This window comes from Chiloscyllium plagiosum, unplaced genomic scaffold (assembly GCF_037043375.1).
Source record: "Chiloscyllium plagiosum isolate Xiang-an unplaced genomic scaffold, Cpla_swu_hap1 HiC_scaffold_30, whole genome shotgun sequence".
In the NCBI taxonomy this organism is placed as follows: domain Eukaryota; kingdom Metazoa; phylum Chordata; class Chondrichthyes; order Orectolobiformes; family Hemiscylliidae; genus Chiloscyllium; species Chiloscyllium plagiosum.
Genome location: NW_028270168.1, coordinates 39,452,166 through 39,740,523, shown reverse-complemented (window position 1 = coordinate 39,740,523; position 288,358 = coordinate 39,452,166). Strand labels below are relative to the sequence as shown.

Sequence of the window (288,358 nt, the reverse complement as noted above, 5' to 3'; positions counted from 1 at the left end):
CTCTTCACCCTCTAAAAAACAAACATAATTTCAAGCCAGTTGAACCAAATTGAAAGTTAACAGCCTCTTAAAGGAGCACTGCAATTTTAAAAAAACACAAACATGGATAGAGCAGGGTCAGGAATGGATGTTACAGGCTCCAGGCTTTGGACCTTTCATTAAGATCAGGGAAGGTGGTAAAAGAGTGCAGTTTTGTTAGTCAAGGACAGTATAACGATAGCTGAAAGACCTTTTGACACAGACCCGTCTACTAAGGCAGTATGGGCTGAGGTTAGGAACATATGAGGAGAGGTCACACTGCTGGGAGTTTTTTTATCAGCCTCTGCAAAGTTCCATGGATGTGAAGGAAAGGTCTGGGTAGGTGTGAAAGGAACAGGGTGGTCATTATGGGGGTCTTTACTTCACCAAAATTGACTGGAAATGCTATAACTCTAGTGCGTTGGATGGATCAGTTTTTGTCCAATGTGCGCAGGAGGTATTCCTGACAGAGTATGTTGAAGGGCTGACAAGAGGGGAGGCCACACTGGATCTGGTGCTTGGCAATGAACAAGGTCAGGTGTTTGATTTAGTGGTAGGTGAGCACTTTGCAGAGAGTGGCCATAATTCGATTACATTTAGTTTAGCGATGGAAAGGGATAGGTACATGCCACAGGGCAAGAGTTATAGATGGGGGAAGGGCAATTCTAATGCAATCAGTCAAGACCTAGGAGGCATAGAAAGGGATAGCAAAATGCATGGGACAGGGACAATGGAAATGTGGAACTGGTTTAAGGAACAGATATTGCATGTCCTTGATAGACTTGATTCTCTGGGAAGCTAGAGGAGATGACGGAGCCTTGGTCTTAGTCTTTGAGTCATCATTGTCTACAGGTTTAGTACCAGAGGACTGGAGGATTGCAAATGTTCTGCCCTAGTTCAAGAAGAGCAGTAGAGATGACCCAGGTAATTATAGATCAGTGAACCTTATGTCTTTATAGGAAAAGCTTTGGAAAGGATTATAAGAGATAAGATTTATAATCACCTAACAAGCAACAATTTGATTGGATAGTCAACATGGTTTTGTCAAGGACAGGTTGTGTCTCACAACCCTCATTGGGTTTTTTGAGAAGGTGACCAAGCATGTGGATGAAGGTAGGGCAGTTGACGTGGTGTACATGGACTTCATTAAGGCCTTTGTTAAGGTTCCATGTTGTAGGTTTTTAGAGAAAATGTGGAGGCATGGGATTGAGGGTGACTTAGCAGTTTGGATTAGAAACTGACCTTCTGTAAAAAGGCAGCGAGTGGTGGCTGATGGAAAATATTCAGCCTTGAGTCCGGTTACTAGTGGTGTGCCACAAGGATCTGTTTTGGGACCACTGCTGTTTGTCATTTTCATAAACTACTTGGATACAAGCATAGTTGGATGGGTTAGTAAGTTTGCAGATGACACTAAAGTTGGTGGAGTGATGGACAGTGTGGAAGAATGTTGCCGGTTACAGGGGGACTTGGATAAACTGCAAAATTGGGCAGCACGGTGGCACAGTGGTTAGCACTGCTGCCTCACAGCGCCAGAGACCCGGGTTCAATTCCCACCTCAGGCAAAGGACTGTGTGGAGTTTGCACCTTCTCCCCGTGTCTGTGTGGGTTTCCTCCCACAGTCCAAAAATGTGCAGGTTAGGTGAATTGGCTATGCTAAATTGCCTGTAGTGTTAGGTGAAAGGGTAAATGTAGGGGAATGGGTCTGGGTGGGTTCTGCTTCAGTAGGTCGGTGTGGACTTATTGGGCCAAAGGGCCTGTTTCCACACTATAAAAAGAAATTGGGCTGAGAGGTGGCAAATGCAGTTCAATGCAGATAAAAGTAAGGTGATTCACTTTGGGAAGAATAACAGGAAGGCAGAATACTTGGTCAATTGAAAGATTCTTGGTAGTGTGGATGTGCAGAGGGATCTTGGTGTCCATGAACATAGATCCCTGAAAGTTGCCAACGAGGTTGAAAGTGCTGGTAAGAAGGCATATGGTGTGTTAGGTTTTATTGGTAGAGGGATTGAGTTCGGGAGACATGATGTCACGCTGCAACTGTACAAAACACTAGTGCAGCCTCACTTGTACGGTTCTGGTCGCCCCACCACAGGAAGAATGTGGAATCATTAGAAAAGGTGTAAAGGGGTTTTACCAGGATGTTGACTGGTCTGGAAGGAAGGTCTTATGAGGAAAGGCTGAGGGACTTGGGTCTGTTCTCATTGGAGAGAAGAAGGCTAAGAGGAGAATTAGCAGAGACATACAACATGATCAGAGGATTAGATAGGTGGGCAGTGAAAGTTGTTTTCCTCGGATGATGATGTTGCTTTTATGAGCGGGCATAGCTGCAAATTAAAGGGTGACAGATTTAAGACAGATGTCAGAGGCAGGTTCTTTACTCAGAGAGTGGTGAGGGTGTGGAATGCCCTGCCAGCCAATGTAGTTAGGTGAAAGTGAGGACTGCAGATGCTGGAGAGTTGAGTCAAGAGAGTGGTGCTGGAATAGCAGAGCAGGTTAGGTATTATCCGAGGAGCAGAGGAATTGAAGTTTTGGGCAAAAGCCCTTCATCAGGAATGAGACTGGAAGCCTTGGGAGTGGAGCGATAAATGGGAGGGCGTAGGGCTGGGGGGAAGGTAGCTGAAAGTGCAATGGAGGTGGGGGTAAACGTGATAGGTCAGAGGGAAGGGTGGAGTGGATAGGTGGGAGGTAAGATGGACAGATGGGTCAGGTCATGAAGACAGTGCTGAGCTGGAAGGTTGGAACTGGGATAAGGTGGTGGGAGGGGAAATGAAGAAACTGGTGAAATCCACATTGATGCCATGGGGTTGGAAGGGCTTTGTGTTTTGACACAGAATGTTGGCTCAGTGGTTAGCACTGCTCTCTCATAGTGCCAGGGACCCAGGTTTGATTCCAGCCTTGTGCGACCATCTATGTGGAGTTTGCACATTCTCCCCGTGTTTGCGTGGGTTTCCTTTGGGTGCTCCGGTTTCTCCCACAGTCCAAAGATGTGCAGTTCAGGTAAATTGGCCATGCTAAATTGCCCATCGTGTTAGGTGCATTAGTTGGAGGGAAATTGGTCTGGGCGGGTTACTCTTCGGAGTGTCAGTGTGGACCTGTTGGGCTGAAGGGCTTGTTTCCACACTGTAGGGAATCTAATCGACACCACTGCCACCAGTCCATGCTGCTGGGCCTACTCGAGTCTACGCTAGGCCCACTTGAGTCCGCGCTAGGCTCACTCGCTACCGCTGATACTGTGGCCATGACCAAGCTCTTCAACCAGAGATGAGTAAAGTATAAGAGAAAAATAAAGACAAGAAATGAGAAAAGAGAGAGAGAACAACAAAAGAAACAAAAAGAAAACTGGACAGAACAGATGAGCCCTGAATTCCAATGCCATCTTTCCTTGGCCTGGCCCAGAACAGACCAAGGAAGAGGATGTGTCCTGTAATCATATGATGGCTTTACGAGGTACATTTTGTTCTGGTTATTTTACAAAAAAAGGTTAAGACAGAGATGACGAGTAGTCTGCTCAATGCCAATAGAGTGAACAGTTTGTGAGGCTTAGGGCTTTTTTAAAAGTTTGAACAATAGAAGCAGCCTGAATGAGTGGGGCCAAGTTCCCACAGGACCAGGAGTTGAAGTTGCATCTTTCTGCAGTTATTGGGGTCTTGAAGCTGGATGTGGAAGCTCTTATTCCTCTCTCTGTTATCACGAAATGTTAGGGTTCTCTTGCTGCTGCTAGAACTGCATATGAAACTATCTATTTTATTGAATTTGCCTTTGCCAAGGGGTGTTTTTATGGGATATTACAATAATTGGAATAGTTAATAGCTCATAGCTAATTTATATATTATTTTGTTAAGCATTTTAATAGAGTTACAGTTAAGCCATTTTTTTTTCTTTTCATTTTACTTTGTGTTTTCACTATAGTGTAAAACTAAAGTGTGTTTACTTGAAGGCAATAGTTTGACCAATCGAATTGCATCAGTGTCAGAACACATTTCACTTACCTTCAAAACAAGAAATATTTAGGGTCCAGACTATATTCCTCATATATTTTGAGGGGTTTTAGTCTGGTCCATAACCGTTTATATATATTATTTATGTATATTATGAGGACTTACATATATTTTTGTCTAAGTAATTAAGCAATGATTGTCCTCTCCCACCCCATCTGTAGACATTTAATTTTTATTTATTGTGTTAACAGTCACCCATAAAAAGCCATAAATAATTTCCTGTGATAAGACTACCTTCGCCCATGCTTTTAACAGTTTTCACCTGGAATGGGTTTGGTTCTCAATGCTGCTTGTGTTGGATGGGGAATGCTAATAACTTCAGCCACAGCCAGTTTCAAAGCAGGCAATTGTTGAAAATCGCCTCCATCAAATGCATACATTTCCCTCCAGGTCCTACTGGGTAAGAACCAAGGCTTAAGGCTTCCATATGTGTACAGGGATATTGCTGGTTAAATCAACTAGTTAAAATTAGTGCAGCTTGCCATACGGAGAATTGGCAAGCATCATATTGTTTGTACAGCCATGTCAAACCTAACCTCTTCGTAATTTGGCTAGCAAAGTTATCTGGAGCTAAGTGTGAAAAATCTCAGCCTCCATTAATGGGTCCACCCTGCCAAATCTGACTAATGCGCCAGGCTTTGCAACCACAGACAATGCTAAGAAACATCGAGGGACCACTTTGCTGTGGTATCAGATTATCAGAGCTGCTGCAAAGAGTTGACTTTATTTCCAGTTTTCACCAGCAACCAAGTTAACTGGGAGCCAATTTGGCCCCAGGGAAAGCTTGCTTATCCTGTTCACTCCCACAAGAACATTATTAGTAACCACATGATCACAAAATGTTGGAATTCTTGTTTACTGAATAACAGGAGGTCTACAGAAAAATGGAGGCAGCTGTTGCAGAAGTTATAACCTCCAATTCATAAAAGAAATATACAATAGGGTAATGCATTGATTTCAGTTGTTAGGAGGATGACAGCAACACATTTATGCATTTATTGAATTCTACATTTCATAGTTTGTTCCATACTTTATTGCTATGTCCTATATAATAACAATTTTTTTTTTGGTTGGCATTTAGCTGAAATCTACAGTTAAATTTTGTAATGCCACCTGTAAAACAGCAGTAAAGTGAATTGGCAAATTAGATTAAAGGATAATCAATATAGATACAGTGGAAGACATTTAAGGGGATGTTTAAGAACATATGGAAAGGTCAAAAATCATATTAAACCAAAAGGGAATATAATTAGCAGCAGTAGATCAGAAAAAAATTGATAAAGTATTAATACAAACAAAGAAGTATTTAAATTAATAAGAAGAGGGGGAAAAACAAGTTAGGTATGAGAGAAAGCTAGCCAGAAATATAAAAACAAGTACAAACTTCTTTAAATCAATGTTTAAGAAAACAAGTTAACAAAATGAGAGTTGTTCCTATAGAAAGTGAGTCTGGAGAATATATTATAAGACCATAAGACCATAAGACATAGGAGTGGAAGTAAGGCCATTCGGCCCATCGAGTCCACTCCGCCATTCAATCATGGCTGATGCGCATTTCAGCTCCACTTACCAGCGTTCTCCCCGTAGCCCTTAATTCCTCTAGACAACAAGAATCTATTAATCTCGGCCTTGAAGACATTTAGCGTCCCGGCTTCCACTGCACTCTGTGGCAATGAATTCCACAGGCCCACCACTCTCTGGCTGAAGAAATGTCTCCGCATTTCTGTTCTGAAATGACCCCCTCTAATTCTAAGGCTGTGTCCACGGGTCCTAGTCTCCTCGTCTAACGGAAACAATTTCCTAGCATCCACCTTTTCCAAGCCATGTATTATTTTGTACGTCTCTATTAAGTCTCCCCTTAATCTTCTAAACTCCAACGAATACAATCCCAGTATCCTCAGCCGTTCCTCATATGTTAGACCTGTCATTCCAGGGATCATCCATGTGAATCTCCGCTGGACACGTTCCAGTGCCAGTATGTCCTTCCTGAGGTGTGGGGACCAAAACTGGACACAGTACTCCAAATGGGGCCTAACCAGAGCTTTATAAAATCTTAGTAGTACATCTCTGCTTTTATATTCCAACCCTCTTGAGATAAGAGACAAGAAAAGAAGGAGATGGCAGATGAATTGAACAGGCAGTTTGCATCAGCTTCACTATTGAGGACAAAAGTAACACCCCAGGAAGCAGCAATGCATCAAGAAATTAAAGGGAACAAGGCATACAGAAAAAACATGTGAAAATAAATTCAACTCAATTCAATTCAGAGAAGTGGTATTGAGAACATTTTTGGAACAATGCACATGACTGATAAATGCCTGTTTCCTGATATTCCTCATTATAGAGTCATAGAGCCATAGAGATGTACAGCACAGAAACAGATGTACACTCGGTCCAACCCGTTCATGCCGACAAGATATCCCAACCCAATCTAGTCCCACATGCCAGCACCTGCCCATATCCCTCCACACCCTTCCTAATTACACACCCATCCAAATGCCTCTTAAATGTTGCAATTGTACCAGCCTCCACCACTTCCTCTGGCAGCTCATTCCATACACGTACCACCCTCTGAGAGAAAAGGTTGCCCCTTAGGTCTCTTTTATATCTTTCCCCTCTCACCCTAAACTTATGGCCTCTGGTTCTGGACTCCCCCACCCCATGGAAAGGACTTTTTGTCTTTAACGTAGCCATGCTCCTCAAGATTTTATAAACCTCTATAAGGTCACCCCTCAGCCTCTGACACTCCAGGGAAAAAAAGCCCCAGCCTATTCGACCTCTCCCTAAAGCTCAAATCCTCCAACCCTGGCAACATCCTTGTAAATCTTTTCACAACATCTTTCTGATAGGAAGGAGACCAGAATTGCACACAATGTTCCAACAGTGGCCTAACCAATGTCCTGTACAGCCGCAACATGACCTCCCAACTCCTGTACTCAATACTCTGACCAATAAAGGAAAGCATACCAAACACCTTCTTCACTATCCTATCTACCTGCGACTCCACTTTCAAGGAACTATGAACCTGCACTCCAAAGTCTCTTTGTTCAGCAACACTCCAGAGGACCTTACCATTAAGTGAATAAGTCCTGCTAAGATTTGCTTTCCCAAAATGCAGCACTTCACATTTATCTGAATTAAACTCCATCTGCCACTTCTCAGCCCATTGGCCCATCTGATCAAGATCCTGTTGTAATCTGAGGTAACCTTCTTTGCTGTCCACTACACCTTCAATTTGGTGTCAACTGCAAACTTACTAACTATACCTCTTATGGTCACATCCAAATCATTTATATAAATTACGAAAAGTGGTGGACCCAGCATCAATCCTTGTGTCACTCCACCGGTCACAGACCTCCAGTCTGACAAATAACCCTCTACCCCTACCCTCTGACTTCTACCTTTGAACCAGTTCTGTATCCAAATGGTGAGTTCTCCCTGTCTTCTATGAGGTCTAACCTTGCTCACTAGTCTCCCATGGGGGACCTTGTCGAATGCCTTACTGAAGTCCATATAGATCACATCTACTGCTGTTCCCTCATCAATCCTCTTTGTTACTTCTTCAAAAAACTCAATCAAGTTTGTGAGACATGAGTTTCCACGCACAAAGCCATGTTGATTATCCCTAAACTGTCCTTGCCTTTCCAAATACATGTACATCCTGTCCCTCAGGATTCCCTCCAACAACTTGCCCACCGCCGATGTCAGGCTCACTGGTCTATAGTTCCCTGGCTTGTCCTTACCACCTTTCTTAAACAGTGGCACCACGTTAGTCAACCTCTGGTCTTCCAGCACCTCACCTGTAACTATCGATAATACAAATAACTCAGTAAGAAGCCCAGCAATCACTTCACTAGCTTCCCACAGAGTTCTTGGGTACACCTGATCAGGTCCTGGGGATTTATCCACTTGTATGAGTTTCAAGACATCCAGCACTTCCTCCTCTGTAATTTGAACATTTTTCAAGATGTCACCATCTATTTCCCTGCATTCTATATCTTTCATGTCTTTTTCCACAGTAAATACTGATGCAAAGTACTTGTTTAGTATCTGTCCCATCTCCTGCGGCTCCACACAAAGGCTGCCTTGTTGATCTTTGAGGGGCCCTATTCGCTCCCTAGTTACCCTGGTCGCCTTAATGTATTTGTAAAAAGAGTTTAGAATCTTCTTATCTCTATTTGCCAAAGCTATCTCATGTCCCCTTTTTGCCCTCCTGATTTCTCTCTTAAGTATACTCTTACTGCCTTTATACTTTTCTAAGGATTCACTCGATCTATCCTGTCTGTACCTGACATATGCTTCCTTCGTTTTTTTAATCAAACCCTCAATTTTTTTAGTCATCCAGCATTCCCTATACCTACCTGCCTTTCCGTTCACCCTAACAGGAATATACTGTCTCTGGACTCTCATTATCTCATTTCTGAAGTCTTCCCATTTTACAGCCGTCCCTTCACCTGTGCGCAATCAGCCTTTGAAAGTTCTTGCCTCATACCGTCAAAATTGGCCTTCCTTCAATTTAGAACTTCAACATTTAGAACTGGTCTATCCTTTTCCATCACTATTTTAAAACTAATAGAATTATGGTCACTGGCCCCAAACTGCTTGCCCACTGATACCTCAGTCACTTGCCCTGCCTCATTTCAAGTTTTGCACCTTCTCTAGTAGGTACATCCATATACCGAATCAGAAAATTTTCTTGTACACACTCAACAAATTCCCCTCCATCTAAACCCTTAACACTATGGCAGTCCCAGTCTATTTTTGGAAAGTTAAAATCTCCTACCATAAGCACCACTCTCTCTCTCTCTCTCTCACTCTCTCCTGCACTGACCTCACCTTGTTTTTCCTTTGTCTGTTCTTCCTTTTAAAAGTGCTGACTTTTGAAAACAATACCTGCTCATGTAATTTGAGGAATTCACATCCAATACTTAGAATACCTCAAAAAAGGAGCAGCTGTTATAGCCAGAAATTTTTCCCATCCTCCATCTTGGATTACCCCGAATCCATTCCAGGGTCTTAAAATAAATGGCTAATAAAATAGCTGATATGTTGGTTTTAATTTTCTATAACTTTCTTGATTTAGGGATAGTCCCATTAGGTTAGAAAATGATTTAACCTCATTTGTTCAAAAAAGGGAAGAAGATAGAAAGCAGGAAAGCCCAGGCCATTTAATTTGATATCCATCAAAGGGAAAATGATAGAAGCTTTCTATGATAGATTCTTTCTTTAAAGAATTTATAGCAGGGCATAAGAATAAATTGAAGTCATTCATGCAGAGTTATCATGGTTTTGTGAAAGGAAAATCATGTTTGATCTATCAGTTGGAGTTCTATGAGGAGAGAATGACCTCCAGGTTTGTTACAGAACTACTGACATATTTTTCATGAGCATACATAAGACATTGAAATGTGAAAGCCAAGTTTAAACCAAGCTAGACTCTGCAATTTGCAAACTACAGACCTGGAACAGGCAGTATTTAAACAACAAGTTTAGATAATCAAATTCATGACAAAATCAGACAGTCTGGAAATGTCTGGCCAGGCACTAATGGCTGCATTCTTGCACAACGGATCATTGTTTCCACCTCCAGTGACCCTGCTTTGTTAGAAGAGTGTTATGCAGGCTTGGTGCACCCATCTCAGTAATAGGGGCATAACATGACAAGGACAGCCTGTAACAATTGAAGGTTCAAAGCCATGTTCTGTAATTTCCAAATATGGAAAGTAATTACCTAATTGGATCTTCCTGTCCCTATCAATGCTAGTATTGGACACAGGTCACAGAAGCTTCGAGAAGAATGTGTTAAAGGGGATAAGATGGGAAACCTGGAACCCAGCTTTTGCACTTTCTTCAATAGCTCCAAGACAGCCAAGCCGCACAGCATCTCCAGCTCCTTGTACATTATGGTGAGCAGTATCAGACTGACCAGACCCAGAGACCACCCCCAAGATCACAGAACCAGCCCGAGATAAGAGGGGAAGCCCAATTTGATAATTGTAGATCCCAAAATATCAACCAACCCTCAACTACCAAAGAACAGCTTGTCACAGCCTTATTGAACTGGTCCTTTCAGACAAAATGTTCAGACCAGTTGTATGGTCCTGTGGAATGGATGTTGTGAATCATCAGAAGTGGATAGCTAGTTTAGATTTGAGACTGTTTACTAAGAAATTTAAGATTGTTTACAGAAGAGTCCTTTGAAAAGATCAATAGAGTTCAATAGCATTTAATTTAAGTAAGTAATAGAATCTGACAAATAATGCTTTTTCCTGATAAAGTATTCAAAAAAGTTGTGTTGAACCTTCCCTTGACTATTGTCCCTCCTGTCTACCTCACTGTTTAACAGGGCTGAGTTAAAAAAGATTTACGGCAAACTGGTTGAGGTTAGCCAGGGTACATTTACCCAACTTTCACTTTACAATAGTAACAGAAACTGTGGATGAAAGGGAACTGGTGAATACAGTTTACTTAGATTTTCTGAAGACATTTGATAAGGTGCTGCACTGAAGGTTATTGAGGAATTGTGGTTTATGAATATTGCCTATCAGTAAGGATAGAAGGCTGGCTGATTATAAGAAGCAGAAAGTCAGCGTAAATGGGCAATTGTCAGGTTAGAGAAATGTAATGAATGGTGTGTTATAGGGATCACTGCCGGACCTTTGAACTTTTACAATTTATATAGATGACTTGCATGAGGGATGGACGCTATGGTGATAAATCTGCCGATGATACAAAGGAAGCCAGGAAAGTAAGTTGTGAAGAGGACATAAAATGGTTAAAAAAAAGATGTAGATAGGTTAAGTGAATTGGCAAAGATGTGCCAAATAGAGTGTAATCGGGGAAATTTGAAATGATCCATTTTGATAGGAAAGCAAAACAAAAGCTTTTTATCTTAATAGTGAGGAATTGCAAAGTTCTGAGATGCAGAGGCATTTGGGTGCTCTAGTGCATGAATTGCAAAGGGTTGGTAAACAGGTGCAGCAGTTAGTTAGAAAAGTTAATAGAATGTTATCATTTATTGCAAGGGGAACTGAATATATAAGTTAATCTTCAGTTATGCAGGGTTTTTGATTGTGCATGGGAGACCACACCTGGGGCACTATACACCTGTGTATCATATTGGTCACCTCTCTTAAGGAAGGATAAAAATTCTTGGAAGCAGCTCAGAGAAATAGATTAAATGTGAAAATGAGTAGGTTGTCTCATGTGGCAAAGGTTGACCATGACAGATTACTCTGGTGGTATTTAGAATGTTAAAAGGTAACTCAATTGAAATGTATAAAATTCTGAAGGATCCTGGGATGAAGGATGCTTCTTCTTGTGGAGGAGAATTTTGAATAAGGGATCTGCATTTAATAAATTAAGTGTTTCCCACTTATGATAGAGATGAGGTTAATTTTATCTTCATAGAATGTTTTAAAACCTTGAACCTCTCTTCCTGAAATGGCAAATTGAGCAGAATCTATAAATATTTTGAAGGCAGAGATTGGTATGCAAAGAGATGAAAACTCTTGCGAGGTAGGCACCAAGGCAGATTTGAGGTTACGATCAAAGCCACCTTGATCTTAGTGAATGGCGAGTCATGCTTGAGCAATTGAATGGCCTACTCCTTATTCATATGTTTGTATATTCATATTCATACTGCAAAAGTGCAATTTTTGTGAAAATTCTATGAACTGAAGGTGCCTTCTTTAAATCAGAATTCTGACCCGCCACCAATTATCATGTTATAATATTTACAGGGAAATAATCAAACTTAGTGGAAGCTTTCTAACATTGTAGCACTTTTTAAACAGTGTGTACACACTTTCCAATCTGTCCCATATGTGACTTCACTCACATATCATTATGGTTAATTATTCTCTGGTCTTTAAAGGAGCCCAGCAAATCACTCAGCTTTGTCAAATCACTACCCAACAGTTGAAGAGGAAGGTACACCACATCTTAGTGTAGAATCACAAATGTTGGAGATGTGCACATCCTGAGAACGAAAAGTTGCAAATGGCTGCTTATTCATTATGATGAAGGTATCATTGTTCTGATTATGGTGACTTATCTCCAACAAGTAAGCAGGCTTTTCGTAGCACAATATTCCGGGCCTGTTAACATGTGTTCTCCATTAATGGGTGTGGTTGAATTACCCTCATGAAGATAGACATTTGTGAAGCGGCTTTACTGATTGTGGAAGAGATGTATTTGGCTTTGGATTGCTTTTTTTCTAATAAATACATTAGCACAAAGACAGCACATACTAAAACTAAGCCAAAATTAAAACCTGGTGTTTGGTTGTGCCATGCATTTGCAGCATAATGGCATTAGTATTTATTCTAAACTACACATCTGTATTTTGTACACAAGATGTATCTGTGTCGCTGATTGTTTAAGAGAGGAAAGAAGTGCTGTTGATGTTGGTCTAGCTGAGGAAAAACTCTTCAATATTTTATGAAAAGTATTTACAAAACTTAAGCATCTGAAACATGGCCAGGAGATGTAAAAGGCAGACTCATGGGAGATCAGTGTCTCATCCTTTCCAGTAAGGGATTACATCTTGCTGTGTGATATGCTAATGAGACAGTAGACATCATCATAGGAAGTGATGCAATATCATATGATAATGCTCTCTCTTGTACTATTGTAATAAGAAGAAGCTACAGTAAGTTTTTTTCTTGATAAAGTTAATATTTTCCTTTACTGCACCACTCTCTGCACATATTCATTTGTGGGACAATGGAAATAATAACGATATACATCCTACTATGGATCCTCTCTCCTGCATTTGCTGTGGCTGTTGGTTAATTATGTTGACAGATTGAAATCTTTTCTCATTAGTTCTTTAAACCTTCTCGACAGAAGGTGACTCCATTTTGAAGTGCTTTCTCAACCTCGCTTATGCATAAGACCTCCTACTCCAGTAACAGAACTGTTGCCTTTGAGTGGATTAAGTTTATGCCCCTGGCCATTAACTGCATTTTGTGATTACCTATCTCTGACAGGCTGCAAAGGTTCAAGAGATTAATTACCATTATCTCCTCAAAGGAAACAAAGGATAGGCAATAAATGTTGACTTGTCTGGTGAAGCTTATATCCTATGAATAAATTTGTTTTTGAAGTTGTATAACTCTGTAAAAATGATGTTGGGAGTTGAGTTTTGGTGCAACATGGGATCAGGGCCAAGAATTTATCCAACATTAGTTAATTTGATAAATGCATATATCATCCCATCTTTTTAAATTGGTGTTATAATATTTCCAATATTATTTGAATATAAATGCCATATAAAGATTTGAGTTATTATTACATTATGATTTCCTTCAAATTTCACCAAAAATGTGGCACAGCATGCTGTCCTTTCTGCTTAAAAAAAAATAAAATCACATGAATCTAAAAGGATTAATGAGAAACCAGGTCAATTAATGAGCAAGGATGTGAGAAAATATCTTCTCATTTTGCTTAACCCATTTTGGCAGCAGTAACAGCTAATACATATTTTAATTAGTAGTCATGATTTGGAAATGCCAGTTTTGGACTGGGGTGTACAAAGTTACAAATCACACAACACCAGGTTATTGTCCAACAGGTTTAATTGGAAGCATTAGCTTTCAGAGCGCCGCTCATTCAGCAGGTGGTTGTGTGTGATGAAGGAGCGGCGCTCTGAAAGCTAGTGCTTCCAATTATCCTGTTGGACTATAACCTGGTGTTGTGTGATTTGTAACTATTTTAATTAGCTTTTACTAAGACAACGTAATGGTGTAGCACTCCTTGAAATTCAAATTTTATAATAGTCTGTGGGTGTTAATTTGAGTAAGACCTGACACTGTGAGGAGATTTTGGAATTCAATTTGCCTTCACTTGTTCGTTGTGATATCGGCAGCGCAGCAAATGGATGATGTTACGGTCCCAGCTGTTGGCACTACTGGAAAGGTCAGATCTCCAGAGTAAGACCTGGCTTGATAGACCATACATTTTATTTTTGCTATTTGTTTACCATGGCAGTCAGTTACTGAACATGTCCGCTAGATGCACTTCCATCAAAAAAAGCATTGAAGTTTATTAAATAAAACAAAACAGGAACTATGTTATGCTGTACAAGGAATACTTGAAATGCTCTTATTGCAAATATCATAAATAATGACTCAACCCTTTTACCTTCAACAACAACCTCATTGACACTCAAACCTCACTTATGCATTCCCTTATCTTTGCTTTAAAGCTCCTTGTTTATTGGTATGACTAATTGATGCACTTATTTCTGCCTTGACTAAACGTTTCACTGAATTAACTATTTTCTTCAGTTAATCTATTTCCGTGAAACCATTTGACAAACTGCTAATGCAGATCACTCATTTCCCAGCATTGGTTCCTTAAACTCTTCTTCCACAGCCTTCAGTCTCTGGGGCTTTTCTCCTACTCATGCTTAAATGAACATCTTTTTAAAAACATGTTCATAGGTATCACTGGCTACGCCAGCATTTATTGCCCTTTTGGCAGTTAAATCAGCCACATTGCTATGTGTCTGAAGTTATATGAAGATCAGATCTGGTAAAGATGGCAGATTTCTTTCCCAAAAGAACATTGGCAACTCGGTGGGTTTTATGACATTCAGCAGTGATTACCTGGTCAGCATAAGCTAGCTTTATAAAAATTCAATTCAAATTTCAATGTCAGCCATTTTAGGGATTTAAAACCATGTACCCTGAACATAAACTTGCAATTTGAGATTACTATTTCAATGACAATATAACTAAGCATCAATAAACAATCTTTTGTTAAGTTAGTGTTGCCTGACAGCATTGTTTATAACACCTTCCATTGATTTACTGATGATTGAGAGTAGACAGATAGGATGGTAATTAGTTGGGTTGAATTTGCCCTGCTTTTTGTGTATAGGATGTACCTAGGAAACTTTTCACTTTTTCGGGTAGATGCCAGTGTTGTAGCTGTGCTGGAACAGTTTGGTTAGACTCATAGCAAGTTCTGGACCGCATTTTCAGTACTATTTACTGTTGTCAGGGCCCATAGTCTTTATAGTACCCAATGCCTCCAATCATTTCTTGATAACATGTGGAATGAGTCAGGTTGGCTGGGACTCTGACAGAATTCAAGATTAATCATCTACTCAGCACTTCTGGCTGAAGAGTGTTGCGAGTACTTCACTTTATCTGAGTCTGGGTGGAACATTTTTCAGAGGGTTGGTGTGGACTGGGTTGAATGGCCTGCTTCCACACTGTATGGATCCTGTTATTTTTCAATGGTATGTAGGAGGTTGAGGGATGAACTTATGGAAGTTTATAAAACCATGAGGAGCATATAGAAGGTGAATAGCAAAGGCTTTTCCCTAGAGTGGGGGAGTTCAAATCTAGGGCAATATTTTTAAGATAAGAGGAAAAAGTTTTAAAACGGACCTGAGAGGCAATACGTTCACATGGAAGGTAGTTCATATGTGGAATGAGCTGTCAGTGGAAGTGATAGATGCAGGTACAGTTATAACATTTGGATAGATACATGAATAGGAAAGGTTTAGCGGGTTATGGGCCAAACAAAGGCCAGTGGGACTTGAGAATGTGGTCGGCGTGATCTAGTAGGACCAAAGGATCTGTTTCCATGCTGTATGACTCTACATGTTGGGCCATGAGGCTGCAGGTTGTGTTGGAATATAATTTTGCTGTTTCTGATGGCTCATAGAACCTCATGGGATGCCCAGACTTGAGTTTCTAAGTTTGTTTGAAGTCTGTCGCACTTAGCAATGATAGTGCCACGTAGTATGATGTAAGGTAGTCTCAATGGGAAGGCAGAACTTTTTCTCTGCAAAGACTGCATGGTGGTCTTTCTTACCGACACAAGCATGTGCAGATGGATCTTGGCAGGTAGCTTGGCGGAAATGAGGTAAAGTATGTTGTTCACTCTTTGTTGGTCCCCTCACTACCTGCTGCAGACACTGTCTAGTAACAATACCCTTTAGGACTTGACCAACCCAGTCAGTGGTGGTGCTGCTGAGACACATGCAGTGGTGGACATTGAAATCCCACACCCAGAGTATAGTCTGGGCCTTTACTACCCTCAGTGTTTCCTCAAAGAGGCATTCAAATAGAAAGTGCTAATAGAAGGCAGCATGGTGGCACAGTTGATAACATGCTACCTCATAGCTCCAAGGACGTGGGTTTGATTCCACCCTCAGGCGACTGTCTGTGTGGGGTTTACACGTTCTTCCTGTGTCTGCGTGGGTGTCCTCCGGGTGCTCTGGTTTCCTCCTACAGTTCAAAGATGTGCAGGTTAGATGGATTACAGGAATGTTGTAAGGGGCTGGTTCTGAGTGGGATATCCTTTGGAGGGTTGGTGCAGAGTTAATGGGCTGAATGACCTCTTTCCACTCTGCAGGGATTCAATGAATCAGCCAATGGGAGGTGGTATGTGGTAATGCCCCTCTGATTTTATAAACCTCTTTAAGGTCACCCCTCAGCTCCGACACTCCAAGTAAAAGCTTCAACCTTTCTAGCCTCTCCCTATAACTCAAACCTTCCAGTCCTGACAACATCATTGTAAATCTTTTCTGTGCCCTCTCACATTTAACAATGCCCTTCCTATAGAAGGGTGACTAGTCTGTGTGGAGTATTCCAAAAGCAGCTTAACAAATGTCCTGTACAGCCACAACCTGACGTTCCAACTCCTAAACTCAGTGTTCTGACCAATGAAGACAAGTGTGCCAAATGCCTTCTTCACCACCCTGTCTACCTGTGACTCTACTTTCAAAGAAGAATGCACCTGCACCCCTTGGTAACTTTGTTGGCAATACCCTCCATAAATTGTATAAGTCCTGCCTTGCTTTGCCTTACCAAAATCACTTTTATCTAAATTAAACTCCAAATGCTACTCCTCAGCCCATTGACAAATCTGATCAAGGTCCTGTTATACCCAGAAATAATCTTCTTCACTGTTCCCTACACCACTTATTTTGGTGTCATCTGCAAAGTTACTAACCAAACCAATTATATTTGCATCCAAATCATTTACATAAATGATATAAATGTAGTAGACCCAGCACTGATCTTTTTGGCACACTGCTGGTCACATCCTCTACCACCTACCTCTGTCTCCTACCTTCAAGCCAATTTTGTATCCAGTTGACTTGGATGCAATATCACAAACAGTTAATGAATTCAGAAGTGATTTATGTCAACAAATGCAGCTTTCAATGCAACATAGCCCAAAAAGGGCATCACAAATCTCATTTATTCCTCAATTTACAATTCTTGTATCACTCAGGTATCACCAACCTCTATCAATCAAAGCTCATAGCTGGTAGTGTCATGCTTCACCTCAACAGCAAACACTTAGCACCTTTACAAATTTTACATAAACATCTCACTTCCACCAAGTTTTCAAGCTTCATGGAAATCCAGATCAACATGCCACCATTCCAGTTCTTGTCTATTGGTCCATGGATCACAGACCAAAATTCATGAAGATGTTACATTCCTTTTCTTGAATGTGAAACAATTATACTTTCAAGTTTTGCCCTATCATTAAAATGTCTTACCTCACAAGGAATGATTTGTTCATTTATTTGGAGATCCAATAATTTGTGAGAAATTTCATGTATCACTCCTAAACAATAATTCCTTAATTAGCACAAAAGGAGATTGTAACATAGATTCCATTCGAAGTTGATTAACTTTTGAAGAGGATTTGGAATTCCAATGACCAATTCAAATGATCAAACAATTCACGTTTCAAACATTTTTCTGTAACAAACTGAAAATAGCAAAGACTGATTATTATTTAGTTGGCAATTAATACACTAAGTTATTGGAAAAAATTCTCCATCCACTTCGTAATATTTGGTGTCCATCAGAAGATGTTTCCCTAATCCTATTTCCAACAGGAAGGCCCAATCCAGTGATTCTGCCTGATCATACCAGAATGAATCTTGAAGTGATCGAAAAGATTTACAGGTGCCATCTCAATCAACAAGGAGTATGCTTCCAGCAGCATCTGCCTCCTGGCTAATGGAGCTTTCTCTCCTGTTCTCTGTCTCAGACTCTATTTACGGTGTCTGAGTTAAACTGCCTGAGAATCCATAGGTTTGCACATAGCTGCTGCTTTCTTTATGCTAAGTGTGAAAGCTCATACTTGTATTTCAATATAACTCAAGCTGGACCTTTGATTGGAATGGGGGATAAAGGCAGTCTGCCCCCTGCTCTACCTACCTTTCTTGTAAAGCACCTTGGATTTGATGTTTATTGCAAAAGTGAATACTTACTCTGCCTTAGGTCTAAAAGACATCTGTGAGAGATGGCGGGAGTGTCATTAGGATTAGTAATCTAAATGCCTAAATATGTTTTGGGGACCATAGGTAGAAATCCCACTGTGACAGTTCGTGGAATTTAAATTCAAGTAATTAAACCTGGAATTGAAAAATTGTCATGGTAATGGTAACCGTGAGACTAACATAAGTTGCGATTTTAAGATCTTGTTGTTTAGTAATGACCACCTGATGAAGGAGCAGCACTCCAAAAACTCGTGCTTTCAAGTAAACCTGTTTGGACTATAACCTGGTGTTGTGGGATTTTTAACTTTCGTAATGACCTTTTTCTTAAAAGAAGGAAATCTGCCATCCTTGCCTGGTCTGGCCTCTGTGTGATTCCAGCAATGAGGTGGACTCTAACTTATCCTTTGAAGTGACCTTTATGTCACTGAGTTCAAGGTCAATTAGGGCCTTCAAACCAGTGCCCTCATTCCATGAAATAAGAAAAATAGTTCGAGATGTTAGGATACATTGGAAAGTCTGAACTGCGTCTTGTCTGAAGATAACTGGGTTCCAAATATTTGGCAGGGTTGAGTTTCTGGATAAAACATTGTACCACTCATTGAATTCCTAGGATTTGACTCCATCTTTGACCTCTGCCTCATTAACGTTAGGGAATGTCAGCATCTCCACATCAATATTACAGAGCAAATTCCGAGAACAAAGCTGACGTGAATATCTGTCTAATCCCTGCAATCTTGCTCTGAAAAGATTAGCAGTTCTGCTAATGTTGCAAAGCGAATTGCAGACTATCGCTGATCTATTAACACCATCGGAAACAATACAACGCAGATGGATTAACATGTCTGTATGCTTCTTTGTTTTGATCGCTTGTGTTTCTCCAGTGCTGTCGGAACTCTGCAGCGTCAGCCATTATGATATGTTTTCATGTCACAGGATGAGATGCAGTGGCGCATACCAGGCCACAAGCATAGCCAATCCACTTGGTATTTCTATTAAAATATAAAAGCTCCCAACAATTTATAGTCCAGCAGGATTTTTTTTTTCACTCGTTCCCACAATTAAAACTTCCTGTACAGTGCATTGTTGTCCAAAAACTGAATTCTATTCATTGTGAACTGAATGTATTGAGCAAATCAGCTCGATCTTAACTCTTCCTGTGCCAGTGACTCAGAGTTCTTAATGTCCTAAATAATTGGAACAATTGAAAGCATTAAGGAGGGTAGGCTATAAACTGGTAAATTATTAATTGTTGCTATATCGCAACTATCTCCATAGCTCGCTGGGGAAATGCACCATTGGTTATGGTGCTGAACCATGTCGGATCCCAGATTGGAACTGGTCCAACCCTCAATGATTGAGTTGCTGTAATTGGTGTTGATGTTTGTGGATTATAGAAGGGATAAGGCCATCTGTGATCACTATCTGACTGTCATGCTAAAATAATTGCATATGAGTTCAAGGCTGAGTCCTATCTTGAGATCCCTTGTGCTGAAGTTTATTTTAAAATCATTCATGAGATGTGGGTTTTGCATGCATTTATTGCCCAGAGAACTGTAGTGATTAGAATGATGTCAGCCAAGTTGATATCATCGAATGTGAGTTTGCTGATTGGGGGCTGTTACCTTGGTCCATTCAGGGAGTCTTAGCTGATAGATATAAGCAGGAGTTAGGGATTCTGCTCAATCCAGGAGCCACCTCTGTGTATTTGTGTCACGTACTATGCAGGTATTAATAAAGGGTGACTGGTGATGGGATAGCAGCCTTTGTGGTGCTATTTCAATGGCAATTAAGATTCAACCCCATTCCTGTGGGTCTGGAGTCACGTATAGTCAGACCAACTAAAGATGGCAGATTTGCTTTCCTAAAAGTGAGCCTGGGTTCTGGATTTTTATGATGATGATTACGTGGTTGACATCCAATGAGATTTTTATTCCAGATTTTTACCCAATGTAAATTTCACTATCTGTCATTGTGGGATTCAAGCTATGAACCCAGAATGGTAGGCTGGGTTCTGGATTAAGAGACAAAAAACTTAATAACCATGCCACTACCTACCCTGATAGGGTCTTGTACATTGAGGAACTTTGTTCTGAACATATGTGTATACATAGCATTGTATGGTTGCATGTATTATGGACCAGACCAGACCCCCTCCAAATATTTTAAGAAGGTAACCCAGACCCTAACTTTTTCATATTTCAAAGGCAGATGTAAAGTGTGTGCAAACTAGTTGACATTAAGCAAAATGCACTTTATTTAAACACCGTGGTTAAAATACAAACGAAAGAGAGAGGAATTTAAATTAATTTAACCATTAGAAAACTTAGGAGAAAGTGAGGACTGCAGATGCTGAAGATCAGAGTCGGGAGGGTCTTGCTGGGAAAGCACAGCAGGTCAGGCAGCATCCAAGAAGCAGGAGATTCTCGGATACTAGGACACTTAACCAAGTAATAGATACAGTACCTATTATTAATTAACTGTTCCAATAGAGCAACATGCCATAAACACACCTCTTGGCAAAAAGGCAAATCTTTACATGCAGTTCTCCTATTCAGTAGGAAGAAACAGCAAGACAAAATTCAGAAAGAGTAGCAGCCACACATTCACCAAGTGTCCAGCTCTTTTGAAGCCCCAAGCAGCTTCTGACTGCTTAAAGCTTAAAAATTCTGGAAATCCCAATCTGTGACAGTTGGCCACGCCCAGGCTGCTTGCATTGTTCCAACTTTAAAAAAAACCTAAAGGCCTCACAAGTTGTCTTCAGTGGCTAGTTTGGCATATCTGCCTTCAAATCTCTCTTCAAATAAAAGGACAAAATTACCTTTTAAAGTGACAGCAACATCACATAGGATAGACCATCCTCTCTAGAGAATGCCAACACACATGCCTGACACGTGGTGGTGTTCCTAATAAATTACATCCACATTTTCTGCATTTCCTCAAAACTGATTCAGGGAAAGGCAACACATTAGGAAAGGGGTAGAGCAAAACTGACTAATAATAGCAGGAGGGACCCATCATAGAAGGGTACCATGTTAGACTGTTCAACATTTACTGCCTACTCATGCCACTACTACAAATAACCTTCTGGCTCGAACAGTGTATCTTGGCTTTGTGTCCTACAGTTTTAAAAATTGTAATAAAAATGGAAATTATTGGAAAATATCAGCAGATCTGGTAGCATCTGTGGAGAGAAATCAGAATTTTGGGTCCAGTGACCCTTCTTCGGAGAAGTTTTTTTAAAGCTGCATTGTGAGCCTTTGGCTTTCTCCAACAGGGAGGGCTGTGGATGTTCAACCTTTAACTAGATTTTCAGTAGAGATTGATAGGTTTCTGATTTCGCATGGTGTAAGGGGCTATGGATGGTGGGTAGATAAAAGGCATTGAAATGTTGGATCATCCATGATCCTATTGAATTGTGCAATAGACCCACTGAGCTGATTGGCCTACTGTTATGTTTCAGAGATGTCCTGAGCACTCAGGTTAGGAGAGTGCTAAACTTGGCAAATAAAATATAACTGTAGACCAACAACATTTTGCTTTTTATGTCTGTTGAAGATTTACAGGACTGTTGCCTCACCAATGTGAATATAGTATTCTAATTTAAACAGTTATAATTTGTTGCAAATATCAAATGTTTCTGAGAAATATGTCTTCTGGACTGTTGCAGTGTGCCCTTCAACTTGCAAGAAATGTCAAAAATGAGTAATCAAACTGAGGTCAATTACAAATGAGTTTAAATTTTGTTGCAATAAGAAATTATGTTTAATTTTGAGTTCTTGGTTCAGAATACTTGATTGTAGATTATGCTGTAAAGAATGGCACCTTAGTTATGACTTTACCTTCATGTCACTGATTTCTAAATATGGAGTGCAGCTTATCTTGTGATCCAGTTTTATAAGAAGTCATCTTGCACTTTTAACATCTACAGATATTGTTGTAATCTTTATTTATTATTAAGACATAGCATTGACCTTTAAGTAAAGAAACCTTTAAAGGAGAAACTTGTGTAATCATAAAAGAGAGGCATCAGATTTTACCATTTTATTGTGGCTGCAGGAGAAAGTTGATATCTTGCCAGTACCTTGTGAGCTTATTGGAGGACCTCCTAGGCTTTTTAGACTACTAATGGTTCTTCTATCTATCTGGCAATCTTTCTTATAAGCAGTTTAGTGTCGTCTGACCCTTGTGTATTTTTTTTAAGTAAAGCGTACAGCTTGGCTCGGCATGATATTTAATAAATAGTTGGCCAGTCCTGCTTACAAAGATAAGAGAATGGGGATTTTTAGGCTCAAGAAGCGTCCATTTGGCATATGAACTCTGTGTCCTAATTGATGAATTGCGACCCAATTTCTGTGCCATACCATTTCTTCAAATCTTTCTCTTCCAAAGTTTGTTTTAATGCCTTTTGAGCACATTTAGCCCATTTGCTGTAACACTTTGCTTAATGACTTATTCTTATTGTGCTTTTAGAAAAAAGCATCTGCTTTCTGTTTCTTGATTGTCAATGTCTGAATGTCTGCCCCTTTTTGTTAAAACTCTTCAGTAGAGGTGCAAAACAAGATTTTTCTGAATTCTATACTCCATTTCACAAGCTTGACTATCTTGATAACCATGTCAAAGTTGTTTTCTCTGGAATGACCAATTTCAATAGTTTTTCTCAATTCATTTTTTAAAATTCAGCATTCATCATCGCTTGTTACTGATTTAGCTGTTGGTACTTGACCACATGTTCATGTTGTTTCCATAGCTGGGTTCCTCTTGGTACAAGTAATTTAGCTCTTGTCAGAGGTTATGCCTTGAGAAGTACCACTTAGCATCAAATAAGGCTGAGCATGTACCTACCTATACTCTGTGCCTGACATAATCGGAAGAATTTAAAGGCTAACCATTTCTGCCTTATGAATACAGCTTTTGTAACCATCAAGACATAAATTGGGATTTGAACCTTGATCTTCTAGCTCAGAGACAGTGACACTACCCATTGTGCTATCAAATACCACTTTGGGTAGCCAGGAGAATACAGAGATAGAGTCTGACAATGTCTTGCACAGCCACAATTAAAAATTTTCAAATATATCTTCTGTCCCATTTTCTATATGTACTTTTGTTTTGCTGAAACAAAAGATTGGCTCAACATTTTCAAATTTTGGCCCTGTTAAGTAGCATTCCCAGTGTGGCCAAAAGAATATGGGGTCAAGTTGCATCCTAAGGCATGAGTATTCAAACTAGGCTGACTGAGCACTGCTATGCTGAAGAAGTCCTGTGTTATCAAAGCTGCACTTTAGTTGACATGTCAAGATATGGTTTGTCTAGCTGTCTGAGATTAGATTAGATTAGATTACTTACAGTGTGGAAACAGGCCCTTCGGCCCAACAAGTCCACACCAACCTGCCGAAGCACACCCACCCAGACCCATTCCCCTACATTTACTCCTGCACCTAACACTACGGGCAATTTAGCACGGCCAATTCACCTAACCTGCACATTTCTGGACTGTGGAGGAAACCCACTCAGACACGGGGAGAATGTGCAAACTCCACAGAGTCAGTCGCCTGAGGCGGGAATTTTGGCTCTGTTAAGTAGCATTCTCAGTGGGGCCAAAAGAATATGGGATTCAACTGGACTTTACTGGATGTATCAAAATATTCAAAGAGCAGAGTTTCCTGGTCAATGTTCTGTCCTTAACTGATGAAACCAAGCAAGCTTTATCTACTGCTTGTGGAACATCTGATTGCTGCATTTACTAAACATATTATAATCGTTCCTCTTCAAAACATTTCCCGATATGTGAAATACTTTTAGGAGTTTCAGAAGACCTAAGGTATTTTTTGTTGTTTTAAGTAACAAGGGGTATTTTACAAATTGATGAGTGGTGCTGTACATTCAAGCACTCCTGAATATCTCTCATAACCTTATTACTGAGATTCCAATATGCAGATGAGGCAATATTACAAGGAATTCTATGGGTCAGCTATGATGACAACTTTACTTAATGGGCAAAATTTGTTGGCGAAAATGCAAGTATCACAAGACATGTTATTCATAATAATTGTTGTATTTTTCCAAGTTTCCATTTAGGGTTTTACACTGCAAAGGTGACAGTAGCACCAATAATATATGATGTGCTGTACAGTCATGTACTAACAAATGGCAGTGATGACTAAGTGCACTGTTATCTTTCATTATCTTTTCACCATGTCTATCTCCAGTTGCTGTTGTTAACACTTCCTCAAAAAAGTTTTTAGTTCAGTTATTGCAACTTTCTATCTACACACAGTATTCTAAAGGGTCTGTCTTTCCCATCAATAAATGATTCCTGTATCTGGAATATCTGTGTTCTGGCTCACTGCATGATTGTTCCAATGTTCCACTGTTTACCTTGACAAATTTAGAATTTCCACAAAACTTGATTTACATCCCGTAAAGTGTGAAGCAGAAAGCATTCAATAAAAAAAAGATATCACCACGAAATGAGGCCAAAATGTCACCACTGAATTTTGTGAACGCACCCAATATCATTTTCACTACTCCACTTGTGAACTTAAGGGTTGGTGCCAGAGCGTTTATAACTGCTCGAGATGTTGTTCTATGCTGTAGTTTAATTTTCATTTGCTTATTTTTAGAGGCTGTGAAATTTTATTCAAATTGACATTGTTTTAAAATTTATGACATCTCTTTGGGCTTTTGGGTTAGAATTGTGGCTGTGATTACTTGCAAGCAAATGACATTTTAAGCTGAAAATGACCTTCCACATAATTCAAATTACAAATTTCCTGATGCAATCAGAGTGATTTTTTTTTTGAGATATCTGCCAACTGAAGTGATAAGTGGACTGATCGGTGGGAAAATAGAAAATATGGGTTTCTGCAGACACAAGTATGTTCTAATGGTTAGGCATGTGGCATGTAGTATAATTGGAGAACATAATCACATTGGTCCTTAAGGTCAACAATCTGGACCAACATTTCTGGTCAGTACCCTTTTATAATCTCAAGAATTTTGATTCTGAATGTTGTCTCAACTCAGCAACAAGTATTATTCTACTAGAGAAACCCTAGAATGGTTCGACACTGTACGCCTTCTGCCATCGGACATTAGAATTCAGCCTTGGAGAAAAAAACCTTTGAGTTAAAGATTGTTTAGAAATAACACTACCCTCCAATGGTAAAATGCAGAATCTAAACAGTTCCTTTTTCAGTGGCCTATAACTAGGCCTTCTAAAGCTGGTCAAGGACACTACATGCAAAGGTGACAACTACAATTCATTTGGTGAGAAATTGCCTCTGTAACTACATGAAAATGATGATTTGTTACCAAGGATACGCCATTTTGTTAAGATTCACTTTAGCTCTTGCAAATGACTGAAACTTCACACTTTTGATTACATAATCTTCTCTCAGTTAAAATTGCAGTGTGCGAGGCGAGTGCACTTAGTGCCAGCAATGGATGCTCCTTAATCACAACCATCCTGTTAAATTGATTTTTAAAAATTAGAATGCAAAATGGTTTTGTTGCCTTCCTCATTAATCAACTTATGCATTATGAAAAGAATAGGTTAAAAAGACGGCAGCAACATCATGGTTTTAGATATCTCAAGCAACTCACCAAATGCCTTACTCAGTCATTATAAGTTAATATTTTACAGAAATGTGTTTATTGCAGGACTAATATAAAAATAGATGCACTGGTGCCTATTAGTAAATTATTATTTACCCGATTCAGATTATCGTGGTGACAGTTTTACTTGAAGAGAATTGCTTTGCATGTAACACGCTACAGTGAATTCAATAATCCTCACATTAGGAGCTTCTGTTTTCTGCAGCATACAAACAGTAGCAATTTTGGCAGTAAATAACCTGATGGTACAAATGCCGTTAACAGGAGTCTAGTAGTCTCTGATGTGCAACATTGGCCCTGATTCCAAATCTGAATAAGCAGAAATTCCATTCTGCAGATTTCCAGAAGTTTCAACAGGATCTAAGGCACAGCTTTTGGTATTTTAAATTGTCCATTTACTTGCATTTTTCACTTTGTTTACGTAAAGTGAAATTGGAAAATCATGAATTTTTGCAAAACAATACGTCACTAGCGCAAAACAGAGCATGTATTTTGTTCAAAGGATCTCATTAAAATACCATGTGTTATAATGTGGAAATGTCAGAGGTTGCAAACTCTTAGGGTGCAATTTTCTGTTCCTGGAGGTGGCTAGAATAATGGTGGGCATAATGATTTGATTAGGCGAGAACCCAAGAACAATACTCTCATTTTTGAGATCAACTTGAGCAATCAAGCCCTCCCTGCTCAGAAGGCGAGATGACCTTGTTGCCATCAGACAGCAAGAAGCCTATCTTCATGAATTATGTTATTACTTGCACAACTCACTGGAATTAACTTTTCTTTCTCAATAAAATTCTGCCCAATCAGGGTAGTGATACTGCAGAAATATTATTACATACAGCAAGCTCATAGTAGTCTTCTGCCACAAATCTAGGTGAGTACATTGCTTTGGCTGCCTTTCGTGAAACATTGTTAATGCTATCTTCACAGCTGTTAAGTCTACAGCTGAATCCATCTCATTGATACCACATTTGCTCAATTCATTGGAGCTGATTGGTACTGGTTCTTATTCTACTACAGAAAAAGGAGTTCACTAATTCAGTCTATGGCTAACTGGTTAAGACATTTCTATAACTTTTTAACATATACAAATATGTGGTAAAGTTAACAAAATAAAAACAAATAAATGAATAATACAGTTAAAGCTCAGAGTGGCAACACTAAACAACACTTTTCACTGTAGTTGTAGTAAATATATGTGACAATAAATCAAATTTTAAAGATGGCACTGTGAGTGATGTGTCAAGGCTGCAGCATGTGGAAACTCCTGGATGCCATTATGAGTAAGGACAAACACATCTGCAGCAAAGTGTTTCAGCTCAAGTTATGAGCTGGGGACTAAATGACAGATATTGCGATTGTTAAAGGGGAGGGGAAGGGTGTGTGTACGGGTACATTACCTGGATTATTTGTACAAGGAAGCAGTTACAACATTTTGGATCGGGTCTTCTGCTGTGTTAATTGGTCAGGGACGGAAGAGTGTGACTATGAATGAAACACGTGAAGGTAGTTTTAAGGCAGTACAGGAGTGTTAACCTCTGCAATTGTTCAATGAGGTATTCTCAGCCTGTTTGGATGGCAACAGAGATTGTAGGTTAGACAAGCAAACAGACCATAGCTTTGTGGTACAGGAAGTCATTCAAATGGAGGGAGCATCAAGCCAAATAGCAGGTTTAGTAGATTAGCACTGTTCTTAGCAGAAAAGAGCAAGTATCCAGAAGTTCTGTTGTCTGACTGGTAACAAGGTTTGGGACATCTGCTCAATGCTAGAAAGGAACTATAGTGACAGGGGAGGGAGGGAGTTGTAGTGGGGTTCAGGTGTGGGAAATCCATGTACATAACAATGATCTGGGTTAAACCCTGGGTTAATTTCTGTACATTCGAGTGTATGAGAAGCTAGGAAGATTTCATCCTATATAAATATGCAAAAATGAGCGGCAGGTCAGATGATCAATCAGAATGTTTTTTAAAATAGGCAGCAAATGATTGAAAGGTTAATCACAAGGAAGAAATTAGAGTATGAGAGGAATCTAGTTCAATGTAAGGAAAGATATCAAGATTTTCTATAAGTACTTAAAATGTAAAATCTTAAGTAAAATGACTGTTTCTCTATTACAATAGATGCCAAAGAAACACAAGAAGGAATTAACAAAAATGTTTAAAATATCTGTGAATTAGGAGGTGAAGGAGAGAGGTCAACTTCATGAAATGTTAATCACAAGGGAAATGGGACTAAGCAAACTGAAACTGTGGCCTGACAAATGCCTAGGTTCAGATGGATCTCATCCCACAGTCTTTAAGGATGTGGCAAGGGAGATATGGTTGGGTCGGTGTTAATTTTCCAAAATGCCCTAAAAAAAAGGCTCCATCAGAATGGAAAGTAGCAAATATAACTCTTCAAGAAGGAAGAGAGACAGAGGACAGGAAACTATAAGCTAGTTAACTTCGTATCTCTCTTGGGAAGGTGTTAGAGTAGATCAACTAGGAGATTATAGCTGTACTCTTACGAATGAAAAAGTAATGTGGAAGATTCAGCATAATTTCATCAAAGGGGAATGATACTTAACCTAATTTATGGGAGTAACATGTGCTGTGGATTGAGGGAACTATGTAGATACATTTTATCTGGATTTCTGGAAGACACTTACTAAGGTGCCACCTCAAAGGTTATTGTAGAAAATAAATGTTCGTAGTTTAGGAGGTAACACCTTAGTGTGGATGGCTGACGGAAAACAATGTAAGGATAAATCGGTGCATATCTGATTGGGAGGATGTGATGAGTGGAGTCCTCATGGTCTGTATTGGGGATTCCACATATTAAATTTACATCAATGACCTAGATGAGGGCAGTGAAGTTATGGCAGCTACGCTCACAGATCACAGGTCACACCAAGACAAGTTGCAAAGTATGATGTAAAGCATGCACAAAGAGATTGTAGATGTATACATATAGACAGATTAAATGAATGAGCAAAGATAGAGAATAATATGGGAAAATGTAAAGTTGTTTGTTTTAATAGGAAGAATGCAGAAACCAGGCATTACTTAAATAGAAAATAAATGTGGGATGTTGAAGGACGTGGATGTTTAAGTGTATGAATCATAAAAGGTTATTATGTAAGTATTAGACATATTTAAGAAGACCAATGAGGTGCTATCCTTTATTGTAAGAAGAATTGAACCTAAAAGTAAGGATGTGATGCTTCCTTTTATACAGGTGAGTACTGAGTGTAGTTTTGGTCTTCAGGTGAAGGAAAAGTTGCAAGTGGATTGGAGGAAGTTTAGAGAAGGTTGGTACCTGGAATGAACACAATGCCATATGAGGATAGGTTGGGCTTCGACTGGAGTTCAGAACAGTAAGGGGTGAGTTGATTGATGTGTACAAGATAATGAACAGTCTTGACAAGGTGGAGTGGGAAGGATATTTCCTCTTACAAGTCAACCCAGAGCGAGTGGGCATTAATGTGAAATTAGTTAACATGCTTATGAATACACTACATTAATGCAGGTCTGCCATCTGCAGCTGGGGTGATAGGAGCCCACTGATTGGTATGCCCTGCAGACTTTGCAGGTCCTAGCAGGTGAATTCTGGGATGGGCTGGCTTTGAGGGCACCTTCTTTGGCCTCTGCTACACCAGGCAATGAGGTTACTGGGGGAGGTGGCGGGACAGGCACATGCTCTGAGCAGAAGTTCTGGGCCACCAGGCGATCACCTTGCCCTACTGTCCTCAGCCTGCCTCATTGAGAAGGTGGGAAAACTAGAGTCCGGTGGAGGTGCCCTGATCCTCTTTCACCTTGGCATGGATGCTGAGAATTATGCCAAGAGTGGTGGACTGTAGGCTTTAGAGCCAATCGGGTAGTTAGTAAGCATTCTGCTGGAGGTCCATTCATTTCATATAGATAGCCAAATCCTTGCATAATGCAGTCACCACAATCGTGAGAACACTGACAGACTGGAAAGATCATAGGAACATGAGAAATAGGAGCATGAGTAGGACATTTGTCTCCTGGAGCCTGCCTCACCATTCTGTTTATAGAATTCTACATTCAGTAAAATCATGGCTGATCTGACTTCGGCGTCAGTTCAATTTTTATGGAGGCACCTCAGCCCTCAACTTCACTCTTTCAAAACTCTATCAACCTCCTCTCTAAATCGATTTCGGTAACTGTTCCATCTTTCTCTCTAGTTTGCTGAAGGCCTCTTGCACACCAGCCTGTTGCTCTTCAAGAGAGTCGGGGGGGCAGAGGTGAGTGTAGTGACCATCATTAAGAATAAGATGCTGGGAAAGCTAAAAGAGCTGAAGTTTGATAAATCACCAGGACCAGATGGTCTACGCCCCAGGATTCTGAAGGGGATAGCTGAGGAGATTGTGCAGTCATCAGTGTTCCTTCAGGAAGGACTGGAGTTGGGGAGGGTCCCAGAGGACTGGAAAATGGCCAATGACCAGTCAGACCGGGAACATTCCTCGTCACAATGGATGTTTCTGCACTCTACATCAGCATCCCCCACAGCTGTTGTAACCCCCTTGTTCAAGAAAGGATCAAGGCAAAAGATGGAAAATTATAGGCCAATCAGCTTAACCTCAGTTGTTGGTAAAATTCTAGAACCCATCATTAAGGATGAGGTTTCTAAATTCTTGGAAGAGCAGAGTCTGATTAGAACAAGTCAACATGGATTTAGTAAAGGGAGGTCATGCCTGACAAACCTGTTGGAATTTTTTGAAGAGGTAACAAGTAGGTTAGACCAGGGAAACCCAGTGGATGTGGTCTATCTAGACTTTCAAAAGGCCTTTGATAAGGTGCCACACGGGAGGCTGCTGAGGGCCCATGGTGTTCGAGGTGAGCTGCTGGGATGGATTGAGGATTGGCTGTCTAACAGAAGGCAGAGAGTTGGGATAAAAGGTTCTTTTTCAGAATGGCAGCCGGTGACGAGCGGTGTCCCGCAGGGTTCGGTGCTGGGGCCACAGCTGTTCGCATTATATATTAATGATTTGGATGAGGGAACCGGGGGCATTCTAGCGAAGTTTGCCGATGATACGAAGTTAGGTGGACAGGCAGGTAGTACTGAGGAAGTGGGGAGGCTACAGAAGGATCTAGACAGGTTGGGAGAGTGGTCCAGGAAATGGCTGATGGAATTTAACGTGAGCAAGTGCGAGGTCTTGCACTTTGGCAAAAAGAATAAAAGCATAGACTACTTTCTAAATGGTGAGAAAATTAATAAAGCCAAAGCACAAAGGGATCTGGGAGTGCTAGTCGAGGATTCTCTAAAGGTAAACATGCAGGTTGAGTCCGTGATTAAGAAAGCGAATGCAATGTTGTCTCTTATCTCAAGAGGGTTGGAATATAAAAGCAGAGATGTACTACTAAGACTTTATAAAGCTCTGGTTAGGCCCCATTTGGAGTACTGTGTCCAGTTTTGGTCCCCACACCTCAGGAAGGACATACTGGCACTGGAACGTGTCCAGTGGAGATTCACACGGATGATCCCTGGAATGACAGGTCTAACATATGAGGAACGGCTGAGGATACTGGGATTGTATTCGTTGGAGTTTAGAAGATTAAGGGGAGACTTAATAGAGACGTACAAAATAATACATGGCTTGGAAAAGGTGGATGCTAGGAAATTGTTTCCATTAGACGAGGAGACTAGGACCCGTGGACACAGCCTTAGAATTAGAGGGGGTCATTTCAGAACAGAAATGCGGAGACATTTCTTCAGCCAGAGAGTGGTGGGCCTGTGGAATTCATTGCCATGGAGTGCAGTGGAAGCCGGGACGCTAAATGTCTTCAAGGCCGAGATTGATAGATTCTTGTTGTCTAGAGGAATTAAGGGCTACGGGGAGAACGCTGGTAAGTGGAGCTGAAATGCGCATCAGCCATGATTGAATGGCGGAGTGGACTCGATGGGCCGAATGGCCTTACTTCCACTCCTATGTCTTATGGTCTTATGGTCTTATGGTAACAGCCCTATTTAAGAAGGGAGGGAGGCAGTAGAAGGAAACAATTGGCTCGTAAATCTGACCTTAGACATTGGTAAGATTTTAGAATCCATTATTAAGAGATTGCGGAGTCCTTGGAAGCACATGATAACGTTGAACTCAGTCAGCATGGCTTTGTGGAGGAGAGGTCGTGTCTGACAAAATTGTTAGAATTCTTTGAGGAGGCAATGATCAAGTGAGGTAAAGAAGAGCCAGTGGATGTGATCGATTTGGATTTCCAGAATACCTCTGACAAGATGCTATACAGGAGGCTGCTCAAGAAGATAAGAGCCCATGGTGTTGAGGGCAAGGTACTGGCATGAATAAAGGATCATCTGACTGGCAGAAGGCAGAGAGTAGGGATAATGGGGTCTTTTTTTCAGGATGGCAGCCAATGACTAATGGAGTTCTGCTGTGGTCTGTGTTGGGACTACAACTATTCACATTATACATTAATGATCTGTACGAAGGAACTCGGGGCACTGTTGCTAAGTTTGCAGATGACACAAAGATAGGTGGACGGATAGATAATGTTGAGGAAGCAGGGAGGATGCAGAAGGACTTGGATAGGCCAGGAATGGCAATGTGTGACGTTATGCACACTTTGGTCAGAGGAATAGGGATGTAGATTATTTTATAAACAGGGAAAGGCTTTGGAAATCTGAGACACAAAGGGACTTGGGAGTCCTGGCTTAAGATTCTCTTAAAGGTTAACATGTAGGTTAAGTTGGCAATTAGGAAGGCAAAAGCAACAATTGCATTCACTTCAAGAGGACTAGAAGACAAAAGCAGAGATATACTGCTGAGGCTGTATTAGGGCTCTGGTTACATTGCATTTCGAATGTTGAGCAGTTTTGGGGCTTGTACCCAAGGAAGGATGTGCTGGCCTTGGAGGGGGTTCAGAGGAGGTGTACAAGAGCAATCCCAGGTATGAAAGGCTTGTCCTTTGAGGACCAGTTGATGACATTTGGTCTGTACCTGGAATTGAGAAGGATTGGGGAGGATATGATTGAAACACATAGAATACTACAATGTCTGGATAAGACATGGATAAGATGTTTCCATGAAAAGGAGGGACTAGGACTCAAGGACAGTGAAGGACATAGGCCTCACTGAAAGGATGACTCTTTAGAATTGAGATGAGGAGGAATTTCTTCAGCCAGAGGGACTCTGTGGAACTCATTGCCTTCGAATGCTGAGGAAGTCAAGTCATTGAGTGTATTTAAGACAGGGATAGATAGGTTCTTGACGAGTAAGAACATTAAGGGCCACAGGCAGAAGGCAGGAGAATAAGTTCGAGAAACACATCAGCCATGATTGAATGGTGAAGTATATTCAATAGGTTGAATGGCCTAATTCTATTCCTATGTCTGATGGTCTTTCCATGATCTCTCTGCAGGCTGCACATTATCAGATATGGATGAGTACAGAGGCATGCTTTTGTATGTGGCTGAGCAGGTACCTGATATCTTCAGACCTTGGAATGTCAGAGACTTGGGTATTTCCTCCTTCACTGACTGCAGACATGAGACAATGATGTGCTCACCAGATTATGTCTCTGACATGCTATCTGCTCAGGAAGTTCCTGTGCTGGTGGATGGATGTTGATGAATCCTCTGAGTGTTCACAGACTTCATCTTCAAAAATGGTGTTATTGCAATGGTGGAAGTAAGAGCTTAAAAATGTGTTGCTGGAAAAGCGCAGCAGGTCAGGCAGCATCAAAGGAACAGGAGAATTGATGTTTCAGGCATAAGCCCTTCTTCCTGCCCTTCTTATGCCCGAAACGTCGATTCTCCTGTTCCTTTGATGCTGCCTGACCTGCTGCGCTTTTCCAGCAACACATTTTTAAGCTCTGATCTCCAGCATCTGCAGTCTTCACTTTCTCCATGGTGGAAGTAAGTGCTTGTCTCTTCGTTGGGTATGTGGAACAGTCCAGCTACACCGGCACCATTCCTCAACTTTTCCACCACTACATTAATGACTGTATCAGCGCCACCTCGTGCTCTCACAAGGAGGTTGAACAGTTCATCAATTTCACCAACATTTTCCACCTCGACCTTAAGATCACCTGGTCCATCTCGGACACCTCCTTCCCCTTGCTGGACCTCTCCATCTCCATTAATGGTGACCGACTCAACATGGCCATCTTCTACAAACTCACTGACTCCCACAGCTACCTGGGCTACACCTCCTCCCACACTGCCTCCTGTAAAAATGCTATCCCTTATTCCCATAACTTCTGCCTCTGCCGCATCTGCTCCCAGGAGGACCAGTTCCAACACAGAACACACCAGATGGCCTCCTTCTTCAAAGACCACAATTCCTCCTCTCACATGGTCAATGCTGCCCTCCAGCGCATCTCATCCATTCCTGCACTTCCGCCCTCAAACCCCACCCCTCCAACCGCAACAAAGACAGAACACTCCTGGTCCTCACCTTCCAGCCCACCAAGTACTGTATACATTTTATCATCTTCTGCCATTTCCGCCACCCATGAATGGACCTCACCACTAAAGATATATTTCCCTCCCACCCCTATCCGCTTTCCATAAAGACCATCCCCTCTATGACTCTGTTGTCAGGTCCACGCTCCTCCCACCAACCCACCCTCCCCTCCTGGCACTTTCCCTTGCCACTGCAAGAATTGAAAAACTTGTGTCCACACCTTCCCCCTAACCTCCGTCCAAGGTCCCAAAAGCGCCCTGCACATCCATCAAATTTTCACCTGCACTTTCACTCGTGTCATTTACTGTATCTGTTGCTCCCGATGCAGTCTCCTCTACATTGGGGAGACAGGACGCCTACTTGCATAATACTTCAGAGAACATTTCTGGAAACATACATGAAGCAACCCCACTGCCCTGTGGCTGAACACTTTAACTGCCCCTCCCATTCCACCAAAGATATGCAGGTTCTGGGCCTCCTCCATTGCCAAACCCTAATCACCTGACACCTGGAGGAAGAATGCTTCATCTTCCACCTTGGGACCCTCCAACCACATGGGATTTTAATATTGGCTTCACTAGTTTCCCCATCTCCCCTCCCCCCACCTTATCCCAGATCCAACCTTCTAACTTGACACCGCCCTCATGACCTGTGTTACCTGTCCATATTACTTACCACCTATCTGGTCCACCCACCTCTCTGACCTATCACCATTACCCCCATCTTCATCAACCTATTGCACTCTCAGGTACCTTCCCCCCAGCCCCACCCTCCTGTCATTTATCTCTCTGCCCGCTTGGCTCACAAGCCTCATTCCTGATGAAGGGTTTATGCCCAAAACATTGACTGTCCTGTTCCTCAGATGCTGCCTGACTTGCTGTGCTTTTCCAGTACCACACTTTTGACTCTTATTGCAATGATTCTCAGTATATGGCTTCTTTCACTGGGCTTTCTCCTAGGTGCTGCTAGTGCCTGCAGAAGAGAATAAAATGGAGCTGGTGAAGCTGCACAATAGCTTGTCAATGCATTTGCCTTTGAGGCCATCTGAGAAGATCAGACCATAATGTTGTTTGCTGGGTTCCTGGATCATTTTGCCTCTCCATATTTACAGAAATAGCCTTAGCCTTCAAAAGGGTGTGTGGGTTTAAAGAACAAAGAACAGTACAGCACAGGAACAGGCCCTTTGACCCACCAGGACTGTGCTTTCTCAACTAAAAACCTCTTGTCTCTACATGATCCACATCCTTGCCTATTCATAAACCAGTCATGATTTGTCCTAAAGATTATTATTGTATCTGCTTCCACTTCATCTTTCCGCAGCGCATTCCAGGTACCTACCACCTTACGTGTAAAAGTCTTGCCTCTCCCATCTCTTTTAAGCTTGCCCCGTTTTACATTTAACCTATTGTTATGACATGGGGTAAACTCCTCTGCTAATTTAAACCAGCAACACAGAAAAGATTCACCCTGTGCTGTAGTCTGTTAAAACTCGCGAAGCAAAGAACTATCCTAAAATTCACTATTTAAAGTAAAAATTAACAACTTTTTTAAAAGTTGAACAGAGAATATTAACTAACAACAATTTCCAACTCCTTTCTCTTAAATCTATTTTTTACCTCCCCCTCAAAATACTGGTCTGTTGAACATCCCAATTATTATTTACCCCAAACAAAAATCATGTTTCAAAGCTGTGCTGAGTGCCCTCTGTAGGTTTTCCTCAACTCTCCAGGTTGAGTTTGATGTTTTTTTTCTGTGTAACTCCTTCTCCAGACAGGTACATCTCAGACAGCTCTTACTAGCAGCCTATATCTGTTGGTCTTCTGGCAGTTCTCTTTGCTGCTCTGACTAACTGTTCAAAATGTCTGATATTTATACCCCAAAACAGTGAATCATTGTATGGGTGGCATGGTGGCTCAGTGGTTAGCACTGCTGCCTCACAGCACCAGTGACCCGGGTTCAATTCCTACCTCAGGTGATTGTCTATGTGGAGTTTGCATATTCTCCCTATGTCTGTGTGCGTTTCCTCCCACAATCCAAAGATGTGCAGGCCAGATGAATTGGCCATGTTAAATTGCCCCTACAATTAGGTGCATTAGTCAGGGGTAAAAGTAGGGGAATGGGTCTGGGTGGGTTGCTCTTCAGAGGGTTGGTGTGGACTTGTTGGGCCAAAGGGCCTGTTTCCATACTGTAGATAATCTAATCTTCATTGGTTTAGTATTGTCAAAACATTATCTTTTTTGATTTGATTGGGTTTTTGTAACTTGGGGCATAATTTAAACTGATTGGTCAAATTCGAATTTGTATTTTTGCATCCTGGCAACACAGCTTTTAGCTGTTTTGACCAAATGTTACATTGTTACCTTGTTCTGGTCTCTCTAAGCGCTTGCTAGCTTTTTAACTCTCTTAAAGTTACATCTTCATAACTTTATGTTCCCCAGTAATTGATATTTATACTCTCAGAGAAAGGCTCCAGTTATCCATTCCTCTCATAATTTTTAAACTTCTCCTACTTCAATGTTCTAGTGAAAACAAACTAAGTTTATCCAATCTCTCCTCATAGTTAATACCCTCAAAACCAGGCAAAATCATGATAAGCTTTTTCTGTACACTCTCTGAAGCCTCCACAACTTTCTGGTGGTGTGGTGACCAGAACTGTGCACAATATTCTAAATGTCGCCTAACTAGAGTTCTGTATAGCTGCCACATGACTTGCCAAGTTTTAGACTGTATGCCCAACCAATGAAGGCAAGCATGTTACACGACTTCCTGACCACCTTGTCCACTTGTGTTGCCACTTTTAGAGAACAGTGGACCTATGCCGAGTTTCCCCTAATTTGATGCAACTAAGGGTTCTACTATTTACTGTATCTACTGTACTATCTACTGTATCCAGCATTAGATCTCCTAAAATGCATCACCTCTCATCTGTCTCCATCTGCCATTTCTCTGTCCAAGTCTCCAGTCTATCTATTTCCTGTTGTCTCCTTTTGGCAATTCAATTCACTGTCCGCAGCTCCCCCAAGCTTTGTTTTGTCCACAAACATACTAATCAACCCACCTATATTCTCCCCTCAATCATCTACATATATATATAATATAATATATATATATATTACAAGCAACAGGCATCCCAGCACTGATCCCTGTGGAACACCACTTGTCACAAATCTCCAGTCAGATAAATATTCTTGACCGCTACATTCTGTCTTCTCTGACTAAACGAGTTCCATATCTATTTTGCTTCCCTGCATGGTTGTGGGCCAATTTTCCCTGCAATGAGTTGAAGAGAAGGATTGAGTTTGAAGGCAATGGGTACAGCAACAGCACTTTGTGTTTATGCGTAGCCATACAAGGTGGTGAACCAGTCACAACAAGTGAGTTGAGAATGTATGTGAGCACATGAGCACATGTGTTGCCTAAACCTCTAGGCTGTTACCTTTTGTGAGATGCTTTTAGAGCGGGTGAGTTAGACTGAGTGTTGCCCTGTAGGTGTGAGGCAGAGGAGTGAAAATGGGCACCGTTGGCCTCTGAGCATTGAAATCATTTATTTCCTTGCAACGTTGATGAGGGGCAGTGGCCCCTTACTGTCACTGTTACTTTCAGCCCAGCTAGACGGGTTTGATGGAACGGCCTCTGGGTGCCATTTTTCAGGAAGAAAATCTCTCTTCTGTCATTGACTCCATCCAGTATTAATTGTAAATGAGGAGTCACTGAATTGAGGGGCAAGCTTCTGCTTCTTGAGACATACCTTTGTTGTTAGGCAGTGGGGATGACCACCTTGGAAGCTCCTGGCCAGTAAAGTGGTAGCCTTTAAAAATGGCAGCAGAAACTAAACTCTGGAATGTGCCATCATGTTTACTCACACATGCAGTTCAGAATCCTTTTTGCAACATTTTGCTTCTGTAGATAGAGGTCAGAAACACACAATTGAGTTAATTTGGCTTATTTTTCCAGACACTGTAAGTAATGCTACTACGTTTCCTTTGATTCATTTCTTGTATCAAAGGTTTGTACTTGTACCTAAGATGGCAGCCATTAAAAGGCAGCCATTATAAAAGCTTTTCACTGTACACCTATACTGAAGTACACGTGACAATAAAGGATGTTCTAAATTCTAATTTCAAAGGCATTGGTGGATGTCACACCTCCCAGGATGCACGTGGCTGTAAAATGGAAAATCTCAATCTCAGTTGGAAGCAGGTCATTTGGCCCACCAAGTCCATACCAACCCTCCAAAGAGATTCCCATCCATACCGACACTCCTACCCTGTCCCTATAACCCTGCAGGATTGCAGAGCTACAGTCTTGCTTCATTAGAAATTTAAATTATTCACATAATTAATTTTGAAGCTGTCACGTAAGTTAATAAAGATATCCATCACGATGAGCCACTTGCCACAGAAATGGAATTCTTCCATGAAATTCTGGGAAATTGTCCATGGGGCTTTGCCAGAAAACACTCAGGGTTGGTGCTGAAGGCACCCGAGTTGGTGTAAGCTTTGAATTTCAAAGCCAGAGAAAGTGAGAAAGCTGGAAACAGTCATGGGGCTGAAGCAAAAGGCAAATCAAAAGGCTTGGATATTTGAGGTACAGGCTTTACTTAAGTGCAGGCAGAAATGGTTACTACAGATGCTAGAGATTAGAGTCAAGATTAGAGTGATGCTGGAAAAGCACAGCAGGTCAGGCAACATCTGAGGAACAGGAAAATCAAAGTTTCGGGCAAAAACTCTTCATCAGGGCTTTTCCAGCACCACTCTAATCTTGACTTTAAGTAAGTGCAGTAAAGTTCAACCTGACAAATCAAAATTGCAAGGTCCTTAAAGAGAAAAAGTGGAGATTCACTTTGACTGGAAGACAGTGGAAGGACCTCAAGAAAGCTACTATCTAAGGAACACTGTGGAAAATCAAAGTAAGTTCATGAGTATTGTACCATCTTGCTTTGGCCCCAGTAAGTAAAGGAATTTTTTAGGGCCTTATAAGTAACTAAGGACTTTCTGGGGAAGTAAAACTGCAAATGAAAATGTTCAGTTCAGATTTTATTTTTAAAGTATAAATAATTGTGTTTGTTTTAGAAGATAAAGAATAAGATTGTCACTTTTAGGATAGAAATTCGTTATTGTTTGCTTTGTCTAACACTTGTACAGTGATATCATTAGTTTAAACTGTAAAGACTTGTGGCTTCATTCTTTGAGAAAATAACAGGATTTGGAATTTCCCTTAACAGCCACTAAAGGGATAGTAACAAAATGCCAATGCTTTGATGTAGGATGCCTCTAAGCTAACTTACATTTGTTGTTTTGGTGGAAATCAGTGCTTATCATGAGGCTGTGCTGAACACACTTTATGAGCAGGATCTGCTCATCTGGATTGACTTCTTCTTCCTTGTGTTTTTTTAACCCCAGTGGGTCTGGTCCATACATCAGAATTATGGCCAACCTTAGATGAAATTCCTCTGAAAGGATGATCTTTTTTCTTTTGGGATGGCACTGAGATTTTATCGAGGCCAGAAGGGAAGTTTTATTAACATCTTCATGTGGGCCAAGGATCAGGGCAGAAGCAGCAATGACAGCAGTGGCTTGTTGGCTACAGCTGAGCTGTTGGTTATGTCATGAGTTTTACATTTAGACAATTTTAACATTCTGGCAATGTATCGAAGACTGTATTGTAGTTGGCAAAACTAACTCAGTGTAAATGAGGGTTACTGTCAGATTTTCCTTTCCTTAATTTGATTTGATTTATTATTGTCAAGTACCGAGACACAGTGAAAAGTATTGTATTGTGTGCTATCCAGGCAAATTATACCTTACATAAGTATATTAGGGTAATAGAACAGAATGCAAAATATATTGTCACAGCAGAGGTGCAGAGAAGGATCAATTCTAATATGTGAGAGGTCTGTTCAAAAGTGTGATAATAGGAGGGAAGAAACTGTTCTTGAATCTGTTGGTACATGTTCTCAAACTTCTGTATCTTCTGCCCAATGAAGGAGGGGTCAGAGGTTCTTTGATTATGTTGGCTGCTTTCCTGAGGCAGCGGGAAATGTAGATGGAGTTACCGGATGGAAGGCTGCTTTGTTTGATGGACTGGGCTGTGTACACAACTCTGTAAATTCTTGTGGTCTAGGGAAGAGCAGTTTGCGTACCAAACTGTGATGCAGCCAGATTGGATACTTTGTGTGGTGCATCCGTAAAAATTGATAAAAATCATTATGAACATGTCAGATTTCCTTAGCACTCTAAGGAAGTAGAGGCATTGATGTGCTTTCTTAACTGTAGTGTCAATTTGAATGGAACAAGGTAGATTATGGATGATATTTGCTCCGATGAATTTGAAGCTGTCCACCATATTCACCTCACCACCATTGATACAGTCAGGAGCCTGCCCTCCACTCTGTTTCCTGAAGTCAATGACCAGTTCCTTCATATTGTTGACATTAAGGGAGAGATATTTTCCTTGACACGATGCCACTAATCTCTCTGTTTCTTTCTTGTATTCAGTCTCATCATTTGTCTGAGATCCAACCCGCGATGGTGGTGTTATCAGTAAACTTATAAATGGAGTTAGAACAGAATTTGGCCACACAGTCGTGACTGTATAAGGAGTATAATAAGAGACTGAGTACATAGCCTTGTGGGACACTGGTGTTCAGGATTATGGTGGAGGAGGTGTTTTCACCTATCCTCACTGACTGCGGTCTTGGGTCTGGAAGTCAAGGATCCAGTTGCAGAGATGGGAACAGAGTCCGATATCTTGGAGTTTGGTGATGAGTTTGGTTGGAATTATGGTGTAGAAGGTAGAGCTAAAGTCAATAAATAGGAGTCTGCTGTGGACCTATTGTGATGGTTGGCACATTGTAGTGGATCAAGGCAATCTGATGTATGCTATTACTAACCTCTTGAAGCACTCCATAATGATGGCCGTTAGAGCCACCGGGTTGTAGTCATTAAGGTACACTACCTAATCTTGCTTTTGCACCGGAATAGTAATGATCTTCCAGATGTTCCAAGAATGTGGGAACCTCATATTGTGGTAAGGAGAGGTGAAAGATGCCTGCAAATACGCCCACCAGCTGATCTGTACAGGAACTGAGTACACAGCCAGGGAGTTCATCCAGGCCAGACACTTTCCATGGGTTCACCCTCAAAAGAAGATCTATCTGACATCTGTGGCAGTCACTGGGGGTACAGGCGCACCTGAGGCTGTTAGGGCAGGTAACATCATTTCACTGACCTTCTGTTCAAAACAAGCAGAGAATGCATTGAGAATGGTGCTGGAAAAGCATAGCAGGTCGGGCAGCATCCGAGGAGCAGGAAAATCGACGTTTCAGGCAAAAGCCCTTCAACAGGAATGGAACAGAGGAGGAGAACTTCTTCAAGGTAGGCATCCTTGCAAGAGGATTCGTAGTAAGGTTAAAATCAACTGGACAAAAGTGAGGATTGCAGATGCTGGAAACCAGAGTTTAGATCAGAGTGGTGCTGGAAAAGCACAGCAGGTCAGGCAGCATCCGAAGAGCAGGAAATCGACATTTCGGGCAAAAGCCCTTCATCAAGAATAGAGGGCTTTTGCCCAAAAACTGTTTATTGGCTGGGAACAGACGCCCAGGGAGGGAAGCATTGTTGTTAGTGATTCTTCTCGACCTTGCTTTGTAGCCCACTACATCGTGCAAGCCTTACCCCAGTCAATATTTGTTCATTTGGTATTGTCTCTCAGCATCCCTTATGGCTTTATGAAAGTCATGCTTAGATTTCCTGTGTAGATCAGGGGCATGTACCTTGAATGCTTCAGAACTGGACTTTAGTAGTGTTATGGACTAGATCAAATGCCCTCGAGACATGTCAAAGAGATATCCTAGACTCTAACATTTTCTTATTTGAAAGGCAAGTGCTAAGCATTGCATTTTAGATGCAATTCAATTGATAAAACTACAGTACACAATCCTTTATCTGAAATCCTCTGGGCTAGCCGGCTTTCGGAATTCAGAATTTTTCAAATTTCAGAATAAATGACAGTTTAACAGTGAAATTTTTAAAAATCTTACCAAACAGCTGACACATCTCTGAGTACTACAAGCCCTGAGACAGAATTGATGCCTGCCAGTGCTGGGTCATGGTGCTGAGCCCCATCTGAGTGGCGTGGGCTGGGTGAGTGTGGAATTGGGTTAACTGTGTGCATGCCAAACAACCTTATTATGGAGAAAAAAAACTTCATGAAAAATATTCGGACTTCAGAGCTTTTTGGATTTTGGGATTTCGGATAAAGGATTTTGTACCTGTATGAGGCTTGAAGCAAAACACATTTTATTTTACACTATACTTAAAATGCAAACAAAAGAAAGAAGAATCAGGTTAACATTCAGGGTGGCACAGTGGCACAGTGGTTAGCCTTGCTGCCTCACAGTGCCAGGGTTCTATTCCAGACTTTGGCAACTGTGTGGAGTTTGCACATTCTCCCCGTGTCTGTGTGAGTTTCCTCTAGATATTCCATTTTGTACTCCCACAGTCCAAAGCTGTGCTGGTTGGGTAGATCGCTGATGTTAAATTGTCCATAGTTTGTCCAATGATGTGCAGGTTAGGTGGATTAGCCAAGGGAAATTCAGAGTTCCAGGGATAGGGTGGAGGAGTGGGTCTGGGTGAGATGCTCTTCAGAAGGTCAGTGTGCTAAATGGTCTGCATCCACACTGTAGTGATTCTATGAAGAGCAGGTCACTTGGAAAACTTAGCTAAATAATCCATTATTCAGTTACTAAACAACAACTTTTCCAAAATCCCATTAAAGCTCCCTTGGTAAAGGCAAATTCAGTAAAATAGATTGTCTCACAGGCAATTCTAGCAGCAGGAAGAGAACTCCAGCTTTTAGCTGTAACAGAGAGAGGAATAATTGCTTCCACATCCAGCCTCAAAACACCAGCAACTACTTAAAGTTAAACTGAAATCTTGGTTCTATTGCTTTTATTATTCCAACTTTTAAAAGAAAACAAGGCCTCACAAACTGTTTATTGGCTGGGAACAGACGCCCAGAACATCTGTCTCATCCTCTCTTAATAAAAAAAGGATGAAATACATCTCTTAATGCCATAGTATTGTCATAGTAGGGAGTGAATCAATGGTTTCTGCTTGGGTAACACACAAATTAACTTCTTTGGCACGCAGATCTCTACACACTCATTGACGAAGTCTGAGATGGTAGTGGCATACTCATTTAGGTTGGTGCTGAGTTCTCGACTATGGACCAATTCACCAACTCCAAGCAGTCATGTGGGAGCTCGTCTGTTACCTCAGACCAGCACTGTATACCTCTCTGTACCAGATCCTCATTCTTCAGTTTCTGCTTGTTAGCCAGGTAAAGGAGCACATCCTTATGATCTGATTCACCAAAATGTGGGTGGGAGATGGAGCAGGAGACATCTTTGATTATGTAGCAATGCTCAAGGGTGTTGGGGCCCCTGGTGGGACAGGCGATGTGTTGATGATATCTTGGTAGCATATATGCGATTGAAGTCACTGGCTAGGATGAACAAAGTCTCTGGTTATTCTGTATCAAGACTATTTGTGGCAGTGTATATTTTATCAAGTGCACTCTTCATTTCTGCACGGGGTGAGATATAAAATGATGTCAGGATAGTGAAGATAACTCCTGTGGCAGGTAGTAATGATTACACTTCATCGTTAGATATTCGAGTTCTGGGGAGCAGTAACTCACCAGGTTTGCCACATCTGAGCACCAGGAAGTGTTAATCAGGACCTGTCTGCCCTTTGCCTTGCCCAAGGTTGCCATTCGATCCATCCAGTAGATTGAGAAACCCTCAGGTTGTAAGACACAGTCAGGTGAAGCAGGATTGAGCCATGTCTCTGTCAAAAAACAGCATGCTACAGTCTCTCAATTCTGTTTGATAGATGAGTCTCTGGCTTGATTTCAATGGCTGTACATTTGCCAGAAGTATACTGGGGAAGGGAGACTTGAAACTGACTGCAGGCCACTGCGGGCCTACATTTCCTGGGTAAGTGGCTGTTTCTTGTTGGGCCTGTGGGAGTGTTGATGTGGCTATATCTTGTACATCAGAATGAGAGTTCTGTGAAGACCACTTTTATTTTTGAACTTCAGATTGAAAATAGGGGAAGGTACCATTTTAAACACAGGGACTGTGGAAGATGTGGCAGTTTTAAAGAAAACTAGATTCTGGCACTTATTTTAAGTACAACCTGCAATGTTGCCCTGTTCAAGCAATGGGGGATGAGGCTAGACACCTTAACTCCATGGGTGGGTGTTTGCTCAGAGTTTTGTCCAGGACCAGTCTAGGAGTACTCAGCATTGTAACAGCTTCATGATTGGTTCCTGTTCAAGTGGCTGCAGCTTTGTGTTTGGACAATATATCAGAAAGGTCCAGACAGCACGGTGGCTCAGTGTGGGGCAGCATGGTGGCTCAGTGTGGGGCAGCATGGTGACTCCGGTAAGCACTGCTGCCTCACAACGCAAGGGATGTGGGTTCGATTCCAGACTCGAGCGACTGTCTATGTGGAGTTTGCATATTCTCTTCGTGTCTGTTTGTGTGTCCTCTGGTTTCCTCACACAGTCCAAAGATGTGCAGGTTAGGTAAATTGGCCATGCTAAATTGCTAGTGTACAGGGACGTGTAGGTTAGGTGCATTAGTCCGGGGTAAATATAAAGTAATAGGTAGGGAAATGGGTTTGGGTGGGATACTCTTGGGAGAGTCGGTGTGGACTTGTTGGGCCAAATGGCCCGTTTCCACATTGTAAGGACTCTATGTCTATGACAAGGAGAAAGCATCTTTCTCTTCTGTGAATCGACATCCAGAATAAAATCCTCAGCACCAAACTAATCTCTCTTTCTTTCTCTCTCGTGCCAAGTTCTCTTCTTGGATGGATAAAAAGAGGCAAAAAAAACACTTTAGAGTATTGAAAAAGTAAATCCTCAATTGTTGAATTAAACAGTTTCCACAAACTTGTGCCCTCAGAGTCAAAAGGATTTGGAAGAATGGGATATATCCCATCACTGCCTGGAATCCAGACTAGTGCCAGAACTGTACTTTGTAACTCTCTCCTCTTCGCTATGCACCTGTAATATTTGGTCTGTCCTGTTTTTGTGTGTATGCTTGTGTATATAGGAATTTTCTTAAAAGGTGCAGGGTTAAGTTATAAAGAATTGTAAATACATAATTTGTGTTTTCAATCTATGGCAGAAAAGAAACAATCTGTTTGCAATAAAGAGCTATGTTTTTGTTAAGTACAGAAAGCTAGTCAGTGTTTTCTCTCAGTGTGGGCATTCAGTTACATTGGATTGGATTAAACAGAATCCTTTCATATTTGTGATGATCCCAGGAATAGTGGGACTTGATTTCCAGTACACTAGCCCAGTGAGTCGAGGCAGTTTAAGGTGTAAGAGTCAGATACCTACAAGTTAATAAGGGTTTTATAAAGGACCCCAGTCAACACCACTGAACACATCCATCTTGGAAGAAGAATATCATCCATTGCCACCATTGAGCTCAGTTTTCTAAACCATCTCCCACCTCACATCTTTATACCTTTCGAATGGGACATCACCTTTCTACACTGTACCGAATTATATTTTTGCTGATTGAACTGAATCATGATGAAACAGCTTTTGCCTATCTTATCAGAGCTTAGAAGCTGCTGTTGCTGTTTAGATTATGAAAAACATATTAAGTATTCCTTTTATGTTCATATACAAATAAGTTAATCTCTAAGCATGCTGCTATTAAGAGAAATTTCCAACTAGATGTATTGTTTAACCTTGCTATTTGTGATAGCAAAGATTATTTGTTGTCAAAGTTCTGCAAATTCTTAATCTTTGGGGTTTTAAACGAGATGGATTCCTCAATTGCATTTAATCTCTTAACTAGTCAATCTTTGGACATTTACTAGTCAATCTTTGGATTTTTCATAACAATAGCAGACAATTCTTTTGGAGGCAGAACTCAACCCACACAGATTCTACATCACCTGACCCTACTTTGTTTATTGCTATTGATTTAATTTCATTTTTTTACTAACACGGCAACTGCACCCCCTCTCCCCTCTGCCTGGTTTTTCAATCAATGCAGATTCTTGGATTCCCTTGCAGCCATGTCTCCGTGATACCCGCCACATCATACCAGCCCATTTTAATTTGTGCCACTAGCTCATTTATCTTATTTTGTACATGGCTCACAATCAGATACAACACCTTCAGTCCTGTATTAACCATCTCTCTGCTCATTGTCATTCGTTTATCCAGTGTGTTTGAAGTTTGATTCCTAACCCTTTCCAAACACTCTGTCCTTTTGCCTGTGCTGGAGACTTTAATACCCTCTCCTGATTTCTCCTTTCTTTTCGTGTTTTTCATATTTTTCATATTTTTCAATGCAGTTGGATCCACCCCACAGAATCCACCCCTTACAGCTTTGCTTCCCATTGGCTTTTATACTCCTTGGAGTTTCACCCTTCCCTTCCCCATGCCCACCCCCCCACTTCCCAGTTTAAAGTCCTGTTGACCACCCTAGAACACTGGTCCCAGCTCGGTTCAGGTGGAGACTGGCCCAAGGGTACAGATCCCTCCTGTTCCTAACCTGGAGACAGTGCCCCATGGAAAGGAACTCCTCTTTCCCACAACACTCTTTTAGCCACGTGTTTACCTCCCTTATTCTCACTTCCGTTTGCCAATTTGCATGTCGCTAGGCCAGGAATCTGGAGATTATGACCCTTGAACACGTGTTCTTTAATTTGATTCCTCGTTCCTGATAATCCCTGAACTGGTCCTCTTTCCTAGTCTTGCTCAGGTTTTTTAACCCAACGTGTATCACAACAACTGGATCCTCCCCCTCCACCCTAGTGTAGATCTCAAGGGAAATAGAATGGGAGAGGTAAGGGGTAAGTGGGGAGGTGAAATGGTGATAATGGTACAAATGACGTTAATGATTGCAAAGACTATGTAAGTTAGTTGAAGCAAACTTGGAATAATGTTGATCACATAAATCGAGAATAGAAATGAGAGGTCTTCTCCACTAGACAGCTGCATTAGGTGACCTGCAATGTATAAATGCCCAAAAAAAAATTGAAGAAGTTTCCTGAGAATTAAAGAGCAAGCAGTCTTGGACAGGGTATGCACAGGAGAAAGAAACTCTACATAATCTCCGTATCTTGTTACTGACTGACACACAGGATGAAGCATAGATCGTCATCATCAGCAATCTGTCACAGATGAGGATGACGCTCTTCTCCTCTCAGGATGAGTTTGTAAGTGACTGTATAGATCGATGTGGCTACCATAGGCTCTGTTACTCTTGGGGTAGTTGGTGGTCATGGGAAGAGGTTGGGGGCATTGGTATGGCAGGACACACCGTTGGCTGTTTTTTTCTGGTTTCCATTTTATCCCTTTTTCGCAGCACAGGATGAAGCATTGAGACAGCTGGGGACCAAACCCTTGAAACTAAGATCTGAAGTTAAAACAAATTCCAAGGACACAGTTGACAAGACAAGAGTCTGAAAGCAGGATAAGACCTGAAGAGGCTTCAAGTTAAAAGGTTGGAAAAGAAGAAGACTCTGTAGGTAGGAGGGAAAAAGAAACATCTGAAATCTTCAATTACAGGCTATAAAGCAGAAAAATTACAAAGCGTGAAAAAAAACCAAAAGTAGATTTGAAGTATCGCCAAGTACTGGCTATATTCTGTTAAAAAAAACATAGAATCATAACACTCTAACTGTAAGAAATTTAAACCCATATACTTACTCAGGCACAATAGTCCATAGGGCTGGCAGCTCCAATACGAATCTTACGACTACCTCAATCATTTGATAATGTGTAAGGCTCACAGTGAGACTGGAAGGAGGATTTATGGAAGTGGCAATTTCAGTATTGTAAAATAGCTTTAACTTGCCATCAGACTAACACATTTTTACACTCAAGAAGAAAAACACAAAGAACTGAGGATACTGGAAATCAGGAGCAAAAAACAGGACCTGCTTGGAAAACGCAACAGATGTGGCAGCATCTGTGGAGAGAAAGCCATACCAATGTCCCACCCACCCCTTCCCATGACCATCACCTACTCCAAATTGACATTTCAGGTCCAATGACCCTTCTGCAGAACACTAAGTTTACTCTGCTTTCTCTGAATTTCCCCAACAATTTCTATTTTAGTTGTCATTCATTTCTGTATTGTGTAGGTCCAAGAGCTGATAATGTTCGAGTAGGACAAAGCATGGATGAAAAGAGGACAGAGTGATTAAGGCAATTGATGAATACTTGGCATCAAAAGAAATTTAGTGATGGAATACTTGAAATATAATCAACAAATCTCAAAGTTTAGGAGAATCAACAGAAGTCTTTGTAATGGATTTATATTGTCTATTAGATGTCTCAAGTACAAGCTTCGAAGGATATATGAATTCAAGACTGTTGGGATAAGGGATCAGATATTGTTAGAATTTCTTTAATCTAAGGAGAATTTAATTTTGCAACAGGGGTCCAATTTGCTGTTCAGGCACAATCAGGTCCAAAAATTAGTTAATTCTGTGAAGAAACAATGGGGATTCTTCCTGATATGGTCAGATACGTAGGCACCACTCTCTTTAGAGCCTATCAAAATGCTAAAAGAATTGTTGTCATTGACCAGATTGCATTGTACAAGGTGTAGCTCTAAACACAAAATCACCGAAAGTCCAGTGTGGCCAGTTCAGGCCCTACAGAAAATAATGTAAGTTAACCACACCTTCATCATTTCAAAGACAAATCCAGAGAAATGGAAATCATACAACAAGGGAAATGTGCAAGAAGTTCATGATCTCAACAAAAGGTGAAGACAACATTCTTAAGTGAGCCCAATGAGTCAACTCAGAATCTGCACCATCAACTTGAAGGTATAAGGCTTTGAAGCAGAATTTAAACTTCATATCAGCAGCTATTTCCAGACTGACAGACAGCTTGCCAACAAAAGCATCGGACCAGCAAACACAAATCTCCAAGGTTCAGAAAGCACAGATCTTCAGGTGCATGTCCAAAGCATCTCAGCCTCTAGTCACAAAGGACAAAATGTCACTGGAGTATTCCACACACAGTGGAATCACAGTATCTCATTGACGATCAGAAATTCAAGCATTTGTCTAGGTATCTTAGAGTAGCTGCGATACTTAAGAAAGAGACAGGAGAGAATTTTGGCAAGAATTTGGAAAGCTATTCAAGGGTTTAGATAAATTGAATCAGAAGGATTATATTTTTCTGTAAGATGATGCTAAACCCATCTGCGTGCTCTGTCCCAAGAGACTTCCTCATCCTTTGGTGGGATAAGTAAAATCTCAGGAAGACTGTATGATTGGAAGTGGAGTCATATCACCAGTGACGGAATGTTGCACCAGGCTAGTAACTGTTACCAAAACAAATTGAGAACTAATATTGTGTGTTGATCTCACTCAGTTAATCAAAAACGTTAGAAGGGAAATCTATCCCATTTCATCTGTTGATGATAGTTTGACAAAATTGGCAACAAGTAAGTTTTTCACAAAACTGGATGCAATCAGTAGGTTCTGGGAAATAGCTTCAGACAAAAAGTCAAGATTACTGAATCCATTTATTAAGCTATTTGGGTGGTTTTGCTTTAATCATCCACCATTTGGGATCTTCTCTGTGCCAGATACTTTCCAAAATGCAATTACTAGAATATTGGAAGGGAAACAGAGGACCATTTTTCCTACTACACATCACATCCTAGTGCAAGGTAAAACCAAGAAGGAAGATGAGAAGAGGGTCAGGAATTGGTTGACAAAAATAGAGTATGCTGGCATTACAATAAATTAGAAACATCATTTTTTTTAGAATGACAATCTCATTTTGAGGTCACGTTATCCAAGAACAAGGCATGATGGTGGAAAACAAGAGCCATCAGTGAATTTCCATCATCGTAGTGAGTAAATGAGAAAATTTATCCCCAACTTAGCCAAATTCACTCAATCTTGAGGAGTGCCTTTGGGGAAAAAAAGACTGTAATGGTATTGGAGTCTAGAACAGACTGTATCTTTTAAAGATTAAAGAGAAATGACTTTCTACTGATAATCCGGATTATTACAAGCCACAATTATTCATGATAATAATCATGAATGCATTGTCCATAGGGCTAGGAGTAGTCCTTATTCAAGTGCACACTAATATAATACAAAACAGTCTCTTTACATTATTAGCTTTGACAGAGACTGAGCAGAAGTATACAAACAGAAGGAATCTTTAACAGTTATATGGAGATGTGAAAGGTTTGCAGACTACCTCATGGGACTGATATTCCAGTTGAAAATGTCCAGAAGTCTTTGGTAACATTATTAGGATCAAAAGCAATCTCAAAAATGTTTTTACATACACAACAATTCAGGCTTTGGTTGATGAAATATGATTCTGAAATAGACCACATGCCAGGCAAGGTACCAGGAAAGGCAGATACACTCTCAAGAACAGTAATGAATGTTGCTCAAAAATCTGACACTGAGTGCACAAATGTTGGGCAACTCTGTCAGCAAGGGATGTTAAACTATTAACGAGCAGACCAAGTGCTGAAAAATTACCCTGAGTGGAAACAGCATTTGCGGAATGTGGAAGATTTCCTGGTGTTCAACTATAAAATAGTTGTACCAAAACAAAGAGAATCCTATAGAAACTCCATGTGGATTGTGAATAACAATGGCACAACTATCAGTGTGATGGCGAGGCATTCGAAAGGACATAGAGGATTACATTTCAGCTAAGTGATGAAAGAGCCAATGATTTCATCAAGATTTCCAGATAGGTGTTTGATTAATATTGAATTGGCAAGACTTAATGGATCTTGATGATGTACAGTTTGCTGAAAGAATCGGAATTAGGCACTGGACCTCAGTTTAGGATTGTAAATTTTAGGAAGTTCACTTTAGAGGCAGGCATCAACCAGACATAACATTCTCCTCTCCATCCTCGATCAAACAGAGATATGAAAACAGCAGTCAAGACTGTGAAATCATTGATGAGTAGGAATCCAGATCGGGAATTAGCTCTATTCAGTTACAAAGCAACATCATTGAATTCTGCACATTTTGCTACATAATTGTTGATGGAAAGGAGATTACAAATGGTCATGCTAATCTTAGAGCAAGACCTCAAGCCAAACCATAACCTCAGAAGACCACAAGAAAGTAAGGAAGCTAGAGAACAACGACCCCAGAAGGCAGTAAAGGTGATACAACACTCGATGCAGAGAGAAAACCCAACCTTAAAGCCAGTTGAAAGTCTGATCAAGGGACAAGTCACAAATGTGGTCATTTGAGACATGGATCAGATTGAGATCCTACATTGTCAGAGTGTCTAAAGAGACCTTCAGGAGGAAAAAGAAAATATTGATCTTGTTCGAGACAAGAAGTAAGACTGAGTATGAATATCACAAGATGTGGGACAGTCATACCGATACTACATCAGACAGTGTACAGAGTTCTACATTTTTTCAAACATGGCATAATACAGTCACTCTCGTGTTCAACTCAAGTGAATGCAGTGTGGTTTTGAGTCAGAGTTCAAACCATCTCAGCGTGAGAGATTTGGACCTTGAAGTGATGCAAATAATCAACAGTTAACAGTGATAATAGTATTTAATGGCATTATGTAAACTATGTAGGTTATTAAAAGTATATTACTGGAATAATGAAGATGTAAAGGAGAGAAACTTAGGACATGTAGTATAATGAGCTTCATGTGAATCATGGATATGTAACCAATCACATGACTTTAACATCAGCAAGAGAGTTGACATTAGTCTAGAATAGCATGTGAACAGAGAGGTCTTAAACACTATGTTAGACAGATGTATTTGGTGAACTATTATGTACTGATGTAAATAAAGGTTTATTTGGTACCTAATGAGTTGAAGAGGCTTGAATGATGTAAGTTCTGATACCCACAGCCTGAACTACAGAGAGGTATCTCAATGTATAGGTGGCAGTATTGGCTTAAAGCAAAACAACTTTGGGATCTTAATGATGTCCAGTCTCTGCCTGATGTTGAAATCTTGACTCATCAATTGTGCTACAGATGTCCTATGGCACTTACTTTCAGTAACACCTTTTCTGGGGACATTGTATTGGCCAGCCACTGCCAATATGTGATTTGGTGCTATCATGTTCTTATTTTGACTATTTCCATATGGTCTATTTGGTTTAATGTGATAGAGAAACACTACTAACTAAGATACGTGAGCTATGGTTGGATAAAGCTTCATCTCAACATTGAGATCATCTCAGTGCATTTTGTATGTTTTTTTCAAACAGTGTGATGAGATTTAGCAGCTGATAGTTCCTAATTGATGGTCTTTATTGTCTGTTATACGCTTTGTCAACAGTCCACTCACCACCAGTTGCAATATTTACCATGCAAATGAAAACTCAGTTTGGGCACTTGAGCGGGTTCTTGGCAGGTTCAACCTGTTGCTTGCTTCATGTTGGACTATGGACAACAACATTTTAGATACATGCCATGGGCACTGGTCACAGCCGCCTCCCAGTCTCAGACACTGGCATCTGACTTGTATCCTTGTGGCACATGTCTGCTTTGTACTTCCATGATGCACCTTGGGATTCACTGGTGACTATCATTGTAATGCTGAAGCATGGGTACTTTGTGATCAGGGGAAAACACCCAAGTCATGGATGGACCAGGCTGAATCTCTCTGCTCTTTACTTGTTGGCATCGTGCTCACTTAGTCTGAGCCTACCTGAATGCTCACAGTGTGCCAGTCTTGCATAATCTTGCCTTTTCGTGCTTTTCCCGTCAGCTGGAGATAACAGGTACATTATTACTTCTGTCTTGCTATTTAGAGCACACACAAAGTCAGGAAGCTTGCCAAAGTTGACCACAGGTCTCTGTCCACCCAAAGTGGATACTTTTAATCAGGAGATCTCCTGCCCCAATGTGGGCCGTTTTCCTCCCAGAATAAGGAAGAGGAAGATATATGGAAAATGAAAATGAACGGCACAGTGGTTACTATTGGTCAGCTGGGGAGGTTTCCCAAGTGAGTGAGTAAAATTTGGAGGGTTTGTGGTGTCGCAGATTGAGGGGAGAGGGCAGGTGGGAAGGTGTTGCACATATTAGTGGGAATGATAGAGAATGATGGAGTGAGTATGCGATTTTGGAGATCCTTCCAACAGGACCTCCAGCACCTTGCCTGAAAAAGATAGTGTCAATTTCCCCTTGTCCTCCATGTGCTCAGGGTAAATGTCAAGAGCTGTGCAGGGTAACTCTGGAGTGATACTGATTGTCTTGGGTATATAACAGGGAGAAAGTGAGGACTGCAGATGCTGGAGATCAGAGTCGAAATGTGTGGCATTGGAAAAGCACAGCAGGTCAGACAGCATTTGAGGAACAGGAAAGTTGACGTTTCAGACATAAGCTCTTCATCAGGAATGAGGGGGGTTGCGGGAAAGGGGTTGAGAGATAAATAGGAGGGTGGGGATGGAGGCAAGGTAGCTTGGAAGGTGATAGGTAAATGCAGGTGGGAGATGATAGTGATCAGTAGAAGGGAATGTGGAGTGGATAGGTGGGAACGAAGATGGAAAATGGGATAGTTCAAGAGGACCGTGCCAGATTGGAGAGTTGGATCTGGGATGAGGTGGGGGGAGGGGAGATAAGGAAACTGGTGAAATCAACATTGATGCTGTGTGGCTGGAGGGCCCCAACGTGAAAGATGAGGCATTCTTCCTTCAGTCATTGGGTAGTGTGGATTTGGGGTGGAGGAGGCCCAGGACTTGCATGTCCTTGGCACAGTGAGAGGAGGTGTTGAAGTGGTAGGCCTCAGAGTGGTGGGGCTGTTTAGTGTGTGTGTCCCAGAAATGTTCCCTCAAATGTTCCATGAGTTGGCATCCTGTCTCCTCAATGTAGAGGAGACCACATCAAGAGAAACGGACACAGTAGATAGGTGTTTAGAAATGCAGGAACATCTCTGCCACATGTGAAAGGATCCTTTAGGGCCTTGGGTGTAGGTGAGGGGAGAAGTGTGGGTGCAGGTTTTATACCTTTTGGGATGGCAAGGGAAGATACCAGGCATAGAGGGTGGATTGGTGGGGGACATGGACCTAACAAGGGAGTCACAGAGGTAATAACCTCTGTGGAACATGGATGGGGGTGGGGAGGGAAATATGTCTTTCGTGGTGGGGTCGGGGTGGCGGAGGATGATACTCTGTGTCCAGAGATCGATGAGGACCAGGGCTTTTATCCTTGCTACGTTTGGAAGGATGGGGTTCAAGGGTGGAGGGGTAGGAAGTGGGGGAGACGTGCTGGAGGATGTGGTGATCATGTTGGAGGGGAAACTATGGTCCTTGAAATAGGAAGCCACATGGGATGTCCTGGAGTGGAATTGCTCCTTCTAGGAACAGATATAGCAGAGGTGGAGGAATTGGGAGTAAGGGAATGGGCTTTTCCAAGGTTGGGGGAGGGGGGAAAGAGTGGGAGAAGGTGTAGTCCATGTGGCTGTGGGAGTCAGTGAGTTCAAAATAGACGTTCTTGCTGAGCTAGTCACCAGAGAAGGAAATGGAGAGGTCCAGGAAAGGGAGGGAGGTGTCTGAGATGGTCCAGGTGAAATTAAGGTCAAGGTGGAAGCTGTTTGTGAAGTCGATGAACATAACAGGTTTCTAAGCGTGGTGCCAGTGAGGGATTGTCAGTAAATTCTGAGATTTCCAATGAGTTGCCTATTGCTCTGAGAATGATATGTCATAAGATGGGGCAAAAATTGGTCTCAATACTCTGCATAAGGGATGAAATGACAATTAATGTCACAAATAGCGAGAGTCATTCCATCAACCTCAGCATGACTTGCATTTGACCAAAGTACCATAAGATTCAGCTCATACTTTCTTTGTAGCTAACAATCAACTCCAAGTTACATTCATACCACAGACATTGTCACTAAGACTACGAGGTCACCTAGATGGTATGTCTGATTACTTGGAGGTCGAGAGTTGTTCTGCCTTTCCTCACTCAGGTCCTTATGACATTATGAGATCATGCAGAGTTCAGCACTTGTTCTTTCAAAGCCATTATCTTATGCTAGCACAGCAGTTTCATCTGTTGTATTAGAGACAAGTTGCTGACCTGTTGCATCTTAAGATGCCATCGGGATCCTATTGATATTATAAGACCTTCATCAATATGGGAGCTTGGGTAAGTTGAAATGTAAGACCATGTTGACGGAAAAAGAAAGAGATAAAGGAATGAAAGCAGTAGAGAGACTTTGCTGCCCTTTCTTATTTTTAAATGTTTAAATTATTTTTCCTTCAATTTCTTATCTGTCCAACAACTTAATCTGTATCAAACTATATTTCAAAATAACAAGAGTGAACCACACATTTGTGACATATTAATTCTCATTACTCTGCAGATGTTAAAGTTTATTGTTTTATTATTTCACTTTCAAGTTTTTTATTCTTCTTTACTTTTATATCTTCAATGTGGAACTTGACAAATAATTTGGGTAGGAAAGGTTTAAACTTTGCCACTGAAAGCATTCTCAGTATGTAACCCTGCCCTCTTTTCCCCTGTTCCATGTCAATCAACCAGTCAATAACAACACCAGGAGTGGATTACTGTAAAAAAAGGAACAATCAAAAAGTTCACTTTAAAACTATTCCCTACTTACTCGATTCACTTCCATGTTTCAAGTAGTTATGATCTTTATTAGAAATGAATCTGCTTCCTGGCGCTCAAAAAATACAGAGGTATTTCAGTGGCATAACTCAAACTGAACATTAACCCTTCAAGTACAAATTCTTAATTTGCATTATTTCAAAATAACGCACAACATTTCATTAATATCTGATTCATTTTACTAAATATCTAATATGTGTAATTTAAATAGTTGTAAAGTATACTATCTATCTATGATTGGCATGTCACAAACGTGCATTTCATCTTATATGAAATTAACTATTCATCAAGTACATTGTCAGTAGGTTTATTGGTAATTATAATAAAATTTATTGTCTCTGCATTAGATAAATGGAGTCTTGTTTTGATGTGTAAGGGTCTGAAAGGATTAATGCTGTGGAATGCATAGGACACCACTAGCATAACAATATCTCTTGATATCAGGCTGGAGAATAGCTTTGAATTACAAAGCAGTTAGACCAAAAGTCATAGTTTCAGGAACATTGTCTATCATTCCAATTGAACACTTACTTAATTGCTATAATGCAATAAACTACATCTTGTTTATGACACAGCTTTTATTATTAGACCAACCATATTGTTTTCTTTTGCCAGACTAAAGCAAGCAGGCTTCATAGATTCCTCTGGAAAGAGGATGGTGGCAGAAAATCTACCAAATGGATATGAGACCCTGATGATCTATGGTGAAGATTCATCTTACAAGATAGGGAGCCTTGAGCCTTGGTAACAAAATTGGATTGGAAACATAATTCAAATATATTATGGCAAGGGAAAAACAAACGCCATTGAAAAGAACATTCTTAAAAAGCTGCTTATTGAATCCAGAATTCCTCTACATTTAAAGATCATCCCTGTGTTAATCGGAGAATGTCAAATATTGTACTCATCGGTTATCAGTTCCTTTTCCCAATAAACCAATTCTCTGCAGGCAGAGGCTTGTGTATCAACAGGATTCAAATCATGTAACTTTCTCGACATGGTGCTCTTATTTTTGGAACATTCTCAACTCTCAGTACCCTTTGGTCATGGTAGTATTGATCTACTATCTTCAACTCTGTATTTTGGGTGTTCAGGTCAAGGGTCACATAGACCAGGGTTCTTATTATCCAAACATTACAATGGATCCCTGCACAATTCATATCAACCCTTTTCAAACATGTAGTAAAAACAATTATGGATTCCCCAAGCATTTCAAAAGGGTCACAAATTTTCCTTACCATTACTATTTCCAAATGAAAGACCTCCAACTTTATCAAGCACAACTTTCCTTTCTGAAGTTCATATTTTATTTCTTCCCTTGTCACTGATAGTATTCACTACATAGTTAATTCAACTAAACTGTCTAATTCTGTTGAAAACCTTTGAATAATAAGTCCTCTTCAGACACAATTGTATTAATGAAAATGTATTAATGACTTAAGTGAAACAAAACATTGGTCCCCATAGGACTCAATGGCAAACTGCAATTAGGTTTGTTGAGATATTCCTTATTGGAGAAAAAAATAATCAATACATCATATTCTCTAAGTAGAAATATTTCACTTGGAAAAGTTCCTAAATTGGTATTCTGTAAATAAAATAATTTTGAAAATAAGGTAAGTTTTTCTTTTTAAAAAGTGACAGTAACTTGCTATTCCCTGTTCTCCTCTTTGCTGGTAATTCTGCTTCCCAAATCTCCTGCCCCTGAACTTTCCAGTGGCTGCAAACATTTCCATTCCTTGACAGTCCAAGTTGTAGCTTTCTCTAGCTCACTGACTTTGAATTTTGGCCTTCTTCCCAATTCCTGACTCTCTTGCCTGCAGCCTTCCTCATTCCCTGATTTCTGAGCACGTTGCTCTGACCACTTGCCAGCATCCAGGTTACAGTCTTCACCCTAACTTCCTGCTCCATCCACTCCATTGCCATTTCCTTCTCCTGGACTGATGTCTCTTTCCAAGGTCCAGATTCAGTCCAAAGCTGGGAACTCACATGTAATTGAAATGGGAGTCCCAATGTCTCAAGGTGCTGAGGCATTTACAACTTACAATCCATTACAAGAAATGAGCAAAACTCCCCATGCTCAACTCAATTATAAGTCCTATTAACTTATTGATGTTAAATTGAAACAATGTCAAACAGCGTGACTTTAAATACAGACTTACAGCACTCTTGTATTTTAAAATGTCTGGAATTTCAGCAGTGGCAAAGACAGGCTTTGTTTATTTCCAATCTGAGATCATTGATCCTTGGGACCAAAGACCTCTGGTTGCTGGAGCCCTTAAAGTTTTTAGCAAACACCGATCCATTTCCATGGCAGTGGAAGACTGGGCCAATGGGAAATGAAAGTGTCAAAGTTGAGATGTTAAAGATATGTTGAATAGAATTCTTATTTCCATGTTCCCTCGTGATATCATCACTCTCTTTGACCAGAGTCACACTTCTCTTACTTTTCTGCCAGTTTGGAACAGATCAGTAGCACTTTGTACTACTAAAGTTTGGTGAAAGTTCACATTTATCATCCAGCTCAAGGCAGTAAAATTGTTGGGATGTCCATCACCAGGGCCTACTGAGACCATTTAATGTTTTGCATTTCAATATGCACTTGGAAGCCTAGCTGACATGCACACAAAGGTTTATAATGCCAATTCACAAATGTTTGAACTAGACATCTCTATGCTCTCTTACATTATAGAACATTACAGATTTCCAACACAATGCACATTTGTTGCTGAAACCCATCATTCTCCTTTTCATAGTAGTGCCCTTGGTTCACTCACTCTCCAGTTGAGTAGTATTTGGCGAGGACTAGCCTTTGGTGGGGATGCCCACAGGTATATCTAACACCCATGTTTGATCATGTTTAAATATAAATGATGTTTCACCTGGTGAGGCCCCAATTTCCGCTCTATAAAGCCCTACCAAAGTGCTCATGTTTGCATTGGTTCCAGGTAAGTATTTGACCATTGGTAGTACAACCTCAGAAAGAATATGTTCCTTCAAGAAACATCATTTGCTGACGACCCTGGAGAGTAGATGAATTTGATATTGTTATGGAAATGAGCAAATGTTGAAATTTGTAGGATTAAACCAATTATATTTTAATTGGTGATGACATTAATCAATGTTATTTAATTTTGCATGGGCTGCAGTTCAAAGATATTTGTAATTGTATTAGTATAATTTGTCAAAATTCCACAAACATAAATACTTAGAAAATACGAGGAGTAGATTATTTGGCCCTTCAAGCCTGCTCTGCCATTCAATATGATCGTGTTTCAACTATATCCTGTCTTCACATTCTCCCCCTTGCCTTTGGTTTTTTTAGCCTGAAGGACTATAGTTGAAAGGATTCAATATTTCTGCCTCAACTAATGCTCAGTAGGTTGCCATCTTGCTTATCCCAGATTTGTGCTGATATTGTTATCACCATGGATTGATTACTACTATGTACTTAAGCCTATATTGTTCAATCCTCCAACTGATTGCACCTAGCAGTGTGCTATGTAATGACTTATTAATATGTGGCATGGCCTTTCCTTAATTTCATTACTTTTGTGACCCTCTCCCAACTCCCCTAAATTCTAAATCTGCTTAGACTCTTTAAATTACTACAGATAAAATCCTGTCACATAGTTACACACTGAAAACGTGAAACTGTAATGAGAAATGAATGTTGACATTTCCTTATGTCTCATGATTATCCATGTTTCATGTCCAATATCAATCCAACCTCACGACCAACATCCTGGCTCTGACCCAACTCTACAGTAATATCAACTCCCATATAATTGATGGAAAATTTTAGTAGCTTAAGCTTTTTTTGCAACTCTGATTTCTGTCTCCTCCTGTGATCTTTATAGACACACATCCATTTCTCCGTCCATCTTTGTGGTATAGTGTCATAGTGATAAGTTCATCTTTATACTTGTTCAAGCCTATGAGAGAAGCCATGATGTTGCATGTGTTGGTATTCTTGTAAGAAATTGGAACCTATATAGTATGGAGCATATTGCTGTGAAGCCATAGAGATAGGCTTTAACAAATATGTAGCTGAGCCTATAAGTCATGATGTTGTTGTTTTTTGTTATCATCTTAAGACGTTGGAACTTGTACAGCACAGAGCATATTACTGTGTAGCCTAGCCATCATGTACTGTGTAATAAATATGGTTTAGTTTAGTAAGATATCAGGTAACAACTAAACATCAACAACCATCTGTCCTCTGTCTCTTGTGCCATTGCATTCTCGAGAGAATGTTCCAGAAACCGACCTTTTATTGTTGCATCAGCGCTCCCTTTAATCCCAGAACTGGGAATCATAATTGGGCTGTCACAATTGCATGCTTCTACCCATGCATTTTGGCCACCTTTATTAACCTTTCATATGTTGGTTACAATGTTTCATTAGATTTATCATAGTTTGCAGCACATTATCACTAAGAAGCAATTTTCTTATGTTAGAGTCACCTCCAAGAAAATTCATGTTCCCAGATGCAGATTAATAAATACACTTTATTAGGTGATTGATACAGCAGAAGTGGCCACTCAAGAAATGAGGAGGTGCACTGTATAATTGGACGAATAACTATAAATTCATTCTGGCAACATTTTGCCTAAATATATTCCACATTTGAATTTCCTGATACCTTCTGTTTTTATTAATAGTTTGTATGTTTCCCTTATGAAAGTGCCATAAAAATTGGAATTTAATGCCAAACACTCAAAGACAAATAAGAACAAAGACCAGGAGTAGGCAATTCAGGTCCTTGAGCCTGCTACACCATTTCATATGATCACTAGAACTAGTGGGCATAGCCTTAAAATAAAGGGGAGCAGATTTAGGACTGAGTTGGGGAGGAACTTCTTCACCCAAAGAGTTGTGAATCTGTATAATTCCCTGCCCAGTGAAGCAGTTGAAGTTACTTTATTGAATATTTTTAAGGCAAAGGTAGATGTTTGGACAGTAAAGGAATTAAGGGTTGTGGTGAGTAGGTGGGTGAGTGGAGCTGAGTTGATGAAATGATCAGCCATGATCTTACTGAATGGTGGAGCAGGCTTGAAGGGCCAAATGGCCAACTCCTGCTCCTATTTCTTATGTTCTTCTAGCTGATCTCATCTCAACCTCAACTCCATTTTCTTGTCCACTCTCCATAACCCTTCAATCCATCATGAATTAAAAATCTGACTATATTCTCCTCAAAATTACTCAATGTCCTGGTATCCACTGCACTCTGGGATAGTGAATGCTACAGATTTATGACCCTTTGAACGATGAAATTTCTGCTTATCAAACTATGACCGCTTGCATCGCAATACATAATTTCAGTTACATCACACTGTAAATTTTTTCTATAAATTCTGTATCCTACGTTCTTATACTCCACAAACACCTGATGAAGGAACAGCGCTCCAAAAGCTAGTGCTTCCAATTAAACTTGTTGGACTACAGCCTGGTGTTGTGTGATTTTTAACTTTGAACATCCCAGTCCAACACCAGCACCTCTAAACCATGTTAGTACTTATGCTTGACATAACTTGGTTTAACTTTCATTGGGGAGTTTATTTCATGTCAATAGTGATATCCCATGTTGCAAACAATTTAAGATTAAGCTATTAACTGAATACCGTATCCAAAAGTAACTTTTTTGATTTCAACCCTTTATTCACTTATTTACCTTGGGATTTGTCGTGGCATTTGAGCGTAGAAATGACACGTTCTCGGTTTTCTTGTTATTTTGACTGGAAATGTTATGCCAATGGTTTTGAAATTTGTTATCTTTTCTAGTTCAGGTGGTTTGCAAAAGGTGCTGACCTTGGTCCTATTGATTGAGTAAAGTTGAGGAGATGACGGGTATGTGTGTGTTTGTGTGTGTAGAGCAGTATTCTTGATAAGTAAATTTTGAAGTAGAAGAGTTTTTGTTCAGATGTTAAGCTACATTGCAAATACAGCACAAAAAGAAACAGGCTATTTGGACAAACTGGTCTATGCTAGTGTTTATGTTCCACATCAGCCTCTTCCCAGCCTGGTTTACTTAACATGATCAGAATCCATGTGTATCTTTTCTTTCTCTTATGCATTTATATTGTTTACCTTTATCTGTATTTATGCTATTTATCTCACTTACCTCTTGTGCTCATGCTTTTCACATCCTTATGATTCTTTGGGTGAAGATTTTTTTTCTGAACTCCCTGTTGAATTTGTTAGAAACAAACATGTTTATAGCCCCTGAAACAAAAACAGAAATTGTTGCCAAAATGCAGCAGATCTGGCAGCATCTTTAGGGAGAGAGTAGAGTTCATGTATTGAGTCCAGTGACTTTTCATTGCAGCTCAGAAAATATCACTTAACAATTCAGATACAAAAGAAATGGGTGAAATTGCAGAAAATGAGAAAAATACAAATGAAAGAGTTGAAGATAAATACATACATATCCTTGCTCACCCCCAGTTCTTTCGGATTCTCTCAAGTCTGGAGAATCAGTGAGTGTTATTTCCTTATTACCACCATCTAATTGTCCCCCATCTGAAACACGCTGAACTGGTACATCTGCGGCAGGAATTGTAGCCACAGTTTGGGGGTTATAGGTCAGATGATGGTAGGGGCAGATAGTATGGCTTTAGTTGATGGATGAGCTTGTCGATATCCTGTTCATTAAAGAGGATGATAAACATCCTTTAGCTTCTTTCAGCTTCCTTGAGGATAACATGTTGAAGGTAATGTGTAAGAGTACAAGAGTTTATGGGTTACAGAGGATTATATCTGCAATAAATGCCATTGGTTCTGAATCCTATCAGATCAAATGGATCGGTTGGAGAGACAGTTAGAGGCAATGAGGAATTTACAAGAGTAAGGGGGTGTGATGGATGGCAGTTATAGGAGGGGGGAAAAGTGGCAGATGCAGTCACATAGATGGGTTAACTTCAGGAAAGATAGGAGAGGTAGGCAGTTAGTGCAGGAGTCTTCTGTGGCTATCCCCATTTCAAACAAGTATGCCGTTTTTGAAAATGTATGGAGTGATGGATTTTCAGGGGAATGTAGCACGAACAGCCAAGTTTCTGCTATTGAGACTGCCTCTAATGCAATAAGGGGTACGTCGAGTTCCAAGAGATCAATTGTGTTAGGGGACGCTCTAGTCCAAGGTATAGACAGACGTTTCCGTGGCCAGCCGCAAAAAATCAGAATGTTGTGTTGCTTCCCTGGTGCCAGGATCAAGAATGTCTCAGAGAGGGTGCAGAATGTTCTTAATGGGGTGAGGGGCCAGTAGGAGGTCATTGTACACATTGGAACCAATGAAATAGGAAGGGAAAAGCTTGAGATTCTGAAGGGTGCTTACAGAGAGTTAGGCAGGAATTTGAAAAGCAGGTCTTCAAGAGAAGTAATATCTGGATTACTCCCGGTGTTACGTGCTAGTGAGGGAAAGGGTAGGAGGATAGAGCAGATGAATGTATGGCTGAGGAGCTGGTGACGGGAGAAGGATTCACATTTTTGGATCATTGGAAGCTGTTTTGGGGTAGAAGTGTACAAAAAGGACGGATTGCCCCTAAATTGGAAAGGGACTAATGTATTGGCAGGGAGATTTGATAGGGCTGCTCGGGATGATTTAAACTAGTAAGGTGAAGGTGTGGGACACAGGGAGATAGTGAGGAAAGAGATCAATCGGAGACTGGTACAGTTGAGAACAGAAGCGAGTCAGTCAGGGCAGGCAGGGACAAAGCAGAGAACAAGGTAGGACAGATAAATTTAACTGCATTTATTTCAATGCAAGGGGCCTAACAGGGAAGGCAGATGAACTCAAGGCAGGGTGAGGAACATGGGACTGTGATCTCATAGCAATTACAGAAACATGGCTCAGGGATGGACAAGACCGGCAGCTAAAATTTCTAGGATACAAATGCTACAGGAAGGATAGAAAGGGAGGCAAGAGAGGAGGAGCATTTGCGTTTTTGAGAAGGGATAGCATGACAGCTGTACTGAGGGAGGATATTCCCGGAAATACATCGAGGCAAGTTATTTGGGTAGAACTGAGAAATAAGAAAGGGATGATCACCTTATTGGGATTGTATTATAGACCCCCTAATAGTCAGAGGGAAATTAAGAAACAAATTTGTAAGAAGATCTCAATTATCTGTAATAATAAGGTGGTTATAGTAGGGGATTTTAACTTTCCAAACATAGACTGCTATAGTGTTAAAGGTTTAGATGGAGAAGAATTCATTAAGTGTGTACGAGAAAATTTTCTTATTCAGTATGTGGATGTACTGACCAGAGAAGGTGCAAAACCTGACCGACTGTTGGGAAATAAAGCAGGGCAGGTGACTGAGGTGTCAGTGGGGGAGCACTTTGGGGCAAGCGACCATAATTCTATTAGATTTAAAATAGTGATGGAAAAGGATAGACCAGATCTAAAAGTTAAAGTTCTGAATTGGACAAAGGTCAATTTTGACAAAATTAAACAAGAGCTTTCAAAAGCTGATTGGGAGCAGACATTCACAGGTAAATGGACAGCTGGAAAATGGGAAGCCTTCAGAAATGAGGTGACAAGAGGAGGAAGTATATTCCTGTTCAGGTGAAAGGAAAGGCTGGTAAGAACAGGGAATGCTGGATGATGAAAGAAATTGAAGGTTTAGTTAAGAAAACGAAGGAAACATATGTCAGGTATAGACAGGATAGATCGAGTGAATCTTTAGAAGAGTATAAAGGTAGTAGCAGTATACTTAAGAGGGAAATCAGTAGGGCAAAAAGGGGGCATGAGATAGCTTTGGCAAATAGATTTAAGGAGAATCCAAAGGTGTTTTACAAAATTATTAAGGACAAAAGGGTAACTAGGGAGAGAATAGGGCCCCTCAAAGATCAGCAAGGTGGCCTTTGTGTGGAGCCGCAGGAGATGGGGGAGATACTAAATGAGTATTTTGCATCAGTAATTATTGTGGAAAAGGACATGGAGGATATAGAATGTAGGGAAATAGATGGTCACACCTTGCAAAATGTCCATATTACAGAGGAGGAAGTTCTGGATGTTTTGAAATGCATAAAAGTGGGTAAATCCCCATGACCTGATCAGGTGTACCCTTGAACTCTGTGGGAGGCTAGGGAAGTGATTGCTGCGCCTCTTGCTGAGATATTCATATCATCGATAGTCACAGCTGAGGCCGGAAGACTGGAGGTTGGCTAACTTGGTGCCACTATTTAAGAAAGATAGTAAGGACAAACCAGGGAACTATAGACCAGTGAGCCTGACATCAGCGGTGGGCAAGTTGTTGGAGGGAATCCTGAGGGACAGGATGTACATGTATTTGGAAAGGCAAGGACTGATTAGGGATAGTCAACATGGCTTTGTGTGTGGGAAATCATGTCTCACAAACTTGATTGAGTTTTTTGACGAAGTAACAAAGAGGATTGATGAGGGCAGAGTGGTAGGTGTGATTTATGTGGACTTCAGTAAGGCATTTGACAAGTTTCCCTATGGGACAATATTAGTAAGGTTAGATCTCACGGCATACAGTAGAATTAGCCATTTGGATACAGAACTGGCTCAAAGGTAGAAGACAGAGGGTGGTGGTGGAGGGTTGTTTTTCAGACTGGAGGCCTGTGACCAGTGGGGTGCCACAAGGATCGGTGCTGGATGCACTTCTTTTCATCACTTATATAGAAGGTATGAATGTGAGCATAAGATGTATAGTTAGTACATTTACAGATGGCGGCACGGTGGCACAGTGGTTAGCACTGCTGCCTCACAGCGCCAGAGACCCGGGTTCAATTCCCGCCTCAGGCGACTGACTGTGTGGAGTTTGCACATTCTCTCCGGTTTCCTCCCACAGTCCAAAAATGTGCAGGTCAGGTGAATTGGCCATGCTAAATTGCCCATAGTGTTAGGTGCAGGGGTAAATGTACGGGAATGGGTCTGGGTGGATTGCGCTTCTGCGGGTCGGTGTGGACTTGTTGGGCTGAAGGGCCTGTTTCCACACTGTAAGTAATCTAATCAAAATTGGAGTGTAGTGAACAGCGAAGGAGGTTACTTCAGATTACAACGAGAGTTTGATCAGATGGGCCAATGGGGTGAGAAGTGGCAGATGGAGTTTAATTCAAATAAATGTGAGGTGTTGCATTTTGGGAAAGCAAATCTTAGCAGGACTTTTCCACTTAATGGTAAAGTCCTAGGGAATGTTGCTGAACAAAGAGCCCTTGGAATGCAGGTTCATAGCTCCTTGGAAGTAGAGTCGCAGGTTGATAGCATAGTGAAGAAGGCGTTTGGTATGCTTTCCTTTATTGGTCAGAGTATTGAGTACAGGAGTTGGGAGATCATATTGCGGCTGTACAGGACATTGGTTACGCCACTGTTGGAATATTGTGTGCAATTTCGGTCTCCTTCTTATCTGAAAGATGTTGTGAAACTTGAAGGGGGAAGAACAGATTTACAAAGATATTGCCAGGGTTAGAGGATTTGAGCTATAGGGAGAGGCTGAACAGGCTGGGGCTGTTTTCCCTGGAATGTCAGAGGCTGAGGAGTGATCTTATAGAAGTTTACAAAATCATGAGGGGTATGCATAGGATGAATAGACAAAGTCTTTTCTCTGCAGCAGGGATTAGTCCAGACCTAGAGGGCATAGGTTTAGGGTGAGAGGGGAAAGATATAAAAGAGACCCACAGGGCAACTTTTTCACACAGAGGATGGTACGTGTATCGAATGAGCTGCCAGAGGAAGTGGTGGAGGCTGGTACAATTGCAACACTTAACAGGCATTTGGATTGGTATATGAATAGGAAGGATTTGGAACAAAGAGCCGGGTGCTGGCAGGTGGGACTAGATTTGGTAGGGGTATCAGGTCGGCATGGACGGGTTGGCCCGAGGGTCTGTTTCTGTGTTGTACATCTCTATTTCTCTATGATTCTAAGTGTGCAGGAATGATCTGAAAGGAAGGGTCTTTCTCACCACCAACCATACTATATCTTGGTGTTTATTTGTAAGTTCTTGTGATGAGGCTGTATGCTGAGTGAAACATTTGACACAACATTTGACTCTCCTTTTCCAGCAGAGTTTTAAGGATGTTATGCATTGAGAACCTGCCTAATGGATCTCTAGGCATCATTCAAACTAACATGCTTGTCACAATATACTTACAGTCTGGTCAAGATAACTCCAAAACATTGCAATCTTCCAAGTGAAGAAATTGCTTTTCACCTCAGTAATTATGACCATTAAGTTTTCCTGTGACTAATTGTCGCTTCTAGTTCTATCCTTTCCAACCAGGTGAATCTGCCTCTCTGCACCTACCTTATTCAAATAATTTAATACTACAGTAATGATTTATGTGAGAATACCATTATCAGTCATTAGGTATTAATACACCATCAAATATGTGCAGCATGATTCTAGCACCAGATACTCAAAATTTTAACTGTGCCATTACTGGAAGTAGCAAAAGGGAGGGCAGGTCTTTCCCTCAATGTGAAGGATGACACAAACACTCATGTATGAGGCACTGCCACTCCTAACGAAATGCAATGACACAAGGCTAGTGGTGAGATTAACTGTTGAGGAGTTTCAAACATCAGTAAATAGAATACAGTCAGTCGTTGGAGAAAGAAAAATTAACCAAACAACTTGAGCAGACTGACGCTGGAAGTATATAAGGTTGGTGAGCTGGTGAGACCAGCGATTGTTTCGCAACATCCTAACCAATTCCACTTTTCGCAAAATAAACAAAGTTCATGAAGAACCATGTCTCACCAGTACATTAGGCCTGATTGAATTGTTATTTTCACTGAGTTTACTTAGCTATAGCTAGAGATGTCACTGTTGGTCAAGCACAAGTGAATTGGATCTGTAAAACATTGAAAATTGGCACAACACAGGAATGAGCTAGATTTAAAGTTTTCGATATTTCCTGAAATCATAGTTAGGTGTGTCCTTCATCGACAACATCAAGACGCTGCTCAAATTGTTAATTCCTCCCCCTCTGCCTCGTAGTTTCATTCTTTATTTCAACACCATATAGCTAGCAGTGAAGTCTGTCTGCTTTCCTCAGCAGACCACCACAAATATTAGCACCTGTTCTGCCAACAGTGCACAGCTCTGGAACTCTAGCAACAAACACATTGACTTGAATTCAATTTACCACCCCTGAGAAAAAGAACTGGAAATTACATAATCATAGGAAATGATGTCACCACTGGAAATGACATCACCAACCCAAGGAAACTCAAACATATAAATAGAAATTGGGCTACACCACCAGTGCTCCATCCAGAGGGCTCACTCGGATATTATGGAATATGGTGATTAAATGTCTGAAAATGAATCTTCCAGTTCAGTGAGCAAACCTACATCCAGAACCTCAACCTGAGCTACAAATCTTCTCAAAATTCATTAGTGCACAGCTTCTCCTGAATGGTTCAGGTTACAGAAGCATCATGTCAATGAGATGATGAATCATACTTTGTGTGGCACAATGGTGTTAGCAAGGTGGGTGCATGGATGGTGCATGAGAATTAGCTGTATATGGCCAGCAGATAATCTTTGTTGCCCAGAAACCACTCCTTGATTTGTTTTGATAACTCTCAAACAGCTGGGACTGTGATTGACTGAAGAAGGAAGCCAACTGCTGACCTATATGATTCACAGCAATAGTCACACATTAGCTGTAACGTATAAGGGCAAATGAATATTGTGGTTGTAAAAGCACTTTTAGGGATGAATGACCACAACATGATATAAGTTTACATTAGATTTGAAACTGAGGTAGTTCATTCTGAAGCAATAATGTGGAGGTGCCGGTGTTGGACTGGGGTGAACAAAGTTAGAATTCACACGATATCAGGTTATCATCCAACTATAATCTGGTGACGTGTGATTTTTTTTAAACTCTGAAGCAAGGCTGTTAAATTTGAATGCAGGAAATTGTAAAGACGTGAGACATGAGTTGGTTGAGCTGGGTTAGGAAACTACATTAAAGGACATGATTGTACACAGGAAATGAATCGTCTCGAAAGAACTATTAGCTGACTTACAGCTATACATTCATTCAAGATGCAACAACTTCTAAAAAGGATGGTTAACCTTGGCTGATAAGCAAGTTCAGCATTGCATAAGATTAAAAGAAAAGAAAGTTGTCAGAAATAGTAGTAATTCACAAGATTTGGAGGTTTTCAAAACACAGAAAAGGAGGAGCTGAGAAGGGAAGGGAGAATAGAATATGAATGCATTACAGTTAAAATGACACATGTAAACAAACAGGAAAAGCTTTTATAGGTGAGTCAAAAGGAAAGGATTGGCCAAAACAAATGTGGGTCCAATACAGGAACAGTCAAAAGAAATTATAACTAGGAATAGAGAAATGGAAGAGAGGCTAAATTATTACTTTGTGCCTTTTTTCACTGAGTAAGATACAGTATATGGAATCTCCCAGAACTAGAAATTCAAGTGGCTAGAGAGAATGAGAAGTTGTAGGAAATTAGCATTTGTGAGAAGATTGTACTGAAGAAATTAATGGGATTAAATGCTGATATATCTCCAAATCCTGATAGTCCACATCCCAGTGTAATGAAAGAAATGGCTGTTAAGATAGTGAATGATCTTCCAAAATTCTATAGGTTTTGGAATGATTCCCACAGATTGAAAGGCAGCAAATATCAGCCCAGTATTTAAGAAGGAGGCAAAAGATTTTTAATAAGGAAGACAACTATAGACTTGCTGGTCTTACATCAGTAATTAGGAAAATGCAGAATCTACTATAAATCATAGAGTAGATCAACAGTTGGATGGTAATGATCTGATTGAAAATAGTTGACATGGATTTGCAAATGGGAAATCATGTTTGATAAACTTATTGGAAATTTTGAAGATGTTACCAATAAACTGGTAAGGGAGAACCAATGGATGTAGTATGTTTAGATTTTCAAAATGCTTTTCATAAAGTTCTTGACAGGAGACTGGTTAGAGAAAGAAAAGCACATACAATAGCAGGTAGTTTACTAGCATGGAGTTATGATTGGTCAACAGAAAGAAAAGGAATAAATTGATCATTCTTGCATTGACAGATTGTGACTAGTGGGGTACTGCAAGGATCAGTACTTTGGCCAAAACTGTTTACAATATATATCAATGAGTTGGAGCTGGGGACCAAATGCATTCTTGTCAAATTTGCAGACACAAAATCAAGTGAGAATGAGTGAGGTGAGGAAGATGTAAAGCAGTTTCAGGAGGTTTTAAACAGACTAAGTGAATGCTTAAGAACATGGCAGGCAATGTGTAAAAATGTGATGTTATCCACATTAATAGGAGAAACAGATGTGTCGATTATTTCTTAAATGCTAAAAGATTGCAAAGTGTAGATGTACAAAAGGAGATGGCATTGTCAATTAGTCACTGAAGGCTAAGGTGCAAATGCAGCTCGCTATTCAGAAGGCTTTTATGCAATAGATTTGAGTACAGGAGTAATGAGACCTGCTTCAATTGCACTGGAACTTGATTGGATCACAACTGGAGTACCAACTGCCTACATCTGGTCTCATTTTCTCAAGAGGGAGTGCAACGAATATTCATGAGACTTGTTCCTGGGGTGACAGACTGTCCTATGAAGAGAGGTTGGACCTGCATTTCTAGTTTCAAAGAATGGGAGGTGATCTCATTGAAACTTACAAAATATTTAAAGGGATATACAGTGGTATATGCAGCTAAGATAGAATCATAGTCATACAGCATGAAAACAGACCCTTTGGTCCAACTGGTCTATGCCAACAACGTTCCCAAATTAATCTAGTCCCACTTGCCTGCATTGGCCTATATCCCTCTAAACCTTCTCTATTTATGTATCGGTCCAAATGTCTTTTCAATGCTGTACTTGTACCTGCATTTACCTCTTTCTCTGGCAGTTCATTCCGCACACAAACACTCTGTGTAGAACACTTGCTCCTTGAGTCCTTTTTAAACTTTCTCTTCTTACTTTAAAAAGATGCCCCCTAGTTTTGAACTCCCCCACCCTAAAGAAAAGACCCTTGCTATTCACCTTATCTGTGCCCTTCATGATTTTATAAACCTCTATAAGATCACCCCTCAGTCTCCTACCCTTCTGTGTAAAAGGTGCTGGCCTATTGAGTGTATTTTTATAACTCAAACCCTCCATTCCCTGCAACATCCTGGTAAATCTTTTCTGAAACCTCTACAATTTAATAATATCCTTCCTACAGCAAGGTGACTAGAACTGCACACAGCACTCCAGAAGAAGCCTCACTAACATCCTGTACAAAGACAACATGATGTAGCAACTCAAAGGTCTGAGCAATGAAGCCAAGCATGCTAAACACCTTCTTAACTACCCTGTCTCTCTGTGATGCAAATTTCAAAGAATGATGTACTTGACTCGTGAGGTGTCTCTGCTCAAGGGGGCCCTACCATTAATTGTACAACTCCTGCCCTTGTTTGTTTTACCAAAGTGCAATGCCTCACATTTATCCAAATTAAACTCCATCTGCCACGTCTCAGTCCGTTGACCTAATTGAGCAAGATCTCTTTGTATTTTCCGATAATGTTCTTCACTGTCCACTATACCACCACTTTTATTGTCAACCGTAAACTTATTAATCATACCTCCTATATTCTCATTCAAATTGTTGACAGAGACGACAAACAAAAGTGGACCTAGTAATGATCCCTGAATCCTGTGCAATATAAATTTACTAGTTGGTCTACCATGTGGAATCTTGTAAAAAAACTTTTCTAAAGTCCAGGTTAACATCTACCGCTCTGCCCTCATCAATTGTTTTGGTTGCTTTTTCAAAAATTTCAGCGCGGTTTGTGAGACACCATTTTCCCCTGATTGGGGAGCCTAGATCTGGGTGGAACAATTTAAAAATAAACGGATGCCACTTAGGTCTGAGTTAAGCAAAATTTATTTTACTAACCTTTTGAATTGTCTACCACTGAAGACTGTGGAAGCTCAGTCTAGTGGTTCAGAACTTGAATATTGCTGGAAAATGAACCCTTTTTTAAAATACTTTCACTCAACAGGGCATTCACAACAATATAAATGTAAATTGAAACAACGATTTGTATTGTATGAGAAGAGCGTGCTGACTGATTCTAACAGGATTAGACAGGGTAGATACAGGAAAGATGTTCTCAATGACTACAGAATTTGGATCCAAAGATCACAGGCAAGGGATATGAGATAGACCTTTTAGGACTGAGATGAAGAGCAATTTCATCACCTAGAGAGTGGTAAGCCTGTGGAACTCTTTTCCACAGAAAACTGTCAAGGCCAAATCAGACTTTTTGGAAATATGTAGATACGATTAAAGGGATCAAAGTGTATCAGGAGAAAGCAAAACAAGACACTGTTTTAGATGATCAGCCAGGACTATATTGAATCAAAAAGGCGAATGGCCTACTCCTGCTCTTATTTTCTACGTTTCTACCTTCACGACTTGTCTCTGATTCCACTTACCAACCAATCAGCACTTTCTTTTTGTACAATATACAATGTTCTTCTCTTTACATTGGTATTCCTTGTGGATATCTGTTGAGTGCAAGGCAAGATGCTTTAACAAAATGAGTCTTTTGTCAGCAATACTCCAAAAGAAATCTTACTACTTTAAAAGCATTCCTGCTTTAAGAAGACTCTGTCAGCAGCTGAAACATGAAGACTGACAAATTGTCAGTAATAGATATAGAAATGGTAACAAAGTGAGGTTTAGATTTAGATTTAGATTACTTCGTGTGGAAACAGGCCCTTTGGCCCAACAAGTCCACACCGACCCTCCGAAGAGCAACCCAGCCAGACCCATTCCCCTTTATTTATCCCTTCACCTAATACTACGGGCAATTTAGCATGGCCAATTCACCTAACCAGCACAGTTTTGGACTGGGGAGGAGACCGGAGCAACCCCATGCAGACATGGGGAGAATGTGCAAACTCCACACAGACAGTTGCCTGAGGTGGTAATTGAACCCAGGTCTCTGGCCTGTGAGGCAGCAGTGCTAACCACTGTGCCACCAAGCAGCCCTTTATGGAGTCATAGAGCCATTCAGCATAGACACAGAACCTTCGGTTCAACTCATCCACTTCAACCAGACATTTCAATCTGACCAAGTCCCATTTGCCAGCATTTGGCCTATATCCCTCTAAACCCTTCCAGTTCATAAACCCATCTTGTGAATGTTGTAATTGTACCAGCCTCAGCCACTCATTCCATACATACACCAATGCCTGCATGAAAATGTTACATGTCAGGTCATTTTAAATATTTCTCCTCTCATCTCCTCTAGTTTTGGACTCCCTCACTCTGGGCAAAAAACCTTGACTATTCATTCTATCCATACACCTCATGATTTTATAAATCTCTATATGGTTACCCCCCAGTGTCCAACACCCCAGGAAAAATAGCCCCAGCCTATCCAGCCTTTCCCTATAACTTGAACCCACCAGTCCTGGCACCATCCTTGTAATATTTTTCTGTACACTTTCAAGTTTAACAACATCCTGCTTATACTAAGGAGACCAGAATTGTATGCAGTATTGTAAAAATGTCCTCGCCAATTTCCTTATGGCCACAATATGATATCCTAACTCCTATACTCAATGTTCTGACTTGTATCAAGAAGTCAGTAAGAGCATTGGGAGAACTGTGTGAGCTAGACAAAGTGAGCGATATTGAAAAAGTACAAAGACTTTAGTGGAGGAGGCTCTATAGCAAGTGAATGAAGGCTTCAGACGTAATGCATGATGAGCAATAAGACATGATATGGCATTGAAAAGAAATTTCTCACCACTGACAAAGAAGCACCGTTACCATTGCAAGTAAGGTCCATGCTGTGCAGATGCAAAGGACAGTGAAATAATTTATTCCAAGGCTGCATTATCAGAAATTATTTGTGCCTGAAAACTAAAATATTAGATAGATTCAAGGAAGGAATCTAGCAGAATAGGAACAGCAGAAGAAATTTAAGAGTTAAGAGGACCAGACAACTCAGTAATGAAACTTCAATTTGGCAGCAAGTCTTATGAAGTCTACAGTTAGACAACTTCATTTAAGAGATTGTTCTGTCTCCTGCACAATGTGTTTTGATCTGTGAAAGGTGGGAGAATGTGCCTTGGCCAGGGAAGAAATGTGGAAGATTCGTTTTGGCTGTGGAGGATGGGAAAACCCAAAGTGAAGAGGGCACCATTTTGTTGGTTTAGAGAAAAATGGGAAAACTGAGTTAGCATTACCATGATACACTATTACAATGAAACAGAATTTAAAAGCTTGCAAGTAATAAATGCCTATTGAATCACTATTTTAAAGAATTTCAAGATTTATTGGAAGAATTTAATATGACAATACTGTAATACAGAGTTTAAAAAGGCTGGCAGGCAAACACGACTAGAATATTGTTATTGCACAGAGTCAACAAAACCTTACAGCAACAAAATTTAAAACAGAATTGATGAATGCAAAAATACAACTTGAAGGAACAGCAGATTACAAGCATTATAGAAATGCAAAAGATGTAAAACGGTTTTACACTATTAAGAATTGAGGAGAAATTGAGAAGAAATAATATTAAAATAATAATTTTAATAATAAGATTCAGTATGATAGACGGGTTAAATAGAACACAAGAGTGGACATCTTAGAGAAGACCGTTTTTAAGGTATATAATTTGCTTCAAGTTTAAATACTAAATCTGAAGCACTCAATATATTATATGGCAGATGATGTTATTAATTGCCAGAAGGTCCAGATCGTTTTGTTAATGCCTTAAAAGCTATTGATAATAACTTCACATTCAGCACAAACTAAATTATTGAAATAGCAAGATATAACAGTAGAGTTCAGCTTCTAGGGAATGTACAAACAGTTTCATTACTGGCCTGTACAGATTATTGGAAATCTGACTGCAGTTTTGGAATCAGAATTCATGAGAGATAAAATTGCTGTTAGAATTCATGATTTTGGTGAAAGCTATTTAAATCATACAGGAAGCATGAGTGGAAAAGACATACAGACTGATCCCAAGAGGAGAAGAGCAACCTGACCTCAAAAGGACAGCAGAATCTACACAATTTATAAATGTAGACACTCTAAAGAAGGACTTGAGAAGTGAAAACAGAGAGTAAGCCAAAGAGCAATGTTAAGCATCAATATCAGTGCCATGGAATAATGGGGCACAGTCAATGTTCAGCAAGACAGAGGAATGCTGCAATTGTAAAGCTGTAGGTCACATCTAGAAAGTGAGCAGGGGTAGGACACAGTGGCAGAACTACAAATGTACTACACATGCAAAGTTACTTTTAAGCTTGATACAAATGTGAGATCTCACTATCTTATCCAACTAGCTATCATGATTGAAGAATCAGAAGTTGCAGTCTACAGAAATGAGACTACACAATGCATGGGGTGTAACTGCCAAGAGCAAAGATACAGTAAAAGTAGTACTGCAATAATATTGCAACACAGCTAAGGATTATGTCTACCAAGTTAATGTAAACGGTATCTTTTGGTACCATACATTAACATAACTTGTGTGAGAAAGGTACCTCATTTGTTTAGACTTAGCAATGGCCAGTCATCAACTACTGATATTAGATAAACACTAGATTAAGCATAGAGAAAGGCAAAGAGGAAAACTAATTGAGTATTCAGCCTTAATTCAGGGGAATTGAATTATGAGGAGAGAAGTCTTACTGCAACTTTACAAGATTAGATTACAGTGTGGAAACAGGCCCTTCGGCCCAACAAGTCCACACCGACCCGCCGAAGCGAAACCCACCCATACCCCTACATTTACCCCTTACCTAACACTACAGGCAATTTAGTATGGCCAATTCACCTGACCCTGCACATCTTTGGATGGTGGGAGGAAACCGGAGCACCCGGAGGAAACCCACGCAGACACGGGGAGAACGTGCAATCTCCACACAGTCAGTCGCCTGAGGCGGGAATTGAACCCGGGTCTCTGGCGCTGTGAGGCAGCAGTGCTAACCACTGTGCCACCGTGCCGCCCTAAAGATGCAGGTGTGACCATATCTACAGTACTGTGGGCAGAATTAGTCCCCATATTTAAGGAAATATATCATTTCATTAAAGGTACTTCAAAGAGAGTCATGAGGATGATCCCTAATATGGAATGATTATAAATGCTGAGAGGATGTTTCTCCTAATGGGAGTCTCAGAATAAAGGAGTGTCAATTTAAGACTGAGATCAGGAAGAATTTCTTCTCTCAGAGGCTGAATGCCTTTGGAACACTTTGCTATAGAGAGCTGTGGTAGCAGAGTCTCATGTATATTTAAGGCTGAGATAGGTTCTTGATCAGGAGGAGAATCAAGGGTTATAGGGAATAGGCAGGAAAGTGGACATGAGGAATGTTGGATCAGTCATGATCCTACTGGATGTCCTATTCCTGTTTCAATTTCGTTTGGACTTATAGTCTTAATGGAGGCTGAGTAGCAACAAACTACCCAAACTAGAATGCAACAGGGGGCACCATCAGAACAGGTGACTCAATCTTTGCAAGTTTCAAGGCAGGCAAATGCCAAATTGGAAGTAAGAATCTCATCACTTGGACTCTCAACTCCTCGAGGATGAAGGGTCTGGGAAGTTTAATTGTCGAACCACCTTCATTCTGAGAACTGCCAGACAAAACGAAACAGGGAGCTCTCCATTATCAGCATCATCATTTGGAATGGTTGCTGCTGTCACTAATGGAATGAGATTTTCACACTATCGCTGGATCTGGAGTCCGGCTGGGCTGACCGTTCAAAAGACTTCTATCCTGGAGTTAATCAGAGAAGCAGAGGGGAGAAGTTTGAATTAGATGGTGTACCAACCACCATCCTCTTATTGATAAAATGTATTCAGGCAATCTTGGGACTCAGCTTTGTGGTTCCCAGAAGCAAGGTACATACATTCAATGGCACTGTGTACTATAGGAAGTCTACAAATCTGGCAGAGTCACTTACTGACTTGATGTGTTGTCTCTGGTTAGCTGGCACTGAGCAGGGTGTATCAATAACCTCCATCACAGAATAGTCTGTGTGAGGTGTTATGAGTGTATTCACCCCCAGCCCAAAAGGAACCAGATGCTGAAATGTTCATTGGCATTTTTGATTTCAAAGCCAGCAGCAATACCGTCTGCCCAGAGGTTACAGCAACACACAACTTTTGGGGATCAGAGTTCTTGCTTTATTCGAGGCATCTCACAAAATGCTTCCTTGCTGACATTCATGAAAATGTCCGCTGGGCTCCCTGATTATAAATGACCTTCTGTTGAAATATCCATTGCATCCCTCCTTCTCTCCTCACTCCCAGCAGCCTCTTCTGCTCTGCACATTCATTCTCCAAGTCCTGTTGTCTTTGAAGGTGAATGTTTATCAGTACATCCATGTCAGGGAACAACTGATCTCTGCAGAAGCTTTGAATTCAGGAAAAGGCCCATTAGTACATGCTGTATCACCCTCAGTGGACTTCTCAACCATAGAATTTTAAACACTTGTAGAATTGATGCAGCAGCCAGTTGGAATCAGCAAGGAATTCACTAGTAAGTGATGTCCCTGAAATAATGAGGGGTGTGGGAAGGGATGAGCTTGAGACCCTTCTTGCTGCATAACATGTTCAGCCTTACAAGGTTAAGAAGACGTATTGGCTGGAGCATTGCGATCTGCTGCTGTCATCAAACCTGTATTGTGTGCAACACGATCAACTGGTAAAAGTTCAATTTACACACACTAAAATCTTCACCAAACTGGTTCCTGGAGGAATGAACCCCAGAGTGCATCACAAGGCAACATTTGGAAGCCTTCAAAACACATGTGCTACTTTAACTCTTGCCCTGCAACTCCTTTTCTGATTTTCAATTCCCTGGTATGCGTTCCTCCTCTCTTCAACTCCTAAATTTATATAATTCCTCAAATTCCAAAGCTGATTACTATAAATTGCTCCTTTAAATGTGAGCATTTCTGAAATCTGCTGAGTTAGCTTGAAGTAAGCTGTTAATCAGCTTTTGCTGTTCTGAAACTAGAAACTTTTTCCTCTCAGCATCAATGTTTTTAAATATTTTGCTGACATAACAGACTGCACTGCAAATCGAAATGCTTTGGCCACAATGTCCAAGGGAATAAGGCTGTATATAAATAAATGTTTACCTTTTCAAACTTAATTTGTTGATGATAACTCTAAAGTTTGCACACACGCTCCACCTATCTGCAATATTCCACAGTTAGCTCAGTTATCATTAACTATTCATAACATTTAATATATGATTTATTCATAAAAACATCCTTATTTTCTAAATTGGTATTTATTTACTAAAGTATTATACATTTACCGATGCAAAGTACAAGGAATGTTTTAACACACATTATGTAGCTACATTCTTAGCAACTGTACAATTAATGTCTAATTGATTCTGTTTCATCCATTCAGCTATAACAGATACATGCGAAATTTTTCATATATTGAAGTTTTTTCATCTATTAAAGCAACAAAAGGAGACTTAGTAACCCGTTTGTATGGACATTTCCCATGGAATTTGCTGATGTCAGCTTTGCATTTTTGTCAACAGTCCAACTTCCCAAACCCTGTTTCATTGGCCATGCAAATTCTAAACACTACTCGCAAACAGATCTTCTCCAGTGTGGAACACTTGAATGCATTAATTGATAATTTGATTTTCACCTCTTATAGAAGTGCACATCTGGGACAACCCAACTGTCTTTCTAATGAATAAAATGATTAACAACCCTTTTAAATAGTACTTTGAAATCACAACTATTTGTCTCTTTCTCACTTTTGAGCTTCACATTACCATCTTTATTCTCAGTGCAAATGGTCAGCACACCTACATTAAGAAGGGCTTGGCCTAAATAGAGTTGTATGAATGATTCTAAAACATGGTGCAATGTAAATCATGCTGCTCATCTGTAATACTAGGTCAAAACAAATGGTTTAATATTATCAAAAACATTAATCATTCCCACTTTCCAATCAACTTGTATAAAGAGGAATGGCTGGCTCATAAGGAAGTATCTCTAATAACAGCGTGATCGGAATACCTTGAGGGCACCACTCACATTTTTCATGGATACTTGACTACTTAACATGACAAGGTTAATTGATTAGAACCCTCACTAAGAACTCCATCAGCAGCTTGGGGCCCAGGCAAGGAGTTCACTTATTCTGAGTCTCTGGGATTTAACTGCTACTGCCATTTAATGGGGAGCTTGACGATTTGTATAGATGTGCATAGTGGGTGGGGAGAAACTGTTCCCATTCATAAAAGGATTGCCATTGGGATGGGAGGGCACAGGTTGAATCCAATTGACTAAAGATGCAAAACTATATGACAAAAAAATTATTCATCTCTTTTCTGGAAAGGAAGAATGTGCAGGGTTACGGGGAGAAGGCAGGAGAACAGCAGACAATGAATTGTTGATTTAGCTGGGATAGACATAATGGGCTGAATGGTTTATTGCTACACTTTAACCATTGTGTTTGATGGTCTGTCTGTTCATTGTTATTTGAAGCTATTACTTCAGATGTCATGTTGCAAGTGATGGACAAAAGAAGTTATCCTCTTTGGGGCTAAGTTCCACTTTCTAGTAGGAGAAGGAATGTGTGAATTAGAGCAAGAGTCAGCCTTTACCCTGCTCCACTGTTGAACAAAGTTGAGGCTTATGTAATGGAAGCATTAACACCATATTTCCACCCACCCATTGTAATCTTTCACATCAAGAGCTGGTTATCAAGAATCTATCTACAGCAATCTTAAAAATATTAAAATACTCTTCTACTGTCTATTGAGGCAAAGAATTCCAAAAGTTAGGATTCTTTGAGTGAACATATTTTGCCTTGTCTCTATCTTAAATAGGCGACCACATGGTTTAAAATCGTGACATTTTCTACTTTCTTATCTAATGAAACTTTCCCCAAGTCCAAGGAGTTTTAGAAAACTAGACCAAAAGTATCAATTATCTCAATAGCCACTTCTTTTAAAACCCTCGGATGTGTCCATTCAGATCTGAGGACTTGTCAATCCCCAGCTCCAACAATTTGCTTAGTGCCACTTCCTCAGTGACTATAACTTTCTTGTGTTACTCCCTCCCTTTATTTTCAGATTTACAGTTACCTTTGGATATTACTTGTATCCTCTGTAATGAAGACTAATGTAAAATACCTATTCAGTTCATCTCCTTTATCCTTATCTGGTCCCCAGTCCCCAGTCCCACGTTCCACAGGACCAATCCTCATTACGTTAGTTATTTCATTTTTAAGAAATTTAAAGAAACTTTTACTATTTTGCTTTATGTTTCTAGCAGGCTTTCATTTATATTTTTAAGTCTTCCTTCCTAACTATACCTTTTGTCATTCATTGTGTTTTTTAAATTTTATCTGTTTAGACCTGTCACCTCATGTGCAATATATTGTTTTTCTTAAAGTATGATGATGCGATTAACCCCTCAGATTTTTCTTTCTTGTTTGAATGTCTCTGTTCTGTACCTTTTGTAATACCTTCTTACACATCGACACAATATTTCTATTGAGTTATCTCTTATCTAATTTGCCAGTTCGCTTTAGCTAACCCAGCTTTCATGCCCTCATAACTACTGTTGTTAAGTTAAAAATACTAGTCTTGGATATGCTCTTCTCTCCCACAAACTGAATGTAAAGGTCAATCATATTGTAATCAGTCGTGTGCAATTTTTGGATGGGAGAGGCAGATGGAAACCCCACATCCAACATACAGCTGAAGCCTTGGTGGGAGGGATGAGATCAAATACTCAGTAATGTTTTACTCAAATACATTCTCACAGAGTTCTGACCAACATCAGCTAACTGATGATTTGGTTTGGCTCTAATACAGCACATTGAAAGCTCAAACAATTGTCCAGCCCTTTTATAATTGCATGGCACACTACAAAGCAGCTTGAACAACATCTTGCCATTTGAAAAGTCCAGGAGATCAATACCTGTGATTTAGAGCTGGCACTGCATGAAAAATTACATTATTCACTCCAAATGTGGTAAAGCTCAGTGTTAGATTTGGCCGGTTATTGGGAGCACTGGCTGGGTCATGACCAAATAGGGGAAGAGGAGAAACTAGAAACGGTAGTTCATATTTCTCACTCAATCATAATATTTTCACCAGGAAAGGTTTTTTCTAAGATTGTTAGCTTTCTGATTATATCTTTAGTTTAGGGTAAAAAGGAGGAATGAAAGACATCAAGTGGCCTGTTCTGAATACTATTTGGCTTGGTCATAAAGATTAAAAAAGAGATCCAAGGTTCTTGAGCTAGGAAGAAGGTGCAAGATATTTATGTCTGTAAACGATAGCCTTAGCATCTGGCCTGAACGTGTATAGACTGTAAACCACCAAATCCTATCCAATGTTACAAATATTTAGTTTTCTGCATTTGATTGACTTCATAATTCCATGATGGAATGAATTGGAGTCTAGAGGAGAGATAAATCGCATTTGTATCTGGACTCAAGGCCCATATGATTCACATTTCCATGAAGATGGTCTTTGAGAAAGGCAGAGTCCATCGGAAATCATTGTTGGATCAAGTAGCAAACTTTCTGAAAATATTACTGACTGTCACAGACAGGGTCAGTTCGCAAGAATTAGAGACAGATGTGAAAGCGATAAAGGTAACAAATCTCTATTGTTCACCGTTTAGGATATGAGTGGGAAATCAAGCTCTAATTACAATTGAAGAGACCAGGTTTTTAAGCATTCTAACAAAGCTTGAAAAAGTCACTTAGATTTAGCGAGCAGGAGAGATCTCCAGTTTAATTCTTACTGTCAAGATCAGGTCAAAGAGTAGGATTTGCCTGGAAAGGAAAGAACAGTTGAGAACAGCTTTGGGCTAAAGTTCTTTTTGGGTTTCTAGAGAATTATGTGTCTACTTAAGGGATGAATGAAGGTACAATCATGGCAGGGATATTGCCATTATTCTAAATGACTAATATGGGATCTTTTCTATCGGTAATAATTTAAATTGCCTGCAGAATCAATGTTTTGGCAATGTTGTTTTTAGTTTGTTTATTGCAACAGATGTCTTGAAGCCATTCATTGGAAGTTCACATTGCTTATTCCAAGTCTTTCTATCTACATGGATTATAAAAGAATTGAAAGCTTTGTGTATTATCTGTACTCAATCTGACACATCACCAAGAGATTAAATCAATGCCATGTGGTAACAATGCTCCACAGTCAGATGATCGACGTGCATCCTGACCAGTCCAGGCATCTGAACCCCTATTTGAGGATTCAAATGTTCTGCTCAGTGATATTCGTAAAGGCTGAGTGGTTCTCAGTAAATATGTGCCCAGACAGATTCTAAGGGCTTCTCATGACAACCACGAGCCAAAATTTTCACAAGGTATACTCTACTTCATAATAATACAGCACACTGAGTTAAGTAAATGACAGGCACCTTACTGTGATAATCAATGGTTGCAAAATTATTTATACTGTGCTGCAGTAATGGAAATTCTCACGCTTACGTCATCAAAGTTAAATAGGAAGCAATATCTTATTAACATTTCAGATATTCTTTTCAATGATTTAAGGGCATATCTTTTAAATGCCTTGACTGATGATTATGGCATTTTAACATCTCCGCCAGCAGTGGAGGACCTGACAACAGACAGTGCCAGCCTGGTCCAAACTTGGCACAGGTCAATCAGTCTCAGTGTCTAGAGAAATGTCTAGCCATGTGAACAGAAAGTTAATCACTTTCTCCAATCTGCCAGCAAACATTCCACCATCTTCTCTCCAATACCTCACACTTACTCTATCTCTACTACTGTGCCCACTTGCCACCAAGATTCATGCTTTACCACGCTCACTATTGCTTGCAACATTTTGTCTCACCTGCTTTCACCTACCACAACCCCAACGTTGCCCTCTGTGTTGTCTACTCACTTATTTGGGACACCTCCCAACTTGCACCAAATGTAACAGCTGTGCCATCCACTTTCATTTCCCTTCATACCTGGCTTTCTCATTCCAAGAGGAAAACAATCCACCATAAGGCAAAAGAGTCAATATTTGACTCCTGACCCCTTTTGATCCTGACTGGGTCCACCCTGATTGTCCATGTCCAAACTCTTGGAGTGGAATCAGAGGTTACCTTTGACATATTACGCTAGAGTCTTTGGCTGATATATGCTTATATGGACTTCAATAAAGACCACTCTGATAAGACTTTGAGACATAGGTGTCTCAAGTATATTTAGGATGATATATGCAATATATTTAGGATGAAAGGCAGCTGGCTCAGATGGTGCAAATGTTAGCTTGATATCACACACTACCATACTGCAATCTGTATATTTTCTTGATTGAGGACTTCTTACCAGAAAGGCAAGCTGCCCAGGCGTATGACTTCCTTAATAAGAAAGCCAGGCCTGGGTGCTGCAAGCATGTGGTGACTTCATCTGCACTAATTTCAAGTCAAATTTTCTCAACATCTATCTTGTTCAATGCGTTGGGCAAAGTAGAAAGCTGAATATTAAGAAGGTGAGTTATGGCATTAATGAGGCATTTAACTGGCTGTAATCCCCAGCAATGGGCAAATCACCACTGCCTAGTGAGAATCTGATCTCGCTGCTTAGTAAATAACTTCTTGCACAATTCTGCCACTCAACTCGCTGCGGCCTGTATCACTCATATCCTTATAAAATTCAGTCCTAAGTATTTATTTGACTTGTACTTTATTCTCTCATTTACAGAGCAGTCAGAATTTAATTTAGCTTTTCAGTCAAAAAAGCAGCACTTGAACATTATTAGAAAGAAAGGTACATTACTTAAGCCTTTTGTTTTACACCTATTAGGACAAACAGAGGAAAGCTAAAGTTAGAACTACCGTAACAATAATATTTGAAATTTGACTATGAGAACACTTGGAGATGAAAAGCTTCAACAACATTTCTCTCTTTCCAGCAATGTTCAAATAATATTCAATAACTGTTTATAAACCAGTGCCACTCAGCAAGGATAGAAGGTGATTGTAAAGTTTCTCATGCACAGCCTGAAGGTATGACTGATTTAGGGTACAAGACTTAAAAGGATGTCAGTACTGGTTCACACAACAGCACCTCTGTTACTACTGGGTTAGTTTTCAGGGTAAGTTACAAAAATACTTCCTTAACTCAAACCAGTACAAAATACCAGTTCCTGCATTCTTATTTTGCTAAAGTGGTACTCAACAAATTGGAAAGAGACACCTCAAAGCAGACTGAATTTTAAAATACAGGTTGGAACCTGGTTCAGTATAATTTAGGTTATAAGATTAGTTGAATGCACATTTTGTTTTTTTAACAAACTAAAGCTCTCTTCACTTGGGCATTGAAGACCTGTTGTAGATGTACACAAAGAAATGACGATTTTTTCTTGATGCAAACTAAAGCCAACAACACAGGTTCAATCTCCATACTGAAAACTAACCCAGTAGTAACAGAGGTGCTGTTGTGTGAACCAGTTCTGAGGAAGGTCACTGGACCCAAAACATTAATTCAGATTTCTCTTCATGGGTACTGCCAGATCTGCTATGGTGATGTTGATTAGGGAGAAATATTGACCAGTATATCAGAGATGCTTTCTGGTTCCTCTTTGAATTTTTGAAATGGGATATTTTATTTCCACCGGATAACAAGAGTAGATATGGCTTCAGTTTACCTTCTCATTTAAAAACTGGCCACTCTGTACTGCACTCAGAGTGAGTTTTTTTTTGTGCAAGTTAAAATTATCTATCAATTGAGTGGACAAAAGTTTGTCATGCTAATTTACTGCATGAGGTTAGAAAAAAGGGTAAAGAGTCCTTTGTATACATATTTGATTATTGCATTAGATTAGATTCCCAACAGTGTGGAAACAGGCCTTTGGCCCAACAAGTCCACACTAAGCGTCCGAAGAGTAACCCATTTCCCCCTGACTAATGCACCTAATACTATGGGCAATTTAGCATGGCCAATTCACCTGGCCTGTAGGAGGAAACCCACGCAGACACAGGGAGAATGTGCAAACTCCACACAGACTGGGATTGAACCTGGGACCATGAGGCAACAGTGCTAACCACTGAGCCACCATGCTTCCAACAATAGGAGACAAGGATATGTGTATTGGAACAATTAAATACCTGGCTGGCTAAATTTGATAGCCAGGTATTTGATATCAAATAGAGTGAGGTGTCTATAGAAACCACACTAAGTACTAAAATACTGTTCACTCAAAGTGTAATTTTGGAGAAATTTCTGAGTTCCAAAGAAGAGTCAAATTGAACGTGACATGTTAACTCAGCTTCGCTCTCCACAGGAACTTCCAGATCTGCTGAGTTTCTCCAGCACTTTGTTTCTATTTCAGATTTCTAGCATCCACAGTATTTTTCTTTATTACTCAAAGTGCAGGCTGTGCTTAATAGACACTCTAATTTGTCAAATCAATGTCTGAGTGGTTTTGCTACTCAATAGCAGCAGTTTAATGACTTCTATATCTTTTAGTCATTAATCAGGTGATTTTTATAGGAGTGCTTGATTCATGAAACAACTATGTTTGCCTCGTTGTTTTGAAACATGTTTCTATGTTCAAACAAGTGTACTGTGGCATTTGCACCGGTTAGACTAATGAAAGAGTGATGCATGTTATTCTGGGGTTTTTAATCTGCAAATAAAACAAAAACCTCGTTGTGCCCTGTGTTGTTAAGGTGTGAAATTAATACAGCTGCCATCATCTGTAGCATGAAAAAGCCCTTGCTGCATACCCTGGTATTGAGGAAGAACATGTCCTTCCTGTGAGTGAGATCTGCTTAACACATTAATCATAACTAGGCAATAATGAATGGCATTCGAATCTCCGAGGCTGTGAGTACTTTTGTAATTTCTTCCCTTCAAGAAAAGCATGTAGTCACTGAGTGAGCTGACTCCAGCATAGATCTTTACAGTATAATACAGTTTGAAAGTTGAGAATTGCTGCTGAGGTATAATTTGGCTGCATTTTAAAATAGACCATTCTCTCTCTTTCATAGAGTCAATGTGATTTCTACATTTGCAGAAGTAAAATTAAAATGAAGACTTATAAGAAAGCAAGTTTAGGAATTGTTTATTAGTGAGTTGATGAGGCTCCTGCAGATGGATGATTTGGAACAGCATTAGAAATCCCAATAAAGACAGAGTGCATATTAATCCAGTCCAGGGTTTCCCTTTGACCACCTGATTGGCATGAAAGTTAAAGAGGTGTGACCAAATGTGTTCAGCCTGTGCATGCTAGGGCTGAGAGCTGGATGTTTATTCAAAGCGAGATGCTGTGAGCTGTGTGTTATAATCAGTGTTTTGGGAGCGTGGAGTCTGAATCAAAAACTGGATCCCCTGCAGCGCAGAATGATCTAAATTGTTATTGGGACGCCTCATTGTTTGAGATGCAGTAGACAGAAGGTCCTCTTGGAGGGAATCCCATCTGTACTTCTCAGATGCTGCACACACCCAGTGGCGTTGCCCCATTCATACCTCTGGAGTGCTAAATACCGATGCCTCTGTGCCCTGTTCGAACAACTGAGTAAAATTAAATCATACCTTTCACCACAGCCATGCTGCCATAGTTGCTGTCAAGATAAAACTGAGAGAATCTCGAAACTAATGTAACTCTTACAGATCAGAGAAACAGCCACAAAAATATCAGTTTTGCAACTGAAGTCAGGAGAGTGCAACGGAGATAAATAGTCAGTGGCTTGTGTTTCACCTACACAAGGAAAAAAAGGAAAGAAACTTCTTTGACACCTGTTGATGGTACAGCATCATCCCTTTAATATTCAGGTAAGAAACTTTCTTATCACAGTGGAATGTGTTTCACATTGAGACTGTAATAACTTATTTGCTACTATTGACAATTATAAGCAAAATGCCACTCAGGCTAAGAGTCAGTCCTCCTCATCTTGATTCTCAAAGTAGCACTGCAGCAGGATAAATTACATTCCAAAATGTCTTAGTTCCAATATACTTTGGGCGTTTGAGAACTGACATAGGAATTAAAGGCGAGAATTTAATTTTAATGCAAAGGAACACATTCCCATTTTTGCAGGAAAGGAGCCCTCCTGAGCTCTAATGTAACAAGTCGCATACTGCAGAACACTGCCCATTGATAATCAAAGAGAGTGAGCAAGGAAAATCCTGCATTATGTTAGTAAAGGAACATGAAATAGCTAAGGTTATGTGCTGTGTCTCATGGTTTTTAAACTATTGCTATTAAAGAGTTTTTCCCTTGAAGTAATCTTAAGGAGAGTCTTTTCTCTCCCCTTGAATCTTTTGAGAAACTTTTACTCCTACACAACATGCATGAGCTACCACAATATTGATCCTCTGTCTCTGCAGATGTTGAATTGAAATCTGTTTCTGGAAGGTATACAAAAGGCACAAGGAAACATTTTTCTCTCTCCACTGCTCCCCACACCCCTCAATTGCAGGTTAAACTTAGTTTAGCACCTATCCATTGTGATGTGTGAGACTGGGAACTCAACAATGTAAAGGATTGTTGATCCAAAACTATATTCTCCATAGATAGGAAGTCATCAAATGGGTAAATTCTTTTTGCTTATGGATTATTAAAAACATTTCATATTCTGTCTGATTTACAAGAGTAGAATCTAACATAACCCACCAATCGATGACCGAAGGAGATTGCGTGCAGTGCTGCTTTTGTATCCTGTCTGATTTCAGTCTCAGTTTAAGTCAAAAGAAAGTAATATTGTTTGGAGTGTCAAACCATCATTCCAATCAATTCAGTGTGCTTCCTGTTCAATGAGCAAGGTCAAAGTAACATGCACAGTCTTACAGGAGTCTCTTACAGAATCGCTAGTTTAAGCTAAATTTTTTTATAATGTACCGGTTCACTTCAGCCAAAATGACAATGTCAATTGAAGCAGCCCCTACTTTAATTTTTCTTTTCCATTTTCTCTTACATTTTTCTGCATTTTATTATTTTTTCAGATAAGCTATTTGTATCTCAATAAGCATCACCTAAATTGTGCATTAATTCTAAAGGAAAAGTTGATATATCTATGACTTAGTCAATTCAATTCAAGCCCCAACACTTTTTCCACAAAACTTCCGAGTTCCTTTCTTGTAACTAGCTCTGCTATTTTCAATCAGCATTCATAGATGTGCTAATTTGTTTTCCACCTATAATTGAAATAGGAGCTCTACAATGTCATAACATCTCTGCATAATTGTGAAAATGTGCACTAAATTCCAAATAGTCCTTTATCATTAAATGGGCAATTTATCAACTAACTGGTTGATTATGTGAGAAAACAGAATATTTCTAATAAATTAAATCAAACAGCCTCCATTTAAATAATTGTATGGTCCATGGACTGGCGTTCTTTATGTCAAAGGCAGAAGAAGACAATGTGTACATCATTTTTTAACATAGAATTGGGAGACAATGTTTTGAGTACATGTCCTCTGACCAGACAGATAGACACACAAGAATGTCACAGCCACATGTTAAACAAAATAAAAAGAGAATTGATGGGATAATTTGTCCTGCTCCTGATTGTAAACTGCTTTGATTCTCTGTGTGATTTGTTCTTGGGACCCTTTTTCCTTGTAACCACTCGCTTCTCCATGCAGAAGTAAAGTGTAAAACGAAATTGAAATAACACGCCTATTTTAACAAGTGCAAGCACCATCAAGATTGCTTTGAAAAAGAGTTACTTAAATGTAATTCATCCAGAACCCTTTAAACACTATATTTGAAAATCATGTTATTTAACGCCTTACTTTGATGATCAGATTTGGGGAGACCAACAATTTGGGGTATATTTCTATGTTTATTATCAGAATGGATAATGTAATTTGATGGAGTGGATTTTCTCCCATTGAAAATTAGGATTGTTTTCTAAAGGGTAGTGAATTTTCTGTCCAATTGATGAAAATTAAAGTCTATTCTGAGAACAGGTGCATTAAAAGTTAATTTGCACTGAAAGATTAAAACCATTTCTACTGATGTTCATGGTGTTAGTGCACATTATTACGTGGGGATTAAAACATAACAGCGACTTTTCCATTACTGATTAGTCTGCAGTCACTTTTCCATTGATTTACAGCATGTATTTCAAGCAGAACGTGTCCAAGGATTGTGCATACAACAAACAGCCCAATAGATTTGATGCACTTCATCCTTCACTTAATACCTGCGTTAACCATTTCATTCTGAGTATTGGTAGCACTTCATAACTAATTATGTCTTTATATTACAGTGTATACAATTCCCCAGTTTTAAATAAACTCTGAAAGTTGATACAAGGACTGCTACTATTGTACGTCTCTGTTATGAACTTTAACCAATAAAAGCCAAGTTAAAATGTTATCAGAAGGAAAATCTCACGCAATTTGTTAATGCACTCTCTAAATACTGCATCAGTTTAAACCTTTTTCCTGTTTATATCATTAATTTTCATAGGTTGTTTCAAATAAATAATACAGCATTGAAATAACAACATATGATTATATTCCTAATTTATATAATAGCAAAATTTACCTTTCAAGTCATAAAATTTGTGAGGTTCAATCTTTGCTTTCCATACCATTTAAGTTTGTCTTTTCCCACTGAATAAATGCCAGCAGTACTTGGCACGGCTACTAGGTGGAGCACTATGTAGCAGCTGAGCAGTCCATCTCTGTGAAGGAAAGTGGGTTGATTGGGGAAGGATGAGTTAGAGGTAAAGCTTAACAAAAACAGTCTCTCAATATGCCCTCCCCCTGCCCTCCCTGAAACACACCTCCCCTTAGTTGATCAGATAGCAGTATTAATGGTGACTGCAACTAAGATTGTATCCATCTTAACAGAAGGTTGGAGAGTCGTGATTGGAGGCACAGCGGTAAGACACATAAATATGTTTGTATTTAATCCAAGGTGGGAAAGTAAGGATGAAAACAACTGACTCTAATCTGAACTGGGCAATGGCTTGCACTGTATTAATCTACAAAAGAAAGCCTCTGTGTCATATCTTCAGTGCTATTTCACTTTCATTCAAATAACTATTAAGCCGTATTTATCTGGAAGTCCCTTATATGTAAGGAAAAAATTAAAGTTTGTAGAATAACTTTTTTTTGCAATAAATAGCATGAATACTGCATGATAACCTTATTTTCTGCTTCCGTCTCGTGAATCCAGTGTCATCTAAACTTCATCAATTTGCAGCATGCTTCTCAATATCTTTCACATGTTCCTATTTGCTGTTTTTTTAAAATTCTGATTTCATAATGAGGACAACCTGATTTGGAGTCATTTGACACTGTGAAACTGAGTCTAAGTACAGAATGTATTCCAGACTTTATGCTTAGTTTTAAAATGATTGGGGGTTGGGTAGGGATGTGCGAGGTGGTAGTAGTGGGTGGGAAAGAGCATTGCAAACAAATGCACAAATGGACAGATAAATCAAAGGCTTCATAATTTCTGATGGTCATTTTTGACTTATTTTTCCAGCTAGTTTCTTTCCCTGGTGGTTTAATCTACAGTATTCGGTCTGTGATAATTTGGTTTCATTTAGTTTAATTTAGTAATGGTGGCAATGTTTCTTCTTTTAAGGCTAGTTACTTAATGCTTTATTAATGAACACCACAACTTTAGCTTTAGTTCAAGGAGGACTAGATACTCGGTACTTTTAGATGCAAGTGCAGTTGATTACAAAAGTCTTAGATAAAACCTGACTGAAGCTCCTTCCTGAGCACGATTTCGAGGCATCACCAGCCAGTCTGGAAATACTGAAAATCCCAAATTCTGATCTAACAAATTCTTGCATGCAATTAATTGTATTAAAATAGTTATATTTCACACATTTATTTTACTAAGAAGTGGTAAGCATATCTGGAAACGTCCTGTTGATGTTCAAAATGTTAGTTTTATTTCTTATTAATTCTGGCTACTTAGTCAAACTATGAACAGAATGTTTCAAACCCATTTCCACTATATTTCTTTACTGGCAATTTTTAAAAGCTTGAACCCTAAAAAATAGTTCAAATATTCCAATTGTCATTTCTGACATCCACGTTCACACAATGCAATCTAATTATTTCCATATTTGTTCTTGCAGCTTATGCAGTGTCTACCAGAGAACACATTTATGTAGCATATATCTGAATGGATTTTGACAGAACATTTCCCATCAAGTTGCGATCTCCATGGAGTTATACCTGAAAACATGCTTTCTCTTGTTGCACTTGTATGTGTATGTGGACAGAGCTTTGTGTGTTCAGACTTCCTTCAGTGAGTTGCTCTAGGAGACCCTATCAAAGATCATAAATATCATTTTGGAATTGCCTTCATCTGCTTCAGCCTTCATCTAGAACAGAGACAGAGCTGCGCAGTTATTACTATGCAGTTTGGATTCTTTTTGGCGGTGATCATTTTAAACTCCATGGATTACACCGGCAGCCATGTCTTGAAGGGAAGAAGGCAAAGACGAAGTGAGTATCAGAGGTTTCTATTTGCAGAAGTCCCTATTTTTGTTCAAATGAACTGTTCAAAAAAACTGGTAAACAACAGGATTATTTCTTTATATTATTTGCAAAAGCAACCAAAAAGCATTTTATACCAAACCTGCAGTTTTTTTTAAATTGAAGCCAAGTTCCTTAAGAGATGAATGAATCTAAGAAAAATGATAGAACTGGATTCCAAATTACTGTTTTATCATCTTTTGCAGGTGGTTTCAATAGAACCCAGATTAATTAAATGGAGTGATAATCTCCTCACTGTCTGCTTTAAATGAAAGCTTAAATCTTTTAAGGAGCGAAGACAGGTTGATAAATTTGTAGAGAAAAACATTGCATGGGAATCTAGGCTTTATAGTAGCGTGTAGCATGTAAAAGCCAAGAGGGAATGTGAGACCTATACAGATGATTATTCAGCCACTGCTAGAATAGTGTATCCTGTTTTTGGAACCATTCCTTAAAGACGGTAAAGACTGCAGAGAAGGTGCAGAAAGGATTTACTAAGATAATACCAATAATTTCACTATGAGGAGAGAATAGGAAAACTGGAGATCCTTTTGTAAGAATGGATAAAGGGTAAAAGGACATCTAGTCCATGATTCAAAGTCCAATGACATTATGAAAAGGAAGTAGGGAAAAACAGAGTTCTATGCGTCAGTGATTCAGTATTTAAAGGCCACACATTTAAGATAAAACACAGAAAGAATAAAAGAAGAGATCTCAGGGTTTTTGTAAATAAACGCTGAGTGGTCTTAAGATGTAAAATATAATCCAGAAACATTCTTGCAAGCTCAGTCTGGAACAGCAGGTGGTGAGATACATATTTTAAAAATGTTAAAGAAGAGTATGGGAAAGGAAAAACTGTTAGCAAATGAACAGTTATGTCAAAAATCTGACCCGGGTGAATTGGTAAATGATCTGCAGTTCTTTGATTCTTCTGTCGATAGCTGCTTTTTTGACTGCTGGATGACCATCTTCTACCTCTGCTGTTCTTTAAGAATACAGTATGGTCAGCGGTATTACAGAAATATTGAGTAAACTCATTTATGTTTTCCCTAACTACTTTAATCGACTTACTGGCTAATCAATCTAAAAATAATGGAGACAGGAATCTGGCAAGAAGATTTTAAGTTCTCGGTCTGAAACATTGCTGTCAATCATTTCTACTTTCGTATAGAGATAGTTTTCAACTATCTTTATTTAGATTCCAATTTTGTTATGAATTCTGACACTAAATTTTCCTCATTTTTCCTCATTTAGAAATTATTGAAGAATGGTGAATATAGAAAAAGGCAATGCCATACATTATATTTAGGTTGAGGTAATGGTCAATTAAGTGCGACACGTATATTTGGACATATAGGGAGGAAAGAGAAAGTGAATTAAAGAATGGTAACAGCACAGAGGGAGGCCATTGGGCCTGATATATCCTTGCCAGCTCACTGCAAGTGTAACCTAACTCTCTAGCCCTTTCCTTGCAGCCTTGTAAACGTATTCACTTCAGGTTTTTATTTAATTCCCTTTTAAAATCATGATAGAATCTGCCTGCATAAAATTAACAGCCAGTACATTCAGGAAATTAAGCACTCTCTTTATGAGAAAGTTTTTTCTTCATATCACCATTGTTTCTTTTACCAATCGCCTCAAACTGTTTGCTGGATTTTTGACTTTGCTACCAATGGAAACATTTTCCCTCGTTACGCTTTAGATTCTGTCTGAGTTTTTTTTTAACACCTCTATCAAATCCCCTCCCAAACTTATCATTCCTAAACAGAACCACCTCAATGTCTCCCATCTGTCTCAGTAACTAAAAGGTGGCTAAGTGGTGAGCACTGCTGCCTCTCAGAACCGAGGACGTGGGTTCAATTCCAGCCTGAGATATTGCCTGTGTGGAGTTTGTATGTTCTGCATGGGCTTGCTCTGGTTTTTCTCCCACATTCCAAAAATGTGCAGGTTAGGTCAATTGGCCATGCTAAATTGCCCTTAGTGTCCAGGGATGTGCAGGTTAGGTGGGTTAGCCATGGGAAATGCGTGATTACAGGGATAGGGTTAAGGGCTGGGTCTGGATGAAATGCTGTTCGGAGGGTCAGTGTGAACTTGATGTGCTGAATGGCCTGCTTCTACATTGTAGGGATTCTATGAAGTCCCTCAAACGTTCTTGTATGTTATTCATGCACCCTGTGTTCTATCAAACTGTCCAATACATAATATTTCCCCCGAGTTGAAAAGTGTTTCATCACTCAGCACTGATGAGAGAAAAGTTATTAAAAGCAATTCACTTCATCATGATTTTCTTTGAAAATAAGAGAATTAAAGCTCAGTGATGTCGAAGGCTTGCATCATTTTAAGTAATGCCCAATGCAGAACTATTAAGACAGTAGCCTCGTAGATGTGTCAAATGTTGTCTATTAGATGGGACTTTATGGATTAAAGAAAAACAAAGCAAATTTACTGCCAGCCATTTTCTCATTTCTCCAGATCAACTTTTTGGATGCTCAATTTTATGTTATCTTGCCTTTGTTTCTCTTTTTGGTTTATTTGAATATGATTTGAATACTAACCAACAAATGGCTAGTGAAGCATAGTTAAACACAATGTTTAAGAAGGGGTTAAGTAAAAATGTAAAGAAAAAATATTTTAAAAGTACGAATGTAGTCTGGATAGTTGTAATTTGTGTTGTTTGTGTACCTTGCTTTTGAGAAATTTCACCTTCAAGGATCCCAATTGCTCTGTGTATATAATATTGTGACTCTGCTTGGCAGTCAATCTGCCTTGAGTGCGCTAGCTGCTCTAAAGAAATCAGCTGGTTTACTGTAATGTCTGCTTCATAAGTTGTAATTTTTTGTGTAGTTTTAGGTAGAATAACATACCAAGTCAATAATTGTGTGAAGCGAGTTTTATAACTGGGCTATTATCATTAACCTGACAAAGTAACCAGTGATGGTGCCCCCCACAAAATATCTTGCTGAATAGGTTTATTTTGTGTAAATTGTCAACGAACAAGATCATCTCCAGGTGAAGCTTATGGTTGAGAGTCTTCAGTTTAGCTGAAGTGCATGAGTCAACCCTTATTGTCTTTGTGCATTACTACATTGATGAGTGTTGGAAATATAACTTTCTGACAATCAGACAAATCCCAGTTGAGAGGCTAGTTTAACTCATCTGAGAAAAATAACTAATCAGGTCGTGCACCAGATCAATAGCAAGTAAAGGGAAGTCAAAGGCATATTGTCAATTTGACCATAAAATTTCTTAGTTTCAAGTGGAACGCAAGAAAATTCAAAAGCTTTATGCAGCATTCAGAACTTTGATTTATATATTTAGATAGATCCAATGCAGAAAGAAACCTATCAAGATGTGCTTAACAATTAGGAATCAATGTCCACCCAGGCATTGCAGACCAGATTAACAGCCAAACAGTGACTAAATTCTGAAAAGGTATGAACCACATCAGAAAACCAATTCAGAGCCAAATCAAACATCCATATTCATCAAATAGAATTCATGCCATGTAGACAAGAACCTACAGAATCAATAAAAATAAGACTTTGTGAGCAGGTGCGAAGGGAAGTGCTCATTATGTGATTTTTTAGATGGGTAGCTAGCAAACAGAATTATTGAGTTGGTCATCACATCCGCCCCATGGAAGCTTTCCAGAAAGTGTTTTGCTAGACAAAACAATGACTTATGGTGATGGAGAACTACTGAAGGATTGACGTAAGTACAAAGCAGGTTGACAAAGATTACAGATCCTCAGTTCAAATTTGGTGGTTGACACAATCACAAGAACACAAGGTGTGTGGAAGGTGTGGCCATCCTTGTGGCCAAGGAAATGCCTAGCTGTCAATCAATTTTTCAAGGCATCTGGCAAAAAAGGCAACTGGCAGAGGCAGTGTACTGGGGCTAATGTAGCTACAAACAGCAGCGCGCTGACAAAAGCAAACTGCACCCAAGGAGAAATTCAAGCTAAAATAAAGACCATGTGCTATCCTGCCATAGGTGCCTCCATAAAGTGATTGACAAACCATAATCTGACAATGTACATGAAAATACAAAGAGTGGTGAACACATGTTTCAAATTGTCAAGCTTATGGAAAACATCAATAATATCACCTCATCTGAAGTGTTCACAGAAATTCAAATTATCTGCTGAGAGATTACTGGTGAATATTCATTACTGGCTAAGGTTGTCACAAGGCAAGAACTAACACAGTACACTGCAATATAGTCTAAATAGGCATGCATTTACTGACAGAGAAAACCTTGACTAAACCTCCAAATGTAAATTTTTTATTGTACAACAGTTCACTAATTCTGTGTTGGATCAATACTGCTGTACATTACAGGCACTCCGTTTCAAAAACATTTTTGCATTAGTCACAATTCACAGATTCAGTCAAACATCAGAGACAGAACAGCAATTGCTGCAGACTATTCAAGAAACACTTGCAGAGCTGAACTGAAGAAAGGACAGAAGACTTCACTTCTTGTTGAGTTAACTGAGTGAAAATCTCAGCTCTCTGCTATGGAGTGGCTGAACAACTAACTCAGGATAAATCAAAACTGGAGACATCCATATCTTAGATAAAGAAGCCTTTGGGGATATATCTGCTCAAATTATAAAGAGCTAAAAGGAAAGAAAGGAAGAAGTTGAATTGCAAGCTTTGTGAGATCAATCCAACAAAAAATATTGTTGACTTACAAGGTGGCTCAGTGGTTAGCACTGCTGCCTCACAGCACCAGGGTTCCAGGTTCGATTCCAGCCTCAGGCGACTGACCGTGTGGAGTTTGCACATTTTCCCCGTGTCTGCGTGGGTTTCCTCTGGGTGCTCTGGTTTCCTCCCACAATCCAAAGACGTGCAGGTTGGTGAATTGGCTATGCTAAATTGTCTGTAGTGTTAGGTGCATTAGTCAGAGGGAAATGGGTCTCGGTGGGTTGCTCTTCAGAGGGTCGGGTTGGGCTGAAGGACCTGTTTCTACACTGTAGGGAATCTAATATAATCTAAATAACTGGAGCAAATCACACATAAAATAGATTAGGCTCACCAGGAGCAGCTACAGAAACATTACCTTGAGCTCAAAGCAATACTGGAGAAAAAAAAAGACCTACAAAAGGAGCAGAAGATTCACTTCAAACACAACAAGAAGATACAAACAACTGATGTGATATTCCTTTCAAAACTAAATGCCAGTAATGATGCTGATCTGAAAAGCTCAAGTTGGACAAAGGTAAAACCAAATAATCACTGAATCAGCAAGTGGAAGAGGTCCAGGCTTCAGAAAGAACTGAAGAGGCTGGGCAATTATTATAGTAGGTTATGAAGGAGAAAATATATTGTACCTACAGAAGGTTAAAACTTTGATAAAATTAGAAGAATCTAGCATGTAAAACCAGGAGCTTCAAAAGAGCTGCATATTTTCCAGAAACAAATCAGTAAATGCCAAGTCATTTTGAATCACTCAAAGCACCTTGAGGAATGTGAATCTGGAAGAAAGCTTGGCTAAAAGTGGATCGGGATGAGCAAATCGTGGAATAGTATTTGCAGTACATAAAAGGCAAATTTGATAAAAACATAGGAGTGTCAGATAATATCACTGATGGCTGTGGGCAATCAATGGCATCCCCAGATAAAGTCACCATCACAAGATCTGGATAAATCAACAAATTGTCTTTATATTCTAGAGACTCAATGGTTTGCTTGTTATTGTAAATAGTTAAACTTTTTTTTTGGAAATGAGGGCAATGTTGTATGTGTACCTTTAAGGACTCTATGTACTGTGTGCATACAATGTTGTGATTACATCTGGCAATTCACCTGCTGTGGATCTGCAAGATGCATACATAGGAATCAGTTGGTTTGGTGTAATGTCAGCTTCATAACTTGCACTCTGTTTCAATGTTTTATTTAAATTAATCCGTGGGGTTAGCCAACTCCTGATTAACATTATCATTAACATGACAGTTTGGACCTTTTAATGGCTGTATTGGTATTGAAATGAATTCACAAAATATGAATTGATTGTCAAGAGATGCTTGAAAGTAAGTGAAAATCAAACCATATCTATGGTGTATCAGCCACGCTGGTTTGTCAGTGTGTAAACTTTTAGTTAGTCTGTTCCTCTTTAGTTCAACCCCTTCAGTCCCTCAGTCTGCCTACCACTTAATTTGTTTCCATTTGTAGTGATTACAAGGAAGTGAAGAACTGTTGACCAGTATTTTGAATACCAGGCTATGATTACAGGCTGTCCATTTGCAGTGATGTCATTTGGATACATTGTGGTTTTCTGAAAGCATGGTGCTCAAGGAGAGACCTGAGACCTTTAAATATTATCATTGCAACTAGCTGCTGAACCCCTTCTGGTTACTGGCAGAAAGGGATATTTAGTTGCCATTCCTCTGCCCTTCCCTTTCTGACAAGCAGAATATGTGAGGTGTCTGCTGCCTCTAATGCCACATGGTTTGCTTGCTTCATGCTGCTGTACTGCCATTGGTCCCAGGCAGAATATGCTCCTGCCGTTGAAGACATGTTATCCATGTAAAAGTGTCTATGATTTCACTCTCCTGGTGTGACTGATCTATGCTTTTCAAATGTGTCTCCACCGATAGCAACATTCTTCAGATGCCACTGATAAGCACCACCTTATGACACCGAACTGGTAAAAGGAAGAAAGCTGGAGATAAACATAGAAGGGAAACATAAGAAGGAAAAAGGCTGTCTTGAATTCAGCAAGTTAAGATTGTTAGGGTCTGGGTTACTGCATGGGAAACTCTTGAGAGAGAAAAAAAGGGGTCCTGTACAAAGCTGCACTTAATATCTTTACTTGTTACAGGATGAATGCATTAAATCTGCCAGTTTCACTCTTGCAACACATTAGTCTAATGGTTGTTCTGTCAAGCTAGCACAATGTACAAAAAATATGTAAGTGTTTTTCCACATTATTTGAGTCAATGCAGCTGCATTGCGCAACCAACCTAGCCGATTATTTTTAACTATGCTTTGCAACATTCTGGTTACACTAATGCAAATTTTAAAATTGATGCTGTTGAAGTGGGTTTTACTCAATTCTCGAAAAGTTGTGTATTAACACCATTTTATCTGTTATTCAAAAATTCACTATCAATCAGTCAACATAATTTTGGCAATGTTTTCTTGATGGGATAGTTTGTGTTAGATTACAGTACTGGTTGTAGTGGGGTACAGTTTAATGCTCCACAATTCTAAATTATACCAGTATTAGGAATGTGCTAGTGTACAAACAAAAGCATAGACATTTTTTATGGTACAGTGGTAGTGTCATTAACTCTGGGCCAGAAGAAGGGGATTCAAGTCCAATTTGCTTCAGAGGTGTGTCATAACACGTTTCAACAGTTTAGTTAAAAATATCTGCAGCAGACAGTGTAACTACTGCAGCCATACACTACTAGGATGACAAATATTGTTAATATTTCTGGGAAGGTATGTGGTATTATACTTTGTAAAGAATGGTAATGATTTAATGTGTTTCAAGGCAAAATTGTTTTTTGCCTGAATTTTCCATGCAGATAGTGATCCTTTAAGACCAGTGTCGTCTGAATTCCATAATTAATTCTATGATTGATATAATTCTATGTTTTTCCAGAGCATTTTATGATTGCTGGCCCTCAGTAAAGCTTTTAAAACAATAAAGTTACCGTGATGTGTTTTACTGAAACTGCAGCATCAAATAAATTATTCTTCTGGCTTCTACAGTACAGTACCTGTAAGTTATCAGCAAAACATTCCTTCTCAGTGCTGCTTGAGAGTGAGTTTTAGTTCACAGAGTAGTATTTGATGTTTTCTTTTACTGAATACAATTCATTGAAGGTAAGCTTTTGAATTTGTACAAATTGGGCATGGAAATTAGTTACGGCTCACTTTTGAGTACATATGTGAATAGACAACAAGTCTACTGCATCGGTAACCAGAGGGCATAAGGCCAGCCCTGAAAACTATTCTCAGGCTTCATTTTCTTTATGACGATGAACAGGCCGAGTCTTTTTTTTAATAATAGGCTTTGAAATGCTGAAAGGTTTTGTTAGAATAGGGTTTTTAAATCAGGGATTGAGAACCGGACCTTGGGGATCAGTTCTGGGTACTGCCCTTACCTGCACTGGGACTTTCAAAGCTGGAGCCAATTCAGGGCCCAGTATAAATCAGGGATGTTTGGACAGGCTTCCCGAATCAGAAGAGCCGATCAGATGCCCTCCAGTAATTCACCGATTGGCATACACAGAGATCAGGTTAGGAGTCATTAGCCAATCTGAAATAGAAAGAGAGAGGGGAAGGACAGGAGCATTTACTTTATTCTTTTTAATGCCACCCCTCTCCTGAAGAGGCAATCCCTCCAGCCAATGGCTAGTACCCACGTCTGTGACCTGGCAGCCGTTATGGTCATGTCAGGGTTCTTCATTAGACCCATTTTTTCCCCCACACCCTTCCCACAAATGCCCTCTTATTTCCCACACTGGGTCCACATCTTGGAGCATGGCCCAGGATGAAGTGGGCACCTATACATCTCAGTTGACATGCAAAGGGAGCCTTAATAAATTCCTTTGCTTCAGTTATTGGTGTGAGTCAGCATCCATTGGGTAGGCAGCAGGATAGACTCCAAGTCACCCTGAATGAAAATGCCTCAGGATCGGGTTGGTGGCGATGACCCAATACGGATTCTGGCAGTGCCAAGTTTTGCACTCTCCGAGTTTGATCGGGGCCCCATATTAATTTTAAAAACCTTGACAGAGGCTATGTTTCCACCTGTGGGCAAAAGTGAAGCGAGTGACTATCTGGGTCACATTAGAATCTATATCTCGGTTATTAGAACACACAATGTAATACAGTGAAACTGTCATCTCTTCAAAGGGTAGGATGGTTATTAAATTTTGTGAAAATCAATTCAGACATATTATAACACATCTGTGGAGCAAGTGGGTCTGAAGCTGGTTTAGATATAAGGACATTGCCACTGCACCACAAGAGCTCCTGGAAAACTATTTATACACTCTCAGAAAATTGAGAAAAAGAATTTGGGACAATAAATAACATCATTTATTCATGATGGATTAATGATACAAAGGGTATTATACAGTGAAATATATATATTTCCCTATCCTCCTTGATATATCTGGAGCTGTCACTTCTTTTTTCTCTTTGAAAACATTGAAATATTGACTCACTTCATACCCCATAGAACATTCAATTGTTTCAGATTTAACTCAGCTATCCAGACTGCACTGGAACTTGGAAAACACTTTATCTGCTCGTTGTTGTAAGATTCAAACTCTGGCTGACACTGTTTGTAGACTGACTTGTCAACTGTGGCTCACTGGTAGCACGCTGTATGTGGGTTCACATCTCATTCCTGAGAGTTTAATTGCAATGTTTTAGGCTGACATTCCAATACATTACTGGGGAGTGCTCTACTGTTGGGAGTGATGACTTTTGTATGAAAGATCTGTCAGCACTATTTCAAACCAGAGTAGAGAAGTTATCTCCGATGTCCTGACAAATATTGATCCCTGAATCAATTTCAGTAAAATAGATCATCTGGGTGATTATCACTTGCTGTTTTTGTAAACTTACCGTGCATAAATTGACTGCTGATTCTCATACATTACAACAATGGCAACATGTCAAACTGTATTGCATAAGAACATAGGAAATAAGATCAGGAGGAGACCATTGGTCTGTCGAACTTGGTCCAGCAGTCAATATGATTATTGCTGCTTTGGGCTTTAATGGCCTTTCCGGTTAGTCTCCCTCATTCTTCATTCTCTGAGACCAAATATCTACACATCTCAGCCTTAAACATATTCAATGATTGCACATCCAAAATCCTCTCGGATAGAGATTTCCAAAGATGTACAACTCTTTTGAATAGAGAACTTTGTTCTCAACTTAATTGTAAAGGATTGGCCCCTTATCCTAAGACTGTGTCTGAGTGTTTCAGATTCCCTAGGCAGGAGAAATGATCATGCTTCTCAAGATTTTATAAACCTCCATAAGGTCACCCCTCAGCCTCCAATGCTCCATGGAAAATATCTCCAGCCTATTCAGTCAGTCCCTATAACACAAACTCTCCAGTCCCAGCAACATCCTTGAAATCTTTACTGCATTCTCTCAAGTTTCACAACATCCTTCCTATAGGAGGGTGACCAGAATTGTACGCAGTACTCCTAAAGTGGCCTCACCAATGTCCTGCGCAGATGCAACATAATATCCGAATGCCCATACAAAATGTTATGACCAATGAAGGCAATCGTGCCAAACATCATCTTCACCATCCTGTTTATCTGCGACTCCACTTTCAAAGAACTATGCACCTGCACCCCGAAGTCTCTTTGTTCAGCAAGACACTACAGTGCCCTACCATTAACTGTGTAAGTCCTGCCCTAGTTTGCCTTTTCAAAATGCAACACCTCACATTTATTTAAATTAAACTCCATCTGCTAATCCTCAACCCATCATCCCATCTGATCAAAATCCTATTGTACTCTGAGATAAGCTTCTTTCCATATTCACTTTATCTCCAATTTTGGCATCATCTGTAAGCTTACTAATGACTCCTCCTAGATTCACATCCAAATTATTATATAAATGTGGAATAGCAGTGGACCCAGCACCGATCCTTGTGGCACTCCACTGGTCACAGGCCTCCAGTCCGAAAGACAACCTTCCACCACCACTCTGTCTTCTACCTTCAATCCAATTTTGAATTCAATTGACTAGCTCCTCCTGGATCTCATGTGATCTAACCTTATTAACCATTTTACCATGCAGAACCTTGTCGAATGCTTTGCTGAAGTCCATATAGACAACGTCTACCACTCTGCCTTCATCAATCTTCTTTGTCACCTCTGCAAAAACTCAATCAAGTTAGTGAGACATGATTTCCCATCACAAAACCATGCTGACTATCCCTATACAGTCCTTGCTTTTCCAAATACATGTAAATCCTGTCCTTCAGAATCCCCTCCAACAACCTACCTACCACTGATGTCAAACTCACCAGTCTGTAGTTCCCTGGATTTTCCTTATGGCCTTGTTTAAATAATGGCACCACATTAGCCAACATCCAGTCCTCCAGCACCTCACCTGTGAATTTTGATAATAGAGATAATTTAGCAAGGGGCCTAGCAATTTCTTCCCTTGCTTCTCATAAAGTTCTGGGAAACACTTGTTCGGAACTTGGGAATTTATCTACCTTTATGCATTTTAAGATCTTCAGCACCACCTCTTTTGTACCTTTCTCTTTTTTTCAAGACATCACTATTTATTTCCTCAAGTTTCCTAGCTTCCATACACTTCTTCACAGTAAGTACTGTTGCAAAAAATTCAATTCGTACTTTATGCATCTCCTGTGGTTCCAACATGGAAGGCCATGTTGATCTTTAAGGGGCCCTATTCTCTCCCTGGTTACTCTTTTGCCCTTAATGTTTTTGTAGAATCTCTTCAATATACCAAAGCTATCTCACATCCCCTTTTTGCCCTTCTGATTTCTCTCTTGAGTATATTTCTAATGCCTTACACCTGATATATCCATTCTACTTTTTCTTGACCACAGCCTCAATTTCTCTACATATCCAGTGTTCTGTGCGCTACCAGCCTTGCCCTTCATACTAACAGGAACATGATTTTTCTGAACACTCATTGTCTCAGTCTTAAAGGCCTCCCACTTCCCAACCGTCCCTTTACCTGTAACTAGGCTCCTCCAATCAACTTTTGAAAGGTTCTGTCTCATACTGACAAAATTGGCCTTACTCCAATTTCGAACTTTAACTTTTTGATCAGTTTTATCCTTTTCTAAAACTATTTTAAAACTGATTTGGAGGTTCCGGTGTTGGACTGGGGTGTACAAAGTTAAAAATCACACAACATCAGTTTATAGTCCAACAACTAAACCTGTTGGACTATAACCTAGTGTTGTGTGATTTTTAACTATTTTAAGCTAATCGAATTCTATTTCATAAAATGATGTTGACTTGTTCGAATCAAATTAAAACTTTCTTAATAGATTCTGATCATTTTCTTCATGACTGATGTCAAGCCAACTGGATTGTAGCTTCCTGTTTTCTTTTTCCCTTCTTTCATGGATCAGGCTGTGTCCTGTTATCACACTGGCACAGGAGGAGATCAGTGCTGCTGACCTCATTGAGTGCTCCGAGCAACAAGTTGAAACCCACTCCACCAAAGCACTCATAACCTATCCGTTCTCCTTGCTGTGAGCTTTGCTGCAAGCTCAATCTGCTGCCTCACTCTCATGCTTGGTTCACTACCCTGCCACACTACAGTGAGTTTGGTCCACTTCTCCTCCTGAGTACAGAGCTGCTGTTGCAGTGCCCTGCTTGGCTCTGTCAGGCCACAGACACATCTGAAAATAGAGGAACATTTAAAAAAAAACAATGCATATTATTACTTATGCAGCTGTTAAAGCAGCAGATTCATGACCATCATTAGACTCTTTTTTTTATTGAATTCAAATTCCACCATCTGCCATGGCAGGATTCAAACACCAGTCTCCAGAACATGACCTGGGTCTTTGGATCAACAGTCCAGCAATCATGCCACTAGGCCATTACCTCCCTACCTTTCTTTCTCTGTGTAATGTTGTGCTATTAGACCTCTGACTTCAAGTTGTATGTCAAGGAGGGTGTCAAAGACCACTGCCAATCAATGGCCCAACCTCATCTCAGAAATTTGCAGAAACAGCTTGCAATCAAAGCAGTCACGTCAGGAGCTCAACCTTCAACCACGCCCCAGGTGGCTTGGGACCATTCCTCAATGGCATCCTGAAATGAAACAAGTCAATTGCAATATCCATCACCTTGTTTCTGAAAACATCCAACCATTCACCATTGTTGAACATAAGTAAAATCTTTCACAACAGCATATGATGTTTGTCATTGAACATGATAGTTACGGTCAGTTGACAATGTTAATCTTTCATTGCACTGGACTGTCTTTATAAATTTTGTCTTTGGAAATGCACAGGTTGTTCATTCAGCTTTTCTGGAATGTGTTTACCATTTGAGAAACTGTCAGAGCCTCTCTTTTAACCGTAATGGTGATTCAAATAGAAAAGATGTGGGGAGCTTGTGTGTTCCCCTCCACTTCACCTGATGAAGGAGCTTGGAATTTCAAATAACCCATTGGACTATAACTTTGGTCTTGGGTGATCTCTGACTTTGTCCACATGAAAATGTATAGAACTGCAGCTTAAATAATTCAACACCAGCAAATGGCGTATTTATACCACAAACCATGAAGTGGCATTATTTATTACTTGATGGCTACCGCAATATTGAACCTGACTGCTAAATCCACTCCTACTTGACTGCCAAAGGGTGTTGAAAAAGTAGAATTCAATGGATCTGATCCCATGCAATCATCACCATTTTATCAGATCATCCAACTATTTAGCTATGGGTAGCCAGGATTCTTCCTAACAGATTTGAATCAGACTCTTGGGCACAATTAGAGCCTAATTTAAACTTAACTGGTGCTGTACACATTTCTGGAGATGTTGTGGTCCATTTCAAGGAAGAGTCATATTGGACTCAACACATTCACTCTGTTTTTCTCTGTACAGACCCGTCAGACTCTCTCCTGCACTTTATGTCTTTATTTGAGTACCTGTTGCTCCAGGCTACATCATGTATATAAAAACTCATGTTGTCACAGCAACTCAGATCTGAGTTATCTGTAACGTGCCAACATCACTGGACACACAATCCCCAGGAGACTGTAAACTCAGAAATGGTAGCTGCCAGATATATGGGACTGGAGAAGGAGAAATAATTTTCATCATCCTTTCAGAAGCCTTTAGTCTCTTATTGATTCCTTGCCTTCAGCTCCTTTTCTCTTGTTCTGCTATCTGTCTCTCTCTCTGCAAACCTGCAAATGTAGATCTCCAACTAATGTGGTTTGTCAAACCAATGTTGACTTGCTTTGGATTACTAACCACAGGTCCCAGCCTCTGTCCTGACTGCCCACTTTCCCTCCCCACACATATCCAAGTTTGTGCTTATTTTCCTCCCTAGACATATGCAGATTTTTCCACCTCCATAAATGTTCACATCCCTCCATAATTGTTGACCATTCCCACAACGGCTAGTGCCCTCCGTTCCCCCACCACATTTCCTGAAATTCCCCACAGTTTCAATCACCTCACTTATGATGGCTAGTGTTTATCTTTTAACACCCCACTCAATCTGTGATTTCCTACTGCTGGTGTAACCTCATGCACCTTTGACAGACTATCCATTTGGCCTGCCATTGGGTATGACAAGTGGGTAAAAGATGAGAATTAGGTCTAATTATTAAAATTGGTGGGACATCTCTTGTCCCTGCTTGGCCTTGTGCTTTTGCCCATTTTTGGCTTCACCGATGATCTCTCCTCCCCATAAACAATGGGACCAAAGTATCTCCAAAATTAAATAGAAATTAATGCATGTAAGATTAATTGAAATGTCATCCCATTTCCTGTTACATTCTTCCTTTGTGAGTTGTTAAAAACCACATTTTTGTAAAATATTTGATGGCCACCACAGTTATTTCTGAGATGGGTTGAGCCACTGGTTGGTAGTCTCTTTGACATCGGAGGAAGTGAGGACTGCAGATGCCAGAGATCAGAGTCGAGAGTGTGGTGCTGGAAAAGTACAGCAGGTCAAGCAGTATCCGAAGAGCAGGAGAATCGACATTTCAGGCAAAAGCCCATCATCAGGAAATGCCTCTTTGACATCCTCGTTGACATACAACAGTTATTGGTAATATACTAAAAGTTAAATGCACGGGAATTTCCTCTACTACTAGTATAGCTGGTATAAGCATTCATTCTTTGACTCACTGTAAATTCAGTTGGAAAATCAAGTGAATCTGAAAAGAAATATATTCATTATATGTTTCAACATTTATCATTTAAATACATCTGGTTAGAAAGTCTAACTAAAGCACTTTTTTTTTGTGCAGTGAACTTTGGAAATTAAAGCAGAGGCAGTGAGCAAATGGTGGTAGCATGCAGTGCATGGTAAATTTTCCATCTGTTATGACAAAGACAGTAACTCCCATCTGAAGAAAATAACCACTGAACTAATGGCCTGGCAAAATCTCAAAATTGTATTTCTGCATTCCTTTTCTCAAGTCTCAAATCTCATTATGAGTTTTTTTTTTGCATTTAGCAAATCCAGTCTGCTATCGAAAATTACCAAGGCGTTTATTTGTTTAAAGTTTATTGAAAATGATCAATAAAGTATTTTGCCTCAATTATGAAGCCACAAGCTGCTGAAGGATTGAGATGACAATCAATCGTGTGCATCACCACAAGCCAATGTGCCCACCTGGCTGACAGATAGTTCTCAAAGATTAATTTAAAAGAGAATTCAAATAAAGGAGAAGGAACACTGTAATACGTATGTGCAAAAATTAAGGTGACTAATAGTGTGGTCAAACCAGTAAACACAACACTGTAGTTAAAGTTTTGTACTTATGATTGCAACAGTTGAGATTTACATTTTACTACTTGTTGAACTTCAGTTGACTGTCACCTATTGAGATCTACCACACAATTACAACTAAAGCAAGATGCATTACTTGGCTAGAAAACTTCTCTCTTTAATGACCTGTGGAGTAATAGGAAACAGTGCATGGTTTTAAGGTGTTTCCAAGGATTTCAAACTATGTCATAAAGCACCCAATGTCAGACAGTGGTAACTGATTGATTCTGTGTCACTGATACATCATCCCTTTCAACCTTAATGATTCATAACTGTGTCAGTCTTGTGGGTTTATCAAGTCCTGAGCAGTTCTTTACAAGGGAAAAATTGGGCTGGCATACGTGACAATGATTGTCAATTTTTGGGGGGAGATTGCATTATTAACAATTGTACAGCCAACTATTTCAGCGAAGGTAAATCTCTTTGTTAGCCTTGTTTGCTTTGTTGCAACCAAGGGAATATGGAATTTCATGTTTCTTTTTCTGGATTCTAGATGCTATTTTTCAAAAAGCAAGTTTTGAATTTCGTCACACGCCTGGAGAATTTCTCTGCTGTAAATTATTCATTAACACACTGTTAACAAAACAGAATTTCAAAGAAGTTTTGGCTGACTTGAAGAACACACATGTTGATCAATATATTTACAGTTACCAATCACAAAAACACAGGTCCTGAAGTTTCCTTCTTGCCTTCTGGAGTGCTTTGAATGTTCAGTCATTAACAGCACTGAGGACTTTTTTGGCTCATTTACTGATGGATTTTTAATTAAATCTTTGTTGAATTATTTATATTCTTGTGAGAATCATTCATTAAAAAATTTATGAAACAGAAATTGGATGCTGAAAAGTTAACAGAAAATGGAAATTACCTAACTGAAGCATACTGAAAATCTTAATTGATTATGAGATGAAACTCAAACTAATATTTGATATCAATTTTCTGTCAGGGTAATGGTTCTAACCAAAGAATAATGTCAATTTTTTGATAGCTGTCTAACTTATTGCATTTTTACAAGATAATATGTTAACCGTTTGAAATATTCCAGCATAAAATTAGACAAGCTATATGGTTAAGATTTTATGTCCATAAAAGAGAAGACATTTGTTGATCTGGTCTTATGTCAATTAATATATCTGGTCTTTTCACTTATCAATGCCAGGAAATGCACTGTGATGCAGTTTTGAATTATATAGACCACAAATTTGATTCTTGTTTGTGCAGTTAAGTAATCTGAGCTATGGTATCAATGTCAGCCTCAATTAGACTCAGCATCCTCAGGCTAGGGAGTGGAAAGATTAGCAAGTGTCCTCAATCTTTGATTGGTAGCAGTACTACTGCTGAAAAAGACCAGGTGTTAATGTGAAGTGAAGAAATAGTGAAGCATAACTCTGACAAATTGACCCTCCCCTTCACAATGATCAAATGATCTAATGATCTGCTCATACTCACTGTCTGGATTATGCATGAATTATGACCACATATGTTGAGATACCAGGAGTGTTGATACCTACAAATTTCATTACAAGTATGAGTTACTGCCTTCAGAATCGCAGACAAATTTCTGAGGAGAAAACAAAAAGATCTCGATGAGTAATAGAAGACACTGCTTCAAAACAAATGCGCAGACTTTTTAGATTTTGTATTAAGAAAACTGGAGAGTCTTTCAATTTCTAATTTTATTAGACTGTGACCACTAGTGAGAAAGCCCTGTTACATGATATAAACAATCATATCAGTAGGGGAAACATTTTAATACATTTGTACTAATGGCTCGGATTGTATGTCATAGAGTCAAGAGATGTACAGAATGGAAATAGACCCTTCAGTCCAACTTGTCCATGCTGACCAGATATCCTAACCTAACTTAATCCCATTTGCCAGTACTTGGCCCATATCCCTCTCAACCCTTTCTATTCATATACCCATCTAGATGATGTCTTTTAAATTCTATAATTGTATCAGGCTCCACCACTTCCTCTGGCAGCTCATTTGTTACATGCACCACGCTCTGTGTGAAAAAGTTGCCCCTTAGTTCCGTTTTATATCTTACCATTCTGCCTTAAACCTTCACCCTCGAGTTCTGGACTCCCCCACCACAGGGAAAGGAACTTGACTATTTATCCTATCCATGCCCCTCATGATTTTGTCAACCTCTGTAAGGTCACCCTTCACCCTCTGACACTCCAGGGAAAACAGCTCCACCCTGTTCAGCCTCTCCCTATAGCTCAAATCCTCCAACTGTGGCAACATCCTTGTAAATCTTTTCTGGGTCCTTGGCCCATCTGATCAATATCATTGTTCTCTGAGGTAATCTTCTTCACTGTCCACTACACCTCCAATTTTGATGTCTTCTGCAAACTTACTAACTATACCTCCTATGTTCACATTCAAGTCATTTACGTAAATGACAAAAAACAGTGGACCCAGCACCAATCCTTGTGGCATTCCACTGGTCACAAGCCTCCAGTCTGAAAAACAAGACTCCACCACCACCCTCTGTCTTCTACCTTTGAGCCAATTCTGTATCCAAATGTCTAGTTCTCCCTGTATTCCATGCAATCTAACCTTACTAACCAGTTTCCCATGAGGAACCTTGTCGAACGCCTTACTGAAGTTCATTTAGATGATAAGTACCACTCTGCCCTCATCAGTCCTCTTTGTTACTTCTTCAAAAAACCCAATTAAGTTTGTGAGACATGTTTTCCCACACACAAAGTCATGCTGACTATCCTTAATACATCCATGTATTTCCAAATACATGTACATCATGCCACTCAGATTCCCTCCAATAACTTGCACACCACCGACGTCAGGCTCATTGATTTATAGTTCTCTTGCTTTTCCTTACCACCCTTCTTAAATAGTGGCACCATGTTAGCCAATCTCCAGTCTTCTGGCACCTCACCTGTGGCTATTGATGATACAAATATCTCAGTAAGGGGCCTAGAAATCACTTCCCTAGCTTCCCACAGAGTTGTAGGATACACCTGATCAGCTTCTGGGGATTTATTGATTTTTATGCATTTCAAGACATCCGACACCACCTCCTCTGTAATTTGGACATTTTTCAAGATGTCACCATCTATTTCCCCACAGACTATATTTTCTGTGTCCTTCTCCACGTTAAAAAATAAAGGTGCAAAATACTCATTTAGTATCTGCCCCATCTCCTGCAACTCCACACAAAGGCCGCCTTGCTGATTTTTTGAGGGGCCCTATTCTCTTCCTAGTTACCCTTTTGTCCTTAATGTATTTGTTAAAAACCCTTTGGATTCTTCTTAACCCTATTTTACAAAGCTATCTCATATCCCCTTTTTGTCCTCCTGCTTTCCCTCTTAAGTATATTCCTATTGCCTTTATAGTCCTTTAAGGATTCATTTAATCTCTCCTGTCCAGATCTGATATATGCTTCCTTCTTTTTCTTAACCAAAACCTCAATTCCTTTAGTCATCTAGCATTCCCTATACCTACCAGTCTTTCCTTTCACCCTAACAGGAATATACTGTCTCTAGACTCTTGTTATCTTGTTTCTGAAGGCTTCCCATTTTCCAGCCTTCCCTTTACCTGTGAACATCTGCATCAATCAGCTTTTGAAAGTTTTTGCCTAATACTGTCAAAGTTAGCCTTCCTCCAATTTAGAACTTCAACTTTTATATCACGTCTATCCTTTTCCATCACTATTTGAAAACTAATAGTATTATGGTTTCTGGCTCCCCCACTGACACCTCAGTCACCTGCCCTGCCTCATTTCCCAAGAGTAGGTCAAGTTTTGCACCTTCTCTAATAGGTGCATCGACATACAGAATCAGAAAATGTTCTTGTACACACTTAACAAATTCCTCTTCATCTAAACCCTTAACACAATGGTATATTTATGTTTTTGGAAAGTTAAAATCCCCTACCATAACCACCCTACTATGCTTACCAATAACTGAAATCTCCTGACAAATTTGTTTCTCAATTTCCCCCTGACTATAGGGAGTCGATAATGCAATCCCAACAAGGTGATCATCCCTTTCTTATTTCTCAGTTCCACCCAAATATCATCCCTGGATGTATTCCTAGGAAAATCCCCCCCTAAGTACAACAGTAATGCTATCCCTTATCAAAAACGCCACTCCCCCCTCTTCTCTTGCCCCCCCCCCTTTCTATCCTTCCTGTAGCATTTGTATCCTGAAGCATTAAGCTGCTAATCCTGTCCATCCCTGAGCCACATTTCTGTAATTGCTGCGGTATCCCAGTCCCATGTTCCTAACCATGCCCTCAGTTCAGCTGCCTTCCCTTTGAGCTTCTTGCATTGAAGTACATGCAGTTTAATTTTTCAGTCCTTCCAATTCAGGTGCAATCCATCCTTCTTGTATAGGTCACTTCTACCCCAGAAGAAATTCCAACCCTTCTCCCCTGCACCAGTTCTTCAGCCAAGCATTGATCTACTCTATTTTTCTATTCCTAACGGTACTCGCTTGTAGTAATCCCAATATTACTAATCTCGAGGACCTCCTTTCTAAATTCCTGCCTAACTTTCAATATTTGCCCTTCAGAATCTCATCCTTTTTCCTTCCTGTGTACAATGACCTCTTGCTGATCCCCTCTCCCCTTTGAGACTATTCTGCACCCTCTCTGAGATAGCCTTGATCCTGGCTTCTGGGAGGCAACACACCATTCTGATTTTTGGTTGTTGGCCACAGAAACGTCTGTCTGTGCCTCTGACTAGAGAGTCCCCGAACACAATTGATCACTTGGAACGCGATGTTACCCCTCATTACATTAGAGCCTGTCTCGATGCCAGAAACTTGGTTGTTTGTGCTACATTCCCCTGAGAGTCCATCACCCCCTACATATTCCACAACACCATGCTTATTTGAATTTGGGATAGCTACAGAAGATTCTTGCACTACCTGCCTACCTCTCCTATGTTTTCTGGAATCAACCCATTAACCTGAGTGTATCTGTGGCTTTTCTCCCTTCATTTAATTTCCAACCATCACACCCCCTCGCTCTTGTAATTTTCTCATTGCCTCTAACTGCCGCTCCAATTGCTCCATGTGATTTGATAGGATTTGCAATCAAAGACATAATCATCAGTGACATGGAAACTCTCCCTAAACTCCCATATCCAATAGGAAGAGCATATCACTCTCCTCAAGGCCAGATTTGCTCCTTCACAATCTACAGGCCCAGAAAATAGCACCGTCTTTTTGCTCTTAAAAAAAAGTACTTCAGACTAACTTAATATTTATGGTTTATGTTTTTAAATTTTAATCAAGAAACAGATGTCAATAAAACATATAATCACGAAAGAACCCACTCGACTCATTACTGTAGACTTACAGCAAGGTTACACGTTAAAAACTATGCATTTATCTGTTCCTGTGCTGTGAGCTCTCCCACAGGTTCCTCCAAGGTCAGCTGTGAATTTCGCTGTTTGTTGGTTGTTCCTAGAAGCACTCCGATGTCCAGAGATACATGAACTCAAACAGCAGAGGCAGTGATTGTGCAGATCCACTGCTGTGTCAGTTAGCAGGGTAGGGTTCTTTCTCTCTCTTCCTCACTGACAATGTGGTCACTGCCTTTTGTCTTTCTTCTTCCTTTAGAAAGTCCCATTGTTTTGATCCTTTTCCCCCAATGTTCCAAAGGTGTTGATCCACTTAAGGTTGAGAAACTCAGGGTTGGATTGAAAAATGTTCATCGCGGCAGAACTGGTGGTCCTATGAGGCAGCAGTGTTAACCGCTGAGTCACCGTTCTTCTGACAAGGTTTTTGTTTTCCTCTTTCATCTTGATCACAAACAACTGGGCACCAGATGGATAAATTAGACTGCCATTTTCTTATCCATGTCTCTTACAAGTTATTTTTCTTATATTATGGTTCAGGTTCTAGGGCTTATGCCTGAAATGTCGATTCTTCTGCTCCTCAGATGCTGTCTGACCTGCTGTGCTTTTCCAGCACCACACTCTCGACACAGTCCAAAGATGTGCAGGTTAGGTGAATTGGCCATGCTAAATTGGCCATAGTGCTCAAGGGTGTGTATGTTCGGTGCATTAGACAGGGGAAATGTAAAGTAATAGGGTAAGGGACTGGGTCTGAGTGGGATACTCTTCGGAGGGTCAGTGTGGACTTGTTGCACCAGATGGCCTGTTTATACACTGTATGGTGCAAATTCTATTACATAGTTTCCAAAAGAAAAAGAAAAAAGCAGAATCTCTTCAAGATAGACATTACTGGAAGAAAACTGGCAGTGAATTAAACCAAATGATGAACACAAACAGCAGTAGATATTGAAAATGAAAGTCAACCTGCAGTATTAACCCTGTTTCTCTTCACAGATGTTGCCTGATCTGATGAATATTTCCAACATTTTTTGTTTCTCTTTCAAATTTCAAATTGCATCTTTTCTGATTTTCAGTTATTGTCATATTGGATTGTATTTCTATTATGCAAATTGTTTAAGCCTCTGTTGTGAATTTTTGAGTGAAAATTAACTTGATGGGTGCGATTTAATTTTCACTGTTTTTATTTCTATTGTTTGATCATACTTGCCTGGATTACTTTGAAGAAATTAATAATTTAGATCTTATTCATGCAATATAAATAATATGTAATGTTTCATTGAGTGAGTTCTCCCTGTTATCTAGCTTTTCTCCAGATTGTAAATACAGGAATATTGAAACAGAAGAACAGGAAAAGATCAGCCTGCCCTTCCAGACTGTTATGCCATTTGATTAAATCATGGCTGATCATTATCCTAATTATGTCTACCCTTCCTGATACCATAACCCGTGACACCCTTACCTAAGACAAATCAATTCAGCCCAGCTTTAAGGTATCCAATTGAGTTGGCCTCAGTGGCTTTTCTGTGGATGAGGTTTCCAAATATCCACCATCTTGGAAATCAGTAGCTTGTATTCAATGTTTTATTCATTCATGAGTTGTCGATATTGTTTGGAGGCTGGCATCTGTTGCCTGTTCCTGTTTGTCCTTGGCAAGGTGGTATGGACCACATGGAATAGATAGACCTCGCAGTTCTATTCAGAGACTTTTGACTGTTCCAGTTTTAAATATTATTTAATTGTTTGAGAAGGAGAATATGCCAGGCTGCAGGAAGAAGGCATCACAAGATAAATTACTCCTTTGGAGAATCAGCACAGATATGACAAGACTAATAGCCTCCTCCTATACTATGACCATTCTCTTTTGCATAGAGAAATGAATACTAACATCTCTGAACAGCCTGGCTTTAATGTTAAGGTTGCTTTATTTTATTATGGTCTCTGTGAGCCTTGAAACGAGAGTCACAGGTAGATAGGATAGTGAAGAAGGCATTTGGTATGCTTTCCTTTATTGGTCAGAGCATTGAGTAGAGGAGTTGGGAGGTCATGTTGCGGCTGAACAGGACATTGGTTAGGCCACTTTTGGAATATTGCATACAATTCTGGTCTCCCTCTTATCAGAAGGATGTTGTGAAACATGCAAGGGTACAGAAAAGATTTACAAGGATGTTGCCAGGGTTGGAGGCTTTGAGCTATAGGGAGAGGCTGAACAGGCTGGGGCTGTTCTTCCTGGAATGTCGGAGTGTGAGAGGTGACCTTATAGAGGTTTATAAAATCATGACGCATGGATAAGGTAAACATGCAAGTTCAAAGTTTGTGAGAAGATTTGTAGCTCGGGTGCTCGTTGTTGTGGTTCTGTTCGCCGAGCTGGGAATTTGTGTTGTAGACGTTTCATCCCCTGTCTAGGTAACATCCTCAACTCCACGACAAATGCTGGAGGAAAGATCACAGAAGCGCTTCACAGGAGGCTCCCAAGCACTGAGGATGTCACCTAGACAGGGGACGAAACGTCTGCAACACAAATTCCCAGCTCAGCGAACAGAACCACAACAAAAAACATGCAAGTTCTTATTCCTGGGGTGGGGAATCCAGAACTGAACAGCATAGGTTCAAGGTGAGAGGGGAAAATTAAAAAGGCAATGTTCCCATGCGGAGCGTACTGCGTATATTGAATGAACTGCCAGAGAAGTGGTGAAGATTAATACAATTACAACATTTGTGTATGCGTGTATGAATAGGAAGAGTTTAGAGGGATATTGGCCAAATGTTGGCAAATGGGACTAGATTAATTTAGGATATCTGGTTGGCATGGATAAGTTGGACTGAAGAGTCTGTTTCCATGCTGTACATCCCTATGACTCCAGGTTGAGAATCCTACTTTTCTAATCTTGGTACATTTTGGCCTCTGTGTGAGTGATGCTTTTTGTTTCAATTGTCTCAAAAGATCAGAGCACATTTCCTCCCACAGTGGACTAAAGGTGAGTTTAGGCAATCTGAGAAATCAAATGCTCAATAGGAGGTCAGACCTGATGGATTTGAATACACGCTTGGAAGGTGAAAAGTCAGGTTTGTTACCAGTTGCGTCACTTCATCTCTTTTTCTCAACGACAAAGAAATTTTGAAATACAGAATTTTGGAAGTTAACATTTCCAGGCATTTGATAGATGCATGATTAATATTATATATTTGGTAACGCAGGGATAAAATCAATTACAATGTCTATCAAAGTTTTTGAAGTAGCTGGTACAATAACCAAATCACATGACTTTTTGATGTTTTGCTTATTTAATTTCACAATCTCTCCAAGACAAAAATAATGGCTGATACTGCAGTTGAGTGCTGCACTGAAAAGTGATGCTGTCTTTCTGACGAAATTATAAAATGAAGCCCTGTTTTCTTTGTCAGGTGAAGGTAAAACTTCCTCTCGCACTTTTTTGAATAAGAGAAAAGGAGTTATCCCAAGTGCATTGGCCCATATCTATCTTTCAGTCAACAAAGATAGATTATTTGGTCATTTTAAAATTACTTTACATGAGCTTGCTGTATTTTCCTTTTCTACTACAGCAGCCACTGAACTTCAAAAATACTTTGTTGATTGTAAAGTGCATTTGTATATCTCTAGCTCACAAAAGGCATCAAATAAATTAATCTGATGCATTATACATGAATGTGTAATGAGGTAGAATCAATAAGAAAATTTCTGAGTGAATGATCCTCCAGGGAATAGTGATCACAACATGGTAACATTTCAAATCCACTTTGAGAGAGAACAACTCAGGTCTTAAAGTAGTGTCCAGAGGTATGATGAAAAAGTCATCTAAAGAAAGCTGAGAAAAGAGACTAAAGGAAAGTCTGTGACTGAGCAGTGGCAGCTATTTAGCAGATATTTCATAATGCACAGCAAAAATTTGTTCTGGTCAAAAAGAAGGAGTTGATGTGAAAGAAAGTATCCAATCAAAATCTAAGGGATACAAAGCAGCAAAACCAACAAATGGTAGGCCGAGGTTTGGGATTTTTTCATGAATCAGCTGCGGATGACTGAAAAGCGAACATAGAAGGAGAAAATTTATCATGGAAGTAAATTGGCAAGACATAAATAATAAAAAACAGCAACAGCTTATCCAGGTATATGAAAGAAAGAGAGTAACCTTAACTAAATGCGGGACTTCTGGAGTATACAACCTGAGATATAAGAACAAGGAATGGGGAATGACATAATTTAACCCAATATTTTGCATTTGTCTTCATGTTGGAGGACACTATGTGCATCCCAAAGCTAACAGGAATCAAGATACTAATGGAAGAAAAGAGTTTGCAATGGTCTCTAACAGAGTATAACGTAATTAAGAGGGCAAATAGAAGTTTAGATTTTATTGTAATGAGGTTGGGGTTTAAAACACAGAAAAGCCTTGTTTCAAGCATACAAAGTATTTGTGAAGTTGCATCTGGAGTACTGTGTACATTTTTGGTTCCCATATTTAAGAGAAAATATACTGACAGTTCAAGAAATTCACAAGGCTAATTCCGCGAGTGGGGGTGTCTCGAATTTGGGGAGGTACGTACATTATCAGGGGAAATTAATTATAAATTGAGATGTGATGGAAATTCTTCTCTCAGAGGATAGTGAATGTCTGGAATTCGCAACCCCAAAGTACTTGGAAGCTAGATGTTTGAAAGAACTTCGAGAAGAGGTGGATAATATTTTGAACAGCGATGGTAAGCTGGCAGAAAAGAGTACCTGAAGCCTGGGATAAGTCAGCTATGGTCTTGTTTAATGGTGAGGCAGGTTTGAGGGGCTGAATAGCCCACTCCTGCCTTCTTAAATCTGTCTTTTCCATTCTTCAACTTCCCCTGTGAGGCTTTACACAATGTTTGTTTTGTGAAAGACATGCACTTCCTTCAGTTTTATCCAACATCTAGTTTCACTTAAAAAAAATTCTTTCAGCCAGAAGTACATCCCCAAAAGGGTAATGGCAGCAGACAACCTACTTTTGGGTCTCATTGCCATTTATCAAAACCTGGAACATGTAAGATCATACACCCATGAGGCCATTTGGCCCAGACTGTCCCTAATGTTTTTTTGAAAAAATATGTCTAATTGATCCAATTTTGTTCCTGTTCCAACACCACTGCCAATATTTTCTTTTCAAATATATATAGAAATTCCTTTTATGATTAAATTTGTTTTCACTGTACTTTCAAGCAGAATTTGCCAGCTTGTAAAAGCTTGCTGTATAAAAACCTCTCAAAGCAAAACATTGTGGATGCTGAAAGTCTGAAATAGAAACAGAAATTGTAAAAGAAATGCTGCAAGTCTGGCAGAATCCACAGACAGACAAACAGACTTAGTGTTTTAGATCTAAAGACTCTTCTTCAGAATGCTTTCATTCTCCCTCTGTGTCTGCCTGTGTGGCATTTGAACATCATTCCTGTGTCTGCATGGGTTTCCTTCAGGTGCTTTGGTTTCTTCCCAGAGTCCAAAGATGTTCAGGTTCGGTGAATTGGCCATGTTAAATTGCCAATTGTGATCTTGATTGTCTGAATGGCCTTCTTCCATACTGCAGAGATGCCATGAAGATTCTATGATTTTCCATCCCCAACCAGATTTGCCTAGCTCCCAAGGAGTCCCAACCCTCTTACCCAACTCCAGACCAAACCTGCCCCTGCTCCCTCACACACAGGACCTAAACTCCCCCTTCTCTAGCTGCCAGATTCTCCTGCAAATGAAATTTCTCTTACCCACCTCAACCTACCCTAAACTCAATATCACTTACTTTGCCCATTGACACCTTGTGATGTCATCCTAACCACTGACACTCTACCCCCTACCCTCCCAGCTCCTTGCATCACATTTGCTTTCTATGCTGACTGTTTGGCAGCAACTATCAAAATGGCTTTGGATCTTTAAACTTCAGGATAAGGCAGCCACCTCCTGCGATATGGTTCACCTGTTTTTGACAGTTCTGTACTGCATTCTCAGAATGGAAATACAGCTCTGCATTTCTGAAGGAGCCCTGAGTGGAATTTCCTGTCAGAAACATGAAACATTCTGTAACGAGAAAGGGAGGGATTGGCTACTTGCATGGCTTTGCCATTCCCTAGAAAATTTGTTCCAAACGATGTGTTTACGTATTGTTTTGTGGTGATGCTCGTGCTACTCTATACTATGTGAAGGGTACTTGGTTGCATACTTAGCTCGTGTTTATTATTATCCGCAATCTTCTGTGCTGATTAAACTGGTGGTTAAACTTAGATCCAACAAATGCTTTCACCTTATTCAAGTCTACCGGTGTTGAAAAGTTGTCAACTTTACTGTGGTCAACATTAAGTTTCTCAATAATGTCAACATTTCTGAGAACCTTAATAGTAATTGAGAATTGTTGGCGTTCGGTCAAAGATTCATTAGAGTCAGGTGCTGTGACGTATGGAATGTGTAATGCGTGACCCATCAACACTAGATCAGCCAATTGGAACTCTGTGAGGTTACTGCCCATATTGTGACCTTTTACAAATCATTTAATTTGATTGTTTTTGCATGTTGCTTTTGGAGTTTGTGAAACAATATTCTGACTTTTCAAAACACCATTCTGTTGGGTTTGGAGAGAGTTAGTGAATGGGGGCAGGAGAGAGATTGCTAAAAGATATCTCTTCACTCAGGGAGCATTCATGTGAAATTAGATCTCGATCAGTATCAAACCTGGGCTTGTGCCAGTTCAGACAAAATACATCAAACATTGCCCTTGTGTTTTCTGTCAGACAAAAATGATGGGTTCATTGCTGCCATTTTTTTTTTAGTCAGGGGTAACAAATGGAATAGATTATTTCCTAAATCAAATGAGTTGCAAGCAGGTTGTGTTAAAACTGCCAATTTAATTATGCTTTTATTTCAGTACTTAAATATTTGACATTGTGCCATGCACGTGTAATTAATTTCAGGTTACACACTAAGTAATGGATACCTGGGAATGATTACAGGGCAGTAATGATCTAATGGAGGGGTTCAGATTGCTTATCTGGAGAAGAATGGATACCTGGGAATGATTAGAAGGCGGTAATGATCTAACCGCAGAGTTCAAATGGTTTATGTAAAGACTAATGCATACCTGGGAATGATTAGGGATCAGTAATGACCCAATTGAGTGATCCAGATGACACCATAATCCATAATTCAGCAGCAGCATCACTGCACCCTGGGGATAATTTTACAATCTTGCAATCACCAGGATTTTAAATGTCATATTTTACACTTTAATTATGTTGCTTTTTGTCTGGTCAGTTACATTATAGCATAGCATGCAGTTATCAATAACACAGTCAGTGCATGTTGTAAGATTAAATTATGAGCAATGATTTCTGTGGAGGAATATTGTTTTGAATTGTTGATTAACAGATTACACAAGTACATGAATTGATTTAATACCCAAAGCTGAACCTTGAAGCAAAATTGTTATGACACTGTGATGAACCCAAATTAAACAAACACTCAGAAAAGCTCACCATGCCTTGTAATCTGTTAAAGTATGAGGGACAGAGAACTCACAAATTCAACCATTTAAAAAAAATCAATTTATTTTCTAACTCTAAAGTGAACCTTAAACAACAACTATTCACAACTCTACGTCCCCCTTTCTCTTAATTTCTTCTCCAACACTATAGCAATATACTGTTCCAATAAGACACTTATTAAAATTACATCAACTTAATTTCAAAACCACAAAGTCATTGTTGACTTCTGTATCTTTACTCTTCTGACTGAGGATCTCCCTGGGTTGTCTTCTTTCTTTTTACTGCAAGTATGTTTCACATGAAAAGGTACCTTTGATACAGAGTGTTTTCTAATTTCCTTGAGACCAAGATATTAGATGGACAATTAGTTCTCCATGAGTTTCTCTCTCTACAGCAGTTGCTCTCTGACCAATTTTCAAACTGTCTGCATTCTTATACCCCCAACATCGAATCGTCTCATAGGTTCGATATTGGCAAAACAATAAATTCAAACTTGATTTGGGTTTTAGTATCCTTGGGCATCCTGATTTGTTAAATTCAAATTGTTGTCAAAATAGCAGCCAAAGCTCAGGTATCCATTTCACAGCCAAGTCATATTTTTTTCAATTTTCCAATACATTCTGGTACTCCCATCGAGCCATATACACAGATGCTTGTAAGTTCTCAGTTCAGAACAGCGTTCTCTCCCTCTTAAAGATACAGTACATGCCTTCAACTTCATAACATAATTTACAGATTTTCTTTTCCATTGGACAAATCATTAGATATATTTTACTAGAAAAACTGATACTTTTAGTTTCAGCTTACATGTTCTTTCACTTTTTCTCCCTGTACTGGAAGTCATGGTTTCTATAGGATTACAGTTCCATTTACGATGTTAAGAGCATTATTCAGAGAAGAGCCCAGGTGGTGTGTTTTAATGAGATATTAAGCTCAGCAGGGCCTCACCTGATGCCCATGCCTCACAACTCTCATATGGTGAGCAGGAGATTTGCTTCTCTGGAGCCCATTGATGCAGAATGTGATTGTAGCATCCTAGAACTTGTTGTGGTCTAATTTGGCTTGGACAATCTGACCTTAATGCATAAATTAATGTTGCACTGGGTTTTATCAAATAATGCATTGGAGACTCTTTGGAACGTTGTAACGGAGCATCTTATGTCTTTTTATTGGGAATGTCTTGTAATTCAAAATGGTATTAACAATTGTCTTTGTTCTGTCCAATCACCGAAGTATCAACTCTTCTGTCTTAATACTTTTGTTTCAAGTGAAGAATATTGAAATTCTCACCTTCAATTCTCTTCCATGTTATCCTGTCATGCCACATACTCAGCCTCAGCAAAGTACCCTAACGACTGCCTTATCAATACCAATTCTGCAGCTTCCAGATATATTGACGTTCAAGGCTGGGGGAGCTTAACAGCAGGTATTTTCCTCAACTCCCATTTCCACAGTAGATGTCTCTAGTTTCCACTGAGCATGATCTCTAAATTAGTGGCATTTTTTCATGTCATTATCAATATGCATAAAGTCTGTTTAACAATAGGACAAGAGGATGAATCAGAGAACCTATTCAAGCTGTGATTGTGGCTGCTTTTAGAATGGAGATGGAAATCATTTTACATTGGGAAGTTGCAGGTCAGGTGAATTGGCCATGCTAAATTGCCCGTAGTGTTAGGTGCAGGGGTAAATGTAGGGGAATGGGTCTGGGTGGGTTGCGCTTCGGCGGGTTGGTGTGGACTTGTTGGGCCGAAGGGCCTGTTTCCACACTGTAAGTAATCTAATCTAAAGTTTCCACAGCGCAGGCTGAGTATGAAGTAAAAGGAAGCAGCTGAAGGAATGAAACAATATAAGTCGGCTACTGATGTGTTATTTCCTGCTGAACATCGTGCAATACAAAAAGGAAAAGATGTGATAGTGGTAAATATGTTAAAGATTTGGCAAGTATGAAACAGATTTTTCTTCATAATTTGTTACAAAAAAAGACATTGTGGAACAATTAAAATATTCAATGTTATCAGTTCATTGTATTTAATAAGTGAAATAACTGCACAGAGGCTGGTATCCCATCACCAAGTCACCTTTTATTTACAGGTGCACAGTACATTGGCTGTGACCAGCCAGCTCAGAGTCAGTTCCTAAAGTGAGGAGACTTTGAATCCCCTGTTTATTCTGGTAAGCCAGGGCTCCCTGATTGGCCCAGGTTAACAACCCCAATCAAGGATATCCGAGTCAATAAGATCCATCTGGTTCCAATTGCTAGAATAAGCAAAAGACCAATTGAAAATAATTAAGAGGAAACCAAAAATAAAATCACAAAATATTTCTAATTAAATCCATGAACTGTAACTCTTGCCTTACTGTACTTAATGACTTAAATTACATTTTGGAAGAACTATAGCCTGCACTCTGAATTTTATTTTGCTCAATTATTTTGAAATTGCTTGTTGTCCCTATAGCAATAACCTTATTTGCCTATTTCAAAACTATTCTAAAATACTGACCATAAATTCATGTAATGGACATTTGTAATTTAGTTGAAAAAATTAATAAATAATATGCCACCTGGTTGGAATAATGATATATGATCTGAGGATTTTTTTTCTAGTTTGGAAGAATCCCTATAATTCTGTATATCTTTTGAAGTAACTTTGTCTGTATCTTTTGGAGTTTTCTAGAAGTGGGAATCAATTGTTAATTAGTACTAGTTAGTTACTAGTTGGCAATAATTTTTTTTTAAATTCAGAGAAGGTAACATTGGTCTGGATTTTGCTGTAAGAATATGAGAGAGGGTATCTCTGCCCCTTGTATTTTCAGGGTGATTATGACATCGGTCTCTGGCTTCTGTGCACGTGTAGTTCAATGTGAAAATACAAAGGTTGTTATCAGAGATATCCTCTTTGATAAGGTGCTCAGTTGCTGCCTTTAGTTAAAACGATCAAGATTGAACTGATTACCGCAGTGTGAATTTTAGATACATGTCCAAAAGCTCACTGCTCGAAAAGGAAATAAAACTGAAGTCAGAGGTAGGTGTGCTTTTAGAAATGTAATTGGTGATGGTTACTTCTGAACAACCTCTCTGGCACTGCAAAAAATGTCAACATGGAATGTCACTGTTTCAGAAGCAAGTCAGTTTGAAATAGAGACTTTTTAAAAAAACTAATGTAATAAAGTTTTAGTTTATATCCATCTTTCCTTGTCCTTAATCTCATTTGTATTTCCTAATCTTTATTTTGCTTCCTGGACATAATTTCAACCTTGTTTACATACATTGCTTTATACCCTTAGTGCGTAGTTTTGAATGAGATTTTTGAATCTTATCATTTGAAGTGCCTCAGAGTTTCTTGACTTACTCATATCTGGCTTAGATCTTCTGCGATGTGTACTACACTGAAATAATCTATGGATTAGGGCAAATCTCTTTTCACAGGCTTGGAAAGTCCCAACGGGAAACACTCAGTGGTGTGAATACCAAGTTCTATTTCCTTGCCACTGACAGAAATATCTGGGCTATTAATTGTTGCTATCCATCTCAAAGGAATGTGAAATAATCAGAAAGCAGATTCCATTTTCTGCATCACTAAACAGTCAGTTATAGCAAATTTAATATCACAACTGTTTGTCTTGGCTGCTGCTGCTCCAGTGCCTTCCCATTTTTGCAACCAGGTCTCCTGTGGCAACAATGAAACACTGTCTGCGTAAGCCTTTCAGGTTGCCAGTAGCAACTAAAATAAACTGATGTCTGTGCAGGCGTTCTTAGTGCAATAAAAGGTGAAGATATTGATGAAGTCAGCATATCAGTCAATATCTATGGAGAGAATACATGAGTTAATGGACCATAATTGAAAATCGCAGGATAAATAATGGAATTTATTGTTAGTTAGATTTGCACTTGTGCTTTTGCTACTTAACTGTTCACCGTGTGGCCAGTTGCTGAAGTTACCGGCGAGTATGGTCCAGTGAGAGAAACCAAAAATGTGGGATCTAAGAGAACAGGGTACACATCCATGTATATCTTGAAACAAACAGTTCGAACCTTCCCCCCTCACCCACCCCCAACTCAAAGGTAGCTCTTGATCCTTTTAACCATAAGAGCTAATATCTACCTCTTTCTTGAAAACACACAATGTCTTGGCCTCAACCACTTTCTGTAGCAGTAAATTCCACAGGCACGTCACTCCCTGGGTGAAGAAATTTGTCTTCATCTCAGTCCTGAAGGGTTTACCCCTTATCCTTAAACTGTGACCCCGGTGGTGAACTCTTCTACCATCAGGAACATCCTTCTCACATCTAACATATCTAGTCCTGATAGAATTTTAAAAGTTTCTATGAAATCCCTGCACTCCATGCCTCCCTCCTCTCCCCACACCCATCCCCCACCCTCCCAAACCACTAATTCACCTAAACTCCAGTGAATACAATCCTAACCGACTCAATCTCTCCTCACACATAATTTCTGCCACCCCTGAAATCAATTTGGTACACCTTGGCTGTGCTCCCTCCATAGCAAGATTATCTTTCCTCAGAGAGGAGAACCAGAACTGTTCACTGTATTCCAGGCATGCCATCACCAATGCTCGTTATAATTGCAGCAAGACATTCTTGTTCTAATATTTGAATCCACTCACTGTGAAAGCCAAAATACAGTTTGCCTTCTTTACTGTCTGCTGCATACTTACTTTCAATGAACATTATACAAGGAGACCCAGTTTTCATTGAACATTTCCCTCTCTCAATTTACAGTTATCTAACTAATAATCCGCCTTTCTATTTATGCTACCAAAATGGATAACTTCACATTTATCCATATTACACTGCACCAGCCATGCCTTTCCCCCGTCACCATACTTGTCCAAATGACACTGCAATGTTTCTGCACCCTCCGTAAAGCTTCCCCTTCCATCCAGCTTTGTGCCATCTGCAAATTTGAAATTTTACATTTTAGTTCCCTGCAAACTTGTGACATTATATCTTATTTTCCTTATCTATATGATTAATATATATTATGAACAGCTGGGGTCCTAGTACCAATCCCTCTGATTTTCCCACAAGCCACTGCCTGCCATTCAGAAAAAAGACCCAGTTATTCCTACTCTTTGTTTCTTGTTTGCTAACTAGTTTTCTATTCATTACAATACACTCCCCCATTCCAATGCACAGTAATTGTATATATTAATCTCTTGTGCAGGATTTTGTTGAAAGCATTCTGAAAGTCCAAATATACCATATTCACTGACCCCCCTCTCATCAATTCTATTAGTTATATCCATGAAGAGTTCCAGTACATTGGTTAAGAATGATGACCATTTTCTATATCCATGTTGACAGTGTCTGATCCGATCATTGTCTTCTAAGTTTAGATTCCCTACAGTGTGGAAACAGGCCCTTAAGCCCAACACCGACCCTCCGAAGAGTGACCCACCCAGACCCATTTCCCTCTGAATAATGCACCTAACACTATGGGCAATTTAGCATGACCAATTCACCTGACCTGCACATTTTTGGACTGTGGGAGGAAACTGGAGCACCTGGAGGAAACCCATGCAGACATGGGGAGAACGTACAAACTTCGCACAGACAGTCACCCGTGGCTGGAATCGAACCCGGGTCCCTGGCACTGTGAGGCAGCAGTGCTAACCACTGAGCTACCATGCCACCCTGATCGCTGCTATAAAGTCCCTGAGAATGGAATCTAGCATCTTCCCCATTACCAACAACGCACTCACTGGCCTATAATTCTCTGTTTATCTCTATATCTATTTTTAAATAGTGGAGTGACATTAGCTATCCTCCAATCTGTAGCAGCTGTTCCAGAGTTTAAAGAATCTTAGAAGATGGCCACCAATACAGTATTTAGTTTTGAAATAACAATAAATTTCACTTTCTTTAGAGAGTCTATTTTGGAGCTGATACACATCAATAGCAATTTCATGATGTTCAGTCTAATTTAATGTTGATGTAGACTCAAGCAACTAATGTCGAAGCAACTCTACTTGTCCATTTATCTGTGCCTATTGCCTTGATTTGAAAATAAATTAGTCTCACCACTGATTTGACAGCTCTGTGGCTCAGTGCTTCATCTGCAAATCCTTTCTCCTTTCTTTCATCTATACATTGGGATATGTGAAATTGTTACAAGGCCTGACAGCCTCGATACACAAACGGATGTTTCCTCTGGTTGTGGTGTCTAAAAAGAGGGGACAAAGTCTCAGACTGAGAGGAATACCATTTAGGATTGAGGTGAGAAGGAAACTTTATTCAGAGGACAGTGAATCTTTGGAAATCTCTCCTCTAGACAGTTGTGAAGGCTCAGTCAGTGAGTATTTTCAAGTCAAAGATTAATAGCTGTATTTATGTTTAAGTCATCAAGGGATATGGGATTAATGCAGGACAATTTGTTGAATAGAAGATCAGCCATGATGCAGTCGAATGACAGAGCATATTCAAAAGGCCAAAAGACCTGCTCCTGCTGCTATTTCTGATGCTCTGTAAAACGAACAAGTCTAATTTTACTTTCTGTCTGTGTGTTGTCCATGACAGAACTTGTGTGTGTTTAATGTATTTAATAGACCTCTATAAGGTCCAGCTGTTTGTAGAGTGCTGTGAGGTAGGAATGACAAGGTTTTGACACAGTGACAGAAGGAGCCACAACAATTTTCCTGAAGAGGATGGTGTATAATCTGGAGGGAAATTTGAAGATTATCACATTCTCAAGGTGTCTTGCACCTTTGTGTTTAAGCAGTGAAGGTCAAAGGCTTTGTATATGTATGTTTATTTACACTATCTGTCCCTCACCTGAAGATACTGCTTCATTTCTCCTTGATTAGTAGTGAATGTCATTAGCATCACCATTAATATGATAACAATTTATGTTTCATTGTTTCTGTAAACTCTTTATCCTTTATGCTATGTACATCATTGCATAAAACACCCCAATGTACACTTTTACTTTACAGCCAAGTATTATCTATGACATCCATTCTTGGTCAAAGAAGCCTAGTGAATTGCTACTGTGCAGTGTCATACAAACAACAGCAGTAGTCTGGACTTTGGAAATTTTGATAATAGATGGAGTGTTGATCAGGCAGGCTATTTTCTCCTTGATGCTATTAAGTTGTTTCTGTGTTGTTGCAGCTACACTTATCCTGACAAGTGGTGAGTATTCTATTTGCCACTGGATTTTAGATCATAGGAAAGGCTTTGAGGAGTCAGAAGGTGCAAAATATCTAGCCTCTGCATTTCCTACCAATAGTTACACATTTAATGGCCATTTCAGTTGAGTTTACACTGAGTGCAAGGCTAAGAGTGTCCTTGATTGCCAGAGGGAGGTGGTAGCACTCCCTTTTGTTCAAGACGACCATTACCTGGCATCCATTTGGTGAAAAAGCTGCTTTTCACTGACAAACCCTGATGTGTTGTCCATTGCCTAAATTTTCAGCATATTGGAGAGTCTCCTTATTGTGGCAAAATTGGCAGAGATGGGCTGAACTCTCAAGTCCCATCCACAATACTTCATCTTCCATTTTTGTCAGCTTTATCAGGCTGGGTTTTGTACATGGATGATTATGGAGGCAGACAACCATAGTAATCTTTACTTAAATGGGAATTTTTGACATTGTTGTAATGTGGAACCCAGAACACATAAAATAGGTCTGCTAAAAGCATGTCTGAATTGCATGGATCTATTTGAAAAACTAGGATTCCCCATTTGAAATGTTAAGATACCTAAATGAATGTGATATGATCAAGGGACACCTTTGGTGGAGTTATAACTCTTTAAGTGAGGACAGGTACCCTTGGGACTGAAGTAGGTGTAATGTCCCCATGGGAATGAGGCAGATGTTAACTATCCTTTGGGATTGTTAACAGTAGAGAGGATTACAAAATCTCATTTGGATGATCAAACTTGTTAAGAACTGACAGGAAAAATCAAACCTGTCAAGAGCTAAAAATTTTTTGTGCATGTTCGATAGAGGGCATTAGGTAGCAGAAGTTTGCATGGGGCATGAGGAGAGCCTGAGTGTAGGAACAAGAGGGGAATTGAAACTGGTGAGGGTTGAGGGAATGTTTTACATTTTATTCTTTTGTTTTAATGCTCAGGTTTCCATAAAGGAGCTCAAGATAAGCTTTCTGCCAGCTGCCTGAGTAACAAGTGGCCTCCTCAACACATCCTGGTTCAAACAGCGAGACTCCCAATCCAGATCATCCCTGGGACAAAAATGGGGAGTGTATACTGCCCTTTTTAAAGATCAGGTTTACAGTCAGGAATCCACTGGCTTCTGTGCTCCTGATCCAAGAATAAAAATTGGGCCCCATGTTTCTCTGCATGCAAGTATCTGATGGTCATTCAGATTGATGAATTTAAGATGCATTGAAGGTGGTTGATCAAGTGGGAAAATTAATGGGATCTAGGTTTGTACTTTTAAGAGCCTTTGCAGCAATGTCCTTGGGACTCTTTGACAATCATCTTCCTTTGCCATGATGAATCGGGAAGTACTGCCTCAATACCAAGTTACTCTTGTTTCCTCTGGAATTGTGGTCTTGTGCCCCCTGTGGATTAGAGTTAGGGCTGAAATGTGGTCAGAGCTGAGTAGTCCCTCCAGAGTTCAAATGAGCAGCATGGGTCAGCAAGGTAGTTGAAATATTTAATTAGGACTTCACTCAGGCAGCCATTTTCTAATTGAAATGTTTTAAGCCAGTCTCAGTGAATCTTTCTCAACCAATTTCTCCTCATCCAGATTAGGCCTGAGCCTTTTACTACAATCAATGGGAACTGAATCAGCTGCTTCTCATAAGAAATCAGAACCAAAGTTGTACCCTTAATCTGTCGAGGTTTCATAGTATAGGTTCTCACTCTAGCCGAAATCTTGCTCAACTTGAAGTGTTGGAGTGCAGAGACTGGGTCTGCGATCATTGAAATGGCCACACCAGTATCAAGTTCCATTAGAATTGGGTGACCATTTAATCAGCATCCATAGCGAGAAAGCAAGTAAACGTTTCGAGTCTAAATGACATTTCATTTTTGTGTTTTCAGTTCTGATTCCAGCATCTGCAGTAATTTGCGAGACCATTTAACCAGACTGATTCAGATTTGGATGTTTGCTTATCAATTTAACTATTCCAAACCAGATGTAGGTAGACTTTCCAATGTGTGCACTTTCATGGATACCAGACTATCTGTCCTCTTACTCAATTTGGATCAAGTACGACTCTTTTACTGTCTTGAGTCAGCTACCGGCAACAGTGGCAATGGCTTTCCGGCTCAGACGCTGAAGGAATTGTTAACAGTTTAGCCGAGGCTTGACTTTGTTTTGGGGTTTTGCTGTTATCTGACCTAGCATCCCTCTGTTCAGAATATGTCCCAGTGAGGCTATGCAATTGCCTTAATTTCCATTGGAATGCTCTGCAACTCATATGCTCCACTTGCCACATTTTCAAATGACGAAGCTGGTTGTAGTGCTCGTTGGAGGTCCAGTTGGGCTTCAGTTACTAGGTGCCTTTGCTTGGTTACGTCATTAATCCCACACACTAAATGGTCCCTCACTATCTCATTAAGGATTAAACTAAAATCATATATCTCTGTCAGTTGTCTTAACCTAGTCAAAAATCCTGACTTGGATCCCCCTGGTTCTCACATTGCTGAGTAAAACCGATAGTGTCTCAGAGTTAGAGGAGGCTTGGGGTCATATTATTCCTTAATTAAATCCATTCAACTCTTGAAAGGTTTTAATATCAGGTGCCTCATGGAAAGTCAGGCTCCTAATAACTGAAAGAGCTACAGGTTCACAAGCTGTCAGGAGAATTACTCGTTACTTTTCATCTGCCACAATGTAATTTGCCTGGAAAAAATAACACATTCTTTCCACACACTAAGCTCAGTCTTTAATGGCAGCTTCCCAAATGAAGGCATGATATCTGAAACGCATACCCCAACTCAAAGGCAGCTGAAGTGAACAAATTTCTTAAGGAGCATTCTTTCCTCCTGTCATCACTGTGATAACTCCACAGAGATCAGTATCCCTTCACTAAGTCACCCTTTATTTACATGTGGAAAGCCTTTGACACTAATGCAGCTCCCTCAGAATCAGCTCTGTGCGTGAGGATGTCTGACACTCCTGTATATATCTGTCAGCCGGTGGTCCCCTATTGAGACTGTTAATCTGGTTCAATCAGGGAACTCATATTCTATGAGGTCCACCTGGCTGACCTCATTACAATCACTACAACAGTGGTAAGTAAGTACTATTTAATAGCATTGTTGATGATGTTTTCTATCACTTTGCTGACATATGAAAGCAGACTGGAACAAATTTTATTTACCCCGGTTGGATTTGTGATATTCAGTGAGCAATCTACCACATTGTAGATAGATATCAACATTATAAGCATTCTGTATGAACTTAGCTGGAGGCACAGCGAGTTCTGGAGTGCATGTTTTCAATAGAATATCAGAAATGCTGTCATGGCCTACAGCTATTTCCTGGTGTCACATGGAATGAGTAGAATTAGCTGTAAACTGTCATCCATAATAATGGAGGCTGCAGAAGGAGGCTGAAATATCTCACCTACCTGGAATTAATGGCTGAAAATGGCTGTAAATGTTCTTTTGAATTCACCTGTTAGGTTCTACAGTTGTTGAGATGTTGTTAGTGATGGAGTTTTACCTGCAGTAAGATGGGTGCATAATTACTGCACAAGCCTTGGTCTGTGCAATTGCAACATTTGAGCTGTTTTATTTGCTTTGCAATACCCAAGTGATAGAGCCCCAACTTCAGCTGCAATTCAACAATATGAATATGTCAGTGAAGGCCTGAAAGCAGAACGCTTACCTTTCTGCCATGTCTCAAGAGAAAGTGCTCCCAGCAGAAATAATTGTTTTCAATATCTTGTTTATTATGATGGATTCAGTCTGTCTGCTTCATTCAGTGGTATTGTTACTAAGCACAAGGCTGTTATTGCAGTAATGGTTCAGTATGATGGTATATCTCTTAAAGAAAATAATAGATGCTACCTAAATATTTACAGAGCAACAAATAACCATTTTTAAAGCTAAAAGTATTATTTGCCCTTCTTAAATAATTTTAGATATTTTTATTTATTCTTGAATGGGACTTCACTGATAAAGTTGACATTTATTGTTCATTGCTAAATGCTTTGTAAGAGAATGGTCTGATGAATGTTCAAGATATTATTATCAGGTTACTTAGAAGTTTAGTTTCTAGACTGGACAGAAACATGTTTCACATTAAATATGATTTGTATTTTGATGTGTGTGTTAAGAAAGGAATGATTGAGTGGATATTAAGGGTCTGGAAATGTGTTTCCATGCATTTAAGTGAGACCATTTAAAATCCCTTGAGGTGAACAGGTCAGTGCTCTTGAAAGTTAAAAAATAGAAGAGGAAAGTAATTATGCTGTTACCCACAACAGTGTGTCTTACATCGCAGGGAAACAGAGACCAATACCAATCATTTTAAAAAGTCAAAATGTTCAAGAAAGGCAGAGAGTATGCAGGTTTATTTCAGATAGAAGAATGTCATTCATGAATAAAAAGCAGCAGTGCACTTCTGGTCTCTCTGTTATAGGAAGGATATCATTAAACTGGAGAGGGTTCGGAAGAGATTTACCAGGATGACGCTGGGTTTGGAAGGTTTAATGTTATAAGAAGAGCCTGGATTGGCTGGGACTTTTTTCACTGGAGGTTGAGGGGTGACATTATAGAGATTTATAAAATAATGAGGGATACAGATACATGAATAGCAGGTGTCTTTTCCCAAGGGTGGGGGATTTCAAGATGAGAGGGCATATTTTTAAGGTGAGAGGAGAAGGATTTAAAAAAGAAAAGGCAATGTTTTGTAACACAGAGAATAGTTTGTGTGAGGAAGTGGATGGTTTAGAAAAGTACACGAATGATAAATGTTTAGAGGGATATGGGCCAAGCACAGGCAAGTGGGACTAGTTTAGTTTGGGATTATGGCTCGCATGGGATGGTTGGTCAGAAGAGTCTGTTTCCGTGCTGTGTGACCTTATGATTTGATAAGTTCTGTGCAATGTAATGTTAATGAGAGAAATCTCCACATGGAAAAGGCTATGGATGAGGACTTAGTGGAATCCATGTAATGAAATAAGTGAGTTGTGTTTGCAGTTTCTTTAAGGATATCAGGAAAACATACAAACTAAAGGATTCAGTTTGCCAGAAAAAAAAGTACAGTAGTGTTAACTGAACAAGGAATTTTAATTGAGAGCAGTGTGACTCTTGACTAAGATTTGAGTATTTGTAACATTGTAGTCGAGGGTAAAAGGGTTGAATCTTCTTTTCAGATATTTGTAACATGACCATTTCAATAGCTCTTATAGACTGTAAAATAGTTTTTAAAAATATTTTGTGTATAATAAACATTGGTGTTCATTTGTTAAAATACATTGACAGCCTCGAGTGAATATGTTCAATAACTGACCAGTTCAGTAATCAAATTAAAATATAAAACTTATATTCCATCAACTAAAATCTCACTCTGAGATCAGATTTATCCATATTGCCATGAGCTGGGATCATTACAGTAGTGAAGATTTGCCTTCTTGAACATTTTCAGTCTATGTGGCAAAATGTTATTTGGAAGAGAGTTCAGGATTTTGATCCAGTAACATTACAGGAGCGACAAAGGATTCCAAGTCACGATGGTGAGTGGCTTGGAAGGGAACTTGCTGGTGGTGTTATTATGTATCTGCTCCCTTTGTCCTTCTAGATGCTGGAAGTTCTTGACTTGGAAGGTACTGTCGAAGGAAAATTAATGAGTAGTTGCCGTGCGTCTTGTGTGTACTGTATACTGCTGTCACAGTGAATAGAAAGAGTGAATGCTTATGTTTCTGGATAAGCTGTTGGCCAAGTGAATTGCTTTGACCCGGATTGTATCAACTTTCTTGAGTTTACAGGAACTGTATTCTTGCAGGCAAGTCTGCATGGCATCGTCCACCAGACTCCTGGGGTTGAGCCTTTTGTTTTTCTTTTGGCATTGAGTTTTTTGAAATGGTTTTGTTTCCGTGAAGCCAAGCAAACGTTCTCACTGTATCAGAGGAAGTTCTCCCCATTAACTACCTAGCCTACACTGATGATGTTGCTCTTGTTTGATTCTGGGCATATTTTACCATGCACCATTCCCAAAACAACCTACCACTGCTGGGACATCCCAGAATTGACAGACAGCCCAGACACTGATGCTGTCTTTAAAAGACCATTGCGCACTTGGCAAGCGTCGTCAGTCTAGAGTTGTCCTGTATGGTTCCTGAGATTTGTCTTGGATGTAATAGACAACAGAATTTTAGCATCTCACTATATGGGTAGGGTCCTGAAGGTCCTACTGAAGAAATTGGTGTAGATGTGGGACATCCTTTTCCTCCAGGACCAGCAGAGGATGCCATTACACCTGACCATGCCATCCTGCTCCAAAGGTCAGTGCAATCCCAGTTGTCTGAATGGATGTACAACACTATAGGAAGAAAGTCAATGACCTACATTCTGCCACCATAAGTGCCATCATGTTCTCTTTGATGCCTCACACTCCCTGTAGCTCTGATACTGCTCCCATCTCCCACCAAGGCTTATGCTCCCCCACTCTCACTGTTGCTTGCAAAGCTTCCCTCAATCGCTGTCACCCAGCCTGAATGCCTGACACCACTAATCATACATGGTCTCTGCACTGCGTACTCTCTCACTCACTCACTCACTCACTCAGGACACCTCTTCAACTGCATCAAGAGGAACAACTGTGACACCCACTTTCATCTCTTCTAACACCCACATGTCTCTCATTCCAGGAGGGAAACAGCCTGCAATAGGGCAGGAAAATTAAGACAGATGGTGGACTGCCCCATATTTGGTTCCTTATGTGGAGAGGATCCTGACTGACCATGTCCAAGTATCTGGACTTGGATCAGAATATGCCTTGGCTGACTGTGCCAGGACCCCATGACTGAAGGCTGTCACTCTTGTCTACATGTGATATTGGAGAACATTAAAAAAGTTATAATTTCCCTTAATTGGCAACTAGATGCTACCTAGCATGAAACTCAAATTACCACTTGGCAGAAACATTAAAGATGCAATATATTGCTCCTGACATTGAGATTAGCCTTGTTGGAATTCTCATTTGATTTCACTCCAGATCTTGCCATAGCCCATGTTGTTCAGAGTCCTATTCTGAGAAGATTTTGCTCTTGATCTGTATTTTGCAGAAAAGGTGCACAGGCTTTGGGGAGACAGAAAGGGAGTTACTTGTCGCAGGAATGCTGGTCTCTGACTTGCTGTCATAGCCACAGTATTTATGTGGCAGCCACAGTATGGTTGACTACAAGTTAGGTTTTAATTTCTGGGTATCGGTTTGGTGTAATATAAGGATGGATGTGAAGCAATTATGACAGAGTGTCACTTAGCACTGTTTTTAATCCACAAGCTCAGCTCTGGATTTAGCAAGTGAAACAATGCAAGAAGATTGTGTGGAATCAACCCAATTATACTGAAGCTTCACTGAAATACTTCAATGGTTTCATTCAAATTTTGTATGATGATTTGAGCTGACAGATGAAACTAGACAGTATATGGTGCAAACAGGTGACAGAAGAATGCATTGGTTAAGAATTGGCACTTGAATCAGCACTGGACCAATCCCATGGGAGGTCTGGTTTAATCTGGTGGTCGTTAAGAGCTTGGAAACTTTCTTTGAAAATTAACTCATTCATTCCTGTTAAGTGGCTATAAATCAAACCATGAAGTTAGAGTGTAATTCACTGTGACGTTTTGATATCTTATGAATATGTTCCAAATTTAATTGTCTATTGCAACCAAGGATCAGTTTGTCCAAGAAGAGATGTATCTATGCAGTGTCTTTCATAATCTCAACTCAAAGCGCTTTACAACCAATAAAATAGCCGTTCTAATGTGAGAAAGGCAAAAGTGAATTTGCATACAGAAAGATCCCATGAACAGTCAACAGGTGCCAGACTTTAGTCTATACCATTTGCTTTTTGTGGCGTCAGAAAATGGCCAAGCACACTAGATGCAGTAAAGGCTGTGGGATCTTTTTGGCCCACATGACAGATAGAGAGTTCCATGATCTTAATCCAGCTAGGGCTCCATAATGAAAGTCACTGGTTGGAGATGGGTGGGGCACTACCAGCTTCCAAGGGAAACGTGGGATGGGCAGTGTATTCTGGCCTGGCCGGTAAAGCTTACATCACAAGAAAAAAATTGTACCAAAAAAAATGTGCAGTCTGCTCATTTGAGTGATCTTTTAAGCCCAGTTGGATGTAACCTTGCTGTCCACCGTGCAGACGCAGCATTAGTGCAGCAACATGGTGACTGATGAGTACAGCTTTAAAGCAGCCCACATCTCTTAAAGGAGGGGGGATAAGGGCTGGAAGCCATTGTTGTAGAGAGTCTGACATGAGAAAGAAAGCATGGGAAATAGCACAACATGCGATTGAGCAGGTACCAAGGATGTTGAACGCTGGAGCTCATGGTGGAAAGATGGTCAGAATGTATGGGGGGTTGTAGGAGGGGGAGGCAATCTCTAACCATGTGGTCAAATTGTAGTGTGAGCAGACGGCTGCAGAGGTGAATTACAGCAAGCAAAGACTAAACTGCAACACTGCAAGAAGATCAGTGATCTCACATAAATAGTCCAGCTCAGTGAATATGAATGTCACATACAACCAACTGAATCCAAGAAGTGCAACCTTGTCAAGCTAAGGAGGAAAAGCAAGCCAACAATGAAGATCAAGATGCACTATCACTCAATATCACACTCAGGGCCATTAATCTTGTCAAAGATAGGAACAGTGCTAATGTCAGCTCACCAGAGGGCACACATGCTCCGCTGCAGAGGGATCAGATGTGAATTCTGATGGGACAGTGTGATGAAAAACATGAACGTTGAGTGCATAATAACATTCTTATTGCATTGGAAAGCCTGTCAGAAAGAATACAGTCAATATCAAGAAGCATAGAGGAGTTTGGCACCAAATCAGCTCAGGTTTTATTCAGAATCTGCAGCCCAGATCTGCCAGTATGGCTGATTCCTTTGTACACTTGCAGATCAAGCAAAATCCATCTTCAGATGGCTGCTGTCTCAACTTCTACTGCAGCACATACAGCTGAAACACATTGGTTCACTGTAACACAAGAGACAATATGGCATTCAGTGCAACACACATAAAACAAAATGTACGAATGCTATTCTGGAGCTTGAAGTGCTCAAGTAGCACCTAAAAGAAATTAGCGAGTTCAAATTTCTTAACCATTCATTCAAGTTTACTTTCTATACTTCACTTGAAGCAATAAACTATGATATTTGACATGCTTCCTTGTATTCTTACCTAAAGTTACTCCAAAACACATACATGCTTTGAAGCAGTAAGATGATCAACCTAAATTTCAAATAATTAAAGTCTGAAAATAATTGATTTCCATCCTTATTGTGTTCATAGAACTAAATCCCTCAGAGTGACAAAAAACACAAGTCGCACCCGTTACATTTTCAATGGATTCCAGGTGGGCTGCCTAAAGATATGCTGGTGTTGAGGAAGATAGGGGTTTTGGATTTGGTCACTTTGGGATTATTGACTTGTGGGTTGGATGGATAATGCCCAGGTTGCAGGAGGGAAGGCAAATAGAACAGTCCAGACCTGTTGCTGGACCAATAATATGTTCAAGAAAACCAACAAAAAGAGTACACAAAACAATAATTTCAGTGAGTACCTGTGCCGTTTTACTAGGACCTCTCAAAATCTTATTTCTGTATCTATACTCTCACTAATGATGCTGGACACTTTGCAAACATTGGCACTCAGTTTTATTTCAGCTAGTGGAGACCTTAGCAACAGGCACATCTGGATGAAAATGTTGGAAGACCTTTAGTCTTGATTTGGGCATACAATGCTGAGTTTTCTCCCATTAGTTGTCTAACTGTCCATCATTATTCAAGGCAGGATGTGGCAGAGCAGAACTATGGCCTGAGCTATTGATAATATGCTTCTGTTGTTGTTTACTATGCGTGCAATCCTCTGTTAAAACATCACACAAATGGTTCCTCATGTTATGAAGGTGTAGAGGTGTACTGTACCTTTAGAAGAGTTAAAAGCTAGCAGAATTACCTGACAGTACCAAGCGTTCTGAACCAGATAACATGTAACATTTTGGCCCAGCAGCTAGAGTAGCTGGTTGCCTGGAGATAAAAACAAATTTGAATTTGGCCAATCAGCTTAAATTATACCTAAAATATACCAAACTCCAATCAAGTTTGAACTTGGTATTTTGACAATATTAAAATCAATGACACAATCCGATGCTTTGGGGGTGTAAGAACAGAAAATGTGAACAATTGAGAAGAGAACTGCCAAGCCACCAACATCAGCAGACTGTTCACAGAATAGCTTTCTTAAAGCATATTTATCTATCAATCACCTGTGAAAGAGAACTCCTAAGAAGAAGAAAATCTACAGAAGAAGATACAAAACGAAGACTTGACTGGTTGGTTTTGAAATTTGAATTTTGGTAAATCTTAAGCAGGGGTTTTATCGAACTAGGTTAGAAAAAGGAATTGTAAATAGTTGTTAATTAATTATTCTCTGTTAGACTTGAAGAAGTAAAGTTGTTACTTTTTACTTTAAATAGTTCTTGGCCTCTCGAATGTTAACAAATTACCACACGGGGGTAAATCGTTTCTGTGTTGCTGATTTAAATTAGCGGGGGTAGGAGTTTACCCCTTGTCGTAACACTCATGTTCAAGTATACCTGCTCCTGGTTTCATCTTCCATATTCCTCATTGAATTGAAGTTCCTCACCTGGCTTGATGAGTTTGCTGTAGTGTGAGGTTACAGACTGCGAATCTATAATTCTCCTTCCCCTGTTGGCCCACAGACCTCGTGGATGATCAGTTTTGAAGTCAAGACTTATTCTTTAGCCAGCTAACTTGGCTGCTGAACTGCAGATGATCTCAAATGTTTTAATTGATGAATAGTTGAAAATCAGTTTTAAGAGTTTGCAGCAAAAGTAAATAGGAATTAAATTATTTAATTAGAGCAATCAAAGTTAAAAGTACAAACCCTTTCTTATATGAGGTCTGCTCTGACTACATCTAGAATACAGATGTAGATACAGAATACCTTTGGTGCTGAACAAAGGTTCAGTTGGGACCCAATCAGTTCATACATGATGCATTGCGTGGAATGTCGATGAGATGGCCTTTTGGAGCAGCTTGTGGTGGAGTGAGGTGCAATGAGGCAGGCTTTATAAGGGAGCTTCAGGTGAAGGAACCCTTAGGAGGCAGTGGTCATAATATGATTGAATTTAGTCTGCAATTTGAGAGGGAGAAGATAGAATCAGAGGTAACGGTATTACACCTGAATAAAGGCAACTACTGAGGCATGAGGGAGGAGCTGGTTAGAATTGATTGGGAGAGGAGCCTAGCAAGAAAGACGGTGGAACATCATTGGCAGGAGTTTCTGGGAGTAATTCAGGAGACACAGCAGAGATTCATCCCGAGGAAAAAGAAACATGTTACAGGCAGGATGAGGCAACCATGGCTGACCAGGGAAGTCAGAGATAGCATAAAAGCAAAAGAGAAAGCATATAATGCGGCAAAGGGCAGTGGGAAACCAGAGGATTGGGAAGCTTACAAAGACCAACAGAGGGCAACAAGAAAAGAAATAAGGAGAGAGGAGATTAAATATGAGGGTAAGCTAGCCAGTAATATAAAGGAAGACAGTAAGAGTTTCTTTAGATATATAAAGGGCAAAAGTGAGGCAAAAGTGGACACTGGACCACTGGAAAATGATGCTGGAGAGATAGAAGTGGAGAACATGGAAATGGCTGAGGAATTGAATAATAACTTTGCAGCAGTCTTCACAGTGGAAGACACAAGTAATATCCCAAGAATTCAAGAGAGTGAGGAACAGAGCTGATTATGGTGGCCATCACCAAGGAGAAGATGCTAGAAAGGCTGAATGGGCTGAAGGTAGATAAATCACCTGGACCAGATGGACTATACCCCAGAGTTCTAAGGGAGATATCTGAAGAGATAATGGATGCATTAGTGGTGATCTTTCAGGAATCACTAGAACCCTGTTTAAAAAGGGAGTAAGGCAAAAGACAGAAAATTAAAGACCAATTAGTTTAACCTTGGTAGTGGGTAAGATCCTAGAATATATCGTGAAGGATGACATTTCTGAATACTTGGAGATGTATGGTAAAATAGGGCAAAGTCAGCAAGGGGAGGTCATGCCTGACAAATCTGCTAGAATTATTTGAGGAAGTAATGAGCAGGTTAGATGAAGGAAAACCAATGGATGTTATCGATCTGGACTTCAAAAAGACCTTTAATAATGTGCTGGACAAGAGGCTACTGAGTAAGGTAAGGGCCCATGGTATCAGAGGCAAGGTGCTAGCATGGACGTAAGCTTGGCTCTCTGGCAGGAAGCAGAGAGTAGGGATAAAAGGGTTCTTCTCAGAATGGCAGCTGATAAATGCGAGGTGCTGCAGTTTGGAAAAGCAAATCTTAACAGGACATATACACTTAATGGTAAGGTCCTAGGGAGTGTTGCTGAACAAAGAGACCTTGCAGTGCAGGTTCATAGCTCCTTGAAAGTGGAGTCGCAGGTAGATAGGATAGTGAAGAAGGCGTTTGGCATGCTTTCCTTTATTGGTCAGAGTACTGAGTACAGGAGTTCAGAGGTCATGTACAGGACATTGGTTAGGCCAGTGGTGGAATATTGCGTGCAGTTCTGGTCTCCTTCCTATCGGAAAGATGTTGTGAAACTTGAAAGGATTCAGAAAAGATTCACAAGGATGTTGCCAGGGTTGGAGGATTTGAGCTCTAGGGAGAGGCTGAACAGGCTGGGGCTGTTTTCCCTGGAGCGTCGGAGGCTGAGGGGAGTCCTTATAGAGGTTTATGAAATTATGAGGGGCATGGATAGGGTAAATAGGCAAAGTCTTTTCCCTGGGGTCGGGTAGTCCAGAACTAAAGGGCATAGGTTTAGGGTGAGAAGTGAAAGATATAAAAGAGACCTAAGGGGCAACTTTTTCATGCAGAGGGTGGTGCGTGTATGGAATTAGTTGCCAGAGGAAGTGGTGGAGGCTGGTACAATTGCAACATTTAAGAGGTATTTGAATGGATATATGAATAGGAAAGGTATAGAGGGATATGGACCAGGTGCTGGCTGGTGGGACTCGATTGGGTTGGGATATCTGGTAGGCATGGACGGGTTGGACTGAAGAGTCTGTTTCCATGCTGTACATCTCTATGACTCTATGACTCTATAAGTGGTGTTCCGCAAGGCTCAGTGTTGGCACCACAAAGTTTCACTTTATACATAAACAATCTAGTTGAAGGAACTTATGGGCATTATGGGTAAGATTGTAGATGATACAAAGATAGGTCGAGGGACAGGTAGCATTGAAGAGGCAGGGAGGCTGCAGAAGGATTTGGACAGGTTAGGAGAGTGGGCAAAGATGTGGCAGATGGAGAATCACATGGGAAAGTGTGAGGCCATGCACATTGGTAGGAAAAATAGAAGCATAGTCTATTTTCTAAATGGGGAGAAAATTCAGAAATCTGAAGTGCAAATAGACATGGGATTCCTAGTCCAGAATTCTGTCAAGGCAAACGTGCAGGTTGAGTCAGTAGTTAGGAAGTCAAATGCAAAGATGGCATTTAGTTTGAGAGGACTTGAATATAAATGCAGGGAGCTGACACTGTATAAGGCTCTGGTCAGACCATATTTAGAGTATTGTGTGCAGTTTGGGCCCCTTTTCTCAGGAAGCATGTACTGGCCCTGGAGCATGTTCAGAGGAAGTTCACAAGAATTGTGCCAGGAATGAAGAGCTTAACACATAAGGAACATTTGAAGTCTCTGAGTCTGTACTCAATAGACTTTAGAAGAATAAGGGGGATCTAATTGAAACTTACAAAATATTGCATGGCCTGGACAGAGGAGATGTTAGGAAGGTGTTTCCATTGTTGGAAGAGACGAGGACCCGAGGGCACAGCTTTAGAGTAAAACTGAAGACCTTTTAGAAAGGAGAAAAGGAGAAACTTCAGCCAGAAAGTGGTGCATCTATGGAATTCTTTGCCACAGAAACTGCGGAGGCCAGGTCATTGAGTATATTTAAGACTGAGACAGAAAGGTTCTTGAGGATCAAGGGTAATGGGGACAAAATGGGAGAATGGCATTGAGAAACTTATCAGCCATGATTGAATGGTGGAGTAGACTTCATGAATTGAATGGCCTAATTTCTACTCCTATGTCTTATGGTCTTATGAGTTTAAGGGCCCATCATTATCAAAATAGGTTGAGTAGGCTGGAAAGTTTAATAAAGTATCAATTTTAAAGAGGTACAACAGAAATATTTAAAATTATGAAGCAACCTGGTTGACTAGTTTTACTTCCAGAGTATGACTGGAAACATCAGTGTAACTTTATCAAGAAACCTAATTTTATTATGGATTCTTGAATCATCAATTCCCAGAATAGGTGGGAAGACTAGGGATTCAATGCAATTTTTCAGAAGGGAGCTGGGTGAGTCTATGAGAGTGAAATGCATTTAATGTTATTGGATCTTCTATAGAAACTAGTGATACAATTCACTGGAAATTAATGAGTCACAACCAGAGGTTGGATTGTTTTAAGAGAATGTGTTTTCCTAAATTGGTCAACAGGCTATTTTCTCTTTCAGCTTGCCTTTCCCATCAAGGGTAACAGGTTGAGTTGCAGTTGTTGATGGGTGTAATTTGTATCATGTTGCAATTGACAGGCTTCATCAACCTGCCAGCTTTCTCTTTCTAGAAATAAGGCATATAATCCAGACATTAAGTACATCAGTTTCACTGCCATTCTTTTAAGAGCCAAGTCTGTTTCATGAGGGCAGTCACCAAAGTTGTTTGAAATGGAATGTCTCTATCAGAGCACTGTCAGTACTGAGAAACTGCAACACAGCCCACAACTCTTGGTTTGGAGGATGGGATTTTGACCTGTCCTACCTGTCCATCTTCCTTCCCACCTATCCGCTTCACCCTCCTCTCCAACCTATGACCTTCACCCTCAACTTCATCTACTTATCACTTCCTCAGCTATCTTCCTCCCACCCCCAGCCCCTCCCATTTATCTCTCAATCCTCTTGGACCACCTTCTCATTCCTGAAGAGCTTATGCTCAAAATGTCGATTCTCTTGCTTCTCGGATGCTGCATGACCAGCTGTGCTTTTCCAGCACCACACTCTTCAACTCTGATCTCCAGCATCTACAATCCTCACTTTCTCCCATGCACAGATAAAAAATATTTCAGCTTGGCTTTCTGATATTTCTGATAGTTGATAAGAGCTTTAGTTAGACTCTGAGATGTTACAATACAGACAGAAGCCATTTGGCCCATAGTGTCCACTTCAGGCAACACATTTCTGACTATATTGATTGCATTTTCCAACTTTTGTCTCCAAATGCTGTAGGGAACATCAACAGGAAAGTTTAAACACTGCTTAAATGTTTTGAGTGTTTCTATTTCAGACCACCTTTCCAGGCAATGAGTTCCAGAGTCCCATCACCCTATGTGTGAAAATATATTTTCCTCAACTAGCTCTCACATTAAGTCTATGCCCCTGGCTATTGAGGCCTCTCCTAGTTGGAAAATTGCCAGCCTATCTACCCTACCTATTCCCCTCATGATCTTATACACAACTCTCAGGTTCTCTCTCAACCTTTGCTGCTCGAAGGAAAACAAGCCTGACCTATCTTTTCCTCTTAGCTCAGACCCTCCAGCCCAGGTAGCATCCTGGTAAATCTGTTCTGCACCCTGTCTAATGCAATCACGTCCTTCCTATAAAATCGTGACAAGAGCAAGACGCCTTACTCCAGTTGTGGATGAACCAAAGATTTACACAGTTCCACATCATCTCCAGTCTATTGTTTTCTATGCCTTGGCTAATAAAGGCAAGCTTCCCTTTTGCCTTTTACCAAAATTATCTAGCTGCCTTGTTCCCTTCAATGTGCATATCAAGGTCCTTCTGATCTTCACTAATTTTCAGGGTTCTACTATTTAGAATGCTGTCTTGTTAGCAGTCCCCAAATTCATATTCTCTGCTCTCATTTTCACTAATTCACCTTCTCTTCTGCCCTGGCTTGCTCTCAATAATCCCTTTGTCTACCTACACCTTTCATATATATCTCTCCCTGGGCTCTATCTCTTCCAATCCGCTCACCTCCTGCTCACCCTACCACAACCTCACCTTTAGCATAAATGCCACATTTTCCCAGCTGCTATCGGCTCTGATGAAGAGTTACTGGACTTGAAACGTTAACTCTATTTTCTCCACACAAATGCTGCACAGATTTGCTCAGGTTCGCCAGCAATTTTGTTTCTGATCTCCAGCATCTGCAGTTCTTTCTTTTATTTGGGGTGAATTCCATTTGTTCCTGCCCTGCCCAGCTGACCAGTCCATTAATATCCTCCTGCACTTGTAACTATCCTACTCATGATTTGCAACTCTGCTAATTTTCATACAATCAGCAAACTTCTTGATCATACCCCTTACATTTCAGTCTAAATCCCTAATGCACACCAGTAGTAAGGGCCCCAGCAATTAACCATGCAGAACCTCCCTGGACACAGACTCCTAGTCACAGAAACCTGCTTTCATCATCACCCTCTGCTTCCTGCCTCTCAGCAAATTTTGAATATCACATACCACTTTGTCTTAGACCCCATGGGCTCTTAGTTACTTGGCCAGTCTGCCAAGAGGTTCCTTGTCAAAAGCCTTGTTAAAGATGTTAATGTCTTCAGCACTCTTAGTTACTTCCTCAGAGAATTTAGCTAAATTTGTTACCCATGAAATTTCCCTTAATACATCCATACTGACTATTCCTGATTAATTTGTTTTTCTACAAATGCAGAAATAGTCTGACCCTCTGACTTCTTTCTATTACTGCCCCCACCACCTAGGTTAGACTGACAGAACTGTGATTTCCTGGTCTATCTCTTCCTCCCTTTTTAATAATGGAACAAGCTGGCCTTCCTCTGGTACCTCACCTGTGGTTTGAAAGTGTTTGTTACTGCTAGAGGTCCTGACCTGATGTCCATAAAAATGATTCTGAACTTCCAGTTGCCTGCCACTTCAATGCACCGCCATGTTACCATGACAACATTTCTGCCTCAGGCCTGCTGCAGTGCTCCAGCGAGCCTCAGCATAAGCACGAAGAACAGCATCTCATTTTCAGCTTGGAGAACTTGCAACCTTTTGACCTCAACACGAGTTAAATAACTTTACAGCCTGATTCTGTCCTTCCATGTTTTTATCTACCCCCACACCCTAGTCCTGTCATGACATGAGTTGCTTTCAGCACAGCCTGTCTCCATTCTCTCCTATTCTTCACTCTCATTTTCACTAATTCAGCTTCTCTTCTGCCCTGGCCTGCTCTCAATAATCCCTTTGTCCACCTAACCCTTTCATGTAGATTGCTGTCTGGGCTCTATCTCTTCCAATCTGCTCACCTCCCCCTCCCCCTATCCCAACCTCACCTTCAGCATTTAGTCAAATAAAATCTCTGAAATAAAATTTGTTTGAAAATAATCCATGCATTGATGATGCTGCTGTTGAAATGGATAAAGTGAAGCAAATTATATTCAGTTGTTCGTGACGAACACAAAATGTGCCAACACAGATTCACATCTGTGCACGATGAACACTTACTGCCCTAAAGTTCTTCCATTTTTGATGAAACTGCCACAAAACATAGTTTATTTCCGGCTTTAAAGGGGGAATGCCAAATTCAGTCCTCCATGTACAAAGAACAGAATGATTACCAATAAAGAAAACCAAATTAATTTTGGCTTACAATATACATGATGTCGTCAACTCCGTGAATGATCATTTGTTTCATGGGGATGACAGTCTGATTAAGAACAGATGGCACAGTGAAAAACATCACCAAACCACTCTGGGACCCAACTACCAGTTTAATATCCAGTTCAAATTGATTTAGTAACATCTAACATTGATTACTTTTAACATGAATATTTACCTCATGTGCAGTAAAGACTGTAGTGCTGGCACAAGGGTGCTATAGAATACCATCTAACCCATGCAAAATTTGTTCTGGGAGTGCTTTATGTTGAAAGAGCATAAAAAGTTATAAATTGGTCCCTATGAGACATCTCTTTCATTTAAGTGAGATGCAGATGGTGTTACTAATGGTCCAAATGTTTCTTACTTTGCAATAATAATATCCCTGCACTTTTACCAATTCACTTGGGGATTGCAGTGCAGAAAGTGATAGATCCATCCCTGGGTGGTCATGAACCACCATCCTTTTTGTTAATAGCTGAACACACTGCCAAATTGCGCCACAGAGGCTGGCAGGATTGCAGTGCAAAATCCTATTGCTTCCCCCATATCCGTTTTGTCTACTAAAGTGGATAATTTCCCAATGATGTAAGTCATAGCTGTTCTTTGGGCATCCTTTGCTTAAAACAGGTGGGATCCAAGCATTTTCCATGTCAAGTTCCCAGACTTAATATTGTGGTATCAAGCCAGATTGAGCAGATTGTTACACAGTGAAGCTGTTTCTGTTTTGCTCCAACGTTATTGAAAAGACTAGCCTTAATAAGTCCATTTCCCTTGTTACCCATCTGATTTTTTAAAATTACAAATACTGCAATGGTAAATCTAATATAATAGCTTTTTTCCATGTCCATCAGCAACTGGATTGAGACTAGAGAAACTAATTTCTTGCAGTGTTCCTATAGCCACAAGCCAAAGATTCAATAATCCTTCTTCATAGCAATAGGAATATTGATAGGAGCATATAGCAAATCGAGAGTTATGAGAACTGAACTCCAGACTAATACAATATAGTCACATTTATTGCTTAGAACCCTATGTGTAAATATGGTGGTGTCTTTACCTCTGGGCTAGGTGGTCTGGGTTCACATCCTGTCCTGGAGGTGCATGCTAACATCGGTCTCAGTCCATATAATTTGACACCACCTTGACATAATTTCTTATGAAGATGTTCAGCAGTTATTATTAGTATTGGTAGTTAACCATTTACTACAGAATAATATTATTACATCTCTCTGCACACGTTGAGAGTAGTGATTAATTGATTCAGTCTGGGAGGGTAGCAGAGCACTGATAATGTCTGGATGAGGCTAGGAATCTAAGGACCTGGGATCGTGCCTTGACCTGCTATGACAATTTGCAAAATGGTAGTTGACAGAATTTAAGTTCAAAGCATAATTTTTTTAAAATCTGAAATTGAAGCAAGCCTCAGTAATAGTGACAATGCAACTATTGCTCTGATAGTTTACTAATGTCTTTTAGGGCAGAAAATCTGCAATTATAACCTGGTTTGCCCCTTATGTGACTCCAGACCTCAGTAATGTGATTATGTTTTTCGTGCTCTCCAATCGTAGCTCAGGACAAAAGGCCAGTGCTGTCTTTGTCAGTGATGTTCACATCCCGTGAAAGAAAAAAACAAAAAAGAAATTCATACAATCCACTGCAAGGAGTCTGCATTGTACTAATAGGCGCAATATTGATTTCTTTTTTAGACTAAGTGTAATGTTGAACCTAAAACCAGGAGGCACTCCACTTGCAGGGTGGTGGAGTGGTCTCATGTAACTTAGCTCTTCTCAACTCATTGCATATACGTGCACTGGAAAAACGTCAAATCTTATGGGCAAAAACTTCTGAAGGCCAACAGGATGACCCAGGCGCCTAATTCCAGGCACCTAGACAGCACATCACTCACTGCAAGCCAGGAGCATCACTCACCCACTGGTCGGTCCAACTCAACCATGGAGATATCTGACACCAGCCAGAATAAGGCTCTGGGAACTTCACTGATGCCTCCCTGGACATGCTTCCCAAAAGAGAAGGGATGGTAAACAGATGGCCAACCTGATTGGCAAAGACAACCTGGCCCACGGTCACTACATTAGATTATCAGAGAACCTGGCTCAAGTGCCATCAAAGGGTAAATAACTTACTGCACTCTGACAGGGTGAGTGCCAACTGTCTAGTGCTTCAAGCCCCCTATTGTGGGCTGCTGTTCTAAGTTTGCCACTGTAGAGGACTGTCACACTGAAGAATGGGTGCCAGGCACTTCCATCAGCTACTTCTTGTGCACTGAATATGTCTCAAGTGGCTGGCGCTTTCAATGGAGCATCACTTGCACTGCAGTGGTATTCATCTCTCACACATCCGGGGCTTCACAATTAAAACATGAAAGGACCCCACCACACATCAGCTCATGCTGATCAGATCATAAACCTGTCATCTCAATGAGGAGAACACACAGGTGGGTTTTCAGCAAAGATTTGCATGAGACAAGCACTCAACCACTAAATGTACCTTCTGCCAGAACACCACAGAGATATCTCAGATAGACACCTCATAAAATGTTTTATTGTCTTTCACCTAATTTAACTCAATGATCAAACAGAAGCACTTTTATTCAGAGCCCTTAACTCCTCAGATGCCCTATTGCATGTTATTTTCACAAGCAATGCAAACGCAGACATTCATTGATCTGGGGATTGACATTCCCATCTGTATCTATCAACACAGGGATAAAGCTCATATACCCATGCTCATGTTGCTTAATGCTTATCTCCTCCTATAGTAGAAGAAAATGCGCAAGAAGTGCAAATGTCTCCAGGGAGAAATGGTGGTGTGTGTTGGAGCAGGGATTGAGGATCCAGGGGAATACCCGTCACAAGGATTCTGATCCTCTTTGAGGAGCACAGACAGAGCTGGTAATAGATCAAGGGGCTGTGCCTGTGCTGACTAGAATATTTTGGGCATGTCCACCCATTTTGCTGATGGATGTTTGAGGAATGTATGCACAAACCCGATATATTCCAGCATGGCTGCATCGTGACGCTCTGGTCTCGAACTGTGCAGGAGTTAAATGGATCAAAGGAAGCAAAATATTTGCATTGACTGCCAAACAAAAGAGCATAATGTCTAAATGTTAAAAAGAAATACTCCCTCTCGGGCTGGAATGCTTCCCAGTAATAGTTAGCTCCTAGTTCTGTGTCCATGTGTGTTAGTCCAAAGTAATCTAGTCTCATTTCTAGTTGCTATTAGACTCTCCCAGGTCTGTGTGCCACACCCAACCACTGCCCTAACTTCTTCATAGCTTGGCTTCCCTCAGCATTTCTGTTGGACACCCCTTCTTCGTCAACTGAGAAGACAGGTGTATGTTTCAAGGAAGTTGTGGTGTTGAGCTTTGTAGGGAACTGCATGCCTGTGGCACACAGTTCAGTCTGACCCTTGGTGGCCATCATTATTCCCTGTGATATATCCCTGCAACCATGGAATCATTAGCCTGTATAAAGGCCTACGTATAATTGCATAAGATTCAGCTGCCTGGGCCATTGTAGCCTTCCTGCACAGCTTCACCTCCCATGACCATTAATGCTGTTGAGTTGTCCTTCAGCAATGTATTACCTTCTTGTGACAAGAGTCTGTTAACCTTTATGCTGAACTGAATGCTTCTTTTTGCATAAAGTCATAACTGAGTGTTTGAAGAAAAGATTTTAATTTGGGTTTCTGTTTCACTTCACACACATTTGAATTGTTCAGAAACTCATGCCCAATTATTGACCCAATTGAAGAAAAGAATGGTGTGCATAAATCTTTCTTTCAATTCCTTTACCCTGAATCCTTCCCTTCTAACCTATACTTGGCCCATCATGATAGTTTTCTCTTTCCTCAGACATCCTCTCTATCATGCTTCAATTACCCCTCCTTAGCCTACACCCAACCAGCACTCCATGTTAATCTTATGCTGTCCCTGATTCAAATCAACTCCATTCCCTCACCAACACATCCCATGACCCAATTGTGTTCACTGCTCTCAATACGCTGCTCCACTCTTCCTTGCCCTGCTTGCTCCTATCACTGCGACTCTGCCAAAAGCCTCCATTTGAGCCTGGCATCTTTCTAGCTCTCCTAATAACTAAGTTCTGTACATTTAACTCCTGTCCATATGTTGCCACCTTTATCTGTAATTTTCTGTTTAGCCCATCTGTTTGGACAGCATGGTGACTCAGTGGTTAGCACTACTGCCTCACAGTGCCAGGGACTTGGGTTCAATTTCAGCCTCGGACGACTGTCTGTGTGGAGTTTGCACATTCTCCCTGTGCTTGTGTGGGTTTCCTCCAGCTGCTTCAGTTTCCTCCCACAGTCTAAAGATGTGCAGGTTTGCTAGATTGGTCATGCTAAATGCTGGGTTACAGGGTGGGTCTGGGTGGGAGGGTCTTCGAGGGTCAGTGTGGACTTATTGGGGTAAATGGCCTGCTTCCACACAATGATTCTGTGATCCTTCTCCTGCCTGATATTGTCAGGTTTGCTCTGATCAAGCCACATGGTTGCCTCTCTTGAGCACAGTCTGCATGCCATACACTATTAGCAGTACTCAACAACACCCTTCAACACTGATTAGGAATGACATTTCTCGTGAGCTAAATGGACTGGGGAGTATGCATCTCCTGCACTGTAACAAATCTAGCAAAGTAAAGTCTTGGTTTTGAAAGGCTCATTCTACTGAAGAAACGTGTGCTCACCAGAATTTCCATGAACAAGTCTAGCCTGCTAAGTAGCCCAATATGTTTTGTTGGTTCGAGAACCTATTTTACTCACTTTTACCCAATAGTATTATGCCCATGAATGTAATTCCAGCAGGCTGGGAAACTAATGTGCATCCATGGAATGCTAATGAATGCGAAAGGTATTCCTGACCATCAGGGTTGGGAAGCCGGAGCTGCCTGACTCAGTGTCAGGAATCATAACTTTGGCTTCAGCCCCACCTCTCTAAATTCTCCAGCCAGGCCTGAAAGATTCTGCCCAATGTAACCTCTCCCAATGGAGTGGACTAGATTTGAACCAACATTGTTGTTTTTACATTCTTTGAGAATCACAGGATTCACTGAAAATAAGATCAAAGTAATTCACATTTAGAAGTTGACTTTCTAATATTGATTATTTGTTCGACATAATTCCTCATTTGTAATGAAATTAAAACACTTTTATATAGCCTGGACATGATAGATCAGTACTGTACTTACATGAATGTCAAAGAAAACAAAGTCAACTTCACAATTTTTTCCATCATGTTATAGATGCCTAATGCTTGCGTCATCTTTATTACTTCCTCTGTAACCTTTTAAAGGAAAATAATATCCTGTCCATGATTAGATTGATCAGAACTGATGAAGTCTTCCAGATGGTGTTTGACTAATGCCTTATGAGCAATATAACCTCTCCTGATTTCTGCACGATACCATCCTGTAACAAAATAGCACCTCACTTGCAATTATCATTCCATGTCAAAGACATAAAGCTTACAGCCCACATTCACACGCAACAATGTAATTGAATAAATGAATGGCGTGCTCACAAGTACGATTAGTAGTTACTTTTCAAGTGACGTTGCTGATATAAAATCAATAATTATTTTAAATTTACTCTATTATCAAGTAATCTTTTCTGTCTTGATGATCTAAGTTGTGTATTGCAAGTACGATCTCCAAGTAACATTAATGTACCCAGAACAGGGATTGAGTTAAATCTATATGCTACATTTATGACTCGTTTGATAAATTCAGGGAAGGGAAGTGATAATTCCATGATACTATAATTGTTCCTGAAGGTATTGCTTGGTGGATAATGCAGTTTCCAACTTGGGGTTTTTATAGAGAAAATTGAGAAAATTCTATGAATGGAATCTCCAATATTCACGCCACCACCCCTACCCCTGTCTTGGGTGGGAGTGCGTTGGGATTTGGGATAATCTATGTCATAAGGCAGGAGAACATGGAGTAGTGAGCCCTTTGCCTTCCCAATGACACCACTCCCCAATTAGTTCAGGAGTAAAAAATCTTCAGGTTGACCTTCCTTTCCCAAGGTCAATAAGGGTTTGAAGTGGACAAGTTAAGTATTACTTAAGGGCATCATTCTACCATTGCAGGTATGTCTAAGATGGTTGGGGGGGTGAGGAGGTGGTGGGGGAGAGGGATGCTGAGGGGAGGTAGTTGCAGGGATGGTCCATGCCATTTAGAAAGGTCAAAAGAGACACTCTGGTGGCCACCTGTGGACACAGATGGATGGGACAACTCTCCTTTTCAGGTATCCTGCAAACCATGTTTACCTCCCATTCCAGTAACAAGTATACCTCAGGCCACCTTAGACACTGTCTCTCTCCCTCTTACCAGAGTCTGCCCTGACAGGCCTACTCAGGCTCATTTTCCACTTTTCAGGTGCCTCCACGGTGGTGCCCTGTCCCAAGCCTCCTGCAGTACCACTTTTCTCTGTGGAGATGTTGGGCTGGATGAACTGTCAGCCGACAGCTCTCAAAGGTGAGATCTTTGCCATGAAGGTCCGAGGAATTGAGATGACAAGCAAATAAGTGCCTGATCTTTTAATGAGATTCCCTACAGCATGGAAACAGGCCCTTCAGCCCAACAAGTCCACACCAACCCTCTGAAGAGTAACCCACCCAGACCCATTCCCCTACCCTATATTTACTCCTGAGTAATACACGTATCAATGTGGGTAATTTAGCCTGGTCAATTCACCTGGCCTGTGCATTTTTGGATTGTGGGAGGAAACCGGAGTGCCCGGAGAAAACCCATTCAGACACGGAGAGAATGTGCAAACTCCACATAGACAGTTGCCCGAGGTAGGAATCGATCCGGGGTCCATAATGCTGCAGTGCTAGCCACTAAGTCACCGTGCAAACATAATCCCATCTAGACTTTCAGAAATGGCCAAGGCAGGGTTGCGACTGGCCTTCTGGCTGGCAAAACAGAATCACTACCAAAGTCAATAAATTCAGCCCTATGTGTACATTTATTAGCCAAGATAGAACAACATGAATTGGCAGTAAATAAATAATTAACAGAAAGGTCACAAGTAAATAAAGCTCTGAAATGGGAATCTTTGAAGGTGCCTATTAATTATAAATCAAGACTTTAAGGGACAAGTCATTTGTCTTTTACTTTTTTTAAAAGAAAATTTACTATTATTAGATGAAAAGAAAATGACCACAGTGTCATAAGGAAACACTTCATAGAGGTGAATACAAGAAATTGCAAATAATGTAAACCAGTGCAACCAAATTCTGAAAGGTCTATTTCTTTTGTGTGACTAAATCGGTAGATGGCCATTGCAATACATTTTTTTCAAACTTAAAATTATTTGGAAACACGAAGCAGAAAGTGAGCTAGTAATTGTTTAAAGGAAACAGTAAAACAGGGTGCTGACCACAAAAGACGTGCTGTACATGGTCCTGTTGATGAATTTAGGAAACTTCAAATCCACAATTGGCAGCAAAAATCTAAAGAGCTAGACACAAAGGCATGACCAGGGGGATAAAGTGCTCATGAGTCGTGGTTATATGTTATTGCATAAAGCATTAGTCAGACCCATCTGGAGGACTGTGTGCAGTTTTGGTCATCTAATCACAGGAAAGGTATTAATGCTCTTCAAATGGTACAAGGGAAATATAGATGACTCCAGCTAACTGGAATCCAAGTTCAGAAGAAAGGCTAATTAAATTGAGTTTGTTCTCATTAGAAAAGAATAGACATTTGCAGAGACTTAACTCAAGTTTTCAGAATTCTACAAAGTTAATCCCAGTAAACTGTTTATAACAAGTTTAAAATTAGGAAGAAAACAGTAAATAGAGTCGTAGAGATGTACAGCACAGAAACAGACCCTTCGATCCAACTCGTCCATATTGACCAGATACCCCAACCCAATCTAGTCCCATCTGCCAGCACCTGGCCCATATCCCTCCAAACCCTTCCTATTCAAATACCTACCCAGGTATATGAATGTTGCAATCTTACTAGCCTCCACCACTTCCTCTGGCAGCTCATTCCATACACGTACCACGCTCTTCGTGAAAAATTGCCCTTTAGGTCTCTTTTATATCTTTCCCCTCTCACCCTAAACCTATGCTCTCTAGTTATGGACTCCCCAACCCCAGGGAAAAGACTTTGTCGATTTATTGTATCATGACCCTCATGATTTTATGAATCTCTATAACGTCACCCCTCAGCTTCTGATGCTCCGGGGAAAACAGCCCCAGCCTTTTCAACCTCTCCCTAGAACTCAAATCCTCCAACCCTGGCAACATCCTTGTAAATCTTTTTTGAGCCCTTTCAAGTTTCACAACATCATTTTGATAGGAAGGAGACCAAAATTGCAGGCAATGTTCCAAAAGTGGCCTAACCAATGTCCTATACAGCCACAACATGACTTCCCAACTCCTGTACTCAATACTCTGCTCAATAAAGGAAAGCATACTTTCACTTTCAAGGAACCTGCACTCCAAGGTCACTTTGTTCAGCAACACTCCCCAGGACCTTGCTATTAAGTGTATAAGTCCTGCTAAGATTTGCTTTCCTAAAATGCAGCACCTCACATTTATCTAAGTTAAACTCCATCTGCCATTTCATAGCCCATTGGTCCATCTGATCAAGATCCCATTGTAATCTGACGTAACCGTCTTGGCTGTCCACTTCACCTCCAATTCGGTGTAATCTTCAAACTTACTAACTGTACCTCTTATGCTTACATCCAAGTCATTTCTCTAAATGATAAAAAGTAGAGGGCCCAGCACCAATGCTTGTAGCCTCCAGTCTGAAAAACAACCCCTCCACCACCACCCTCTGTCTTCTACCTTTGAGCCAGTTCTGTATCCAAATGGCTAGTTCTCCCTGTATTCCATGAGATCTAACCTTGCTAACCTGTCTCCTATGGGGATCCTTGTTGAACACCTGACTGAAGTAAATATAGATCACGCCCACCGATCTGCCCTCATCAATCTTCTTTGTCACTTCTTCAAAAAACTCAATCAAGTTTGTGGGACATGATTTCTGACGTACAAAGCCATATTGACTATCCTTAATGAATCCTTACTTTTCCAAATACATGTACATCCTTTCTCTCAGGATTCCCTTCAACAACTTGCCCACCACCAATGTCAGGCTCACTGGTCCATCATTCCCTGGCTTGTCGTTACCACCCTTCCTAAATAGTGACAACACGTTCGCCAACCTCTAGTCTCCCGGCATCTCAACTGTGACTACCAATGACACAAATATCTCAGCAAGGGGCCCAGAAATCAATTCCAGGCTTGTCACAGAGTTCTAGGGTACATCTGATCAGTTCCTGGGGATTAATCCACTGTTATGTGTTTCAAGTCATCTGGCACTTCCTCTTCTGTAATATGGACTTTTTTCAAGATGTCACCATCTATTTCCTTACATTCTATATCGTCCATGTCCTTTTCCATAGGAAGCACTGATGCAAAATACTCGTTTAGTATCTCCCCCATGTCTTGCAGTTCCACACAAAGGCCGCCTGACTGATCTTTGAGGGGCCCTATTCCCTCCCTAGTTACCCTTTTGTCCTTAATGTATTTGTAAAAAGCCTTTAGATTCTCCTTATTCTATTTGCCAAAGCTATCTCATGTCCCCTTTTGCCCTCCTGATTTCCCTCTTAAGTAAACCCCCCACTGCCATTATACTCGTCTAAGGGTTCATTTGCTATATCTTGTCAATACCTGACATATGCTTCCTTCTTTTTCTTAACCAAACCCTCAATTTCTTTAGTCATCCAACATTCTGTGCATCTACCAGCCTTTCCTTTCATCCTCACAGGAATATGCTGTCTCTGGACTCTCATTATCTCATTTCTGAAGGCTTCCCATTTTTCAGTCATCCATTTACCTGCGAACTCTGCTCCCAAGCTTTTGTAAGTTCTTGTCTAATACCATCAAAATTAGCCTTCCTCCATTTAGAACTTCAATTTTTAGATCTGATCTATCCTTTTCCATCATTATTTTAAAACTAATAGAATTATGGTCGCTGGCCCTAAAGTGCTTCCCCACTGACACCTCAGTCAACTGCCCTGCCTTATTTCCCAAGAGTAGGTCAAGTTTTTCACCTTCAGTAGTAGGTACATCCATATAATGAATCAGAAAATTTTCTTGTACACCCTTAAGAAGTTCCTCTTCATCTAAACCCTTAATGCTATGGTATGTTTATGTTTGGAAAGTTAAAATCCCCTACCCATAACCACCCTATTATTCTTACAGATAACTGAGATCTCCTTACAAATTTGTGTCTCAATTTCCCCCTGACTAGTGGGGAGTCTATTATACAATCTCAATAACGTGATCATCCCTTTTTCATTTCTCAGTTCAACCCAAATAACTTCCCTGGATGCATTTCCGGGAATATTCTCCCTCAATACAGCTGTAATGCTATTCCTTATCAAAAATGCCACTTTTAAGTGATTCATATAAATAGATTCCAAACTTAATGAGATGTGTTTCCAGAAGAAAAAGGTATTTAAAATGTACTAACTTATATTTTGTATCTCAGATGAGTCCTGGCCCCTGTTTGAAAAGGCAAGTTGTTATTGCCATTGAGGGAGTGCATTGAAAGTTCATCAGATTCGACCCCAGAATGGTGGATCAGTCCTGTGAAGCAGGATTGGGTAAACCAGGCCAATTTCAAAGAATGAGCAGAGAACTCATTGAAACCTACTAAATACTTAAAGAGGCAGTCAGGGTAGATACAGGTAGGATGGTTCCCCTGGTTGGGGTGTTGAGAACAAACTAAGAATAAGGGGGATACAATTTAGGATTGATATGCGATTTATTTTAACTCAGAGAGTTGTGTACCTTTCAAATTCTGTAACCCAGGGGCTTTGGATGCTCCGTCTTTATATTTAAAGTAGAGATTGGTAACCAGAAATCTGCCAATGTTGAAATGGATTATAGGAACAATGTGGAAGGAGGCAATTGAGAACTCATGCACTTACCTTCCCTGTGGCAGACAGCAGGTCAGAGATAACATGTGTTTGAATAATATCCCATTATTCTGTTAATTGTTATGGAATTGTAAATGCTAGTGCTGTAGATTTGTGCTATCATTTTACTTCTGGGTTTTGTGTCATGGTGAAATGTGTGAAACCTTCTACTGTGTCCAATTGAACTGTAAAATCCCACCAATGTAATTAGAGATTTTGACCTTTCATACCTTTTATCTGGAGAAATTATTTTTAGTTGAACAACGTGAGTGAATTACTACTGACAACAGCTGTGTTACTGGTGCTACTAGAGATGGGAACAATTGGATGGATGAATCAAGAGTATTGGCTCAGCATTAAAGCATAGTTATGTAAATATGATATTTGTCCCGTGCGGAGTTTTGGTGTTAATGTACAAAGTTGCCTGGTGGCAAAAATGGTTATGGATCTGCAACATGAGATTTAGTGATCTCACTCAGACAGGGCGATATAGCATGACAGCAAAAGAAAACACAGTGATGCAATATGAGTGGGAGGGGGAGTGCTTTAATGGAGTTCATGATGTAATATATTGTCTGCAGAATGAATTGAAAGAAATTCTCCACTTTATTTTTGCTTTCTGACATTGGAACATGCAATATTGTAACTCTATCCTAAACCATGAAATAAAATTCGAATCTTCCATGGTGATGCTCTTCATAGTGTAGACATCAGCGAGCAAAAGAAACAGCTTGATATAAGCATGTGGGGAGGAAAAATCAGTTCCCTTCTTTTTAACCTCCTGCCAGTTGATTGTGATAACTATTTTTATTCCTTTTAGTTCACATCAATTAAAGATGTAATTAATTAGATCTAAGTGACAAAGCTAATTACCAAATTTTCTTTAGTGAGAGACAGAAGAATTTTAGCTCTAAGAAAGCAAAAATAATAAACATGACATAAAACGTATCTGTAAACATATGATAATTTTAATAAAATGAGTACATCTGGTATAGTTAGGGAAAATAAAGGTTATACAGTTCTTAATTCTTGAGCTGTTCAATGTTTAAACTGAGAGCACAGTAGTTTTATTGCTAGCTGATATTCTCTGGATGTCTATAGGTTTCGGTGAACTATGAAAAATTGTTTTCCTTATTGGCTTTTTCTTATTGAGCACTCTTTTCAGAACTGATGAGAAAAAAAAGACAAGAAAGAATTTTTCAGTCTTTGCTGGTATAAATCCATGTTCTTTGTCTTTGGTCTGCTGCTGAAAAACAGCCATTGAAAAACAGGTTAGCGTGTTTTCCCGAGTTTAACTTCATTGTCTTTCCAAACCAGATAACAAGCAGGTTAGTCTTTCATCTCCCAATAAGTGAAGTTAACATAAAAGTATGAATTAAGACAGGACAAGTGAAATTTTGACGTTGAATTAGTCACTTGATTTGGCAACAAGTTTGGCAAAAATGTTAATGTTAATATGGATAATTTTGTTTATTCTGAATCTGTCTCATGAAGCTTGCTTCAATTTGTGGTCAGTTGATCATTGCAGTCATTTTAGGTCTGTATGTCTTCATTTCTCAGAACTATTTTAGTCCATGAGTAGTCTCAGTTATAACATAGAGGTAAATAGTAGTTAAAGTTCAAGAGTCCATATTTAACATATTGCAACATCCTTTACAGAATTCTCCATCTCATGTCGATTGTGCATGATTCTGATGAAGCTCCAGCGTAAGTTTTTTTTAATTTAGTCTGATAATTTGATGTTTTTTATTGTGGGTTTATGTTTTGTTTTTCAGTAAGCACGGAAGTAACCCCAGTTTGTCCAAAAGGGTGTGAGGTATGCTCCGAGTACAATGGATGTCTAAAGTGTTTGCCTAAATTGTTCATCCTTCTGGAAAGGAACGACATTCGGCAGACGGGCATTTGTTTGCCATCATGCCCAATTGGATACTTTGGTGTTCGGACACCAGAAATGAACAAGTGCAACAGTGAGTGGAAATTCCATACTCAATGCATTTATGTTTGTAGTCTGCCATCTGATGTATTTATAATCTGTTGAACCATCAATGGAGAGTGTATTTGTTTCTTGTTTTGTTTCCTCTGCCAATACTTAACTTTGACAGACTCCTCATTCGGTACAGTTTCATCTTTACCCATTAATGTCTCATACCTTGTCTGACAGGTCATTACTTATGTGTGAGTATTGATAATGAGTATCAACAAGCTTTATTTAGAATGGATGACCTTATTCCTGCAAGCATGGATAAATAATGACAAAATGAAGGGACATTGGACAAATTTTATCCTCCTAATCAACCACCACTAATGTAATTTTAGTTCCTTAAAAACTATTCTGGTTGGCACTGACTAATTCAGTACATCTGATGAAAAATCCTTGGGGGATTTTGCTCATTGGGGTTGGTTACTCATCCGATATTACTTTCTGACACATTCAAATAACCTCATAATCAATATTTGGTAGTATTTATAACATTTTATTGGATTAATTTCTGCTGATTGTTAGCAAGGTGTGATTCCACATGCAACTATTAGTTTCAAAGTGGCTGCATCTGGTTGTAGACCACTGACAGGTTGATAACTGGCAGTCAATATAGGGGAGATAAGAATTTCTTAATGCAAAGAGGTATCATAATCTGGAAAGGGAATGAAAACAATTGTCAAAAGGGAATTGCATCAATAATTTAAGCTTTAAAAAAGAGCAGGAGAGGTTGAAATGATCTCTCGAGCCTGTTTCACCATTCAGAACGGTCTTGGTTGATGCACGGTTCAACTCTCTTCCCTAATTCCTGTCATCCTTGATATCTTTGTAGTTTCTATTTATCTATCACAGCCATGAATATACTCAATAAATTAACATCTGACTAGAGGGCATAGTTTTAGGGTGCGAGGGGAATGATACAAAAGAGACCGAAGGGGCAACTTTTTCACACAGAGGGTGGTACGGGTATGGAATGAGCTGCCAGAGGAAGTGGTGGAGGCTGGTACAATTGCAACATTTAAGAGGCATTTGGGTGGCTATATGAATAGGAAGGGTTTGGAGGGATATGGGCCGGGTGCTGGCAGGTGGGACTAGATTTGGTTGGGATATCTGGTCGGCATGGATGGGTTGGACTGAAGGGTCTGTTTCCGTGCTGTACATCTCTATGACTCTATGACTCTAATTAGAAACACTTACAACTCCTGGTTAAAGAACTGTCTGCTCCTCTCAGTCTCAGGTTTACCGAGTTGATTTCTGGGGTGGCAGGGCTGATGTATGAGGAGAGATTGAATCAGTTAGAATTGTATTCAATGGAGTTTAGAAAAATGGCGGGGGTGGGGGTCTTTTGTAGAAGCATATAGCATTCTAACAGGGCAAGACAGTTAGATACAGGAACGGTGTTCATGCTGGTTGGAAGAGTCCAGAAACAGCAGCCATGGTTTAAAGATAAGGGGTAAACATTTTAGGATTAAGATAAGGATAAATTTCTTCACCCAGAGACTGTTGAGTCTATGGAAGTCACTACCAGAGGAAACATTTGAGGCCGAAACATGTGTTTTGAAGAAGGAGGTGGGTGGGTAGCGCTTATGGCTAAAAGGATCAAGGAGGGATGTGGATATTGATCTCTGATCAGCCATAATATTATTGAATAGTGGACCAGGCTCAAGGGACCAAACGGCCTAGTCCTGCTCCTACCCTCTATGTTTCTATCTCAAACTGAATAGTGAACTTCTTATCCACTAGCTTGAGAATTCACAGCAGGTGAAAGCAGCCTTTATATCCACTCTGTTAAGCCCTCCCAGAATTTTTCTATGTCTCAATAAGAACACCTCTTATTCTTGTAGACTGGATAGGCCCATTCAACTTCATTTCATTTCATACAATAAGTCTCTAACCCAGAAATTAATCTAATGAATTTTCATTGTGTTGATTTTAAGGCAAATACATGCCTTCTTTGATAGAGACCAGAAATGGTTCAACCCCCTTGCAATTAAGGTCAACATGTTATTTGAATTCCTTAAAACCTACTGTAACTGAAGTTTAACATTCCGAGCATAGACTGGGGTTGTCAAAGTGTTCAGGGTTTAGATGGGGAGGAATTTGTTAAGTGTGTTCAAGAAAATTTTCTTTATCAATATATAGATGTACTGACTCGAGAAAGAGCAAAACTCAACCTTCTGTTGGGATTTAAGGCGGGGCAAGTTACTGAGGTGTTAGTGGAGTAGAACTTTGGGACCAGTGACCACAATTCTATTTGTTTTAAAATAGTTACAGAAAAGGAAAGGCCTGGTCTAAAAGTTCAAGTTCTAAATTAGGGCAAGGCCAATTTTGATGGCATTAGATCAAACTTTCAAAAATTGAGTGTGGTGGGGGGGAGCTTTTTGCAGGTAAAGGGAAGCTTTCAAAAGTAAGATAACAAGAGTTCAGCGACAGTATGTTCCAGCTAGTGTGGAGGACAAGGCTGGTAGGAGTAGGGAACACTGAATGATTGGAGACATTGAGGCTGTGATCAAGGAAAAGAAGGAGGCATATATGAGTATAGACAGCTGGGATGAAGTGAATCCCTGGAGGGGTGTAGGAGTATAGAAGTACACTTAAGAGGTAAATCAGGAGGTCAAGAAGAGGACATAGCTTTGGAAGATAAAGTTAAGGAGAATCAAAAGAGATTCTGCAAGTATATTCAGAGCAAAAGAGTAACAAGGGAGACAATAGGGCCTTTTAAAGATCCATGAGGCAGTCCCTGTGTGGAACCACATGAGAAGGATGAGATACTAAATGAATATTTCACATCAGTATTTATTGTAGAGAATGACATAGAAGATAGGGAAGTTAGAGAAATAAATAGTGATGTGTTGAAAAGTCCACGTTATAGAAGAAGAGGTACTGGAGTTTTAAAACACATAAAGGTAGATAAATCTCCAGAATGTGATCAGGTATATTCCAGGACATCATGGGAAGCTAGGTAAGAAATTGTGGGGCTCCAAGCAGAGATATTTATATCATCGATAGTCATGGATGAGGTGCCGGAAGGCTGGAGGGTGGCTAATGTTGCACTATTATTTAAGAGTACTTGCACAGAAGAGCCAGGGAACTTTAGATCAGTGATCCTGATGTCAGTGATGAGTAAGTTATTGGAGGGGATTCTGAGGGATAGGTTTTACTTGCATTTGGAAAGGCAAGGCCCAATTACGGATAGCCAGCATGGCTTTGTGTGTGGAAAATTATGTCTCACTAAATTGATTGAGTTTTTTGAAGAGATGACCAAGAAGATGGATGAAAGCAAAGTGGTAAATGGTTGTCTACGTGGTCTTTAGCAAGGTTCCAGATGGCCGACTAGTTAGTAAGGTTAGATCATATGGGATCCAGAGACAGCGCTAGCCAGTTGGATGCAAAATTGGCTTGACTGTAGGAGACAAAGGATGGTGATAGAGGATTGTTGTTCAGATTGGAGGCCAGTCAATCTGATGTGTCGCGAGAATCAGTGCTGGGTCCACTGTTGTCTGTTATTTATATAAACAATTTTGATGAGAATATAGGAGGCATGATTAGTAAGTTTATGAATTATATAAAATTGGTGGTGTAGTGGAGAGTGAAAAAGGTTAGGTATAATGAGGAGAAAGTGAGGTCTGCAGATGCTGGAGATCAGAGCTGGAAATGTGTTGCTGGAAAAGCGCAGCAGGTCAGGCAGCATCCAGGGAACAGGAGAATCGACGTTTCGGGCATAAGCCCTTCTTCAGGAATGAGGAAAGTTTGTCCAGCAGGCTAAGATAAAAGGTAGGGAGGAGGGACTTGGGGGAGGGGCGTCGGAAATGTGATAGGTGGAAAGAGGTCAAGGTGAGGGTGATAGGTCAGACTGGGGTGGGGGCGGAGAGGTCGGGAAGAAGATTGCAGGTTAGGAAGGCGGTGCTGAATTCGATGGATTTGACTGAGACAGGGTGGGGGGAGGGGAAATGAGGAAACTGGTGAAATCCGAGTTCATCCCTTGTGGTTGGAGGGTTCCTAGGCGGAAGATGAGGTGTTCTTCCTCCAACCGTTGTTTTGTTGTGGTCTGACGATGGAGGAGTCCAAAGACCTGCATATCCTTGGTGGAGTGGGAGGGGGAATTGAAATGTTGAGCTACAGGGTGGTTGGGTTGGTTGGTCCGGGTGTCCCAGAGGTGTTCTCTGAAACGCTCCGCAAGTAGCTGGCCTGTCTCCCCAATATAAAGGAGGCCACATCGGGTGCAGAGGATGCAATAGATGATGTATGTGGAGGTGCAGGTGAATCTGTGGCGGATATGGAAGTTTCCTTTGGGGCCTTGGTGGGAGGTGAGGGGGGAGGTGTGGGCGCAAGTCTTGCACCTCAAGACTTCCTCCCTAGGTATAATGAGATCTTGGAGTGGCAGATGGAGTTTAATTTAGATAAATGTAAGGTGTTGCATTTTGGTAAGACAAACCAGAGCAGGACTTACACAACGGTAGGGTCTTAGCGATTGTTGTTGAACAGAGAGACCTGGGGGGGCAAGTATATAGTTCCTTGAAAGTAGCATCACAGGCAGACAGGGTGGTGAAGAGGCATTTGGCACACTTGCCTTCATTGGTGAGAGCATTGAGTATAGGAGTTGGGATGTCATGTTGCGATTGTACAAGATATTGATGACTTTTGGAGTACTGTGTACAGTTTCGCTCCCCCCATTATAGGAAGGATGCTATTAAATGAGAAAAGTGCAGAAAAGATCTACAAGGATGTTACTAAGACGGGAGGGTTTGAATTATAAGTAAAGACTGGATAGGCTGGGACATTTTCCTCTGGAGCAGAGAATGCTGAGGGGTGGCATTTATAAAATCATGAGAGGCATAGATAAGGAGAAGAGGAAATATCTTTTCTCCAAGGTGAGGAATCCAAAACTAGAGGGCAAAGATTTAAAGTGACAGGGGAAAGATTTAAAGGGGACCTGAGAGACAAACTTTTCACACAGAGGGTCGTGTGTATGTGGAGTGACCTGCCAGAGAAAGTGGTAGAGGTGTGTACAATTACAATATTTCAAAGACCTTTGGACAGGTACATGGATAGGAAAGGTTTAGACACATATGAGCTAAATGCAGACAAATGGGACTAGTTCAGTTTGGGAAACTTATTCGATATGGACAAGTTGGACTGAAGCATTTGCTTCTGTGCTGTATGACTTCATGACTAAGGGCAACCAAATTCCTCAGAGCCAACATTTAGTAGTTTCCAACGTTTGAGAAAGAAAGTGATTTGATAAGGGAATATACTTAAACAAAAATTTCCCCATTTTATAATTTAGCCGCTATCTTCCTTCCTGTCCACTTGTCCGGATCTTTTTGCAGATTCCTTGCATTCTCCTGATAACCATTTTACGTATTCATGACAGTATAGTTGGTAAGTTTGGACACCACTAGACTCTGTCCCTTTATAAAATTAATATGAGAGCATAAATAGCTGTTCTCTGTCCATTAGATTAATCTCTCTATACTTGAAAATGTGTAAGCTAATTCCACGAACACATGTGAAATCTTCCATGTGGCACCTTATAAATTGTCTTTGGAAATTCAAAAATAATGTACCCATAGGCTTTACTTCTGTTAAGCTGCAAGTTATATTCTTAGAAAGGTACACTAGATTTGTCAAACATAATTTCTGTTCCATAAAGTCGTATGATTCTGTCTATTCTTATTATGAATTTCTATAGTTCTACATATTGCTTAATAGTAAATCTCAACATTTTTCATTGACTGATGTCAAATGGACTGACTTGTAATTCCTTGCTTTCTCCCGCCTGCATTTGATAGCAGAGTTACATTTGTCACCCTCCTGTCTGAAGAATGCAGATTTGGAAGATGCAGCAAGTGCAGCCATTGTCTCTCTCCTTCAGCATGCTAGGATTTAGATTATTTTCTTTCACTCGTTTAGAAGAAACAGGTTACAGCCAATATTTATTGTTTGTATCTAATTGTCCTTGAGAAGGTGGTGGTGAGCTTCCTTCTTGAACTGCAGTAGTCAATGGAGGGTTGGTACCCTCACTGTTCTGTTAGGTAGGGAAAGGAAAACAACATGGAGGGCAGTGGGAAAAGAGATGGGGAGTGGGGCTAATTTGATAGCTCTTCTGAAGAAATTGTATGGACACAATAAACTGAAGAATTTCCTTGCCTTCTGAAGGTATGAACTGTGTTGCAATGATGCAGCTATTATGAACCACAGCTGCTATAATAAACAGTTACCCTAATTAAAAAATGATGTTTTCTGAGGTCAATATTACAGCAGCCCATGATGTCTGGCTGTGCCAAGAATTGTGCCTGTTCTCTAGTAATTCCCTTTAACACAGCAGTTTATTCTGGCTTTAATTAAAATATTTGGCAGAAATGGGCACAAGATGATGATGTGCGAAATAGAGAAATACCACATTTTTTCAGTACAACATTCTGAAGTTGAAGTTGACTCACATTGTCAAGATAGAGACAGGAAGCTCACTCTGCCTCGAAGCATGTTACAACTGACCTAGAAATGCTTGAAGCTGACTCTGAGGACTTAAAATGGGAAAGTATCACATCCTCCATTACTAATTTGTTTTGTCTTCTTGAGTACAAACTTTCATTTAAAATAAAAAGTACATTCTCTAGTGTATATACGGAGGACCTGTACACCTAGAACTCTCCATATGTTAATGCTTCTAACAGTACTGCCACTTACTGTATACTTTATTCCTGCATTATACCATTCAAAATACATCATCTCACATTTGTCTGAATTAAACTCAATTTGCCATTTCTCCACCCAAGACCCCAGCTCATCTATATCCTGCTGTGTCCTCTGGTAATCCTCCTCACGAACTGCAGCTCCCATAAATGTACTAATCAGGCCACCTGCATTCACCTCCAAATCACTTATATATTACAACCAGTAGGGATCCTATCACTGATCCCAGACGAACACCACTGGTCACAGACCTCCACTCAGAAAAAAATCTATACACCATTACTCTTTGTCTTCCATGACCAAGAGACTTCTGAATCCATTTTACCAGCTCATCATTAATCCCATGTGACTTCACTTTTTGTATTAACCTGCCATGAAGAACCTGGTCAACAGCTTTACTAAAGTCCACGTAGACAACATCCATCATCTTACTTTCATCAATCATCTTTGTCGCTTCTTCATAAAACTCATTCAGGTTTGTGAGACATAACCTCCCACAAACAAAGGCCATGTTACCTATTAGTAATAAGTCTATACTTAGTGAATTTGTTTTGAAAAAATGATTAAGGCTTCTATTTTCATAAGTTTGTGATGTAAAGGTACACTTTCAAGTTTGTCATCAGGTCTGATGGATTATGAACACTTCTAGCAATAACTTTTATGTAGCAAATAATTTTGTCAAAATATTGTGGAATATGTGGAATGAAAAGAGGATTGCTCTTAAGGATGCTAAATAGAGTGATTTAATTTGTGTAAAATTGACAAACAATTCAGTTGCCCTTATATGTAGGAAGTATGGACCTGCTGTAGTCATCAAATGTCATATATTAACGTCACTGCATCCTGGGATGTTTCTGGATGTGGGTGTTCCATGGTTCTGAACTGGTTTGGAAAATTCAATGGTCATTGGGATAATGGTGAGTCCACATTTGTCCCAGTTCAGTTCTTGTACTCTCTGGTTGGGGTAAGCATTATGCTTGCATTTGCAAGTCCAATATTTTTTGGGATCTCTGATGACATATGCCAAATAAGTTGAGTTTTCCCATTTCTACATGTTGGTATTTTAGCATTAAAAAATCTAAAATCTGTGCTATCCTATTAAAACATGAAATCATTCATATCAGAAATTCCAATTTCTGATTCATCTGATAACAATCAATTGCAGTGCTGTAATTCATTGAGATTGATGTTTCTGCAATAACCTTAAAAGTGCTAGGAAGGTATTTCAGTCCTTGTAGTATGTAACACTGAATCTTTCTAAAACTCTCTTCTTGGCAATATAGTTTACAAGAATTTTGCTCCCAAAGTTGTTGGCATGTTTATAGCCCGGAAATTTCCACTGTGCTCAAAGCGTGCGCCCTAAATGGTAACCTTGATGTCAGCCAAAATGCATGAGCTGCTCAGAGAGAAGTTACAGGCATTCACAGCTCACTCATTTTCTCAAGGTGAATGTCAAACAGGTTGCCTCTTTAGCAATGGGTAGATTGCAGGTAGATCGCTGAAGGGGACGGTAGTGGTCGCAATGATAGGAGTGGAGAAGCTGGTCGGAGTACTTTCGAATTGGACTTCAGATAAAATGATTTCTTCCCCATTACGGGTGAGGAACAAATCTGGACCCAGTTTCATGCCTAGGTTAGGTGGCAAAGCTGACATTTTACTTTGGAGCAGGAGGAGCACTGCAACTGAACTCTGATTACAAACGTGCAGTATCGTGAGAGCGTGGGTATGTGGTGCAGCTTTGGCTTTTAGTTTTGATCCTTTTATATTGGACATATGTAGTTTATTAAAAAAAAACTGGATCCTGAAAACTGAAGCTCTCAATGGGAATTGCTTCTCCATGTTTTTGGCATGATCACTATGATTCCATCAGATACGAGAAAGATAGAACAACCTGACAATAGAATACAATGTAAAAATACACGCACGGGATAAAAAAAAGCGAGATTACAGTACAGATAGAGCTCAGGTTTTAAGCATCAGTCATTACTGTAATTGAAGCTAAAAGTGTAACAGATGGTCCAGCCAGCAACTTTAAGAGATGACAAATTTCAGAGCTTTGGATTTGAAGCTTTATTTGGTCAGTTCACTCCTGGGACCAACTCTAATCTGCATCTACTATGCAAGATGCATGCTTTTCTGATAAGAAAAACAATTAAGATGAATGAACCATCTCTGTTTGCACTCTTAAGTTAGTTTAAGACATTCCTTAGGAAACCAGAGATATTGTCTTTGTTTTCATGTCCAGTATTTAACCCTCAGTCAGGATCAGATAAACAGGTGACCATTGTCACAGTCTGTTTATGGGATCTTGCAGTGCACAAATTGGCTGCCATTTTGCATATATGAAAACAGTGATTACATATTTCAAAGGTAGCATCCATGTGTCACAGTGGTAGTGTCCCTATCTTTGGGCTAGGAGGCTGAGGCTCAAAGATGCATCTGTTCCAGGGATGTATAATAGCATCTTTGAACACATTTATTAGAAAATACAGATATTTCAAATGTACTTAATTGGCTGAGTGCTTTGAAATATCCTGAGGTAAATAAAGGTGCAATATAAATACTAGTTTTACCTTGTCTTTTTTAGAAACCTGGTGGTATTTTCAGTGATTATACTGGTTCCCATATGGTTTCAGTTTTGTGCAAATTAATTATGTCAGTGGTTCAGTGCAATGCCATTCAACACAGAAATGTGCAATTATGTCTTTTGAACTCTTCGGCCACGATTCAATCCTGAGGTTGTCTGTAATATAATAGCAGAATATATGTAAACAGAAATAGGCCATTCAGCCGCTTGATCCTGCCCTGCTGTACAATAAGATCATGGCTGATCTGATTGTGATGTTATCTCCATTTTTCCATCTGTGCCCATAACCATTAACTCCCTTGTCAATCAGTCATATGTCCATCTTAAACTTGAATATAGTCAACAGCAAATGTGGCATTGTTTGTCGAAAAAAGAGATTCACGTCTGCAAGTGGCATTGCCAGCTCATATCATTTGGTTCAAAGTTTCCATGTAGACAACCATGAATAATGTAAGCATCGCAGTTCCGTGTGTTTCAGTAGATTGAGAAATGAAATTCTGAAGAATATATTGTGTCAGTCTTTGGTGTTTGGGGACTGAAGAGGAGTAGCAGTATTAATGGTTCACTTCTGCCCTGTCTTCACCCAAATGATGAACAAGCTGCAAGACTAGAAACAGAAAAATAGTTTGCAAATGGCCTTTCCCCTCTGAAAACAGGGCCCTACTATACCCATACAGGAGAATGAATATAGTGTGCTCCATATTTAAATCCATACCATTGATATGATTACATGAAACAGTTTGGCCCCTTGTCTCAAAGGCTTGATGAGCAAGGCTACTTTATTTGAATTTATGGACTCCTATTAATAAATGTAAATTATTATTGTTTTAGTGTGGATTATTTAATAGTTCCAACTCTTTGTTCTCCTTTGCATATAGACCATGACTTGCTTCATGGTTAATGCTGAACCTATACCAGCTATTAGAAGGTACACAAGAAAACCTTGAGATGTTTTATCAAGCATTCCCTTTCCTACTGTACGGTGGAGCTCCATAGATGAAGTATTCTACCTCCTGAAGGTGAGGAGATTGGAAATTGGAAGAGCATTTAATTTGGCAGAGTGGGAGCATGCCCAAATAACTCTACATTTGTAACTCCACCAGAATTAAGCTCTGGATGGGAAGGTCCATGGGTGACCATCCATCCCTACCACTGATTGAGGTGGGTCCATACATAGCCACCTAAGAACCATTTAAAGAAACTAAAAGATGGGATTAAAGCTGCAGATGGACCTGTCACTTTTCCCTATAACGAAACAGTGCTACCCTCCTGGCAACTCGTCATCTCAGAAGTTATACCTCTTGATCAAATCTGCCTGATTGATTGATTGAGCGACTGGGCACTGGGGTGGGCAGATGTGGAAGGCACTTGCTTGAGTCAAACCCTTTCTTTCTTCCAAACTAACCCCCACCCCTCATTTCCCCTCCTTCCCCATATCTCTAACCTGAGAAACAATCCTGCTCACACCACTTACATTTACCCTTGGTCCTCATATGATCTTGGGACTCTGACACTATTTTCCCTATAGAAGCCCCAGCTTCTGCTGATCTTGATTTATTTCTCTGCCCACTACTGTGGGCATCAGCCTCTACTGGAAGTGTCAGAATAGTCTTGCACCAATCTTGAGCTGGCAGGGCAGATGATGCTTCAACCAGTTGCTATTCCTTCGGTGCCCTCAATGCCAACTATTTGTTTCTCCACTGGAATCTCATTACCACAGACTTACATATTATAAAACCTTTCATTATAATACTTTGCTTTTTCCAGAAGCTTAAATCACAATAAATCAGATGCCTGTTCAGCATAATTGATTTGCCAAGCCCCGAGGTCAAAATTAATGACGTTTAACAGCACTAAAAGAGCAGGTTGGCAAAACTAAGTGGTGCCAAATCTTTATGAGGATTAAATGTTTTGAAGTAAAGCAATGCAGGCACTTCAAGAGACATTAGACAAATTACTAGAGTACTCTGGCAGGTAATACAACCAGCTGCCAGAGAACATAGTAGTCAGCCAAAGTGCAGGTTCGAGTGGAGATGGGGAAAATCATTGACAGAAAATAAGATGAGGCTTGTATGCCATCGAGCAAAACTAAGCATTAAATTTCAGGACAAGATGAAGTCATGAATTCAAAATGTTGTCGCAGTTTGCTATCGTTGAACCAGAGCTAAACAGACTGTCAAAGGTACAACATGCAAAATATCTACACTATTTATTGGTCATTACATCTTAGCAGTGTCAATATATACAGAATTGCTTGCCTCAGATTATAGTTTCAAATTTAGCCTTTTCTCTGTTTGGCTTCATACAAAGAAAAAAATCAGAAATCCAATTAATCTATTGACTGTTTGCAGCTACTCTGGGTTTTAATGCTATGTGCCTTCCTTCATTCAGAATGTGGGGCTGGTGGCACAAACCATAACCAGCAACTCTTGAAAATCCCAGATATTCAGATGCCAGAGAGGTATCAGCTGCATAGACTGGAATTACATGTAGGAAGCTCTGGAGGAACTGGCTCCATGGAAATTGCCCAGGAAAATTGACATTTTTGCTTTCAGTTCCTCTCATCTGGAACCCTTCAAAAGCGCCCATTTATGTAGGGGAATTTGATGTTTTCCCAATCACTTAAGCTGAACAATTAACAGGAAAAGTTGATTAAAAACCTATTCTGGCTCCTGGAGGACTATTAAAATGAGTCCCCATTTCTTTATTGATTCTTCCCAACTACATCTCATCTGCTTCCTGGAACTCCCTGAAATCACAGCTAATACCTCTTGATCTGACTCCTGCTGGAGTCAATATCAACAACCACAGTCTCCCTGGAAGAAAATCACTTCCTTGTTCCCGGTCCTGGTGGAGCTGATATTCTCCACCTCACAACCCCAGGCCTGGCCATGTCAGAACCTGGCACACCACCACCAGGGCCTCACAACACCCCCCCACACAACCAACCCGACAGTCTGCCTAACTGGAGCCAACATGAATACCCCCTCCATGCCCCCTGCCCCCAATACTTGGCCCAACTCCTTTGAACCCATCACCCATCCCAGCTCCAACGTCTTAGAACTGAACATCAATTCCACCCTCTAACGAACCAACCTCAACTAACTGCTGGCACTAAAATATGCACCTAATGTCACCGTGCAGCCCTGCCCACCTGCCACCCTATCTCCTTAACTATCCACCTGCCAAGTGCTCCACCACATACCTTACACACTTACCTATTTACAGTTGTTGACAAACTGACTTTGGGCTGTGAAACTGTTGAAATACAGTAATTAACAAAAACTTTCTTGGCCTGTATTATACACCTGCACTGAGTAGATTTCTCCCTGGTTATCTCTTGATGAATGTGTTTGGAAAAGCTCGAGTCAGAACCTTGGCTGGAAAAATCAAAACAGTAAGTGAGTAGTTTTAACGATAACCGCTCCGGTCTATTCTGTTCCAATGGGAATCAAACTCCTGAGTTCTTGTTACTCAGCATTAAGAGGATTGTGATATGTTATGCACTACCACTCAAAGTTGGCATGCTCTACATATTGTGAAGTTATTGAACTCTGTCACTAGTCACTCCAGCATAAATTTAATGTTGACTTGTTTTTCCTTGTCCTTCTCTTGCACTTTTGAGGCAAATGACCATGCTATCCTTCCTCACAATCGCTCTAACCATTGTCTAGCTGGCTAAAACTGCACTCCACTAGTTCAGTTATCTATCTAGCCATTGCCAGAGAATATCCACCTGTGATTCCCATACCCGTGCTATAAACCTTGTTGTCCTCCAGGGACCTTTGTGACCTCTCCCCTTTTGATTTCGGCATCTATATTTTGCCCCATGGCAACAACATCTGTGATACACTGATACTGTTGGAATCCAACTTTGTTTCATATGCACTACCGTTATTGAACCTGCCACTGCCTCTAAATGATCAGACATCCACTACTGGACAAATTTCCACCAGTTAAATATTGGAGAGACTAATACAATATCTTATATTCCTGCCACAAAACTCAATCTCTTGCCACGGACTCTAACCTTCTCCCTGGGAACTGGGCTCAACTAACCTGTCACAACTTTTTCTCATGTTTGACAATGAGTTAAACTTTTGACCACATCCCTGTGCTATCATTATACCCTGTGCATTTCCAACCTGTACCATCAGCTCGCCTGAAACTCTCACCCATTCCTTTGTTCCCCTTTGATTCAATTGTTCCGATGTACTCCAGGCCTGTTCCCTCCACTCTTCATAACTCAAAACTCATTCAAAACTCTGCTGCCTCCCTCAGCATTCTGGGGTAGATCTCACCAGCTCCTGGGTACTCGTCTACCTTAATAGCTTTCCAACACTCAACACTACCTCCTTTTGTACATTGATATTCCCTGGAATACCAACATACCCCTCCCAAGACTCAACATCCACTATGTCCTTCTCCTTTGTGAATACTGATACAAAGTATTCAGTAAGGGCCTGACACTCACCCTGTCTATATCAATAGTGCTGAAGTGGAGATGGTCAAGAGCTTCAAGTCCCTAGGAGAAAATACCACCAATCTGTTCTGATCCATCCACGTTGACATTTTGATCAAGGAAGCACACCAATGTCTCTTCCTTCCTCAGAAGGCTAAGGAAATTCAGCACATCCACAATGACTCTTATCGATTTTTATAGATACACAATAGAAAGCATCCTATCTGGATGTATTACAGCTTGGTATGCCAACTGCTCTATCTAAGACCATCACAAAAAACAGCCTTCTATCAATTGACTCCATCTATAATTTGTGCTGCCTTTGGGAAAGCAGCCAGCATAATCCCTGGTTATCCTCTCATCCACCCACTTCTGTAGGGCAGAAGATACAAAATTCAAGAACATCTTTCTCCCTGCTGTTATCAGACTTATATTAAAGCTGATCTTTCTCTGCACCTTTCCAGTTGCTGTAACACTATTCTGCATTCTGTTCAATTACCCCGATGCACTTAAGGTCTAATTTATCTGGTTACCCCGCAAAACATACTATTCACCGTGTCTTAGTATGTGTGACAATAATAAATCAAATCAAATCACTGCGTCTGCCTCCACGCATACATTCTCTCCTGTGTCCTTGAGAGACCTACCCATTCCTTAGCTACTCACTGCTCCTTATAGACATACAAAACACCTTGGACCTAGAGGCAGGTACGTTTCAGAGCACATCCCATCCCACACCATGACATTAAGCTTGAGCTCCACTGATATTCTGAGCTGAATTGATAAGCTGTGCACAACACCTCAACACCTGACATCTTCTGAGGGAATCAGAAGAAGACATTGCTGGAAAAAACGTGGCAGGTTTGGCAGCATCTGTACAGTGAAAGCAGAGTTGACATTTCAGGTCCGTTGACTCTTCTTCAGAACACAGACCACTACTCTGAAGAAGGGTCACGAGACCCGAAAAGTTAACTCTGCTTTGTCTTCACAAATACAGTCAGATCTGTTGCATTTTTTACAGCGATTACTGTTTTTATTTCTGATTTTCAGCATCTGCAATTCTTTTGTGTTTTGTATCTCCCTAGTAAAAATGTATGACATTTGTGCAATAGAGCATCATGGAGACCCATCTGCATTACAGTTGCCGTCTAAAAAGTAGCAGAACATTCAAAAGATAAAACAACATTCAAAGATAAGAGCAGGGAAAATGCTTCTTCATAATATCAAGTATAAATTGAGGTAATGTATTTATCTTCAAAATTAGTGAACAAGGTTCTCACTTGGTGGGTGAGAATATGGAGGATAATTGACGAAGGAACTCAAGAATATTTTTCTCTCGCTGCACAACTTCTTAACTCGCTCAAATTTATGAAGGAAAAGTTAGGCTAAAATAAAATAGCCACTCGCAATCGTTTCTGGAAATGATGAATATTGTTCAGAAAAAAGTATGGTATATTGTCGAAATCACTAACAGTGCCCAAATGTGATTGTTTTTCTAATGTGATGTTAAACACTAACTTAAATGATCTAAACAGAACAAATGAAATGTTTTAACAACCATTCCATGTTGAGGGAATTGAAACTATTCTTCACAGCTTATCCCCACAAATAAATTATTGTTTTGCACGTTTGAATATGGTAATTTGTGTTGATGCTTTAGATAAATCATAGACCTTGAACTCTATCTCTTGCCAGTTTCTTTGCTCAGATAATACCATACTTTTCCATTGCATTACTTACCCTTTTTCCATCATGTTCTCTGACATCTGTTTGAACTTGTACCAATGCTCAGAACTCAAGCTCTATGTCTTTACAAGGTTGCTGTATGTTTGATACATAACTCTGTTTATGTATTTTATGTATTCTCATAGCAACAGGAATCACAAACATAACACCACTTATTATTGTTAACTTTATTTACTTTGGAAAGATGAACACAGTGCAGGTAACTTCTTGAGTTGCAAGTAGAACACGACAGACTTATTGCTGACCTATCCAATCGTGTTACTGAGAAATCAGTGGCCTTTATCAAATTTTAAGAGCTGTTACAATAGTGTTGAAACCCAATCATCAATTTTTAACTGTCATCATCTAATTCTAATATCTTGACTTTTCATGGACTAATGTGCTTTTAAGAAAAGAAAAACATTATAGTAATTTGCCTGCATTGGTCTCCTAACCAGGTTGAGATTCATTCACCAAACCATCAATAAACAAGAATTAGTCTGAGCCAACATTACCATCATTATAAAAGATATTTAAATGCCGATATGCATTTCCCAGTTAATTCGTACTGTCTGAAGATTATCATGCTTTATAAAGCAGTGAAGCCAGAGATGGGAGTACGCAAGTGTACCATATTTGAGGCAACAGCTTTTGGGCAGAGAGAGAAAGAAAATTGATTTGTACAAACAGAGCTAGAAGGCTCACTCCATGTCTCCCTTCATTTTCTCTCAATCCCCAGATAAATGGCTCTTGGTGATAAAGCAAATTGTAGAAATATCCTTTCACTAAGAACGCTAGGATATCAACAAATTTCACCACTGCTGAAGATACAATATCAATTAAAAGAAGTATGGTCTTAGGTTAAAACTTAACATATCAAAGATTTTTGGACCTTTTTAAACTGTTCTTGATCCTGTTTTGTACTAGACATACTCCCATTTTTAAAAACATTGTACCTATGTTTGTATGGGGGATTTGTTTGATATTGTATCTATTATTTTTCTCATGGTTAGTAAGTAATAAAATTCATCACTTTCATTTAAGAAAACTTTGACATTTAGTTTTAGCTGGTAATACAGTTTAATCAAAATTAATTTAAGTGCGGCGAAATAAAAAGTCTTTCTTGTGATTTGCTGTGGATGTTCAAAAGAGTGGAGCCAATTTATCTCTCCTTACCTGGCCATAATCGGACACAAAGATCCAGGTTTGCTTGGCTAAATGGAAGATATTTTTCAAGGTTTATGTTATTTTTCTGATCTGTGTAGTATCTCCAACTATAAAATTTATATACATTAATAAACATGGGTGCTAATTTTATATCTTTTTGTTCTATTGATTATGTGATGGTTAGTATATCTAGACTGACCCAGAAGTAAATAGATCAGGCCTGACTCAAAGGTGTTTCCATGCACCATTGAGGACAGGATGGTAGTTTTAATGCTTTTGAAGTTAAAGTTGGATTGGGGGAGAAACTTCCATGGATAGCTACTCAATGTGAGCTTAGGATCATTTTAACTTCAGAGCCTCATTTAAGTAATTTTCACCCATTTCTTTTTATTAAATTGATTCATAGGATGTGGGTACCACTGACTAGGCAGCATTTATTGCCAGACCTAATTGCCCTTGAAAAAGCCTTGGTGAACTGTCCCTTGAACCTATGCAGTTCATGTGCTGGAGATGCCATTAGGGAGGAATTCCAGGATTTTGACTCCACGACACTGAAGGAACAGCAATATAGTTCCAAGTCAGGGTGGTGAGTGGCTTGGAGGGAACTTGGAGTGGCTTGAGTGGTGGTCCTCCCATGTATCTGCTGCTCTTGTACTTCTGAATTGTGGGTTTTATATTGTGTTTGGAAGGTGCTTTCTAAGGAACCTTTCTAAGGAGTTTCTACAGGACATTTTCTAGATTGTCCACACTGCTGCTACTGAACATCAGTGGTGCAGGAACTGAATGTTTGTGGATGTAATATAAATTATATGGATTACTTTGTCTTGGATGATGTGAGTATTGTTGAAGCTGCAAACATCCTGAGAAGTGGGGAGTATTCCATCATAGTCCTAACTTGTGCTTTGCAGATAGTGGACAGGTTTGAGGAAGTCAGGAGATGAGTTATTCACTGAAGGATTCCTTGCAGCTTGTGAACTGCTCTTCATAGAATCATTGCATCCGTAGCGTGGAAACTGATCATTTGGCCCATCAAGTCTTAACTAACTCTCCGAAGAGCATTCCGCTCAGATGCACCACCCCCCCCCCCAATCCTTATCCCTGTATTTCCCATGGCTAATCCACCTAGCCTGCATATTCCTGGAAACGATGAGCAATTTAGCATGGCTAACCATTTGAACTGTGGGAGGGAACCGGAGCAGCCGGAGAAACCCATACAGACATGAGGGAGAACATGCAAACCCCACACAGACAGTCACCTGAGGGTGGAATTGAACATGGGTACCTAACGATGCGAGGAAGCAGTGCTAAATATTTAGCCACCATGCCTTAGCCATTGTATTGATAATACTAGTCTGGTTCAGTTTTGGTCTGTGGTATTCACTAATAATTATCCCCTGATAATGGGAAATTCCCTGATGCTGATGCCATTGAATGTCAAATTGAAATGGTGAGAATCTTTCTTCTTGGAGATAATCATTGTCTGGCACTTGTGTGGCCCACAATTGTTAACTGCCACTTTTCTATACATGGCTAGATGCTGTTAAGATCTTGCTGCATTTGAACCTGGCTGCTTCAGTACCTGAGGAGTCACAAATGGTGCTGAAAATCGTGCCATCATCGGTAAATATTCTGAATTCTGACCTTATGATGAAGAGAAGTAATTAATGAAGCAGATGAAGGTAGATGGGCCAAGGACAGTTTTTTTTGAAGGTTTTTAAAGTTCCTGAAGAACTCCTGTAAAGAATTCCTGGGAAGTGAGATGACTGACCTCCAATCACTACAGTCATCTTCTTCTGTGCCAGGGCTGACTCCTCCTATGCCTAGCATCAGTTGAGGGAGCTGTCTGAGGTAGGAGGTACCATGCAATGACATCAAGGCCATCAGGCAGGAACACCTGGAAGAAACCTACGCAAACATGTGGAGAATGTGCAAACTCCACACAGAGAGTTGCCCGAGGCTGGAATCGAACATGACTCCCTGGTGTTGTGAGGCAGTATTGCTGACCACTGAGCCACTGCACCGTCACTATTGGCAACAGGGCACAAAGTATTCCTCCAGGATTATGATGATCCAGCCAACTGAGCCACAGGAATTGGATTGGAATAGAATTGGGAATAGAATAGAATTTACTTTCGTGAGACTAAATTCTTCCACCCTGTACCTTGTTAAAAGCTGCTTTACTGCATAAAATAAACAAGATGAGGCTAACCAGCAGATTTAACAGGAATATTGTTCTTACTGTCTTGCACATTATCCTTACTGTTGGAATGGTCCACAGGGCAGATGGTTTCAAAATGTTTCCACAATTATGCCTAACCTGTTAGTTTTATTATCACTCAAATGCTCTGTAATTTAGTTAGTTGGTCTTGTACTAGTTATTTTACACTAGTTAATTTACTTTCTTGTATTTCCTATGAGCTAACTCTAAATAATTCTACTTGTTTTTGCGTTGTTATGTTTCTTCTCTTTGCTTACTTTGTCACTAATTCAGGAGTATCTGCAAACATTTCAAACTTGTTGATTAATTTTGTCCACATTTCACATTTATGTATTGCATAAACATCATTATTGTACTACTGAAATTATAACCTCTAATTCCAACATGAATACCTTTCAGATTTATTTTTCCTACTTCCAAAGGTGGTTTTCATCTTGTCACCTTTATTTAACAGGAATATCAAAAGAACCTGAGAAGCAAAATGATAAACCTGGAAATGTTTGGAAACCTAAGGATATCTCAGTTGCCTGTCTGACACAATGGACTCAGAAGACCTTAGTTTTTCTCCTTATGTCAATGAAATATAACAAATTAATCTCTACTGGAGTGTAGGGAGCTGTTTTCTTTTAAGGAAAGGTTGTTTAGAGCCTGGATTTTCTCTTCAGCTAGAGAATAGAGAGTGTTGTGAGGATGCCAGAGACGACTGTCGGCAATCCTAAGCCAGCACAGTTTGTATAGACATGTCAAGTACCTTGTGTATATGGTTGTTTCTAAACCAGAGTGCTTCCAGTTGCCAACACATGAAGGATGTGAGGTTCACAGACTGCAAGAAGGACTGTTTGTCCCAAAATAATCTCAATATTAACTCAAAAGTCAGGAGCAGGCTTTGGGGAGTTTTAAATTGTGTGAAAAATCCAAATGAAATTTCAACATTTGTGCCTGTGATCTTTCAATGTCATCAACTCATTATCACTTGAGTCAAAATCACAAGATATTGGAGTAGGAGCAGGAATAGGACATTTGGTTGACAGCTTACTCCAACATTTAATAAGATCATAACTGTCAATGTTGTCAATGTGAGTACTGAGTCACAATTAAGTAGAATGGATGGCTTTGAGGTATGTAGAGAAGAGGTGTTGGAAATTCTGGAAAGGGTGAAAATAGATAAGTCCCCCGGGCCTGATGGCATTTATCCTAGGATTCTCTGGGAAGCAAGGGAGGAGATTGCAGAGCCATTGGCCTTGATTTTTATGTCCTCGTTGTCTACAGGAGTAGTGCCAGAAGATTGGAGGCTAGCAAATGTGGTTCCCTTGTTCAAGAAGGGGAGTAGGGATAACCCTAGTAACTATAGGCCGGTGAGTCTCACTTCTGTTATGGGCAAAGTCTTAGAGAGAATTGTAAGGGATAGGATTTATGAACATCTGGATAGGAATAATGTGATCAAGGATAGTCAGCATGGTTTTGTGAAGGGCAGGTCGTGCCTCACAATCCTTATTGAATTCTTTGAGAAGGTGACTAAAGAGGTGGACGAGTGGAAAGCAGTAGATGTGGTGTATATGGATTTTAGTAAGGCGTTTGATAATGTTCCCCATGGTAGACTACTGCAAAAAATACGGAGGTATGGCATTGAGGGTGAGTTGGAGGTTTGGATTAGGAGTTGGCTGGCTGGAAGAAGACAGAGGGTGGTAGTTGATGGCAAAGGTTCATCTTGGAGTGCCGTCACTAGCGGTGTTCCGCAAGGATCTGTTTTGGGACCATTACTGTTTGTCATTTTTATAAATGACCTGGAGGAGGGGTTAGAAGGTTGGGTGAGCAAGTTTGCGGATGATACGAAAGTCGGAGGAGTTGTAGACAGTGAGGAAGGATGTGGCAGGTTACAGCGGGATATAGATAAGCTGCAGAACTGGGCAGAAAGGTGGCAAATGGAGTTCAATGTAGCTAAGTGTGAGGTGATTCACTTTGGTAAGAGTAATAAAAAGATGGGGTACTGGGCTAATGGACGGATACTTGGTAGTGTGGATGAGCAGAGGGATCTTGGTGTCCATGTACACAGATCTTTGAAAGTTGCCACCCAGGTAAATAGTGCGGTGAAGAAGGCATATGGCGTACTGGCTTTTATTAGTAGAGGAATTGAGTTCCGGAGTACTGAGGTCATGTTGCAGTTGTATAAGACTCTGGTGCGGCCGCATCTGGAGTATTGTGTGCAGTTTTGGTCGCCATACTATAGGAAGGATGTGGAGGCACTGGAATGGGTGCAGAGGAGGTTTACCAGAATGTTGCCTGGTATGGGAGAAAGATCGTATGAGGAAAGGCTGAGGCACTTGGGGTTGTTTTCATTGGAGAAAAGAAGGTTTAGGGGTGACTTGATAGAGGTGTACAAGATGATTAGGGGTTTAGATAGGGTCGACAGTGAGAATCTTTTTCCACGTATGGAGTCAGCTATTACAAGGGGGCATAGCTTTAAATTAAGGGGGGGTAGGTATAGGACAGATGTTAGGGGTAGGTTCTTTACTCAGCGAGTCGTGAGTTCATGGAATGCCCTGCCAGTAGCAGTGGTGAACTCTCCCTCATTATGGGCATTTAAGCGGGCATTGGATAGGCATATGGAGGATAGTGGGCTAATGTAGGTTAGGTGGGCTTGGATCGGCGCAACATCGAGGGCCGAAGGGCCTGTACTGCGCTGTATTCTTCTATGTTCTATGTTCTACGTTCTATGATTTGATTATATCCTAGTGTGAAAGTAAGGACTGCAGATGCTGGAGATCAGAGCTGAAAAATGTGTTGCTGGAAAAGCGTAGCAGGTCAGGCAGCATCCAAGGATCAGGAGAATCAAAGTTTCAGGCATAAGCCCTTCTTCAGGAATTCCTGAAGAAGGGCTTATGCCCGAAACATCGATTCTCCTGCTCCTTGGATGCTGCCTGACCTGCTGCGTTTTTCCAGCAACACATTTTTCAGCTTGTACCCTAGTGTGCGAAATTCCTCTCGAAGAGAAAATATCTTTGCAGAATCGATCCTATCAAGCCAATCTTGTATGTTAAATCACGTCACATTCTTCTAAGCTCTAATGACCATTCCTCAAAAACAACCTCTTTTCCCCAGGAGTCAGTCTAATGAACCTTCCTTTTTAACTGCTTCCAGTGCAACTAAATTCCTCCTTTAAATAGATCAGAACTGGATACAGTACTGGAGATAATGTTTCGTCAAAGCTTTGTGCAGTTGTGGAAAGACTTCTCTAGTTTATACTCCATCTCCCTTGTGATTAACACCAGCTTTCCATTTGCCTTCCTTTTTATAGTCCATGTAAAAGAACACCTAGATCCCTCGACTGCAGTCTTTACATGCCAAAATAGAACACAACTTTTTTCAATATTAAACTCCAGCTGTGAAACTTTTGTCTGCTCACTTAACCTATTGTTATGTTACCACTGGACAAGTCAAATCCAAGACTGAAATCTGGATTGATAAATCATCAAAAAAAAATCATATTGTGATAGATAAGGTGGGAAGGCAAAGTTGAGGAGATCAAAACAGCCATGATCTGATTAAATGGCAGAATACACGCAATGGACTGAGTAGCCTACTTCAGTTCCGACATTTTATGGTCTTTCACTGAACATAAGCACTCAACGTTGTAGGCTTGGTTTTAAAAAGAAAACAGAAATTTATTAAACAAAATAAATATGGATAAGGCCTCGCTTGCTGACATCAAGAAGCCTGCACATTTTCAGTAGTATTTCTTTGAAGTACTGACATAAATATTTACAAACACTAATGAATCATATTTTAATAAAACAGTATATCAAGTCACAGAAATAAACTGTAAACCAAGGGAGAATAGTTTCTTTAAATTAAAAAAAAAGACTTTATGTGGATAGTTGCAAATGGTAAGTGGTGCCTTAGTTTAAAAAAAAGTGCATTTTTGTCAGAAATCTGATCCAAAATAAAATGGAACATGCCAAGCTGTTTAAATATAACTCAGTTTGAAAGATTTTGAACCACACAGCAAACCAAAATCCTAATGGTTCCAATACCATCACTGAGAGTACTCAAAAACCAGAGGACATTCCTGAAATTATGCTACAGAGGCTGGTATTCTCATTGCCAAGTCACCCTTTATTAACATCTGAATTCTACTTCCTCAGAGCCAGTTCTGAATGAGCAGAACCTCTGAAACTCCTGTTTATGTCTGTCAGTCAGGGTTCCCTTGATAGTCCAGGTTAACAGTGTTCCTCTGGCTGACCTTGATACAATCCCAATATCCTTCCGCCTCTGAGTCCTCGGACATGGGCCTTTTTTGTTTTTGTAGCTCCTCCTGGGTGTTTTAGCACTGGGTCAGGGTCCTCCAAGTCTGCCTCTGATTTGGTGTCACACACAGTAACTTGCCTCTTGTGTTCAGAGTGTCTTGGAAGAAATTCATTCTCCTCTTCAGGTGGCGAAGACATTGAAGTGGTGACACCCATTATGTCTATCTCAGATTCTGAGGTATCGTCAGTGCTTAATGAAGAGGGAGAAACCCATGGGTTCCTGAACAGTTGGAAAGGCATGTTTTGCTTCTGCACCATTTGCAATGCTGCAGGTTTCATATGATCCATGTGTTTGTTCAGGATGTTGCACATACCCAAACATTTTTGTCTTTGGACCTGACCCCACATCAACCATGCCATTTCCCCATGCAGGGCCACTCCTGTGGTTCCGACACTAAATTCTGTCCCCTGAAGTAAAGTGTCTATCACTCATAGCCAAGTCTGGTGTGCACAGTGGATTTCCTGATAACATATTACCCTACCCACCCCACTCAGGAAGATCAGATTTAACTTGGCGCGGTGTCTTCTCCCCATTAGCAACTCTGCTGGAGTTATCCTTGTAGTTACATGAGGGGTGGTCCTATAATCAAATAGGAACTTGGACAGTTTGGCATCCAGTGAAGTTGAAGCCTGTTTCTTTAAACATGCCTTCAAAGTTTAGACTGCTCTTTCTGCCAGACCATTGGACAATGGGTAGTATGGAACTGTCCTTTTATGTCAAATTCTATTTGACTTTAGAAAATACTCAAATTCCATGCTGGTAAATGATGGCCCATTGTCTGTGACCAAAACTTCCGGTGCCCATTTGTTGCAAAAGATGCACGCCGTTTTTTAAATCATCATCCATGTGTTTGACGAATGAATTCTATGTATGTCCAGCCACTTTAAGTGGGTGTCCACAATGACTGAGAACATTGACCCCATGGAAGGACCCACATAGTCAACGTGTAATGGAGTCCAGGGTTTACCCAGCCATTCCAATCATTGTGAGAATGCTGCTGGCTGTAACTTTAGTCCTTGTTGGCTCACTGGACACTACCCTACCAACGCATCTGCATCCATTCCTGGCTCCCGGACATAACTTTTCACCAACTTCTTTATTTTGGAAATTGCTGGATGACTGTGGTGGAGTTCAGCCTGTATCTGGTGGTGCCCTTTACTCAGCACAATCACTCTTGCTTCAGATAATAATATGCCGACCCCTACAGTGATCTGGCGTCTCTGGGTCCAAAAAGATTTCATGTCTGATTGTGACAGCTCTTTGGATTCCCCCCATAAACACTGGCTGTTTCAGTTTTGCCAGGACCAAACTTTTATCATCTAAAGCCTGATACTGTCAGCTGTGACCAGAAGTGTGTCCAGAAAATTTAAAACCATCAGACTCTTCAAGTGATCGTACCACTGGTGGTAATTCTGTCAGTGGGAGGTTGTTCAATGTACCTGTATTTGTTACTTGGCCTCCCGGACTTATAACTTGTAATTAAATGCACTTAGCATTAGAGCCCACCGTGGAATTTGGCCTGAAGCTATGGGTGGCACTGCCTTATCCTCGTTAGCTAGACCTAGCAGGGGTTTGAGATTTGTTATTATTACAAATTTACTTCTGTAAAGGAATTGGTGGAATTTTCTGACTCCAAACCAAACCTTCCTTCTCTATCTGGGTGGACTTATGCTCTGTATTAGCCAAAGTCCTGGATGCATATGCTATTAGGCGTTCCTCTCCTTTGGGCCATCTATGAGCTAATATTATCCTGTGCTGTACAGGGAGACATTGCATGCCAATACCAGATCTCATTTGGGATCATAGTGTGCCAACACCTTAAAGCATGATCACTGTTTCTTCATTTCCCTGAAAGCTATGCCTTGACCAAGTGATCATTTCCAAGGCTGACTCCTTTTTAAGAGTTGATGCAAAGTTGGCAGGATGGAGTTCAGGTTATGTATGAACTTTCCATAATAATTCACCAGCCCAAAGAAAAACCAAAGGACAGACATGGGGACATCAGCAGATCTCTGTGTTTATTTTATTGTTGTTTAACTAATTAGATTTCAAATTTCAAATATCATTACATGTTTAATTAGTCACATGGTAAATGTAATATATGTATATGTCTCCCCTACTGGCTTTAATGACTGGGCCAGTAAAGCGAGTCAGAAATATTTAAAGCAAACCAAGACCTATCTGAATGTCTAATTAATGCCCTTGAGTTTTAGCTCTTGGCTCTCTCAGTCTCCACATCTCTGATTTAGGCCATTCCTTTCTTGAAAGTATTTCTGCCCTCACTGTACCAAATTCCCTTTCGTACCAAATTCCCCGAATTAAGCAGTCAGTTCAACCAAACTGAGTCTCCATTGCTTCTGATCTCTGACCTTACAGTTAATTGCATATCAACCAGCACAATGCAGACTCCCATAATGCAATCTGAGCTTCTGATTTAAAAGGGCTAATCCAAAGGTGGGACTTGGGGTTTGAACAAGGACAGGGTGAAATCTCAACATGGATTCAGGGTGGTCAAAGGGTTTGCCTTGATTTAATGTGACATTAGTTGCTATACTGCTCAAGGATTGTGATGAGCTAGAGAAAGATACCGTACTGCAGGGGAATTTAAGGAGATATTTATAGCTGCTACTAAGGCGGTATGATCAGCACTAGGCAACATTCCTGCATTCAGCTCAGGGATGCTTTAAGAAAAGTTGAGTAGAGGTGTACATTAACCAATAGCCTACTTAGGGCATCATCTTGCATCATGGTCAAGCTTATTTCATCACATCATTCCTCACACCCACTTACCTGACCAGCTTATCCATCCTTTATTCCTGTACAATCCCTGACATTTCCATTTATCTAACCCTAATTAGCACTTGCTCTCACCCATATACAATTTTGTGCTTCACCCTGATGCTCATTATCAGCAAATGCATTGCATCCAATGGGTGAACATATGCCTTTACAGATACAAACAACTCTGTTCCTTCCTCCAGGAGATGAAAAGCAAGGAAGGGGAAGAGAACATACAAAATGTTGCACAAGAGAATCTGAGCAAATGCAATGCCGTTTATGTTCATTTCTCACGTCTGCGTGGCAATTTCCATTTTCCTTGATAAGGAATAATTGGTGTGGGGTGTGTGGGCAGTCCGAGAATATGAATTGACTGTAATGGATGAGAGGATGCAAGCCTGGTTTGTATCAATTAGTGGTGTGAAAGTAGGCTAACAGAGAAATAACTTCAGCTAAGGCACCGGGGATAACTCTCTTGGGTTCCTTTAAAATAGAGTCATGGGATATTTTGTGTCCACTTGAGAGAACAGACAGGGCCTTTGACGTGTCACCTGAATGAAAGCACCTGTGTGGACAATGTAGCAATCTCTCAAACAGTATTGGAGTGTCAAACTGGATCTTCATGCTCAAAACTCTTCACTAAGTGCATGAGTCTAAACAGTGCCCTCAGTTACCTTGCTTCGGATGTCAGCTTTAAAGAAAATTAGGAAATCCTTGGATATGATTTTAAACTAGGAAATATATTGAAACATCGTTTCAATTGAGTAACTCATCGATGCTATTAGACAGTCCACTGCCCTTGAGGGAGTTGGTTTCTGGCATCCTAATACTCCCCAGTTAAGCATTCAAATCAGTGGGTTAAATTAGCACTTGCATTTTTGCCAGTTTTAATAATCCACCCACACTCAAACCTACATACCTTTGCAGTTTAAACTCTGAAAAAAAAAATGCATGCACTGAAGCTTGTAATCTTGCACTTATCAGAACATAACCAAAAATGCCAAATTTCAAAAGAACCAACAATTTATGTTTCACGAGAAGTGATTTAATAAACATTATTTCCTTATGTCATACATATTGATTCTACTTTGTGATTTGGTGTTATTGCATCTGTCCAGTTGACTGCAAAAGAAAAGATTTGGAAGAAGGTGTAGGTTACCTCATGAGCAAGTTTGCAGATGTCACTAAGATTGGTGGAGGAACAGACAGTGAAGGGGACTGTCAGAGAATACAGCAGAATATGGATAGATTGAAGAGTTGGGCAGAGAAATGACAGATGGAGTTCAATCAGGACAAATGTGAGGAGATGCATTTTGGACAATCCAATTCAAGTGCGAACAATGCAGTAAATGGAAAAGTCCTGAGGAAAATTGATGTACAGAGAGATCTGGGTGTTAAGGTCCATTCTCCCCTGAAGGTGGCAACGCAGGTGAGTAGAGTGGTCAAAAAGGCATATGGCATGCTTTCCTTCATCAGATGGGGTATTGAGTACAAGAGTTAGCAGGTCATGTTACAGTCGTATAAGACTTTGGTTCGGCTACATTTAGAATACTGTGTCCAGTTCTGGTTGCCACATTACTAAAAGGATGTGGATGCTTTGGCGAGGGTGCAGAGGAGGTTTACCAGGATGTTTCCTGGTATGGAGGGTGCGAGCTTTGAGGACTGGTTGAGTAGATTAGGATTATTTTCATTGGAAAGAAGGAGGTTGAGGGGAACCTGATTAGGGCCTATAAAATATGAGAGTTGTAGACAGGGTAGATGACAAATAACTTTTTCCCAGAGTGGAGGACTCAATTTCTCGGGGTCATGAGTTCAAAGTGAAAGGGGAAATGTTTAGGGGAGATATGCGTGGAAAGTTCTTGATGCAGAAGGTAGTGGGCCCCTGAATGCATTGCCAGTGGAGGTGGTAAGCACGGGAATGATAATGTCATTCAAGATATATCTAGACAGATACATGAATGGGCAAGGAGCAAAGGGATACAGATCCTTAGAAAATAGGCTACAGGTTTAAATAGAGGATCTGGATCAATGCAGGCTTAGTGGGCCGAAGGGCCTGTTCCTGTGCTGTAATGTTTTTTGTTCTTTGTTCTTCAACTGCATGTTTCTTAGCCCTTATAGAAAGGTTATAATGTCCATCTTTTTAGCTTTATTTCCTAGTTTCCTAACTTATACCAAGTATATCTGTAATGTAGTGTTACTTTCTTCTTAAATTTCTCTTTTTTCTTTGTCTAAGATTGTACCTGGATACTTTGTACATAAGATAGGGCCGTGGTGTTAGCAACATCATACACTTTTCACTGTATTCCAGTTTTTTGTAACTTGAGTACATGTGACAATAAGTTTTTCAAAAATGCTTCTAAATTGACTCTGAGCTGCTTGTAGGATTGACTATGAGTGGACCTGAGATGAAATTAAGATCCTGTCAGAGTTAGATATGACTCTAACAAACATAACAAGTGAAATAACATAAAAATCAGTGTTAAAGCAAATTTTCAGTGATAGACCTTTAAGTTGGTTAAAGAGAAATATGATTTCACTATAGGTCTTTATGTTTAAATAGAAGAAAATAAATTAAATTGTTTTGATCAATGCTTTAAAAATGAGGAACCAGCTTTGAACATTGAATTCTATTACTATGTCTCTGAAAACATTGGTCAAAATATCTCCTTGCAATCTACTGTTGCAACTGCATCTTAAATAATAGCAAAAAGGCTTGTGGGGCTTTGATCAATGTTCCCTCTGATTAGCACTTACTTCTTTCTTATAACGAACTTCAAGATCACTAACAATGTAAATATATACAATGTGATTTTTTTTAAAAATCCCAAGGCAATTCACAGAATAGATGGAACAGGTAGGAAAGTAATTTGGAAAATTATCTGAATATGATAATTTCAGATTATTCAGATTTGAAAAGATTAATTTTGTGGAGGTGTTTACAGACTGATTGTTCTACAAAGCATAAATATTTATAGCTCCAAGGAAGCCATTTAGCCTTTTCTGTCCATGTTGCTATTTTCTAGAGCAATTCAAGACCACTTCCATTGTCCTGGTCTTCGTTCATAACCCTTATACTCACCAATTCACAAATCATAGAACCCATGCAGTGTGAAAGCAGGCCATTTGACCCTCCAAAGAACATCGCACCCAGACCCATCCCCTTGAACTGTACCTGTAACCCTGCATTTCCCATGGCTATTCCACCCAGCTGGCACATCCATAGACACTATGGGCAACTTAGCATGGTCAGTCCACCCTTACCTGCATATCTTTGGACTATGGGAAGAAAATAGAGCACAAACAGGAAACAATGCAGACACAGGGAATACATGCAAACTCCAGACAGACAGTTGCCCAGGGTTGGAATCGAACTCAGGTCTCTGGCACTGTGAGGCAGCAGTGCGAGCCACTGTACCTTGTGTTCCTTTGTGTTTGACTAAAAGTCATTCATACAATGACAGTCTTATGACACTGGAGCAAACTGAACACAAGGACAGATGCCAAACCAGGAGATCTATAAGTTGTGGAAAATGTCCCTAAAAATCCTGAAAGACAATCAAACGTATTCATAAAAAAATGTAACTAACCAGAAACTGGTTATGTGTTGACTTTTGAACTTTTCTTTGTGAGGAAAGAAAGAACAGAAATGAAGGAGGGGGCAAAATGATGGAAAGAGAAAATAAAGACAGGGAGAGAGGGTGAGCTGGGAGAATTGGATGTGGAGGTGGCGATAAATAAGTGCAGCAAGGTGGGAATGAATTGATGCAAAGTAACTGGCATCAACCAGTTTTGAGAACAGAACAATGACATACAACAGCATTATGTGATAGAATCATTATAACTGGACAAAAAAGCTGTTGTACTCAATTCAAATAAATAAAACTAATTCTGTTGCTGTTCTATTCAATTGAAGAAAGGTGTCAGCTGAATTTACAATTAGAAATGGATTTGCTTTTGCTATTGTCACAATGGAACTCATGACATACAAAGAATTAAACCCAACACGATTTATTGTGATTGGATTTTCTCATAGTTGTAATTTATTTATGCAAGGCAGATCATCATGAAAGCATTATAATTCTGTGTATTCATCATGAATTGAATACAATCTTAATGTCTCATTAACAGGGTTATATGATTAAATACAATTGTGTTTAGACTAGATTTTTATTATCTTGGATTTAGAAAGTTAGGTGTTTATTTAATTGAATTGTTTAAAATAAAGGAGTTGATCATTTCTCTCCATCCAAACTATTTCACCTCATTTACAATTCCAAAACAAATGGGCTCGCATCAAAATTAGAGTAAGACATTTTAAAGATTATGTCAAAAAGCACTTTTTGATACACTATAATGTGAAATTGCCCTCCCATCCCTCCTCCAACCACTGACCTTGAGCTCATCTCCTTCCCAGGGTTGTTGAGGTTGGATCAACTGTAAGTGTTAAAACTGAGATTAATAGATTTTACTTGGGAAAGGGATTACAGGCAATGGAAGCATGATAGGTAAAATGGGTATGAAGATACAAATGAGTCATTGTCCAATGGAATGACAGGAAAGGATCAATGACCTGAGGGGACTTCTCCTGTTTCTATCTTCCTAGTTATTGTGGAATAAAGGATTAACTATATCTTCGCTCGAATAATAGCTACTGAGCATATGTGTAAGGAGTCATGCCATGTTAATGTCAGATCACATGGTACTGGGACCAAAGTGTGTTGAGTTCCAGAGATGTACTCTCTTACTATCTCATCTATATAGTTGTACTTAATAAAGCTAGCTGCTTTGTTCACTGCCATGGTTGGTTGTACCTTCTATCAACAACCCAGACACGATCTTACTACCCCCAAAGCCCAGGAGGCAGTACCAAGAACAACAGAAAGGATGATTTACAGTAGCAGAAGAAAGCATCAGAAAACATTATAAAGGCATGTTTTAAGGAAAGAGAGAAAGTAGGTCAGGAAAAGGAGCTCCATATGCAATAGAGCACAAGGACATGTTAAAACAGATCTAACATGTGTAGAAAGTAAAATTTCAGGAATTAGAAACATTCCATGTTACTTGACAGAGATGAACAATTGGAATTGGTTGTCAGGAAAGGATTGTATTAAAACACTGGAGTCATTTAGGAAATTAAAGGACCAGATCAAATAAGCTAGAACAGCTTTCCTCATTCTCACTGACTATATGACAGAACTGACAGGCAGTCCCACTGGGCTCAAGCTGAATAAATGTCACATGTAAAGCAGCAACAGGACATGTGTCACACATAACAACAAATACCGGGAACAGATTTTAAGGCTTACGGGTGAAGTCATAAACCACAAAATGGCGCAGCTTACTAGCAACTGATTTCTTCATCAGTACTGCCAAACCCCATCGTGCGAAAATCAAGTGACTGATACTTTTCTGCAAAGTTCATCTGTTATTATTTAAGTCTTTCTCATGTCTGAGAAAAGTGTGCCAGGTACTTAGTGAAGCACAAGGGTAATCATGCCTCATTAATATTTTCATAATTTTCTCAACTTTCACATATCTCTCCGCAACAGTTATTGGTTACTAATGTTACTAATGAGAAAACAACTATCAAAATTCAATAAATGTTATAGTTGTTACCGCTTCGTGCAAGAGTAATTTGTCTGCTTTACTCCCAGTAATCACAGTGTGGCAACGGAGCAGAGCTTACAGTACTCTGGCTTTCATGGCAGTAAGAGAGCAAATGGGTTTGCTGTTGCTGGGCTTCTGATATGTTTGTTGCAATAGAAATTCAGTTGCGGGTTCAATCACCACTAAACATCAAATAATTCAGAATATTATTTTAAGTTGTGATTTTGGCAAAGATTTGTACCTCAGGTTATGAATCAGGTTGTAAGATTGCTCACTGAGATGATAGGTTTGTTCTCAGACATTTTGCTACCATGCTAAGTAACATCATCAGTGAACCTCCAATGAAACACTGGTGTTTGCTATTTATCTGTTTTTATTAGAGTGGCGGTGGAAAAGCACAGCAGGTCATGCAGTATTCGAGGAGCAGGAAAATCAATGTTTTGGGCAGAAGCCCTTCATCTTGATGAAGAGCTCCTGCCCTAAAAGTTGATTTTCCTGCCCCTCGGATACTGCCTGACCTGCTGTGCTTTTCCAGCACAACTCTAATCTTGACTCTGATCTCCAGCATCTGCAGTTCTCGCTTTCATCATTTATCTGTCTGGGTCTGTTGTAGTGGGTGATATCACTTCAGGTTCTTTTTCTGAGAGGTTGGTAAATGGGGTCCAAATCATTACATTTGTTAATGGAGTTCTCGTTTGAATGCCAGTCCTCTAGGAATTACCATGCGTATCTTTGTTTAGCCTGTCACAGACAAACTCGTGTCTCTCTTCATCTGTGTGTATGGATACTAGTGATAGTTGGTTATGTCTTATGATGGCTAGTTGGTGCTCATGTATCCTGGTGGCTAGTTATATTCCTGTCTGCCCAATGTAATGTTTGTTGCAGTCCTTGCAGGTTTTTTTGTATGTGAGGTTCATTCTGCTGTTCGATGGTAGGTTTATGGGCTACCATAATGCCTAGGGGCTGCAGTAGTCTGCTTGTCATCTTTGAGATGTCTTTAATGTATGGCAGGTTGGCTAGAGGGGCGTGTTGTGTCTTCTTGTTTAGGTTTGTTGTGTGGGAATCGATGGACTATGCTTATCGGGTAACTCTTGTTCCTGAATATATTGTACACGTGTTTTCCTTGGCTTCTCATAGTTCCTGGGTGCTGAAGAGTGTTGTGGCTCATTTAAATAATGTTCTGATGTAGCTCCATTTGTAGGTGTTGGGAGGATTGCTCCTGCAGTTGAGTATTTGGTCAGTGTGTATAGCTTTCCAGTACATGCTGGTCTGTGGCTCTACATTGGCTTTGTGTTCTCCCGTGACATCGAAGAAGAGGAGTCTATTGTTCTCTTCCTCTTTGGTTAACTTTATACTGGTCAGAATGTTGTTATGTGTTTGTGTGCTTCTTCTCATTTGCTGCGTTTCATGATGACAAAAGTGTCATCCATGTAGTGGAGCCAAAGCTTTGGCAGATCGTAGGAAGTGCTGTTCATTCTAACCTCTGCATAACTGCTTCTGCTAAGAGTACTGGTATTGGTGATCCTATTGGTGTCCCATTGATTTGTTTGTAGATCATGTCATTGAAGGTGAAGTGGGTTGAGAGGCACAGGTGGACTAGTTTGCGGACGCTGTCCTTGCTGATGGAGTTGATGCTGTCAGGTGTATTTGTCCTTGATTAGTCTAGCAGTGAGGCCAGTGTTTCTTTGGCTAGGGTGAGTTTATTGATGTGAATAGGGCTGTCAGGTTAAAGGAAACCATGGCCTTGTCATACTCTACCATGGTGTCTTTGATACTGTTAGGAATTGCTGGTTGGAGTGGCGTGAGTCTTCTACTAGGTGTTTCAGTTTGTGTTGCAGTTCCTTTGCTCATCTGTATACCAGTATACTGGAAAGTGAGACTATGGGTCTGAGGGGACTCCTTGGTTATGTACCTTTTGTAATCCATAGAAATGGGATGTATTGGATCCTTCAGGTTTCATTCTTTGGAGGTCTGTCTTGTTAATTTCACCAGTCTCATGAAGTTTCCTCAAGGATTCTGTAAGACAGTTTTCTGGCTGTGAAGTCGGGCCCATTGCTATGGCTGAAAATGGGAAGCCTTCAGAAAGAGATAACAAGAGTCCAGTGAAAGTATATTCCTGTTAGAGTGAAAGGCAAGGCTGGGAATGCTGGATGACCAAAATTCAGGTTTTGGTCAAGAAAAAGAAGGAAACATGTATCAGGTATAGACCTGCCCAAAACGTCAATTCTCCTGCTCCTTGGATGCTGCCTGACTTGCTGTGCTTTTCCAGCAACACATTTTTCAGCTCTGATCTCCAGCATCTGCAGTCCTCACTTTCTCCTAGTTGATTTTAACCTACTGTGAATCCTCTTGCAAGGATGCCTTCCTTGAAGAAGCTCTCTTCCTCCCTCTACAAGGATTCTTGAAGAAGGGCTTATGCCCGAAATGCCGATTCTCCTGCTCCTTGGATGCTGCCTGACCTGCTGCACTTTTCCAGCAACACATTTTTCAGCTCAGGTATGGACAGCAGAGATCAGGTGAATCTTTAGGAGAGTATAAAGGCAGTAGGAGTATACTCAAGAGGAAAATCAGGCCAGCAAAAAGGGGACATGAGGCAAAGATGGTTAAGGAGAATCCAAAGGGATTCTATAAATACATTAAGGATAAAATGATAACTAGGGAGAGAATAGGGCCCCTCAAAGATCATCAAGGCTGTCCTTATATGGAACCGCAGGACAGGGGGGAGATACTAAATAGGTATTTTGCATCAGTGTTTGCTGTGGAGAAGGAAACAGAAGATACAGAATGTGGGAAATAGATGGTGACATCTGGAAAAATGTCCATATTGCAAAGGAGGTGATGCTGGATGTCTTAAAACACAAAAAGGTGGATAAATCCCCAGGACCTGATCAGGTGTAGCTTAGAATTCTGTGGGAACCTAGTGAAGTGATTGCTGGGCCCCTTGCTGAAATATTTGTATCATTGATAGTCACAAGTGAGGTGCCAGAGGTCTGGATGTTGGCTAACGTGATGCCACTATTTCAGAAAGGTTGGAAGGACAAGCTAGGGAACTATAGACCGGTGAGCCTGACATCAGTGGTGACCACGTTGTTGGAGGGAATCCTGAGGGACAGGATTTACATGTATTTGGAAAGGCAAGGGCTGATTAGGGATAGTCAACATGGCTTTGTGCGTGGGAAGTCATGTCTCATGAACTTATTCGAGTTTTTGAAGAAGCAACAAAGAGAATTGATGAGGGCAGAGTGGTGGGCATGATCTATATGGTCTTCAGTAAGGCGTTCAACAAGTTTTCTTATGGTAAACTGGTTAGCAAGGTTAGCTCACATGGAATATGGGGAGAACTACCCATTTGGATACAGAACTGGCTTAAAGGTAGAAGACAGAGGGTGGTGGTGGAGGATTGCCTTTCAGACTGGAGGCCTGTGACCAGTGGTATACCACAATAATTGGTGTTGTGTCCGTTGCTTTTCATCATTTACATAAATGATTCAGATGTGAACATAAGAGGTATAATTAATAAGTTTGCAGATGACACCAAAATTGGTGGTGTAGTGGGCAGTGAAGAAGGTTACCTCAGAGTACAACGGGATCTTGATCACATGGGCCAATGGGCCGAGGAGTGGCAAATGGAGTTTAGATAAATGTGAGGTGCTACGTTTTAGGAAGGCAAATCAGGGCAGGACTTATACACTTAATAGTGAGGTCCTGGGGAGTGTTGCTGAACAAAGAGACCTTGGAGTGCAGGTTTCTAGTTCCTTCAAAGTGGAGTTGCAGGTAAACAGGATAGTGAAGAAGGTGTTTGGTATGCTTTCGTTTATTGGTCAGAGTACTGAGTATGGGAGTTGGGAGGTCATGTTGTGGCTATACAGGACATTGGTTGGGCTATTTTTGAAATATTGTGTGCAATTCTGGTCTCCCTTCTATTGGAAGGATTTGCAAAATTTGAAAGGGTTCAGAAAAGGTTTACAAGGATGTTGCCATGATTGGAGGGTTTGAGCTATAGGGTCAGGCTGAATAGGCTGGGGCTGTTTTCCCTGGAGCATTGGAGTCTGAGAGATGTCCTTATAAAGGTTTATAAAATCATGAGGGCATGGATAGATTGAATAGACAAAAATCTTTCCCCTGGGGTTGGGGAGTCCAGAACTAGAGGTTTAGAATGAGAGGGGAAAAAAATTAAAAGGGACCTAAGGGGCAACTTTTTCACACAGAGGGTGGTGTGTGTATGGAATGAGTTGTCAGAGGAAGTAGTGGAGGCTGGTACAATTACAGCATTTAAAAGGCATCTGGATGTGTATATGAATAGGAAGAGTTTAGAGGGATATGGCCAAGAGCTGACAAATGGGGATTAATTTAGGATATCTGGTCAGCATGGTTGAATTGGACCAAAGGGTTTATCTCCTTGATGAGGGCAGAGTGGTGGACGTGATCTATTTGGATTTTGTAAGGTGTTCTGTACATCTCTGTGACTATATGATGGCCACAGGCAACAGGCTCTATTTGGGAATGTTGTGAAAGGAACAGACATTGTCTGTTAGGCTGTGGAAGGTGAGAAATTATCCATTTTGTCAACAAGAATATCAGCAAAGCTCTACTTTGACCAAAACAAATGGCAAACTTCCAGTCATCATTACAGAGATATAGCATTTCCAGCAATTAAAGCAGCATTGGGATACTTTTGAATTAACAAACCTTAAATTAACAAGGTACTGTATATACTTAAGTAACAGTCAATCTCATATAAAAGTCAACCCCTATTTTTGGCTAAAAAGTCTGGAATTTTTCATGTATCTCTGTAAAAGTTGACCCCAGTTCTTCACAGATGACAGATCGACATTTATGAGTCAGTCTGCCAGCTGTCTCACTCGGCTCCAGATAGCCAGAATTACTGCAATTTGTTGGGCTTTCTTCCTTTATTCGTTTAGAGCTCAATTGGGCTTCTGCTAATGATACAGTATGAATTTTGACAGGCATGAATTTCAGCCCCTCAAAAGTAGTATCTATGTAACAGTTGACCCCATAACTTTAACTTTAAAAAGTAGTCAAAAAATTCAACTATTACTTGAGTATGTACAGTAGATTATCACCTTACAAACTAACGGCAGGTGATCTAATATTCCAAGAAAGATTTGCTTTCAGAAGTGGGCCAAATAAATAATTGAAAAAGACTTCTTCAAGTACAGAATTATTTCCAAACTAGATACTAAATGATGAGCTAAACAATTAAATATGCAATTTTATTCAATAATGTCTACAGCTTATGGTATTACAGCTCTCATCAAGGCATAAAACAAGGCACAGATACATTTGATAAAACTCTGCAAACTTCCAACAAGTACATGAACTGAAAGCATTCAAACCATCCTCTTTTAAGAATTTTAAGCATCTGGTTTGTCATTCTGGGAATGCAATATTTAAGTTTGATTCGTGAAAACCTGTGACTGGAACTTTTAAATTAAAATCTTTAAAAAAAATTGTCATTAGAATTACTGTAAGTCTTTGTCAGAATTATTGCAGTCCAAAGAAGATTTAACATTGGAGAAAAATAGTCAAATTGTTCTTGGAAGCAGAATGGAAGAAAAATGGCAGCAAAATCCTGAGAGAAGAACAGTGTAACGTAATTTATTCAGTTTATGTGTGGTATATAAAACACAAAGACCTGCACAACAAGCCACAAAAAGAGGAGGCTAGATAGCAGATTCTAAGTGTCAGTATCAGTGCTATAGAATAAGAAAGCTTCCCAGCTGCAAGAAATACCCAGCGACCAAAAAAGGTAATGCCTGTAAATTATGAAGCCTGCAGACCACCCAGACTTGAGTGCAGAAACTTGTGTGGTGTAGAAGTAGTGGTAAAGGTAATTGCATATATGAACATACATATGTTAACTATGGAGAAAAACAAAGCTGTGATGGGGATATTTTGCATAAAGTAATGGTTCTAAAGGATTGATGTAGACAGCTATATTAAGCCAATAATGTTATACAGATTTGCTAAGGAGAAAGATAGGACATCTTCGAATCTTGTGGAGAGAAGATTATATCCTAGGTTTCCTTATAGTCCCAGCATGATGTAACTTGCACCGGATTGCTGATACGCAACTGGTTTAAGACAAACACCTCTCCTTATTAAGGCTCACTAGTGATTTTCTTCTTGCACTGTCAAAAAATAAACCATAGACCCAAACAAAAGCAAAAGGACCGCAGAAGCTAGAAATCAGAAACAAAACCAGGAACTGCTGGAAAAACTCAGCTGGTTTGGCAGCATCTGAGGAGAGAAAGCAGAGTTAGTGTTTCAGGTACAACTGAACCTTCTTCCATTAGAAATGATCAAATGGGGCTGCGTTGGTTTTAAATTTTGAACCCAACATCTGGTTGCACATGTACACTGAGTGCTCCAAGCTGTACAAGAAGCCAATGTTTCCATTTGTATCAGTACAATCTCACTAACATTCTTGTGTGCTATTGTACAGAGTGCATCAATCTCATTTGCAATTGCAATAATTTTAGTAATGGTGTGTTAATTTTCGATGTATTCCTCTAACATCTGCTGAACAGAACACAGATAGAAATAAAGAAACTTTTGCTAGCATGCAAGACAAATTAACACCTTATATAATGTCATGATAAATGCTTCATTCAACCTGAAAGGGCATCAAGCTAGTCTTGAATGGAATAATTTCAAAATGTCACATGACACTTTTGTGGCTTGGAGATTTTGGAGTTAATTATCACTGACTCATTCTAACGGTTAATAGGATGACAAAAGGATTTCTGAAACTATACTTGGAATTTTACCTCCAGGAACACATTTCGGCAGCTCCTAATAAACATCACCAGCACTGATTCAGCAGCTGATCATTCAGCTCTGCAGGTAAACCTCAGAATAATGTTCTGACATTGGAAGATAGCTTTACAAATTATAGGAACCACCTGTGAGGCTTCATTTCTACTGTTTCATTCGTCATTATTGGGCTGATGCAGCACCATCACTAACACAGCGTAAAAAAAAAGCTCAATTTATCTCTATTAGTGATAATGCTCCATACAGTCCTCCTTCAAAGCTGCTTCATCTAACCCTGCAAGGTACAGTATCACTGCACTGAGCAAATATGATATGACTGGCAGCAGATACAACACGAGGAATGAACATAATGTTTTAGAACTGCATCATGTTGTGTTGGATAGGCAGCTTGGCCATTTGTCTTTCAGAATGTAGCAGATGGATTCTTGAAAGGAATAAGCAACCTATAAAAGCAAAGTTTTTCTAAAATGCTATAAGAGACCACACTTGAAGTATTGTGTACAGATTTGATCTCTCTTACCAGAAGAAGTATATATTTGCCTTGGAGGGTGTGTAGTAAGTGTCCACAAAACTGATTTCTAGGATGAAGAGACTGTTCTTTGAGAAGATGTTGAAGTTTAAGAGGAGCAGTCATGTTCCATGAGGTTTCTTAGAGGCTGGCACATGTCCGATGCCAATGCCCAGGAATGAAGGGTACATGTGGTTGGTGGCTATGGAGCATGCCCCGAGATGTTCTGCCCAGTTTCCAACGTGGAGATCATCTGGAGACAGTGGCGAGGTGAATGCATCAGGTATGCACACTGGTTTCCTTGCCAGATTTTTCCAGCATCTAGCATGTTTGGTGAGGTTGGTAAAATAGGAGGCTGACTATTAATGAGGTAAGTTAGACTGTTAATAATGCACTTAACAAGTAACAATGAGCATCCATTGGCAGCTCACCACTACCCAGTGAGAATCTTGCCACACCACTCGTGAAAAGTGTAAAAGATGTTGCGAGTTGCTCCTGATGTCATGATGACTCTTGACACATTCATTGGCCAATTCTGGAAGACATCTGGGCACAGCACACACCACTCAGATACCGATAATATTCCACTGAGAGTATATTCAAAACAGAAGTTTCAGGTATGAAGGGATTTTTTAAATTCACTTGTGGGTGGCAACATTTGTTGCCTGCACTTAATGAAGGGATATAGTGACAGTATGGACAGGTGAAGTTGAAGTCAAAGATCAGCCATTAGAGGCAGTTAGAGGCAATCAAACAAGTGCTCTGTGCAAATGTATAACTGCCACCTTTTCAAAAAAACATTTAATTCCAGCTGAATCCTGGGAAAGGAAACTGCCATTTAGTTGCCCCTTTAATTTTTTTAAACCTGTCCACAAGTTTTCATAATTTCTTTAAACACTTTCCTGCAACTCCTAGCCTCTCACAATTTATGAAGTATTCTGGCTTATTTTTCTTAGGTCCAAAGTGGATGACTTCACACTTCTCAATGTTGAACTCGATCAGTCACAGTTTTATCTACATACTTAGTCTTTGGAGAAGGGACACTTAGATTTTTTTTTTGTCCTGACGAATGCAAATTTCTGAAGAGTTTCTGTGATTTCATCATTAGTCTGGGTGATGTGATGCCTGTGATAGAGGGGTAGACCAACAAAAAGTGCTAACGATATGCAATAAAGCCCATTTCTTGCTTGTATTTTCTGCCAACTTTCTACCTGCTTTGCTGCTCAACTCTTTGCCAGGACAAAGTTCCATTGCCTCTGTTACCTCAATGAGCTTTTACAAAGATTAATCTCCATCTGTTCTCACTTGATAATCGTATTTGCACTTTTGCCAGCCAAGGTTACTGATTTGTTATAGAATTAATGTGACCAAGTTCACCTATGTTACAGTCACTATTTCCCTTCCCATCTCCATCTGAAGGTGTTTGTGACCCTGCGACTTTTAAGATCAGCCTGCTTAACACAGATTAGAAGTTGAGCCCTGTATCCAAGGTTTTTTTGTTGAGCTTTCAGAGATGGTTACATGAACATTAGTTCAACAAAACAAATATCTCGCCATCAATGAGGAAAACTCAGACATTGAACAGAAGCAGCAGAAAAAAAAAGTTTAAAATTAAAGTGGGGAAATTACCTCTCTGGGCATGTGTGCAACAGGTATTGACATCAGGAAATGGACTTCATTATTGGCAAGTGTGAAACAGGATGTTGGTCCATTTAAAACATACTTATAATTTTTTGTAACAAAAAACTGTACTACATTTTAAAATCCTTTTCAGCGTTTGTCACATTTAATAATGAAACTTAGAGTCATAGAGATCTACAAAACAGAAACAGACCTTTTGGTCCAACTCATCCATGCTGACTAAATAACCTAACCTAATCTAGTCCCATTTGCCAGCACTTGGCTCATATCCCTCTACACCCTTCATATTCATCTACCCATCCAGATGCCTTTCAAATGTTGTAATTGTACCACCTTCCACCACTTTGTCTGGCAGCTCATTCCATACATGGACTACCCTCTGTGTAGAAAAGTTGCCCCTTAGCACCGTTTTAAATTTTTCCCCTCTCACCCTAAAACTATGCCCTCTCGTTCTGGACTCTCCCACCCCATGGAAAAAGACCTTGTCTATTTAACCTATCCAATCCCCTCATGATTTTATAAACCTCTATAAGGTCACTCCCTCAGCTTCCGACACTCCAGAGAAAACAGCTCCAGCCTATTCAGCCTCTCCCTGTAAGTCAAATCCTCTAACCTTGGCAACATCCTTGTAACTCTTTTCTGAACCCTTTCAAGTTTCACAACATCTTTCAGATAGGAGGGAGACCAGAATTGCACACAATATTTCTAAAGTGGCCTAACCAATGTCCTGTACAGCCGCAACATGACCTCTCAACTCCTACACTCAAAGCTCTGTCCAATATTGCAGGTCTGAGAAATTTATTCAATCAGAAAAGGGCACTTGGTCCATAAAGAGTACTTTTCTGCCTGGTGTATGGTGCCTGTATTAACTGATAAAAAGCCTCTCTTTAACCTCATGTCCCTTCACCCAATGATTAAAAATTTGGTGATTTAAGTTCCTCACTAAACATAGGCAAATTGTATGCTTTGTAAAGACTGCATCTTTTTATTTTGCTGCTTTTTGATTGCGACTGAATTGGGAAAAATCATAGAATCATAGAATCCCTACAGTGTGGAAGCAGGCCATTTGGCCCATTGAGTCTATACCAATCCTCCAAATAACATCCCACTCAGACCCACCTCCCTTCCCCATCCTCGTAACCCTGCATTCCCCATGGCTAAACTACCTAGCCTGCACATCTTCAGACTGTTTTGCAACAAAGGACTGAAAAAGGAATTCCTGTACTTCTTTAAAAAGCAACTTGTGCAACATGTTGTGGTTTGTTTAAGCAGTCAGAGAAGCTGTTTATAGATGGGCTAACACCTGGGGGTGTAGGTGAAGTGAGATTTGGCTAGCAACAGTTTACTGACCAATGCCCATCAGCTTCTGGGTAGCTGAGCAGCCTGTAGATGTGAATGATACTGAAGAAGCCTTTAGACTGATGAAAGGGCAGATGGTCTCTCTCTCTGTGTCGTTACAGTACAATATGTAAGTCTTGAAGAAAGCCAATTTATTTTCTCCCACCAGTTGCTACTAAGTCAGAGACTTTATAATTCATGAATTAGTCACGCTATGCCTCCTGTGAAGCAGCGAGATAACCTGAAGGAAAAGATCAGAGAACTGAATGATAAGGAAAACAAAAGGGACTTTCCATTGAATCCCGAGGGCATGCACTATTGAGCTGTTTCCCCATTATCATTCCCCTTCAAGTATAACACCAGTGGTTTCCTATCTGTTTGTGTCTGACTGTATGTGTAGGGAGACTTTAGAAGGAGGTTAGAGTTTTTTCTAGTAGTTACATATCTTCAATTTTTAGTTATCTACTTATGGTTAGAATCTATTTATTTGTAATGAATAATGGTTCTTATTAAATATAGAAATGAAGCCTCAGTTTTCTGTTAATCTTGATCTGTCCGACAGGCAAACTGGGGACCTTGATAATATTTATAACTTGTGTTTTGACTCTGTGAATAGCAGGGACTGATTTCCAGCTTGCCTCTCTAGTGAAACATGACAAAATTTGGATGCTCACTCAGGTTTGACTTGAAGCAGAGACAACAATGATTAGTATTAGTCAATAGCACAGATGAAGAAAAATGCCATGATCTGTATTTAGATCGGAAATGACATTGGGAACAGCAAATGATTAACTTCAGGTGACAGAGTTGTTCTTGATATTTTCTAATTCACTTTGAAAACACAGGCTAATTAATTTGGCAGGTAAACAATAAACAGTATGAGGGAAGATGTTACGTATTTTATTCAACAATAAAACAACTACAGAGGTCAACTGAAGACATTCAACCTCATTTTGAAGTTGAAGTAAAGAGCTTAAGTACTTCAACAGAGATGTGGATTGAGAAAAATGATTTGCTTGCATAGATTGAAGATGGGCTGTATACAATTCCATGGAAACCAACATTGAGATGGAAGACCACTGTCTGCAGATTCAGGACATGATCAAGAAGTAACTATTTGACCCAAAAATCCAGGATACCGTCAAAGAAATTGCCTGGCTCAGAAACCAAGGACAACGTAAAAAAGTAAATATCTTTTTCAACAAAGCAATTGTGTTCCATGAAGGGAATTGTGGGGTTAAAAGTTCCCTGGTAGTTTCTGAGGGGCAGCTATCTGTTTCAGTCGGGAACGTTGTTCTGTGAAAATAATCCAGGAGATTAAGATCCAGTTAAGATAATAGACTGGCATCCTCAGTGAATGACATCCAAGAGGTAAAACACCCTCTAGGGTAGGTAGTCTTTAGAGAGCAGGCAGGTCAAGAACAAAACCAAGGTCAACAGTCAACAAACCAAAGACCTACCCAATGTCCAAGTCCAAACTGAATGCATTCTGGAAAAATTGTAAAACCTCCATACCACCTGGAATTGTCAGCGCAGATCTTGGATGGAATAGGGGGAGTGGTAAATGCAGTTATATACATGGATATGTAAATATAACTGAGAAGCAAAGACATTTGTAGGTATATTTTGCATTAGGTAATGGTTCTGAAAGAGTTAGTGTTGAGAACTGCATTAAACTCCACCCAATCTGATGATGTCATTACAGACTTGGGCAAAGAAAAGCCAGAATATCAAGTTGACTACAAAGGTAAAAGAGTTTTTGTTTTATTTTGGTGATTTCTATAAGGGGGAAATCTTCAACAACGGCATCCAGTTTTCAATGAATGATTCCCATCCAACAATATATAATATTGATATAATATAATTGCAGCAGTTCAACTTTATTTTTGTTTCACTTTTATAGGCACAGTTGTTAAATAAGCACAGTTCTTTCGGTGTAAAATGAACAGAACACTTAAGACCTAATATCTGCACTTCACGAAGCTTCCTTGTAAGCTTTCATTGACTAACCCAGCTCGTCCATGCCTTTCCGTCCCACTCCATGCCCATGTGACTTAACATTGGAAGTAGTACATTTGAGATGTGTTGGGCTTTGACTTCACTGTATATTGGATGCTCCAAGCTGAAGGAGAGGCCAGAGTTCACTGTTGAATTAGTACAACCTGACTAACATCACCATGTAACATTGCGTAGTGTGCATGTATCACCACAGCCACTGTATCCGTCTTACAGATGATGAATTAATTTCATATGTATACCCTTAACATCTGTTCACATGGAACACAGACACAAGTAAAGTAAGTGTTGGTGGTATACAAGAGAAATTAGCACTTCGCATAATATTACTGTAAACTCTTCAAACATCTTGACAGGGCATCAAGATAGCTTTCAACAGAATCATTTTAAAAATGTTGCATGACTGTTTTGTGGCTAGGCAAGTTACACTACCGAATAGAAAAATCAGAGAATTGATAAAGTTTTACTTATGTGATGATTGGGAATAGTGGAGCCTGATTTTCAGCATTCAATGAGGCATAACGGTATTGAGTACTTGGCAACCAATTAGCTTCCTGCACCAGAACACATTCACTTTAGAGATAGAAAACATTTAATGGATGCTGTCAGCTTTTATTTCAAAATCCTGTCTGGCTTTAGCAAGATCTTGTACAGTGATATTACATCAATACTTGAGCATTCTGAATGCAAACCCATTCCACTGTCAGAAAATACAGAAACATCTTTCACAACAATTTAAAGTGACAGAGATAAAGCCTATCTGTCATCATTTAAGAGGATTGCTTTTTGAACTTTGTTTACAGTTGATGATTTGAGGACTCTGGTGGAACACATACTGGACCTGACAAAATCGACTGTATGCATGTTTGTGATGGTCAAGATGACTAGAAATTTGACTATAAAATGTGATTGCACAGCTCAATTGAAGTTTCCAAGATGTTGTAAAGTTGGTCTGTAAAAATGGTAAAATTAGAAAAAGGGGGAGAATGTTGTGTGGTCCCTTTAACAGATGGTGTTCTTTTTGGTGCTTAGAGTTAAAATGAATGTCTGACAGCAGTTAAGTACAGGTGCACAGATTTTGTATCGAACAGCCAAGCAGAATTTTTACTAAGATAACAAATCTTTTCAAATTTAGCCAATTAATTTATTCCAAGCACTTACTGATTGAAAGCCCGTTAAATTTAAATCTGATGGTGTTGGCAACCTTGAACCAATCCAGTTGTAAAGAAATTAGTATGTCTACATGGGTATAATAATGGGGACAAATGGACAGAGAAGAGAGAGCCAAGTGCCAACGAGAGGGATAAGAACTTTCCCTTAGTTCTCAGAAAAGAGCACCATCTATTCATAAAGGTACACAGCAGTCTTCGATAATATTCTTGAGAAAACAACTGAGAAGGCATTTCGGACAGAGAAAGATGATGGAAGAAGATATAGAAAATTTTGGAAGTCACAGACTGTGTGAACTTTGAGAGACAAAGTTTTAATTTATTGTTTTCTTATTACTTGGATTTATATAAGTGGGACCTGTGTTATTAGAAGAGTATATCAGTAGAATCTTGTTTTATTCAGGAATAGGTAGTTAGAGAGGGATTGTTCTGTTTGTTGTCATTCTGGTAATTTATTCACTGTTGGAGTTAGATAATTAGATTTTTACTTGCTAATCATAGAGTGGGTGAAAGGAGTCCATTTCATTTAACCACTTCTTTATAACAGATTGAGGTAAGAGGTAAGTTATACCATTTAAGATACTTCCTGTATTGGATTACGAGGCAAGGTGAGCTTCTCTGGCTGTTTGGTTTTAATTATCAGAGGAGTATCGACCTCCATTTCGTAACAAAGGTCAATAGGATCAGTCGGACATTGAATTTTACTTTTTCACTGATTACGATATTGCCATTTAGATTTAATCCTGCTCAATTTAAATTAGTATACAATTTCAGTTTTTTTTTCTTAATGTATAATGCTTCCTTTCCAGATTTTCTGCTAGGACCTCGAATCACACCCAAATGAAAAGAAAGTGGTCATCAAATTGCAACATAAATATAATGCTTAGTACTTTTACATCTGATGTCTGCTACATCTGGACGGGGTTTTGGTTAGTGAATGACAGTGGGTTCATAGAGAATTACACTACAATTTAATTGAAATTATTCTTGTTTTTTAATAATCTGGAAGAATGAGCATTTTGCCATTTCATACATTTCTGGGAAGGAATCCACAGTTGAGATTTTAATAGAAACTTACATGTTTTGAAGAGGGATATTTGATCAATGGAAGGCAACCAGTTGCTTTGAATGCATATTCTTGTGAGGAGAAGCATAACTGCAGAATCTAATAGCAAAATGAAAGAAAAATACTAACAGTAGTTAAGCAAAAATACTTCCAGTCAAAATGGCTGCTGAATAGGATGCTCCAACTGGAGCTCCTGGGTTCCTTCAGTTTCTTTCTCTTTTTTCCCCTTTTGGTCTCTCGGTGGATCTGGACCTGGTCTCCCAGTAGTACATGGCGGGTCCTGAGGCCTGGTCTCCTAATAGCTCCTGGTGGGTCCTGGCATGGCTTCTGAAAACCCCTAATGAGTCCTGGCCTGATGCCTCGGCAGTGTGAGAGTTCTCAGCCTAGTCTCCCGGCGGTATGTCAGTCCATCTCTCAGTGGCTTGCCACGGGTCCCAGGCCTAGTCTCTTAGCGGTATGTCTGCTGGTCTCTCGGCAGCTCACATTGGTGCCTTGATTCAGCGTGCGAGTGGATCCTGCCTGGATATAATCTCGAGGTACTTGGGGGAGATCGGAGAGATGGTAGTTTCAACAGCAGCAATGGTATCTGCAGCAGCAGCGTGGAGAACAGACAGCTGAGGTCGCTGTGGAGAGTGAGAGAGGCGGAGTGTTGAACTTTTAGCTTATTCCTTTATTTTCCTCATTTAAACTATGAAAAACTTTAATGTAAACTATAAACTTTTTTTAATTTTTATATTATTCTATGAAATAATGCTTAACTTTTTAACTCTCGTTTCTCTTACTACTTTTACCTAAGCATTTTTTGTACCTGGGTATTTTGGTACCTAAGATGGCACCACATGATTAGATGATTAGATTAGATCGCTTACAGTGTGGAAACAGGCCCTTCGGCCCAACAAGTCCACACCGACCCTCCAAAGAGCAACCCACCCAGACCCATTCCCCTACATTTACCCCTTTAACCTAACACTACGGGCAATTTAGCATGGCCAATTCACCTTACCTGCACATCTTTGTGACTGTGGGAGGAAACCGGAGCACCCGGATGAAACCCACGCAGACACGGGGAGAATGTGCAAACTCCACACAGACAGTTGCCTGAGGTGGGAGTTGAACCCGGGTCTCTGGTGCTGTGAGGCAATGGTGCTAACCACTGTTCGTGGCAAAATTAAACACTTTTCATTGTGTTCCTGTACTTGAGTGGATGTGACAGTAAAATTTAAGTTCTAAACCTAAAATCTGAAATATTATTCCATGACTGTTATGTTTCTGGCATGTTTGAGGATTTAACCATCTTCCCATGGATGGGATCCAGGTACATTGCAGTGCTATCTTTAACATAACTTCTGATGTCAATAAAGGCAAGGTTCACGGGATGATTTCCTTCTACAGTCAAAGGAACAAAAAAAAAACTGGTCCTTTAATGTGGTGCTTGCAAAATAAATGTTTTGACTACATTTTAAGTGAAATTATTCTTGTTATTTTTAACAATCAGGAAGAATTAGCATTTTGTCATTTCACTTATTTCTGATAAGGAATCCACACTTGCGATGTTAGTGGGAACTAAACTCATGTTAATAGTTGAGGGAGCCTGCCACTGTTGGGGGGGGGGGGGGGGGTAACCATTTAAATAGCAGTGTTAATGACCAAACTATTTACAGAGAATGAGCTGCAGGTCAAGCCCTCAACTTTCTGTGCAAACAGGCAGCAAAACGAAAGAAAAATATATGTTCTTCTTTGAGAACAGGACAAGGCTCAGGCCAGATATGGAAATCTTAGGCAGGGTTAGAAGCATAGAAAGTGATGAATCTGTGCTTGAGCCAGGAAGCACGATGGTCTTTTTGGTTTGTAAATGAAAGGAAAAACTATAGAAGCCAGTGAAGGCCGAAAGATGATGGTGGCAGGAGCGTCATTATCTACCAGGGTCTGAGAAAGGGGATAAATGGCCAGGAGCGAAATTAGAAAAAAAAAGTTGGACCAGCTTCTGACTTGCTATAGCCGCTTTTCCCACCAAAAGACTGAATCCAGTCTTGACAATCCACCTGGAACCATTGAAGAGCGTGATTAAGCAATTAAATGCAATCTTTCATTGATGTTACAATTTTCCCAGCATCTCATTTGCCCCATAGTGTGTCAATATCTTTGCAATTCAAAGGAGATGGCTGCACATTGGAAGGTCTGGGTAACATGACTATTCAATATTTTCTAATTTTGAAAGACCCAAAAATGACAAGGCTGATATATTTCACCGGCAGAAACCTGAAGTTCTAATGTCACCAGTAGAGTTAGGGATCATCCAGGTGCCTCCACAGTATGTCTCCCACTCCTTCTGTATTCCCTTTGGATGTGCTTCATCAACTTTCACAGGTACAGTCACATCATTCAGATGTCAGATGCTAGGTTCCCAAACAGGTTGATTTCTTCTAGCACAGTTGGATGTGTCAGAGGATGACAGAAGCAATGTTTCAAAGATGCGATGAAAGCCAGTATGAAGAAATGCCACATTGACATCAGCTCCTGACAGGTCATAACCCTATTTGAATCAGGTGGATAGAAAATCTGTGGGAATGTTCAACTTGAGACCCAAGGATGATAAAATGAAAAGGAAAAATTAGAATGGTTAAAGAAAAGAATCCAAATGAATATTACCCAAACAGCTATTCCACATAACAATAAGTGGCCTATTTGCATTAAGTCCTGAATCAGGCTCAGTAGCAGACTTTGCACTCATAGAAGACAATAATCATTATCAGCAAGTCATAGGCAATGTTCTTACTTTAGACACATGAGGCTGGTGGTCCACCTGCTGTGGAGTGTGCTGTTTCAAGCTCCTGCTTCTCAGTTTATCTGCTATCCCTAGCTGAATCCACAACTGGAGACATGTCCTTAATTGGATTGCTTTCCAGAAAATTGAACCGGAAAGCAACCTGCTGCTGCCAATGGGATAATAACGCAAAGATGGTCCTGATGGCTGAAAAACATTCATGTTTGGAAAATTCTGTCCTACACTTTGACTGATGCTGTAAAATAAGGCAACTTCTGAACTTTATCTTGATTGCATTTCATGAGACAACTCACCAGCTTTGAGTAGTAGTTTAAGAGAACCATATGTATAGACACAAATGGAAGATTGAAGAATTCAGCACATAAATGAACATCTTATTATGTCTCTGCCAATTTACAGTGTAATGTGCATGATGGCATAGTGATCATGTCAGAGGGCTATTAAACCAGGCTAATATGCTGAGAACCTATGTTCAAATCCCACTATGACAGCTGGTGGGATTTAAATTCAACTAAATACAATCTAGAAGTGAAAACTAGCTTCAGTATGGTGACTGTGAAATGATCATCCAATGATGTAAAACCCCATTTGGTTTATTTATGTCCTTTAGGGAGGAAAATCTACCGTCCTTACTTGATCCAGTCTATATTTAACTCTAGAGAAAAACTAACGTGGCTGTGTCTTCATTGGCCTAGCAATTAAAACACTTCAAAGTCAATTAGATATGGGCAACAGATGTTGTTCCAATTAAAACATAAAATAAATTGGGCATATGATATAAGCTTGTGATTATTAGGAAGGTGGTTCTGCATTCATGACAAACCAATCACCCACAAATCCAAGAAAATAATTTTAACAGTCTCAACATATATAGCAGACCTTTTGACTTCAATTACATGCCCTGCATTAGCTGGAAGGAACAGTTCACTGGCAAGGTTTAACATTAGCTCAACAAATTCCTTGAATTAAGACATTTTCTCTACTTGACCCATTCCCCCATGCCCTCTTCCGGTTTAGAAATTAAGAACAGGTTCTTCTTTTGTAACTCTTGTATGTGGAAAGAGTGCAAACATTATTTTTCAAGTTACAAATGAAAGAAGCTGTCAAATGGTAAAATGAGACAGGATTTTTTTTCATGCAACTTGTTTATCTTGTGTCAAAGAAATAAGATTGTGCATGAGATTACAGCCATGAAATATCAAGTTAATGTGCTATTTGTTTGGATTATATTATATTGTTCTAATGCTTGAAAAATGTGAATTTGCTGAGACATTCTTGCCATTGTTCTTCCAGAGTGCAAAATTGAGAACTGTGAGGCATGCTTCAGCAGAAACTTTTGTACTAAGTGTAAAGAAGGACTGTACCTGCATCGAGGGAAATGTTATGACAGCTGTCCAGAGGGGTTTGCAGCCACAAATGGCACCATGGAGTGTAGTCATGCTGGTGAGTATGAACCAAGTTAACACTGTTTACGAACAATTTTGTTTAAGTTTCCACAGAGGCACTGGAACAAGATGTCAACAGTAGGATCGCATTTGGAATGCACCCCAGAAAACAGATATTTTCTTGGCCAGTTTAGTTCCACCATCTTTGAATGAAAGCGTAAAACAAACAGTTACCCTGATGTCAATGGTTTACACATACAGTGCTTCTAGGAGGTGGTGGTTCAAGACAGCAGGAAGCAAGGAGGGGTTTCTATCCAGAAACATCTGGTTTAAGGTTTCGTTATATCTGGCAGGCAGAGGGCAAGTGATCACCAAATAATGTGGGTGTGGAAAATGGCATGTCAAAATAGGGATTATGCTACTAGAATGGGATGAGACCAATTGTTGCAGCAGTCTGATGGAATAAAAGCAAAGTACTGTGGGTGCTTGAAATCTGAAACAAACACAGAAAAAGCTCAACAGTTCCGGTGGCATCTGTGGAGAAAGAAATAGAGATAATGTTTTGAGTCCAGTATGACTCTTCTTCAGAATTTGGACTTCAAGGTTCTGAAGGAGAGTCACACTGGACTCAAAACATTAGCTCCATCACCAAGGACTATCTGATCCTGAGACAGAGAACTAAAAGTGTAAAATTGTTCTCATACTCAACACAGACGTCACTCAACTTTATGGATGAAAGATACCCCTGCACTTTAAATAAATTACAAAAAAAAATTACGTGCAGAAAATAGAGAAAAGAAAACCTTGAAAATAAACAACCATTTCCTTCCAAATGAACCCAAAATACCATACTTATTGAAATAAGTCATTTGCTTTGGCATATGCCTAATTGAAATAAATCATCGCCTACAATGCTAGTTATTTCAATCTTAATCAGGTTCCTTGAGAGGATGTTAACCTCTCCAATTTGCTAATATCTGCTGTGTCCACCTGGATTCTAACTCCATGATTGTTGAAGAATTCAACTGGTGTTAAGTTGCGGCACTGTGGCTCAGTGGTTAGCACTACTACCTCACAGTACTAGGTACCTGGATTCAATTCCTCCTGCAGACAACTGTCTGTGTGGAGTTTGTACTTCCACCCTGTGTTTACATGGGTTTCCTTTAAGTGCTCTAGTTTCCTCCCACAGTCCAAAGACTTGCAGGTTAGGTGGTTTGGTCATGCTAAATTGCCCAAAGTGTCCAGGGATATGGTGGCTGGATGGATTAGCCATGGGAAATGCATGGTAACAGGGATTGGTGGGATGTTCTTTGGATAGTCAGTGTAAATTTGATGGACCAAATGACCTGTTTCCATACTGTAGGAGATTCTATGCAGTTGAATGCAGTTTCCTAATTTTAGTCACTGTGCCTATTGTTCCATTTTGCTCAGCTAATATTATGATATTCAAACATGCATTTCTTTGCCAGGTCCTCACCAGTTTCAACATCTCACCATTGCTAACCTCTGTCTGCTCTGTGCTGCTGAACAGCAAGAATGCTCACTGTGAAAATCTACTGAGGCATTGTTCACCTGCAACTTGGCTTTGAGTCCAGCTTAGATCACTAGGATGAAGGGTCCCGCTCTCTTTTTGAACAGAAGCCATCTTGTTCATGGTCAACAGTCACAGTAGGGTGGCACAGTGGCTCAGTGGTTAGCACTACTGCCTCACAGCGCCAGGGACCCAGATTTGATCCCAGTCTCGGGTGACTGTCTGCGTGGAGTTTGCACATTCTTCCTGTGTCTGTGGGCTCCTGTTTCCTCCCACCGTCCAAAGTTGTATGGGTCAGGTGAATTGGCTGTGCTAAATTGCTCATAGTGATAGGTACATTAGTAGGGAGTAGGCGAATGGGTCTGGGTGGGTTACTCTTCAGAGGGTCAGTGTGGACTTGTTGGGCTGAAGTGCCTGTTTCCACACTGTAGGGTATCTAGCTATGTAACATGGCGCTATAGCCTAAAAGTGCTTATACATTTGAATCATCATTAAATTATTCAATAAATCCAATTTTTTAAAATCATAGCCATGTTTTTTTAACTGGACATTAATTAAGCATGGATTTGATTTGATGTTTTCAGATATTCCTTTTAGTGGAGCAGTCTGTGATCTCTCCATGCTGGAGTCCCTTGGAGCCAGTGTACCAGCAAGTGGCTATCTACCACCTACCTGTCTGCCCCCTCCCCACCTGATGGGGGGAGATTGGCAGTAAACCCACCTTGTGCCTATTAAGGACCATAAGTAACCTATTAATAGCCACTTAAGGACTTCATCTGAGCTCCAGCAGTATTTTACCAGCTGTGGGATGAGGCCATGTTGAATGGCAAACGTGGCAACTTTAGCAGCACAGGTTGGTTTTGGGTAAGTGCCCACCAGAGGCACCCCTTTCCCCAAAGTCATACTCCCACTTTTACCCAGCCACTGTATTCCCCTTTTAGAATCATAGAATCCCTACAAGTCACGCAGCCCTACAAGTCCACACCAACCTTCCGAAGAGTAACCCACTCAGAACCATTCCCCTACTACTCTACACTTACCCTTAACTAATGCATCTAACACATCTCTGAACACTACGGGCAATTTAGCATGGCCAATTGACCTAATCTGCACATCTTTGGAATGTGGGAGGAAACCGGAACACCCGGAGGAAACCCACACAGACACGGGGAGAATGTGCAAACCCGAGACTGGAATTGAACCAAGGTCCCTGGCACTGTGAGAAAGCAGTGCTAGCCACTGAACCACTGTGCCACCCTCAGACGTCTTAAACCTGGTCATGCCCTTACCAGCATTCCCCTTACCAGCACCTGCCAACCCAGTCAAATTCACCTCTGAATCCTGGAGACTTAACAGAGGCCTATGTGCCCATTTGGCATGGGCAGCTGTTGTAAGGCAGGGTCTCCTTCTGTGATAGGGGCTGTTAGTTGCCTTTAAGCAACTAACATTCTTCTAAAGAGTAAGTTGCTGTAAGGCAGCTATCAGTATGATGGGTCTGCTTGCCACCGCCATTTCAGATGGAAAGGGATGGTTGGGACAGAGAGGGACAGGAACCACAGTGTCCAGAAAAATCCAGTCCCAAACATTCTTATTAGTATTAGCTTTACACTTAAATCTTCTTCAAAATAATTTTCTACATTTAGGCAGTACATGAATAGGAAAGGTTCAGAGGGATATAGGCCAAATGCAGGCAAGTAGGACTAGTTTAGTTTGGAAACTCCGTCAGCATGGACGATTTCGACCAAAGAATATGTTGACTCTATTTACTTTTTAATTTCTCACAGCTCAATGTGAATTGAGTGAATGGAGCCCCTGGGGACCATGTACCAAAGGACGGAAGACATGTGGTTTCAAAAGAGGAACAGAAGTAAGGACCAGGCAGTTGCTCCAAGGACCTTCATCAGAAGACGTGACTTGCCCACCAACCAGAGAGAGCAGACGTTGCACAGTGCAAAGGAAGCCTTGTTTGAATGGTAAGTGGCTCTATTAACCAAATTATTCCAAACTAGGTTAACATTGTGGCTAATAATATCATTACACACAACAGTCAGAAGTAATTTCTATAGTTCCAGTGTGAGACTACTTTTACATAAAAGGAAGTACTATTTCTTATTAAAGCTCTGACCCAGTTTAATCCTTCTATGGACAAAATGAAGCTTTGTTATTTCATCTCATGCAATATACCACTTTATAATACATGAAGCACTACTAGTCACAGGAAAAGTTATATTTAAACATGACAAAACACGCATGAGGATACAAGGATAAATGTGCATTAAATCATCAGATGTACAGAATACCACTGACTGTATGGGCAAAAGAGTTGATACCCAATTCACCCAGTATGCCATTGAATATTGGGACAGCTGAAGGGACTGAATGCCATTTTCCTGTTGCTATGTTTCAAACTAATGTGTTTGGGAATAACCTCAGAGACACAAGGCTGTCCTGAGTTTGGAGAGTGCAGAGAAAGTTTAATCCAATGTCTAATCTATTTTGTGTCTGATATAATATCATAAGGAAACATAAAAATTTCTACACTTGATATGTATTGACTGAAGAATACACTTTACTCACCAACTCGACCACCTCAGGTAAGGTTTTACAAAGTTCTTCTGTCTCCTCAAAGTTTGCCTCCTCAAAGCTATGTTGAATAAAATTTTAGTTTATCAGCTTTGCCTTTCTTAGGTTAATTTCTAAGGTGATACCTTGAGTAGCAAAAAGGTTCATGCAAGGGAATTATCTTGAAAAAGAGCAGGTATTTACTTAGCAGTCAAAAGTGAAGTCACCAGAGTCCCAGAGAACCATAGGATTGCTCTCTCATGAGAGAGAGGTGACTGGTGGTGGTTTAGCCTGGAGGTCGTAATGCCTCAGGTGATGTTGAAAAGGCAGGACCTTTATGAGAACCCTAGCCAGTGTGGGAAGTAGCTTACAATATCACTTACAATATATAATACCTCAGGTATAAGAAACACCCCGATAATTCACAGGTAGTTTTTCTGGAATTCCTTCCCTAAATCCTTTCACCCGTCCACCTCCCTTTCCTCCTCAAGACTTTGGATAAACCTTGGTTACCCCTTTATAATATTTCTTTATTTGTCCTGGCATCAATGTTTTGGCTATCCCTCTGTGAAGCATTACTGGCTTATTTCTCTGTGCTAAATCTGCTATATTTGCAAGCTTTTACAATGTTTAAAACTGTATACAACACTTCATTTTTAATTAAAACTTGCATTTGAAATAAAAGTGGATCAAAATTTTACAGTGGAAAAAATGTAAGTGAAATGGTTTCATAAAAATTCACAGTTCCTTAGGATGACAGTGAGTACTGGGTAGAGTGATGGTGCAATTAATGCTGTTCCCTCTTACAACTCATGCCATTACAACAGTATGTTTTAGCCCCATGTTAATTACAGTCCAGCATTTTAGAATGATTAATATGATTGTTTATGAGCTGGAGATTTACAGGAGGAAGAGTGATTGGTATATCTTAGCTCTTTAAATCCAAAACAAATGTACAATGTCCAATCATAGCAGCCAACTGTTTCTGCAGTGATGTCAATTTTTTTGTTTACTTCTACACTTTGCTGGCAAGTTCATTCTGTGTGTTGATCACTGTTAACTTGAAGAAGGTATTCCTCATCTCAATGGTACATTTACTTTTCACTGATTGTGCGGGAGTCCATAATTATAGCTGGGCCATTCAGGGTTGTGTCAGAAAGTTGTTCTTCACAGAATTGCTACAGTGTAAAAGGAGACCATTTGGCCATTGTGCCTACACCAGCTTTTCAAATAGGCATCATTACCCAGTGTCAATTTCCTGCTTTTTCCATACTCTTACACACCATTACAAATAATTTCCCAATGCCCTCTTAAATGCCTCAGTTGAATGTGCCTGCATCACATTTCCAGGCAGTGCCTTCTGTACCCTAAATGCTTGCTGTGAAAAAGGCTTTATCTCACATTACCTTTGCTTTCTTTGCATCACTTTAAATCAATACTCTCTCACTCATGAGACCATAAGACATAGAAGCACAAATTAAGCCTTTCAGACCAATGGGTCTGCTCCACCATTCAATCATGGCTATAAGTTTCTCAACCCCATTCTTTCGCTTTCTCCCCATAACCTTTGATATTCAAGAACCTATCTATTTCAGTCCTAAATATACTCAATAACCTGACCTCTGCGACAATGAATTCCATAGATTCACCACTCTCTGGCTGAAGAAGTTTCTCCTTATCTGAGTTCTAAAAGGTCTTCCCTTTATTCTAAGGCTATGTCCTTGGATCCTAGTCTCTCCTACCAATGTTGTTCAGTGAACAGCTTCTCCTCATTTAATCTCTCCATCATGTTGAACACTGGTCCCAAATCTCTTCTCAGCCTTCTTCTCTCCAAGGAGAATAGTTCTAACCTTTCCAAGCTAGCCTCACAACTGAAGTTTCTCATTCCTGAAACTATTCTTGAACATTGCTTCTGTACACTCTCTAATTCAATAATGTCTTTCCTATAATGTGGCATCCACAATACTCCAGCTGAGGTCTAACAGTGTCTTTTACAAATTCATATCACCTCATTGCTCTTGAACTCTGCCACTACTAATACAAATGTAGACATTGTATGTTTCATTAATTGCTTCTTTCACTTGTCCTGCTGCCTTCAGTCATCAGTGCACATATGCTCTTGCACCCTCTGGAGAATGTACCTTCTTTTTTATATTGTCTTTCTTACCAAAGTGCATCACCTCACATTCCCTTGCATTGAACCTTACCAGCTAACTATCCACCCATTCTACCAACTTGTCAGTGCCCTTTTGGAATTCCACACTGTTCTCCACACAGCTTACAATTCTTCCAAGTTTTATGCAATCTACAAACTGTGAAATTGCCTCCTGTGCACCAAGAATCAGCATATTAATATATATCATGAATACCAATGATTCTTCCTCCAGCCTGAAAACTATCCATTGACCATTACTCTCTATGTTTCTCATCACCCAGCTAATTTTGTATCCATGTTGCCTCTGTCCATTTTATGCCATAACCTATAACCTTCCTCACGAGTCTGTTGTGTGGCACTGTATCAAATATCTTCTGGAAATCCATGTATACCATATTAACAATATTATTCTGACCGAGCTTTTCTAATGTCTCTTCAAAAAACTCCAGCAAGTTAGTTAAATACAATTTTTCCTTCAGGGATCCATGCTGACTCTTCCTAATAAATCCATATTTTTTCATGTGACTAAAAGTTCTATCCCAAATAATTGTTTCAGAAAGCTTCCTCAGTTTAGCTGACTGATCTATAATTATTAGGATTACTTTTACAGCCTTTCCTGATAAAGACTGTAATGTTTGCAATTCTCGAGTCTGGCATCTGTCCTGAGTCCAGGAGAGAATGAAAGATTATGGCCAGTTCATTGAAAGGTTATTAGAAATCACTTGGAGGTTGAATGAGTTGAACATGTCAACACGATGCTGATAGATTTATATCATTGCACAGGAAAGGGATGCGTAATATCAAGAGAAGTCAGGGGTGCAATAGTAATGTAATTGGACGAGTAATCCTGAGGTCTAGGCTAAGGCTTGGGGTCATGGATTTAAATCCTACCATGGAAGCTGGTGGGATTTACACTCAATTAATAAAATTTGGAATTGAAAGCTAGTCTCAGCAATCACCGACTATTGTAAAAGTCCATCTGGTTGATTGATTCCTGTAGCAAAGGGCATCTGTAGTCTTTACCTGGTTTGCCTTATAGGTGAACTCTGGACCCACAGCAACATGGTTGTCTCTGAAAGGGCCTCAGAAAGATATTCAATTCATGGGCAATTAAGGATGGGTAACAATTACTAGTTTCAGCCAAGACCAGGATGTGAACATAGAAGGTATAGTTAGTAAGTTTGCAGATGACACCAAAATTGGAGGTGTGGTGGACAGCGAAGAAGGTTACCTCAGATTACAACGGGATCTTGACCAGATGAGCCAATGAGCTGAGGAGTGGCAGATGGAGTTTAATTTAGAAAAATGTGAGGTGTTGCATTTTGGAAAAGTGATACAGAGCAGTACTTATACACTTAATGATAAGCTCCTAGGGACTGTTGCTGAGTGTTTCGTGGGGTATTGGCATCAGTTTTGGAATCGGGGGTTGGGAGGGGGAAGAATCTGCTCTGTTGAGAAGGTCTCCACCTGAAACGATCTAGAACAAGTGTTTTAGTGAAAAGGACAAATAGAGTGGTCAGTCGGATTTTAAACTTCTGAGTCGGGGGGAAGGGAAAGTAAAAGCAACAAGGAGTATGGAGTTAAATGGAAAGATAAGCAGTAGGATAGCATGTGTGCAGGTGGGTTTAAGCTCAAGGCAGACTAGGAATGCAGCAAAAAGGATGCATAACTTAGGATATCTTATGAATTACGATACCTCTAATAATGATAAGAAAGTTAGCATTAAGGCACTTTACCTGAATACTTGTAGTATTCATAACAAAGTTGATGAATTAATGGCACAAATCATCGTGAATGATTATGATGTGGTAGGCATCACAGAGACTTGGTTGCAGGGGGTTCAGGACTGGCAGTTAAACATCCAAGGATTTACTTTTTATCAAAAAGACAGGGAAGTGGGAAAAGGGCTCAGAGTTGCCTTGTTAGTTAAGAATGAAATTAAATCTATGGATCTGAATGACATAGTGTCAAATGATGTGGTGTCTGTGTGGGTGGAGTTGAGGAACCACAAAGGCAAAAAAACCATAATGGGAATTATGCACAGACCTCCCAACAGTGGTCAGGACCAGGAGTGCAAGATGCACTGTGAAATAGCTAGGGCATGTCAGAAAGGCAAGGTCATGCTGATCATGGGGGACATCAATATGCAAATGGACTGAGTGAATAATGTTACGGGTGGATCCAAAGAAAGGGAATTCATGGAATCCTTACACGATGGCTTTTTGGAACAGCTTGTGATGGAGCCCACAAGGGAACAGGCTACTCTGGACTTAGTTCTATGTAATGAGCCAGACTGTATAAAAGATCTTAAAGTAAGGGAACACTTAGGAGGAAGCAATCATAATTTGTTCGAGTTCAGTCTGCAATTTGATAGAGAGAAGGCAAAATCGGATGTAATGGTGTTACAGTTAAATAAAGGTAATTGCAGGGTCATGAAAGATGACTGGAAGCAGAACCTAGCGGGGAAGACAGTAGAACAACAATGGCAGGAGTTTCTGGATGTAATTGAGGACAGAGTGCAGAGGTTCATTCCATAGAAAAGAAAGATTATCAGTGGTGGGGTGGTGGTGGTTAGATAGCCATGGCTGACAAAGGAAGTCAGGAAATGTATCAAAGAAAAAGAGAGAGCCTATAAAGTGGCCAAGAGCACTGGGAAATCAGGAGATTAGGAAGACTACAAAAACAAACAGAGGATAACAAAGAGAGAAATAAGGAAGGAGAGGATCAAATATGAAGGTAAGCTAGCCAGTAATATTAGAAGTGATCGTAAAAGTTTCTTTCAATACATAAGAAACAAACAAGAGGCAAAAGTAAACATTGGGCTGCTCCAAATTGATGCTAGAAGGCTAGTGCTAGGAGATAAGGAAATAGCTGAAGAACTTAATAAGTACTTTGCCTCAGTCTTCACAGTGGAAGACAGGAGTAATATCCCAACAATTAAGGAGAGTTTGGGGCAGAGTTGAGTATAGTAGCCATCACAAAAGAAAAAGTGCTAGAAAAGCTAAAAGGTCAAAAAATTGATAAATCTCCTGGCCCCAATGAGCTACATCCTAGAGTTCTGAGGGAGGTGGCTGAGGAAATAGCGAAGGCGTTGGTTGAGATCTTGCAAAAGTCACTGGAATCAGGGAAAGTCCCAGATGATTGGAAAATTGCTATTGTAACCCCGTTGTTCAAGAAAGGATCAAGACAAAAGATGGAAAATTATAAGCTGATTAGCCTAACCTCAGTTGTTGGTAAAATTCTAGAATCGATTGTAAAGGATGAGATTTCTAAATTCTTGGAAGTGCAGGGTCAGATTGATTTCAGCATGGATTTAGTAAGGGGAGGTCATGCCTGACAAGACTGTTTGAATTCTTTGAGGAGATAACAAGTAGGTTAGACCAGGGAAACCCCATGGATGCTATCTATCTATACTTCCACAAGGCCTTTGATAAGGTGCCTCATGGGAGGCTGCTGAATAAGGTGAGAGCCCATGGTGTTCGAGGTGAGCTACTGGCATGGATTGAGGATTTGTTGTCTGACAGAAAGCAGAGAGTTGGGATAAAAGGTTCTTTTTCAGAATGGTAGCCGGTGACAAGTGGTGTCTCTCAGGGTTCAGAGTTGGAGCCGCAGATGTTCACTTTATATATTAATGATCTGGATGAAGGGACTGGGGACATTCTGGTGAAGTTTGCCAATGATGCGAAATTAGGTGGACAGGCAGGTAGTACTGAGGAGGTAGGGAAGCTGCAGAAAGATTTAGACAGTTTAGGACAGTGATCCAGTAAATGGCTGATGAAATTCAACCTGAGCAAATGTGAGGTCTTGCACTTTGGATAAAAGAATACAGACATGGACTATTTTCTAAACAGTGAGAAAAATCATAAAACTAAAGTACAAAGGGATCTGGGGTCTAATCCAGGATTCTCTCAAGGTTAACTTGCAGGTTGAGTCCGTGATTAAGAAAGCGAATGTAATGTTGTCATTTATCTCGAGAGTTGAAATATAAAACCAGCGATGTGCTTCTGAGACTTATTAAACCTCTAGTTAGATCCCATTTGGAATACTGTGTCCAATTTTGGGCCCCACACCTCAGGAAGGAAGTACAGGTACTGGCGCGTGTCCAGCAGAGATTCACACAAATGATCCCTGGAATGGTTGGCTGAACATAGGATGAAGGCTGAGGATCCTGGGATTGTATTCATTAGCATTTAAAAGGTTGAGGGGAGATCTAATAGAAACTTACAAGATAATGCATAGCTTAGAAAGGGTGGGCGCTGGAAAGTTGTTTCCATTAGGCGGGGAGACTAGGACCCGTGGGCACAGCATTAGAATTAGAGGGGGGTCAATTTAGAATGGAAATGAGGAGACATTTCTTCAGCCAGAGAGTGGTGGGCCTGGATATTAAATGTCTTCAAGGCAGAGATTGATAAATTCTTGATCTCGCAAGGAATTAAGGGCTACGGGGACAGTGCAGATAAGTGGAGTTGAAATGCCCATCAGCCATGATTAAATGGCAGACTGGACTTGATGGGCTGAATGGCTTGACTTCCATTTCTATATCTTATGTCTTATGGTCTTATGAACAAAGAGACCTTGGAGTGCAGGTAGAGTTGCAGGTAGATAGGATAGTGAAGAAGGTATTTGGTATGCTTTCCTTTATTGGTCAGAGCATTGATTACAGGAGTTGGGAGGTCATGTTGCAGCTGTACAGGACATTATTTGGCCACTTCTCAAATATTGTGAACAATTCTTGTCTCCTTCTTATCTGAAAGATTTTGTGAAACTTGAAAGGGTTCAGAAAAGATTTCTAAGGAGGATTGGAGGATTTGAGCTATAAGGAGAGGTTGAATAGGCTGGGGCTGTTTTCCCTGGAGTGTCGGAGGCTGAGGGGTGACCTTACAGAGGTTTATAAAATCATGAAGGGCATAGATAGGATAAACAGACAAGGTCTTTTCCCTGGGGTGGGCGAGTCCAGAACTAGAGGGCATAGGTTTAGGGTGAGAGGGGAAAGATATAAAAGGGACCTCACAGGAAACCTTTTCACACAGAGGGTGTTATATGTATGGAATGAGCTGCCAGAGGAAGTGTTGGAGGCTAGTACAATTACCACATTTAAAAGGCGCCTGGATGAGTATATGAATAGGAAGAGTTTAGAGGGATATGGGCCAGGTGCTAGCAAATGGAAATAGATTAGATTAGAATAACTGGTCGACATGGATGAGTTGGACCGAAGGGTCTGTTTCCATGCCGTACATCTCTTTGACTCTCAAAATTAAATGGTGGAACAGGCTTGATAGACGCCTGTTCCAATCTTTCTGACAAGCCTTTACCTGTATCCAATTTCACCCTCCATTTATTGAAATCAGTTTATAGGTTCCTGCCTGTCTCTCATATTCTACGTCCCAGTGATATAAAGGTTAGAGATAAGGTTAGGGTGTCCCATCCCTCTCTGATTGACCTGGAAATAGGTTTTACATCCAATGAAAGATGACAAGCAGGTTCTCAAAGCCAATCAGAGCCTATGAAGCCTCAACTATGTGATGTCATCTCCTATAGACCTCGAAGGTAGAAGATTCAAAAGGTTCCCCACTCTCCAGGTGAAGAAATTCCTCCTCATCTCAGTCTTAAATGGTTTGCTTCTATTTTTTCTGAGATTATGACCCTAGTTCTAGACTCACCAGTCAAGGGAACATGAAATCCATCCTGTTACATCCTGGAAGCATTTTATAAGTTTTCATGTGATAACCTCTAATTCTTTGAAATCCTCGAGAGCACAGGCCTACATTTTTCAATGTCTCCTTACAAAATAGTTCAGCATTCACAGGGATTAGTCTGGTAAACATGCATTCCATTCGCTTTCTAGCAAATCCATCCTTCCTGATATAAGAAGACCAAAACTGCTCCACCATCCACTGCATACATTCTCACCAAAGCTCTATACATATGTAACAAGACACCCTTTACTTCTACACACAAATCCCGTTGTGATAAAGGCCAGCATATCATTTGCCTTCATTGGTGGCTGTTGCACCCATAAGCTTGCTTTTAGAGATTCATCAACAAAAACATCCGGATGCCTTTCAACACTGACATGTCCTAACCTCTCACTATCTATGAAATTTTCTGCTTTCTGTTTTTTCTACCAAGGGGGATAATGCCACACTCACTCATGTTAGATTATATGTGCCATGTAATTGCCAATTCATTAACCAATCTAGTTCCTCTTGAAGCCTCCTTGGATCTTCCTGACAACTTGCGTGCTCACAAAGCTTTATGTTGTGACAATTGTAAGTTTGGAAAATGAATTACATAATCAGGTGAATTGTACTCTACAACTAGAACATGGTTTCAAATGCCATTAAAATACCTTAAAATATGTTCACTAATATCTCCGAGGGAAAGGAAATCTGCCTTACCTGTCTGAGATTTCTGCGCTATAATAAGCAATTGACTCAGGTCAAATAGAGATGGACAAAAGTTGCCATTTTGCCGGTGTTCCCCATTTCAAGAAGAAACATGTTAATAATACATCAGTTTGAAGCAGATTTGATGACAATGTTGATTCAGAGCGATAGTTTGAAACAGATGACCTTTGTGTGATAATACAGTGGTTGTTGCATTCTGTGAGTTGTTGCCCTATATTTCTCACCAAAAGATAAACATTTTTAGCTTAATATTAAACATAACAAGGTCTATGATTTTTATGTATGTTGACTGCTCGGCAAAATCGAATTCTGTTGCTGTTTTGGCGAGGTGAATAACAGCGGGTGACGGCTGGGAACAAGAGTAGGTTGAAGGGTCAAAGGGAAGTTCTGAATAGCTGAAATTTCATTCTGTCTTCTCCCACCTAAAGTATATAAATGCATTATTTCTGCTGTTATGTGTAAGGTCAAAACTCCTCCTTAACAATTTATGGGATGTAGCAAAGAAATTGCTTTTGTCAGGGTTCCTCATGGAAAACACTTAACTCTGTTACTGACAATAGTGGGGCCAGTAACAAGGTTTGTTATGGCGAGAGGCCCTTATTGATAGGTCACTGGGTGTACATGTACTTTAGCAAGTATGCAGTACAGCACCAGGCTTGAGATGTTAGGACTTTCCAGTGTTTTTTTTTCTCATTCCTTTTGGCATTAGTTTATGAACTCGCTTTTAATATTCACAAAAAGTCAAAATTTAAGACTGTTATATTCAACAAGTAGTGTTGATCAGAAATAACAGTCAACATTTCTTCCACATGTGAACTGTTTTGGATTTTTTCCTGGTTACGCACGTATGAGAGAAAAAAGCAAATCACTCAAAATCACAAGATATGTGTCAGTTATAGAATCTGTCAATTACCCTTTCACAAAGTTGGCACCCTTGCATTTGTTGGGAGTTCTATAGGTTAACACTTTAATAGCATTTATTTTTGGCTTAAGTTTTCTCTGGAGTAAACAACTTGTGGTATATCTGATACCCACAGAGGCTGCACTTACCCACTTTAATGTAATGGCTGGACTAATAGGTACTTGTTAGAAATAAGTTGAATAAACATTTGTGAGATTTTCTTCTGAGTATCCTGGGACCGTTGTTACATGTTTGCGCACAAGTAAAGAATCAATTTAGGGGAAATGCATCTTTAGATAGGAAGTGAAACTTGTCAGACCCCTGTCGATCTGCTCACTTTTAAATCCTATGTCAATATTTCATGCAGAGTTCAGAGTTCTCCCACTGCACTGAATAATAAAACTTACTCGAAAAAGAGATCTCTTCATTTATTTTATTATTGTTTTGTGTTTTGTGTTTTGCCACGCTTGCCTACATAATAAGGGTTGCTGTACATTGAAGTAATTTGTCAATAGTGAATAATTGATGTGTTTTTGAGATTTAATTGTCGATCAGTCCATCTTTTCAAATATAATGATTAAGGTAAATTGATATCATTCCCTACACCCACTGAACCCAATATTTATTCATTGTCAGGAAGAAAGAGGAAGGAGAGGGGTGTGGTGTGAGGGAGCTTTTAGAAACTTACAAGGAACCTTTGTCCACACATTCAGCTGAAATTAGCCCAAAGGATGCCTTAACATTTCTTTTACGAAGTTCCTGTTTGCTAAATTAACAGGCTGGCTACACATTGGACAGCCATCATGTAGGTCTAAGATCATGAAGAGCTGGATAGGTTGGACATTGAGGAAGGATGTTGTTTAGACATAAAACTGAAAAAAACTGCAGATGCTGAAAATCTGAAACAAAAACAGAAATTACTGGAAAAACTCAGTAGGTCTGGAGCGTCTGTGGAGAGAAAGCAGGATTAACAGTTCAAGTCCAGTGAGCCTTCTTCTGAACTGTTCTGAATTTTTCTTTCCACAGATGCTGCCTGACCTGCTGAGTTTTTATCAGCAATTTCTGCTTTTTTTTGGCATTTAGACGTGATTTGGTTGAACATCTTGGAGGAGTCAATCATCTCGGGTGATGGAGGGAGGAGGTAAAATCAGAAATCATGGCTGCACAGCAGTTGGGCAATCATAGTAGTAATAATGTGGTAAGGTTGGGGGAAAGGCATTTAGTTATATGGAAAGTATCTTGTTGGGCCTGGATGAAAAACTCCTACTCCTTCTTACCCATAAGCAATGCAAGAAAAAAACACTTACCTTATGAATGCAGCCATTGTTCCCTTTAAATTGCAATCAGATTCAGCAATCCAGAAGTTAATGTACAGAGATCAGAGGATGCCTACAAGAAGCACTCACTCTACCGGCCAGGAGAGATAGGGAGGGGTAATTTTCAGAATAAAGGAACACAATTCAGCAAACAGACTATGGGCAGCAAATAGAAATTAAAGGGAAAGGGAATATCTTGTTCCTTTCACCCTTTGGGAATGTTAGATTCCATATGTTAAAGATGGAAATACAATTAAAATTTCGACATAATGCATCCTTAATTGATTTTAAACAAAACAGAAAATGCGAGGAAATTTGGGCATGTGTGGAGAGAGAAACATTATGTTTTTGACAGAGAGAAAAACAATAAAGTTATGCATAATTTTGTCCCGTGTTCCAGGGAAACCAGGAAGATCTAGGTCATCTGCAGATAAGGATTCTGAAGAAATATGGTTGACCACAAAATGTTAACTCTGTTTTTCTCTTCATGTGTGCTGCCAGACCGACTGAGCTTTTCTAGCATTTTCTGTTCCTATTTCAGATTTCTAGCATCCCCAGTATTTTGCTTTTATTTGTGTTTGATACTTGAATTGTCTCCTGAGAGGAAATTGGTCACCGGCCCTCCTGACCTCTTTTCCAAAATAACTTAAAGTTTGGAGGCAGCTCAGAATCCAATTTGACATCAATTTATTTTGCCTTCACAAATGCACCTGATCTAACTGTCCCTGGGGGGGATTGGGGAAGGATGTAAAGTGTACAATGAAGAGGGTGGTAAATAATTTCTGCATGATACAGAACTATTGAAAAGGAAGGTTATCGAATTAAATCCCATATGAAGAAATCGGACGCACTTGGATTGAAAGGAAAATGAGAGAAAACATAGATGGAATGTTATATTATGATAAAAAAATGTAGAAGAGCAGAAACTTGAATCTTAGACACACAAATTCTTTCGGCTGCAATTAGAATACAAGTCATTTCAGAAGTTTAAGTGAAGTCAAAACCACAGGCTGGAAACTGAAAAAAGGTACTTGGGTAATCTCGATGATTTGAGGCTTCAATTAGATGTATCGAGATCTAGAGAAAAGAAGATTAAGCAATAAAGAAGATGTTTGAAACTATGGATAAGGTACAGAAACAAAAACTATTTTCAATGGTTGGCAAGTTGGTAACTTTAGGGCCCCATTTCAAAGCCTGAATGGATAAAATCCCTGTTACGTATAGCATTGCTGAAAATACCATACCAGAAAAAGAAATGGAAACAAAATTTAGAAACACTTTTAAAAGCAGGAAGAATACTTTCTAGAAAAAGAGAATGATTGAAAATGTATGGAGAAAAAGGAGAACAACTGTGAACTTATTCAGAGAATCAAAGCAAACACCTCTCTGCTATTTGTCTCGGTTTTCCTATCCAGTCATTATTTAACTGATGTGGGGGTGAGTACACACCATTGCCTTCCTAGAGTCATAGAATCATAGAGATGTACAGCACGGAAACAGACCCGTCAATCCAACATGTCCATGCCGACCAGTCCCACTTGCCAACACCTGGCCCATATCCCTCTAAACCCTTCCTAAACATATACCCATCCAGATGCTTTTCAAATGTTGCAATTGTACGAGCTTCCACCATTTCCACTGGCAGCTCATTCCATACATGCACTACTCTCTGTGTGAAAAGTTGCCCCTTATAGGTCTCTTTTATGTCTTTCCCCTCTCATCCTAAACCTATGCCCTCCAGTTCTGGACTCTCCCACCCAAGGGAAAAGACATCATCTATTTATCATTTCCATGGCCCTCATGATTTTATAAACCTCTACAAGGTCACCCCTCAGCCTCGATGCTCCAGGGAAAACAGCGCCAGCCTATTCAACCTCTCCCTGCAGCTCAAATCCTCCAACCCTGGCAACATCCTTGTAAATTGTTTCTGAATCCTTTCAAGTTTCACAACATCCTTCTGAGAGGAAGGAGACCAGAATTGCATGCAATATTCCAAAAGTGGCCTAACCAATATCCTGTACGTCCACAACATGACCTCCCAACTTCTGTACTCAATACTCTGACCAATAAAGGAAAGCATACCAAACGCCTTCTTCACTATCCTATCTACCTGCGAATCTACTTTCAAGGAGCTATGAACCTGCACTCCAAGGCCTCTTTGTTCAACAACACTTCCTAGGACCTTACCATTAAGTGTATAAATCCTGCTAAAATTTGCTTTCCCAAAATGTAGCACCTCATATTTATCTAAATTCTCAGCCCATTATACTTGTTTTATTTAGATCTTGTCAAGTTACAGTCAAGGGGGCCCTGCTGTCATATCATTTGCTGCATAATACTTGCTGCAACTTTGTTTATTTAGACAGCAGTGATCAGAAAACCATGTGCATGCCTGATGCACAGGTTTTAATAGAATTCTGATGGGTTTCAACAATATTCATGGTAAATATTAGATTCTGTGTTCTATCCATCTGTGAGGAAAGAAAGACACAGTCTTAACAGTTTCGCCTTCTGACTAGAAAACTAGCAAGTACTCAAATTGTTTGAACAGTGAGGATGAAAATCACAGCAGAGAAATAGAAATGTAGTGGGTGATGGATGCAACTGAAATTCTCAAGCGAAAAGTTGAAGTGACATAACATGGTACCATATAGTGTTCAAATTGGTTCTTGCACAATTGAACTAAAAGTCAGGTAGCATATTATGTTTGGAAGCTTAGGTTGTAACTGCTAACTGTACAAAACTAAAGTGGCTGGAAAGAAAATGACTATAGGCATTTTGCATTTTCTAAAAATGTGGAAGGTATTTGACAAAAAATGTCCTGATGTTGTGTCATCCTAATCCTCCTTTTCAGAAAGGATTGATTCCTTGCTGACAGATTTGTTGCTATCTGAAGCCTTTCTCAACCAATTGTATTTTGCGTAATAACCCACAGTTATTAAGAGCTGCCTGATGTTTCAAAGGAGGAATTGCAATCACGCACACACACACAAATTTAGACATGGGGTAACCAGAAAGCAAACAGGAGCCTAGGGATTCCCCATTCCATAACCACGGGTTGATGAGTTCACTTGTACGCACTGACACTATTTTTCATGCAACCTGCCACCTTCCTGATCTTTATTATAATGCAAGGCCATAAGAAATAGGAACGGGAAGTAGGCCATCTGGCTGCCAGCCATTCAGTAAAATCATGGCTGATCTCAACACCATTTGCCTGCCATAACCCTCAACTCCTTTACCCATTGTCACTCAAACATCTGACAACTTAGCCTTGAATTTATTCAATGACTTAGTCTTCATTGCTCTCTGGGAAGAGAATTCCAAAGACCTTCTGAGACAATAAGTTTCTCCTTATCTCTGTTTTAAATGGAAAACCCCTTGTGTTGAAGTGTTTACCCTTATCTCTAGATTCTACTATATGGAGAATAAATATCTTCTCAACAGTTAACCTGCCTTCAAAATCTTTTCTGTTCCAATAAGATTATCTTTAGTCTTCTATAAACCAGTTTTTCAGGGCTTAATTCATAGTATTATCTTTTATTCTATTTTGTATTTCCTTTCCCCTCATTCCCGTTTTCTTGGTCTCAGTAAAACACTTCATCTGTGGTTCAAAAAATGGAAATTCATGTACTTGATGTCCTAACAAGGATGAGTTTAAAATAATGAGCATCATTTTGAAATACATTGTGTCCACGATTGAGAGATTATTATGGATGCCTAAAGTGGTCTCCTGTTAAACAGGTGCATGTGTTATTAGATAAAACGAGGAATATTGGAAAAAAATACAAAGAGAAATACAATTTGTAGTCATCTAACACAAGGCATTGAAAAGAAAGATCTATGTAACTCCCATCCTGAGAAAATAAATTGTTAGGAAAACTTTGTGTAATATATTATATGTTATTCTTATCACTCCTCATCCTTTTATTTTGGTGGCATTCCTTGAGTTGTTATTGTAAACGTAATCTGAAGAAATTCTGCAGACTGTTTTAAAGCAAGTATAACCTGTTTTGACTAATAAAGTGTTTGCTGTGATTATAGCAAAGCAGTTTCAAGATAGGATTGTCCCACTTTGTATCAAAGTACACAATTCCTCCTGCTGCCATTTCAATCACTCTCCTTGTCTTTTGCTGATCCAGCTAATAAACTCTCCAGCATTTATTTAGTTAGAAACTATCCTGCTTCTGTGGAATCACTTCTGACTAAATTTATAAAGGAATCCTTCAAATACATTTAAACTGTAGATATTTATGATATACATGAAAAATGAATCATATAGCCTTTAGATTTTAGACTTTATAAATAAAGCTGACTACAAACATGGTATATTAAGAATAGCAGTGATTGCAACTCTGAAACCAGAATATATTTGGTATGTGGTAGAAGGATAAAAGAACAGGGTGAGCACTTTTTTTTTCCTGGACATAAACAGGATAAAGATCAATATGGGGATTGGATTTTCATCTGTGCTGACTAGATGGTGATCTTGTCGTGGACTTCCCGCCTTTATAGAATCTGCCTGATTTTCATTATGCTGAAGCAATTGAATCAAAATTAGTGGAGTCCTGTAAAGGGTATTCTAATGAATCATATTATCAGCCAGGCAGTGATGACATAAGTGTACTCCACTGATTCCTCAGTTGGAAGAACTGAGTTCTTTTTGTTGTAATTTCCATGTTAAAGACACTGCTTGATTCTCCAACTTGTTCTGGTGTAGTCCAGGTGGCTGCAGCTAATCAATTCCATCCCATTCATAATCTCTGATCATTTCAGCTTATATCAAGCTTCTTGAATATCAACCAGCCTTCAGCTGTTATGGCCCTGGCTTTGAGCCAGGTTGATAATGACCCTTCACTCAGAAACTTCCTAGGTCGCAAGGGATGGTCTTGAGAAATTCAGCTTTTGTTTTAGGTAAAACCTTAGGTTTAGTCTGTTGCATGTCTCAAGCCTTCCATCTCCCCTCTTCATTTCGGTTTGTTTGTCCTCCAATTTCTGTTTATCGTGCAAATAATGGGCTCGTTCAGCCTTGATTGTATAGTGCAGCTTATCTGGCTGTCCTTTCAGCTGTATGAATTCCTCAGAAGCTAACATAATTAGTTCCAAACGTTAGTCATAACATCAAATGCATTTCCTCTCCTATGTAATGGGGTTGATTTTACCCCATCTCCCTGGAGGAACCCAGGTGGCTGAAAAGTGAACAGATTTTTTTATCTGTTCAGCTTCCAGCCAATTCCAACTGTTTGAATCCATAACCTGCAGATTTGTGCAGGCAGATGAGATGCTCTCCTAAAGTTATAGGGACCTCATAAACTTATGCCAGCTGGAATTCTATATTGTTGGTAGCCTAACACTTTCTTTTCTGGGAGTCAAAAGAAACAGGACTCAAGAAGAAATACAGTACCTTGTGTGCACCAGTGTGTTCTCCTACCAGTATGACTGTACTACCTCACTCTACCTTTACTCCGTGAGATAATTCCAAAACTCCCTCTCTGCTATTTAGCTGGAATCAAAATGATGATCTTTCACTATTTGGTCTTCACTTGCAGACGTTTACGGTCTTCATGCTATTGCAGGCAGGAATTTATATTGTCTCTATGAGTTTCTGAAATCAGACTACAATATGTTTTGATAGTAACTACTCCGCAAGCTGTTAAAGTGCTTCATAAATTCAAGAAACTTTGTATTTTTATTTTAAAGAAGTCAGACCAGATTAATTTCTGTCTCATCAGGAACTCAGGAACTCTGTAATATTCCTACTAACACAGAATTATCAATCAGAATCTCAAAGCACCTATTCTATCTATTGTACTGTGCAAAGTAACATTTGCTGTGTTCTGCAGAAGTTACAATAATCCAGTTCACTTTAATAATCTAACAGAAGACAAAGTCACATTTTTCTTTGCAAGCATTAGCCACATTGTAAAAGAACAATGTCCTGTTAAGTTTAATGTGTTGGAAATCCAGGACCAATTTTCTGGTCAGGCCCATTTTGGAACGAATCCAAAACTAACTATATAAAATTCTTCATTTTGGTTTTCTGGTGACTTTTCTTTTATAAGAACTGCATTTTATGATGCATGTTGATGTGTTCAGCTTTAAGCTCTTTTGCACAGCACAAAACGAACCCCACTAAGACCGAACAGTGGGGAAAAAATGTAATAAAGGTTTCATCTAAAATATATAAAACTTTGAGCACCAACAATGATGTGTCTGTATTCCACTGTGGGATCAAGAGTAATCCTGTTACAAAAGATCTATCTGCTTAGTCACATTAGTTTTATGTTAGATTCAGTAAAAAGCATGTTTTTAAGATAGTTGAGATTTATATAGAGCTCTTGGACTGGAGTTCAGGAAACAGCTGTGCCCTGAATCCCAGCAAGTAAAATCAATCCATTGCAGTCCTGTCATCACTTTAAAATCTTTGATTCAAATATCCATATAATTTAGTTTAAATAACATAAGAGAGATTCTTTAAACACCACCATGTCTCCACATGATCTTAGTGCTATTGTTATTCTATGTGTGCCAATAGTTTAATTTCTGCAGGGTATTTAAATACACCAATCCCACAACAGCATCAGCAACCTGGAAGAAAAGTTAATGACTGGCACCTGATGTGTTATTGTACTCACCCTCATCAGGTCACCTTTAAGTCTCTCTTAATTCAGCTCTTAAACCCTAACTATAGATAAGTAAGGTTATATTAACCAGGAAACATTCTTATAATTCATCACAGCATTGTTTCCAATGCCAATACATCATTCATCATGTGAGGGACCAGAACTGGGTGCAGACGTTCCGATGCTGTTTAATCAATGGTGTCTCTGTTGACAAAATAGCACTATTTGATTTGCATTAAAAGATTAGCGCAGTGAGTTTTTTTGCATTGATTGTGAATTATATTGATCTGTGCATGACAAAGGGATCATCTACCTACTGCACTGCTTTCATTATCTTTAAATGGTAAGTATCCAGTGTTGGCCTTGCCAACATGCATGACACTACATTGATCTACATATCATGGGCTGATAAAGTGAATCTTTCCCTGCTGCAGTCTATGCAAATAGTTGCAAGTATCATATGTTAATAGGTAAATAAAAATTACAACAAAACTATCTTTCAGACTATGGACTTAAATAATGCAAGGTGGTCATTTCTCATTGCACTCTGCTGCTTTACCTCAGATGATCTCTTCTGAAATAATGGGGCAAAAACTTACAAGGAACCACCAATAGAGAGACAAATGTTTCTGAGCAGCAAAAACTAGCTTTGAACCACACAATGTGTCTATTTTCCCAAAAAGAGTAATTGAAAAGTTTGTGGCACTGACTATATTGAACACAAAGGAACTCCAATAGATTTCTTGAAACAATTCTCTATACCCAATAGAAAAGTTCTTCAGCACGCCATTCCATTTTAGTTTCTGCCAAGATTCTGGAGCGGTGGAAATGTTATTAAAATAGTAATCTAAAGTTGACTGCTAATGCTTTAGAGATGCAGATCCAAATCTCTCTGAGTATGGAATTTGAATTTAATTAATAACCATGGACTATAACGGCAATAATAGTAATAGTAATTGATTGTTGTGTTATGGTGTTCTTGCTTTACACACCTCCTATGGAGTGTAACTTGTAAGCCTCGCTCTGTCTAAGCATCCTCTGATCTATATGTTTTGTTTGCTATGAGCTGCCTGTACTGATCGCACAACTCTTTTCAATGTGCTTAGTTACACGTGACTACAATAAATCAAATCAAGTCAACAAAATCCAGAATGTGCCATTCTTACCTGGTTTTGCTGACATACGACTCTGTGATTGACTCCAAATTGCTCTCTGAAATGGTTTCTCAGATCATTCAATTAAAGGGATTAGTGTTAGACAGCAAATGTTTGGCCTTACCATTGATGCTCAAATCTCATGTAAGATTAACAAAGAACATCATGGACTATATGATTTAAGGAACACATATCACTATGTTAGGAAATTCATAGAATTTGCTGTTTGTTACAGAGTATTAAATAAAAGAGGACATGGAATTCTTTCGGCCTACTCTACATTTCATATGGATCATTTTAAAATTTCACATCAACTTCACTTTCTTTGCTCTATTCTCTTTGATACCCTTAACTTACAAAAATCTACCTACTATTCATTTGCCCCATCACCATCTTCAGATGAATTGTAGACTTGCTGGAAAGTTATGCCATTTCTAGTCTAATATCCTGTTTAACAATGTGATGATTGTTGATTTAATTGGAGGTCATAGTAATCTTTTTTGTCCCTTTTATCAAATATTTTGTTGTAAATGGGGAAAGCAGTGGCATAGTAATTACAAGTCCCATTCCAGTGTTCCGGGGATATGGGTTCTAATATAACCTTGACAAATGGTTGAAACACGAATTCAATACAAATTTGGAATTGAAAGCTAGGCTAAAAGTGACCATTGTCATCGGGTTTACTGATGCCCTTGAGGGAAAGGCCGACAGCAAAGTATTTGATACTTACCACCCTCTGAAATGACCCTGACAAGCCAATCAATTTTGGGATAATTAGGGATGGATGATAAAACTGGCCCAGCTAGTGATGGGAATGTCATACTGTTGAAGAAATAAGTTGAGAAAGAATTGAAGTTCGCATGGATTTTCCATGGAACCTTTTGACAAGCGAGCAACGAAACTGAATGGTAACAGAAGCATAATTATTCCAAAGCAAGCATTAAATGAAGGAAAAATCCTCAGGAACTATTTATTAAGCTGCAGAGATCAGAGTAATGTATCTTTATCCGTGGATCTTACTTGACACTTGTGCTCAGCCAATTTCATCAGTCCCTCCTTGAATCCTGTTAAAAAAACCAGAAGAAACATAACTGGTAGTTCTTCCTGGAGGAGTTAGCCATGGTACAGCAATGTCAGCTCTGCTTGAGAAATGGGACTGAGATTTACACTGGGTGACGCCTGCTTGCTGGAAAGAATTCTCATCCAAGTGAGATGAAATAATAAGAATGAAATATTATAAACTGCTCGAGTTGTTATGAGCATTGCCAGACTTAGAAATTTCAGTTCTCTAACATTTAAAGGAACTTTAGTTTTGCTGGATTTTTGTTGAGGAAAAAGACAACGTACCATAAACTTACGACCCAAGATTACTGAAAAGAAAAAGATAAACATACATTTGGAATGTTTAAACATTTACTATCATTTAAAAAATTACTGAAAATCCTCCCTCCCATGATCGAGCCTGCTGCTAGTTAAAAGGACTGGCAAATAAGATAGGTGAATGCAGACTGACCTCCGATTTTACATGCTCCTCAGTAAGCTAGAGATCAAATGCAAGCTATAGATGATTAGGAATCAGTGGCTCACTTTTTTGGGTCAGTAATGCAATCACATCATGATATGTCCTATACCTGTCATCCCATGCTATCAACATTTTCCTCATCGCATTGAGCACAAATATTCACAAGATCGAATATTGCATTGAGTACAGGCACTTTACTGAAATACTGAAAGAGGCACCATTTGGCCAATGTTTTTGGCACCTCAGTCCATGCTACAGGCAAGAAAATTCTATTCTGGAAGTGCACTGGGCATAACCTTCCCAGGGTCTGAGCAACGTGCACTATTACAAAATCAGTAGTGGGTTCAACGAGGCCCATTTCAATGTTAATGTAATCTTGGCATATCTTGCTCATTTTTCTCAAGCAGTATGTCGGGATTCCTGCTAAGCAGCAAGTTTCCGGCTGGCACTCATTCTGGCTTGTTAAATACTTGTTTGCAGCCCAGCTCACCACGGGGTGATCTCACCAATCTGGCCAAAGAAACTGTCCATTGAGAATACATGACATGGAAATCAGAGTGAGTTCTTGATGGGATTAGATTAGATTACTTGCAGTGTGGAAACAGGCCCTTCAGCCCAACAAGTCCACACCAACCCACAACCCACAACCCATCCAGATCCATTCCCCTACATTTACCCCTGCCCCTAACACACTACGGGCAATTTAGCATGGCCAATTCACCTAACCTGCACATTTTTGGACTGTGGGAGGAAACCGGAGCACCCGGAGGAAACCCACGCAGACACGGGGAGAATGTGCAAACTCCACACAGCCAGTCGCCTGAGGCGGGAATTGAACCCGGGTCTCTGGCGCTGTGAGGCAGCAGTGCTAACCACTGTGCCACCGTGCTGCCCACTAAACTGCTGCAGGTGAGGCTCAAACTCACAATCTCAGCATTGCACACGCCTCCATACTGACATATAAATAACACGCGCTGACCGATTGTGCCACAGGAACTGTGCATCAAGTTGCCACTTGCTCTATAAGACCTCCATTTTGGAAACTGTGGACTGAAATGTCATAGAATCCCTTCAGTGTGGAAACAAGCCATTAGATCCATCAAGTCCACACTGAAGTCCACGGAAGAGTTTCCCACCTAGAACCCCTCACCCTCATCCTATACTTGTAGCCCAATATTACACATGGCTAATCCACCTGACTTGCACATTACTCGATTGTGGGGGGGATCTGAAGGATTCAGTGGAAACCCACGCAGACATGGGAACAATGTGCAAACTCCAAACAGACAGTCAACTGAGGCTGGTATCAAACCCGGGTTCCCAGTGCTTAAGGCAGCAATGTTAACCACTGAGTCACCATGCCACCCAACCAGGCACCAACATCTTGGGTATCCTTCAGAAGCACAGTCTACATCCACTAACGTTGGCATATGCCATGTGCCAACTTCAATGGTCCCTCATGTCACATGTCCAATCTCCATACAGGCAGTTTCTGAATTCTATACTGTACCTTGGGCTGCATTGGCAACTATTCCTGTAAAGCTGCAGCAGGGACACTGTGCAGTCAGGGAATGATACCCAATTCATGGACTTGACCAGAATGGATCCCAAGGTTCTTTGCTTCCTGCCATGGGGCTCATTCACTCCGAATATGCCTGGATAATTGCAGCATCCCTATCTTGCACTACTTTGTCTTTTTGAGCATTTCCCCTCAGCCAGATAAAGTGGACTTAAATGATACTGTCTTACTATATGAAAATGAATCTTGGAGGATTGTCACAGTTGTTGCCAAGACTCTGTCCACTCAAGTGTGATTGCCTTCCCTCAGGAGATCCTGGCACAGTAAATAAAGTGCAGCCTCCAATACAAGTCCAAGATTTACTTGGAACAGCCCACCATTCTCTGCTTCAAGAGTTGAGGAGCCAAATGATGGTCATCTGACCACCCATCTTGGCTCTTCTGGCTACACTGTGGGCTGTTCTGTCCTCTCTTAGAATGAGAGATAGGTAGTCATGATGGAAGATAGAAGTGAGTGACTACTGTTTTGTGAAGGTGGGGCAAGTTCCTGTATGAGTGAGTAAGATGCACAGAGAGCATTCAGAAACACTGTCTTTGGTTGAAGCAGTTAAACGGGGAATATCTTGCATGTGAGAATGGCAAAGCATAAGTTTTGGAGGGAGGTGAGTCCAGCAACAGAGAAAGACTAGGAATGAGTTATTAGAGAGAAAGTGGTGACACTCAGGCTGACAGAGTGGAGATGGGCATTGGCTTTCTTGTTACAGTGCTGGGCATTTCTTCATATGTCAGTGATAGCTCAACTCTGAGTGGCAACCTCAAACCATAGCCTGGTGTCAGAGCATCAGCTGCTGGTCCTGAATGATGTGGAAGTCCTGGCAGTGCATGACATCTTCCAGCAGGAACTCCAGAATCCTGCCCACAAAACAAGGTGCTGATTTCTCCCTTTATACTGTGTCCAAGGCAAGTTTCAGGAACTGTGTGGCACAGTTCCGGAACGTGTATTTTAAATATAGCTGCCACAAGGATGCCAATTAATTCTGGAATCACCAGTAAGTGCTGATGTCAATTAATGTGACGGATTTGGTAAGGTATAGCCAGAAAACTTGCTCGATCTCATGGTGAGAATCATTCCGTCAAAGTTGATGTGATTCTCACTTGGCCAAAAAGCCCAATGTATCGACACTAATTGCTGACAAAGCAGTGTCTCAGTATAACTGGTATAATTTCTAAAGCCATTTACAATATCAATCCTGTCCTTTTAGCCATAGTTGTTCTTAAAATACTGAAGATGATTCAGTGTTGTCTGATGTGATTAAACAGGAGACAAAATCAGCAATGTGTTGTTATGGTAACATGGCATCAATGCATTTATAATGGTTTATGCTTTCACATTTCCTTCCTTGTCCATGCCAGTTCTAAAGCTAGGGCTACGTGGAGCATCATGTTAAAGAGCGTTGGAAAATTGGATTGCACTGTGTGTACAAACAGTTCATTGCCAAATTTCAAGAATCAAGCATTACATGGAAAAATGCCTGAACATCATATCGGTAACTTCGTGATAGCAGGATAGAATGTAGAAGAACGGTAGTGATAAATCTAACCATTTTTTATGTTTGTGTAAATGTTAGTTGTATTGACTTAAAAATTGACAGGTTGTCATAACTCAAATGGATAAAGTGTGCCATTGACATAGTCCCTCTATTCCGTTAGCCATCACAAATGTGTAACCACCCAATTAACCAACTGGATGGTCAGTTTTCCAGACAGACTGTTATTCTGGACTAAAGTAATTAAACATTGTTTATTGTAAATAGGATTATTCTTTAACAACTGTCAAGAGATGCATAACTAATTTAAATTTTATGACTTAACCTATGCCCCTTTAAAACCCCAAGAGCTCACATACATCCATTCGTAAATAAGGCAGCCATAAATCACAGTGTGATACTTGTAATATGGGTGGAAAATATAAACAGGGAGAAACAAATGCTGTCATACATGAGTCCAGACCAGAAGACTGGAGAGTTATTTCTCACAGTTTTGTTTTATTTTATTATTGAGGACACGATGCTGTCTGCAGAGCTATGGTTGATCCCCGGTTCAGTGGCTGATAATGTGGACCGAGATATTTTCTTGTATCAGATTTTTTTATTTGGATTTTTTGTTTTTCACCTCAAAGAGAGATATGATGACAGAGACTTCTAGTTTGCAGCCTTCTGCATGTCTGTCACTGCACAACACTCACAGGGTCTGCAGCTTGACCAATCTGAAGGCTATTGCGAAGTAGTTTTTCTTTTACTTAAAGAATCTTGGCGTCACACCATCCCATGAAGTATCAATCTCACTGCTCTAAGAAGTAACATATTCTTGTATATCTAAAGAACACACCAGTTCCTTGCACATTTTGGGCATTTAGTAATATCCAACTTAAAATTTCCATTTTATAGGCAAAAAGGAAAAAGTATACGGCCCTTTATAGATTACAGCTATAAAAACAACCTTCCATATTTTCCCTCCTGAGCATAACAAATGCAGCCACCATTTGAACCAAAGTTCAATAAGTCATCATCTTAAATGTTAGGTTTGCTGGTAGACATCAAAAGTGATTCATGCAAGAGTTGACAGTACATCAGATTGACACTGTACTCACCTTCACAATATGCCAGATAATGCTAAGCATAAATCTAATCTCCTGAGTAACTGGATTCGTCCGACCAGTCCTTATTGTGTTCCTAGGGAACATGTGTATTTTTTTTATGGGGGTGGTAGGGGATGAGGTCTGTATATCTTGCCAAGCCATGATCCCCACTTGTTGATTGCACATGTGCCCTTCTGGCATAAATCCCTTTTCTCCATTTTCCAACTCTATCACTGATCAGGAAACTTCAACTTCTGCAGTTCCTACCACATTCCCATCATTGGCTTTCAAATAGATGGGGAATATTCCATCTTTTATCAGGCAATGTGAAAGGCAGCAGTAACCTCTTATGTCTGGGCCTTCCCCATCTCCTCGGGGGGGGGCGCGGTTTCAATTGTTGCCCACTTGAGTTTCAACAGAATTTTTAATACTTTTTAAACTTTGTGTGTGGTGTTTTGTGCTATTTCTTTGTTCCAAACAGACAAGACTATTTAACCTTCAAGGGTGAACTCAGAAAAAGACAGCATGAATACAAAATTGTCAACCATAAATGAAACATGAAACTCAAAGTTAGAAGAAATTCCTCTTTTGCGCAGACAGAGTGATTGATATCTGGAATAAATTGTCATCAAAGGAAGTCAAGGTTAAAAAGAGGAAAGACAAACTTTTGTCTTTGAAATCGATCCAAGGTTATGAGAGTAAGTGGTGTCACCGATGGTCCATGGAGTCAGTCTTTTGCATGTTAAATTATATACAAATGGGACTGATTAATCTACCAACTTTCTTCAGGGCTTTTTGATGGAGTGAATAGAAAAGGCTTATTTTCTATGGGGAGTCTGCAATAAGGGGTTGACAGTTTAAAATGGGAATCCAAATTAAAGGCAGAGATGTGGTGTAGGCGGGGTGAATGGAATATTTGAGAACTGTAGAATAGCTTGCTGTTAGACATTTGATTCAGTGAAAGATTATTGTTTGAATAAAATTCAATAGATGTAGAGGTAAAATCACTGCTCTCTGACAGAAATGACTCATGGTGGTTTAACCTGAGGCTTACCATGCCTGAGGCAAGGGGAGAAGTTGAGAAGGAGGGACCTTCAGGATGACCTCATCTGGTATGGGAATGGAGTCCACATGGTTATCATCCTTTTGTATCACAGAGCAATTGCCCAGCCAACTGAACTAGTTGTTAAGCTAACTGACCTATGGTTACTGATCTTTTTGTCTCCCTTTTTAAATAAGGGTGCAATGTTGGCAGTTTGCCAAACCTCTGAGACTTTTCCAAAATCTCAGAATTCTTGGCAGATTACTACCAGTGTATCCACTGCCTCTGTGGAGACGTCTTCTAAAATCCTAGAATGCAAGCCATGAAGTCCAGAGGATTTCTCTGCCTTTAGACCTATCACCCTTGATGTTCAATGGCATTATCATCACTGAATCCCTCACTATCAACATCCTGGAGATTGCTATTGACCCAAAACTGACTGGACTAGCCATATAAATACACTAGCTACAAGAGCAGGTCAGAGGCTAAGAATTCTGCAGGGATTAAGTCACTCATACATTTACAACCTTAAAGTTAGGAGTGTGATGGGATACTCTCCACTTTCCTGTGTAAGTGCAACTCTTACAGTACACAAGAAGTTCAGCGCCATCCACTTCACTAATGTCCAGCTACCAATTTCAACGTGCGCTCCCTTCATCACCCATGCATTGTGGTAGAAGTGTATACCAGATGGCATGCAGTACTTCACCAAAGTTCCTCAAAAGCGAACTTCCAAATTCAAGCCTCAACTATATAGGAGAACAAAGGCAGCAGATGCATGGGGCTACCATTACCTTGATAGTCTCCTCACAGCCACACACCAACCTTATTTGGAAAAATGTTGCCACTGACACTGGATCAAAATTCTGGAGCTCCCTTCTTAACAGCACTGTGGGTGTGCCATCACCTCAATGACTGCAGTGGTTGGTGAAGATAGCTCACCATTACCTTCTCCAGGTTAATTAGTGCTGTACAATAAGTCTAGCCCAGCCAGCAACATCTACATCTACATCCCATGGAAGAACACTTTATTTTTAAAAATGCTTCATTTACATTTTCTTAATAAACACATTCTTGTGATTTGCCCCTGTTTTATGAAGACAGACACAGATTTAACTGAATTAAATCAAGTAGAACAAAAAGTTCAAACGATAGAAATAGCATCAGAGTCATTATATGAAACCAAATCTACTGTAACAATGCTGAAAGCAAAACCATAAATACGGTTGCCCACTTGGGTTTAGAGATGTCTCAGTTTGTTGTGTGCCCTCCACATACAATTGAAAATAGTTAGTCATGCCGACATTTAGTTCCATATGTTCTAACAGCATGTCGCTGTGGATTCATTCCGGCCCCACAAGCATTGGTATTCAATTGGGCACAAATCCATTTCTGGATAATAACTAAATGCTTTCATTTGTCACTTCAGAAGAATTTTTTAAATGGTTGCCATTTGTGTGGTCTATCTGTTTATCGTAAGTAACAATGGGTTTCTCTTCATTGCTTGGTCCATTATAAAAGTTGATGAGTGTCATTGCTTTGATTCTCAACTGTTCGTTTTTTTTCTTTAAATTTAGAAATTGTTTCACATTCTGTGCGAGGCTGAGGAGTATCTCATGCAAATAAACCTGAGAGGATTTTGGGCTAAGCTGATCTGGTCAGATCTGTTGTTTTACCAATGTGACTAATGACCTACCTATCTGCGTTACACAATAAGAGCCCATGGTTTTGGAGTCGGTATTTCAGCATCCATAGAGGATTTAGTAATTAGTAGAAGACCGAACAATATATATTAAAGACGTGGATGAAAAAAGTGAATGTACTACAACAAACTTTGGAAGTGACACAAAAATAGTTGGAAAGACAAAAGATGAGGATCAGCCAAAGAATCTCCAAAGGGACATAGACAGATTAAGCCAATTGTTAAAAACTTGGCAGATGGAAAATAGTGTGGGAAATTGTGAGGTTATGCAGGAAGAAGGAAAGAGCTATTCTTTAAATAGAAGAAGACTGCAGAAAGCATTTAAAGAGAGGGATTTGGTGTGTTCATTCATGAATCACAGAAAAAAATGAGAACTCAAGTTCAGTAGGTAATAGGGCAAGTGAATGGAATGTTGGGCTTTATTCCAAAGTAAATGGAATATAAAAGTAAGGAGGTTTTGCTAAGACTAAACAGGGCATTACTCAGACCACAGCTAGAATACTGTCAAAAGTCTTTGGACCCCTTATCTAAGAAATAAGACATTGGCATTGGAGACAGTCCAGAGAAGGTTCACTTGACTGAAACTAGCTGTGGAGGGACCATTTTATGAGGAGAGGTTGAGTAGATTGGCCTTGTACTTGTTGGAAAATAGAAGAATGAGTGGTGGTCTTATTGAAACATACAGGACTCATGGGGGACTTGACAGGGTAAATACAGAAAGTTGTGGGAAGGTCCTGGGCAGAATCTTAGAGTAAGGGGTCACACATTTAAGACAGAGATGAGGAGGAATTTCTTCTCGCAGATGGTAAATCTGTGGATTTTTTTTAACCACAGAGGGCTGTTGAGATTGGATCATTCAGGATATTTAAGACTGAGATAGACAGATTTTTATTTATTAAGGGAATCAAGGGTTATGGAGGAATGGCAGGCAAGTAGATTTGAGGATTATTAGATCAGCCATGATCTAATTGAATGGCAAAGCAGACTCAATGGGCTGAATGGCCTACTTCTGCTTTTATGTCTAATGGTCTTATGGCTTCTCAATAATGATTAATTAATAATAGGTTGCTGAGAATATGACAAAAACGTGGACATGTCAAGATCCTCAGGTCCATCCAGCCTGTCTCTGAATTATTCCTAAATACATATATAGCACTTACTATTCTCTTGGTATTTCAGTTGTAATAGGTTGACTATGAGTCAGGATCTTGTGTCAGCATCTGTGGAAAGACTTTTCCATGAAGGAAAATGTCAGAATTTCTGTGTCAGATGCTCTCTTTCAGAAGCGTATTAATCAAATGAAACACTGTAATTATCATTTCAACAGTTTTCACTTTCATGATTCACTTGTGATTTTCAACCTTACTTTTCAATGTCTCATTCTCTTCAGAATAACTTACTGATTTTTTTTTAAGGAATGGTTTCAATCATACTCACTAATTAAGCAACATCCTTTCTAAAACCTTCACTTCACTTCTTAACCATTCTACTGCTCAGTTTCTTTGCTATTGAAGAGAGAAAGATTTATCAGTGAAACTTCTGATTCTGGCGTTCAAGAGAAGAGAATCTTGGATCATGTTATGAAACGAATTGTACGCCCCTGTCTGGGAAGGTGAACTTTGGTTACAGTCATGTTAAATCACCCCAGATAAAATATACTGCTCTTTTATCCACAAGTCAGTGGTACTTACTTTTCAAATCAGAGTAGTAAACAGATAGTATTACCTCTGTTCAGTGAACTTTTCTGTCTATTAAACTGACTTGGAATGGAAATTGAACCATATTCTGAGAATGACAGATGTAATAATAGATTGGCTAGAGTGTTTTTATCCATTCCTGGGTTGATGTTATCAGCTCACATATCAATCTCAAAGTTGAATGATTGACTTATCAAAGTTTTGCAAACAGCCTGGAATTAAATCGCACCTCAGTTTCCTTTGGGAACTTGCCATGACACGATCAATTCTGGGGAAAAGCAAAAATTTTGTTGCTTGTGTTGGCATCAAGTTCTCCAAAATAAGGATGACTACAGTAAAGAATTCAGACATTACAGTAAAGGATTCACAGTATCTTTCCCATAAGCCTTCAATTCACTCAGAGGATCATCCCTGTTACATCACTGGGAACCTTTCTTTGGTTTCTACTTCCTTTAAGTTAGTTTATCAGCCTGTTACTGAATTGCATCAACCTTTGAGCACCATTTTTGTACTGTCTGGCTTGAATCAATCAGGTCTCATCAGCTGGATTTCCTGATGGTCTGACTGTCATTAAGGAACTACCTGGGAAATTGAAGGTTCCATTGGGCAATTCTGTACATTTGGAGCACTTCAAATGTCTCCGTTTAAACTGGAGAACTCAAAGGATTCTGATGAAGTTATATAAATAGTTACTCAGATAAAGTTAGATTAATAAATACATAGTCCAACTGCTAAGTAGCCATTCAACCAATCCCACATTTACCTCATATATTTCTCATCTAATCCTCCACCAGATCCTTTACACAGATCCCCCGATTCTGAGCTGACAGGCTACTCTGTCCTGGGTGCCAACAGCTCTGCCCCTCTCTGCACAAGCAGCATACCTCTTCCCCTGCTATAGACATGCTGCACTCCTTCCGAACTCTGGATCCACAATCCCCTTTCCCTCCATCAGACTCAATCTTCCTCCACCTCCATCCCTTCCTGAATCCACCCCCCCCCCCCCCCCCACCATCATCACAAACTACCCTAAACACTGCATTATTTATTTGGTCTCATTATGACCTCTCACCCTGGGACCCTACCCCTTTGGTTCTCTGCACCTGGCAATCTAAGTCCCTGACTCACTTGTCATGCTAACCAGTTGACTACTGAGCTACTGGCATCCTACTCCCCTGTCCTTTAGAATCCTACCCATTCAGCAGTGTGCCCCTGGAATCCTAACCTCTGTTGCTTTACCCCTACCCACTTGGCACTCTATCTCATCTGGCACACCACTTGTCAACCTACCCTACCTATCTGATACCTAATCCTCCCAACATCTTAATCTTACAGTTTTACAGTAGCTATGATTGAGGCTGCCTCTGATTCTAGTCCTAGAAATTTTAGATTACAGTCGATGACTGCTACGAAAAAGGGACATTATTTACATTACCTTGACAGTTCTGCACAGCACGTGGTCTATCAGAATGATAGTATTGCTCCACATTTCTGAAGGAGTCCTGATCTGAATCACTTGTCAGAAATGTGAAGCTCTGTCCATTTGATAAAAAAAAGCAAGTGGTGGAGTTATAGTTTGGATAAGATTGCTATTCTTCAGAAAATAGTTTTTAAAATCTTTATATCTCATAACGCGTTTTCTCCCATTTATTTGGAGAAAATTAAAAATTATTCTGGATGATATAGTGGCTGACCCAGTAGCGCCATGTAGTCCCAGTTAAGGATCTGAGTTAACTCAGTTTGCTTTGCTGACTTTTGTTAAACTTGTTACATTTAGTTGCTGAAAGAGGAGACAGGAGACAGTGTTTACTCAGTTTTAGCATTACTTACAAAATGAAATATTGCAAGTGTGTAGCTTTCCAATTTTATAACCCACCATTAGTGCCAAAACATGTCTCTCTTCAAATCAAATAAACAAATTAACAATGCTTTAATATATGAGTGCCTGCCTGTAGCCATTCAGTATTAATTCATATGATTAACAGCATGTAATCCAGGGTCTTGTTATGACCAGAATGGTTAAAATCTGAGTGCTTTTGCTATTGTTTGTATTAATGAAATATTGGCATTGATATTGGCCTTTGAAAGTAGCCTAAATGATAATAATAAACCTACAGCCCATTTTGCACCTCATGCAATTTTCTGTTCAACATCAAAGAAAATGAAATAGGTTATGAAGAGTTATCAGCTTACTGTTACCTGTTTTGTGTCATTGACCAAGCCCAATTTCACTCTTAGTGTTTTTGCATATCCCTATTAATGTGATCAGTGACTTGGAAATTGTGGGCATGCCCTTCCACTGGGTGTGCCCAGAGTATATCTGACTGAAGATTTTCCTCTTCATTCTGTTAAAGAGCCCATAGTCAAAATGATTCCCTAATTTCAATATGGCGAGTGGCATCTGACAGAATGGTTGTGGGAGTGTAGGACCACTATGGAATTTGAAGGGATAAACAATGAAAGAATAGATGAGTGGGGAGGTATCTTAGAGCTGGCCCAACTACCAAATTAAAAAGACATGGCATAGGAGCAGATCACATAATCCCTAAAACTTGCTCTGTTTGTCAACGTGATCATTTCTGACCTTCGGCATTGTTTGGATTGAAGCAAAATTATGGAGAACTACCGAATCATACACTACAGAAGGGGCCTTCGGTCCATCAAGTCTGGACCAACAAAAACTATTCTAAATCTACACCAGTCCCACTCAGCCCATTGTCTTGAATGTTATGACATTTCAAGTGCTCATCCAAGCAGTTTTTAAAGACTGTGAGATTTCCAGGCAGTGCATTCTAGATTCTCACCAATCTCTGCGTGAAAAACAATTGTAAAATTGCCTCTGAACATTGTGCCTTTCAGCATAAACTTATGCCCCTTTCTTGTTGACCTTTTAACTAAGGGGAAAAGCTGTTTTCTGTCCATTCTGTCCATGCTTCTCATAATCTTATACAGGTCATTCTGTTATAACGCGTGTTTCATTAACGCAAATTCGCTATAACACAATTGATGAATTGGGGACACTGTTTCTATAGCACGAACATTTAAAGGGTGTAATGGTTATAACATGATTCCAGCCCCATTAGTTTAAATGGTGCTACTGTTATGTGATTTTCTAATAACACAGGATTGCACGAGAACAGAACTACTGTATTATAACAGAACTGACTGTATCCCTCTGTCAGGTGCTCTCTCATGTACAAATATCCTTCCCAATATGCCACAGTCATGTGACATCTACCATGAAGCACACACACAGAAAACAGATATCTTAAGAGGTCACTTCATTAAATGCCTTGTGGTGAACACGCTGCTGCATTGTACACAGTACACATGATATCAGAGTTGGTATTGAGGTGAGTGCTGCAGAGCTGTAAGGATGCCCAGCTTCAGAGAAACAAAGTATTGCAGAGTTGTGAGCTGCTCAAATAAAGAATAATGATTGAAATGGGAACTGTCCACAGTTAAAGCAAACTTAGAAATTCCTGGGAAAACTCAGCAGGTCTGTCAGCAACAATGGAGAGGAAGTAGAGTTAATGTTTGAGTCCAGTGACCCTTCATCAGAACCAAATGAAATAGCAACAAATTTGTTGAGCAAACCAGAAGACTGACAAGTTGCTACATGTATATGACTGTTGAGAAGAAATTATTTCAAAATATATTTCACCTTTGATTTCTCTGAAGAGTGGGAAAAAATGCAGCAGAAATTTTAAAAGTTTTGAAGGTATGTTTTGCACTCAAAATGAATGTTACCTATGAATAACAAATAATTATTATTAGAAACCAAAATGAAACTGATTCCATTGATCAATACATATTATCATGAACTTGATTGACAGAATCCTGGATTAGTGGTGCTGGAAGAGCACAGCAGTTCAGGCAGCATCCAAGGAGCAGCGAAATCAACATATCGGGCAAAAGCCCTTCATCAGGAATAAAAAGGTTTTTATTCCTGATGAAGGGCTTTTGCCAGAAACGTTGATTTTGCTTCTCCTTGGATGCTGCCTGAACTGCTGTGCTCTTCCAGCACCACGAATCCAGAATCTGGTTTCCAGCATCTGCAGTCATTGTTTTTGCCTACCTGACAGAACCCTGTCAAGACAAAGACAATCCTCGAATAGAGAAAGGAGATTTCCTTATAGCATGGAAAATAGTCCAGATCATAGATAATGCTGCACTGCACCTAAGCCACCCTTACAGTAGAGAAAATGTCTACTGAAGCCAAAAGTAGTAACAAAATCAAAATGAAATGGCAGAAAACCAAACTTCATTTCTATAATTCTGCTAAACTATTGCCAAAGTAGAGCATTGGAGTACAAACCTTCAATGCTATCAACAAAAGTACAACCAAGTAGCAACTTGGGATCTGTATGGCACTGTTGTTATCTTGAACATTTGCAGTGGAAGTGAATGATCAGACACACTGTCACAACCACAGCCACATACACCCAACTGCAGATGCTGGTCTTCACCTGCAGGAAGAAGTGAATGCACCACCTAAATAAGTGACACATCAACCACCAGACCAAGAGATTGACAGCAACACAACAATAGGAATGGAACAACAATGGGTACCATAGCAACAACAAATGATAACGGGTGACATTCCTTTGGAAAACATCTTTCAGACAAACCACAACAAAAACGTGCATGCACATGTATAATCAAGAAAGCGGCATGATTTAATGACAGCATGTTCATTTCATATGCCTAGATTGATGAGACTAATGAACTAGTATTTTATCAGAACAGTTATGTCTGTATAATATGTAACATATATTATGTGTTTGTTAACTTGGATAACTCAAAATGTGTAGGATATTATCTGCACTTTTTCTTCATTTATTTTGTATAAAAAAGGAATTGTGAACGGAATCATATATAAATGTCCTTCCCAGTCTATACAAGCCATGTGACCTCTGTCACGAAGCACATGTCGTATAAGCCAACATTTGGAGTTCACTTCAATTAAAACTTTGCGTTGAACACATTGCTGTATTCAACTACATTTTCTTGCCTGCTCCTGAACAGAGAATCCTTTAAGCAACCAAAAATCTGCCAATTTAGCCATTTACTCTCTTTGTAGTCACCTCCCCAACGCTGCAGACTTTTTGTTTTACAAATGATTCATTGGATCACTTCTAAGGAAGACCAGTTTCTCTTCAAGTTGACTGGTTCCTTCAAACCTCGGGATATGAGGGTACATTGTGCCCCGGAGTCGGTCTCATGTAAGCTTATTAAAAAGATATGGTTCATTCATTTCAGCATAACAGCTGCTGATACAATCAAGATTGTGGACAAAAGTCTGGAAAATCTCCATTACACGCCCTCCCCCCTAGCCAATTCTGTCCTTCTTACTGCTCGGTTAGATGGGGATGTCACACTGAATAGGTCCATCTCCCTCGCAACTCATGATGACTCTGTACATTACCATATTGACTGCCAATCTACATTTTAACATTTCTTGCCATTGGGTAGGGAGAACTCCAGGAAGGCCATTTGATTATTGAGTTCTTGCTATTTTTTGAACTGTTTAATAATTATCAAACTTAATTTTGTAGGACAGGATATTTATTAGAAATGTTGCAATTCCCATATTTTTACTTTGTGCTTTGATTTCATACAATAAAAGAATAAAATTGGTTGCCGTATCATGGAATTCTATCCAAATGCTTGTACACGGCCAGTAAGAATATTTGCATCACCACATTGTTTAGGAATTCAACAAGTTTGCAGACTATTAAGAAAGAAGCTTTCATAAACAGTCATAGTGTGCATAAACTCTCTCCATCTTGTTTATTTAAGTTTCAGCAGTGCAATTTATCAATGATATGGGTGGCTAAGTAAAATGCTGTTTCACTTTGGATAAGGACCTAACATTTTGACCTTCAACTTATCCATCTTGCAATCCTTTTTTTAATGAGTGAGTGTTGTCTGAAAAGAAGACTTTAAAATACCATTGGTGACTAAGAATTACAATTAATTTTAAGATTACTGTTTGTTTCTGTCTTTCTGTTCCTTATCTTCCACCATGTATTTTTGTTTAAAAATGTGATTGACAACATGTATTGCACATCACGTATCCACAATGCGTTTGCCAGAATTAATGTTCCTTTTTCCCCTACTGACCATGTTAAGCTGTCAAATATTTGGCTTATTTTAACTAACTAAAACAATTTGGTCATTTGCAAATGATTGACAGTGACGTGTTAGGATATGCAATGAGGAGGCTTGTGAACTGATAGAGTTGAATCTGATCTTTTTTGCCAAGTGATGGGGTTGTGTGTGGTATGTGGGAAAGTTTAGCACATTATTACCTTAATCGATAGCAGTATGTCGCTACTAGGTGCAAGCTGTTGGGACTACTTTATTTTTGCTCAGGACTCATTGACCCTCTTATAATTACAGGACTATTAATGTTAGGGCAAGATGAAGTGTCTTTGGGATCAGAGGGTGAGGGTGGTGGAGAACAGGAAAATGTCCATGAATTGTGACTTCGTTCAGGATGGTGTTTTGTTGCTTTTCTTGATTCAGGAAAGGCAGGCATGTCACCCCATTCAGATTACATCAGCTTCTATATTACCTTGTGTGTGAAGTCCAAGTGCTGCACTCACATATTTAATTGGATTAAAACAATACAAGGAGAGGGAAACTTCGCCATTCTTGGAGCTACCTCTCAGAGACAAGACTCCATGAGCATTGATTATTATTTTTTGGATGTACAAGAGTGTGTACTGGGAAGTTGTTACATGATTGGCCCTTTTACAAGGTAAAACACTTTGTGGATGTGGACTTATTACAGTAAGGCAAGCAGCAGGCATTGTGTAAAACAATAAAGCAGTTGCAAACCTCCTAATGCAGCTCTAGTTCTGGATTTCCACACAACCTGCTTCGAAAAGTTGATTCATTATGAGTCAGAACACTGTGAGGCAGGCACTTCAGATTGTAGGTTGCTTCTTAATAGATTTATTGGCTGAGTGCTTCTAGGGTAAAAGAGGGACAGCACTAAACAGCAAACCTTAGTGATGGGCATGGTCTCGTGGCCACTAAATCAGATTCAATGCTTGGTCAAATGGTCACTTCTAAAAGGTATTCATTTTTAAAAAAAGAGATTAACATTTCTCAAATCCAGCAAAGTAGATTTAACCTCATCCAGATGTCCAGCTACAGCCTTAAAGAGAAGAATAGCAGTCAGTGTGCAACCTTCAAACAGCCCTGGGCTGCTACATGCTCCCATATTCTGGGAACTGATTAAATTGCCAGTGACTGGAGGGCCTTTAATTCGTTAAAATGAACTGTAAAATCCTGGTTATGCGGCATACATTATTTTTCATAATGTGAACTCACAATTACAATGGAGGCTGACAGAGATAGAGATGATAAGAGGAATAGTAATGTCTAAATCTTCAACAGTCTGCTCACTTCCTAGTGGAATGAGAAGATGTCTTAGCTAACATATCATATTTCTGCACAATGGGCCGAGAAATCATGCATGGACTTGATAGACCAGGTTGCCCTGCAAAGAAGAAAAATTTAAAGTGGGGTTGAGGAACTGAAGATTCAAGGAAGTTTAGAATATTCTATTGAAATTCAATGAACGCACTCATGCATATATGACACACCTCATGATTAAATATACATTCTCATAGACTCTGCAAAAGTATACAAGAAGAAAACAAGCAACAAGGAAGCTCTAAAAATGCCATTTGCTTTTTAACATGCTATAGTCATATGGCAGGTCATGAGGTTCACAGATGTGGTGTAGACTCAGTACATCAAAATGAATAGTGCAGAACCCAACATGTTAAAAGTTTCATGTGACTGCCTTTTGTTTTGCAGTCTAAAGGCCACTTTGATTATGAGGATTAAAGCATGCTTAAATGTCACATATGCCAGCAATGTAGTCTCTTTTTGCAGGTGGTTTGAGTCTCAGCCAGAAAGGCTTTGTAATACAGGAGACTTGTTTGCTGTTCATCACTGGACCAACAATGGCAACACCAGAAGTTGAGAGAATGAGAAGCTCTGAGCAGATACTACAAAACCCACACTCAGGATTACATCTCAGAAGAAAAAAGGAGAATTTATTCATGTTGAGAAGCCTCTGAAAAAAGGTATCCTACTGGGGACCACTGAAGTTGAAAAGTTAAGGAAGGAGTCAAGGAGCAGGGATTATGCCATACCTGAATTGCACATTGAAACTAATCCAGGGTTTACAGGAGAAAATAAAGCAAAGATGAGTAAAGGGATCTCCAAGACCTTTTACGCTTGCTAACAACATCTGGATTTACTCTAGGCTTAGGGTGACCAGACAGGACAACTAGAGTCACATTTATTGAAATAGTTACTCAATTTGGGTTAATCTATTGGGGTATGAATTGAATAAGTACCATCCTGCTGCTGTGAACTGAGAACATGAAATTCCCCCCAATCAAAATTAGTCCTCATTTAATTTGGATTTGTAACTTGCCAATACCAGCTCATTGTCAACAGAGATGTACTGCAAAGCAACATAGTAACCTCAGATATGTTCCAGGAAGCATGTTGAAGTGAATTATAAATGGAAGGTGATTGTGCAACCTATTCAGTCAAGACATATTTAGAATACTTAGAATCCCAACCCATGTGGAAACAGGCCATTTGGCCCAAAACGTCCACACAAACACTCAGAAGAGTAACCCATCCAGACCCATTCCCCTAATCCTCTACATTTACACCTAAATAATGCACCAAACTGACACATCCCTGAACACGATGGGCAATTTAGCATGGCCGTTATGTCACTAGATTTTCCAGGAAATGTTTTATAGGTTTTTAAAATAATTTTCCTTTTGTTGGTAGCCATGGGGGAACAGAAGATTCCCATTGAGGCACTCTCATCCCTTTCTTGTTCATTGCTATTTTATATTTGAAAGAAAAGTGTTCTTTAAAGGGTGAAAACTCTCCAGACTGCTTATTCAAGGGTGCCTTATGCTTATTTTGGACATCAGCTTAAAACATCTAAATAAAAGACCCTTTGAGTGTAGACACTTATTAAGTGGTTATGATTTGTGACACAGTAAACCATAGAAGCAGACACCACTCTCCAATTTTTTAAATTCTATTTATGTTAGTTCCCTTCTTGTGATCAGATAATAAGATTATGAAATGAATGAGTCAAATGGCTAAACAAGATAAAGAAGATCATACTCCATCCTCTTGCCCTGTTATGTCACATAGAATGATTGCAAAATATGAATGAATTATTGTCTCAGTATTATTTGGAAAAACTCCTGGCAATCAGAGCATAACCAAATTAATCCAACTTGCTACTCTTGTGTGCACTTACATCTGTATCTTCTAATTGTGTGGGCTCTTACAGAAGCTGTGTGGTCGGGTGTCCATGAACCAGCTTCTGGTCGAAGATAAAGAGTCTTGTAGAGCAAACAAGATGTGGTTTATTGTATCTCTGCAACTGTTTATATGTTGTCAGAATGGGCTGTACATTAATAAGAAGATTTCCCCATAGGTCGGTCATCCATGAGATCCTACTTTATTTTCCAATCAAGTAATCATGACATCATCACAGTAGATGGTGCTTATTACTCTCAATCAGATATTTACCTTTTTGAACCCATAGACAACAACTGGCATTGGGCATATGTGCCCCATCTCCCCCGACTGAGCATGTTGCTATCTTTTCCCATGTTATTGGGAACTTGGCCACTCACCTACCAGTGGGAAGTTGGAAAGACGGATATTAAGACTGATCCTCTATGGAGGTGAGGCAACATGTTTTTCTTTTTCCATACATTGCCTAATTAATCTCATCTGAGGAGCACAAGCTGTATGTGACTTCATCCTCTGGTTAAATCATACTTAGCCTTCATGGATATGCAATGCCAATGTTGTTATTTCTTTTGATCCTTGCAATGCGACGAGGGATTTATGGCCTGTATGAACTGGGAATCACAACATTATGAGATCACTTGAAAACTACTCATAGCCTCATGGAATTACTGATGCTTCTTTCTTAATTATACCATATCTCTGTTCTGCTTCTGTCAATATATCAATGTGGATTATTCAGACTTTCTGGTTCCATTCTGCACTTGAACAAGAGCTGCATGTAGTCCCAGGGTTACTACTGTATCTAGCCCCACAGGTAACTCCCTATCCTGGCTGCAATTCAACTATGCCTGGGGTTTCACACAAGAAAATCCCACATCTAAACTACCTTCTAAAGTGCCAGTATTTGCGCTGGTGTCTGGGTATGAGACGAAGTGTTGATGTTTCTTCTTCATCACTCTCTTCTTCCTCAATTCTTTTTGCTCTTCCACCACTGCCAAGGTTGCAATCGTTGAATATCTGAAAGGAGATTGGGATAAAGGTAGGTTTATAGTGAAATAAGTGGGAAAAGTTAGGAAGCGATGATTATATCATGTGTAATTTGTAACTCTGAAGATTATGGGATGATGGAGAAGTAAGATAGAGAATTAACCAAGAGGAGATTATTATCTTTGATTGATTTTAGCCCAACTACTAGCTACAGTTATGGCCACTCCAATGGTAGCAAGCAAATAATGATCTGCATCTTTACCCATTTCCTATGAGTTACAGGCTTCTGTTTGTGACTTTGCATCACGTCCCCCTGTAAATGAGTGGGCAGAATATCAGTGCCTATTAGCAGCTGTGATTGGATGATATGCCTGCCACAGATAGATGACTGGAGATTAGAGGAGGCTATAGGGGTGGGCATGATACTGGCAACATTGGTAGGTTGGTGATGGTGAGGTAAAATATTTGGATAGTAAGCATGAGTCCTTAGTGTCAGAGACTGATGATGGCTGAATGATGGGGATATGATGCATTGACAGAGTAAGAGACTGATGTTATGGTGGGTAGAAGATGTTGTGTGACTCTTCAGCACCCAACATGAGGTCATGAGATTTCTTGTGATTCTTTTGCTATTTCTTTAGGACCAAGTCATTGATATTGACCTTCTCGTGCAAATAGTTCCATGGATCGCTATTATTTTTGAGAGATCTCATGTATCTTCTTCCATAAAGAGAGATATAAGTTAATTATTTGGTTTCTCTGCCATTTCTCTCATTCCCATTATAACTTATTTTGATTTTACCTGTAGTGGAACCACTTTTGTCCCTTATAATCTTATTCTTTGTACATTCCTGTTAAAGCTTTTACTGTCCTTTTTCTTATGTCTTTTGATAGCTTACAGTCATGTTCTACTTTCTCTTTCTTTATCAGTGTCTTGGTCCTCCATTACTGCATTCTAAAATGCTTCTAATCCTCAAGCTTACTGTTTCTTTTTGCTGCTTTATAAGCTTCCTCCTTTGACTAAGAGTTTGAGCTGGACTTCCAAACCTTTAATAAGTTCAATTTGTTTCACATTTGGGTTAATCCCATGGCGAAGTTGAATTATCACTTCTTTTGAATTGGTGTGTTATGGGTTGCAACCTCAGCTATGTCAACACGTGTAAACTTTTCCTTTTCTATTTACTGGAATAGAACATATTTTATTCAATCAATCAGTTGGTTCACTGAGGACGTTTTTGAATTTTATTTTCAAAGGAAAACAGTTCTTGCAATTCTTCCAGTTGGATACTGGAAATAAGATGGCAAGAGAAAAGCAAACAACGTGCATCTCTGTGCTGTCTGCAGGCCAAGTGGCTCCAACTGTGCCAATTTTAAGTCACCCTGGTGCTATTTAATCTCAATAATGTCAACTTTTCCATCTGTGGGATAGTGACCAAGATTTCTCAGAGGAGGGTTACAGCATTCCCCCCTGCCCTGTCACCCTGAACACAAGTAATCAGGCACTGCTGCCACATTCTCATGACATATGGAGAGGAACATTTTTCTGAAGTCATTTCTCTTTGCTCTGCTCAACATGTGTGTCAATTGTTGAGCAACTGACTGTTTAAAGCAATATTTTTCCTCAGTGGCGAACAAAGAAAGTACCCTATTTGAATCACAAAATGTTTAGCTTTCCAACCTTGTTGCATTTTTTCGAAAACATCCAAATCAGATTAGTGATGTTTTCACCAAATGTTTGAAATGTGTTTGCCCATAAATGTCAAGGTTGATAAAATATTTAGTCCTGGGCAGAGTGTGCACTCTGTGTTTACTGTAACACTTTTGAGCCATCTAGGAACTTTTTGCTAGCACTTGTTTCTATTTTGAGCAGCTGAAGGGAAGAAAAAAAATATTCTGAAAAACACGCAACATTAGACTAAACATGCAGATCGAGATAAAGTCATTTGGTTTTCCGTTTGTCTTTATTTGGTATTATATACTTGAGGAGTTTCTGTCTAATAATGGAGGCTAAGGAATGATACCTTCTTGGAAAGACAGAGAGCTTTGACTTTTGTCAATTGTTTAAAAGCATTGGTCAAATTGACATCACCACAGCACTTTGGAATGCTTTGTTTCCAAGCACAGCTTAAAGGAACAGGAACTGTACTTTGGTTACCTGTGCTGGGATTTCTTTGTGATTCTCTTGGAGGGGATGTACTGTCCATGTTTAGGACAGGAACAGGCAAGAGTCACGTGTGACTGCCTGGAATTGTGCTGCAGGGGTCCAGAGATACGTTGGTTAACTCACTTGTTGTGAGTCAAATAAAATGTCATTCTTTCTATTTTTATGATTAAAACGATACAATTTATTCTGGATGAGTGTAAAGCAATGTCTCAGTGAAACTGACACAAATATTAGTTTGACATAATTCACCTGAGAATCACAACACATGAATTTACTAAATTGTGCACATAACTCATGAGCGGTTATTTTCAGGCACATGGGGAATACCTCAATGTATACACTTAAGAACATTCCTGAAAAGTGAATTGTTTACCTTTTACATTTAATGTTGTTTTAATTCCATATAAGATAACAAATTTGCACTTTGATAAAGAAATGCATTTTTCTACATATATAGGCTTTGACAACAACAAAAACTTACATTGCTATGGAGATCTTCATCTCTGGATTGTGAAAGAAACTCCCATTCAAGAAACCCATTGAAAACTTTTAAATCTTCTCAAGAATTTAATCTTTTACAAACAAATGCACTACTGTTCAGACTCCACAACAGACAGCTAATCTTTTAATAAACTTTTTATGCTAACAAGCAAATTGTGAATTCACAGCTATTTGTTGAGATAATTCTATCTTTTGAAATTGATCCAAAGCATCCACAATGGCAACATAGTTCATGGAAAATATCAATGAAGACCTCTAATGAAACAAGAAAAGCAGATGGTAATGGCTATTTTTTTCTAACCTACACAAGATGACCTGTCGGTGAAACTCTCACTGACAATTTAAATACTTATTTCATGTTTAAAGAAAAAGGATTTTAAAAACTTCATGACGGTTCAATGTGTTTCATTAGGCCTTAAGAACATTTATGTGTATTCCATTAATTCTTGACTCCCACTTTGTGTGTTAAGCCTCTTACAGCAGCTAAAATGGGATCTGTTTGAATTTAGCTAGTGTTCCAATATCCTGACTAAGCTTTCCTCCTGTGTGAATTGCACCAACTCAAAGGTTGTGTTTGTATAAAATGGAGATGGGCGCTCCACGTATAGGTCCTCTTCATCTCTTTTAAATGTGCTCAGAGTCTGCCCTGCTCTGTGAAAATCTGGTCTAAGAGATCCTGGTGAAGTGAATTGAACTGGCAATCTAAGAATGAGAAAGGTCATTGACTCATAAATAGATCAATCAAAGTCAGACTAGTGTAAGAGAGTGGGGTGCAATTTGTTCATGCAACAATGGGAAAGGGGAAAAGTGTCGTTGAGAAGATTTAGGTTGGAAATTGGATCCAATAGGTTTCTCCCTCCTTTAAATTCTGATGCAAATTCAAACACACTTCATGCTTCAAGACTTAGGCAAATTACTTGAACTTGCCCTCCAGAAGTTGGGAATCCTGCAGTTAGGAACCAACTTTTGTCTATCCAATGCCTGTCCACCAGCTAAAAGACAATAGTGTGACAGAAAACACTCCATATGGTACAGTTCTAACAATACTCAAGATGCTCACAACCATCTAGGTCAAAGCAGCCTGTTGGATTCACACCCCAGTTAATACCTTCAACATTCATGCAGACCATCGCCAATACACAGTGGCAGTGACATGTACCATCGAGTTAACTGCAGTAACTCACCAAAAATCCTTTGAAAGCACTTTCTAAATGAGCAACCTTTACCATCTAGAAGGACAAGAGTAGCAGATATGAGGGAACACTACCCTGCAAATTTCCCTCCAAAACATACACCATTCTAACTTGGAATTATATTGTCATTTCTTCAATGTTACTCGATCAAAGGCCCTTTCTAATAGTACTGTGGTTATAACTTACATTACATGCACTGCAATGATTTAAGAAGGCTGCTCATCGCCATCTTCTCCAGGGCAATTAGGCTTAATCAAACTCTTCTATAATGCCAACAGCACTGATAGACCTGAGGCGGAACTGCATTGAGGGAAACAACTCTTAAGTTTCATTTGTTTCCTTGAGGCCATCTATAAAATTTCTAGGCTCATTCACAAAGGTTGTTCTGGATCCCCAGGTCTGCCATTGGCAATAAAAATGTTGCTACTCTGATTTTTCTCACAGGCATCATACTGGGAACATCTCTTACAATTGTACAAGTACAGGACACCTCTCCATTGGGATACTATCTCTACTTTCCCACCCATGAAGGATACCTAGCATTTTGTGACTGGTGCTCTACTTGAAGCAATGAGCAAAGGCTATGTATTTTCCCAAAAGAAGGAAGGAGAAACAAGTCATGGGGAAGTTCTAGGTGTAGGAATAGGGGAGAATCTTTTTCTTCCAGTGTGTTGAAGATCAGGTCTAGAAAAAGTGCAAGACAAATTTAAAACATATTTTAGAGTCATAGAGTCATTTGGCTCAAACTGAATCATGCCGAACAAAATGTCCATCCACGCTAACCCCATTTCCCTGCACTTGGCCCATATCCCTCTATTCCTTTCCTATCCATGTATTTGTCCAAACGTCTTCTTGTATTCTGAACTGCAACTCATTAACTTGTGATTGCTTTCTGTGCCATAATATTGTTTTGAATTAGACATTAATGTAAAAGCCAAAATAAAAAAAAAATGGTGTCAGTGTAGGCAGGCAGGTAAAGTTGGAACCACAATCTAATCAGCTTTGATTTTCTTGAATGGCATGGCAGGTACAAGGGACTGAGGTGTCTACTCCTGTTGCTAATCCAATACGGTAGAAATCTCAATTTCTCCACACTGTGTGAATGTTCTAGATGTGAGAGTACAATTACATCTCTGCATCTGCACGTTCCTTGTTTGTTAACAAAGAGTCAAATGCAATTCTTGCATTTCATTACCCATTATGGTCCGACCTCTGTTACTCCTGCTTTCACACTGAGGCACCCACTCCATCATTCAGCCATTTCATTACACTGACATGAAAACAATGGTGTTGCTTTAGAGTAACTAGAACAAAGACTTGAATAACATTCACTATTTAAGGTAGCTGTTTGAAGATGCCAGCAGACATTGCGATTGTGCTGCCAGGTTTATTGTAATGAAACACTTAGTTTACTGAAAACAGGTTAATCTCCTGATTCTTTGAAGGAATCTTTCATGTTTCTAGATTGTTAGCAAACTAAGTTGCAGGAATTGGTCCCAGAGTTGAATAGTTCAATGTTTGAAGGTCTAGATTACTCTCCCTTGGCATGATGCCTTGATGATCTTTGCCAGTGAAGATTGAATGACCTTTCTTTGAGTCCTCAGTGACATTCTCCCTGTAGGTAGCCAGACAAATCCATTACTGTCTTGTTTGTGTTTCACTGCATCATATATCAGCAATGTTTCAAGCTTTGGAAAACTTCCAGTCAGTTACTGACAGGACAGCTCAAAGTCAACACAATTTCCACCTTACTTTCAAGTTGTAGCATTATTCATAAACTTGTTAGTATCATATACTCGGAATAATAAATTAAACAACATTTCAAATGCACATTTAGCTTTTTGCAGATTGTAGATGTGATGATAGTTTTATGTCAGATGCTTAAGACCTTAACTTCAATATTCAGTTCAAAGCTCAGCAAGGGGGAGAAGGCAGTGTAGCAGTATTATCACTTGACTAGTAATCCAGAACCCCAAGCTAACGTTCTGACACCATGGATTCAAATGGTATTACAGTAGAGTCATAGAGATGTTCAGCACAGAAACAGACCCTTCGGTCCAACTCGTCCATTCTGACCAGATATCCTAACCTAATATAGTTCCATTTGCCAGCACTTTGCCCATATCCCTCTATACCCTTCCTATTAATATTCCCATCCAGATGCCTTATAAATGTTGTAATTGTACTAGTCTCCACCATTTCCTCTGGCAGCTCATTCCAAACACGCACCAGCCTCTACATGAAATAGTTGCCCCTTAAGTCCCTTTTAAATGTTTCCTCTCTCACCTTAAACCTATGCCTTCTAGTTCTGGACTTCCCCACTCCAGATGATGAGATCTGAATTCAATTAAAAAGAAAATCTGGAATTAAAAGAAAATATAGTTAACACAATGGTGACCATGAACTGACATGGCTGTCATTAAAAACCCATCTGGTGGTATCCTAGGGGGAATGAAATCCGCCATCTTTACAGATGCATGTGACTCCAGATCCACAGCAATTTGGTTGACTCCTAATTCCTCTCTGGGTATTTAAGATTGAGCAATTAATGCTGGCTAAGCCAGTGACATCCACGTCCCCTAATTGTTTTTAAAATATGCACTGTCAACAAAAAAACAACTTCGCAATGAAATTCATTCACATTTATTAACACTATACTCATTATATTCGATTGTGGATTTTGTTGCAACCACCCGGGGAGGGGTGGAATGGTTCTGCCCTTTTCCCCTTCTCTCATTTGATGGCACAGGTTGTACTCTTCTCAAATCCAGCATGTTCTGCTAGTCTTCCAAAGAACTGTCCTGACAGATAAAGAGACAATCTACATTCTATTTTCAACGAACAAATTAATGAACACTCAAGAATGCAAAAGAGACAAATGCGAAAGTACTTTGAGTGGTACATAACAGTTTCAAATGGGCAAAAATACTGGAATGACTGGGGCATTAATCCAAAGCAACATTTTGTCACACATTCTTTTGCTGTTAACTTTTGTTTATTTCAGGGATGACTATTGAACAATGTAAAAGTAAAAGTGAGGTGAGACATTGGGAGATACTACAATCCAGAAAATAACATTGTTCATATCTTTATAGGTATCTTCAACCAATGAATATGTTAAGGATTTTCCGATCTTGAATTTGTCAGTTTGCAAGGTATAAATCACATTCAGAAATTTGAATTAAACAAATTTGATCCTCATGTGGTGCTGTGGAACTGTCCCTGGACCTGGAAGCCTGGGTTCAAGTCCCACTTGCTCCAGAGATGTGCAATAATATGTTTGAATGGGTTGATTATAAAGATAGGAGACAGTAAGGACTCCAGATGCTGGAAGTCAGTCAATAGATGTGGAGCTGGGAAAACACAGCAGGCCAGACAGCATCCGAGGAGCAGGAAAATCAATGTTTCGGGCCAAAACATTGGCTTTGCTACTCCTCAGATACTGTCTGACCTGCTGTGTTTTCCCAGCTGCTCATCTATTGACCTTGATTACAAAAATAGGTTAGTTACAAGAAAAAAAGTCTTCAGTTTTGGAAAATAGCAGAGTTTTTATTCTTGAGGAAAATAACAAATAAAAAAAAGGCAACAGCAGAAACCAGAATGACAGTTCAAGAACTGGATCAAGATTTACTTTTCAGTCTAATTCTGAACTAAATAAGCATGGCTTTGACTGAAATGATCCAAACACCTAAACATTAACTAATGGCAACAAAGGATTCATGTTATCAGATCTACAGAGAAGTAGGTCAGTACAAATATTATAAGGCAACAAATGTCTCATATTTTTTGATACTCATAGACTCATCTGATGACTATAAACACTTTATAAATGGACTGCAATATTCAATAAGTCAACTCACTACTGCCTTCTCAAGGATTATTAGGGAAAGGCAATAACTGCTGGCCCAGAGAACGAAGCCCACATCCCATAAATGAATTGAAAATAATCGCTGTTCCTTGTGCATAGTTATTGTACGAGGTATTTGTCATTTATATTTTGTTTTATTGCTGCTGATGTATTAGTAATTCATTTTGATCTGTGTAAAGCATCCTCACTGTAGTGCTACACCTTTGTACCTTCCTTGACCAGCAATTTTCTAGTGACAGATTACACCAGAAAAAAATTAAACTAAAGTAACTCTAAAGCTTAGGAGAAATGGCAGGCATGAAATTATTAGGTAAAACCCTTTATAGCAAAGGCTGTGCACCCAAACTTGGCCTGTATTTTCTTTTGATAGATTTTTTTTGGCACTCTTCAGATCAAAGTATATTTGCCATTTTTGAGGGCTTTCTGGGATTAGGACTTTCAACTGGGTAAATACCTACCACCAGGCTGGAATGTATCCACTAGTTACCTCCAGACAGAAACCAGATATCATTCTTTTAGAAAGGTGGAGTGTTGGCTTTGTCATCTGTTCGTTGTAACAGCTTGCTGTATTCAATAAAGAACCCCAGCATGTTTGCATATAGTCATTTTATTGACTTGTAATGATTAAGGGGGGGGGGGGGGGGGGGGGTTCTCGTCATTCTCCATACAGGCACTGACTATATTTGTAAAATCCCCATTGTTACTTCTGCCATCCTCCTACCTCTTGATTTATTTCCATATAAAACCATGAAATGTTTTCCGTATGGTGTACCAGATGAACTCTCTGCCATAAATATGGCCTAATTAAGGTTCTTTCCAATGGAAAGAATTGTTGGAATGCTAATGCTTAATATTTTACAGCAGCAGGTTCCATTATTCAGCAATTTAATAAATTATCATTTAATAGGGGTACTGTTATGCTGCACTGAATGGATGATAGGATATCTTAACTGCTTAAGATTCTGATTCCTGAAAGATTATAATTTTCTCCAGTCAATAAAACCAGTTAGCTTTAAGGAGTTACTGCAAATAAAACATTGGTAAGTACAAGCTGTGTTGACAGTTTCCGAACATTTAATTCTGAATATTTTACTGAGGTGAAACAGTTATATTTAGGAACTAAACATTTTTCCCTCAATATAAATAAAAGCATATCAAAAGAAAAACCTTTAACTTAACACCCTTCAGTGCTAACCCAATATTCTACAAAAGTGAATAGAAATATGATGGAGGGAGACTCGGGATCCAATTTGCACGCGGCAAGGTGCCATAGCACAAGTAAATTGAGATAATTTGTTTGTTTTCTTAATAATTTGGTTCAGAGATTGAGGCTGGCCAGGAAAAGGCTGTATGTTCAACTGTTGTGGGTTTTGATTTTGGTATTTTACATTGTTAGCCAGACCAGCTCAGTGCTTAGAAGGATACTTTCTCTACTGTGAAAAGCCACACTAAGTGTTTTAAGGTTTCCTCATAGAAACTGAGAGTACAGTGAAATTTGAATGTGAAACAACAAAGCCCTTTTCAAAAATTGTTAACAGTGACAGTGAGTGAATATAGCACCCGGTGTAGTGTGGAGTCCATCAGACTGGAGAGTTCCCAGATTTAATTCCATGCCACAGTTTAAGCTCACTAATCTAAAGCTGGGAGTGCAATTGTAGTTTCACAATTGGCTTCACAGCTGGGCCAAGGCAGAGGGGAACCCTGGATCCTGCTTGTTCTCACTGCAATAGGTTCTGAGACACACCATTGGTGAAAAAAATTAATGTGCATCCAATTAGGATAGTACTCCACAAGAAGATGGCTCTCTGAGAAAGAAGTGTCAGAAAATTGGGAAGGAAACTAATCACTTAAACAAGAATCTAAAAAGCAAATGTAGAATCGCACATGTAGTGAGTGGTGGTATGTAATTAACTTGTTTTAAAAGTATTAAATGTGAAGTTGAACTAATTTCCACCTGATATGATGTTGTTACACAATCTCTGGCTGGAAGATCTGGCAGTATAGGATGAAGTCCATATGGAAGTAGTGTGTCATCTCTGGCTCCTGATTATCTTTAGTAATTATACCTAACTTGTCAATGTAGCTTGTGAAGAAACAACAATTTATTTTCAAGTCAGGATAGTGAGTGGCTTGAAGGAGAACTTGTACGTGGTTGTGTTTCCATGTATCTGCTGCCTTGTGCTTCGAAATTGCGGTTGTTGTGGTTTGGATGATGTTCAAGGACCCCCTAGTGCATTTTATAGATGATGCACACCGACGAGTCAGGAGATGAGTTATGCAAGATTCCTAGTTTCTCACCTGCTCATCGCCACATATTTATATGGTAGGTCCTATTCAGTTTCCGGTCAATGGTAAGCACCAGGAAGCTAATACTGGGGGATTTAATGATGGGAACTGTCTTTGGATGTCAAGGGATGATAGATAGAATCTCTTTTGTTGGAGAAGGTCATTTCTGGGCACTGGTCAAGTCATTGCTACTTGTCAGCCAAAATTGGTCTTTATGCGGATGTTATTGCATTTGAATATGCACTGCTTCAGTATTTGATGATACGACTGTAGTGGGTCTCACCAGCACGAATGATGAATCAGCATACAGAGAGGAGGTGCAATGGCTAACAGACTGACGCAGAGCCAACAACCAGTCTCTGAATGTGGACAAGACGAAAGAGATGGTTGTTGACTTCAGGAGGGCATGGAGTGAACACTCTCTGCTGGACATCAACTGCTCCCCCGTGGAGATTGTGAAGAGCACCAAATTTCTTGGCATACACATGGCGGAGAATTTCGTCTGAAATCTCTACACCAGCTCCATAGCCAAGAAAGCCCATCAGCATCTCTACTTTCTGCGCAGGCTGAGGAAAGCCCACCTCCCACCCCTCATCCTCACCACATCATTGAGAGTACCCTGAGCTGCTCCATTACTGCCTGGAATTGCACCATCAATGGATAGTGAGGACAGCTGAGAAGATCATTGGGGTATCTCTTTCCTCCATTACAAACATTTACACCACATGCTGCACTGAAAGGCTAAGAGCACTGTGGAAGACTCCACACACTCCTCACTCAAACTCTTCTCCTTCCTGTCATCTGGCAGAAGATACCAGAACATTCGGTCTGCCATGGCCAGACTGTGGAACAGTTTCTTCCCCCAAGCCATCAGGCTCCTTAACACAGTATGATTGGACTCTTTCCCATCTGAAATTCTTTGCACGATTTTGAATTGCTGCAAGAAAAATATCTATTATTTATCATTTTTCCATTACACTATAACTTATGTGTTTTGCGCTTCTTATACACTTTATGTTGTGTACGATTGTGTGGTTGGTCCTGTCCATGTGGCACCCTCGGTCCTGGAGGAACGCCGTCTCGGTTTTGCTGTATCAGCTGTATATGGTAGAAATGACAAATAAAAAGCTACTCTAAATGGTGCTGACCATTGTGCAATCGTTAGTTACCATCCCCACTTCAGACCTTATGAAAAGAACAAGCTACTCAAACTGGTTAAACCTAAGTCACAACCCTACGGACCTTCAACAGTACTGATACAGAAATAACTGGCCTGCAACAACCACAAACAACTGCCTTTCTTTGTGCTCGCTATGATTTCAACCAGCAGAGAGCTTGTCCTCCTGATTCCCATTGACTATTGTATTTCTAGGGCTGATGCAACACCCTTGCCCAATTGTGCACTTGATACCAAGAGCTGTTCACTCTCACGTCACTTTTTACATTTAATTCTTTTGTTGATTTTTTAACCTTGGCTTTAATGTGATTAAAAATCTAGGTGGCCCTGATGGAAACCAAACTGATTATTAAGGGACCAAGTTATTGTGAAGCAAGTGCAACTTTATAGTACTGTCAATGACCATTTCAGCACTTGATTGATAATTGCAAATAGACTTATGGGAATATAACTGGCTGGATTGGATTTGTCTTGCTTTTTCTGCATAGGATCTAGCTGGGCAATTCTCCACATTGTCTTAATTATCTTTGGATTTGTCTGTTTTGCAGGGTCAATGCATACCTTGATAACTTTCTGCATTGCAAGGTAAATTGCAGTGTTGTTGCTTTACTGTAAAAGCTTGTCTAAGGATGTGGCAAGTTGTGGTGCACAAGGCTTCAGTACTTTTGCTGTAATGTTATCAGAGCCCACAGCCTTTGCTTCCAGGGCCTCTAGCCATTTCTTGGCATCACGTGGAGTGAATTGCATTGGCTGAAGATTGGCATCTGTGATGCTAGGGACCTTGGAAGGAGGCTGAGATGGATCATTCATTCGGCACTTCTGGCCGAAGATGGTTGAGAATGCTTCAGCTTTATCTTTTTCACTGAGGTTCTGAGCTTCCCAGTCATTAAGGATTGGAATAGTTTAGAGCTTCCTCCTCCAGTGAGTTGCTTAATTGTGCACCACCATTCACAACTGGATGTGGCAACACCACAGTGCTCAGATATGAAGCATAGGCTGTGGAATTAGTCCTGTCTGTCACTTTCAGCTTAATCTGTTTGACATGCAAGTAGGCCTATGGTATAGCATCATCAGGTGGACATCTCTTTTTCTCAATCAGAATGCCGGGTGCTACTCCTACCATGCCCTCCTGCACTCTCCTTTGAATTAGGGTTGATCCCCTTGCTTGATAGTAGTAATAGAGTGGAGCACTTGTTGGGTCTGAGGTTGAAGATTATTTCTGAGTACAAATCAATTGCTACGTATGGGGCACAGCACTCCCAATTGTGATTTTCTAGATCTGTTAAAATCTGTTCCTTTTATCATGATTCTGTGCCACAGCACACGATGAGAAGTTGTGACTTTGTCTCCACAACGACTATTCATGCTCACTCCTACTGCTACTATCATGAACAGAAATATCTGTAGATGGTTGATTGGCAAAGAGAACGTGAAATATGTTTGTCTCTCCTGTGGTTCAGTCATCATCTGCAGCAAACCCATTCTAGCATCACTGTCTATGATTAACTTAGCTGATCAAATGCTATACGTGCTGCTGAGTTACTTTGGTAGTGGACATTGAAGTCCCCCAGCCAGAGAACATTCTGCATCCTTGCCACTCTCAGTGTTTCTACCAAATAGTGTTCAACATGGAAAAGTATTATACATAGGCGAACATGGTATGATACCTCATTATCATCAGGAGGTCCCCTTACCCAGTAAATGCATCATAAAAAGTTAAAGATGCAACTTGAAACATTAACACTGTTTTCTCTGTGTAGATGCTGCCAGACCCGCTGAGTTTCTCCAGCATCCAGCTTTCTTTGTATTTTTTCAGAAAAAAAGGTATTTGCTGTTTTCACAAATAACCTCTTTGGTACTGAAAATTTATTTTCTCTGTAGGTGTGCAGTTTCATTCCTTCGAATTTGGTGGAGATTTTAAAGAAAATGCATTTTTGTGACATTGTCTTTGGGACATTAACTCTCTCCTGCAATTCCATCCCTTTCTTTGTTCTCTTTATTTCACTTTCCATGCATTGTATTCTGATTAACAATTCCTGCTTCAGTTTCTACATTCCAACATATTTACTAGTGCATAATTTCCAAGTTGGGTGAGAGCATGGGCAAGGTTTGGTAAGTGGTGGGCTAGTCTAATCTGGAGGGGAGAAACAAGTTCACTCAAGCAGCTGAGGTAAGCCGCCACTGCTTCTCCTAGATCATAGTGTTGGAAATGTGCGAACTCTTGCACAAAACATTCTTCGTCCTACTACCTAGGAAATTTGTGGGGACAGTGTTAAGTTTCAAATAAACATGAACTTTAAGGCACAACTCCAATTTATTTGTTTAACTAACCAGCTCCTGGGAGTGGTTTGATTGCCTGACTTCTGCGTTGTATATTTTAAAACCTGAAATGGGAGAGTTCCATACCACATAGGTTCACTCAAGACATGAAATCCCATCAATTTATGGGAATTCAAATATTGCTGAAAATTCACATGAACATTCTTCCACCTGATTTGTTGAAGTGTCTAGCTGTTGTTTGTCTTCATACACGTCCCAGATCTACTATAGAGGCAGCCAAAAAAAAAGAGCCAGAATCACTTTTTGATAATAAAATAAAATGTGCAACTATGACAAATAAAGATCTTCAAACACATCTGTTTTATACTTAACTAACAGTTGAAAAGCTTATGACAAGAGATTCCTGGCTGATCTCCTGTCAGTTTGTTTCATAGGTGCCAGGCCATTTCCTTGCAGTTTATAAACTCTAATCCTTTAAATAAAACTATAATAAGTCAGTTTGGACAAATGAGATAAGAACTGCATTTTCTTTAATGATGCCATAAAGTTGGAAGAATCTCCTCACAGACCCCCTCACTGACCTCTCGTACCTTCTTGAGGAAATTCCACAAAGTTTTTTTTATATAAAGCAAAATTTTCAGAACGATGGGAGATGTTCATTCTGAAGAGGTTTTCAACCCTCTGCAGTTGCAGGAAAAGCTCTGTTTCTGCTCAGGAATGTGGGGCAACATCGAAAGAAGAGAATAAATAAATTAGGAACATTTCTGAGCCAAGGTGTTTGTCAGTTTTTACAGACAATATAAAAGCTTCACTCACTTTTGAAATAATTGCCATGCAACTCCAATCAAGCTATATACATGAAACTTAGTTACTACACCAAGTCATGCTAGCAGACAGTTGAACTGTGAACCTTTACTCTTGTACTTGACTGTGTTCACTTGATTGAAGCACTGTTCATGTTACGTTTATTTAAAGTTGTAGTGCCACAATATTTCTTTAGCAACAATCTCCAATGTAAACTGTGTTGCAGTGAAAGCATCCTGAAGTGAAGCAAAATATTTCCATGCAATATTCCAAATTTTCACATCACTTCGATGTAAACAGAAATGCTAAAATGATTGTACCAAATATGAAAGGCGAGACAGAACATTATTACTGAATATGACATTTTCTCTTTAATATCCAGTAAGATCGTTTGCCAGACTACCAATATCCCTTTAATCAACTTTCTCTGGCCCAATCATCAACTTGACCCTGGATGGCAGAGAAAATATTTAAGTTATGTATGAACTGAAAATTTAACCAAGGAGGAAATAGGTAATTTTAAAGAGCAAGTAATGTCTTCAGGATATGTTCATTTGGAACAGATGAAGAGCAGGAGGAAGTCTGTCTTATTTATATTATGATAATACAATATGACGGTTATGCAATTTAGGTCACTTTGTTTGAGGTTTGCGAATAAATTGTATGATAAACAGAAAGGGTTATTTTGCAAAGAGTTTTTCAATGTGATCAGTCATTCCGATGACTATGGATGAAGTAAAGAAAAATAGAAAAGATTTATTAAAGAGGAGGATAGCATAATGGCAATACGATTGGACATCCAGATGCCCAAACTAATATTCCTGAGATGTGAGTTTAAATCCACCCCACCAGGCCATCTGGGACAACTTAACTTCAACAAGTTAATAAATCTGGAATTAGAAAGCTGTTTTCAATAATACTGATCATTAAAACATCAAGTCATTATTGATTCACTCATAACTCTCAGGAGAGGAAATCTTCCCATCTTTACCCAGTCTGGACTTTAGATGATTCCAGATCCACAAAAATGTGATTGATTCTTAGCTGTCATCTGAAATGGTATAGCAGGTTATTCAGTTGTATCAGAGAAAAGTAGCATGTGTATGTACACTGCATTGACTGCAGTGGTTCAAGAAGATGGCTCATAGATTCTTCAATGTAACCAGTCTGTGCCCAACAAAATCCCTATCTAAACTAGTCCCACCCACCTGCTCCTGGCCCATATCTGTCTGAACTTTGCCTATTTGTGTATCCATCCACATGTCTTTTAAACGTTGTAACTGTGCCCACATCCAACACTTCCTCAGGGAGTTCATTCCATGCGCAAACCACCCTCTGTGTAAAAGATTTCCCCCTCACGTCTTTTTAAAGTCTCTCTCTTCTCACCTTAGGAATGTGCCCCTAGTCTTGAAATCCCCCATAGAAAAATAAAGACTCCCTGTCTATATCTCTCATGATTTTATCAACTTTTATTAAGGTCACCTTTCAATCTCTTATGCTCCAGTGAGAAACGTCCCAGCCTATCCAACCTCTACTTATAACTCGAATCTTCGATACCCGGCAACATCCTAGTAAATCTTTTCTGAACTCTCCCCAGCTTAATTTTATCCTTCCTATAACAGGGTGACCAGAAGGGACCTCACCAATGTCCTGTACAATATCAACATGACTTCCCAATCAGCTCTTTCTCAAGGCCAATTAGGAAAGCAATAAATGGAGTGCTTCACACTTCAGGAACAAATTTTTAAAAATAAGTTTAATTAACTTGTTTGGGTTTTTCCAATGAAAGGACAGATAGTGCTGATGAGAATAATATGGTTCATGCACTTCCAAAAAGGTGTTTGACAAATTGCTACTCATTAGGCTTGCCAACATACCCATTGAATGAAAGGAATAGTGGCAGCAATTAACACAAAGACTAGTGATAAACTGTTGTTTTGCAGGCTGGTAGAAGGCATAGAATGGAGATATGTTCTTGCCGTAGACTAGATTTAAAGTTCAAAGTTTCCAGATTACACACAATTTGGACATATTGTGAACAGCGTGTTCTGAAGTTTTTAATATAATGTGGTGAAGATGAAGTTCCTCACTAGGAACTGTGGCTAATTGAACGTGATCATAGATTGTGATCCATCATTCAACTTGAGTACATAGCACTTAACCTTTAAACCTTCTTATGGGTTAGCATTGCCAATAGATATCACGGACCCATGGAAAAAGTTAAGAATATTTCTTTTCACTGCATGTAACCTTCGTATTTGAAGCCAACATTTTTGCAGATTTCTCAAAATAATTGTCCTGTTCAATACATTGCATTGGATATAAGTTTGGTTTCTGTATATCAGTTCTGCTGCTTTTCTATTGTACATTTGATATTGTAGTAGAGCTTGTTTGCTATCAAATGATGGCAAGTTCTAGCATAACACATCACATAAGTATAATGCAATGAGATTGCTTGAAAGACCCAGCACTGCCAGAGAAAGAAAGGCTTCAGTATAAAAGAACATGAAACCCCATCCAATAAATTCAAAGGAGTTAAAAATATACTGGCTCATGTAGTAGGAAGACTGATTCAAGTTTATATATCACCTTTCACAACTTCAGGGCAACACAAAGTGATTTGCAACCAAAGTACTTTTGAAGTGTAACCACCTTTGCGATATATGTTAAGAACAGTCATCTTATGCACAGCAAGTTCCTACACATACAGCAAAGTGAAATGACCAGATAATCTATTTTCGATTATGTTCAATATTGGTCAGGGCATCAAGAATAACTACCCTGCATTATTTCAAAGTAATGCACTCATGCCAATGTGAGAGTAAGCATCACCTCAGTTGAATATCTAATCTGTATGTCAGTCATCCCAACAGCATAGCATTAGGTCTGAAATGAACTAGTACTTAAAATGTTTTTCTGCTCAGGTCTCTGGAGTAAGACTTGAACTCACAACTTTGTTTATTTATTTGGGGATGTAGTCCTTGCTGACTGGGCCAGCATGTATTGCCCATCTCTAACTGCCCTGGAGGAGCTGCCTTCTGGAAATATTGTAGTCCATTTAGTGCAGGCAAACCCATAGTGCTGTTCGGGAGGATGTCTCAGTGAGAGTGAAGAAACAGTGATATATTTTCAAGTTAGAATAATCAGTGGCTTCGAGAGAAATTTGTTGGTGGTGTTTTTCACATATCTGTCACCTTTGTTCTTTTAGGTAGTAGTGATCATGGATTTAGAAATTGCTGCCTAAGGAATCTTTATGAATTTCTATGATGCCTCTTGTCGATGATACAAGAGGCTGTTGTATATTGCTGGTGGACAGAGCGAATGTTCGTGGATGTGGTGCCAATTAAGCAGGCTGCTCCCAGTTATTTTTGGGCTGGCTAAAATGTTAATCTTGAATTTAAAATTTGTTAATTTATTAGCACACTCTGATTTTAGTTTTCTAAGCCAAAGTATTTTTTTCAGTCTTAGTGCTGGCAGTATTGTTGCTTCTTGATGTATTCATTCTGCAATGGATTTCCAGGTAAAGTTATGTATTCAGAGTTTTTTTTCATAAATGATGATTGCACTCACTTTAGCATCTCACTCTAGCTCCTCATGCTCAGACCTTCAATTAAGCTCTTACATCTTGAGCTATTTTTGAAAATTTTATTTACTATGTGTGATAAGTCTAAATCCAAAATCAAAAAGTGAAACAGACAGAGCTAAAACCCAAACAAAAATACCACAAGCGCTAGAAATCTGAAATAAAAAACAAAGTGCTGCAAAATGTTCAGAAAGTCTGGCAACCTTTTGTGGTGAGCGAAACAGGGTTAATGTTTCCAGCCAATAAATTTTGTTCAGAACTGGGAAGTGTTAACGGGTAAGTTTTAAACAAACGAGATAGGTGAGAGTGGAAGAAGAACAACAGGTAAGATCTATGATAGAAGCAATGACAGGCAGGATTAAAATATAAAAAGAGAGTTAGTGGTGCAGGACTAAAGAGAGAGTGATAATTTGAAGAGTAAGGGAACAAATACATGAATACAGGAGGTGTGAGTGGCATAATTGCATATGAAATTAGAAAAATTGTAAAACTGAAAAAATACAAAGGAAAGAAAACAAAAGCCCATGTCCATTAAGTTAATCTAATAAATGATTCAAGTATCATTACCATTCCTTTTTGTTAGACTTACTGCCAGAGATATTCCAGTGTTCTATCACTAGTGAATGGAAGGGAATGGCTAGGGTCTGTCCTTGCTACTTGAGGGGTTGTGGGGTTAGATGGCCACACAAGGTGCTCAATTCATTTACAAGTTCTTATACTTTAGGATTGCAAAATTTGACTATGACATTTAATAGTTTCTAAATTTAACTTGTTATTTGAAAATTGATATTCAGACAAAATTGATATTGCAGTATGATGGCTGAATGCTCCCTTTACTTACAATTACATAACAGGTGAAGGGTTGCAGCTGAATGTGGTCAGGAAGACAATCATACTTTTGCCTTCATTTTGTTCCTCTTCCCGTTGATCTGAGAGATTGTGCCAATTGTTCCTGACATTTAGGTTTTGTACCTTTAGTGGGGTGGCTGGTACATTTCACAGACAAAATATCATGTTCTTCTTCCTTCTATTTCCAATTTTGTATTGTAGCATATCAATTGTGAACATTTATAGTGCAATGATTACCAGGGCAATTTGCTTCTTCATCAGACTTTCCCATTCAAGGCAAAGACAGAGCTGATTTGAAGCTGAAACAACCAAGCTAAAGGTCAGTTTCTAGAAACACCAGCTCAACCTTCTTATCAGAGTGAAACCCCCCTCAAGTTCATCCCATTAACACCACTGTATTTTTTACACCATCCCTTTTCATCTCATTATGACCTCCCATCTTCACCACTCATATCCCCAAACCCCCACATATCCTTTCACACCTTACCCCACCACACCTCCCCTACCCTGTCACTTGTATTTCACCCCAATCCATCTATTTCTTTACTCCCTTCAATCATACCCTCTTTATTTCTTACTTCCAATCACCCACTTATCCCTATCCCCTAACCTACTCACACAGGGTCTATTTGAAAAATTGAACTTGCAAGCCCTATAATAAAATTTGGAAATCATCAACAAGTTCATTCATCTGTTATATAAACAAACATTTCTTGATAAATGCTTGAAAAAAAACTTCAGGTTCTAGCGTATGTCAAAACTATTAACCTGAAAGTTCCCCACTGAGTCACTCACCCTCTTGATATTGCTATTCCTTCAATGTCACTGGGTCAAAAGCCTGAAACTCCCCTCTCTAATGGCATTGCGGGTCTACCGACACCAAACCTCCTGTAGAAGTTCAAGAAGGTAGCTCACCCATACTTCAAGGGCAACTCAGAATCAACACTAAGTGCTGGCCCATGGATGAATAGAAAGAAAACTCTTATTCCCCAAGTGGGCTAAAAAAAACAAATGTTGCATCACAGAAGCTGGAGTACCTTTGAAGGAATTCAAAAGCTTATGCATCCATCGATGTTTCGAAACAAATGGCTGAACGATGTTCAAAAAAATGAATGCGAGGTCAAAATCCAGTTAAAGTTTTGAAATAGCCAAATTAATGATTGGATTGTTTGGCAAAAAGTGATTGACAGCAATGGAGGGAGTTTAAACAATAAGCACCAGATATCAAAATGGGCTCACCTGTCAGTACTGAATAATGCAGATTAATGATTTATCCAGTGGATACTTTATTCTAATTTGTTTGATTTATTTTCACTTTTTGCAATGCTGTCTTTTTACTTGACAGTTGTAAGTAGTAATAACCTGGCAAGTACACTGTATGGTGGTTACTTTTCCTTCTTTGCAATACTGTCATTACTCACTTTAGTTAGAGCACATAAATGGTGGCTCAGCAATAATGTAATTAGCTGAGCAAACTAGAGATTCAGACCAATATTCTGGGGGAATAGATTCAAATCCAGTCATAGCAACTGGTGGAATTTCAATTCTCCTAATAAATCTGGAATTGAGAGCTAGTGATGATGATTGTCACAGTTATCAATAATTCTCTGGTTTAGGTACAGCATAGTGGTTCAGTGGTTAGTGCTGCTGCCTCACAGTGGCAGGGACCCACATTTGGTTCCAACCTCAGGCAACTGTGTGGAGTTTGCACATACTCATCGCGTCTATGTGGGTTTCCTCTGGGTGCTCCAGTTTCCTCCCACAGTCCAAAGATATGCAGGTTCAGTGGATTGGCCATGCTAAATTGCCCATAGTGTCCAGGGATGTGTAGGCTGGATGGATTAGCTATTGAAAATTCAGGGTTACAGGGATGGTGCAGGTCTGGATGGGATGCTCTTCAGAGAGTCAATGTGGACTTGATGGGCCGAATGTCCTGCTCCCGTACTGTAGAGATTGTATGATTCGATAAACTTCAGTTGAGGATATTTCTTGATGAATTGTGAAAGAACTGGCTCTATTTTTATTCACCTTTTGTACTATTCCTGACTGTAACTCATGCTTCAACCCCCCCACTCAGCAGCTGTGATTTAGAAAGCCTATCCCTGGGATTAAGCTGACAACTTCTCAAAGTTTTCTGTCCTCTTTCTCACTCACCTGGAAAAGGCCAAAAGATGAAAATAGTGCATGGACTTCCACCTCCAATCCTCTGCTGCTGTTTCTTCCACATCCTGAGTTCATTTTGCTCTGCATCAGGGCCGCAAAACCTCCATCCATAATCACATAGAATGTACACTATGCTGATCGCTGCAGAATTTCTTCAGATCTGATATCAGGCCCCCGTGCAAAGTCCACAAGAACTTTCTGATCCAATCTTGCTCAGTTTTGACAGCTCAGGTGGCACTCTTAAAACTTAGTACAGCCGCAATCAAATTCAGTTGACTTTTATGGATGGGAGACTGCACTAAGTGTATCTTTCAAAAACAACATATCTGCAGGTGTTAAGAGAGGGCATTGGAGTGCCCATCTGGCTCAGTATTGAAAGCTTGGATTTGTATAGTGCTGGATTTGGTGCTGGGGTTATTACCCAAAGTTTTTGACAGGCAGCCCTCTGATACCTTATTTCAGTGTCTAAGTATCCTCCTCCCACCTTTTGAAATGAGTTCAGCCTCTCAGCTAACACTGCTGGATGGGCCAGTTGACTGATCGGCAATTTTCACGCCCAAGATATTCAAAATAAAATCCAATTTGTTGTATAAAATAGGGATCTCTTTTTGTCTCTCTGCACTCACAATAAGCATTACTTTAATAAAGTTTTTTTAAAGCCTTTTCTCTGAATAACTTTCACAGTAACAGATAGATATTATTGATGCTCGAAGAGAAGAATTGCATTTAACTGAGTCGGAGGGAAGCCTTCAGTTATTAAGCTGTCAGGAGTTTTCCACTATCTTTGAAACAACAGTCCATGCAAACTTTTCTCATGCATGATAGTCCCTTAGGAAGAATCTTTAGGTGAAATAAATTAATATGTAAGTGACATGTTAAGACTTCAAGGAAACGATGCAAACACCAAAAAGCAACATTTGACAGTTTACTGCCCAGTGGTCATATTTGATTAAAAATGCTTTTATGCATAGCAAATTGATCCTTTGATCCACAATAGAAAAAGGCTACATGGAGAAATGCATGCACTCCTGGCTTTCTGCACCCAGTCTCAATTTCTCTTTCTGGACTTATGAAATGGGACACTATAGTCCAAAACAGATTTATATCACAAACATCAGTGGATCAATTTAATGACTCTGAGAAGACCTGTAACAGTTCATTTTCTTCCATCGACATAATACATCAATAATCTGTGGGATAGCTTTTCCATCACCTGAGCACAATGCCCCTGTTCCATCTTCCTTCAGCTACCTACTTGAGCTAGTCCTTAATGTTGAAATTATCTCTTTTCAAATTGTTGTTAATTACAATGGTGCATTCTATCCTGGGCACAAAAATGGATTCTCTTGCTCTCTGAATATAACTTTAGAAACAAGTCAATATGGGCAATGCAATGCAATGTTGAATATTAGAGTCAGAGCTGCACAGCATGGAAACAGACCCTCCAATCCAACCCGACCATGTCGACCAGATATCTGAAATAAATTTAATCACATTTGCCAGCTTTTGGCCCATATCCCTCTAAACCCTTCCTATTCATCACCCATCCAGATGCAGTTTAAATGTTGTAATTGTATTCTGCTATTTTCCTTTGTTCTCCTGGGTGATTAACAATATCACAAATGCAATTATAAGACATAGAAACAGAAATAGGCCATTCAGCCCATCAAGTCAGCTGTATCATTCAGAGAGATCAGGGCTGTTGTGATAATCCTCAGTTTCTCTTTCCTGCCTCTTACCCATAATCCTTGATTCTCTTAATTAAAATCCTGTCTATCTCAGCCTTGAATATTCTTACTGACCCAACCTTGATAATCCTCTAGAGTAAAGAATTCTACAGATTCATTGCCCACTGACAGAAGAAAGTCCTCTTCACATCTGTCTTAACTCTGTGACCCCTTACTTTGAGATTCTGTCCTCTCTTCCTAGACTCTCCCATGAGGAGAAATAATCTCGCTATGCTATGTCCTCTCAGAATCTTGTATCTTTTGTCACAGCACTCAGTGTCCTACCGCCAAACCAATTTTGGATCCAACTTTATGAGTTACCAGGGATCCCATGTGCTTTTATCATCTTTATCAGTCTCCCATTTGAGACCTTGTCAAAAGCTTTGCTGCAATCCATATAAACTACATCAACTGCACTCCCTCATTGACCCACCTGGTCACCTCCTCAAAATTTCAAACAAATCTGTTAGGATGGCCATCCTTTGACAAAGCCAAGCTGACTGTCCCTGATCAAATTTTGCTTTTCTGAATGGAGGTTTATTCTCTCTTTCAGAATTTTCTCCAGTAGTTTCTCTATCATTGTTGTGGCACTGACTGGCCTGTAATTCCCTTGCTTATCCCTGCCACCCTTTGGAGCCTCAAATTCTATAGACATTATTCCATTATGATCATGTAACAAAAAATACTTGTTAAGCCTGTTTCCTGTAATATTTTTAAAATCATAATGACCACCTTATTTCTCATCCTCATTTTGATGACCACCTAAAGTTAGTTATCCTCCAGTTTAATAAATTCAAAACCTTCAATCTGCTTTACAGAATCCCCGTGACCTTGCCTCGTTGGATAGCTACAAATTCCACAAGCAGAACATCCCAGTTTTTCCCTCGCTGTTGTCTGGTTCTGGACTTCTATGAACTCTCAGCTCCATTAGTTACAGATCTTCCAGCTTTTTGAGACCTATTTCCCAGAACCTTCATCAATCTGATTACCACCCTCTCTCCTTGCTTTTAAGAAAGTCTTCAAAACTTATTCTTTCTAGCTTGCTTTTAGGCATTTCTCTACAGTCTTTTTTGGTCAGCGTATATTTGCCCACTATAAAGTACTTCAACCTCTCTATATTCACAACAGTATACAAATCGAAGTTAGGGTACATTTTGGATCATTGTACAAGTAGATACCTTGTGGAATCTACACTTTGTTACAAACCTGAATAAGGAAAGTTATCAGTCATTTACAAATGTATAATTGAATATGCCTATTTGACAATGTAAGTGCTGAGTAATAATGTTTGATTAAGGGGGAATATACAAAATAGACAAATTAAATAGATTAAACTATTAATTAGCATTCACTATACCAAACTACACCAAATAGATGTTCATTTAAGATATGGAGAGGTAATCTATTTTACATGCAAGAATGATATGACCATGCATCTTTGATTTTTGATGATTACTATAAAAAGGACAACAGAATGATCAAGTTGTCTTACAGCATTGCACTAGACCATTTAGTTTATTGGTGTTTGAAAGAGCTTTCTCAGTCCACTGTTGCCCCAAATTCTGAAAATATTTCCAATTGTAGAGACATTGGCCACTTGTTCCTTTTGGTCAGAGATAATTCATGGCTTGAAATACTATGGAAAGAAAGGACTAGAAAATGAGAGACAAAACATTCCTACAATTTAAATTAAATGCTTTGAAAACAAATCATTTTTTAGAACTATTTTAACTCACCCAGTTGTTGCTCAGACTTAAGGTCAACTTCTCATGGGAAAAATCTACCTTGCCATTCCTTATAGGACACAGGGAAACATTCTTAAATCGATTTTACTGAATGTGAATGACAGCTAATCTCTATCCTGAGAGTCACAGCAGTTGTTGTTTCTCAGCTGCAATGTTGATTCTTTTAGATATTTTCCTAATCAATCTGTTCAGGGATGTTATCATACATCTCTGGAGGAGATGGGGATTGAAGCAGGACCTCCTGGTTCAGAGGATGGGACACTATCACTGTACCACAAAAGCCCTACATTTCACATTGCTCTTTTTAAACATCCAGTAAAGTTTCTGGAAGCCAAAATCTGCTCTGTATTTCTTTGATGAGATCTTCATCAATATTTATATTGATATCTTGCCTTTTAGGCAATAGTGGAAGTAATGATTTAAAGTCAGTATCAAATCAGTTTTGGAGGGCTGTTGAGAAAGGCCTGAGCTGTGGACTTCAGTCATGTTAAGGTTAAAAGGGAAACAGATGATGACTATTAATGGACTAATTGATGTCTGGGTACATATAGGTAAAACAGTGATATTATGACACAGTGGTAATGTCCCTACCTTTAGGATAGAAGGTCAGACTTCAAACCTCGACTGAGTCAAAGATGTGTTTCAATATATTTGAACAGGTTGATTCAAAACAATTATAAAAGGAGGAACAACCGAAACTGAAGAGAGCTGCTGGTCTAGAATAGTCAATAAACTCTCTCCACAAAGTAACTCTTTATCTCATAGATTCTGTTTGATCAGTTAGGTTAGGATCTATTAAAAACCGGCTCGGTCTTTCAATAATCTAGTTAAAAAACAACAACAATCCAGTACTGTTCTATGTAGTTCTATTATTCCTTACCTGTGTGTTGATATTTGTCAAATTACCAATGGCATACTCCCAGTTCACATTCATAAAAGTGTGCCCATACCTGTTTTTAACAGCGAGATGGCAACATCATTTAAATTAAGACTTTGTGTTGTACAGAGTAACACAAAGTGATGTCTCTGTTGTGAGTAAAGTGTTAAGTACAGTTAATAAACAGAATGAATAACCTGCACAAGTTCCTATATCCATGGTTTGCACTAGATAGATTGGAAAAAAAAAGAACTAAGGCCACTAAACAGGATACTAGAGCTATTTGCATGTAATTAATTAGCCTTAAGTGACCTCACAGGGTTTGGGTCATCTATCATGCTTCAATTAATTACTATGACAAGAATTAGAACTGCTGATCCATTTCTTTCTGGCAGCTTCAGATGTGGCACTGAACTGAACTGATTTCTTGGAAAATATGCAAAGAGGCAGTTGGCTGAGATCAAAAACAAATGGCTATAATTAGTTTAGTTTGGCTGTGATAAGTTGTAGTTGCTCAATATATTTTAAACCAGCACAGATAATGGCTCTTTAGTAAAAGCTCTATTTCAAAATGAATGGTCATTTGTTTTTTGCAATAAAGGTGCTTAATGAATTGGTCACACTTGAATAACAAATAATCAGGATTAACACAACACATTAATTTTGCTGAAGATTCAAAGGCCAGTACAAGTAATTGATATCATTCATCTGAAACCTTAAATAATATTACAATTTTAATGTCAAAGGTGTATATAATTTATTTATAAAGAATATGTACTGGTAATTTGCTAGGGAATGATTACTGGTCCAAGAGTAACTGCTAACATAATCCTTGTAACTGGCCTGCTACACTTCACTGACACTCTGGTGTAGCCTGAGGTCTCCTTTGCTCACCATTTATTTCTCCAAGCACATGTGGCTGTCATGTGGAAATATCTGAAAGCACAGCATTAGTTTTCACAAATATGCTGGTCGCACTCAACACTGTCTCATTGCAACACTTCCTGCTCTTCCGATGTTGCTACGTTATCAGACTGCTTCTCTGATGTCTGACTGCAGATGAGCAGAAATTGCCTCCAAATCACTGGTGGGACGATTGAAGCCATTGTCTGGTCCATGAATAGAACTCAATTTACTTGTTTCCATTCACATTCCTCTGCCTGACAACAAGTCTAGGACTAAACTAAACTGTCCATAACCTGGGTCTCTGTTTCATCTCTTCCAAGCACATATCTGTACCATCACTACGTTTGTTTATTTTCACCTGCTTAGCGTTGCTAAATATAACCTCTGTCTCAACTTATCTCTTGCTCAATTCTTCAATTATACCTTTGTTTCCTCTGGACTTGACTATTTCAACTCGTTTTGGATTATTGTCCCATATCCTGCCCTCTGTTAACTTGAGGCCATTTAATTTCTAAATGTGATCTTGCTTATATTAATCCCCATTTACCTATTTGTTCTGTAGTCCTGATCAACATTGGTTCCCCATTAAGCATAACTTCAATTTAAAATTCTTGCTTAAAATGCTTTTCAAATCCCTCTGTGGCCTTGTCCCTCTCTATCTCCACCATCTCCTCCTGACCCATGATCTTCTAAAATACTTTATTTAATTACTGGGCATCCCTAATTTTAAACACTCTGTGATTGGTAGCTGGCCTTTCAGTTGACTTGGCCACAAGCTCTGGAATTCAATCCTTACGCTTCCTGGTATTTGTACCTTACTTTCTTCTACCTCGGTATTCCTGAAAAACAATCCCTATGTCAAATGGTTGACCGCCATGCCTAATATCATCATGTATGGGTCAGTATCTACTTCTGTTTCATAATACCTTTGCGCAGCATCTTGGGGTGTTTTATTATGTTAAATTATTCAGTGATATACATTATGATTGTTGGTTCTCCACATAACTGGCTCTTGACCTCATGGTGCATATTTTCCAAATACGCCTTTTCACATTTTAAACAGTAAGATCATAACAAGCAAGAGCAGGAATCGAGTATTCAGTCCCTTAACCTTCCTCCATTATTCAATAAAATTATGGCTTGTCTGATTTTCTTCTTAGCCTCACTTGGTTTTCCCAAAATGCCCGAGTTCTTCATAAATCAGAAGTTTCAAGTTCAGCCTTCAATATATTGAATGTCCCAGACTGCTCTCTGGGGATACAGTGGTTTTACAGTTAGCTTATTAATCCAGAGACCCAGGAAAATGTTGTGGGGACCTGAATCTGAATCCCACTGTGGCTGTTGTGAAATTTGAATCCAATAAAAAAAAACTGGAAATAAGAGTCTAATAGTTACTATCAAATTGTTGCTGATTGTTGCAGAAAGAAAATCTGGTTCACTCAAGTCCTTTAGGGAAAGAAACTGCTGTCCTTATCTGGCCTGACCTACATGTAACTCCAGTCAATGTGCTTGACTCTTGACTGCCCTCTGGGTAACTAGAGACGGTCAGTAAATGATGGCGCTGCCAATGATGCCCACATCCGATGAATTAATAAGCAAAACAAACCTCCAACGTTCAATAACTTTGTGAAAAAATCATTTTTCCACATCTTCATCATAAATTGCAGATCCCATATTCTGTAGCTGCATGCTATAGTTCCATATAACCCTCAGAAGTGAGACAGCCTCCCATCCTTCACCCTGCCACTCACCTTGTCCCTCAGAATTATCAATCTTCTAAACTCCAAATCTATCTTGGCCCAACCTGCTCAACCTTTCCACATAAGACAATGTTTCACCCCAAGAAAGAGTGTAATGAATATTCTCTGAATACTTCCAATATATGTATGTCTCTAAAAACACCTGACATCAATCATACATTTGGAAGCTGAGTAGGTGTTATCACTTTCTTTCCAATATACTTATTTGGTAGGTGTCAGAGGGTTCCTATCAGCAGGAGAAAAAGAAAACTGAAATATCAAAACCATGGATATGGGAAGTACATGTTAATGTTTTGGAGTTCAAAATGTAATTTGTTGGCATCTACAGATCTTTTGTCCTGTTTGGTTTTGTTTTGGCATTCATTCAGCAGATCTGATGCCTGGGCCAGCATTTATTTTCCATCCTAGTTACCCTGGAGGGGGTGAGGTTGTATTGCTCTCTTGAACCACAGCAGTCCATTTTGTGTAATGCTGTTAGAGTGGGAGTTCCAGAATTTTGACCGAGGGAGAGCATTGGTCCAGCAATCTTTTCCCAAGTCAGGATATAGTGAGTGGTGAGTGGCTTTGAGAGGAACTTGCAGGTGGTGGTATTCCCCTGCTGCCTTTGTCTTTCTAAATAATAGTGGTTATAGCTTTGGAAGTGCTGTCTAAGGAGCCTTAGTGAATTTCTGTAGATGATACATTTACCTGCTATTGTGATGTTCCTGTTACAGAATCACATTCTACAATTCCATGAGAGTTTATTGAATGGAGGTTATAAACACCCTCAGACGCTCTGATTGGGCTATTTCATTAACTTTGTGTTGGGGATAAAGCAATTTTCAAATTCCTGTTTCAAAGATATGCTGCCATAATTGATGACCCATCCATGGCTCATATCCTCTGTACAAACACAAAGTCAGGAAATATTTGCGCACATATAGTGTAGCAATACTTTACACAAGGCTCAAACAAAACCTGTCATCCAATGATGAATGAGTATCACTTCACCGACAATGGTGCTCATTGAACTCAGTAAAGTATAAACATCAATGGCAATATAGTCCCTATGCAGTTTCTGAATACTCTAATTGCAGTTCATCAAATGTCACTTAAAAACCACTCTAACTTTAACACAAACACAAAATACCATTGATGCTTGAAACCTGAAGTTTAAACAGGAAATACTGGAAATATTCAACAAATCACACCACATTTTGTGGAGAGCAAAACGAAACTAAACCTTTAAAGCTGATGATCTTTCTTTCTGGAGATGACCGGACTGTCCTATGAGGAGACAGTGAGGTCTGCAGATGCTGGAGATCTGAAGGGCTCCGGCCTGAAAGGTTGATTTTCCTGCTCCTTGAATGCTGCCTGACCTGCTGCCCTCTGAGGAGACATTGATTCGGCTAGGCCTGTATTCACTATATTTTAGAAAAATGGAGGGGATGTGATCGAAACACACATAAAAATTGAACAGAGCTAAACAGACTAGATGCAGGGAGGATGTTTCCCCTGGTTGAGGAGTCTAGAACCAGGATTCACAGTCATAGGATATGGAGTTGGCCATTTAGAACTAAAATGAGGAAACATTTCTTCATCCAAATGGTCAGCTTGTAGAATTCAGAGTCACAGAAGGCTGTCTCAGCTGGGTCACTGAGTATATTCATGGAAAAGATTGATAAATTTTCAGCTATTTAACACTTTCCATAAGTATGAGGAGAAAGCAAGAACATGGCCTTGAGGTAGAGGATCAGTCAAGGTTGTATTGAATGGCAGAGTAAGCTTGAAGGGCTGAATGGCCTACTCCTGTGTCGAGAGTGTGGTGCTGGAAAGCACAGCTGGTCAGGCAGCATCCTGACGAAGGGCTTATACACGAAATGTTGATTCTCCTGCTCCTCGGATGCTGTCTGACCAGTTGTGCTTTTCCAGCACAACACTCTCGATTCTGATCTCCAGCATCTGCAGTGTTCACTTTCTCCTGGCCTACTCCTGTCCCTATTTACTGTGGTTCTATGTTTCACTAGAGCTGAAAAATGATAGCGATGTCACAGGCTTTAATTAAGTCCAGAGACAAAGGAAAGGGTGGTGTTCAGTACTAATGTAGAGAGCAGGAGTTTTTAAATGACACAAGGATTAATGGTGCAAGGCAAAAATGGGGTAGTAATTGGAAATATATGAAAAAACTTGAGTTTATAGAGTTCGTAAATGACAACAGCAGAATCATTACCACATCTACTGTCTCAAAAAATGGGAGCAATTGGAGTTGTGATGTGAAATTGTTGAACTTAATATTGCAGCTGGAAGGCTATACAGTGACAAATCAAAGGACGGGCTGTTCCATTTATACTTATGGTTTTGTGAGTGGCTTGATCAATTGTGTCATTGTAGCAGTAAACAGCAGCTCAGTTTGAATTAGTCATCTAGCCCACAGTCATTATGTCTTCTATCACCTCTCTAATCCAGGCTTATCATCTCATAGATCTCAGCTACCAAACACGAAACCCGAAAAGAAACACCAACACTCACCTTATTATTATTATGTTGGAACACTGCTCTTCTCACCATGAGGTCCATATGGATTAGATTAGATTAGATTAGATTAGATTAGATTAGATTAGATTACTTACAGTGTGGAAACAGGCCCTTCGGCCCAACAAGTCCACACCAACCCGCCGAAGCGCAACCCACCCATACCCCTACATTTACCCCTTTAACCTAACACTACGGGCAATTTAGCATGGCCAATTCACCTGACCCGCACATCTTTGTGACTGTGGGAGGATACCGGAGCACCCGGAGGAAACCCACGCAGACACAGGGAGAACGTGCAAACTCCACACAGTCAGTCGCCTGAGTCGGGAATTGAACCCGGGTCTCTGGCGCTGTGAGGCAGCAGTGCTAACCACTGTGCCACCGTGCCGCCCACAAACCAAATTACCAGTGTCTTCTGATCATTATACAGTTAGATTAGATTAGATGGGAACAGGCCCTTCGGCCCATCAAGCCCACACTGACCCTCCGAAGAGTAACCCACCTAGAACCATTCCCCTCTGACTAATGTACCTAACGCTATGGGCAATTGAGCATAGCCAATTCACCTGACCTGCACATCTTTGGACTGGGAGGAAACCGGAGCACCTGGAGGAAACCCAGGAGGAGAAAACTTGTAGAATTCAGAGTCACAGAAGGCTGTCTCAGCTGGGTCATTGAGTATATTCATGGAAAAGATTGATAAATTTTGATTGATAAACAAAACCAAACAGGACAAAAGATCTGTAGATGCCAACAAATTACATTTTGAACTCCAAAACATTAACATGTACTTCCCATATCCATGGTTTTGATATTTCAGTTTTCTGAAATACCACCTTTTCTGGTAATACTCCTATCAAAGTGCATAGCTTCTCATCTCTCACCTTCAAAGATTGACTTGCTCCTGTATTTCTTAAAATTTTAATTTCTGTACCTTTCCGGGTACACATGAGTAAACCTCACCCACACTGTTAAATATTTTAAAGAGATCTGCTAGTCTCTTATGAAGCAACCCCTGACCAGGCTGTACATTCTTTTGCAGCTCTCTAACTTCCACTGAGATCATCTTTGCAACTTTAATAAATCCTACTAGCTTATCCTGCTTTACCACATTTGTCCTCTCATGCTTTTCTGAAACCACCAATCTTACAACTTCATGTGTCCTACTTTATTACAGTTAAAACACCTGAATTTTTTTTTACTACTCTTCCTCCCTCATGGGTTTCCTTTTTACCCTGTGCTAAGCTATCTTCACTATCTTCAATTAGAACTCCTTTTCCTTTATTACCTAAGGTTTCTCTTTTCCTCAATTTCTATCCCTCACAGATTGAAATTGATGTCAGAAGCCAAACTTCGATTTATGAACCAACTCATAACCATTTGCCAATACTGCTGCTAATCTTGCAGTTTTAACTCTCTGCTCTTCCGGGTGAGTTCTCACTACTTCAGGAAGTGAATTTTTGAACTCCTCCATAACAATAGTCTCTCTAAGAGCGTCATACGTTTCATATATTTTCAAAACCTTTATCTACCTATTCAAAATTACTTTGTTCAATCTTTGCAAACTCTATGTATATTTGATCAGGTTCCCTCCTTAGATTCCTAAAACATTTTTAGTAGGCTTCTAACACTAGCTCAGCTTTTTCCATTTAAGATGGCTTTTCCCATCTCAATATACTCCCCAGATAGGTCCTCTGATAGTAATACATATATCTCACCAGTTCTACCTATCAATTTTGATTGGATCAATAATATCCACATGGTCCCTGGCCATTTCATATGTTTAGCCACTTTCTCAAATGAAATTAAAAATGCTTCTACATTCTCCTTGCTGAATTTAGGCAATGGTTGGACATATTTAAACAGATCCTCACTGCTCCTACGTTTTACCTTTATCTCTGAAATCGTAGTTCACCAACTGAAAAGCAAAACCTGCAAACGCAGGGTCTCTGTCCACTTCGTGCTTCTTTTCTCTGTTTTTAAAAACAAAGTTGCTACATTGCTGCGCTCAGACCAGATAGCTCGGCTCCAAGTTTACAATACATGCTTTCAAAAGAAACATGACAGAAAAAATCCTTCCTAAAGGCACATCTCGTAACAAGGCCCAAGGCAAAACAAAGACGGGGTGGGGGGGCTTTTGTAGCAGTTAACTACCTCAAGTAGTCCTTACCCAGTACCCCACACTGATGGAAGTGGCAAACATTACAGCGTTCCAGGAGTCTCATCTGGGCAAATATGACATGGTTGCTGTGTCACAGGTTTTACCTGCATCATGAGGAGAAAGTATCCAATAGATCCAGAAGGAAAGAAAAACAAATTTCAAGAGAGTAAGTTTACCTCTTTAGGAATATTACTGCTTTGAGAAGGCACAGTCAGCCTGTAGCTGAAACATGATAACCAGTGGCAAAGAGTCAACCACATCTGTGGAAGCAGCAACATGGCAAGTTGAGCAGTACACAGGCAAGACTTCTTACAGAGCTAGAAAGACAGGAGTGTGAGCTAGCACAAGTCAGAACAACAATCTGGACTTAGAAAATATGGAAATCTTAGCGAAGGAGAATTTGCAGGGAGCAACTGCATGAAGTAATGCTTGAGATTCCTAAGGACAAGGTCATACATTGTGCAAAGTGGCACAGAGACTAGAGGTTGAAGACAAGAGACAGTCGAATAGTTTTGACCTTTGACAATCAGCATGACCACCTTTGATGTTAAAATCCATGTGGCACAGTTGCAAGGAACTGTAGAAGAGATAGAAAATAAATTTTGACATTGTCTATAGAATCAGAAAGGCCTCAGAACATATTTAATCTGAAAAATAAGCATAGTTAAAGTAACCCAGTGAAATATTCTTGGAGAACAAGAAAAGTTCAGAATTTTAAAGTCCTGGGCCTCAGTAATTAAACCATAATTTCAGCAGCAAAATGTCTGAAGTCAAAGACCAATAAATTTTATTTGATACTGAAAGTAGAAAAATATTACCTGATGTTCTGTGCTCGTTAAAAGCAGGAAAACACCCATTTTATCTGGAAAAAAGCAAGAAGACCCCATTTTGGCTGCACATTTTTAGAAAGTTATGGAAGATTTGGCAGGCAACCATTTGATCATTAAAAAAGTCAATCAGGTTGGCAACTCTAGAAATTGGCAGCACCCCCCGAGTAACTAATTGGTTGACCCAGAGAGTGTGGAGTGTATACCTGCAGCTGGTGCAACGCCCCCCAGACTCCCAGGGTAAGGGATTGCCTATGGGAAAGATAAGTGTCAATTTGGGGAGTCTCTCCATATGAGTACCATGGGGAGAAATGGAGCAGGGGTTGCTGAATGATGCTGCCCATAGCCCCTACATTTCTCTGCACTGTCTTCGCTGTTTTCTCAGGAGCTGAAATAATTGCAGACCAAGTGAATGATGGGATGAGACCCTTAGCAGCTATTCATCATCGACTTGAGCATCTCAGACAGTGGCAATGTGGGAAGCTGGATCATTGACCATCCCTCCCAGAACTAAATTCAGTCAAGGACCAGAGTGTTTTGGGGCTCTGGTTTGCCACCATCTTACTGAACCAAGTTCGCTTCCTGTCTCTGGGTCCACCACCTCCAGGCACAAAGGGTTCTACTTAATGTTTAGATTAGTGCACCAGTGTGTCTTCCCTCAACACTGGTTCCACTGAATAGTTCTTCCACGGTTCTTTCCACGCTGAAAAATAAAGCATCTTGCTCTTCACACCCTTGTATGCACCAATTACATGCAATGCGTAATGCTATGAAAATATCTTGGACTTACATCCGAAGAATAATATCCATTGAACGTTATAGAGAAAAATGAGCTGCATAATACAAACAGATGTAAGGCAGATGTTTCCATTATCAAGTGTCCCCCAGAGCTAGGAGTTATAAATTTCAAATGAACAGTGATAAATCTAGTCAGTTATTCACTTGAAGTTTCTTGATTAAATCAATGGTAAAAGCATGGAACATGCTACTCCATGGAGTTGTTGGGGTGACAAATATAGGTGGATTTGAGGAGGAACCAGAGAAACACATGATGGGGAGAAATATAGATGGATATGTTGATGGGGTTAGATGAAAAGGGGTGAGAGGAGACTTGTATGGAACATAAGAATGGATCCACTGGGCTGAATGGCTTGTTTCTGTATAATAAGTACATTGGAATATAGTGTGATGCATTGGGAAAAGAGTGAGCATCCTTTTTTTTAGTGATTATTTGTGAGAAGAGTGTAACTCATTATAGCAAACCAGCAATAAAAATAAAGTAGTGTTTCGGTTTGACAACAATTTTATTGATGTGTCTGTTTGTAATTTATGTGTCATGTAAGTTTGCATTGTTTATCTACTTCCTCAGCACTGATCCGATAGACAAAGTAGTGGCTGTTACTCAATTTTCAGGTGCACAATGGTATTATCTTGCTGTGCTAATTCCTTGTTTCTGTCACAGGGCAAGGTAACGGCAAAGGAAGAAAAGAGAAACCGAAACACACAAAGAAGGCCAAACAACGGAACAAAGAAAGTGGTAACAGGCAAAGCAAGAAGGAAAACAAGCCTGGGACTAAGAAAAAGAAAGGACAACAGGGCAAGACCCTTCCTGCAACAACCCCCAGCACCATTCAATAGTAGCCTTATTTCAACGCAACCACTCAATGCTGATATATAAAAGTCGGCTTTTCTGAACTGAAGCACTGCTACAGAGAGGAATAAATACAAGGCTCTTGTTTCCATAACTGTTTAAAATAAGAAGTGAAGTTATTGTTTTGAGAACTTAAGTAACGGAGATCCATTGCACCTGGCCTCAGTGTATATTTGAAAATGGAATGGAATGGGAATTAAATAGTTCAGTGGATCTTTCAAAAGACAGTGTTAGGAACTTTCATCCAAACGATGACTGGATATTGTAGAGCAGGTCATCTGCAACACGAATGGAGATGACTGACTGGTTCTGGGGCTGGGAAGAAATACGTTGATAAAAAGGCTTCTGGAAATGTGCACATATTTCTGCACTAATTTTGAGGCAGTTGGTTCCTGCATTGAATGAAAGATGTAAACTTAATTTCCTGACAGAATGTTAGAATTATGCATCATTAAACTGCTTTAAATATATTTCAAATGAAAATAAGGCAATAAAAACATATAACAATTTGAAACTGATTAATTATTGCAATGGCTATCACAAATGGATCTTGTTTTCTTTGATGCCACACCTGCATGTATTTGTGGTATGATATTTTCTATATGAAGTTGAAATTCAAAGCTGCTGTAACCCTGCAAATTTTGATAATTGATATAAAGGTATCAAATCCCCGCTTCTTGGCCTACAGCTCCAAAGAAAATATCAGAACCAGATATGATGATTGATTATTCCAATTCTGGCCGGTCTCCTGCCTCTGTAAACATAGCTCTTTTGAAACTCTATTGCTGTATCCTAACGAGTAGCCAGTCCCTTACATCCATCATCTCTGCTCTTACTTTCCCACATTTGTTTCTGGTTTCAAATTCTCAACTTTATTTTCATAACCCTCCATCCTTTTCACTATTGATCTCCTCCACCCAACAATACTCCAAGAGTATTTTTGCTTTTCCAAATTCTTGAGCAGCCCTGATTTTCTTAACTCCAAAATGCCAAGATGCTAAGCTTTTGAATTTCCTCCCTCAATCTCTCCATCTCTCTCTCTCTCTTTCCCTGTGAAGGTGTTTTTCAAAACCTACCTGTTTGATCAAGCTTTTTCCATCTGTCCTATCATCTCCTTCTGTGGCTAATTGTTAAGTTTTACTTAATAATGTTTCTGCAATGTGCCTTGGGATGCATTCAAGGTGCTGTTTGGATGTGTGTTGTTATTGAGCTATGACAGTAAGGCTCATTTTAAGACTACTTGCGAATTTCTCTGAACACTGAAGTGAGAATTGTCACTCTTGGAGACCAAACTGTTCCACATTTTGCACCACAAAAATAAAGTAACTGCTTATCACAAAATTTGAGCTATTTGATGCTAAACTCTAAAAGGTTTTACGTCAAGAACTCAAACAATGGAACACTGTTGTAAAATATTTTACTGTTTCATGGGATGTGCACCATCCTGACAATTGTTTTCCATTCCGAAGTGCCCTTGAACTGAAGGGCTTGCAAATTCATTTCAGGGGCAGATAAGAGCTAACCACATTGCTGAGGCTCTGGAGTAACGTAGGTCAAACAGCAAAGGAAGGCAGACTTGCCCGATGTGCATTAATGAATCTGATGTGTTCTTACAATAATTGATGGCAATTCCATGGGACTGTTTCTCAGATCCAGATGTATTAATTGAGTTTAAATTCTACCAATTGCCAAAGCAAGATTTGAACTTACATCCCCCAGAACATCGGTCTGGATCTTTTGGATCACTATCCCTGTGGCATTGCCACTACATCACCATCCCAGGTCACAAAAAGCTCATGCAACTCGTAAACAACGTGAGGTTCAAGTTGACTCATGTGCACTTGTTTTCGGACAGTAATTTGACACACTGTGGTTCTCAGTCACCTTCTCATCCATATAAATGAATATTAATTATTGGTGCAATCTGATTCAAACATTTTGGTTTGATTAATCAGGTTATTACATCTTTATCCAATAATTACTAATAGCACCATTGTGTTACTTACAAACAGGAACACATCATCCCAATATGTTTCAGATTTTTAGCTTAGACTTGAGAAATTTGAGATCCATAAAATTTCGCTAAATTCTGAATCTCAAAGAAGCATCTGAGGTTGCCGCTGAAAGATTAGAAGGCATTATGAACAGGGTCAACTTGTTCACTTGCCCATAACCAGTCATATTGACTCTATCATGTGTTCAAACATTAAATGTGGGAGTAAAACAGTATCAATTTTAGGATGATAACCTTTGTTTCTGATGAAAGATAATCAACCTGAAATGCTAAATGGAAACTTGATTTTTTTCTGAGCATAAGTTGGATCTAAAAGTTGGAGATTATTCTGCTT

At 39.8% G+C, this 288,358-nt stretch overlaps 1 protein-coding gene across 2 annotated transcripts; it reads left to right on the top strand.

Moving 5' to 3' along the window:
• The first annotated feature begins 86,250 nt into the window (after window positions 1-86,250).
• rspo1 (R-spondin 1) lies at window positions 86,251-286,524 on the top strand. 2 transcript variants are annotated; one of them, XM_043717871.2, is made up of 6 exons: window positions 86,251-86,771; window positions 91,052-91,424; window positions 157,442-157,633; window positions 207,804-207,953; window positions 211,211-211,399; window positions 285,822-286,524. In XM_043717871.2, exons 2-6 carry the CDS (start codon window positions 91,334-91,336, stop codon window positions 285,995-285,997), a joined length of 798 nt encoding a protein of 265 aa, XP_043573806.1. In that variant the 5' UTR covers window positions 86,251-86,771; window positions 91,052-91,333; the 3' UTR covers window positions 285,998-286,524. The 2 variants fall into 2 exon arrangements, with proteins under 2 accessions (XP_043573806.1, XP_043573807.1); XM_043717872.2 differs by lacking the exon at window positions 86,251-86,771 and adding an exon at window positions 89,708-89,836.
• Window positions 286,525-288,358: the final 1,834 nt, after the last annotated feature.

Coding starts and splice junctions, on each gene's coding strand:
- rspo1 (XM_043717871.2), top strand. CDS start 91,334: ATGCAGTTTGGATTCTTTTTGGCGGTGATCATTTTAAACTCCATGGAT. Junction 157,634..207,803: donor AGAAATGAACAAGTGCAACA/GTGAGTGGAAAT, acceptor TTGTTCTTCCAG/AGTGCAAAATTGAGAACTGT. Junction 207,954..211,210: donor CATGGAGTGTAGTCATGCTG/GTGAGTATGAAC, acceptor AATTTCTCACAG/CTCAATGTGAATTGAGTGAA.